This window comes from Mobula birostris, chromosome 14, assembly GCF_030028105.1.
Source record: "Mobula birostris isolate sMobBir1 chromosome 14, sMobBir1.hap1, whole genome shotgun sequence".
NCBI lineage: Eukaryota > Metazoa > Chordata > Chondrichthyes > Myliobatiformes > Myliobatidae > Mobula > Mobula birostris.
The window spans coordinates 49,376,333-49,583,103 of NC_092383.1; the positions used below are offsets into that span (position 1 = coordinate 49,376,333).

A 206,771-nucleotide genomic window follows, 5' to 3' on the forward strand; every position below is an offset into this window, starting at 1 on the left:
TCGGATTCACGCCTGCAATCGCCGTTTTTTTGACTTTGTCATCTTAGGCAAAGATCGCAAGATCCTACATCTACGGACTCCAGAGCCTGCCGGCCCCGATGGTAGCAGGCATGAACTTCAGATTGCGGCCCCTGCCACTGATCTCGGCGGCTCCAACACCTCAGGGCATATTCAAAACCCGGACTCCAGCAACAACCATGGACACCTTCAAAGCGATTACGCAACCACCAACTGCGACGCCAGCCTTGAACTCCAGGCCGGGTCTTTATGTGCTGCTGTTGTGACTCCCGTCTCCCCTTCCCCCACCACCACTCCGCAGCCCCGTCTTCCTCAGATCCCACCGTCAACTCCTGGGCCCTCGGAGGCTCCATCTTCCTCTCACCCCAACCCTCCCCTCTCCACTGACACCCCCAGTCTCTCCCCTCCCCCCTCTGATCCCAGGTGTCATCCGTGCCGGGTCTTTACCATCCCCTCCGACCTTCAACTGTCGGAGGCAGAATGCACTGTCCTCAGTAAGGGCCTCACCTTTGTCCCCCTTCGCCCACACCTCAGCGAGTTCCGTGGTCGCCACGATGCGGAACTTTTCTTCCACCGTCTCCGTCTCCCAGCCTACTTCTTCGACAAGGACTCTTCCACCCCCACCGATGACCCCTTCTCCTGTTTTCAACCCTCCTCTTCTTCATGGACACCCTGCTCTGGTCTTCTGCCTGCTCTGGATCTCTTTATCGCTAAGTGCCGACAGGACATCAACCGTCTCGACTTCACCGCACCTTGTCCCCATTCCAACCTCACTCCTTCGGAACGCTCTGCTCTCCACTCCCTCCGCACTAATCCTAACCTTATTATTAAACCCGCCGATAAGGGAGCTGCTGTTGTAGTCTGGCGTACTGACCTCTACCTTGCCGAGGCACAGCGACAACTCGCGGATACCTCCTCTTATTTACCCCTCGATCGTGACCCCACTAAGGAGCACCAGGCCATTGTCTCCCACACCATCACCGACTTTATCCGCTCAGGGGATCTCCCATCCACTGCTACCAACCTTATAGTTCCCACACCCCACACTTCCCGTTTCTACCTCCTACCCAAGATCCACAAACCTACCTGTCCTGGCCGACCTATTGTCTCAGCTTGCTCCTGCCCCACCGAACTCGTTTCTGCATACCTCGACACTGTTTTATCCCTTCCGACCTATGTTCATGACACTTCCCACGCTCTTAAACTTTTCGATGATTTTAAGTTCCCTGGCCCCCACCGCTTTATTTTCACCATGGATGTCCAGTCCTTATATACTTCCATCCCCCATCAGGAAGGTCTCAAAGCTCTACGCTTCTTTTTGGATTCCAGACCTAATCAGTTCCCCTCTACCACCACTCTGCTCTGTCTAGCAGAATTAGTCCTTACTCTTAATAATTTCTCCTTTGGCTCCTCCCACTTCCTCCAAACTAAAGGTGTAGCTATGGGCACCCGTATGGGTCCTAGCTATGCCTGCCTTTTTGTTGGGTTTGTGGAACAATCTATGTTCCGTGCCTATTCTGGTATCTGTCCCCCACTTTTCCTTCGCTACGTCGACGACTGCATTGGCGCTGCTTCCTGCACGCATGCAGAACTCGTTGACTTTATTAACTTTGCCTCCAACTTTCACCCTGCCCTCAAGTTTACCTTGTCCATTTCCGACACCTCCCTCCCCTTTCTAGATCTTTCTGTCTCTGGAGACAGCTTATGCACTGATGTCTACTATAAGCCTACTGACTCTCACAGCTATCTGGACTATTCCTCTTCTCACCCTGTCTCTTGCAAAGACGCCATCCCCTTCTCGCAATTCCTCCGTCTCCGCCGCATCTGCTCTCAGGATGAGACTTTTCATTATAGGATGAGGGAGATGTCTTCCTTTTTTAAAGGGGCTTCCCTTCCTCCACTATCAACTCTGCTCTTAAACGCATCTCCCCCATTTCACGTACATCTGCTCTCACTCCATCCTCCCGCCACCCCACTAGGAATAGGGTTCCCCTGGTCCTCACCTACCACCCCACCAGCCTCCGGGTCCAACATATTATTCTCCGTAACTTCCGCCACCTCCAACGGGATCCCACCACTAAGCACATCTTTCCCTCCCCCCCCACCCTCCGCATTCCGCAGGGATCGCTCCCTACACAACTCCCTTGTCCATTTGTCCCCCCCCATCCCTCCCCACTGATCTCCCTCCTGGCACTTATCCGTGTAAACGGAACAAGTGCTACACATGCCCTTACACTTCCTCCCTTACCACCATTCAGGGCCCCAAACAGTCCTTCCAGGTGAGGCAACACTTCACCTGTGAGTCGACTGGGGTGATATACTGCGTTCGGTGCTCCCGATGTGGCCTTTTATATATTGGCGAGACCCGACGCAGACTGGGAGACCGCTTTGCTGAACATCTATGCTCTGTCCGCCAGAGAAAGCAGGATCTCCCAGTGGCCACACATTTTAATTCCACATCCCATTCCCATTCTGACATGTCTATCCACGGCCTCCTGTACTGTAAAGATGAAGCCACACTCAGGTTGGAGGAACAACACCTTATATTCAGTCTGGGTAGCCTCCAACCTGATGGTATGAACATCGACTTCTCTAACTTCCGCTAAGGCCCCACCTCCCCCCATACCCCATCTGTTACTTATTTTTATGCACACATTCTTTCTCTCGCTCTCCTTTTTCTCCCTCTGTCCTTCTGAATATATGAATATACCTTTTGCCCATCCTCTGGGTCCCCCCCCACCTTGTCTTTCTTCCCGGACCTCCTGTCCCATGATCCTCTCGTATCCCCTTTTGCCTATCACCTGTCCAGCTCTTGGCTCTATCCCTCCCCCTCCTGTCTTCTCCTATCATTTCGGATCTCCCCCTCCCCCTCCAACTTTCAAATCCCTTACTCACTCTTCCTTCAGTTAGTCCTGACGAAGGGTCTCAGCCTGAAACGTCGACTGCACCTCTTCCTACAGATGCTGCTTGGCCTGCTGCGTTCACCAGCAACTTTGATGTGTGTTGCTTGAATTTCCAGCATCTGCAGAATTCCTGTTGTTTGATTTCATTTTTTTTTTTTACCAACAAGCCACCCCACCCCCTTGGCCAACATGCCTGTCCTTTTGATACAATGTTTGTCCTTGGACTTTAATCTCCCAGCTATAATCTTCTTTCAGCTATGATTCAGTAATGCCCACAACATCATACCTGCCACTCTGTAACTGCGTACAAGTTCATCTACCTTATTCCATATACTGTGTGCATTCAAATATAATATCTTCAGTCCTGGATTCACCCTTTTTGGTTTTGTCCCCCTTTTACATTGCAACTCATCCTATTGACCACAATTTTGTTCTGTAATCAGCCTGCCCTTGCTCGCAGTCTCAGTACGTACTGCCTCCCATCCTTAGCCCAATTACTCCACTTGCTATCCCCCTGCCATATTAGTTTAAGCCCTCCCAAAGAGCTCCAGCAAATCTGTCTGCTATTGGTCCCCCTCGGGTTCAGGTGTAACCCATCCCTTTTGTACAGGTGATCCCAATGATCCTGAAATCTGAACTCCTGCCCTGTGTACCAATTCCTCAGCCAAACATTTCATCTGCCAAATCATCCTATTCTTAACCTCACTGACACATGGCACAGGTATCAATCCAATGATTACTACCCTGTAGGTCCTATTTCTCAGCTTTCTACCTAGCTCTCTAAAATCTCTCTGCAAGACCTCCTCACCTGGTCTATGTTTGGCTGCTCACCCTCACCCTTGAGAATGGCATGGGCCTGAGACATCCCTGACTGTCACCTAGGCGGTGTCTCGGTTGTGTCCACTGAATCTCATCTCTATTCCCCCGACTACAGAATCTCCTAGCACCACTAAGTCCTCTTCACCTCTCTTCTCCTCTGAACCAGAGCACCAGAGACCTGGTCTCTGCGTCTCCCGCCGCCTCCCCCACCCCCCACCAGTTTGGTCATCCCCCTCAACGGAATGCAAAATGGTATGCTTACTATTGAGAGGAATGACCATAGGGGTACTCTGCACTGGCTGCCCATTTCTCTAACAGTCACCCAGTTACCTGCCCCCTGCAACCTTGGGGTGACTACCTCCCTGTGGCTCCTATCTCTCACTTCCTCAGTCTCACATATGAGCCGAAGGTCATCGAGCTGCAGCTCCAGTTCCTTCACGCGTTCCCTGAGGAGCCGCAGCTCCGTGCTCCTGGTGCAGATGTGGTTATCTGGGAGGCTGGAGGCCAGAATTCCCACATCTTGCACACACAGAACACAACACAGCACCCTGGAGCCATTCTCACTGCACTGTGCTGTAACAGACAAGAATAAAGAAGGAGAAGAAGAAACTGACCAGATTTTGCCTCGCCCAAGCCTGATGAGCCAAAGCCACTCTAACAGTTGCCCACTCACATGACAACTGCTCTGCTTGACCCTGCCTTATCTTTATTTGCCCTTTCTCTTTCAATATTTTTATTAATTTATATATATAACAATACAGAGTACAGGAAAAAAAATGTCAATACGTTCAGCTAAATCACATGAAAAGACTCCTTATAAAGATTTGTACAAGTCAATTAGTTTGTAACATTGAAAAATGATAATTTTATTACATAAAAAAAATCTAACCCACTACAAAGACCGAAGCTGATTAGTAGAAAAAAAGATTGTTAGTCATCATCTGTGCTTCAACAGCAAATCAAAGGTTTTTAAAATAATTCAGAAAAGGTCCCCACAATGTTTGAAAGTCTTGATTAGATTCAAAGATTGAACATCATAGTCATAGTCATACTTTACTAATCCCGGGGGAAATTGGTTTTCATTACAGTTGCTCCATAAATAAAAGATAGTAATAGAACCATAAATAGTTAAATAGTAATATGTAAATTATGAAATAAATCCAGGATGTCAGCCCCTCCAAGGGAGGAGTTGTAAAGTTTGATGGCCACAGGCAGGAATGACTTCCTATGATGCTCAGTGCTGCATCTCGGTGGAATGGTAGCATCATCTTCTTGCTGAACCGTGTCTACGCCCACCTGGACAAGCCAGCGAGCACTGTGAGGGTCATGTTTTTTGACTTCTCCAGTGCGTTCAACACCATCCGCCCTGCTCTGCTGGGGGAGAAGCTGACAGCGATACAGGTGGATGCTTCCCTGGTATCATGGATTCTTGATTACCTGACTGGCAGACCACAGTACGTGTGCTTGCAACACTGTGTGTCCGACAGAGTGATCAGCAGCACTGGGGCTCCACAGGGGACTGTCTTGTCTCCCTTTCTCTTCACCATTCACACCTCGGACTTAACTACTGCACAGAGTCTTGTCATCTTCAGAAGTTTTCGGATGACTCTGCCATAGTTCGACGCATCAGCAAGGGAGATGAGGCTGAGTACAGGGCTACGGTAGGAAACATTGTCACATAGTGTGAGCAGAATTATCTGCAGCTTAATGTGAAAAAGACTAAGGAGCTGGTGGTAGGCCTGAGGAGAGCTAAGGTACCGGTGACCCGTTTTCATCCAGGGGGTCAGTGTAGACATGGTGGAGGATTACAAATACCTGGGGGTATGAATTGACAATAAACTGGACTGGCCAAAGAACACTGAGGCTGTCTACAAGAAAGGTCAGAGCCGTCTCTATTTCCTGAGGAGACTGAGGTCCTTTAACATCTGCCGGACGATGCTGAGGATGTTCTACTGTGGTGGCCAGTGCTATAATGTTTGCTGTTGTGTGCTGGGACAGCAGGCTGAGGGTAGCAGACACCAACAGAATCAACAAACTCATTCGTAAGGCCAGTGATGTTGTGGGGATGGAACTGGACTCTCTGACGGTGGTGTCTGAAAAGAGGATGACATCGAATCTTCTCTAAATTTAAACATGACATGACATCACGTAACCATTGAGCATAGGAGGGGCTATTCGCCCTTTCTAAAGAATCTTGTTCATTGATTGGGTAGAGCCCAACTCTGCAAAGTGTTGCCTTTTTAATCTTCAACTGCAGACCGAAATGGAATTGTTGCTGCTTCTTGTGCTCCCGTTCACTGATTGGGCACAGTCCAACTCCCGTCCAATGTAGTGATCTTAGCATTCAAATCACATAACTAAGCATTCCAATTAGCAAGGTTAGCATATTTAAGTGGTCAACAAAAAACATCATTTCCTGCGCCTCACTTACTCTGGCTAACAACTAACTCTAAGCGTGAATACACAACTATACTCATTTGCTTCTACCACACCCCAACCCACGTGACAGATTACCATAATAAACACACTACAAAATACAATACAGACAGAAAATAGATACATGGCTCCCATAATAACATTTCATTTCCTTTATTTACCACTGACTCAACCTACAAGCTGTCCTTTGGAGAACCCTGCACCGACAACATACGGGATTCATTAATCTGAAGGGGGTGACTGAAGGCTGTGTGGCCTGACCTGGGATGGATCAAGGCACTGAAAATCTTGTCAAATCCTGCGTCCTGTACCCACATGGGTGATGTGGCACAAATAATGAGGGATTATTACAGGTACAGCTCTGGTGCAAGCAACCCCCTTGTTCAGCCCTTCCTATTGCTGCATGCTGACTTTCCTCAGTTGGACACAAAGAGTTTACTTCTACAGTTGAGAACCACTTAAAGTGGGTGTAAGTATCATTATTTAAACCGTACACCTCCACAGAACAGATTGTAGAGGTTTCTCAGGAGTCTGAAGAGAGCTGGACTTCACACATCCATACACACAGGTAAGCAGTACAGACCACTCTGATAAGCTGCATCATTGCATGGTATGGAAACTGCACTGCGGCTGACAGGAAGGCTCGACAATGGGTAGTCAAAACTACCCAATGTATCACTGGTGCTAGCCTACCTGCCACCAGGATATAAATGCAGAGTGGTGCCAGAAAAGCACAAGTAACATCATGAAGAAACTCACCCACCCTGCTCATGGACTGTCTGTCCCACTCCTATCAGGGTGGAAGCTATGTAACATCCACACCAAGACCACCAGACCTAAAAACAGTTACTTTCCTCAAGCAATAAGACTGATCTTCACCTCCACCCACTAACCCACCCCTCCACACCCCCAAACACCACTACTTTCTAATTTCCTGTCGGTCACCTTACGTATAGACACTCCTGTGTCAAGTGTCACTTCACGGACATACAATCAATGTATATAAACTGTCACGGATTTATATTTATTGTTTTCTTTATCTTATAGTGGTTTTTGTGCCTCATTGGACCTGGAATAATAATTACTTAGTTCTCCTTTACACTTGTGTAGTGGAAATGACATGGAACAATCTTGAATCTTGAGGTCAGCTTTGGCAAACTGCCAGCTTTCTGAGGCACTTGCTTCCAAAAATGGTCAATGGTTCAGGTACATTGTTTGTTACATTCCTTTGTGTTCAAGAGCCACAAGGTCATATTGCAGCTCTATAAAACCCTAGTTAGACCACACTTGGGGTATTATGTTCAGTTCTAGTCACCTCATTGTAGGAAAGGTGTGAAAGCTTTAGAGAGGGTGCAGAGCCATCTCTATTTCCTGAGAAGTCTGAGGTCCTTTAACATCTGCCGGACGATGCTGAGGATGTTCTACGAGTCTGTGGTGGCCAGTGCTATCATGTTTGCTGTTGTGTGCTGGGGCAGCAGGGTGAGGGTGGCAGACACCAACAGAATCAACAAATTCATTTGTAAGGCCAGTGATGTTGTGGGGATGGAACTAGATTCTCTCACAGTGGTGTCTGAAAAGAGGATGCTGTCTAAGTTGCATGCCATCTTGGTCAATGTTTCCCATCCACCACATAATGTACTGGGTGGGCACAGGAGTACATTCAACCAGAGACTCATTCCATTGAGATACAGCACAGAGTGTCATAGGAAGTCATTCCTGCCTGTGGCCATGAAACTTTACAACTCCTCCCTTGGAAGTTCAGACACCCTGAGCCAATAGGCTGGTTCTGGACTTATTTAATAATTTACTGGCATAATCTACATATTACTATTTAACTATTTATGGTTCTATTACTATTTATGGTGCAACTGTAACGAAAACCAATTTCCCCCCGGATCAATAAAGTATGACTATGACTATGACAGAGGAGACTTACCAGGATGCTGTCTGGATTAGAGAGCTTGTTTTATGAGGACAGGAAGAGCAAGATAGGGCTCTTCTTTTTAGAGCAACGGACGATGAGACATGACTTGAAAGAGGCGTGTATAAGATGATAAGAGGCATAGATCTAGTGCAGGGGTCCCCAACCTTTTTTGCACTGTGGACCGGTTTAATATTGACAATATTCTTGCGGACCGACCGACCGGGGGCGGGGGCGGGGGTGGTTCACTTCTACATGTCTTTTACAGTTAGGGTTGCCGACTTTCTCACTCCCAAATAAGGGGCAAAGGTAGCAGTCAAATCCCGGGACATTTTATCCCGGGAAAGACTACCATGACCATGAAGCCTTGCGCAGGCTCCTGTGTGCGCATGTGTGACGTGCGCTTGTGATGTGCGCATGTGCGTACGTGCTGATTTTTCTTACTCACAAATTGGTTTTGCCTTCCTCTTCCCGACTATACTGTACATACATTATTTCTACTTTATATAGGCTGTGTATTTATCATATCATTCTTGCTTTTACTATATGTTACTGTTATTTATTTCCGGTTTTATGTGTTATTTGGTATGATTTGTTAAGTTATTTTCTGGGTCTGGGAATGCTCAAAAATTTTTCCCATATAAATTAATGGTAATTGCTTCTTTGCTTCACGCCATCTCGGCATGAAAGGTGTCATTGGAACGCTCTACCTTAGCAGAGGAAATACCGGACAAGCCAATTTAGCCCAATATAAGGGATGTCCAGGCAAATACGGCACAGATGGCAACCCTATGTTCAAGTTCAACAGTGTGTGACAGGGAATGAGGAAAGGTGCAGCTGACTCGTATCATTTCCTCACGGCCCGGTAGCATATGCCCGGTGGTTGGGGACCGCTGATCTATTGGACAGCTAGAGATCTTCACCCAGGGTGGATGTGGCTAATACGAAGGGGCATAATTTTAGGATGATTGGATGAAAGTATATGAGGGATGTATGAGGTAAGTTTTTCACACAGAGTGGTGGATGCATAGAATGAGCTTCTGGGTGGGGCATGATAGAGGCAGATACTTAGGGATATTTAAGAGATAGGTACATAGATGATAGAAAAATGGAGGGCTATGTAGAAGGGAATGGTTAGATTGGCCTTAGAATAAATTATAAGGTTAGAACAACATCATGGGCTGAAGGACTGTGCTGTAGTTTTCTATGTTTGCTCCTGTGGGATTCAACATAATTACCTGTACCTTAAGAGGAAGCTGAACTATTCAGTACAGTGAAGGCGACAATGGCAGCTGAATAGTAAAAAAAAACTACAGAGCTTAGACTCTGGCCTGACCTCTAATTACCCTACATCCCTGACTTTAAACCCTAACCTGACCCCTAACTCTCCTCTCTGTCCCCAAACCCATCCCTATGAACCTAAACAAAATTAAAAACAACTAAATCTGAGCAGCAACCCAATAGAGGTCACAGCTCAGTTCTGTGTTTCCTCTCAGTTATTTTGATGTTTTGGAGTTACAAAACATAACCTAACTACAGGAAAGATCTCAATAAGACTGAAAGAGAGCAGAGAAAATAAACAAGGATGTTGCTGGGACTTGAGAAACTGAGTTATAGGGGAAGTTTGAATAGGTGAGGACTTTATTCCCTGCAGCGTGGGAGAATGAGGAGAGATTTAATAGAGCTATATAAAATTATGAAGGACATAGATCAGGTAACTACAGGCAGGCTTCTTCCACTGAGGTTGGGTGAGACTAGACTTTTAAGGGTGAAAGGTGAAATGTTCAAGGGGAATGTGAGGGGGAACTTTTTCACTCAGAGTATGGTGAGAACATAGAATGAGCTGTCAGGGTCCAATTTGAAGATTTAAGAGAAATTTGGATAGGTACATGTATGGGTGGGCTATGGTCCAAGTGCAGGTCGATGGGACTAGTTAGATTAATAGTTTGGCATGGACTAGATGGGCCAAAGGGCCTCTTCCTGTGCTGTAGTGTTCTATGATTCTCTTATGATTTCCCCCCATTTCTTTTGTTTCCATGCATACATGACCAGTTGGATAACATTATATTGTGGTTTATTTGATATTTCATTTATATTTGAGTAATCTTGTATCTATATTGTTTGATTGAGCATTCTTGTTTAAGTAATTAGTTACAGGCTATTTGTAAAAATACGTTAATTGCATATGTCGTCACACTACCTCATGATACGTGCCACCTCACTTAAAGTAAAGATGAAGTTACACTAGTATTTTGGACTCCCTACGTGTGCTTTTGAATTAGTTTAATGTTTCGAAGTTACAAATCATGAAATTGGCAATGATGGGATTTTTAAAAAGAACCCAAGATGGCAATTGACCTACTAAAGTGGAGTGAGACACTCGAACTAAAAAAAAATTCACGAAAGGAAGACTCGATCAAGGGTTTTTTTTAAAGAAAACTCAGAAAATGGAAGAAGTCAGGGTTCATAAAGAGTGAGTACCAGGTAATAATAATCAGTTTTTAAAAATCAGAAATTGCTGGATACATTGAAAAGATTGACGAGTTTGATTACACAAAGGATAATTGACTCATGTAAACTGAGCTATTGGAAAAGTATTTTGAAGCAAATAAAATAACTAATGAGAAACGAGTACCAGTTTTACTAAGTTCATTAGATTTAAAAGCATATCATTTGCTTTGAAGTTTAACTGCTCTAACCAAATCAGCAGAAATGGCATTTGCTGATATTGTAAAAGTGAGACAGGAGCACTTGGTGATTGCAGAACGCTTTAGGTTTCATAAGCAGAATCAAAAAGAAGAGGAGTCCATTTCAGCATACATGATTGAATTAAAGAGATTGTCTGAGCATTGTCACTTTGGTAATGGTCTTAATGATACACTGAGAAATCGTTTAGTTTGTGGAGTCTTAGAAGAAAGCATTCAAATATGGCTCCTAACTGAAGCACAGTTTACATTCAAAAAAGCAGTGGAAGCCACTTTGTCAATGGAAAATGCAGCCAAGGCTGCAGTCAGGAATGAAAGTGAGAGTGAATAAAATTGCAGCGTCCAAAACAGAAACCAACCTGGCCGACAAACTGTGTTACTGTTGTGGCAGAGGCTCGCATACCCCAAACAAAACCAGATTTAAAGGTGAAACTTGCAGGAAATGCAACAAAGTAGGACACGTACAAAGAGCATGTTGGGCAGACAAAAATAAATGGACTGTACAGGGAAGAGATAAAAATAAAAAGTCGAATTGCAGTTTCAAAAAGAGCACTAATCTGCAAACTGTTGATGAAAATTCTGATAATGATGAGAGTGACACTGGATTGTGTAGCCTTGAGATTTACGATGTGAAAATTAACAACAGACGAGCAATATGGCTTACACCAGAAGTGAACAGCAAATGAATTAAAATATAATTAGATAATTGCATGCCACACCCCCGAATGAAACTCACTGAATGCGAATTAAGAAAGATACTGGATGATGCTACAACTTTCTCCACGCTGAACACCATCAACCATCGGCCAACAGATACTGATGCTAACCTCTGTGCCTCTGGTTGTAAAGCACATTAGACTAAGGAAGGACCATGCTGCTCAGAAGAAGCATGCCAGTGACAAAAGCATTGGTCCAACTATAACAGTTTTTGTAGGTAACATATCTGAGAAGGCTTCCGATATGTTAATCAGGCAGTTACTTGCGAAATGTGGCTTGGTTTTCAGCTGGAAGAGAGTTCAATGAGTTTCAGGAAATTTGCAAGCGCTCAACTTTAGTGAGTATAAAGAACCATAATTTATTCCGTGTGTATTAAGGTTATTGCATGAACTTCAAGCAGGAGACAAAAAGCTGCTTGTAAAAGGTGATGCAAAGACCAAAGCTGGCTGAATGGGACGCCAAAAATCAATGAGATATGAAAAAAAGAGTATTGTCAGATGATGTTGTGGATGAGGAAACCATAAGGACAGATCAGATTATAAAGGGAGTAATAGAAGGATTAAAAAGAGAATACTCCAGGGAACTAAATGCACTTTCTCAAGGTCAAGATGCACAATGGAGAAGAAGAAAAAGGAAGAGATGGAGAGAAGGAATGTGATAAAGATAAAAGAAAGGGTTTGAAGTACAGTGCCTATAAAAAGTATTCACCCCCACTCCCTTGGAAGTTTTCATGTTTTAATGTTTTACAACATTGAAGCACAGTGGATTTAATTTGGCCTTTTGACACTGATCAACAGAAAAAGACGCTTCCATGTCAAAGTAAAAATAAATCTCTACAAAGTGATCTAAATTAATTACAAATGTAAAACACAAAAATAACTGATTGCACAGGTATTCACCCACCTCTTTAATTTGACACACCAAATCATCACTGGTGCAGCCAATTAGTTTTAGAAGGTACACAGCACATCTTTAAGAAAAAAGCCAAAACAAACATGCTAATTAATTAGGTGCCGCTCGTAATTGTTGGCCCAGATCAGTGCCGATTTCCAATTGCGTTGTCTCTGATCTGGGCCGACAATTACGTGTCGGCGGCACCTAATTAATTAGCATGTTTATTTTGGCTTTTTTCTTAAAGATGTTCTGTGTGCCTCCCGGCTACCTTTGCATTCTCCACAAATCGGTATCTGTCTGTGGCCTGGGGGTTGGGGTGGTGGGACACTAGGGTGTTATCTCGCCGCCTGTTTCCATTAGAGCAGGCAGCTCATCTTCTTCTATCTCTGCCCGCCTCAATGTCGAAGGTCGAGGTTCGTCATCTGCTGTGGCTGATGTGGAAGGCTTGCTTGACTGTTGAGCCTCACGCACTTTTCTATCAAACAGTTCTTTAATAAGGACTCAAACCATCCTGCAAATATCCCCTAAACCGACATACCCTTTCAAAATTAAAGTCATACTTTATCATTACTCATTCGGTTTGTTATCCTTTTTTCTTCCAATTGCATCAGCTCTTCATCTGTCAGTTCTTGGTGATGGGATGCCAAAACTCTTCAACATCATTTTCGTCAGCTTCCACAAGCCAAACTCACATTGTCCCTACTTCGTTCACCAGGATCAAAACGCTTAATTATGTCTAGTTTTATCTTAAGTGTAACACCCTCACGAGCTCTTTCAGGCTTTTCCGATACCATAGAACTCATCTTGCAAATGGCTGCTCACAGGCACGTGTTAAAGCAAAGCAGTTCCGAATCCGGGGGAGAGCGGCTGCTCGGGGCGCCTGCCTTTTATCGCGCGCTGATCTTTTCGCGCGCTGATTTTTTATCGCGCGCTGAATTTTTTTTTTGTAACAGTGAAAACACCTTCTGTTAGCGAAAACAGGGAACTAATGCAGGTCTTTCGTAACAGTGAGGTTTCGTAAAGCGAACGTTCGAAAAGCCGGGGACACCTGTATACCATTAGTCTTCCAAATTTGAAAGGTAGAGGAGGGGAGAAAAAATATATTGCCAATAATAGGAATCGCCTGTAATCAATTATTTTGTGTTTTATATTCGTAATTAATTTAGATCAATTTATAGAGATCTGTTTTCACCTTGACTCGAAAGAGTATTTTTCTGTCCATCAGTGTCAAACAAAACAAATGAAATCCACTGTAATTCAATGTTGCAAGACAATAAAACATGAAAACTTCAGAGGTGGTTGAATACTTTTTATCGGCACTGTATTTGCAGAGTTTGCTTTTTAACTGACTTCACAACCTAGAGACTCCCTTTCAAGGACTCTACAACTCATGTTCACAGTATTATTTTTCAATATTTATTTTGCATAATTTATAGGAACATAGAACATAGAAGCCCTACAGCACAATGCAGGCCCTTCTGCCCACAATGCTGTGCCGAACATGTACTTACTTTAGAAATTACCTAGGGTTACCCGTAGCCCTCTATTTTTCTAAGCTCCTATCCAGGAGTCTCTTAAAAGACCCTATCATATCTGCCTCCACCATCGTTGCTGGCAGCCCATTCCACACACTCACTACTCTCTGCATAAAAGACTTACTTCTGACATCTTCTCTGTACTTACTTCCAAGCACCTTAAAACTGTGCCCTCTCGTGTTAGCCATTTCAGCCCAAGGAAAGAGCCTCTGACTATCCACATGATCAATGCCTCTCATCATCTTATACACCTCTATCAGGTCACCTCTCATCCTCTGCCACTCCAAGGAGAAAAGGCCAAGGATGATCTTCTCTTGTATATTGGTTCTCAGTCTTTCTTTATAGTTTTTCATAAACACTATTGTATTTCTTTATTTTCCTGTAGATACTGTACCTACAATACAATGAATCTCAAGGTAGTGTATGGTTACATATTACTTCTACTTCAATTCCTCTGGAATCTGCAGAGGTTCATCATGTAATCAAAAACCTTGGCAAACTTCTTTAGATATGTAGTGGAAAGTGTGCCAAATGGCTGCATTGTGTGGCCTGGTATGGGAACACAAATGCCTTTGAGCTGAAAATCCTACAAAAGATAGTGGATTCAGCCCAGTCATCACAGGTAAAACCCTCCCAATCATTGAGCACATCTAGATGAAACATTGCCATAGAAAAGCAGCATCCATCAACAAAGATCTCGCTGCTGCCATCAGGCAGAAGATTCAAGTGCCTCAGGACCCACACCACCAAACTCAAGAATAGTTACTACTCCTCAACCATCACGCTCTTGAAGTAAAGGGGATAGCTACACTCATTTAATCTTACACTCTTTAATCTTGTTTTCTCATGCTTGTTATTTACTGTATATTTGCATTTACAGTTTGTTGTCTATTGATCCTGTTTACAGTTACTGTTTTGTAGATTTGCTAAATATGCCCACAGAAACTGAATCTCAGGGTTGTATGTGGTGACATGTATGTACTTTGATAATAAATTTTACTTTGACTTTAGAGTATATGTACAGTACTTCGATAAAAAAATTACTTTGATTTTACTGTGTTATACTGTGCTATGATAAATGGCTGGACAGAGAGAAAGGGCAATGTAATTAGAATTACTGCATTAATTTCTAACAGTAATAATTAATACTATTACATTAATTTAGACCATAAGGCATAAGAGCAGAATTAAGCCATTCAGCCCTTTGAGTCTGCTCCGCCATTCCATCATGGCTGATTATTATCTCTCTCAACACCATTCTCCTGTATTCTTCCCATAATCTTTGATGACCTGACTAATCATCCACTGTCACCTCTTTTTACTTTTTATTCTGTACCTCAGAAAAACTTTAGGTATCCTCTTTTATATGATTGGCTAGCTTACCTTCATATTTCATCTTTTCTCTCCTTATGGCTTTTTAGTTGACTTTTGTTGATTTTAAAAGTTTCCCAATCCACTAACTTCCCACTTATTTTTGCTACATCCCGCTAATTTTTGTCATATTATATGCTATCTGCTTTCCTTTCATGCTGCCTTTGACTTCTTGTCAGCCAAAGTTACCTCATCCTCTCTTTAGAATACTTCTTTAGAAATCTTTGGGATGTATCTATCCCGCACCTTCTGAATTGCCCCCAGAAACGCGCTGTTGTGCTGTGATTCCTTCTAGTATCCCCTTCCAATCAACTTTGGCCAGCTCCTCCGTTATGCCTCTGTTATTTTCTTTACTCCACTGTAACAGAGTCATAGAACCCTACAGCACAGAAACAGGTGCTTTGGCCCATCCAGTCCATGCCAAACCATTAATCTGCCTTGCATCCAGACCATAGCCCTCCACATCCCTCCCATCAATGTACTTATCCAAATCCACCATTCTGTCATAAGGCGGTGGCTGGGAACGGACCCAAGTGCAAGACACAGACACTGAAGTACTAGGGACAGGACTAGAATACAGGGCGATGGCAAGGACATGGACAGGAAAACCAGGAACCTGGAACAGGACTGGACAAGAGAGCTAGGAGCCTAGGCTTAGACTCCGAGCCACAGACTGGAGAAGGACCCAGTACCTGGGTCTTGCCTCTGGCTCGGACCCCAGAACTAGGCAAGGACGAGGCTTGGCAGGCAGGCAGACAGGACGAGGCTGGGATCTTCAGGCTTGAGGCTAGAGACTAGAGACTTGGCTTGGCAAGAGGCTGGAGGCTGGAGACTTGAGGCGAGGTTGGAGGCTGGAGGCTGGAGACTTGAGGCGAGGCGAGGCTGGAGGCAGGAGACTTGAGGCGAGGCGAGGCTGGAGGCAGGAGACTTGAGGCGAGGCGAGGCTGGAGGCAGGAGACTTGAGGCGAGGCGAGGCTGGAGGCAGGAGACTTGAGGCGAGGCGAGGCTGGAGGCAGGAGACTTGAGGCGAGGCGAGGCTGGAGGCAGGAGACTTGAGGCGAGGCGAGGCTGGAGGCTGGAGGCAGGAGACTTGAGGCGAGGCGAGGCTGGAGGCTGGAGGCAGGAGACTTGAGGCGAGGCTGGAGGCAGGAGACTTGAGGCGAGGCTGGAGGCAGGAGACTTGAGGCGAGGCTGGAGGCAGGAGACTTGAGGCGAGGCGAGGCGAGGCTGGAGGCAGGAGACTTGAGGCGAGGCGAGGCTGGAGGCAGGAGACTTGAGGCGAGGCGAGGCTGGAGGCAGGAGACTTGAGGCGAGGCGAGGCTGGAGGCAGGAGACTTGAGGCGAGGCGAGGCTGGAGGCAGGAGACTTGAGGCGAGGCGAGGCTGGAGGCAGGAGACTTGAGGCGAGGCGAGGCTGGAGGCAGGAGACTTGAGGCGAGGCAGGAGGCAGGAGACTTGAGGCGAGGCTGGAGGCAGGAGACTTGAGGCGAGGCTGGAGGCTGGAGGCAGGAGACTTGAGGCGAGGCGAGGCTGGAGGCTGGAGGCAGGAGACTTGAGGCGAGGCTGGAGGCAGGAGACTTGAGGCGAGGCGAGGCGAGGCTGGAGGCAGGAGACTTGAGGCGAGGCGAGGCGAGGCTGGAGGCAGGAGACTTGAGGCGAGGCGAGGCGAGGCTGGAGGCAGGAGACTTGAGGCGAGGCGAGGCTGGAGGCAGGAGACTTGAGGCGAGGCGAGGCTGGAGGCAGGAGACTTGAGGCGAGGCGAGGCTGGAGGCAGGAGACTTGAGGCGAGGCAGGAGGCAGGAGACTTGAGGCGAGGCAGGAGGCAGGAGACTTGAGGCGAGGCTGGAGGCAGGAGACTTGAGGCGAGGCTGGAGGCAGGAGACGAGGCGAGGCTGGAGGCAGGAGACGAGGCGAGGCTGGAGACGAGGCGAGGCTGGAGACGAGGCGAGGCTGGAGACGAGGCGAGGCAGGAGACGAGGCGAGGCAGGAGGCAGGAGACGAGGCGAGGCTGGAGGCAGGAGACGAGGCGAGGCTGGAGGCAGGAGACGAGGCGAGGCTGGAGGCAGGAGACGAGGCGAGGCTGGAGGCTGGAGACGAGGCGAGGCTGGAGGCTGGAGGCAGGAGACGAGGCGAGGCTGGAGGCTGGAGGCAGGAGACGAGGCGAGGCTGGAGGCTGGAGGCAGGAGACGAGGCGAGGCTGGAGGCTGGAGGCAGGAGACGAGGCGAGGCTGGAGGCTGGAGGCAGGAGACGAGGCGAGGCTGGAGGCTGGAGGCAGGAGACGAGGCGAGGCTGGAGGCTGGAGGCAGGAGACGAGGCGAGGCTGGAGGCTGGAGGCAGGAGACGAGGCGAGGCTTGGCAGGTTCATCCTGGGCAGGGCACAGGTCACCACCCGACGGAGGCAAGGGACAGGAAGGGCCAGAACCAACCACAGGTAATGGCAAGATGGCCTGGCTTACCTGGGCAGAGGCAAGGGACAGGAAGGGAGCCAGGTACAGGGTGGCTCCAGGACAAGACAGCAAGACAAGGCAAGACAGAACTTCAGGCGAGGCAAGAGTTGCCGGTAGGGCTTCAGGCGGGGAAACAGAAGGCAGAGCAAGGGATACAAGGAGCAAGGACAAGAACAATCCAGCAACCACACCCTGGTCTCTGAAGGTATTTATGCAGCCAGCCCCAACCAGAATCAGCTGCCTCAATTAAAGCTCAACAAGAACAGAAACAGGGTAGATAGGAAAACCTGGAGCAAGGGTCGATGGACTGGACCGTGAACCGGAATACGGACTTCACAGACCGGACCATGACACATTCAACCTTCTCTGACTCTATGTCACATCTTCCTAATGATGTAATTCATCTCTTACCAGCAGAGCCACACCACCACCTATGCCTTCATGCCTGTTCTTTCAATACAAAGTATATCCTTTGATGTTACGCTCCCAACCATGATCTCCTTTCAACCATGACTCAGTAATGCCCACAACGTCATACCGACCAATCCCTAATTGCGCCATGAGTTCATCCACCTTACTCTGAGTGCCATGTGTATTTAAATATAGCATCTTCAGTGCTTCATTCTTCACTCGTTTAAATTTTGCCTCTGTGGTACAATTTAACTCTTTGCTCTGTCTGCATTGGTACCGAGTCATTAGCTTGCCCTTTCTTACATTCATGTTACATTCATCATCTATTTGGAAACCTGTTGGCTCATCCTCAGCTCTATCATACTGATTCCTATACTCCTGCCATATTAGTTTAAACCCCTTCCAACAGCTCTAGCAAGCCAGTCCACGAGGATATTGGTCCCTCTCAGATTCAAGTACAGGTCCCACCTGCTCCAGAAAAGGTCCCATTATCCAGAAATCTGAATCCCTGCCTCCTGCTCTAATTCTTCAGCCACGCATTTATCTGCCACCTCATTCTATTCCTATCCTCACTGTTGCGTGTCACAGGCAGCAATCCTGAGATTACCACCCTTGAAGTCCTGCTTCTCAAATTAGACCATAAGACATAAGAGCAGAATTTGGCTATTTGGCCCATTGAGTCTGCTCCGCCATTCAATCATGGCTGATCATTTTTTTTCTCCTCCTCAACCCCAGTTTCTGGCTGTCTCCCCGTAACCTTTGATGCCATGTCCAATCAAGAACCTATCAAGTTCTGCCTTAAATACACCTAACGACCTGGCCTCCACAGCTGCACGTAGCAACAAATTCCACAAATTCACCACCCTCCGGCTAGAGAAATTTCTCTGCATCTTTGTTTTGAATGGATGCCCCTCTATCTTGAAGCTGTGCCCTTTTGTCTTAGACTCTCCCACCATGGCAAACATCCTTTCCACATCTACTCTGTCTAGGCCTTTCAACATTCAAAAGGTTTCAAAGGTTTCCCCCCACCCCATCCTTCTAAATTACAGTGAGTACAGACCCAGAGCTATCAAACGTTCCTTGTATGATAACCCTTTCATTCCTGGAATCATCCTTGTGAACCTCCACTGGACCCTCTCCAATGCTAGCACATCTTTTCTAAGGTGATGGGCCCAAAATTGTTCACAATACTCAAGGTGAGTGCCTTAAAAAAGCCTCAGCATCACATCCCTGCTCTTGTATTCTAGACCTCTTGAAATTAATGCCAACATGGTATTTGCTTTCCTCACCACCGACTCAACCAGCATGTTAGCCTTCTGAACAAGGACTCCCAAGTCCCTTTGCATCTCAGGTTTTTGGATTTTCTCCCCATTTAGAAAATAGTCTGCACATTTATTTCTACTACCAAAGTGCATGACCATACATTTTTCAACATTGCCTTTCATTTGCCACTTTCTTCCCCATTCTCCTAATCTGTCTTTCTGCATCCTACCTGTTTCCTCAACACTACCTGCCCCTTCACCAATCTTTGTATCATCCACAAACTTGGTGACAAAGCCATCTATTTCATCATCAAAATCACTTATATACAGCATAAAAAGATATGGTCTCAAAACTGACCCCTGTGGAACATCACTAGTCACTGGAACTTCCATTCTAAATCCCTGTATTCTGTTTCCAGGACCTCCTCCCTCTTTCTATCTTTGTCGTTGGTATCAATATGTACCACGACTTCTGGCTGCTCACCCTCCCTTTTCAGGATATTGTGGACGTGTTTAGAAACATCATGAACCCTGGCATCTGGGAGGCAAACTACCATCTGTGTTTTATTTTCACATCCACAGAATTGCCCATCTGTCCCCTTGAGTATAGTGTCTTCTAGTACTGCTGCCTTCCTCTCCAGTTCCCTATCCTTCTGAGCCACAGGACCAGACTCAGTGCCTCTGGTACGGCCGCTGTGGCTTCCCCAGGTAGGTCATCCCCCAACAGTACTCAGAATGGAGTACTTATTGTTCAGAGGGACGGCCACAGGGGTGCTCTCCACTATCTGATGTTTTCCTTTGACAGTCACCCATTTATCTGTCTGCTGTAGCCTTGGGGTGACTACCTCACTGTAACTCCTGTCTATCACCTCCTCACTTTTCCTAACAAGTGGAAGGTCATCGAGATGCAGCTCCAGTTCCCTAACTTGGTCTCTAAGGAGCTGCATCTCGATGCACCTGGTGCAGATGTGGCCATCTCCTGTAATATTGGTATCTTTGGCTTTATCTTCTCCCTCTCAAAATGCAGGGTGAAGTCTATCATTTCTAATGGTAGCACAGTTTTGCAATGGTCTAAGCCAAGGAACTCTACTGGCATCTAATCGATCCAAATAGAAGGAATTTCCACAATGGCAACAACCTGTTGTTTGGGCAGGAAGCTTCATTCAGATATATCAGAATCAGGGTTATTATTATTGATGTATGTGATGAAAATTGTTGTTTTGTGACAGCAGTACAGTGCGATACATAAAAAAATATGTATTGCAATAAGAAATATTAAACAATAAATAAATAAGTATTGCTAAAAGAGAGCAAAATAGTTCTTAGGTCCATGAACTATGCAGCAATCTGATGGTGGGGGAGTGTATGTCTTCAGGCTTCTGTACCTCTTCCACAATGGTAGCAATGAGAATCAAAAATTAGAATCAGAACTTAGTAGCCACCTTGTTAGCTCACCTATACACCTGCTCATTGATGCAAATATCTAACTAGCCAATCATGTGGCAGCAACTCAATGCATAAAAGCCAGCAGACATGGTTCAGTTGCTGTTCAAACCAAATACCAGAATAGGGAAGGATGTGATCTAAGTGACTTTGACAGTGGAATGATTATTGGTGCCAGATAGAGTGCTTTGAGTATCTCAGAAACTGTCATTTTCCTGGGATTTTCATTTACATCAGTTTATAAAGAGAAAGCAAATCCATGAGAGGCAGTTCTCTTGGTGAAAATACCTTGTTAATGAGAGGGGTCAGAGAAGAATGGCCAAATGGATTCAAGGTGACAGGATGGCAACTTTAACTAAAATAACTACATGTGGTTAACAGTGGTGTGCAGAAGAGCATCTGTGAATGGACAACACATTGAAATGGGTGGGCTGCAAAAGCAGTACACCACAAATATACACTCAGTAGTCACTGGCCTAATGAGGTGGCCACTGAGTGTATACTGTGAAATTTGTTTCGTGACAGCAGTAAAGTGCCAGACATAAAAAATTACTGTAAGTTACAGTGTAAATAGTGCAAAAGATGTTTACACATAAGCACATTACAACAACTGTTGTAGTCGGGTTAACTTCCTACTCTGCTGCTAACCAAACTAATATACCTAGAGGCTGTAGAATCAAATATATTCAGGGATTGACTAGTGATATCAAGCAAAGTTATGATGAGTATGTCAACTTGTATGACCAAGACCCATTTGGTCAAGACACAATTGAAATAGGAGAGTCAGTTCTGTCCCTACTGAGCCAAGAGAGACAACAGCATTGGCAGGAACTGATAAAAAACACAGACATGACCAAGAACAGTAAGAAGGCATGGGCAACTGTTTGGAAACTGAACTCAGACAATAGACCACCACAGAGAATTGCTGCCCTAACACCCAATCAGGTTGCCCACTAACTGATACTAAATGGTTGACCAAATAACAAGGAATGGAGGCAAGAGAGAAAGCAACATCAGGAGATGGGGTCAGCTCCCTCAAACGGGAATAACAGCTTCCCACCTCTCACCCTGGAAGAATTAAAGGATGAAGTATCACAGCTAAAATTCAACAAAGCTGCTGGCATAGATGGGATTCTTAATGAATTCCTTAAACATCTTGGATCTAAAGCACTCCACTGGCTTCTGTCCCTTTTTAACTGTTGCCTAAGATCATTAAAAATACCTAAGAAGTGGAGAAGAGCCAAAGTCGTCGCTCTCCTAAAACCCAATAAAGACCCCAATATTCCTAAAAATTACAGACCGATTTCCTTGCTCTGCATCCTCTATAAACTCTACGAGAGACTCATATTGAAAAGAATATCCCCCTTAGTCTAAGACCTTCTAACACCAGACCAAGCCGGGTTCAGGCCAGGTCGCTCTTGCTGCGGTCAAGTCCTGAACTTAACCCAGTATATTGGGGATGGCTTTGAAATGTGACAAATTACAGGGGCAGTATTCGTTGACTTAACAGCAGCATATGACACTGTAAATCACAGAAGCCTTCTACTGAAATTATCTAAAATGTTAAAGAATGAAACCACAGTCAAAGTAATAAGAAGCCTCCTAGAAAATTGCTGATTTTATGTAGAAATGAATGGAATTAAGAGTAGGTGGCGTCCGCAAGAGAATGGACTACCACAGGGATCAGTCCTGGCACCTCTACTATTTAATGTTTACACAAATGACCAACCAACCTTTCATAACACACGCAGGTTTACCTATGCAGCTGACTTATGCATACAAGCTAACTCCTTCCAAGAAGTTGAAGTACGACTTACAGCAGTCCTCGAAGCAATGAAGCAGTACTATGAAAAATGGTCTCTGAACCCAAATCCATCAAAAACTCAAGTGTGTGCGTTCCACCTGAGGAATCGAGAAGCAGCTTGGAAACTCAAGATCTTCTGGTGTGGGAAGGAGCTTGAACACCATCCGACTCCCAATTTACCTGAGCGTGACACTGGATAGGGATAGGACGCTCTCATTTGCCACCCACATCCAAAATCTCCGAGGGAAAGTTGGCTCTTGTAATTCTCGCTTGAAAAAATTAGCGGGCACGAAATGGGGAGCTAATGCTCACACACGTAGATCAACTGCCCTAGCACTTTGCTATGCACTTGCAGAACTCTGTGCACCTGTGTGAGGCAGATCAGCCCATGCGAAGAAAATAGACCCGTTGCTTAACGAAACCTGCCGAATAATCACGGGCACACTGTGCCCCACATCCACTAACATCATTTACAGACTTTCAGGCATTGCTCCCCCAGAGATCCGAAGACATACTACAACAAAAATTGTAAAAGGTAAACAGAACTCGGATCCACGGCACCCACTGCAGCATCATGTGCCAGTTTCCAACTGCCTAAAATCGAGGAAAAACTTTGCTATAGTGGAGGAACTACTGCACGGAACATCCCCCCCAAACATACAGGATTGACCTCTGGCAACAAACAGAAGCCAGAACCCCACCAAACAATACAGTGGAAGACCCCACAAAAATGTTGCCCGCTGGGCACTGCTTAACAGACGGAAGTGGTGCACTCTCAACAGAGCGAGAGCAGGAGTTTGTAGGACAGGAGACAATATGGTGAAGTGGGGTTTAAAGACCAGCGAATCCTGCAAGTGTGGCGAAATGGTGCAGAACACTGAACACGTTTTGCACAATTGCCCACTTTTATCTGATTTAGCTGACACTGACCTGCTCAACATCAACCAAACAACACTAGAGTGGCTGGCTGTCTGGTGTGACAAGCTATGATGATGACCAAACTATAGCAAACCTGAAGAAGTCACATGTCTGCCTCTTCCACATAGACAATCGACGCCTCCATTGGTTGGGGCCGACCATGGATGTTGTGTCCTGGCTGTCCACGTGATACGTAAGCCAGGGCAGTACGAAATGGAGAGCAAGCTGTTGCCCCTGTAGTAGGCTCCCCCTCTCCATGCAGCTGGTGAATACAAAGGAACAGCAGAAACTGATACAGTTTGGCTCCATCAGCATTGGAGGAGTTGCCAGTCAGTATAAAACTCAACGTGTTAGGGACTCCAGCTCTGGATTTTTCTTCAGAGTTTACTCCTGAAGCTCTCCCCATGAGTGGGAATACCTGCAAGACAGCGGAGATTTGAGATCAAAGCTTTTCTTCTCCTAGATGAGCTGCCGACCATGGCTGACGAGCCCCATCTGCCTGAAGCAACTAGTTCTAAGGCAGCAATATTACACATTTTCCCCTTCTCTTGTCAGTAGAAATGGTCCAGCTGGATTTGGTCGCTAAGCCACATATAGAGGCCAGGAGCAGGGCTTGGTTGTCAGAGGCTATTTAAGACACACCATTTAGTAAGTAGTGGGAGCTTACCCCCACTACCACCCCCAGATATGACAACCTTAACCAATCATCTGGACAATTGTGATGTTAATAATAAGCAAAGCTCAACATGTTCACTGAACAACCTAATTTTTTTTGACAAGAGCAATGAACAATGTCCAAATACCCAGGAGTTTGCAAATCTAAAATGGGGAGCCCTTCCTCCCCTGAATGTTGAAAGGCATGGACAGAGTGGATGTGGCAAAGTTGTTTCCCATGGTGGGGGAGTCTAGTACGAGAGGGCATGACTTAAGGATTGAAGGGCGCCCATTCAGAACAGAGATGCGAAGAAATTTTTTCAGCCAGAGGGTGGTGAATCTGTGGAATTTGTTGCTATGGGCGGCAGTGGAGATCAAGTCATTGGGTGTATTTGAGGCAGAGATTGATAGGTATTTAAGTAGCCAAGGCATCAAAGTTTATGGTGAGAAGGCGGGGGAGTGGGACTAAATGGGAGATTGGATCAGCTCATGATAGAATGGCGGAGCAAACTCAATGGGCCGAATGGCCGACTTCTGCTCCTTTGTCTTATGGTCTTATAATGAGAAGTTGAACATTTGCCCTACAGCCTCAGGTCCCACAACACCAGGTTTAGGAACAGCTATCATCCTACAACCATCAGGCTCTTGAACCAGCTGGATAACTTCACTTATCTCAACATAGAACTGATTTCATAATGTATGGTCTCATTTTCAAGGACTCTACAATTTGTGTAATCAGTATTATTTATTTAACATATATTATTATTATTATTTTTATCTTTTTTGTATTTGCATGGATTGTGCAATTGGATCCTCAATTTCCTCACTGTCCATTGGGAATGGCAACAACATCTCCTTGACAATCACCATCTGCACAGGTGCAATACAAGGCTGTGCGCTTAACCCCCTGCTCTACATGCTTTACAGTTATGACTGTGCGGCTAAGCACAGGTCCAGTGCCACATTTAGGTTGTTGGCCAAATCAAAGGTAGTGAGGTGACAAATCAGCATATAGGAGGGTGATTGAAAATCTGGCTGAATGGTGTCACAATAGCAACAACTTACTTAGTGTCAACAAGACTGAAGAGATGGTTATTGAATACAGGAGGAAGAAACAAGAAGTCTGTGAACCAATCCTCATAAGGGGATCAGAGGTGGACAGGGTCAGCAACTTAAAGTTTCTTAGTGTTACCACTTCAGAGTATCTATCCTGGTCCATAAGTGCCATTACAAAGCGGGCATGGCAGTGCCTGTATTTTCTGAGAAGTTTGCAACCATTTGGCATGTCATCTAAAACATTAACAAACTTCAATATATACACGGTGGAGAGTATACTGATTGGTGGCATCACAGCCTGGTATGGAAATAACAAAGCTCTTGAATGGAAAATCCTACAAAAATTAGTGAATAGAGCCCAGTACATCATGGGTAAAGCCCTCCCCACCACTGAGCACATCTACAAGGAGCACTGTCGCAGAAAAGAAAAATCCATCATCAAGAACCCCTACCATCCAGGCCTTGCTCTCTTCTCATTGCTGCCATTGGGAAGGAGGTACAGGAGATTCAGGACCCATACCACCACCAGGAACAGTTAATAACACCTCAATCATCAGGCAATTGAACCAGTGGAGATAACTTCACTCACCCTAACACTGAACTGTTCCCACAACCTACGGACACACTTTCAAGGACTTGGCAACTCTTCTTCTGAATATTATTTATTAGTTATTAATCTGCTATTAGTATTTTGTTTTTCTTTTTCTATTTATATAATTTATTGCCTTTTGAGCATTGGTAGTTTGTCCCTCTTTGTTGTGTGCAGTTTTTCATTGATTCATTTGTATTTCTTTGTATTTACTGTGAATGCCCACAAGCAAATGAATCCCAGGATTGTATATGGTGGCATAAATGTACTTTAATAATAAATTTACTTTCAACTTTTTTGGACTTGGATTGCCTTTTTTTGAATGTTGGCTGTTTGTCAGTCTTTGTGTGTTGTTTTTCATGGACTCCATTGTATTTCTTTGTTCTACTGTGAACGCCTGCAAGAAAATAAATCTCAGGGCAGTGTACGGTGACATAATATTCTTCTGAGCATCTGCATTCTGAAGCTCCATGATAGTGGTGTGCTGACCTTGTTCTTGGCCTTGAACTGATAGAGGTTGAAAAGCATGTTGTCCATTCTATACACAATTGGGATTCCTTGTGGCAAGTCTTGGCCAATTAGATGAAGGATGGCAGGAATCAAGGTGGCAGCAAATAGGGTGAGTAGAATGATACAGTCCTGTTTAACTCCTGCTTAACAGTGAAGGTTTCTGATTTAGCCACTACAGCTGTGTACTGTGGCTGAGATGCCACACTAGTATCAGAATCAGGTTTAATATCACTGGCATATGTAGTGAAATTTGCTGTTTTACAACAGTCATTGAAATAATAATCATAATACTGTAACTATAAATTACAATAATAAATTATATAGATATATATTTAAATAAGTAATGAAGAAAGAGAGGGAAAAAACAAATAGTGAGGCAGTGTTCATTCAGAAGTCTGATGGAGGAGGGGAAGATGCTGATCCTAATACGTCTTCAGGTCCCTGATGGTAGCAATGAGAAGAGGGCATGTCCTGAGTGATGGGGTCCTCAGTGATGGATGCTGCATTTCTGAGGCATCGCCTTTTGAAGGTGTCCTCGATGCTGCACAGGCCTGTGCCCATAATCCCTGCTGGAGCTGACTGAGGTTACAACTTCTGGTAGCTTCTTCCAATCCAATGCAGAGGCCCCTCCATTCCAGATGGTACTAGTACACTGATAATAGATTGTGACCTTTAAACTATGTTACTCCTGTGCCGAGTACTTGAGGTCTTTCAGATCTCTGCACATGCAAGGTTGATACAGAGATACATGGCAGCTGCAGAGTCACCATGGGTACCTCAACACCGACAAACACCAGCCGGTAGGTCCCTGCTGGAACAGCTCCACCTCTTAAGGTGTGGGCAGCTTAGAGAAACAAAACTGCAGACAGGGGATGACATTTTTTTTACACAGGCACAGCTTTGCAGTAAACCACTTGAAAAGCAGGAAGCCAATACAGCTGCTACAGTCAGAATCAGAATTAGTTTTAATATTACTGACATATGTTATGAAATTTGTTGTTTTGCAGCAGTGGTACAGAGCAATACATACAAAAAGCTATCAGTTACAATAAGAAATATTCATGGTCTTCTGTTGCTGTCGACCATCCACTTCAAGGTTTGATGTGTTATGTGCTTAGAGATGCTCTTCTGCACCCCATTGCTGTAATGCGTGGTAATCTGCGACCTTCCTGTCAGCTTGAACCAGTCTGACCATTCTTCTCTGACCTGCCTCATCAAGAAGGCTTCCTCGTCCACAAAATTGCTGCTCACTGGATAGCAACACACACAAAATGCTGAAGGAACTCAGCAAGCCAGGCAGCATCTATAGAAAAAAGTACAGAAAAGTGAAGTGTTGCCTCACCTGGAAGGACTGTTTGGGGCCTTCCATCGTACCATTCAGGGCCCCAAACAGTCCTTTCAGGTAAGGCGACACTTCACCTGTGAGTTTTTTGGGGTCATATACTGTGCCTGGTGTTTCCAGTGTGGCCTCCTGTATATCATAGAAACATAGAAAACCTAAGCACAATACAGGCCCTTTGGCCCACAATGCTGTGCTGAACATGTACTTACTTTAGAAATTACCTAGGGTTACCCATAGCCCTCTATTTTTTAAAGTTCCATATACCTATCCAAGAGTCTCTTAAAAGCCCCCATCGTAGCCACCTCCACCACCATCGCCGGCAGTCCATTCCATGCTCTCACCACTTTCTATGTAAAAAACTTCATCCCCACTGACATCCCCTCTGTACCTACTTCCAAGCACCTTAAAACTGTGCCCTCTCATGTTAACCATTTCAGCCCTGGGAAAAGCCTCTGACTGTCCACACGATCAATGCCTCTCATCATCTTATATACCTCTATCAGGTCACCCCTCATCCTCCGTTGCTCTAAGGATACCCAACGTAGATTGGGAGACCGTTTTGCCGAGCACCTACACTCTGTCCACCAGAAGAAGCAGGATATCCCAGTGGCCACCCTTTTCACTTCCACTTCCCATCCCATTCTGATATGTCAATCCATGGCCACCTCTACTGTCGAGATGAGGTCACACTCAGGTTGGAGGAACAACACTTCATATTCTGTCTGGGTAGCCTCCAACCTGATGGCATGAACATCGATTTCTCGAACATCTGGTAATGCCCCCACCCCCCTTCACCATTCCCCATCCCCTTTTTCCTCTCTCACCTCATCTCCTTGCCTGCCCATCGCCTCCCTTTGATGTTCCTCCAACCTTTTCTTTCTTCCATGGCCTTCTGTTCTCTCCTATTGGACGCCCCCTTCTCCAGCCCTGTAACGCTTTCACCAATCAACTTCCCAGATCTTTACTTCACCCCCTCCCCCTCTCCTGGTTTCACCTATTGCCTTGTGTTTTTCTTTCTCCCCTCCCCCACCTTTTAAATCTACCCCTCATCTTCTTTTCTCCAGTCCTGCCGAAGGGTCTCGGCCTGAATTGTTGACTGTACTTTTTTTCCATAGATGCTGCCTGGCTCGCTGAGCTCCTCCAGCGTTTTGTGTGTGTTGCTTGGATTTCCAGCATCTGCAGACTTTCTCTTGTTTGTGATTCGCTCACTGGATGTTTTGTTTTTCGCACTACTCTCTGTAAACTCCAGAGACTGTTGTGTATGAAAATCACAAAAGATTAACAGCTTCTGAGATACACAAACCACTCCACTCCATCTGGCACTTTTCCCATGGTAAAAGTCACTTAGATCACATTTCTTCCCTATTCTGATGTTTGGATCTGAACAACAACTGAACCTTTTGATCATATCTGCATGTTTTTATGCATTGATTGACTAATTAGATATTTGCTTAATGAGCAGGTGTACAGGTGTACCTAATAAAGTGGCCACTGGGTATATATAAAATAATTTTATTAACTAAGTAGTGCAAAAAGAGAGCAATTTCAGTGAAGTAGTATTCGTGGATTGGTTCATTGTCTGTTCAGAAATGTGATTGTGGAGAGGAAGAAGCTGTTCCTGAAAGGTTAAATGTGTGTCTTCAGGATCCTGTACATCCCTTTAATGGTAAAATGAGAGGAAGGCATGTCCTTTGTGGTTGGGATTCTTAATGATGGATGCCGCCTTTTTGAGTCATCGCCTTTTGAAGATGTCAATTTACAATGTCCAATTAACCTACCAAACTAGTCCTTGGATTGTGGAAAATAAACCAGAGCAACCGGAGGAAACCCATGTGTGCATGGGGATGTCAAATAAAGTCTTTACAGAGGCCTCTGGAATTGAACTCTGAACTCCGATATGCCGAGCAGTAATAGTGTCGTGCTAACTGCCATGCAAACGTGGCACCCCAACTCAGCCACTTGTAATTGTACACACCTGAACCACTTGTAATTGTACACACCTCAGCCACTTGTAATTGTACACAACTCAGCCACTTGTAATTGTACACACCTGAACCACTTGTAATTGTACACACCTCAGCCACTTGTAATTGTACACAACTCAGCCACTTGTAATTGTACACACCTGAACCACTTGTAATTGTACACGCCTCAGCCACTTGTAATTGTACACACCTGAACCACTTGTAATTGTACACACCTGAACCACTTGTAATTGTACACAACTCAGCCACTTGTAATTGTACACACCTGAACCACTTGTAATTGTACACGCCTCAGCCACTTGTAATTGTACACACCTGAACCACTTGTAATTGTACACACCTGAACCACTTGTAATTGTACACAACTCAGCCACTTGTAATTGTACACACCTCAGCCACTTGTAATTGTACACACCTCAGCCACTTGTAATTGTACACACCTCAGCCACTTCCTCTGGTAGCTCATTCCATTTATATACTACACTCTGTGGAAAAAGTTGCCCATTTAAATTGTTCCCCTCTCACGTACCTAAGGTCTCTCTCATTTTGGACTCCCCTAGCCTGGAAAAAGACTATCAATCTAATCCATGCCTGTTATCAGAGAGGCATTCAGAGAGGCGGGACTGCACAGGCATGTGACGTCGGGCAGTGAAGCGCGGAAGATTTAAAAGGGCAGAAATCCTGCTTCAGATTTGATTTGAAGGAGGAAGTCTGAGAGTCGGAGCAGGAGTGCGGAGGAAGACATTTTTGAATTTTTCGGTTTTTTTTCCATCAGCGTTCAGAGAGGTGGGACTGCGCAGGTGTGTGACGTTGGGCAGTGAAGCGCGGAAGATTTAAAAGGAACAGAGACTCATACAGCGGGCAGTGTAGTTTGTGGGCTGCGGAGTGAGCCAGGAGCAGAGTGAAGGCTTAAGGGCTTCGGCTCAACGGGCTTAGGCGGAAACGGGCGAGGCGAGGAAGGTTTGGTATTCATTTTTTGTTGTTATTTGAGGAGAGGGGCAGTATGAGTGTGAGGGCAGTTTGTTGTTCTCGGTGCCGGATGTGGGAGGCCCTGGAGTCTCCAAGCCTCCTGGACGTCCACATCTGTGCCAGGTGCGCCGAGATGCAGCTCCTAAGGGACCGTGTTAGGGAACTGGAGCTGCAGCTCCATGACCTTCGTCTGGTCAGGGAGAGTGAGGAGTTGATAGAGAGGAGTTACAGGCAGATGGTCACACCGGGGCCATGGGAGGCAGACCAGTGGGTCACGGTTAGGAGGGGGAAGGGGAAGAGTCAGGTAATAGAGAGTACCCCGGTGGCTCTGCCCCTTGACAATAGGTACTCCTGTTTGAATACTGTAGCGGGGGACAGCTTACCTGGGGGAAGCGACAGTGGCCGTGCCTCCAGCACAGAGTCCAGCCCTGTAGCTCAGAAGGGTAGGGAAAGGAAGAGGAGGGCAGTTGTAATAGGGGACTCGATAGTAAGGGGGTCAGATAGGCGATTCTATGGACGCAGTCCAGAGACCCAGATGGTAGTTTGCCTCCCTGGTGCCAGGGTCCGGGATATTTCTGATCATGTCCAAGATATCCTGAAGTGGGAGGGTGAGGAGCCAGAGGTCGTGGTACATATAGGTACCAATGACATAGGTAGGAAAAGGGAAGAGGTCCTGAAAGGAGAATATAGGGAGCTAGGAAGGGAGTTGAGAAAAAGGACTGCAAAGGTAGTAATCTCGGGATTACTGCCTGTGCCACGCGACAGTGAGAGTAGGAATGCGATGAGGTGGAGGATAAATGCGTGGCTGAGGGATTGGAGCAGGAGGCAGGGATTCAAGTTTTTGGATCATTGGGACCTCTTTTGGCGCAGGTGTGACCTGTACAAAAAGGACGGGTTACACTTGAATCCTAGGGGGACCAATATCCTGGCAGGGAGATTAGCGAGGGCTACTGAGGTGACTTTAAACTAGAATGGTTGGGGGGTGGGAATCAAATTAAAGAGGCTAGGCGAGAGGAGATTAGTTCACAACAGGGGAATGGGAACCAGTGCAGAGAGACAGAGGGGTATAAAATGAGGGTAGAAGGAAAAAGTGGTAAGGTGAAAAGTAAAAGTGGCAGGCCGACAAATCCAGGGCAAGCATCAAAAAGGGCCACTTTTCAACATAATTGTATAAGGGCTAAGAGAGATGTAAAAACGCGCCTGAAGGCTTTGTGTGTCAATGCAAGGAGCATTCGTAACAAGGTGGATGAATTGAAAGTGCAGATTGTTATTAATGATTATGATATAGTTGGGATCACAGAGACATGGCTCCAGGGTGACCAAGGATGGGAGCTCAACATTCAGGGATATTCAATATTCGGGAGGGATAGACATGAAAGAAAAGGAGGTGGGGTGGCGTTGCTGGTTAGAAAGGAGATTAACGCAATAGAAAGGAAGGACATAAGCCGGGAAGATGTGGAATCGATATGGGTAGAACTGCATAACACTAAGGGGCAGAAAATGCTGGTGGGAGTTGTGTACAGGCCACCTAACAGTAGTAGTGAGGTTGGGGATGGTACTAAACAGGAAATTAGAAATGTGTGCAACAAAGGAACAGCAGTTATAATGGGTGACTTCAATCTACATGTAGATTGGGTGAACCAAATTGGTAAGGGTGCTGAGGAAGAGGACTTCTTGGAATGTATGCGGGATGGTTTTTTGAACCAACATGTCGAGGAACCAACTGGAGAGCAGGCTATTCTAGACTGGGTATTGAGCAATGAGGAAGGGTTAATTAGCAATCTTGTCGTGAGAGGCCCCTTGGGTAAGAGTGACCATAATATGGTGGAATTCTTCATTAAGATGGAGAGTGACATAGTTAATTCAGAAACAAAGGTTCTGAACTTAAAGAAGGGTAACTTTGAAGGTATGAGATGTGAATTAGCTAAGATAGACTGGCAAATGACACTTAAAGGGTTGACGGTGGATATGCAATGGCAAGCATTTAAAGATCGCATGGATGAACTACAACAATTGTTCATCCCAGTTTGGCAAAAGAATAAATCAGGGAAGGTAGTGCACCTGTGGCTGACAAGGGAAATTAGGGATAATATCAATTCCAAAGAAGAAGCATACAAATTAGCCAGAAAAAGTGGCTCACCTGAGGACTGGGAGAAATTCAGAGTTCAGCAGAGGAGGACAAGGGGCTTAATTAGGAAGGGGAAAAAAGATTATGAGAGAAAACTGGCAGGGAACATAAAAACTGACTGTAAAAGCTTTAATAGATATGTGAAAGGAAAAAGATTGGTTAAGACAAATGTAGGTCCCCTACAGACAGAAACAGGTGAACTGATTATGGGGAGCAAGGACATGGCAGACCAATTGAATAATTACTTTGGTTCTGTCTTCACTAAGGAGGACATAAATAATCTTCCAGAAATAGTAGGGGACAGAGGGTCCAGTGAGATGGAGGAACTGAGGGAAATTCATATTAGTAGGGAAGTGGTGTTAGGTAAATTGAAGGGATTAAAGGCAGATAAATCCCCAGGGCCAGATGGTCTGCATCCTAGAGTGCTTAAGGAAGTAGCCCAAGAAATAGTGGATGCATTAGTGATAATTTTTCAAAACTCTTTAGATTCTGGACTAGTTCCTGAGGATTGGAGGGTGGCTAATGTAACCCCACTTTTTAAAAAAGGAGGGAGAGAGAAACCAGGGAATTATAGACCGGTTAGCCTAACATCGGTGGTGGGGAAACTGCTAGAGTCAGTTATCAAAGATGTGATAACAGCACATTTGGAAAGCGGTGAAATCATCGGACAAAGTCAGCATGGATTTTTGAAAGGAAAATCATGTCTGACGAATCCCATAGAATTTTTTGAGGATGTAACTAGTAGAGTGGATAGGGGAGAACCAGTGGATGTGGTATATTTGGATTTTCAAAAGGCTTTTGACAAGGTCCCACACAGGAGATTAGTGTGCAAACTTAAAGCACACGATATTGGGGGTAAGGTATTGATGTGGATAGAGAATTGGTTAGCAGACAGGAAGCAAAGAGTGGGAATAAACAGGACCTTTTCAGAATGGCAGGCAGTGACTAGTGGGGTACCACAAGGCTCAGTGCTGGGACCCCAGTTGTTTACAATATATATTAATGACTTGGATGAGGGAATTAAATGCAGCATCTCCAAGTTTGCAGATGACACGAAGCTGGGCGGCAGTGTTAGCTGTGAGGAGGATGCTAAGAGGATGCAGGGTGACTTGGATAGGTTAGGTGAGTGGGCAAATTCTTGGCAGATGTAATTTAATGTGGATAAATGTGAAGTTTTCCACTTTGGTGGCAAAAACAGGAAAACAGATTATTATCTGAATGGTGGCCAATTAGGAAAAGGGGAGGTGCAACAAGACCTGGGTGTCATTATACACCAGTCATTGAAAGTGGGCATGCAGGTACAGCAGGCTGTGAAAAAGGCGAACAGTATGCTGGCATTTATAGCAAGAGGATTCGAGTACAGGAGCAGGGAGGTACTACTGCAGTTGTACAAGGCCTTGGTGAGACCACACCTGGAGTATTGTGTGCAGTTTTGGTCCCCTAATCTGAGAAAAGACATCCTTGCCATAGAGGGAGTACAAAGCAGGTTCACCAGATTGATTCCTGGGATGGCAGGACTTTCATATGAAGAAAGACTGGATGAACTGGGCTTGTACTCGTTGGAATTTAGAAGATTGAGGGGGGATCTGATTGAAACGTATAAGATCCTGAAGGGATTGGACAGGCTAGATGCAGGAAGATTGTTCCCGATGTTGGGGAAGTCCAGAACGAGGGGTCACAGTTTGAGGATAAAGGGGAAGCCTTTTAGGACCGAGATTGGGAAAAACCTTCACACAGAGAGTGGTGAATCTGTGGAATTCTCTGCCACAGGAAACAGTTGAGGCCAGTTCATTGGCTATACTTAAGAGGGAGTTAGATATGGCCCTTGTGGCTAAAGGGATCAGGGGGTATGGAGGGAAGGCTGGTGCAGGGTTCTGAGTTGGATGATCAGCCATGATCATACTGAATGGCAGTGTAGGCCCGAAGGGCCGAATGGCCTACTCCTGCACCTATTTTCTATGTTTCTATGTTTCTATGTTTCTATCATTATATAAACCTCTACAAATGTCACCCTTCAGCCTCCTTCGCTTTAGGGAATACTGTATCAGTCTATCTCTCCTTATAACACACCCAGCAACAGCCTTGTTAATCCAAGACATGAGAGATTCTGTAGTTGCTGAAAATCCAGAGCAACACACACAAATGCTGGTGGAACTCAGCAGGTCAGGGATCCTGAAGGGGCCTATACGCTCCCTTACTACCCTTTTGTTTTTAATAAAGAATTTCTTAGTATTCTGCTTTGCCTTATTAGCCAAGGATATCTCATGTCCCCTTTTTGCCCTCCCAATTTCCTTAGACCATCAGAGTATAACACATAGGGGCAGAATTAGGCCATTTAGCCTATTGAGCCTGCTCCAACATTCCTGGATCCCGGATCCCACTCAACCCCACACACTTGCCTTCTCGCCATACCCTTTGATGCCCCAACCAATCAGGAAACTATCAGCTTCTGCCTTAAATATACCCACAGACTTGGCCTCCACTGCAGTCTGTGGCAGAGCATTCCACAGATTCAGTACTCTCTGGTTAAAAATATTCCTCCTTACCTGTTCTAAAAGGTTGCTCCTCAATTTTGAGGCTCTGTCCTCTAGATCTGGATACCCCCACCAGAGGAAACATCCTTTCGACATCCACCCTACCTAATCCTTTCAACATTCAGTAGGTTTCAATGAGATCCCCCCACATTCTTCTAAATTCCAGTGAGCTGCCAAACACTCTTCATATGTTAACCCCTTCAGTCCCAGAATCATCCTTGCGAACGTCCAATGACAACACATCCTTTCTGAGATATGGGGCTCAAAACTATTGATCATACTCTAAGTTTGGCCTAACTAGCATCTTATAAAGCCTCAGCATTATCTCCTTGCTTTTATTTTCTACTTACCTTGAAATCACTTGCCTTCTTTACCACAGACTCAGCCTGTAAATTAACCTTCTGGGAGGCTTGCATTAGGACTCCCAAGTCCCTCTGCACCTCTGATGTTTCAATTTTCTCCCCATTCAAATGCATTATCATACATTTCCCAACACTGTATTCCATCTGCCACTTTTTTTGCCCATTCTTCCATTTTGTCTAAGTCCTGTTGCAATCGCATTGCTTCCTCAGCACTACCTATCCCTCCACCTATCTTCATATCATCCGCAAACTTTGCCACAAAGCCATCAATTCCATTATCTAAATCATTGACAATGTGAAAAGTAGCAGTCCCAATACTGACCCCTAAGGAACACCACTAGTCACTGGCAGTCAACCAGAAAAGGCACCCTTTATTCCCACTTGCTACCTCCAGCCTGTCAACTATTCCTCTATCCATGTAACACCATAGGAGGTATCTTGTTAAACAGCCTCATGTGTGGCACCTCATCAAATGCCTTCTGAAAATCCAAGTAAATGACATCCACTGCTTCTTCTTTGTTCACCCTACTGGTTATTTCCTCAAAGAACTCTTAACAGATTTGTCAGGCAAGATTTCCCTTTACAGAAACCATGCTGACTTTAACTTATTTTATCATTAGACTCCAAGTACCCCAAAACCTCATCCTTAATAATAGCCTCCAACACTCTCCCAACCACTGAGGCTGGCTTAACTAACCTATAATGTCAACACGAGAAAATCTGCAGAGGCACACACAAAATGCTGGTGGAATGCAGCAGGCCAGGCAGGATCTATAGGAAGAAGTACAGTCGCTGTTTCGGGCCGAGACCCTTCGTCAGGACTAACGGAAAAAAGTGATAGTAAGAGATTTGAAAGTGGGAGGGGGAGTGGGAGACCCGAAATGATAGGAGAAGACAGGAGGGGGGAGGAATGAAGCAAAGAGCTGGGAAGTTGATTGGCAAAAAGGATACAAGGCTGGAGAAGGGGGAGTATCATGGGACGGAAGGCCTTGGAAGAAAGAAAGGGGGAGGGGAGCACCAGAGGAAGATGGAGAACAGGCAAGGAGTTATCGTGAGAGGGAAAGAGAGAAGAAAAAAAAATTTTAAACCTATGCTCTGTTTGCCAGAGGAAGCAGGATCTCCCAGTGGCCACACATTTTAATTCCACATCCCATTCCCATTCCAATGTGTCAATCCATGGCCTCCTCTACTGTTGAGATGAAGCCATACTCAGGTTGGAGGAACAACACCTTATATGCCATCTGGGTAGCCCCCAACCTGATTTCTCTAACTTCTGTTAATGCCCCTCCTCCCCTTCTTACCCCATCCCTAATTTATTATTTATTTTTTTAAAAAACTTTTTCTTCTCTCCCACTTTCAAATCTCTTACTATCTCTTTTTTCTGTCAGTCCTGACGAAGGGTCTCAACCTGAAATGTCGACTGTACTTCTTCCTATAGATGCTGCCTGACCTGCTGCGTTCCACCAGCATTTCGTGTGTGTTGCTTGATCTATAATGCCCTCTCTTTTGTCTTTCTCACGTTTTAAAAGAGTAAAGTGACATTTGCAAGTTTCCAGTCCACTGGGATCATGTCAGAATCAAGTGATTCTTGAAAGATCATGACCAGTGCATCCATTATCTCTTCAGCAACTTCTCTCAGGACTCTGGGATGTAGTCAATCTGGTCCAGGTGACTTATACACATTAAGACCTTTGAGTTTGCCTCGCATTTTTTCCTTTGTAATAGCAATGGGATTTAGTCCTGTTCCCTGACACTCATGGACCTCTGGCACACTGCTGGTGTCTTCCACAGTGAAGACAGATGCAAAATATTCATTAAGTTCATCTGCCATTTCTTTGTCCCCCAATACTACCTCACCAACATCATTTTCCAGTGGTCCAATATCAACTCTCACCTCCCTTTTACTCTTTATATAACTGAAAAAAACCTTTTGGTATCCTGCCTTATATTATTGCCTTGTTTGCCCTCATATTTTATCTCATCCCTTTGTATAACTTTTTTAGTTGCCTTTTGTTGAATTTTAAAAGCTTCCCAATCATCCAACTTCCCACTCACTTTTGCTACATTATATGCCCTTTCCTTGGCTTTTATGTAATCCTTAATTTCCCTTGTCAGCCATGGTTGCCCACCCCTGGCATCTGTGCGTCATATCTATCCTGCGTCTTGTGAACTATTCCCAGAAACTTCAGCCATTTCTGCTCTGCCATCATTCCTGCCAGTAACCTGCTCCAATCCACCTGGGAAAGCTCTTCTCTCATACCTCTATAATTCCCTTTATTCCATTGCAATACTGAAGCATGTGAGTTATGCTTCTCCCTCTCAAATTGCAGTATGGATTCAATCATATTATGATCACTGTCTCCTAACAGTTCCTTTACATCAAGCTCCCTAATAAGATCTGGGTTATTACACAACACCCAATCTAAGATAAGTTTTCCCCAAGTAGGCTCAAATACAAGTTGCTCTAAAAAGCCATGTGTAGGCATTTAACAAATTCCCTCTCTTGTGATCCAACACCAACCTGATTTTCCCAATCCCCTTGCATATCAAAGTCTCCCATTACAATTGTGCCATTACCCTTATTACATGCCATTTCCAGCTCCCTTTGCAATCTCAACCCACATCTTGGCTACTATTTGGAGGCCTATATGTGATTTCCATGATGCTTCTTTTTCACCCTTGCAGTTTCTTAACTCCACCCACAAAGATTCATCATTCTCTGATCTATGTCACCTCTTTCCAAAGATGTAATTCCATCTCTTACCAACAGAGCCACACCACCGCCTATGCCTTCCTGTCTGTCCCTTCAACACACGGTATAGAACATAGAATAGTACAGCACAGTACAGGCCCTTTGGCCCACAATGTTGAGCCGACCCTCAAACCCTGCCTCCCATATAAGCCCCCACCTTAAATTCCTCCATATACCTGTCTAGTAGTCTCTTAAACTTCACTAATGTATCTGCCTCCACCACTGACTCAGGCAGTGCATTCCACGCGCCAACCACTCTCTGAGTAAAAAACCTTCCTCTAATATCCCCCTTGAACTTCCCACCCCTTACCTTAAAGCCATATCCTCTTGTATTGAGCAGTGGTGCCCTGGGGAAGAGCCGCTGGCTATCCACTCTATCTATTCCTCTTATACCCTTTGATGTTAAGCTCCCAACTATGGCTTTCTTTCGGCCTCGATTCAGTGATGCCACAATGTCACACCGACCAATCTCTAAGTGCACCACGAGATCGTCCACCTTATTCCTAATACTACACGCATTTAAATACAGCACCTTCAGTCCTGCATTCTTTGCTCTTTTGTATTTTGCCTCTGTGATACAATTTAACTCTACTCTGTCTGCATTTATCCTTCCTTACATTCATGTTACACCCATCATCTTCTTGTAAACCTGCTGGTTCATCCTCAGCTCTATCACACTGGTTCCCATCCCCCTGCCATATTAGTTTAAAGCACTCCCAACAGCTTTAGTAAATCTAGCCACGAGAATATTGGTCCTCCTCAGATTCAAGTGCAACCCATTCCTTTTGTACAGGTCACACCTGCCCCAGAAGAGGTCCAATGGTCCAGAAATCTGAAGCCCTGCTCTCTGCTCGAATTCTTCAGCCACGTATTTAGAAACATAGAAAACCTACAGCACAATACAGGTGCTTCGGCCCACAAAGCTATGCCAAACAGGTCCTTACGTAAGAAATTACCTAGGGCTACCCATAGCCCTCTATTTTTTTGAGCTCCATATACCTGTCCAATGAGTCTCTTAAAAGACCCTATCATATCTGCCTCCTCCACCATCGCTGGCAGCCCATTCCAGGCACTCACTACTCTCTACATAAAAAACTTACCCCTGATATCTCCTCTGTACCTACTTCCAAACACCTTAAAACTGTGCCCTCTCGTGCTAGCCATTTCAGCCCTGGGAAAAAGCCTCTGACTATCCACACAATCAATGCTTCTCATCATCTTATACATCTCATTCTATTCCTATCCTCACTGTCACATGGCAAGATTATTACCCTTGAAGTCCTGCTTCTCAGTTTCCTTCTTAACTCCCTGCATTCTGTTTTCAGGACCTCCTCTTTCTTTCTGCTTATGTCATTGGTACCAAAACGTACCATGACTTCTGGCTGCTCACCCTCCCTTTTCAGAATATTGCAGACACATTCAGAAACATTGCAGACCCTGGCACCTGGGAGGCAAACTACCATTCGTGTTTCTTTTTCGCATCCACAGAATCACCTGTCTCCCTAACTATAAAGTCCCCTTCAGTTCTCTACCCTTCTGAGCCTCAGAGCCAGACTCAGTATCCTTCTTCTATATATGCCAAAATCTCTCATGCTCTTCAACAGATTCACTTGACCCTGGTTGTGTATGCCTGACACATACCAGCTCTTTTTTCCTGACTGGGTTTTTACACTATTCTCTGTAAACTCTAGAGACTGTTGTGTGTGAAAATCCCAGGAGATCAGTAGTTTCTGAGACACTCAAACCACCCAACAGGTATACAAAATTAAGAGGGGTATATACAGTGAATGCAGGCAGACTTCTTCCACTGAGGTTGGGCTAGAACTAGAGGTCAGGCTTTCCTAATCCCGCCAGCCTTGCCCTTTACTGTAAGACAAACTTGTTGGCCCTGCAATCTCCCAGTCTCACATTTAAAAGCTTCCCACTTTGTGAGATGTCCTTTTGCCTGCTAGCAGGCTGTCACATTCAACCTTTGCAAGTTCCTAATGCCTTCAAAATGAGCCTTGCCCCAATTGCGTATTTAACATCGGACCAACCACATGGCAGCATGGTGGTTGGCACTTCACTTGACAGTGCCAGCAATCACCAGTCAAGGTTCATTTCAATTGCCTGCAAGGAGTTTGCATGTTCTCTTTGTGACCACGTGGGTTTCTACCAGGAGCTCCAGTTTTCTCCCATGGTCCAAAAGATGTAGAGATTAGGGTAAGTGAGTTGTGGGCATGCTATATTGGCGCTAGAAGTGTGGCAACACTTGTGGGCTCTCCAGCACAATTCTCGCTGACTTGATTTGACACAAACAACGCATTTCTCTACGCAAACAACAGGAATTCTGCAGATGCTGGAAATTCAAGCAACACACATCAAAGTTGCTGGTGAACACAGCAGGCCAGGCAGCATCTCTAGGAAGAGGTACAGTCGATGTTTCAGGCTGAGACCCTTCGTCAGGACTAACTGAAGGAAGAGTTAGTAAGAGATTTGAAAGTGGGAGGGGGAGGGGGAGATCCAAAATGATAGGAGAAGACAGGAGGGGGAGGGATGGAGCCAAGAGCTGGACAGGTGATTGGCAAAGGGGATATGAGAGGATCATGGGACAGGAGGTCCGGGAAGAAAGACAAGTGGGAGGGGGGACCCAGAGGATGGGCAAGGGGTATAGTCAGAGGGACAGAGTGAGAAAAAGGAGAGTGAGAGAAAGAATGTATGTATAAAAATGAATAACGGATGGGGTTCGAAAGGGAGGTGGGGCATTAGCGGAAGTTAGAGAAGTCGATGTTCATGCCATCAGGTTGGAGGCTACCCAGACGGAATACAAGGTGTTGTTCCTCCAACCTGCTGCCACATTATTGGCTGATTAGATATTTGCATTAACCAGCAGGTGTACAGGTCTCCATCTCTGAGCCCCACCACTCCTGGTAATAATCAGAACACATTCCCTCTGTTGATTATTGTATCAAATTAAAAATACAAATGTAAATTCCAGGTGATGGGATGATACACTCTGATGCCAGGTGTTGCATTGCACTGTAAACATTTTGAACCAGTTTTTTTATAATATTGTTTACATACTTCTTAGCACCACCCAGTACATATGTACACCCTGTCAGATTGGCCTGCTGCAACCCCGGCCTACTTCCCGACTCACAGACACACTCTCATCGTGCTTCCCGACTCACAGACACACTCTCATCCTGCACTGCTCACTTTTGATCTTCTCTTGCTGCTGTTTCACATGTTTGTACGACTGATTGTTTTATTACAATAGTGCCAGTAACATTACCTGTCTTATATAAACACTTTATGTCAACCTGTCAGTCTTCAGGCCAGGCCACTCAGACACTTGTGCTAATATTACTTTGTGACTCTATGTGCTATTGTTAATATATTCGCAGTGTGCTGTGTGTGACTATATGTAGTATGTTTTGGAACTTGGCCCTCAAGGAACACTGTTTCATTTAGCTGAATAAACGTTTGTGGTTGAATGACAATAAACTTGAACTTGAAATACTTGTTGGTATTAATGTATTTATGCACATTTTATTCCGTATCTGTACTTTAACCCTATTTTTTAAATAATTGTTTGTTCTTTATAATTGTTGAATGATGTTTGTTGTTGCACGTCATGTCCTGACCAACACACCACAGCAAATTCCTAATACATGTATATGGTGAATAAAGTTGATTCTTGATTAGGTGTTGTCTTGTGTCATCAATACCTAAGTTCGCTGTCAATAGAAAGTTCCATTTGATACTTTATCATTAGTTACCTTGTACTGATTTTCAATCAGTTAAGTTTTAATTTTCTATAGTAGAAGAATTCCTCAGAGAAGCACATGTGGGCCATTGTAATTTCTCTAGAGATATGATGCAAACCCTTTTTTTATGGGATTGTTAGAAATTGAAAGTGGATGTTTGGGAAGGACATGGAGGAAATTTCCAGATTCTTATGTTTATGAAACACAATCTTTGATAATAGAAAAAGAACTTCACTTTTGTTTTATAAAATAGAGAAACAGCACAGCAACAGGCCCTCTGGCCCAGTGAGCCTTGCCACCTGACTTACATGAGTGTGAACACGTAAAGTCTATTGCTATGCTGTGAGGTAGTTTCCTGCAAAACCAGTGTGTCCTATTAGTGAGGGTGTTTTGCCTTCAGCTAAAGATAAGGAGCCATGTTGTGGCAGCCAAACAGGATTGTCTTGGTACATTTTGTAACTTTCTCCACAGTGAGATGCAAGGGAAGATTCAAGAGGGCTGGGCCGGATGAGATTTCTGAAGGGCGGTAGTCTGGTTTGGAGTCTTTTGCAGGAGCTGTGGAGCAGGACGTAAGGGAAGATACCCACTGTAATGCCATTCAAAGGAGAGATGCCATTGTAAGAAGTGCTTTGTGCAGATGAATGGTTCAAAGGATGAATGGCCAATACTCCTGAGTTATCCAGCTTGTTTGAGATTATCTTCAACATAGATTCGAACTGTGACTGGTGTCTTTCATGCAGAACAAGGGTTCAGCGTGTGAGTAAAGCAATACACCCAACTGCTCCAGAAATGAGCTCAAGTGCACATTGGACTGGTTTAACTATAATGGGGCCCTTTTCTTGTTAACTGTTTGATAAAGTTGAAAAATTGGTAAATATACTCTGTTTATAACGTTATGCTGGTGTATGATCTGTCATTCCTTGGTGACTGATAATTGCATATGGGCAGTATTTACACAGCATTCACTACAATCACTGTTCCTTAATCGGAACATCGCAACTTTCCTATTTGGTTGAGCCCCAAATCATACTGATTCTAGAAGTATATTGCTTATGAAAGGTGGCCCTCTCACTGCTGAGTTATGTGGCTGTTAGCTAATGAGCCAAGCTTGTATATGAGTCCCGGGTGAGGGGGTCATTCGTCACTCCAAGACGTTAACTTTGTTGTTTTTAAGCCAGTCCTGTGTAGTTTTGGCTTTAAGCTTGTGGTCACTGTCTTGCTGGAAAACAAATCTTCTCCCAAGTTGCAGTTCTCTTGCAGACTTCTCTGTATTTTGCTTCATTCATTTTACCCTTACCTTCACAACCTTCCAGGGTCAGCTGCAGTGAAGCATCCTCACTAATACAGCCACCACCAGGCCTCATGGTAGGGATGGTGTGTTTTTAATGATGACATAGTGTTTAGTCTGATAGCAAAGAAACTTAATTTTGGTTTCATCAGACCATAGAACCTTCTTCCAGCTGACTTCAGAGTCTCCCACATGCCTTCTGGCAAACTCTAGCCAAGATTTCAAGTAAGTTTTTTCAACAGTGGCTTTCTCTTTACCAATCTCCCATAAAGCTGCGACTGGTGAAGCACCCGGGCAACGGTTATTGTATGCGCAGTCTCTCCCCTCTCAGCCATTGAAGCTTGTAACTCTTCCAGGGTTGTAATAGATCTCTACTAGTCCCCCTTCTTGCATGGTCACTCAGTTTTTGAGGACAGCCTGCTCTAGTCAGATTGACAGCTGTGCCATATTTTTTCTATTTATTGATGATTGACGTAACTGTGCTCTCTAAGGGATATTCAGTGACTTGGAAATTTTTTTGTATCCATCTCCTGACTTGTACTTTTCAATAACTTTTTTGCAGAGTTGCTTAGGGTTCTCTTTGGTCTTCATGGTGTAGTTTTTGCCAGGATACTGACTCATCAGCAGTTGGACCTTCCAGATACAGGTGTATTTTTACTACAATGAATTGAAACACCTCGACTGCGCACAGGTCTCCAAAAACAGATCTTCATTTAACTAATTATGTGACTTCTAAAACCAATTGGCTGCACCAGTGATGATTTGGTGTGTCATATTAAAAGGGGGTGAATACCTGTGCAATCAGTTATTCTGTGTTTTATATTTGTAATTAATTTAGATCACTATGTAGAGATCTGTTTTCACTTTAACCTGAAAGAATCTTTTTTGCTGAGTAGTGTCAAGAAAAGCCAAATTAAATCACTGTGGTTCAATGCTGTAAAACAATACAAAATGGGGGGGGGGTGGTTTGAATACTTTTTATAGGCACTGTGTATATGTGTAAGATACACACAGTATAACACATAACAAGCGTACAACATATATGTATACATATCTATAACACATAAGATTTCACAAAAGTATAATATAGCACATGTTCCTGTATTTATGCCCTGTAGATTAATGGTGCATGGATGATTGTCAGTTACAACAAGCCCTCAGCAGTTCGCAGATGAACACACGCACCACATTTGCAATCGACCTTGTCTTCCACAGAGTGACCTACCTGAAGGGCCAGCCCCCAAACCAGCATGGACACCATGGCATAGCGTTTCTGGCATCTCCTCTCCTGGGTGGCTGCAACAGGTGAGCCCACAGCATGCCTAGTTCGTGCTACAACTGAGGCTACGCAGCTTCCCTGCCGTCAGTCTCCCCAATAAGCCAGTGAACCAGACTGGCAGTATTCTAATCATAAACAAGAGAAAATCTGCAGATGCTGGAAATCCGAACAACACACACAAAATGCTATAGAAACTCAGCAGGCCAGGCAGCATCTGTAGGAAAAAGTACAGGCTGAGACCCTTCGGCAGGACTGGAGAGAAAAAGATGGGGAGTAGATTTAAAAGGTGGGGGAGGGGAGAGAGAAACACAAGGTGATAGGTGAAACGTGAAACCGGGAGGGGGAGGGATGAAGTAAAGAGCTGGAAAGTTGATTGGTGAAAGAGATACAGGGTTGAGAAGGGTGAATCCAATAGGAGAGGCCAGAAGGCCATGGAAGAAAGCAAGAGGGGTAAGAGTTTAAAACTATGAGGGAGGATTTCATTGAAATTTATCGAGTAGGTAGTGTGGATGTGGAGAGGATATTTCATATAGTGGGTGAGACCAGGACCAAATGTCACAGCCATTTAGAGGGAAGTCCATTTAGAACAAGATGAGGGATTTCTTTCGCTTGTAAAATTTATTGTCACGGATAGCTGTGGAGGCCAGGTCATTGGGTATATTTAAAGTGCAGGTTGAGAGGGGATAATAAATTAGCCATGATGGAATAGTGGAGTAGACTCCATGGACTGAATAGCTTTATTCTGCTCCTGTATCTCATGTTATAAGGGTTAGCCCCCTGCTCTACTCGCTTTACACCTATGACAGTGTGACTAAGTACAGCTCCCTATACAAGTTTGCCGATGACGCCACTGTTGTGGGCTGTATCAAAGGGGGTGATGAATCAGCATATAGGAGGGAGACTGAAAAATTGGCTGAATGGAGTAATAACAACAACTCTCACTCAATGTCAATAAGGCCAAGGAACTGACAGTAGATTTCAGAGGTCCATGACCTAGTAATCATTGGAGAATCAGAGGTGGAGAGGGTTAGTAACTTTAAATTACTGGGTATCACTATTTCAGAGGACCTGACCTGGACCCATCATATAAATATAATTGCAAAGAAAGCACAACAACACCTCTACTTCCTCAGGAGTCTGCAGAGGTTCAGCATGTAATCAAAAACCTTGGCAAACTTCAGCAGATGTGTGGTGGAAAGTGTGCTGACTGTCTGCATTATGGCCTGGTATGGAAACACCAATGCCTTTGAGCAAAAAATCCTATAAAAGGTAGTGGATTTGGCCCAGTACGACTCCCAACCATTGAGCACATCTACATGAAATGTTGCTGTAGGAAAGCAGCATTCATCATCAAAGATCCTCACCACCCAGGCTATGCTCTTTTCTCACTGCTGCTATCGGGTAGAAGGTACAGGAGCCTCAGTACTCATGCCACCAGGTTCAATAACAGTTACCACCCCTCAACCATCAGGCTCCTGAACAAAAGGGGATAGCTACACTCAAGTCCTGACGAAGGGTCTCGGCCTGAAACATCAACTGCACCTCTTCCTGCAGATGCTGCCTGGCCTGCTGCGTTCACCAGCACCTTTGATGTGTGTAGCTACACTCATTTGATGACTCTTGCTATTTCATGTTTGTTATTTACTGCTATTTATTTATATCTGCATTTACAGAGTTTATTTACAGGTTACAGTTACTATCCTATAGATTTACTAAATATGGCCACAGAAAAAGAAAAAGAAAAAGGGTTGATGTGGTGACTCTGATAATAGATGTTACTTTGAACTCTGCTCAAGGCTATCTATCAGCTTAAAGCACCATGTCACAGTAAACACAATGTTACTATTTTCTTGTAAATCTCTGCAAGGAAAATAATCTCAAGGTAGTACATAATGCCATATACATACTTTGATAATAAACTTACTTTGATCTTAACTTGAGTTTGTACTCCTACACCTCCCCTACTTTTTTTAATTCTGGTTTCTGCCTCCTTCATTACAAATCAGGCAGCATCCATGGAAAGGAAATAGTCGACGTTTTCAGCCGAGACCTTTCTTCAACTCATTATAAAATCTACGTTAAGCATTTATATTTATTGTGTTCTTTACCTTGTGTTTTTATTTTTTGATCTATACAACACCTTCCCATTGGACATTGCTTACACTAGCCAAGCACGCGTTCTACGTCATCCATTTTAAGTCAGGTAACAGGTTTAATTTGAGCCTTACAGTGAACCGGTTAACTTGCAGAGTCGCCTCCCTCGGGCAGCTGATGGGTCATTGCCGCCGTAAGCTACCCATACAGCCAACCAACGACGCTCGATGGCCAGCGCTGACCCTCTCTCCGGCTGACCTTTAACTCCAGCTGCCCGCACGGCAGCCAATCAGCGCCGAGGATGATGGGCTTTTAAACAAAGAGTGCCGGGCACCAACCACAGCATCTTCAACCAAATAGTGTATCAACGCGCCGACAATAGACGGCGGTCGTCACTCGGTCACTCTCCATCTTCTCCCTTCCTCATCATCTCGCGGTTCGATTCCAGCCTCACCCTCACCCCCGTATCACTCGCGTGGATGTTGCCCGCGGAGGGCCAGCACCGAGCCGATTACCAGCCGGCTGTGATCGTGGGTGCGGGCCGGCGGCCAGCCTGCGCGAACTGGTTGCTGCGCGGAGGGAGCCGGCGGAGGTGCTGCGTTGTTTGAGGGGCGAGACGGAGCGAAGGGAAAAGGAGCTCGAGACCGAGAGCCCCGCGAGTGCGTACGAACGCCACGGACAGCGACAGCTCGAGGCCGAGTGCGGCCGGAGCTTTGGGCTGAGACCGAGAGTCCCCGAAAGTGGACGAGGGTGTCTGACAACGATCGCTTGGAGTCCAAGCGCGAGGCCCGAGTCTTCCCCACCCGAGGCTTCCAACGGCAGCCGCTCGAGCTCGATCGCAAGGCTCGCGAGAGCAGCGGCACCAACTCGAGGCCGCGGAGTTAACCGTCAGCCGAGCGAGGCCGCCATCATCCGTTCCCTGGTCTCAGTAACAACAGCAACACAGTGGCGGTGGCAGGGCCGGAGGGTCAGCCGACAGCTGGGGACGGCGCCATGGGCCCGGCCGGCGAGTTCATCCCGCCGCCCGAGTGCCCGGTGTTCGAGCCCACACCAGAGGAGTTCGCCGACCCGTTCAAATTCATCGACAAAATCCGGCCCATCGCTGAGAAGACGGGCATCTGCAAGGTCCGCCCGCCGCAGGTGAGGTGTCTCCAGAGGATCGGGTGGTGCGGGAGTTGGGCCCGTACCCGGGAAGAGGCCAGCCGCATGGCCGTATAGCGAGCAACAAACTCCCCGAGTGGCCGAAAGGATCTCAACATGGCGGAGCCTGTGGGATCTTCCTTTGTGTTAGAGCGGGGAGGGGTTCGGAGGGAGACGTGAATGTGAATGGGGCGAGCACCGGGAGTTCGAGGGGCAGCGGAGCTTGTTGGCTTGGGGAAAGTGGCGTGGAGAGGCGTCCAAACCCAGGGAAGAGTAGTGGAGTAGGGGGTGTCTTTGTCTGGGGTGTAGGGTTGGACCTGGGGCTTGGGAGGGGGTGTGGACCGGAGGAGCCTGAAGGCTGGCGAGGGGTCCGGATCAGGGTGGCGGTTGGAGAAGAAGCTGTAGATATTGTTGGGGCGTTATGGTGCCGGGGGGGGGGGTGGAATGTGGATGAAGGGGGTGGGACTGGACTGAAGGACTCGAGGGATTTGGAGAAAGCGGCTGGGTGGGGGTGAACTTTTTGAGGAGGGAGTGTCGAATTTACAACTGGTCGGTGGTATTTGGAGCCCTGTGTAATGTTGTCATCTTTTATAGGGTTGGCAGCCACCTTTTGCCTGTGACGTTGATAAGCTACATTTTACCCCACGAATTCAGAGACTGAATGAACTTGAGGTATTTTTTTTTACGTTTTTAGAAATATTTCTAGGCTTTTAGTGTCTGCTTGTATTGTATGTAGCCATAATTTCTAGTTATGAGGTTTCTTTGTGTTTTATGTAATTCTGTTATCTGATTAATAAATGTTAGCCCCAACTATTGTCTCCTGCCACTAGACTTAAAAACAAGCTTAACAATGGCTGTCCATTGCAATAAGCTTTTATTGTATAGACACAATTTCTTGTATCAATCTACAATGCAGCTCCTTTCTGTGATCCAGTCTCTGTGTTCCTTGTTGTCTCATTCCCTGTCCTGAAAGGGAAGTAAATTTTCCCCCTATTTCCCTGTATGAGTTGAATTATTTTAATAGGTTTTTTCTCTGATACTCACCACATAACTTTAGGGGCAGGAGTGATCAGTTATTGTTAGACTCAGGTTTAATATCACTGGCCCTATGTCATGAAATTTGTTTTGTGGCAGCAGTACAGATTACAATGTGTGTATATGTATGTTTGGGGGGTGGTGGAGAGAAGCTGTTCCTACTAGATTGTGGGTTTGGATTACTATGGTAGTAGTGGAGTCCTCAATGAAAGATGCAGCCTTTTCTATTTTTTGCTTTAATTTAAATGTATAGTAATTTACTTTGTCTTTTGTAACTGCATTGCTGCAAAGCAGCAGATTTCACAACAGTGATATTAAATCTCATTCTGAAATGGTTCTTGCAGTTTGCAAATGTACCTTTATCAGTGCTGTCAGTTAACCCATATGATGCTTAATTTTATTTTTTAAAGCACTGTGGTCATAATATGTCCACAAACCACACCTGGTTGCTAGGATGTCACACATTTTTCCCTCAGCCATTCGCTTGATGCAAATACAGCATCCTGTACCTCTTATGTCCACGGCTATGTATCATAGCTCAGCACTGGTTTTTACTGTCACAGGATTGGTTGAGTAACAACAATGGGGGTGAGACTGTTGTGTAGAACCTATTTGTCTTCCTTCAGTGAATGTTCTTGTAATAGTGCAGTAAATTTGTACTCTTGAGTCACTACATAGTTGTGTATAGTATCCTCTTATCTGAATGGAAGGAAATAATTATGCATATTGAGTTGAGTGTACAGATTTGGGAATTGTAGGTGCATGGCCATGTCATGGGTTTGGAGCTGCCTTAGTGTATTCCTCCGAGTCAACATTTCAAATTGCTCAGACTTTTTGGAGATGTACAGCCTGGAACAAGTCAACAGATGCAAGTGGACTCAGAGGGATTATGTAGAATTGGAGGCAGATAGACTTTTTGTCAGAATGCATGCTGCATTGGGAGCCACAGTAGTGTTGTGGTTAATGTGATGCTATTACAGTTTGGGGTATTGGAGTTCAGAGTTCAATGTGTCCTCTAAGGAGTCTCTATGTCCTCGTGGAATACGTGTATTGTCACCAGGTTCTCTGATTTCCTCCCACAGTCTAAAGGTAAAGTAGGTATAACTTGCCCTGTGATTAGGTTAGGGTTGAATCAGGGCTGTTGAGAGTTGCTGGGGTGGTGCAGCCTGAAGGGCCTCCTGGGCACTATATTGCTAAATAAAGATAGCATTTATCTCTAAGGTAGGGGAATGCATGATGCACTGATGGAGTGTTTAAGCTGGTGACTTTCCCTGTGCTGCACCTCCAGGTAGTTGATTTTTTTTTGTCATGTGTCCCAAAAAATCTGAAACATTTTCAACATGTGCTGATCTTTTACCATTTTAAATATTATGCTTTCCTGTTTGTGCACCAAAATAGATGCCCACATTTTCCACATGTTGTTACATTCAGTTTCTTCAGACAAATCATTGATTTTATTTAAATTTTATATACTGTGAATATTAATCCTTCTTGCCCAAGTAAGAACAGTGGTATGAAAGGTGAAATGTCTGTTATGCAGAATCAAAGATGGGCAGGTAAAACTGTCAGAGACAGGCTGACCTTTTAAGCAGAAGTTCAAGGATATTGACATAATTGGATGATGAAGTATTCTGCATGGTGGAGATGGAGGACAGGAAGAAAGGAGTCTGATGTTTGCTGGGTGAATAATTCAGTTTAACATGCTGGGGAGGTAAAGAAAGAAACATAGAGCAGCTTTAATTATTAAAGGGCAGCATGCATTTGTTAAAGGCAAGTTTGACTAATTTCATTGAAACAGTTTGGTAAATACAATACGGGCTTTAGACACAGTAAATTAGGCCATTTGGCCCATTGAGCCTGCTCCACCGTTCTGTTTTCGCTGATTTATTATCCCTCAACTCCATTTTCCTGACTGACAATGAATTCCATAGATTGTGAAGTATCTGTACATATTTTCACAAATCATGTGATTAAACTCTTAAAGTTGGTTAAGAAATTGAAAGATAAAATAAAATTGTATGAAATTAGCCTGGAAAAGAAACCATGTTTACAGATCTTTCCAAGTACTTCTGCTGGACTTTATTTCTGACTTGGATTTGGGCATCTGTAAAAGTTTAAAAATGTAGAAAGTGAATTTGGTGTGGTGAAGAAGTGACAAATAGACTGCAAGGGGACCCTAGATTGGTAGAATAGGCAGAGAAGGTGTTATATTGACAGAATGAATGAGTTGGTTTTATTCACTGTTCTAAACAGTGAATAGGAACAGAAGGATCTGTGTATGCCCATAAATACAGGGCCTTATTTAAAAAAAATTCAAACCCCTCCCCCTGGAAGTTTCATGTTTTGATTTACAACATTGAATTACAGTGGATTTAATTTGACTTTTTTGACACTGATCAATGGGGGGGGAAAAAACTCAGTTGCTAGTAAAAACAAATTTCTACAAATTGGTCCAAATTTATTACATTATTAAACACACAATAGTTGATTGCTTAAGTATTCGCACCTTTGAAGTCAGTATTTAGTAGCTGCACCTCTGGCAGCAATTACAGCCTTAATCGGTGTGGATGGGTCTCTGTCAGATTGCATGGTGATCGTGAGTGAACAGCCCTTTTCAAGTCCAGCCACAAATTCTCAGTTGTATTGAGGTCTGGACTCCGACTTGGCCATTCCTTGGACATTAACTTTGTTTTTAAGTCATTCCTCTGTAACTTTGGCTTTGTGCTTGAGATCATTGTCTTTCTGGAAAACAACACTTATACCAAGTTGCAGTTCTCTTACAGACTGCCTCAGGATTTCCCTGTATTTTGCTGCATTCATTTTATCCTCTACCTTCACAAGCCTTCCAGTCCTGCCGCAGTGAAGCATCACCATAGCAAGATGCAGTAGGGGTGGTGCCTTTTTGATGTGGGGTGTTCGACTTGTGCCAAATAGTGTTTAGTCTGGTGGCCAAAAAAAAAGCTCAATTTTGGTTTCATGAGACCATAGAAGCCTCTTCCAGCTGAATTCAGTTTCACTTATTCCTCCTGGCAAATTCTAGCTAAGATTTAATGCAATTTATTTTTTTAACAGTGGCTTTCTCACTTTTCCCACAAAGCTGCGGCTGGTGGAGCACCTGTGAAGTTTTAAGGGTATTGGGGATGTAAGAAATGATTCTTGGACTCTTGTAAATAATGAGTTAAAATTAAGTGCGAACTTGTGTGTTCTCTGTTCTGGATAGTGTATAAAGTTCTTCTGTTTGTCCTTCACTGAGGAATCTGCCTTCAGCTTGTTTAGATTAACGACTCACAGATGTCTCATGAGAACAATATAGGGGCTGGGTTCGCACACACCATGCCTTATGGTTTCCCCACCACTGATCTAAGTTCCCTCCTTTGTTTAGGGAAAAGGGGAGAACAAAGACAAGAATGAAGATTTGTCTGTAATTAAAACTTTGATTTAGTGGACTTTCTTATCTTAAGTAATTAAGTTTTGCTCTAACTGACTTGGTGGGAATATCTGTTGAACTGAGTGCTCTTTGTTTCACTAGTTCTATAAATTGTAACGTTTCTGCATGTTAGAGGTTCCTCACGAGCCGCCAGAGGGAGAGGAATTCTGTCTCTGATGTTTGGCTCCGAACTTCTCGCCGGCTGAGCCCGAACAAATAAACTGGTGAAAAGGATAAAGAACTGGCTGTGGTGTGGTTATTGGTCTGGCGAATTTATGTTTACACCCGGGCATCAGTTATATGCACAGTCTCTCCTCAAGCTCTTCTGAAGCTTGTAGCTCCTCCGGAGTTGTCATAGCTCTCTTGATGGCCTCCATCACTAGTCCCCTTCTTGCAGGGTCACTCAGTTTTTGAGGATGGCCTGCTCTCAGCAGATTTACAGCTATGCCATTTCTTGCTGATTGACTAACTGTACTCCCAGGGGTATTCAGTGACTTGGAAATTTTCTTGTATCCATTTCCTGACTTTTGCTTTTTAATAACCTTATTGTGGGTTGCTTGGAGTGTTCTTTTGTCTTCATGGAGTAGTTTTTGCCAGGATATTGACTTGCTAGCAGTTGGACCTTCCAGATACAGGTGTATTTTTGCTACAATGAATTGAAACAGCTTGACTGCACATGGGTCTCCAAAAACACATTTCTATTTAACTAATTATGTGACTTGTAAAACCAATTGGCTGCACCAGTGATTTGGTGTCATATTAAAGGGAAGGGGGGGGATACTTGTGCAATCAATAATGTTTTTTGTTTGTAATTTGGATCACTTTTGAGAGATCTGTTTTCACTTTGACACAAAGCCTCTTTCTGTTGATCAGTGTGAAAAAACAAATTAAATCCACTGTGGTTCAAAGTTGTAAAATGTGAAAACTTCTGAGGGGGGAACAGGAGGGAAATGTGGATACTTAAAGCACTATACTTGATAATTGCAGGACACGTTGAGAGCAGCAAGTCAAACCAATGGGATTCTTTAATTTGTAATGAGAAATAAGTAGCCACTTGTAAATGTCTCCAATGGAGCTATTGTAGCCACTTACTGGTTTTGGCACGGAATGGTGGTTCAGGGGAAGGTACAGAAGAAGCTTTAGGTTCTGGCTAAAAGTGTTGTAGCAGAGAAAGTCGAGACTGAATTTTGTGGAGGTATGCTAAAAGATGATGCTGTTCTCATTGAAATATTCAGAACTGCAACACCGTACACATCACAAATTGTTGATGTGCAGAAGGGATAATGAAATAGGAAAAAATACTTGATTTGTAAGTCACTGACTAAGGGGCATAAAACAGCGTATAATGGTTTCTGGAAGAGAATCAGTGCTTGAGTAGAGATACTTAGGCTGGTTTTTGGGGTCATAGGTGTTGCTGCAAATTCAAATTGGAGGACTGGCTTTAGGCCAATGTGAACTGTAGCTCTCCAGTCTTAACCATTCTGTGTTCACAGGCTCAGACCAGAGTAAAACTCAACTTTTTGGACCAGATAGCAAAATTCTGGGAACTACAAGGTTCAACGTTAAAAATTCCGCATGTGGAGAGGAAGATTTTGGATTTGTTTTTACTCAACAAGGTAAGAGCTGATAACATAAACCTGCACATGCTGGAAAACTGAAGTAAACCGAAAATGCTGGAAATGGACATCACTGAGGTTGCTCTTGAAATACTGAGTTCTGGTTGACTGGAAATGTGTTACCAGGACAAAGGCTTGATTTACAGTTACAAGAAAGTTTGTGAACCCTTTGCAATTACTTGATTTTCTGCATTAATTACTCATAAAATGTGATCTGATCTTCATACAAGTCACAATAATAGACCAAATCAATTTGCTTAAGCGAATAACAGGCAAGCAATTGTACTTTTAAATACTGAGTGCACTATTTATACAATTAGTCTAGGTTCAAACAAGTGTGTGAACCTCTGGGGTAATGCCTTCTACAAAAGCTTTTTGGAGTCCACAGACTCTACCAACGCTTTGACCCCTTCTCATCTCAGCTGTCATTCATGCTGGGTCTTCACTGCCTCTAACCTTCCCCTCTGAGGCTGAATATTCTGTCCTCAGTAAGGGCCCCACCTTTGTCCACCTGCGCTGATGCCCACTATGTCACTGAGCTTTTCTTTGCTGCCTCTGTCTCCGAACCTACTACTTTGGCAAGGAGTCTCCAATGCACCCCAATGACCCCTCCTCCAATCTTCAATCGTCCTGCTCTTCCTGGACACCCTTTTCTGGTCTTCTGCCTGCTTTGGATGTTATTGGCAACTGCCGACAGAACAGCAGCTGTCGCAATTTCTCAATCTGATGTACTGATTTTTACCTTGCTGAGGCACAGTGACATCTCTTGACACCACCTCTTTCTTGTCCCTTCAACAGAACCCCACTAAGGTACACCAGGCCATTGTTTTCCCACACCTTCACTGACCTGAAGGTTAGCTCTGGGTATCTCCCATCAACTGCCGTCAGCCTCATAGTTACCAAGCCCCGCACTTCCCGTTTCTACCTCTTCCCCAAGATCCGCAAACCTGCTTGTCCAGGTAGACCCATTGTTTCAGTTTGTTCCTGCCCCACTGAACTTGTATATGCATCCTTCTACTGCTTTATACACCCAAGTCCAGTCCCTTCCTACCTACATCTGTGATACTTCACACACTCTAGAACTTTTCAAGGATTTTAAGTTCCCTGACCACCCCCTGCCCCCCCCCCATCTTATTTTCATTATGGATATCCAGTCCCTGTACACCTCCATCCCCTCCAGGAAGGTCTCAAAGTTCTGTTCTGGACACCAAACCCAAACAGTTGCCCTCTGTCTAGAGGAACATGTCCTCACTCTTAAATAATTTCTCCTTTGGCTCCTCCCACTTCTTTCAAACAAAATGTGTAGCTGTGGCCACTTGCACGGGTCCCAGATGTGTCTGTCCTTTAGTTGGCTATTTAGAACAGTTCCAAGCTTACACTGGTGTCTCCCTGCACCCCCCGCCCCCACTTCCTGTGCTACATCAACTGCATTGGTGCTGCTTCCTGGACTTCATCATGCCTCTAACTTCCACCCTGTCCTCCAATCTACCTGGTCCATTTCTGACACCTCCCTCCCCTTTCTCGAACTCTTTGACAGCTTATCTACTGATGTCTATTATAAACACAGGGGCTGTCACAGCTACCTGGACCATACCTCTTCATGCCTTATTACTTGTTTTTTTTTTAAAAAAAAATGCCATCCACTTGTCAATTTCTCCATCTCTATCGCAACTGCTCTCAGGGTGAGGCTTTTCATTCCAGAACGAAGGAAATGTTCTCCTTTTTCAAAGAAAGGGCTCCCCTTCCTCCCCCACCAACACTATCCTCAAACACATCTCTTCCATTTCACACATCTGCTCTCGCTCCATACTTCTGCCACCCTACCAGGATAGGGTTCCTCTTGTCCTTGCCTACCACCTCACGCCTCTGCATCTAGCACATAATTCTCTGTAACTTCTGCCACCTCCAATGGGATCCCATCACCAAGCACATCTTTCCCTCCTCCCCACCTTCACTTTCTGCTTTCCGCAGGGATCACTCCCTTACCCATTCGACCCTCCCCACTGATCGCCCTCCTGGCACTTACCTTTGCAAGCAGAACAAGTGCTATACCTGCTCCCTCACTATTATTCAGGCCCCCAAACAGTCCTTCCAAGTGAGGTGACACTTCACTACTGAGTCATGTACTGTGTCTGGACCTCCTGGTGTGGTCTCCTGTATATTGTTGAGACATAATGTAGTTTTGGAGACCTGTTCATCAAGCACCAACACTTTGTCTGCCAGAAGAAGCGGGATCTCCCAGTGACCACCCATTTTAAATCCACACTTATTTTAATATGTCAATCCATGGCCTCATGTACTATTGTGATGAGGCCACACTCGAGTTGGAGGAACAACACCTTGTATACCGTTTGGGCCTAACCTGATGGTGGAAATATCAATTTGTTGAACTTTGTGCACCCCCCCCCCCCCCACCATTTCCCATCCTCTTTCCCTCTCTCACCTTGACTACTTTCCTCTGGCACTGTTCTTTTCTCTTCTCTTTCCTTCCCCCCCCCCCCCCCCCAACCAACCCTTTGGTGAGACCCGATGTAGTTTGGGGGACCACTTTGCTGAGCACCTACGCTCCATCCGCCAGAAAAAGCAAGATCTCCCAGTAGCCACTGATTTTTAATTCCATTTCCCATTCCCATTCTGACATGGCCACACTCAGGTTAGAAGAACAACACCTTGTATTCCATCTGGGCAGCCTCCAATCTTACGGAATGAACATTGATTTCTGGAACTACCAGTAATGGCCACCCCCGGCCCCCCCCACCATTCTCCATCCCCTTTCCCTCCATCCCTCACTTGGCTCCTTCTGTGCACTTTCTGTTGCTCTTCCCTGTTTTCTTTCTTCCATGGCTTTCTGCTCTCTCCTATTAGATTCCCCCTTCTCTAGCCCTGTAACTCTTTCACCAATCAACTTCCCAGCTCTTTACTTCACCCTTCTCCTCCCAGTTTCATCTATCACCATGTTTCTTCCTTCCCTCTTCCTCCCTTTTGAATATTCTCATCGTTTTTTTTTTCTTCTGGTCCTGCTGAAGGGTCTCAGCCTGAAATTGTTGACTGTACTCTTTTCCATAGGTTCTGCTTGGCCTGCTGAATTTCTCCAGCATTTTGTGTGTATGTGTGTTGCTTGGAGTCAGGTGTTCTGATCAATGGGATGAGATTGGATATGTGGGTTGCAGAGGTGCCTTGGCCTCATTCTTGTATATTTAAATAAATATATATAATAAATATAAATAAAAAAGACAAGTTACTGCTTGCTCTACTCACAAAAGATTGGTTTATGTGCACCATGTTTTGATCAAAACAACTTTGAGGACCTTAGAAGAATTGTAGAGATGGTTGAAGCTGGAAAATGCTGCAGAAGCATTTCTAAAGACCTGAGTGTTCATCAGTCCACAGCAAGAGAAATGGAGGAGGTTCAGTACTATTGCTACTCTCTCTAACACTGGGTGTTCTGCAAAGATCACGTCAAGAGCACAATGTGCAATGCTGAAGGTGGTGGAAAAAGAACCCAAGGGTAGCATCAAGAGACCTGCAGATATCTCTAGTCTGTTCATGTGTCCACTATAAGGAGAACACTGAGCAAGAATGGTGTTCATGGAAGAACACAGACAAAATCAAAGTTCTCCAAGAGAAACCTTGTTGCATGTCTCAAGTTTGCGATATTCCATGCTTCTGGGGCAATGTTCTGTGGACTGATGAGACAAAAGTTGAACTTCTTGGCAGAAGTACTCACTTCTGTTCGGAGGAAAAAGAGCACTGCACACCAACACCAGAACATTCTAACTGTGAAGCATGGTGAAAGGAGCATCATGGTTTGGGGCTGCTTTGCTGCCTCAGGGCCTGAACAGCTTGTAGAAATTTAGGGAGCAATGAATTCAAAATTGTATCACGGAAGTCAGAGTAGCAGTCTCTCCTGAAGCTTAATGTGATTTGAATGATGCAACAAGACAGATCTGAAAGATGAGGGTAAATCGACAATAGTTTTTTAAAAAAAAAAAAAGAAAAAAATTCGTGGTTTGGAATGGTCAAGACGGCTTAGACCTGAACCCAATAGTGCTGTAGCATGCCCTGAAGTGGACTGTTCATGCAAGGTATCCCAGAAATATTGATAACCTGAAACAGTTTTCTATGGAGGAATGGTCTAAAATTCCTCATCACTGCAAGTCTGATCAACAGCTACAAGAACCATTTGGTGGAGGTTATTTCTGCTAAAGGAAGTTCTACCAGTTACTAAATACATTGGTTCACATACTCTTTCTAGCCTGGACTGTGAATGGTTAAACATTGTGTTCAATAAAGATGTGAAAAGTGCAATAGTTTGTTATTATTTCAGATTGTCTTATTATTGATTATCAGACCACATTTGAGTAATTAATGCAGAAAATCAAGTAAATGCAAAGGGTTCACAAACATTTTCTTGCAACTGAGAGACTGGAAAGGTTGGCACTTTCTTTTCAGTGGAGTGTTGAAGCTGAGGAGCATGGGGTGAATGTCTTTTTTTCAGGGTAGGGGAGTCCAGAACTATAGGGTGTAGATTTGGAGGAAGGAGGAGAAAAATTTAGAATGGGTGAGAGTGGCAAGTCTTTCCACACTTGGTGAATATATGAAACAAACGGCCAGAATAAATGGTAGAGGTGGGTCCAATTATAGTGGTCTGTTTAGGAGGAAAAGTTCAAAGGGATATGAGCCAAATGCATGGAAATAGCATTAGTTCTAGAAGGCAACTGGATTGTCATGGACAAGTTGGGCCAGTGGGCCTGTTTCCATCCTGTATGACTATGTACTGCCCAGATATGGACCCTTGTAGTCCTCCTCATCCATGTGGCCATGACACCCGCCTACACTAGTTATAACATAATATATAAGCTGTGTCCATCTGTGTTGCCGCTTTCAAGGAGGTATGGACTTGCATCCCAAGGACTTTACATCAAAGTTCCTGATGTCTTCCTTACCGAATATGACCTCCAACAGTGCCTACCTAGCACTTGCCTGGATTCAATTTTATGTCAATACAATGCTGGAAGAATTCAGCAAATCAGGCAGCATCAATGGAAATTAATAAATAGTCAACGTTTCAGGCTGAGAACTGGGGGGGAGTGCCAGAATGAAGTGGGGGAGGTGAAGGAACACTAGGTACCTGTAGCAGGTGATGGGTGAATCTTTCGGCTCTATCCTTAATCATCTATGACTCCCAATTTTTGTCATCTGTTAACTTACTGAATTTACCCTTGCATCTTCATTCAATATTACAAAGAAAAATGGTCCCAGCACTAGTTACTGTAGTAAAAAACTTGTTACTGATTTTCAGTTGGGGTTGGGAGTGGGTGGAGATCTATTATTCCTATCACTGCCAGTTTTCGATTCAGTTCACCAATATGCCCTCTACCTTCACTTTCTGGACCAGTCTGCCATGAGGTGCTTTTCTAAAGCCCATACAGATAATATCTTCCACCATAGCTTTGTCAATCTTTGATTGCCTCCTCAAAAGAAACTCAGATTTATGGGAAGTGATCTTTGCACAAAACTGTCTTTGTAGTGAGTCAATAGACAATAGGTGCAGGAGTAGGCCATTTGGCCCTTCAAGCCGGCACCGCCATCCACTGTGATCATGGCTTATCATCCCCAATCACTATCCAGTTCCTGCCTTATCCCCATAACCTTTGAGTCCACTCTATCTATCTCTTTCTTGAAAGCATCCAGAGACTTGGCCTCCACAGCCTTCTGGGGCAGAGCATTCCACGTATCCACCACTTTCTGGGTGAAAAAGTTTTTTCTCAACTCCGTTCTAAATGGCCTACCCCTAATTCTTGAACTGTGGCCTCTGGTTCTGGACTCGCCCATCAGCGGGAACATGCTTCCTGCCTGCAGCGTGTCCAATCCCTTAATAATCTTATGTTTCAATAAGATCCCCTCTCAGCCTTCTAAATTCCAGAGTATACAAGCCCAGTCGCTCCAATCTTTTGACATATGACAGTCCCACCATTCTGGGAATTAACCTTGTGAACCTACGCTGCACTCCCTCAATAGCAAGAATGTCCTTCCTCAAATTTGGAGACCAAAACTGCACACAGTACTCCAGGTGTGGTCTCACCAGGGCCCTGTACAGCTGCAGAAGGACCTCTTTGCTCTTATACTCAATTCCCCTTGTTATGAAGGCCAGCATGCCATTAGCTTTCTTCACTGCCTGCTGTACTTGCATACTTGCTTTCAGTGACTGATGTACAAGAACACCTAGCTCTTGTTGTGCTTCCCCTTTTCCTAACTTGACTCCATTTAGATAATAATCTGCCTTCCTGTTCTTACCACCAAAGTGGATAACCTCACATTTATCCACATTAAACTGCATCTGCCCACTCACCCAGCCTGTCCAAGTCACCCTGCATTCTCATAACATCCTCCTCACATTTCACACTGTCACCCAGCTTTGTGTCATCGGCAAATTTGCTAATGTTACTTTTAATTCCCTCATCTAAATCATTAATATATATTGTAAACAGCTGTGGTCCCAGCACTGAACCCTGCGGTACCCCACTGGTTACCGCGTGCCATTCGGAAAGGGACCTGTTAATCGCTACTCTTTTTCTGTCAGCCAGCCAATTTTCAATCCATGTCAGTACTCTGCCCCCAATACCATGTGCCCTAATTTTGCCCACTAATCTCCTATGTGGGATTTTCTGTTCTGGGACCTCTACTTTTCGTGATTTTTATTAACGATCTATATGTGGGGGTAGAAGGGTGGGTTGGCAAGTTTGCAGATGACACAAAGGTTGGTGGTGGTGTAGATAGTGTAGAGGATTGTCAAAGATTGCAGAGAGACATTGATTGGATGCAGAAGTGGGCTGAGAAGTGGCAGATGGAGTTCAACCCGGAGAAGTGTGAGGTGGTACACTTTGGAAGGACAAACTCAAGGCAGAGTACAAAGTAAATGGCAAGATACTTGGTAGTGTGGAGGAGCAGAGGGATCTGGGGGTACATGTCCGCAGATCCCTGAAAGTTGCCTCACAGGTGGATAGGGTAGTTAAGAAAGCTTATGGGGTGTTAGCTTTCATAAGTCGAGGGATAGAGTTTAAGAGTCACGATGTAATGATGCGGCTCTATAAAACTCTGGTTAGGCCACACTTTGAGTACTGTGTCCAGTTCTGGTCACCTCACTATAGGAAGGATGTGGAAGCATTGGAAAGGATACAGAGGAGATTTACCAGGATGCTGCCTGGTTTAGAAAGTATGCATTATGATCAGAGATTAAGGGAGCTAGGGCTTTACTCTTTGGAGAGAAGGAGGATGAGAGGAGACATGTTAGAGGTGTACAAGATAATAAGAGGAATAGATAGAGTGGGTAGCCAGCGCCTCTTCCCCAGGGCACCTCTGCTCAATACAAGAGGACATTGCTTTAAGGTAAGGGGTGGGAAGTTCAAGGGGGATATTAGAGGAAGGTTTTTTACTCAGAGAGTGGTTGGTGCGTGGAATGTACTGCCTGAGTCAGTGGTGGAGGCAGATACACTAGTGAAGTTTGAGACTACTAGACAAGTATATGGAGGAATCTAAGGTGGGGGCTTATATGGGAGGCAGGGTTTGAGGGTCGGCACAACATTGTGGCCGAAGGGCCTGTGCTGTACTGTTCTATGTTCTACTTTATCAAAGGCTTTCTGAAAGTCCAGGTACACTACATCCACTGGCTCTCCCTTGTCCATTTTCATAGTTACATCCTCAAAAAATTCCAGAAGATTAGTCAAGCACGATTTTCCCTTCGTAAATCCATGCTTACTCGGACTGATCCTGTTACTGCTATCCAGATGTGTCGTAATTTCATCTTTTACAATTGACTCCAGCATCTTTCCCGCAACCAACGTCAGGCTAACCGGTCTATAATTCCCTGTTTTCTCTCTTCCTCCCTTCTCGAAGAGAGGGACAACATCCACAGGAACTGATCCTGAATCTATAGAACATTGGAAAATGCTTACCAATGCATCCACGATTTCTAAAGCCACCTCCTTAAGTACCCTGGGATGCAGACCATCAGGTCCCAGGGACTTATCAGCCTTCAGACCCAACAGTCTATCCAACACCATTTCCTGCCTAATATAAATTTCCTTCAATTCATCCATTACCCTAGATCCTTTGGCCACTATTACATCTGGGAGATTGTTTGTGTCTTCCTTATTGAAGACAGATCCAAAGTACTTGTTCAACTTGTCTGCCATTTCCTTGTTCCCCATAATATATTCACCTCTTTCTGTCTTCAAGGGCCCAATTTTGGTCTTAACTATTTTTTTCCTTTTCACATACCTAAAGAAGCTTTTACTATCCTCCTTTATATTCTTGGCTAGTTTACCTTCGTACCTCATTTTTTCCTCTGCGTATTGCCTTTTTAGTTACCTACTGTTGCTATTTAAAAGTTTCCCAATCCTCCGGCTTCCTACTCGTCTTTGCTACGTTATACTTTTATTTTTATACTGTCCATTACTTCTCTTGTCAGACACAGCCTCCCCTTACTCCCCTTAGGATCTTTCTTCCTCTTTGGAATGAGCTGATCCTGCACCTTCCGCATTATTCCCAGAAACACTTACCATTGCTGTTCCACTGTCATCCCTGCTAGGGTATTGTTCCATTGAAGTTTGGCCAGCTCCTCCCTCATAGCACCATAGTTCCCTTTGTTCAACTGTAATACTGACACTTCCGAGTTTCCCTTCTCCCTCTCAAATTGTAGATTAAAACTTATTATGGTCACCACTTCCTAATGGCTCCTTTACCTCGAGGTCCCTGATCAAATCTGGTTCATTGCACAACACTAAATCTAGAATTGCGTTCTCTCTGGTAGGCTCCAGTACAAGCTGTTCTAAGAATCCATCTCGGAGGGACTCCACGAACTCCCTTTCTTGGGGTCCAGTACCAACCTGATTCCTCCAGTCTACCTGCATGTTGAAATCCCCCATAACAACTGTAGCATTACCTTTGCGACATGCTAATTTTAACTCTTGATTCAACTTAGACCCTACATCCAGACTACTGTTTGGTGGCCTGTAGATAACTCCCCTTAGAAATTCTACCCTTAGAAATTCTACCCTTCTTACCACCCTTAGAAATTCTACCCTTAGAAATTCTCAGTTCTATCCATACTGACTCTACGTCTCCTGATTCTATGTCCCCCCTCGCAAGGGACTGAATATCATTCCTCACCAACAGAGCCACCGCACCCCCTCTGCCCATCAGTCTGTCCTTTCGATAGGATGTATATCCTTGAATATTCATTTCCCAGGCCCTGTCCACTTGTTATTTCCACAACATTATACTTACCAATTTCCAACTGTGCCTCAAGCTCATCTACTTTATTTCTTATACTCCGTGCATACTCGGAGTCCTTCTGCCTTTCCAAGTGAGCACCATAAGATAGAGGAGCAGAATTAGGCATTTGGTCCATTGCGTCTATTCTGCCATTTTATCATCGCTGATCAAATTTTCCTCAGCCCCATTCTCTTGCCTTATTATCATATCCTTTCATGCCCTCTACCTTTAAATATACATAAAGACTCGGCCTCCACAGCTGCCTATGACAAAGAACTCCACATATTCACCACCCTCTAGCTAAAGGCTGAGTCCTATGATTTTGGACTCCTACCCGAGGAAACCTCCTCTCCACATCCACTTTACCGAGGCCTTTCACCATTTGATAGGTTTCAATGTGGTCACCCCTCATTCTTCTGAATTCTAGTGAATACAGGCCCAGGAATCATTTTCATGTACTTCCTTTGAACTCTCTTCAGTTTCAGCACATTGTTTCTAAGATAAGGGGCTTAGAGAGTTGATAGGCAGGAGATGAGGTATAATCACAGCCGGTGGGATAAACTACAGGGCAGTAGAGGCGTGGTGCAGTTAAAACAGAAAGCAGGAAATAGTTGACTGAAAGTGTTGTATTTGAATGCATACAGCATAAGAAATAAAATGGATGATTTTGAAATTCCGCTGCAGATGGGCAGCTATGACGTTGTGGCCATCTCTGAAACTTGGCTAAAGGATAGCTGCCATTGGGAGCTGAACGTCCAGGGATATACAGTGTATTAGAAAGATAAGTTAGTAGGCAGAGGGGGTGCTGTGGCTCTGTGTACAAGAAATAATATTAAATCATTAGAAAGGGATGACATAGGATTGGAAGGTATAGTGTCTCTGTGGGTTGAGTGAAGAGATGATGAGGGTAAAAGGATCCTAATGGCAGTTGTATACGGGCCTCCAAACAGTAGTGGGGATGTGGATTACAAATTACATCAGGGGATAGAAAAGGTGTGTCAGAAGGGCAATGTCATGATAACAGTTGGGATTTTAACATGAAAACATTAAAGTGGATTGGAAAAACCAGATCAGTACTGGACCTTGAGAGAGAATTTGTAGAATGTCTAAGGGATGGCTTTTTGGAAAAGCTTGTTGTTGAGCCCACTAGGGGATCGGTTGTGCTGGATTGGGTGTTGTGCAATGATCCGGAGGTGATAAGAGAGGCTAAGGAACCCTTAGAGAACAGTGATCACAATATGTTTGAGTTCACTTCGAAATTTGAGAAGGAGAAACTAAATTTCAATGTGTCGGAATTTCAGTGGAATAAAGGAAATTACAATGGCATGAGAGGGGAGCTGGGCATGGTTGACTGGAAAGAGACACTAGCAGGAAGGACAAGCAGAGTAGCAATGGCTGGAGTTTCTGTGAAAAATGAGGGAAGTGCAAGACATATTCCAGATAAGAAGAAATTTTCAAATGGAAGAAGGACACTACAGTGGCTGACAAGTGAAGTTGGAGCCAAAGTAAAAGCAAAAGAGAAGACATACGAGGAAGCCAGAGCTATTGGGAAGATGGAGGATTGGGGAAGCTGTTTAAAAACTAGCAGAAGAAAACTAAGAAAGTTATTGGGAAGGAAAAGATGAATTATGAAAGGACGCTGGTGATTAATATCAAAGAAGATACTAAAAGCAGTTTTTTAAAAAAGATAGAGTAAAAGAGAGTTGAGGGTAGATATTGGACCAATAGAGAATGACTTTGGAGATTTTGTAATGAGATGCAGAGGTGGCAGAGGAAGTGAATGTGTATTTTAGACCATAAGATATAGGTGCAGAAGTAGGCCGTTCAGCCCATCAAGTCTGCTCTGCCATTCAGTCAAGGGCTGATCCAATTCTTCCAGTCATTTCCACTTCCCTGCCTTCTCCCTATACCCTTTGATGCCCTGGCTAATCAAGAACCTATCTATCTGCCTTGAATGCACCCAATGACTTGCCCTTTACAACAGCTCCTGGCAACAAATTCCACAGATTTACTACCCTCTGACGAAAGCAATTTCTCCACATCTCCGTTCTAAATGGACATCCTTCAATCCTAAAGTCGTGCCCTCTTGTCCTGCACTCCCCTACCATGGAGAATAACTTTGCCATATCTAATCTATTCAGGCCTTTTAACATTGGGAATGTTTCTGTGAGATCCCCCCTCATTCTCCTGAACTCCAGGGAATACAGCAGGGGAGTGAGGATGACTGGAAGAATTGAATCAGCATGTCATTGAATGGTGGAGCAGACTTGATTTGCATCTCAGATTTTTGTATTTTCTCTCTTTTAGAAAATAGTCAACCCTTTAATTTATTCTATCAAAGTGCATGATCATACTTTCTGACACTATTCCATCTGCCATTTCTTTGCCCATGCTCCTGCTCTAAGTCCTCTGTAGTCTCTCTGCTTCCTCAAAACTACCTGCCACCTGCTTCTCCAGCTAACTTCATATCGTAAACTTTGCAACAAAACCATAAATTCCATTATCTAAATCATTAACATGTAGCATATAAAGAATCAGTCCCAACCCAGACCCCTGTGGAGCACCACTAGTTACTGGCAACCAATCAGAAAAGGCTACCTTTGTACACACCCTACCTCCTGCCAATCAGCCACTGTTTTATCCATGCTAGAATCTTTCCTGTAATACTATTGGCTCATAGCTTGTTAAGCAGCCCATGTGTGGCACCTTGTCAAAGACCTTCTGAAAATGCAAGTACACAACATCAACTAGTTCTCCTTTGTCTATCCTGCTTGTTATTTCAAAGAATTTCAGCAGATTTGTCAGGCAAGATTTTCCCTTGAGAAAACCATGCTTGTTTTAACATGTACCTCCAAGTACGCTGAGACCTCATCCTTAATAATCAACTCCAACATTGAACTAAACATAGAAACATAGAAAACATACAGCACAATACAGGCCCTTTGGCCCACAAAGCTGTGTCGAACATGTCCCTACCTTAGAACTACCTAGGCTTTACCCATAGCCCTCTATTTTTCTAAGCTCCATGTAGCCATCCAGAAGTCTTTCCATCACTGCTGCCGGCAGCCCATTCCACGCACTCTCCACTCTCTGCGTATTTATTTATTAAAAAAAAACAAACAAAAAAACTTGCCACTGACGTATCCTCTGTACCTACTTCCAAGCAACTTAAAACCTCTCGTGCTAGCCATTTCAGCCCTGAGGAAAAGTCTCTGACTATCCACACGATCAATGCCTCTCATTATCTTGTATACCTCTATCAGGTCACCTCTCATCCTCCGTCGCTCCAAGGAGAAAAGGCTGAGTTCACTCAACCTATTCTCATAAGGCATGCTCCCCAATCCAGGCAACATCCTTATAAATCTCCTCAGCACCCTTTCTGTAGCTTCCACATCCTTCCTGTAGTGAGGTGACCAGAACTGAGCACAGTACTCCAAGTGGGGTCTGACCAGGGTCCTATATAGCTGCCTCTCGGCTCTTAAACTCAATCCCACAATTGATGAAGGCCAATGCACCGTATGCCTTCTTAACCACAGAGTTGACCTGCGTAGCAGCTTTGAGTGTCCTATGGACTTGGACCCCAAGATCCCGCTGATCCTTCACACTGCCAAGAGTCTTACCATTAATGCTATATTCTGCCATCATATTTGACCTACCAAAATGAACCACCTCACACTTATCTGGGTTGAACTCCATCTGCCACTTCTCAGCCCAGTTTTGCATCCTATCAATGTCCCATTGTGACCTCTGGCAGCCCTCCACACTATCCACAACTCCCCCAACCTTTGTGTCATCAGCAAATTTACTAACCCATCCCTCCACTTCCTCATCCAGGTCATATATAAAAATCACAAAGTGTGAGGGTCCCAGAACACATCCCTGAGGCACACCACTGGTCACCGACCTCCATGCGGAATATGACCTGACTACAACCACTCTTTGCCTTCTGTGGGTAAGCCAGTTCTGGATCCATAAAGCAATGTCCCCTTGGATCCCATGCCTCCTTACTTTCTCAATAACCCTTGCATGGGATACCTTATCAAATGCTTTGCTGAAATCCATGTACACCACATCTACTGCTCTTCCTTTCCTTCATCAATGTGTTTAGTCACATCCTCAAAAAGTTCAATCAGGCTGGTAAGGCACGACCTGCCTTTGACAAAGCCATGCTGACTATTCCTAATCATATTATGCCTCTCCAAATGTTCATAAATCCTGCCTCTCAGGATCTTCTCCATCAACTTACCAACCACTGAAGTAAGACTCACTGGTCTATAATTTCCTGGGCTATCCTTACTCCCTTTCTTGAATAAGAGAACAACATCCGTAATCCTCCGGAACCTCTCCCGTCCTCATTGATGATGCAAAGATCATTGCCAGAGTCTCAGCAATCTCCTCCCTCGTTTCCCACAGTAGCCTGGCGTACATCCCGTTTGGTCCCGGTGGCTTAACCAACTTGATGCTTTGCAAAGGCTCCAGCAAGTCCCCTTCCTTAATATCTACATTCTCAAGCTTTTCAATCCACTGCAAGTCATCCCTACAATCGCCAAGATTCTTTTCCGTAGTGAATACTGAAGCAAAGTATTCATTAAGTACCTCTGCTATTTTCTCCGGTTCCATACACACTTTTCCACTGTCACACTTGGTTGGTCCTATTCTTTCACGTCTTATCCTCTTGCTCCTCATATACTTGTAGAATGCCTTGGGGTTTTCCTTAGTCCTGTCTGCCAATGGCTTCTCATTGCCTTTTCTGGCTCTCCTAATTTCATTCTTAAGCTCCTTTCTGCTAGCCTTTTAATCTTCTAGATCTGTATCATTACCTAGTTTTTTGAACCTTTTGTAAGCTCTTCTTCTTGACTAGATTTACAACAGCTTTTGTACACCACGGATCTTGTACCCTACCATCCTTTCCATGTCTCATTGGAATGTACCTACTCAGAACCCCATGCAAACTCCCCCTGAACGTTTGCCACATTTCTTCTGTATGTTTCCCTGAGAACATCTGTTTCCAATTTATGCTTCCAAGTTCCTGCCTGATGGCCTCTTATTTCCCCTTACTCCAATTTTTTTTTGAATTGACTTTATTACTTAAAGCTTTCACATAAATGAGGAGTAAAAATCTTTAGGTTACATCTCTGTCCAAATGTGCAATGTATAGTAATTTAATAAATAGTATGTACAACAGGACAGTCAATGTAACATAGAAACACAGTTGTATCAGAGTGAATTAATCAGTTTGATGGCTTGATAGAAGAAGTTGTTCTGGAGTGTTGGTCCTGGATTCTATGCTGTGGTACCGTTTCCTGGATGATAGTAGCTGGAACAGTTTTTGGCTTGGGTGACTCGGTCCCCAGTGATTCTTCAGGCCCTTTTTACACACTGTCTTTGTAAATGTCTTGAATAGTGGGAAGTTCACATCTACAGATGTGCTGAAGATGTGAACATCTTCCGAATCACTGAGGTCAGACTAACTGGCCCTCTGGAACCAGTCCAGAACCCAGTGATTTTTGAAAAATCATTACTTATGATTGTGGGTAAAAGCAAAATTGAATCGAGCTGCTATAGAGTGGGACTTTTTTTTTTTGAAAAGGTGGTGGTGCTGGAATTATGGGGAATAAAATGTGACATTGATATGTACTTCGATTTTAAAAAGTGGCTGTTGTGTCTTCAAGGTGAGTTGATTCGTAGAGTATGTAACAATTGTATTATAATACAAGCTGAAAAGTTTGTGAAGATAAAACCAGTGTGGAATTGTGCTTTTTGTGGTTCAGTGGTTAACAAAGGTATTGTCATACAGAACTCTGGAATATTGAAACACATTATGAGGGTTACTTCCTAAAGAGTGGATACTTCATTGCAGAGGAATGAGAAGTAAAATCATTATAAGATTGTCACCCTCGTGGCTGAACAGTTAATACTGTAGAACATCTAATAACCTTCTCCTGGCTCCATCTTCTTTTGGTGTATGTTGACACAAAAATTATCATTGAAATAATCGTGAGTATTTGGTATTGAAATTGTTGCTTGTTTTCTATAGAGATTATTGCATTTGAATTTTATGGTGTCCTTTCTTTGCAGTTGGTTGCAGAAGAAGGTGGTTTTGAAATGGTCTGTAAAGAGCGGCGCTGGTCCAAAATAGCGCACAAAATGCAGTATCCACCTGGAAAAGCTTTGGGGTCACTACTTCGATCTCATTATGAACGAATTCTGTACCCCTATAACCTCTTTCAATCTGGAGCCAGCTTATTGGTGAGTGTAATGTATGTAATAAGGGTTTGGTGATTTGTAGGTGATCTGGTATTAAGGTTCCTTGAGCAATATTTGCTCATTCTCGAGTTGACTTGACGTTTTTCTTCCCAAAAAAAAAACACGAGTCCTGATGAAGAATCTCGGCCAGAAGCATTGACTCATGTCCATAGATGCTGCCTGACCTGAGTTCCTTCAGCATTTTGTGTGTTGCTCTGGATTTCCTGGATCTGTAGGAATTATTTCAATTGCTAGATACACACAAAATGTGCTGCTTTGGTAGGTGTTAAAGTCTTTGCAAAGAACTAGAGGAACCTCAAAAAATAATTCTTAAAATTGAAGACAGTGGATGTTTTGACAAAGCCACGGTATCTTTTTGTGTCATGAGATGAGGTTGACACAAAGATCTGAAGAGCTAATATTCAGGACTTGTAATACAAGTTATTCAGGACTTATAATACAAGTTAGAGCTGAGATTTTTTTTCTTGGACTGAGTAATCAAAATCAGTAAAACACATTCAGTCCTACATTGTAGGGGAGAAAGGCTAAAGACCAGAAGGTAAGGAGCTGCAAAACATTTGTTAAAACGGAGAAAGTAGATCAAATGATAGTTAAGGAGTTCCAGGATTTGCAAACCAATGTTCAGTGAGCATGGACTGACTAGCCAAAACTAGCACCAATAAACAAGAACTGAAATTGTCTGTATTTTGCCACCATCTTTCTCAATCCAGCTAAATATGAAGTTTTTGCTTTTGACCAACTTCTCCCTGATCAAATTCTGAAACTTATCCAGATTGTTTGCCACATTTCCATCATGTTTTACATTGAACTTCCAACTATTTCCACCTGTTGAAGTTACCTCTGACATCTTTTCAACTATTGCAGTATAGTTCTGGTTGGATTTCCATCTTCCATTCTCCGATCTGCGTTCCAATTTGCATGTCACCCTTGCTTGTAGTCCTTGACCCTATGTTTAAACGATGTTCTTGTTGAATCTGTTTGTGGTCACCCTTGTGTAGTAATTTCTAGTCCCATTGAAAACCAAATTTTTCTTGTAATTTAATTCTCTTCCTTCTAAGATGACTGAGCTTCTAGTTAGTTATCTCATGTTGGCTGGTGGTGGGGTGGGGCTACTCAGGTTGTGCAGTTGTACAAAATGCATAAAGAGTTTGCTGTACTTGAAGATTGGGTCATTGATCACTTGTTTGAATAAAATCTTCACTTTACAATCGTGATTTTGGTTCATGTGCAGTTAAATATAAAACATTTGAAGTTACTCTTGGTCATTATGACTTGTTTATCTCAATTGAGGAGATACCACTTGAAGTGACATGACTCTATGCAGTTAACAAATTTGCTCTTCTCTACAATACCATTAAAAATATTTGACTTTGCAAGGGGGTATATTTTTAATATAATGCTGGGGCTTAATTGTTCAACTTTAATTATAATTTAACTGTACATAAATGCAGTCAAATGAAACAGCATTTCTCAAGAGCAAAGGTGCAAAACATACTATCAACAGTCATAATTTGCAAATATTTTAAAGCTCACTCAGCAAATAAGGTTTGTTCCTAGCTGACAGAAAATTTTTCTATTAAATCATAGAACGAGAATTAGTTTCTGTAGCCATGTAAAAGGGAAAAAGGAGCAAGGGCAAATGTTGAGTACCTTACAAGGTGAGGGATGAGGAGATGGCAAAGAATTAAATAATATGAAGAATGTGAAAGGTGGTCAGATGTAATGTGTTCTTTGACTATTCACCTTTAAACGTTCTATAGATTTGAGGACAGCAGATGTGGCCTACTGTTCAAAGTAGTAAGAGAAAATTATGTATTGATTTAAGTTTATTTAATTTGTAATGTACTGTGCTGTAAAAAGCCAATTTTCATGGCATAGCTTGGGCATGAATGCTCATGACAACAATCTTAATTTATAGTAATGGCATTCAAAGGGCCTGGTTTTCCTTAAAAGAGAAAGCTAGTTTACAAGTTTAGGTAATTAAGATGGCAAATGGTACATGCAAGAGGGTTGAAAAACGCATCTCTGCAGTTATTAAGTGTCTAGGTGAGAGTCTGTATCTGATATTACATATGGTTTTGACTTCACAGAGGGATTGCAGTAGCATCTAGAATTTTCTGAGTGAATTTGCTGATTTAAGAAATTTGTGTGAATTAGATTTTAGTTTAACAAATGAGAGGTGATATCAGTGAAACTTCAGAAATTCTTTCAGGTTTTGGCAGACTGTAGATCAGGGGTTCCCAACCTTTTTCGCACTGCGGACTGGTTTCATATTGACAATATTCTTGCAGACCGGCTGACGGGGGGGGGGGGGGGGGGGGGGGGGTAGGGTTGCCAACGGACGAGAGTAGCAATCAAATACGCTGGGCTTACTCCGAGAAAGACTACAATGACCATGAAGCCTTGCGTGGGCACCAGCGCGCATGTGTGTACGGTTTTTTTCCTACAAATTGTTTTTGGTGATTCTGTTCGGGGGGGGAGGGGGGGTCTTAACCACGACCAGAATATCGGTGATAAGTGGCTAATACACTCAATTTCCTTTCTAAAAGGGTTTATAGAAACATAGAAAATAGGTGCAGGAGTAGGCCATTCGGCCCTTCGAGCCTGCACCGCCATTTATTATGATCATGGCTGATCATCCAACTCAGAACACCGCCCCAGCCTTCCCTCCATACCCCCTGACCCCCATAGCCACAAGGGCCATATCTAACTCCCTCTTAAATATAGCCAATGAACTGGCCTCAACTGCTTCCTGTGACAGAGAATTCCACAGATTCACCACTCTCTGTGTGAAGATGTTTTTCCTAATCTCGGTCCTAAAAGGCTTCCCCTCTATCCTCAAACTGTGACCCCTCGTTCTGGACTTCCCAACATCGGGAACAATCTTCCTGCATCTAGCCTGTCCAATCCCTTTAGGATCTTATACGTTTCAATCAGATCCCCCCTCAATCTTCTAAATTCCAACGAGTACAAGCCTAGTTCATCCAGTCTTTCTTCATATGAAAGTAAATATCTAACGAATTTAATATTAAACACACAGCGCTTATTTTCCTCGCATGAATATAGTGATAAGTCAATTGTCAGGGGAGCTTGAAGTAAGTTTTGAACGAACTTCCAGTAGAAGTGGTAGAGGCAGGTTCGATATTATCATTTAAAGAAAATTTGGATAGCTATATGGACAAGAAAGAAATGGTGGGTTATGGGCTGAGTGCAGGTCGGTGGGACTAGGTGAGAGTAGCGTTCGGCACGGACTAGAAGGGCTGAGATGGCCTGTTTCCATGCTGTAATTGTTAAATGGTTATATAAGTCAATAGCATCATAACATTTTAAGTAACGTTTGGATATTAAGCACGCAGCACATATTTTCCCCATATGAACATATAAAATCATTGCAACACACCAATATCGCTGAATCAGTGGGAGCCCTGGGCTTGTTTTCCTGCAACAAGACGGTCCTATCGAGCGGTGATGGGAGACAGCGATACTCGAATGGGTTCCTTATGTCCAGTCTATCCCGCAATTTAGTTTTCGTTGCATTCGTTGCAGAGATATGTTGGAAATGGAAGCAACGTTTTCAGTGCCTTCGTGGCTATCTCAGGATTTTTATCCTTGACTTTGATCCAGAATGTCGGCAGAGATGTTATGTCAAACAGACTTTCCAGCCCGCCGTCATTTGCAAGCTTGAGGAGTTGATCTCCTTCCCACGCTGACATGGATGACGCGCGGGTAATGACCTCGCATGTGTAATAGCTCAACAGTGGGCATGACGGAATGATGAAAGGTGCAGCTGACTTCTATCACCAAATCATATCGCTTCCTCACGGCCCGGTGGTTGGGGACCGCTGCTGTAGACGAGTGTTTTGTTCTTGCTGAGTAGTCTAGAAGTGGGTTGGTCTGGGCAATTTAAAACTGAAATGAAGAGATCCTGGGTCTCAATGTGGATATTTGGAACTCTTCACCTAGAGTTCTGGAGGCTTGTATTTAATCAAATCTACCTTTCTTCCCTGTTGCATTTTTATATTGTTTTTGCAAAACAATTAAAACTGCTGGCATTTGCCATTAAAGGTGTCAGCATGAACTCCCAAACATACTGGCTGAGCTCTGCCAGTGACTTTCAGTGATGAGGTTTAATCTTCCAGTGCATAAGTCTGGGCCATTTATTTGAATGGAGAATTTTGTGGTTGGAAGCAAGGCATTTGTACAACTTGGTTATGGTTTGCATTTTTGAACTTTTAGCAAATTTTAACTTTTTGAATGCATCAGGATCTTGATAATTTTTGTCAGCTAGAAAGACCGAAGAATATTTTGCACTTTAAAGGCAGGGCCTATTCTGGTTCATTTGCAAACTGATTTGGCTAGACATTTGTCATGGCCTCCTTGGGGTCAGGAAGCTATTGGCTAGTATGTTCTTCAGGGGAAACATATGAGATATATTCGGTAGAGTTGTATATTTCTGAGTGCAGATGATGAGACCATCCCAACTAAATTTGTGAATTTAAAAACAACAATTTTTAAAATTTATTAACTAAAAATATCGTGATTAGTGCTGGGCCAGCTTGCACGTTTGCAATGATGTTGCACTGATGCTAGTGTCAGAAATTATATAGTTATCACAGATTATTACTCCAAATGTTAGCTTTTTTTCTGATAATTTCTTATTCTTGATCTATATCATTAAAGTAGAAAAGCAACTGCTGACTACCTTGGAGTAGCTCATCATGGCAGTAATAAATTTTATTACTAGGCACAAGGAACTAAAACTTAAATGTTCAAAGTAAATTTATTATAAAAGTATGTGTATATCACCATGTACTACCCTGGGATTAATTTTCTTGCAGGCATCCGCAGTGGATACAAAGAATCACAGTAGAATCAATGAAAAACTACACAAAGAGCACTACACAAGCACCCAATCTCCAAATGGTGCAAATATAAAAAAGAATAATAAATAAGTAATAAATAATATTGAGAACATGAGTTGAAAAGTTCTTGAGAGCAGGCCCATAGTTTGTGGTACCAGTTCAGAGTTGAGCTGAATGAAATTATCCATGATGGTGCCTGATGGTCTGTTCCTGAACCTGGTGGTGTGAGTCATGAGGCTCCTGTACCACCTTTCTGATAGCAGCTGTGAGGAGGGAGCATGGCTTGGATGGTGGAGGTCTTTGAGAAATGCTGCTTTCTTGTAGTGGCACTCCTTGTAGATGTGTTCAGTGATGGGAAAGGCTTTACCTGTGATGGACTGGCTGTATCTCGCTCTTTGTAGGCTTTTCAGTACCTGGGCATCGGTGTTTCCATACCAAGCCATGATCAACCAGTTAGTATACTGTATATCTATAGAAATTTGTCAGTTTCAGGTGACATGCTATGCCTTCTTTGTAATGACACCTACAAAGTGGTGTATCAACAAGTAATTTATTTCTGTGACCTTTCTTTTCAGTGTGTACAAAAGCCAAGTCTGATTAATGATGAAAAAGATCAAGAATATAAGCCACATGATATAGTTCAGAGACAGTCAGTACAGTCCTCAGAGATGGCTGTACCAGCACGCCGTGCAAAACGTATGCGATCAGAGGTGAGTGTAATTTTTCTAGTGACAGTATAGTTGATACGCAAAGTGAAGCTATTGTCAGGGGTGGTGGTGCTACTTGGGAAATGGTTCCTGTCACGATTTTCCATTACACAAAGCCATGTGGTCTGTGTATGTGTTTGGAAAAATGATTTGAAATACTGTCTTAATTTCAAAGTTCCATGAGTGAATTTTATTCTGTATCTCAGGTTTCTGTGTAGTGTATTGTGAATTCCGTAAAAGTGAATTCCCATTACCTGAACAGCTATAAAGCAGAAATCAACTGTACTGATATGTTAAGGACATAAGATTTCAAAAGTTTCAAGGGTCCAGTTGAGGTTCGGATTGCTACTAATGGCTGCCTTAAATAAAATGCAGTGAATTGTTTTTATGTAATTACAGTGCTCGTTGTGTGGGGTCATTTATAAAAAAAATTGGTGATTTTATTTTACCAGTACCATACTGTTATTTTAAGCATCTACTATTTTACAATTCTAAACAACTTTGTGAAGTATAAATACATTACCATTATTGAACTGTAATTTAAAATTTTGTTTGTTTGCTACTTCTCTAAACAGTTTGTAGTACTTATTACTAATGCACTCTTTGCTAAATAATGATCTAGCTTTTTGATAGGGTTGTGTTCGTAAGAGCAAAACAGTATGTATGTTCTGATTCTGTGAAACTATAATGTCCTGTTGACATTTTGGGTTGAGACCACGTTGAAGGCATTTTTGTGTATTGCTTGAATTGCCAGCATCTGCAGATTTTCTCTTGTTTTTGATAGAATACGATGTTGGAAAATGTATGACGCATTTTGATAAAAGGAACCATAGTGCTGACTATTATCTAAATTGGAAAATTCAAACATCAGAGGTGCAGAGGGCCTTAGGAGTCCTCATGAAAGACTCCCAGAAGGTTAATTCATGGGTCGAGTCTGTGGTAAAGAAGGCAAATACAATATTGACATTTATTTCGAGGGGAATAGAATATGAAAGCAAGAAGATAATGCTGAGCCTTTAATAAGACACTTGTCAGACCGCATGGTGTACTGTCAACGGTTTTGGGCCCCATTTCTCAAAGGATTTGTTGTTATTGGAGAGAGTCCAGAGGAGGTTCACAAGGATGATTCTGGGAATTGAGGGGTTAATATATGAGGAACGTTTGGCAGCTTTGGGCCTGTACTCACATGAACTTAGAAGAATACGGAGGAATTTCATTGAAACCTACCGATTGTTAAAAGGAATAGATAAGGTGGATGTAGAGAGGATGTTTCCTATGGTGGGGATATTCAGAACTAGAGGGCACAGCCTCAAAATTGAGGGTGAACTTTTAGAACAGGTAAGGAGGAATGTTTTTAGAGTAGTGAATCTGTGGAATGTTCTGCCACAGACTGCAGTGGAGGCCAAGCCCTTAAGGTATATTCAAACTAGAAGCTGATAGTTTCCTGATTGGTCAGGGCATCAAAGGATATGGCAAGAAGGCAGGTGTTTGGGGTTAAGTGGAATCTGGGATTAGTTGTGATGGGATGGCAGAGCAGACTCAATGGGCTATATGGCCTAATTCTGCTCCTATGTCTTATGGAGAAAGTGCAAAAATGGGTCTATCTATGAATTGCAAAAGACAGAATGTATGGTGATATCCAAAAAGGAGGAGAATCCTATCTGCAGGCTTAGAATAAACGGAATAAACTTTTCCTCAGAAGAATAAGGATGGCAAAAGACATCTTTATGAGAATGAAGAGTATACTGACCAATACTAAACCAGGCATGACAACCCACCTCAGAGTACTGAAATGTTACGTTTATCCAGTTATGTTATATGGTTCAGAAATGTTGGACAGTATCTAGTAACATGAGGAAAAGAATTGAAGCAGCAGAGATGTGGTTTTTGAGGAGGATGCAAAGAATATCATGGACAAAACGAATAATGCGAATGTCATGAACAGAGCAAACACAAAAAGAGAAATGTATGAGATCATGAAAAAGCAACATAACTTCATTGGACATTTGATAGGAAAGAGGAGTTAGAATGCATGGTAATTATGGGAAAGATTGAAGGGAAGAAAGCAGAGGAAGACAAGGATAATGGAGATAGCAGCCAGAGAACTAGAAATGAATACCAATGAATTGATCCACTTGACCTGAAACAGGAGTGTGTGGGCTATGGCAGTCAAAGCTCAAACTGGACATGGCATATAATGATGATGCCTTATGGACTTGTCTATCTTCAGCTCTTTCAGCTTCCCAAACACCTTCTCTCTAGTAATAGCAACTGCACTCACTTCTTCCCCTGACACTCTTGAGCATTTGGTATACTGGTAGTGTCTTCCATAGTGAAGATGCAAAATAGTTATTCTATTTGTCTGCCATTTCCATGTTCCCCATTACTACCTCTGCAGCGTTATTTTCCAGCGGTCCGATATTTACTCTCGCCTCTTTCACTTTATGTATCTGGAAAAACTTTTGGTACCCTCTTTGATATTATTAGCTAGCATACCTTCATATTTCATCTTTTCACTCCATGTGGCATTTTTGGTTGCCTTCTATTTTTCTTTAGCTTCCCAATCTTGTAACTTCCCAGTAATTTTTGCTCTATTTTATGCTCTCTTTTACTTTTATTTTGGCTTTGACATCCCTTGTCAGCCATGGTTGTCATCCTGCCTTTAGAATACTACTTTGGGTTGTATCTATCCTGTGCCTTCCAAATTGCTCTCAGAAATTCCAGCCATTGCTGCTCTTCTGTCCCCTTCCAATCAACTTTGGCCAGCTCCCCTCTCATGCCTCTGTAATTCCTTTACTCCACTGTAATATACTGATGTATCTGATTTTAGCTTCTTTCTCAAATTGCAGTGTGAATTCTATATTACAATCATTGCCTCCTAGAGGTTTCTTTACCTTAAGTTCCCTGATCAAATCCGGGTCATTACCCAGTCCAGAAGAGCTGATCCCATAGTGGGCTTAACCACAAACTGCTCTAAAAAGCCATCTCATAGGCATTCTAGAAGTTCTCTCTTGGGATCCAAGTCAACACCAACCTGATTTTTTCCTATCTACTGGCATATTGAAATCCCACATGACTATTGTAACATTGCCCTTTTGACATGCCTTTTCTATCTCCCATTGTAATTTATAGCCCACATCCTGTTCAGAGGCCTGTAGATAACTCCCATCAGAGTCATTTTACCCTTGCAGTTTCTTCACCCACAAGGATTCTACATTTTCCAAAGCCCTTTTTAAGGATTTGATTATATTTTTCCCAACAGCCATATCAGCCTCTGTCTACCTGCCTGTCCTTTCAATACAGTGTTTATCTTTGGATGTTAAGCTCCCATATATAATCCAGTCCTGTATTTGTCATCCTTTTCAATTATTAGCCGCTGTTACACTTTATCCCATTCTGCTGACTGCAATTTTGCTTATCCACTGCATCTGCTTGTATACAACTGTCTAATCCTCAGCCCTACCACTGTTTCCCTGCCAAATTAGCTAAACTCTACCCAGCAGTTCTAGCAAACCAGCCCACTGGAATTAGTCCCCCTCAGGTTCAAGTGTAACCGATCTTTTTTGCACAGATCATACCTTCCCCAGAAGAGATCCCAATGATACAGAAATCTGAAAGCCTACCCTTGCACCAGTTCTTCAGTCATGAATTAATTTACCAAATCATCCTATTGTTATTCTCATTGGTACAGATCTTGTATATTAGATATTCTATTTTTTGTGATGCCATGTGTAGAGCTACAGCCCTAGTTTCCATGAAACAAAGATGTGTAATTATTGTGAATCTATATTTTGACTTTGCATTATTACTGAAAGTGAATGTATTTTGATTCTGAAGGTACATGAGCTTCCTGTCGCTTCATCCTTGGCCAGCTGTGTTTATGGCCACTGACTTGAGAGTTTATTTCATGTACGTTTTCTTCACGTGATTTAATTTTAAGTTTTGATTTTAGAGATGTGGCATGGTAACAGGCCCTTCAGGCAAAGTGAGCCTGTACTGGCCAGTTACACTTATGGACCAATTAATCTATAACTTGTACATCTTTGGAATTTAATGAATGTAGATGTTACCATCTAAATAGGGGACCATCACAAAATGAACAGTTTGCTCCTCTCAATTTAAACAAAAGTACTTGCCTTAATAATGCAGGAGTGAATTTCTCTGCTAGATTGAGTGGACGATCTATCCCTGATGATAGAGGCTGAGCTGGGTCTTGATGGACAAGTGGGCAAGATGCATCCCAAAGCAACACACACAAGCTTCCAGATGATGGTCTTGTTTCGAAATGTTGACTGTTTTCATTTCCATAGATGTTGCCTGACCTGCTGAGTTCCTCCAGCATTTTGTGTGGGTTGCTTTGAATATCCAGCATCTGCAGAATCTCTTGTGTTTGTCACTGAGTCTAATAATGTCTCCAGTTTACATTTTAGCAGTTACCTTCAGGGAAAATCTACCTGTTCTGCAAACATTATATTCAAATTGCATATGTTTCAAAGCCAATTCTTTCTTGCATAAAGCACGTTAACCTATGAAATTCTATACATCTAATCTTATTCTACAAGTAGATGTATGCCCTCAAATGAGCTCTGCCTTTCAAAAGATCACACTTTTGTTCATGTTCCTGAGGGAGCTCTTTCACAATGGATGCCCCTATTATGGTACTGAAAGTATGCAAGTTTAGATATTGGTGGATGATGTCACAATGATACAAGGTGATACATGTTAGTCATATATTTGGGTATGGACCCATCAGCATACTGGGTAGCAATGGAGCCTATGGGAATATGATGTGAGCCATGGTGCACTGCACATTTTTGGAGTTAATTACTACTTGCTGCAGCTCTAGTGTTTCTTGTACCAGAAGCTGCGGCATTGATGTAAAAAAGATGTGCTAGCTGCAGTTTGAAGAAACACCAGTTTGGAGGGGGAAAGATAGTTGAGTCAGTCTGGGCTAGACATTGCATTCAGCAGCATTGAATTCGTAATTGATATGTGGGTACTACTGTCACATCTAAAAATAATTAGATGAACATATGAGAATTCTTTTTCACTATGGCATTACTAAGCATGAAATAAAAGCAGGAAAGACTGGATTTGTTCAGTTTGTTGGGAAGGGAAGTGCTTAGTTTAGTAGAGAAACAGGGTTGAACAAAAGTGGAGGGTAGATGATAAGTCCCTTTGTTCCAAACAAGCCACTTTTCCACCTGGGATATCTGAAGTAGTTTCTTTCCCAGTTCCGGTGACGAATCCTGACCCTGAAACATTAACCTTTTCTCTTTCCAGTCCTGCTGCCTGACCAATTTTTTTTTCTAACTTTCTTAAACTTTTAATTCTTTCATCCGCAGATTTTAAATTTCCACAGTGGTAATTGAATTAACAGCCTTCAATTAATGGCTGCTGTTACAAGGGATGGCAGTAGTCTCAAGATAACATTACTGAACTTGTAACCCAATGGTCTGTGGGCAAACCATTGAGAAGAGTTCAAATCATATAACCATATAAACCACACAACAATTACAGCACGAGTCTGTGCTGAACTCTTACTCTCACCTAGTCCCACTTGACCTGTGCTCAGCCCATAACCCTCCATTCCTTTCCTGTCCATTTAGCTGTCCAACTTAACTTTAAACGACAGCATCGAACCTGCCTCATTCCACATGTGGAAGCTCGTTCCACATAGCTACCACTCTCTGAGTAAAGAAGTTCCCCTTCATGTTACCCCTAAACTTTTTCCCTTTAACTCTCAACTCTTGTTTGAATCTTCCGCACTCTCAATGGAAAAAGTCTAACCACGTCAACTCTATCAATCCCCCTCATAATTTTAAATACCTCTATCAAGTCCCCCCTCAACCTTCTATGTTCCAAAGAATAAAGACCCAACTTGTTCAACCTTTCTCTGTAACTTAGGTGATGAAACCCAGGTAACATTCTCGTAAATCTTCTCTGTACTCTCTCTATTTTGTTGACATTTTTCCTATAATTCGGTGACCAAAACTGTGCACAATACTCCAAATTTGGCCTCACCAATGCCTTGCACAATTTCAACATTACATCCCAACTCCTATACTCAATGCTCTGATTTATAAAGGCCAGCATACCAAAAGCTTTCTTCACTACCCTATCCACATGAGATTCTACCTTCAGGGAACTATGCACCATTATTCCTAGATCCCTCTGTTCTACAGCATTCTTCAATGCCCTACCATTTAGCATGTATGTCCTATTTTGATTAGTCCTACCAAATCCTACTGTGGCAGCTCTGGAATTTTAAAGTTTAGTTAATCTAGAATTTTAAGTAAGACTGCAAAGATTACAACCTGCTGTATTGTGGTAGAGGTCCATTTGGCTTGGTAATCTCCTTTGAAGAAAATTCTGCCATTTACAAGTGGTACAGGTAACAGGCAGCAATATGGTGATTTGTAAACATTTCTGGAAAAGACAAAGTAATGAACAGATCATCACCTGACATTTATTTAAGTACTAAATTTGGACTTTTCAAAATTTCCTGCCTGTTTGATTTTCTCAAAGGGTGGAAACAGGGTGTAGTCAGGGGCAATGTATTGAGCAGAGGAGTTTGATGCCCATCAGTGAAGTTAGCCAAATCGTGAAGGGCATCCGTGCTATATTGCATCTGTTAAGGTAATGGGTAAACCAGCAGGAAGAGTTAAACAGCCCTGATGTGATTCTGGCCACTTGTTTTTATGATAGCATTGTGAAGTGAATACCACTTTGGTGGCAAAGACTGCAGTGATCTGAGGGTTTCCTCCTTCATTGTGTTGTTTAGCTCTATCCTTCATTGTGTTGTTTAGCTCTATAATCAGAGCTAGGTATTCATGTTTGCTGAAGAACCAGTGCATGCATAAGGAGCCAAAAGTCTTGTGCTTGGAACTTTTCTACGTTAAATTATCTTAAAGCTGCTCAATGGGCATTCAAGGGAAAACACTAGTTTTATCATACCTTATGTAAAGGATGGTATTTGTAGTTGTTGGGTCGATCCACCTAGACCTTGGACAACACTTGCACAAGTTTTTTGGGGCAGTGTTATTGGCTCATTCATCTTCAATGGTCTGCCTTAAGTTAGAAATGATGATATGTCAGCAGCAATTTCATTTTTAACTCTTCAGCATATGAAGTTGTCTATGACTTAAACCAAGGTAATATTGGGCATCACACAAAATTCTGGAGGAACTTAACAGGTCAGGCAGCATCTACAGAAGTGAATAAATAGTTGATTTTTCAGGCAGAGACCTTCTTTAGGACTGTGGCATGGCTGATAAGTAACAGTCCCCCATGCAAGTGCAGGGAGATAACTATCTCCAGCAAGTGTCTAATTACATATTCTTCAGAGGTCACTGTTCTGAACCAATGAGCATGCCTGATGTTGGTTATAGATACCTCCATCACCTGTAAAACGCTGGTTAGGAATGTGAAATGCTTTCCATTTGTTTGGATCACTGCAGCATTAGTTAAATTTGTTATCCACGAGAAAATATCCTCATCGACTAATCTAACCATTTGTTGTCCACCAGTGCGGGTGCATGGTTTACTCTCTACAAATAATAAAATTACAAATGTCTGTCTAGGCTTTTATGACAATACCTTTTGAGGAGGTCCTACCACCAAGGAGGTAACTCTGAGACTCCTGCCTGAGAAGTGACTGGGATCCATTCCAATTTATCAACCTGTGGTGCAATGGGTACACGGCAGTTGCCATCTCATTGACTCTTCACTGAACCCTAGAACATCTGGACAGCAAAAGTGCATACATCAGGATGCTCTTTATGGACTACAGCTTCATGTTCAATGCAATCTTCCCCCTCAAAACTAATCAATAAGCTTCAAGATCTTGGCCTTGATACCCTGTTGCCTTGGATCCTTGATTTCCTCATTTGCAGACAGTCAGTTCAGGTTGACAACAACTACATAATCTCAGCACAGGCACACCACAAGGCTGTGTGCTTAGCCCCCTGCTCTACTCACTTTACACTTACGACGGTGGCTAAGCACAGCTCCAATGCCATATTTAAGCTTTGCTGATTACACCAAATCAAAGGTAATGATGAATCAGAATGTAGGATGTAAATTGAAAATCTGGCTGAACGATGCCACATCAACAACCCCTTTGTCAATGTCAGTACTGATTTCAGGTGGAGAAAACTGGATGTCCATGAGCCGGTCCACATGGAGGATCAGAGGCGGAGAGAGTCAGTAATTTTAAATTCGTCGGTGTTATAATTTCAGAAGACCTGTCCTGGACCCAGCACTAAGTGCATTTATGAAGAAACATAGTAGCGCCACTACTTCCTTCATTTGTGAATATTCGGCATGATATCTAAAACTTTGACCAACATCTATAGTTGTGTGGTGGAGTGTATATTGACAGGCTGGATCAGTCTGGCATTAAAACACTAATGCATTCGAATGGAAAATCCTGTTAAAGTAGTGGATATGGCCCAGTCCATTATGTATAAAGCCCTCTCCACTATTAATCACATCTACATGAAACATTGTTGCATGAAAGCAGAATCCTTCATTGCCTCCACTATGCTGGTTGTGCTGTCTTCTCGCTGCTGCTCTTAGGAAGAAGATACAGAAGTCTTATGACACACCATGAGGTTCAAGAACAGTTATTATCCCTCAACCATCAGGCTCTTGAACTAGAGGGGATAACTCACTCAACTTCACTTGCCCCATCACTGAACTGTTCCCACAATCTATTGACTCACTTTCAAGGACTCTTCATCTCCTCAGTTGCTTGCGATACAGCAAGGTCCTTCACCCAGCATTCCCTGATTTAACCCTAGCCTAATCACAGGACAATTTACAATGACCAATTAATCTACCAACTGATGGGACTGTGGGAGGAAACCTGCGCACCCACACAATCACAGGGACAACGTACAAACTCCTTACAGGCAGTGGTGGGAATTGAACTAGGTCATCTGTATTGTAAAGTGTTGTACTAACCTCTATGGTATGCTTATTATTTGCAGTTTGTTGTCTTTTGCACATTAGTTGTCTGCCCTATTGGTGCAATCTTTCATTGATTCTATTATGATTATTGGATTTATTGAGCAAGAAAATGAATCTTAAGGTTGTACAGTATATGGTGACATATGTACGTTGAGCTTTGAGGAGGGCAGTGGGTTCGGGGGCTCCTGCAGATTCTCACAGCACAGCCACATTTCAAAGGCTATTGCTGTTTATGGTTGGCTGGTAATTTTGGACACTTCTAGCCAAAAGAATTATGGAAATGGCCTTGAGCAGGACTCTAGTGGGACAAGCAAGAGGCTAGTCACCTCATTCTAGAGGGCATTTAGCTGTCAGCAATAAACATTAGCCTTTTTAGTGCTCTCCAGAAATTGGAAAAGTGAAGGAAAATAAAATCAACACACATCAAAGTTGCTGGTGAACGCAACAGGCCAGGCAGCATCTCTAGGAAGAGGTACAGTCGACGTTTCAGGCCGAGACCCTTCGTCAGGACTAACTGAAGGAAGAGTGAGTAAGAGATTTGAAAGTTGGAGGGGGAAGGGGGAGATCCAAAATGCCTTTTGCCAATCACCTGTCCAGCTCTTAGCTCCATCCCTCCCCCTCCTGTCTTCTCCTATCATTTTGGATCTCCCCCTCCCCCTCCAACTTTCAAACCTCTTACTCACTCTTCCTTCAGTTAGTCCTGACGAAGGGTCTCGGCCTGAAACGTCGACTGTACCTCTTCCTAGAGATGCTGCCTGGCCTGCTGCGTTCACCAGCAACTTTGATGTGTGTTGCTTGAATTTCTAGCATCTGCAGAATTCCTGTTGTTTGCATAGGAAAATAAAATAGTGTGATTCAGCTTCTTGTGCAATCTTCCAGAAGGATATGATATAATTGAAGCATGTTGATCAGATCTGTACAAGTATGCAGTCTGATTTTGAGCATACCGTTGAGTGAAAGTCATAATGTCAGCTGTTTTATAATTTTACAATCTAATAGATGTAATTGTATCGAAACAAAACAGGATCTAATCTGAAGGTTATAGATTATCTGGCATAGAGAATGCCTTGAAATTCCTGTTAGTCTTAAATCTTCGGTTGTCCATCGAAATTGGATGGCAATGTCCACTCCTTTAACGGTGAGATCTTTGATGACTATACAGTCCTATCCTGGACCCATAAGCTCTATTGCAGGTGGGACATGTATATGTGGTAGTGGTGGCAACCATGGCTGCATTTCTCCTGGCTCTCTTCTGCTATCTTCTGGTTGTTCTTTCCATCTCTTGAATACGAACTCCGTCCCTACACAGCTGTCGCCAAGTGGTACGGTCAGCAGCAACATCCTCCAGGTCCCCGGGTCTGATCTTGCACTTCCTTAAAGCATTCTTCATCTGATCCTTAAAGCGCTTCTTCGGCCCTCCAGCTGAGCGTCGACCATGATGTAGCTGGCCGTATAACACTCTATGGGGTAGCCAACATGGGGGCATCCTTATCACATGCCCCAGCCACTGCAGCTGGCGCTGGGTGATCATGGCCTCGATACTCCTGCAGTTGGGCTTTACAAGTATTTCACTGTGAGGCACCCACTCACGCCAGGTAATTCCCAGGATGCGCTGGAGGCAGCTTATGTAGAAGCACTCCAAGGACTTGATGTGATGGCTGAGGTTACCCAAGCTTCACAGCTACCATAGCTTCACAGTCTTAAATCAGTAACCCATTGTCAACCTGAGCCCTGGTTCTAGACTTACCTATTTTGGAAAATGTCTTCATTGCATCTCTGCTGTCAATCCCCACCAAGTTTTATGCTTCACCAAGATCCCTCACTTTTCTAAATGCCAATGAATTAGGCATGAGATATTCCTGGTATGAAAGAATAAAGCTTGAATCTTCTCTGCACAGCCGCTGAGGCAAACATATACTTGAGTAAAGAGTTCAAAACTAATTGTTCCAGTGTTGTCTCACCAAGACCTAGTACAGTTGTAGCAAAACTTCTACTTTTGTGTTCCCTTTTGTATATATTCTATGTAAATTGAACTAATGCTGGTCTTTACTCCTCACAACAACCTCTTGGAAGATTACCTCCTAAGTTTCATTGTGCAGTTGTTAACAGCCACACTTGTTATCCTGCAGTCACTTTACGTATCTGTGTATGTATAATCTTGGAAAATTTCTTTCCTTAAATGATTACAGTATGTATACTTATACTTGTGTCTCAGACTTGTTTCTACACTTCCTATGGTCACTTCTGTGTAGAATGAAGTCCTTCATTCATGTCACTTTATCTCTGCCTTTATCGTTCTTTTACTTCTGTATATAAAATCACTTTTGTCCTGATATTGCCTTCTACTTCATTTTTAATGTCTGTCAACTGACATCCTTTACTCTTCCAATTCTCTAGCTCCTCCCCATCTCTGTATCCTTCTACCTTCCTCCTTATAGTGCCTTTAATTCTGATCTCTAGGGCATCTATGTTTAAACATTTCAGGATTGTCTTAATTTGCTTAGGGTCTTAGCCTAGGAACTTGCTCTTTAAATTCTCTGCAAAATCAAAGCCTTGGAAGAATACTGAGCAACAGGCAGCACCTGTTGAGGGAAATGGACAGTCAATGTTTCAGGTTCAGGGCCTTTTTCTGGACTGGAAAGAAAGGTAACCAGAATAAAAAGTTGGACGAAAGGGATGGAGCCAGAGCTTACAGGTAATGGGTGGATCAAAGGGGGGGGGGGGGGTAGGTGATCACCAGATAGGAACAATGTCAGAACCTGGGAGGATATAGGTAGAAGTGACTGAAGATGCAGTATGATGGGTGATGGAACATGAAAAAAGGGAGCATGGTGACAGGGAGATTGAGGGAGGAGGAGAAGAGAGACACAGTTCTATCAGGAGGAAATAGAAAAAAGAAAGGATGGGGCATCAGTTACACAAATTCCATATTCATGCCACCAAGCTGTTCCTTTGTTCCATGTGATCAATTTGAAACACTACCTGAAAATTACCAGTACAACCTTTTTTTGCTGCCCCAATTGACGTTTATAAGTGGCTATCCTGTGAATTGTTGTGAAATACTTTTCTGTTAAAGCTGTTGTATAAGGAAGAGCTGTTGTAATTTCTCTTCCTCTGCCAATTTATCTTCCTCAGTTATCTGAGTGCCTCTTTGGAAACCTTTGGTGTAACCTAATCAGCTATAAGGCCTCCTTAATTGGTGCAAACTGGAACTATTTTGCAAATAAAAACCCATGGGAAAGTCTTGGAGGCATTTTGGAAAAATCTACTTCAGCACAGTGGACATGTCCCATTGCTATTCTGCTTGCATTCACCATACATATGCATATCTGTTTTGCCTTTTTGACAGTTAAGATGTATCTTTACAAGTAAAGTGTTCTGCATTTCATTCACTTGCATGTGTAGGTTTTGGCAAATATTTTCAGTTGAGTTTGGTCATTCACTCCAATTAAGAATGGCCCATGCTTCTTTCATAAAGTCCCTGTATCACTAATTGACATTTGTTTCACTGGAAATGTCACTAGTTCAGACATGCTGGTCATGTTTCTTAACTGCACTTGCATCTTCCAGATGGCCATAAAATGTTAGCTATGTTTGTTAGTGTTTTTTTTTCCCCAAAGTGCCACATCTTTCTTGACTCAAAATGTGGTTTAAGTCCTTGCTTTCTAACCAGCCATGTTAGACTTAATGCTTATTTTGTCTGACAGCTCAAGGAAGGGAAGCAGGAGCAGATTATTCAGCAAAACACAACAATTGGAGAAACTCAGCGGTTCAAGCAGCATCTATCCCAGTAGAGGGTTTTGACCAAAATGTTCTCTGCTTTTGCCCTCCATCCACAAATGTTTCTTGACTCAGAGTTCCTCAGATTGCAGCATCTTCTGACTCTAGACTATCTAGCCTGCCATGACTGATCTGGTTTCACTTAACTGGACAAATCCCCATATTTCATGATTCTTATAAAATATATTAATTCAGCTTGAATATAATTAGCAGCTGAGTATCTACAACTGTCTTGGGTAGAGAATTTGAGATTCACTGTTTTGGAGTGGAAAAATGTTATTTTGAGAATGTGACCCCAGTTCTGGACTTCAAGAGAAATGTGAAGTCTGCATGTCAACTACATGAGAATCTTGAGTATTTCTGTGAGGTGCCCTCTCAGTCTGAGCTCAAGTTTAGGTCCTGTCTGCTTAATTTCTTTCTTGGTAAATCATTTTAGGAGCTATTTTGATAAACCTTGGCCATATTTCTCTCCATTAATATATTGTATGGAGTCTGAACTATGCATGCAACTCCAGATGCAGTCTTGCCCCTTAAAGTGTAGCTGCCCATTGTTTGTGAGCACACAATATTATGAATGTTTGGTTAATACATAGTGAGGAAATGTGTGTCATTGACTTGCCTGTAGCCATGAATCATGTTAATTAGACCCTCTGATTTCCATATAACCATATAACTGTATAACAATTACAGCACGGAAACAGGCCATCTCGGCCCTTCTAGTCTGTGCCGAATCCAGCTCATTTAATCAGTCTACTCAGATATCTGATCTGATTTACATAGGAAAATGTAGAAGCATATTTTGTAACGGAATTTGAAAACAAGTTCCAACTTCACTACATTGGCAGTTATGGCAGTTCCATTGTCTGTCCGAATCAAAAGATTTTCATTGAGACTGAGTAGCAGATCTAAATTACTGTGTTCAATTTTAACTTACAGGTGGGAGACATAAAGACAGAGCCTAGTGATATCACTGAGGTTCCTGCTCATGACTTGAGACCTAAAACAAGGAGTGGATCAATGAAATGCGAAAGTGGTATGATTTTCCTTCTAAATGTATTTCAGGCAAAGTTCATGTAAGCAATTTATTTAGAAGTGTTCAGGATATTTTTCTCAATTTATTTTGCATCAGAAACTGCACTTAAAGGGCCAAAAACCTTGTATGGTAATTTTCCATGTATGGTGTTAGGTGGTTAAGTTTTCTCAAACAAAAAAGAACATGGTTGGATATAGCTATTGTTTATCATTGCATTAAATTAAGAGTTTGTATTAAAGGATTATAAGCAGCAAATAAGGGACTGAAGCAGACCTGTCCATTGTACATTTTGTGCAACCTTTGGGGTCTTTATTTTTATTTTAGAGAGCACGGAACAGGCCCTTCTGGCCTAAGGAGCTGCATAGCCCAGCAACTCGCTCATTTAACACCAGCCTGCTCACAGGACAATTTCCAATGACCAATTAATCTACTAACCGTACATCTTTGGTCTGTGGGAGGAAATCAGAGCTCACTGTCAATGGGGAGAATGTACTAACTCCTTACAAATCGTGCTGGAATTGAACTCATGCTGTAATCGCGTTGGACTAATGGCTACTCTAGTTTGGCACCTCTCTAGGTGCTTGTTGGGATAATGAGCAGGAACTATTTTTTTCATACTAATTCACTGAGAATCAATTGAAATTGCTTTATAAAACTAGGCCTAGTTTAAAATAACTTTTTTTTTTTGACAGTTTGATTAGTAATTCATTTTCATTCAAATTGGCTTCTATTTTGTTTTGTGGCCAAGTATTCAATCAGTGACCATTTGTTTAAAAAGGAGTTGAAATCAGATGACATGCACTTTTGAGCTTAATCACAGACAACGAATTTTGGATCTCAGGTCCTTTAAGAAGTCAGGAAAGCTGGGAGGCAGTGTGAAATGTGATGAGGATGTTATGAGAATGCAGGGTGACTTGGACAGGCTGGGTGAGTGGGCAGATGCAGTTTAATGTGGATAAATGTGAGGTTATCCACTTTGGTGGTAAGAACGGGAAGGTAGATTATTATCTAAATGGAGTCAAGTTAGGAAAAGGGGAAGCACAACGAGATCTAGGTGTTCTTGTACATCAGTCACTGAAAGCAAGCATGCAAGTACAGCAGGCAGTGAAAAAAGCTAATGGCATGCTGGCCTTCATAACAAGGAGAATTGAGTATAAGAGCAAAGCGGTCCTTCTGCAGCTGTACAGGGCCCTGGTGAGACCACACCTGGAGTACTGTGTGCAGTTTTGGTCTCCAAATTTGAGGAAGGACATTCTTGCTATTGAGGGAGTGCAGCGTAGGTTCACAAGGTTAATTCCCGGGATGGTGGGATTGTCATATGTGGAAAGATTGGAGCGACTGGGCTTGTATACTCTGGAATTTGGAAGGCTGAGAGGGGATCTTATTGAAACATATAAGATTATTAAGGGATTGGACACGCTGCAGGCAGGAAGCATGTTCCTGCTGATGGGTGAGTCCAGAACCAGAGGCCACAGTTTAAGAATTAGGGGTAGGCCATTTAGAACGGAGTTGTGGAAAAACTTTTTCACCCAGAGAGTGGTGGATATATGGAATCTCTGCCCCAGAAGGCTGTGGAGGCCAAGTCTCTGGATGCTTTCAAAAAAGAGATAGATAGAGTTCTTAAAGATAGTGGAATCAAAGGTTATGGGGATAAGGCAGGAACTGGATACTGATAGTGGATGATCAGCCATGATCACAGTGAATGGCGGTGCTGGCTCAAAGGGCCGAACGGCCTACTCCTGCACCTATTGTCTATTGAAAGAAGCACAAAGCTTGTCGAGCAACACACATCAAAGTTGCTGGTGAACGCAGCAGGCCAGGCAGCATCTCTAGGAAGAGGTACAGTCGACATTTCAGGCCGAGACCCTAAGTCCTGACGAAGGGTCTTGGCCTGAAATGTCAACTGTACCTCTTCCTAGAGATGCTGCCTGGCCTGCTGCGTTCACCAGCAACTTTGATGTGTGTTGCTTGAATTTCCAGCATCTGCAGAATTCCTGTTGTTTGTGTTTAAAAACAAAACTTGTTGATTCAGGTTTGATAGAACAGAGGAAAGTTTGACAGACAATGGTGAAGGTCTAGAGCTCTACTGAGCAAAGAGACAGAGGAGCTAAATAGTTCCTGGTGTGCCGCTTTGTTTAGCTAGTTTATACCTATAGATAAGGAAAAATTCCATTCAAATTTATAGATGAGTTAACTAATTAGAAAATCATTATTCAAATAATGCAGTACAAAGAAGCTTCCAGAACCTTCCAGAATTAAATTTTATTTAATCACTGGTGGCTTATTAAACTTGAATATACATACTATAACCACTAGGATAGTAAGTGGTTACTTGTATATAAGTAAATATATCAAATGCAAGCAGATAACTGTTAAACTGCAAAGAAGATATCAGTTAAGCAGCCTAATCTGAGAATTAAGCTGCTGAATCCAACAACTTCCAACCTTTGATCTGTGAAGTTCATGTTTGTATTCGTTTAGATGAGAGAGAGATACATGTCCAAACATTAAGAAATTGAGGGTCGTGGAAGTGGGGCTAAGTATATCTGCTTTGATGTTAATGAATGTCAGAGAGGCTCGAAGGGTCAAATGACTTTCAACTTTCATTTCTGTCATTTTAGAACAGAAAATCAGTGCATGCTGGAGGTGTTCTTTTGCTTTTGGGCTAGAATTTTTGTGTGAATTGTCTTTACTTTGATGAATCTGGAGTTGTTCTGTTGCCATGTGCTTTCTTTCTAGCCTTTAAAAAGTATTTTGTGTTTATGGCTCCAAGGAAAAAAACTAGTTACTGTTCTTACCCTCCTTCTCCCACCTGGCTTCACTTATCACATCTTAACTTGTCCTCCTGCCTGTTCTCCACCTCCTTATTCTGGCACGTTCCAGTCCTGATGAAGGGTCCCAACCTGAAATGTTGATTTCTTTTCCGTAGATACTGCCTGACCTGCTGAGTTCATTCAGCATTTTGTGTGCTGCATGTGTGACTGTGTTAAATTTTTGAAGTTATGGCCTACTTTTACTGCAAGTAAAGACCTTGCTGCTTCTGTATTTTTCTTGGATAGCTGCAATGTGTCAGTGCTCAGTTTTCCAGAACTGAATGTTGTTTTTTTCTAAAATGAAGAGAAGTACAGTATGACTGGAGTGAAGAAGGAGGGAAGTGAGATTCGTACCAATGATCCAGAGCGAAGCAGGACACTGCGGAACAGCAGAACTACTGTTCCCTCTAATATTGTAAGTATTCTTAAATATGTTGTTGAGGGATTGTTTTGGGCATAGGTGGGAAGAAACAAAAGAATAATTGTAATATTGTTGATAAAGTTTACTTGCCTGACAATGTATTTCTGTATATTTATTACTAATTTAAATTAGTTTATTACTGCATATAATGAGGTACAGAATTTCATTAACCATCCATTGAGGCAGCAATGATACCCTCCATTTGTTAGGGTTGACCATGGTCCAAGAGAGATGTCATAAGTAAACCAGTAAGCTAACCAAGCTGGCGCATGGCCAAGTGGTTAAGGCGTTCGTCTAGTGATTTGAAGGTTGCTAGTTTGAGCCTTGGCTGAGGCAGCGTGTGTGTCCTTGAGCAAGACACTTAACCACACATTGCTCTGCAACGACACCGGTGCCAAGCTGTATGGGTCCTAATGCCCTTCTCTTGGACAACATTGGTGGCGTGGAGAGGGGAGACTTGCAGCATGGCCAACTGCTTCCATACAACCTTGCCCAGGAAACCTTCCAAGGCGCAAATCCATGGTCTCATGAGACTAACGGATGCCTATAAGCTAACCAGGGTTGTATAAAATGGAGAGCAACCTGTTGCCCACATGGCATGCTCGCCTTTCCACTCAGCTGATGAACCTAAAAGAACAGGAGAGACCAATATAGTTTGGCACCAGCTGCATCACAGGAGTTGCCAGTCAGCATTGAACTCAATGCAGGACTGCCTTAGGGATTCCAGCTCTGGATTTTTCTTTGGGGGTTTACTCCTGAAGCCTTCCCCATAAGTGGGTATAGCTGCAAGGCAGTGGAGGTTTGAGATCAGAATTTCCTTCCGGATGAACTGCCAACCATGGCTGACGAGCCTCATCTACCTGAAGCGACTGGTCTTCAGGCACCTGTAACACTCCCTTACCCCTTCTCCTGTCAGTAGAAATTGTTCCGCTGGGCTTAGTAGTTAAGCCATGCTTGAAGGCCAGGAGTTGGGCTTGGTTATCAGAGGCCATTTAATTGATAGAGGGAGCGTATCCCTGGTATCATCCCTGGCTATGACAACCTTAAGGAAGTATAAGGAAAGCAATAACAGAATGCAACGTAAAGTGTTGAAGTTAGAGAGAAAGTGCGGTTCATGCAGACAAAGTGAAATGCTGTGGTGAGGTGCAAAAACACATTTCGGGGAGGTAGCACCACCAATTTGCGGGAGACTTCCGGGAGAGGTGGGATGTCTGCAACAGAGTAGCTCCTTAGCTGCTGGCCAGCTAGTTACAATAACATTAGCTACGCTAATGAACAAATGACACCTGTTAAACTCACCTCAACATGTCTTTTACAGTCTTAACCCACCATGGGCAATAGAAAAGTCATTGTTGCAAACAGTGCAGTGAGTAACACTCATTATTTTGACCCCTATTAGGCAGGGGTACACTTTAGTGTAGTCTGGGGTGACGTACGTTTTATATTTTTCTGGAACACTCTGCAATCTCTCCCTCTCCCCCCACCTCTCCCTCTTCCCCCCCCCCAAAAAAATTGATTTCTGTGATATTGTATATAATTTGCAGTTATCAGGGAGCCACTATTAATATCCCAGAAGTTCTGGGAGAGGTGGGATGTCTAGTTAAGATGCCATCTTCTTGTACTTGGGGATCACTCAGTAGTCTTATAAAAGTTGTAGTGATTCACACTTCATGCTGTTCAAATCTGCAACCCAACTTTCAAAATGGGGACAGGAGGATGACATTGGTGCGGTTGTTGATGCTGTGGCAATCATTGCTCCCTAAACAATTTAGCTTCTGGGGATTCGTTCCTCAGAAATGCAGTCGAGTCAGAAACCTGCATTGCAAATATCTCAACTGCACAGGAAGCGGGGGTGGAGAGAAGCAAGAAAGCAATAATGATCAGGGATTTTGTAACTAAGTGGGTGGCTCAAACATGCTTTTCTGAATTTGTAGACGTGACTGCAGGATTGGGATGTTACCTCCCTTGTGCCAGGATTAAGATGGTGAAAAGGCTATAAAGTATCTTGAAAGGGGAGCGTGAGCAGTCATAAGACATCCACATTGTCACCAACAGCATGTGTAGAAGAAGCGAAAGGGTCTTACAGGCAGAATTTATGGAGCCAGCAAAGTAGTTACAAAATGGGTGGTGGTTTTAGGATATGTCCCAGTGCCATGTGTTAATAAGTGTGGATATAAACAGAACAGTGTGTGGCTGGAGAGACAGTTAGGAGGGATGGCTTTGTTTTTTGCTTTCTGGGCATGTAAATATTTAGTAGATTTTACCATAGTAGTTGGGACATGTGCAAATTAGATGGCTTACACCCTTGTATCACCAATATCCTTGAGGAGGTTGAGGTTGCTAGTACTGTTGGGAAGAGTTTAAAATGGTGTGGAAATTTTGAAAGGATAGAAATGAAATCTCACGGGGAACGCAGTGATGAAGCAGGTGGTACTACAATCACATTCTACAGTGAACTGTTCTATCCTGACGTGGTACTGTCTAATGGGAGTTTGTACATTCTCCATATGGTAGCACAAATTTCCTCGAGTACTTCCATTTTCTCCTCTCTTCTGGTTAGTAGGTTAATTGGCTACTGAAATTATCCTGGGTGTAGGAGGGTGAGCAAGTTAAAGGATTTGACGGGCATGTGAGAGAATAGGTTTCAGAGAGATGAATGCTGGAATGGTATTGATAGAATTGCTTTGATAGCTGGCATAAACTCCATGGGCTAAATAGCCTCCTATGTACACAGAAGAATCGGGTTTAATATCACTGGCATTTGTCATTAAATTTGTTGTTTTGCAGCAGCAGTACATTGCAATACATAATTAAAAACATTAAGAAATATATATTAAAATCATCATCATCGTCTTGCAACATATGCAATGCTGAATGATCTAGGCAAATTTTTCTGCAAAAGTGGTTTGCCTTTGCCTTTTGGGCAGTGTCTTTCTGAATAACATGACCCTATGGAAAATATCAGCCAATGGGATTTCTGAAAAGGAAATCAGATTTAATTTGAGTTACTTTGACAATGTAATTTGTAGAACACCTAAGGGACAACCAGTGTAAATGGGTAAGCAAGTTTTCTGAAGGCCACAATACATCCCATCCATGTACTTAGCAAAACTTTTAAATGTTGAAATTTAATTGGCATCACCTCTCGTTTCCATACTATCACCACCCTCGTAGTGCAACCATTTACTTATCCACTTCGTACATCTAGGTGCACACCTGCAACCCCTGCCCCCGATGGTATCTTTTGAGTCCTAATCACTTGATGCATTTTGTTAACAATCTTGTTGTTCATCCTATTTCTGAATTGCCTTCATTCCTGTTGGTTCTTAACCATCTGCCAAAATCAGAATTGGATTCAGGTTTGGTATCACTGGCATATGTCGTGAAATTTGTTTTTGTGGCAGCAGTACATTGCAATACATAATAAAAACTACAAAATAAAATAAGTATTTTAAAGAATTAAATTAAGTAGATCAAAAAGAAGAAAAATGGCTAGTGTTCATGAGCTCATTGTCTGTTCAGTAATCTGATGGAGAGGAAGAAGCTACTCCTGAAATGTTGAGTGTGTTTCTCAATAACTGTTTACTGTGTGTAGCAAGTACAAAGCTGGCTGAGCTCAGGTCGGGCAGTATCTATGGAGAGGAATAAACAGTCAACTTTTCAGGCTGAGACCCTTTATCGGGACTAGACTGTCCAGTCCTTGTACACGTATCAAATCACATTTTTCCTTCACACCAAAAAGAAAAGCTCTACCTCAGTCAATCTAGCTTCATAAGACATGCCCCCTAGTCCAGCCAGCATTCTGGTAAATCCCCTCTGCTCCCTCTCTAAAGCTTCCACATCCTTCCGATAATGAGGTGACCAGAACTAAACGCACTATTCCAAGTGGTCTAACTAGGGTTAGATGTTGCCTCGCCTTTTCCAGTCTATTCACCCACCTAATGTCACAAGGCACAGGAGTAGAATTGGGCCATTTGGCCCACTGAGTCTGCTCTGCCATTTCATCATGGCTGATCCAATTTTTCTTTCAGTCCTGATCTCCTGCATTTTCCCCATATCCCTTCATGCCCTGACCAATCAAGAATCTTACACCTCTACCTTAAATATACATAAAGACTTGGCCTCCACAGCTGCCTGTAGCAAAGAATTCCACGGATTCATCACTCTCTAGCTAAATAAATTCCTCATCTCCATTCTAAAAGGACCCCCCTATTCTGAGGCTGTGGTCCAAGACTCTTCCACAACAGGAAACATTCTCTCAACATTCTACCCTTTCAAGGCCTTTCATCATTCAATAGGTTTCATTGAGGGCATCCCTCATTCTTCTGAATTCTGGTGAATAGAAGCCCAGAGCCATCAAGTGCTCTTCATATGACAAGCCATTCAATCCTGGAATCATTTTTGACTTCTTTTCTAAGTTAAGGGGCCCAAACCTGCTCATAATACTCCCAAGTGAAGCTCACCAGTGCTTTATAAAGACACATTACATTCTTGCATTTATATTCAAGTCCTCTTAAAATGAACACTGACATTGCATTTGCTGTCCTCACCAGACTTGACCTGCAAGTTAACCTTTACGGAATCCTGCACAAGGACTCCCAAGTCCCTTTGCACCTCAGTTTTTTGTGTTTTCTCTCCAATTAGAAAATAGTGTACCCTTTCATTTCTTCTACCAAAGTACATGAACATGCACTTCCTGACATTGTATTCCATCTGTCACTACTTTGCCTAATCTCCTAATCTGACCAAGTCCTCTGTAGCCTTTCTACTTCCTCAAAAATACCTGCCCCTCCACCTGCAAACTTTGTTACAAAGCCATAAATTTCATCATGCAAGTTATTGACATACTTTATACTTTATTGTCACAAAACAATTGGTACTAGAACGTACAATCATAGCGATATTTGATTCTGCGCTTCGCACTCCCTGGATTACAGATATTAAATATAAAAATAATAAAAATAGTTAAAATTAGTAAATATTAGAAATTTAAATTATTAATCATAAATAGAAAATAGAAAAATGGGAAGTAAGGTAGTGCAAAAAAACTGAGAGGCAGGTCTGGATATTTGGAGGGTACGGCCCAGATCCGGGTCAGAATCCATTCAGCAGTCTTATCACAGTTGGAAAGAAGCTGTTCCCAAATCTGGCCGTACGAGTCTTCAAGCTCCTGAACCTTCTCCCGGAGGGAAGAGTGACGAAAGGTCTGTTGGCTGGGTGAGTCATGTCCTTGATTGTCCTGGCAGCACTGCTCCGACAGCGGGCGGTGTAAAGTGAGTCCACGGATGGAAGATTGGTTTGTGTGATGTGCTGCGCCGTGTTCACGATCTTCTGCAGCTTCTTTCGGTCTTGGACAGGACAACTTCCATACCAGGTTGTGATGCACCCTAGAAGAATGCTTTCTACAGTGCATCTATAAAAATTAGTGAGGGTTTTAGGGGACAGGCCAAATTTTAGTTTTCTCAGGAAGTAAAGGCGCTGGTGGGCCTTCTTGGCATTGGACTTTGCTTGGTTGGACCAAGTCAGGTCATTTGTGATATTGACTCTGAGGAACTTAAAGCTTTTGACCTGTTCCACTTGCGCACCACCGATGTAAATTGGGTCGTGCGGTCCACTACTCCTTCTGAAGTCAACAACCAATTCCTTCGTCTTGCTGACGTTGAGGGATAGGTTATTGTCTTCGCACCATTCCACCAGGTTCTTAATTTCCTCTGTACTCAAACTCATCATTACCCGAGATACAGCCTACAATTGTTGTGTCATCAGCAAACTTATATATTGCATTTGATGGAAACTTGGCTACACAATCATGGGTGTACAGCAGGCGGCTGAGTACACAGTCTTGTGGGGCACCGGTGCTCAGGGTGATTGTAGGGGAGAGCTTGTCCCTTATTTTTACAGCCTGGGTCCTGTCTGTGAGGAAATTGAAGATCTAGCTGCAGATCTGAGTACTAAGGCCAAAGGTTCCAGAGCTTAGGAATCAGTTTATTTGGAATGATGGTATTAAAGGCAGAGCTGTAGTCAATGAAAAGGAGCCTTACGTATGTGTCTTTATTCTCCAGATGTTCTAAGGAGGAATGTAGGGCCAGAGAGATGGCATTTGCCGTTGACCTGTTGCTCCGGTAGGCTGTGGTTGATGTGTGCCAAAACCAATCTCTCGAAGCACTTCATAGCAATTGATGTCAGAGCCACAGGTCGATAGTCATTCAGGCATGCCACCTCGCTCTTCTTCGGCACTGGAATTATCGTTGCCTTCTTAAAACACGAGGGGATCTTAGACTGAAGCAAGGAGCAGTTCAAGATGTCAGCAAACACTCCAGCTAGCTAATGTAAAATGGATTAGTCCCAACACAGACACTTGTGGAACACCATTAATCACTGGCAGCCTGTCAGAAAAGTGACTACTAAAATGTGTAGTAAGCAATTTAAATTATACCATTTTAATTAATGGTGGGCAGGTGATATATTTCCACTTAAGGAGATGGGAGAAATGGGGGAACTTTCAGGCAATTTTTGAGGAATTGGCTGAATTACATTTGCTTTTTGTTCTCTAGGTGGACTTGTATGTTTGCCTGATCTGTGGACAAGGTAACGAAGAAGATCGTCTTCTGCTCTGTGATGGCTGTGATGATAGCTACCACACTTTCTGTTTGATTCCTCCCTTACATGATGTTCCCAAGGGTGATTGGAGGTGTCCAAAATGTCTGGCTCAGGTTGGTAACTAGAATTCTACTTCAGGCAACATTATGCAGCCTTTGCTGTTATTTTCCTTCAATGAGTTTATTAATCTTTAAAATTTTAAACAAATACAGTATTTAATCTGAAGTTGATCTGTTGTACTGTTTAGGAATTGATTTAGCAAAATAAAAGTATCTGGGTAATTTCAAACAAGAGGGTGGCACAGTAGAGTAGCAGTTAGCATGATGCTATTATAGCCTAGGTTGTCAGAGTTCAATTCAAAGTTTGTTGTTCTTCCCACGTGTGTATTGCTTGCCTCTGGATGTTATGGTTTACTCCCACATTCCAAAGATGAACCTGTTTGTAGGTTAATTGGTCATTGTAAATTGTCCTGTGATTAGGCGAAGTTGAAATTGGTGGGTTACTGGGCAACATGGGTGCAAGAGCCTGTTCCATGCTGTGTATCTAAATAGATGAAAATAGGTACTGCACCATTGTTTCTCTGGGTGTACACTGGATAAATCTAAGGCACAATGGTGTTAGTGGTTCACACAAGGGAAAGAAAAATTAAATTCTAATACTTAAATCATGCTCATTCATGTTAAAGTTTAATTGTCATTCAACCATACACATGTATGCAGATAAAAGCAGGGTTTCTCCAGGGTTAAGTTGGAAAACACAGAACATCCAGTCACACAGCACACAACACAATAATGATAGAATGTAGTCAAAAATATATTAGCACAAGTCCGAGTGTCATTGGCCTGAAGATACTATGCTGGAGCCAAGTTTCTGCAACAAGAAGCATAAAGCAGTTCCTCATCTCTTACTGGTCATCCATAGACAAAGGCAATTCAAAATTGCATATAAGGAAAGAGCATTTTGGGATTATTTTGGCAGTTCCTCCATTTTGAGTCTGGCACTCATCTATTTGCTATGGGTCCATTTAGATTTTCAGTATGATACTGAAACAGTCATTTTTAATTAATGATTTTCCATGGGCCTACATCTGCACTATTACACTGGTAATTTCATCCTGTGCAAAGTCTTCAGGTCCCACAAAGTATAGAGAAATGGAGTTCTTAACCTTGAGGGACAGGATATAAATTAAATAGTAATGATGTCTCCTGGTCATTTAGACTGTCTTGACTCACTTTTGCCTGTAAAGGCAGCTACTTCCCCTCACTCTGTCTGCCTGAATTTTGCTTTTAAACTGTTCACTGAAATTCCAGCTGGCTGTTTAACTACATTACAACATAAATTAGCTGGAATCAAGCTGATTTCCTACCTAACAGTGATCTGTATATTGGATTCATATACACTCAGTGACCACTTTCTTAGGTATCTCTTGTACCTAATAGCGGTCACAGGAGTGTAAGTTCGTGGTTTACGTGCATTCAGAGATTCTTTTCTACTGATGGTTCTTTGAGTTACTGTTGCCTTCTTGATGGCTTGAACCAGTGTGACTATCCTTTGACCTCTAAAAAGGCATTTTCACCCCCAAAACTGGGTGCTTATTGTTTTTCGTACCATTCTAGACTGTGTGGAATCCCAAGAGATCAGCAGTTTGAGATACTCAAACCACCTTCTTTGGCACCAACAATCATTCCATGGTCAAAGTCATTTAGATAATATTTCTTCCCCATTCCAATGTTCAAACAACATCTGAAGCTCTTGACCATACTTGCAAGCTTTTATGCACTGAGATAGTGTCACATAATTGGCTGATTAATATTTGTATTAACGAGCAGGTGCACCAAAAAAGTGGCCGCAAGAATAATTTCTCAATATTATTTGGAAAATTGTGCCCATCAGACAGTGTTCCAGACAAGAAGTGTTGGTGCAGTGGAGATAATGTGCAATATTGACTGCATTTTGTGAAATCTTATGGTATCAGGACAGACGCTTGCCATTCCTTCCTCTTCCAGTGACTGATGACTCTGATTTTGAAATCATACTGGGCACAAAATCCTTTTCCATCCGGGGCTATGGGTGTGGTTAGATAAATGCACATACTGGATTCGGGTTAATTGGGCCATCGGTTAATGCGTGAAGCTGCTTATTTGGAATGACTCTTAATTTAAAAAAAAACTAATTCAGAAATTAGCAGATCGCCTTGTTTATTTGGGACACTACCGCTTAACTGGGACAGAAGACAGTTGCTGCACAGTTTCTAGAGAGCTTGCATGGCCTTTAGGCACAACACCATGCTTCAAGCGACCGGTTTTTAAATAGCATCAGTTGTAAGTATTTTTGTCACTGATAATTGGTGAGAAATAAGCAGTTAGACAATTCAAAACAGTTTTGCTCACTGTTTCAAGTATTCAGGCTTGGAGATGTCAGAAACGGCTAGAAGTAGAAATGAAATGATCTCACTACTTTGTTAGAAAAATCAGCAATCATCTTGAATGTTACAATGAAAATAAAGATTTGGAGGATGCAATTATCAGTATCATTGAATGAAGGCAGACAGTTATCTGTATTAGGTGTCTCTGCTGATTTTGTACATAGCATACACTGGATGAATTCCTCTGTGAATAACTGTTAGGAACTAATGCAGTTTTATAGTACTGCAATATTGTTGGTAGTGTTCTAACAATTTGTTGCTTAGTTTGTCTTTTCATGAAACTGGCTAATTGGAACAGCTGCTTAACTGGGCCAAAATGTACTGATCCTGATGTGTCCCAATTAACCAGGATCCACTATTTCTATAAGTTCTAATATATATGTTGATATTAAGGTAGAGGAGGTGGAGTTGTTAAAATACATTAGAATAGATAAGTTCCCGGGGCCTGATGGTATATTCCCCAGGCTGCTCCATGAGGTGAGGTTGCTGAGCCTCTGGCTAGGATCTTTATGTCCTCATTGCCCATGGGAATGGTACCGGAGGATTGGAGGGAGGCGAATGTTGTCCCCTTGTTCAAAAAAGGTAGTAGGGATAGTCCGAGTAATTATAGACCAGTGAGCCTTGCGTCTCTGGTGGGGAAGCTGTTGGAAAAGATTCTTAGAGATAGGATCTCTGGGCATTTAGAGAATCATGGTCTGATCAGGGACAGTCAGTATGGCTTTGTGAAGGGCAGATCGTGTCTAACAAGCCTGATAAGAGTTCTTTGAGGAGGTGACCAGGCATATAGATGAGGGTAGTGAGTGGGTGTGATCTACATGGATTTTAGTAAGGCATTTGACAAGGTTCTACACGGTAGGCTTATGCAGAAAGTCAGAAGGCATGGGATCCAGGGATGTTTGGCCAGGTGGATTCAGAATTGGCTTGCCTGCAGAAGGCAGAGGGTCATGTTGGAGGGAGTAGATTCCGATTGGAGGGTTGTGACTAGTGGTGTCCCACAAGAATCCTTTCTGGGACCTCTACTTTTTGTGATTTTTTTTTTATTAACGACCTGGATGTTGGGGTAGAAGGGTGGATTGGCAAGTTTGCAGATGACACAAAGGTTGGTGGTGTAGATAGTGTAGAGGATTGTCGAAGATTGCAGAGAGACATTGATAGGATGCAGAAGTGGCAAATGGAGTTCAATCCAGAGAAGTGTGGTGGTACACTTTGGAAGGACAAACTCCAAGGCAGAGTACGAAGTAAATGGCAGGATACTTGGTAGTGTGGAGGAGCAGAGGGATCTGGGGGTACATGTCCACAGATCCCTGAAAGTTGCCTCACAGTTAGATAGGGTAGTTAAGAAAGCTTATGGGGTGTTAGCTTTCATATGTCGAGGGATAGAGTTTAAGAGTCGTGAGGTAATGATGCAGCTCTATAAAACTCTGGTTAGGCCACACTTGGAGTACTGTGTCCAGTTCAGGTCGCCTCACTATAGGAAGGATGTGGAAGCATTGGAAAGGGTACAGAGGAGATTTACCAGGATGCTGCCTGGTTTAGAGAGTATGCATTATGGTCAGAGATTAAGGGAGCTAGGGCTTTACTCTTTGGAGAGGAGACATGATAGAGGTGTACAAGATATTAAGAGGAATAGATAGAGTGGACAGTCAGTGCCAGGGCACCACTGCTCAATACAAGAGGACATGGCTTTAAGGTAAGGGGTGGGACGTTCAAGGGGGATATTTGAGGAAGGTTTTTTACTCAGAGTGGTTGGTGCGTGGAATGCACTGACTGAGTCCGTGGTGGAGGTCAGATACACTAAGAGACTGCTAGACAGGTATATGGAGGAACTTAAGGTGGGGGCTTATATGGGAGGCAGGGTTTGAGGGTCGGCACAACATTGTGGGCCGAAGGGCCTGTACTGTGCTGTACTATTCTACGTTCTATAGATAGGTCCCTGGCCAGATCAGTAACAAGTTTTCAGTCCAGCCAACAGTAGCTTAAGTCCCTCTGTAGGGAACTTTATGTTGTAGGGTAATGTAATTGGTGGAAATGTACATAATTCACAGCCACTGACATTGAGTTGGGGTTCACTTTAAGAGGCTGGTCTGATGTGAAGTAATTACGTGAAGTATTTTTACCACTCTTGGTGTTCAGTGTTTGGAGTACTATAAATGAATTATTAGTTTTTCTTAAAGCTCCTCCGCCTTTTTGATATGCCAAAACCTACATTGGTGACTCTGGTGCTCTAGGACGATTCTGGAACATGTCAGCCAACACGGTTGCTTTGAAGTTGCTGGAGTTTTGGAAGCAAAATGCCATTGCTTGGTTTGTATTTGCTGTGACACAATTCGTGCTGCGAGAAATCTCTGACACACCAAATATTTCTGTGGTAGCATCGCTTGGAAACTCCATGTCTGTGAGTGGTGAGTCTACTAGAACATCTGCCTGAGTATGATAAATACCAATCACTGGAAACTCACCTTTTACAGATTTTCTGACGATTGGAGTCAGGATATGTCAAGCAGTTGCTCTCCTTGCCTGGCCTTGATGCTTAGCTGTCGGAGCTGATGGACCAAATGCTGTCTCTCCTGGGAAGTTGCCATCCTTGTTTAATTTTAAGAACTCTTCATCTGGCAAATGCCTGATCCAAGTTTGCATAGCCCTTGCTAATGTATCTGTGAAGGACTAGGGAACCTACTAAAATGTCTGATTGTCTACACCCAGCCAGGCAGTGATGCATCATTCCTCTTTTCTCTACCTCAAGGCCCCCAACATAAGGACACCCGCAACTGCGAAACAAGTGATGCCGGGCCACAGTTGCTTTGGCACGAACACTAGGAAGTACCGAGCACCTTACAGCTTTGACATTGCCAGCCTACCAGGACATCAGAGATCTGTGAACACCATAGGTTCCAGCTGCCAGGGTCGTCTACAGTTCATTATGGGCACCCTTCCAGGGTGATGCTTCCTGTGAGACACTGGTACTCAAGTCAGTGCTGCCAGCATCGCCTATTGATGAGAAGGCAAAGAGTGACAAAACCTTGCTGGAAGCTCCCAATGACAGCAGGATCCAGTTTTGCGGAACAATGGGTGACACTCTGCTTCAGTGGCAGATGTTACGCATGGGACTTCGTTCTGGCTATAGTGGCTAAACCTCTGCTCAGTGTAAATTACCTGTGTGCCCAAGGAGTATTAAATAATCTTAAGAACTGCCGGCTTGTGGATCTCAAAGACATTAGGTCATTACACTGTAAGTAAGTTCCCCACAGCTATTCTGTCAAGCGCATGCACCACCACACGTGAGTTTACTTTCCCAAACCTTACCAAAGCCATGTTCTCCACTACAGTCACAAAATATGGGGTCAAGCACCACATTTCTACAATTGTCCTGCCAGTCCATGTACGCACATGTAGGCTGGACTCAGAAAAGCTGGTGACCATGAAGGCTGGGCTTGCCAACATGGAAAGGCTTGGAATTGTATGCAAGTCGAATAGCCTCCAGGCCTTGCTCCTCTGCATGGTCCTTATGTCTGATGATGGTTGCCACCCATGTGGTGATTACCGATGCTGTAACGAGGCCACTTTGCCTGATCATTACCTAGTCCCACACATCCAAGACCTTTCAGCACACTTAGCTGGAAAGTTTTTTTTCCAAAATTGATTCGGTTAGGGGACGACCATCAGGTGCCTGTGTGCTTTGGACTTTCCCAAAAAGATTGTTATAACCCTGTTTGACCTCTGAGTCTCTGCGTATGCTGTTTGGGGCTGAAAGGTGCAGCACAGACTTTCCAGCAACTGATGGACCCTGTACAAAGAGAGATGATTCTTTTTGTTTACCTGGATGACATACTTGTTGCCAATGCATTTGAATCCGAACCTGTATCTCAGCACACTTTTCGAGCACGGGTTGATCATTAACCCTGTTAAATGTCAGTTGGGGTTCTCAACCATTTAATTTCTCAGCCATTGCATCTCTGCACAAGGTGTGAAACCCGTTCTATCAAAAGTAGCTGGTATTATAGATTTCCCACCATTCCGCACTACTAAAAAAACAACAGGATTTAAGCATAGGTTAGGGTTTCTATTACAGCTTCATTCCGTGAACTGCTGAACACTTGCTTTTCCTGTTTTGTTCGCTTAAATGCAATCCCCATAATCAAGAGCTAGACAGGTCAGCGGACATGACCAGGACATTTGATGGTACCAAATAAGCTCTTTCCAACCCGACCCTACTGGCACACCTGCTCCCTAACGCACCTGTAGCCATTACTACTGATGCTTCAGACTATGCTGTGGGTGCTGCGCATGAACAGATGATCAGAGGTGAGTGATAGCCGCTTGCCGCCTTCAGCTGGCAGCTGCGAACCCTCCCCCAAAAGAAAGTACAGCACGTTTGACAGTGAGCTTCTGTTTCTATATGTCTGCCAATTTTGTTTTCTTTTAGAGGGTTGCCATTTTAGTGATTGTTGACCACAAATCCCACGTGCACACGATGGCCAAATTACCAGACCCTTGGTCTGCATGGCAACAGCGGTAGGAATTGGTGTAAAGTAATTGAATTTACAGGAGGTAGGAATTGGTGTAAAGTAATTGAATTTACAGAGGAGGGTTTCACACCTTGTGCAGAGATGCAATGGCTGAGAAATTAAATGATTGAGAACCCCAACTGACATTTAACAGGGTTAACAATCAATCCGTGTTGGCTGAAGTGCTCAAAAAGTGTGCTGAGATACAGGTTCGGATTTGACTGCACTGGCGACAAGTATGTCATCTTGGTAAACAAAAAGAATCCGTGTCAGAAGGCCTCACTGAAGCTGGTTGCACTAAAGCTTGTGTGCCATGGCCTTAAAGGAAGTGTGTGATTGGAGTATAGCCTGAGGAGTGCCAGGTGGCGAAAATTAATTGTCATGTTCAGTTGCTGTTGGCTTCTTTTGAGAACCCTGAGTGACAGTTTGATTACGTTGATGTGAAATTCTCTCCTCCCGCAGTTTATGCACCTCCTTACCATAGTGGACCATGTTACCAGGTGGCCAGAGGTTGTTCCTCTAGCATCAGTGACATGGCTCTGATGTTCATCAGCACCTGGATTACTTGGTTTGACACCGCATCTTATATTTTCTCTGACTGCGGTCCCCAGTTTGTATCGAGTCTCTGGGCTGCAATGGCACAGAACCTTGGCGTTGGGCTACTTCACACCACAGCATATCACCTGCAGTCCAATGGCCCATGCGAACAGTTTCACTGCTCCTTAAAGGCTGTCTTGAGGGCTTCACTGATGGATGATTTTTGGCAAAATTGTCTCCTGTGGGTCCTCCTGGGGCTCAGAACGGCTCCAAAAGAGGACGTGAAGTCATCTGCAGCCAAGCAGCCATGATGAGCACTGGCTTTATGATCTCTGACCACTTGGTTGGCCTCAGCAGCATTCCACCCTCCTCTGTAAATTCAATTATTTTACACCAATTCCTACCTCCTGTCATGGCGTATAGCACTCTTGGGTTCGTGTTGACCTATATTATGCCTTGCTTGTTTTCGTCCACCATGATGCATGCCAACATCTCCTTCATTGTGATGGCCCATTCTGTGTTTTATCATAAGAGGAGTAGGTTGCCTTAAACCAACCCACCAAGATTTGGGGGATTCCTGTACTATGCCCCTGCTGTCACGACATGACTGAGTTTGTCAACAGACTTCTGGACGAACCAGAGGCCTCTGCTGTTACTCCACTCATGGAACAGGACCCGAGCCCAGCGGCTTCTTTGATCTCCAGATAGGCGTTCAATGGCAGTTTTAGTGAATTTTGGGATGGGGGTGGGGGAGCTGGTAGGGTAATGTTATTTAGTGGAAACATAGATAATTCACAGCCACTGACATTGTGTTGGGGTTCACTTTAAGAGGCTGGTCTGACATGAAGTAAATACATAAAATATTTTTACTGCAGGTGATGTTCAGTGTTTGGAGTTCAATAAATGATTTGTTACTGTTTTTCTTAAAACGCCTACACTGTTTTTGTGAAAACCTACAAAATATCTCTTTTGTAAGTGAATGTCCATTGATTTGCCATACTTTACAAAAAAAAATTGTGGGCATGCTATGTGGACACTGGAATATGTGAGATACTTGTGGACTGACTGCTCCAAGTGCATCCTTATGTTGAGTTGGTCTTTAACACAAATGACACATTTCAGTATGTTTTGATGTACGGGTGTCCCCCGCTTTTCGAATGTTCGCTTTACGAAACCTCACTGTTATGAAAGACCTACATTAGTACCCTGTTTTCGCTTTCAGAAGGTGTTTTCACTGTTACGAAGAAAGGTAGCGCGCGATAAAAGGCCCGAGCAGCTGCTCTGCCCCAGATTCGGAATGGCGTTGCATTAAACACGTTGCATTATGTTGAAAATTTGTGTCCTAAACCTTCTTGTTTTCCCGTTTCTTTAAAATTGCTCATTTGAACCAACTGACTGTTGCCCAATTAAAGGGGAATAAATACCTTGAAATATTGTCCAGTCCTTGTTAAATAAGCTTTCCATTTTCACTATGGTGGTGTGATCTGTACATCTCCAAGTTTCTTTTGATAGGTAATCCATAGCAGCAATTGATAGGCAGGCTGCCAAGAATTCAGCATACGCTTGAAGAGTTTTGTGTTGATTCTAGGAGTGCAGCAAACCTCAGGAAGCCTTTGGGTTTGAGCAGGCTCCGAGAGACTACACACTCCGTGCATTTGGAGAAATGGCAGATGCTTTTAAGTCAGACTACTTCAATATGCCAGTTCATGTGAGTATTCCTCATGTTTAGAAAAATCTGAATGATTAATATCTAAACAGTATTTGGATTGAGCATGTTTTGCATGGGTCTTGTCAAAGGCAAGTTGTAGCAAAGTTTTTCCAACTCTCTTCTCTCTCCCATCCCACACTACAAATATGCAAAAACATAGATGGTTCCAACGGAGCTGGTGGAGAAGGAGTTTTGGCGCTTGGTCAGTACCATTGAAGAAGATGTTACAGTGGAGTACGGAGCTGACATCGCTTCGAAGGAATTTGGTAGTGGCTTCCCCATCAAAAATGGCAAAGTTAAATTGCGACCCGATGAGCAGGTATGGCTGTTGCTTTTATATGTGCAAGATTCTGGGCAAAACTTCTCTTTGCCTTAAAATATTGAACTGGAATTTTATAATTCTTGCAATTTCTTTGGCAGCACTGCATAAATAGCAACAAAATTGGTTGTGTAAGCACAGTTCTGAGGAAGATCATTAGATCCAGTTTGAGACACTTTGTCTTTTTAGTGTTTTTTTTTCCCCTGCTTTGTGATCTTCCCTGATGCAAAACATTTAAAAGTTATTGGGTACATGTCAAATAAGATTGATCGGGCCAAAAATGAATAATGTGAAGGTGAGTTATACACATCTTGAAAGTGGGTCTGTAGGTTGTGGAATCAGTTCAAGGACCCTACTACTCACATTTTCAATGTTACTTATTTACACAATTTGTCTTTTGCAAACTGGTCTTATAGTTTTTCATGAATTTTATTGTATTTTCCTGTAAATGCCTGCAAGAAAATATATGTACAGTGATAATAAATTTACTTTGCCTTTGGAGTTTTGTGATTCTGACAATTTTCTCCTGAGATAATGGCAGTACTGCATAAGTAGCAAAGAAATGGGTTGTTTAACCATAGTTTCAAGGAAAATGCACAAGTATCGTTGAAGATCATTAGATTCAGGTTGAGACTCTCCTCCAGTACCTTTTTAAGTGATTTGTTTTTCTGCTTCATGTTTTTTCTGATACAAAATACTTTGAAAAATAATTTGGTGAATTGAAAGTAAGGTTGACAAGGCAGAATGTAGACAATACCATAATCTGTAATTGCATTTCATTGAACTTTGCATTGTAGCACTGTTAACGTAGTTTGATACTAATAGATCTTATTTGCCTCGATATGCAGGGTCATCACAGCTGATGTGTTCTTAAATTTAGTTTTAAACCATTTAGTAGTAAAAATTGTTTTGTCTGCGAGGATGCAAGCATTCCTTAAGAATATTTAAAGTTTATTGAATGAAGGTGTCACAGATGATACTTTCTTGTGCACTGTTAAGGTGATGGTGAGCTACTTTCCTGAAATGCTTCAATCCTTGTGAAGAAGAATTTGCCAAATGAATGTTAAATTACAGGATTTTGACCTAGTGAAGCTGACAGAATTAATTTCACGTCAGGGTTGTTTCCCTTGCGATGAGAATTTGATAGGGTATTATCATTGTTTGTCTTTTTTTAATGGTTGGCATAGGTAGAGTGTTTGAGAAATGTTTAAGGTAGTGGCCAGAAGCCATCAACCCTGGTGTACACGTGACGGACAGAAGTGGATGGTGAGCCGTTTGAGTAAATGGCATTGTTCCTGATTTGTTCTCTGTTGAACTGTACTTAGACCAGCAAGTGAAATGTATTCCATAATGCTCCTAACTTTTTCCATGCTGTTGGTGGGGGAGGCGGTGCAGGGAGGTGTTAGCTGTCTTGGTGAATTTGCTCATTTTAAACTGTAAAGAGATTTGAAATAGCACCCAACATGAGAAGAGGCTTCAAAATCAGTGTATTTAATTATTGTAGATACATAACTTTTACATAATTGCTCAAATTTCTGCACAAATCTGCGCAATCTTAACTGAAATTCCTAATGGTGCTTGTATACAGATCTTCAAAAATGGTAGATTAATCACAAAGGAGAGAACCTGCAGATGCTAAATATCCAAGAAACAAACAAAATGCTGGAGGAATTCAGCAGGCTAGACAGCATCTATGGAAAAGAGTAAACAGGTGATATTTTGGGCTGAGACCTTTCATTAATAATTCCTTTCCTTCAAGGCTCAAAAATAAAAAAAAACCTCTTCCCTCCTGCCCTCCCCCAGTGTTTCTGTTTCTGTATTAGTGTTCCACGACTCTTAGTATATATTTAAAAAAAAAAATCAATACCTAGAAGAAAATGGCTGAGGTATTGAATAGTTATATCTTCATGACAAGATAAAATACTAGAAACTGAAGAGCAAGTGTCCAAAGAGTGTCTTTAAAAAAAAAACTTGGTCAGTAGTAAATTGGAGAAATGGGGTTGAAAGCTGTAAACTCCCAAGAATCTGATGGATTTGGTTCTGGAGATCTGCATTGGTGGATTTGCGAGCATTAATTGGGGTGGGTTATGACGGACTTCTGGTAAATGGATTATTGAACACTTTCCAGGGCAAACAAGACCTACAAAAAGGATGAGTTGCACCAAAACTGAAGGGACACTAAATCTTTGCAGGGAGAGTTTAAATTAGCTTAGCAAGTGGGTAGGCCTTGCCTGTGGGCATAGCAGAATGCCAAATTAGGGGAAATCATTAGATGGCAGCTGTGAAAACTGAAAGTTCAAAGTACATATGCTGCCATATACAACCCAGATTCATTTTCTTGTGGGCATACTCATAATCTATAGAATAATATCCATAACAGAATCAACAAAAGACCACCCAACTGGAGTGTTCAGCTAGAGTGCAGAAGACAAACTGCAAATACAGAAAGAAGAAAAAAATAATAATAAACAATAAATATTGAGAAGCTGCGATGAAGAGTGCATAAAAGTGAGTCCATTGATTGTGGGAGTACTTCAGAGATGGGGTGAGTTAAGTTATCCTCTTTGATTCAAGAGCCTGATGGTAACTGTTCCTGAACCTGGTAGTTTGAGTCCTGAGGCTCCTGTACCTTCCTGATGGCAACAGTGAGAAGAGATCATGTCTTGTTGGTGGGGTCCTTGATGATGCATGCTGCTTTCTTGAGACAACGTTTTGTGTTGAAGCACTCAATTGTGGGGGAGATTTTACCCATGATGGATTGGGCCGTATTCACTGCTTTTTGTGGGATTTTCTGTTCAAGGGCATTAGTGTTTCCATTCCAGGCTGTAATGCAGCCAGTCAATATTACTCTCCACTACACAGAAACCTGTCAAAGCTTTGGATGTCATGCAAAATCTCTGTAAACCCATGAGAAGAAGAAGCGCTGCCATGCTTTCTTTCATGATAATTGCAATTACGTGCTGGGTCTCCGAAATAATAACACCAAGTTGACCCTCTGACCCCACGAGGACTGGCTCGTCCTGTGGTTTCTTTCTGAAGTCAATAATCAGCTTCCTGACATTGAATAAGAGGTTGTTATGGCACCGCTCAGCTAGATTTTCAGTTTCCCTCCTATATGCTAATTCATTACATTTGATTTGACCTGCAGCATTGTCATCAGCAAACATGGCATTGGAGCTGTGCTTAGCTTCAGTAATTAGCGTAGAGTATGGGCCTAAACAGCTTTGTGGTGCAGTTGTGCTGATGGAGATCATGGAGGAGATATTGCCAATCTGAACTGACTGGGGTCTGCAAGTGAGGATCCAATTGCACAAGAGGTATTGAGGCCAAAGTTTTGGAGTTTAGTGATTAGTTTTGAGGGGATGATGGTATTGAATGCTGAGCTGAAGTTGTAATTGATGAAGATCATCCTTCTGTACGGAACTTTGCTGTCCAGATATTCAGGGTTGAGTGAAGAGCCAGTGAGATGGTGTCTGCTTTGCATCTGTTGCTCCAGTAGGCAAATTGAGGTGAATCTGAGCAGCATTTATATGGCAAATCATATCAGATAGAGGAATTCCTTATAGTCCAGCTAATTAGAATATGAGAACAGCATGTTCTGTTGAGGAAGGCAAGGTTTAGGAACTTTTAAAAAATGTTGTAACTAGTCAAAAGAAGTGTCTGTAGGGTTTGGGGAACTAAAATCAAGATTCTGGCAGCAGTGGGCAGGTGCTGTTTTACTGGGCCATTAAATGATTGGCGTGCTCCTTTAAAAATGGCTGTACTGCCTTGATTCTGCCTTTTCTAGTTTGATCAGGTGTGAGCTAGAAATTCAAATACGATGAGTATTTTCATATTTTTTTTCTCCATGTAGGCTTTGCAATCTTCCTTGGAAAGCATCCCCTATTTTTGCAGTAACTACTTGTGCTGGAATTTGAAACAAAGTGTGTGTTTCAGGGCATGAGAATGATGTCGTCTGCTCATTGGAATTGACCAATTGTAGTTAGTGTTGATGCTTGGAATTTACCTGGAAGTGGGGGGGTGGGGGGGTGCTGACATTAGTTAGCCTCTTTCCAGTCGAGATGGCAATGGCATTGCTACTGTTTGCAGTGCTTTCTGGTACCCGATCTATGAAGATCACACTTCCAAACAATGGGTGACTTGAGATTACTGCTGCTCAGTAGACATGGCCTTAGTACTGAGTTGGACCTCTTGATGCTTGACCCCTTTTTTTCACCTCAGTAATTCCTTAGCACTTCCACAGAAGAAATGCCTACTGAAACAATAGCTCCATTTATTTGAATTTAGAGTATTAACTGCATAGGAGCAAAGTAAATGTCAGATAATTTTACATATTTTTAAATTAAGTTTGGTTCAGTATAAGTTTTTAAATTGTAATTAAGACTTGATTGTTTTGTAAAAGATATATTATCTTGAATGTATATTGACATTCAAGTGTTTGACAGCTATGCCCAAATTTGTTTATGGTGGACTTGAACGAGCACTTAGATGTAATTTGTCTGAAAATTGAACTTTATGAATCTTCGTGTTTCAATGGAGTTTTCCTGAATTTTACTCAAAATTAATGGATTTTTTGTTATCCCTGAATGCTGTTGATACTCAGTTATTATGGCTCTATGGCAAGAGCAATTTTTTTTCACAGTGAAACAAATCAATAAGGATGGTTTGAGTTTCTTTCATTCTGTAACTAAAGTGAAGTAGCTTGTTGAAGTTGAATTTACACTTAAAGCAAAGAAGTGATGGTGTCCTTGCCAAAGGATGTTTGACTTTCTGAAGTCTCTCTATTCTGGAGATACCAGGATCCACAGTTTCACAATGTCATGGCAGTTCTGAAACCTGATGCATTTTTGTGTACTTTACTTGAAGGAGTACCTGGATTCGGGGTGGAATTTAAACAATATGCCTGTGCTGGAGCCTTCAGTCCTGACACACGTCAGTGCAGATATCTGTGGAATGAAGTTACCGTGGCTCTACGTGGGAATGTGCTTCTCTTCCTTCTGCTGGCACATTGAGGATCACTGGAGTTATTCAATCAATTATCTACACTGGTGAGAAAGTTGCTATCTCTGGTAGAGTCGTAGTTAGCAGAGTAGCTTTACAGTACCAGATGACTTGGATTAAATTTCCACCTCTGTAAGGAGTTTGTACGTTCTCCCCATGACTGCTCGGGTTTCCTTCTGGTTGGTAGGTTGATTGGTCACTGTAAATTGTCCTGTGATTGGGCTAGGGTTCTACCTGGGGTTGCTGGGTGGTGGGGGTGGAAGGGCCTAACTATATCTCAATAAATAAGATGGTCTCACCTTAGCGACAAAACCTGAAGGTTTTTAATCAGTTTTTAAAAACGAGTGGATCATATGGGGGATGAAGAGCTCAAATGCAGCTCACAGTGCTGGAGGAACTCAGCAGGTCAGGCAGCATCTGTGGAGGGGAATAAATGGTTGAGACCCCTCATCTTTACTGGAAAGGAAGGGATTGAAGCCAGCACAAGAACGTTGGGGAGGGGAGGGGATACAAGCTGGCAGGTGATAGGTGAAGGGGAAAGTAGGTGGGCGGATGAAGTGAAGAGCTGAGGGCTCAGGAAGGAGGAATCTGATTTGAAGTGGAGCATGGGAGAAAGGGAAGGGGGGGGAGGTGATTGGACAGGTGATAAAAGTTGAGGGTAACCAGAATTGGCAATGGAAAAAGATGAAATGGGAAGGAGATGACAATATGGGAAGTTAGAAAAATTGATGTTTATGCCATCATGTTGGAAGCTACCCAGACGGAATATGAGGTGTTGCTCCTCCGACCTCAGTTTTCTCAATTAATTCCTTGTCATTCATTGATGGAATTAAAATTTTGCAGGGTTGAGAACTTCCTCAGAGGATCTTTGGATAAAAGCATAAGCAGGAGCAAAAGTTACCATTCAAAAGGGACTCATGAATGAACTACAACTTGTCTTATGATCACCACTTTTCAGTATTTTCTTCCTATCCCTTGATTCCCTTTATATGCAAAAGTCTATTGATCTTTGATTTGACTGAGTCTCCACAGCCTTACTGGTTAGGGAGTTATAAATATACACCAACTTCTGAGTAGTTTTTTTCTTAATTCATCTCAGTCACTAGCTCTAAACACTCAAGCAAAGTAAACTCTGTATCTACCCTGCCATGCCCCAGTCTACTTAATTGTGCAACAAGGTTGTTGTTACAGGAATCAGTCTGGTGGACCTTGAGTTGCATTCCTTTCTATTGCGGACCCTTTTGGAGGGTGGGGGGGGGGGAGAGACTATAATATTCCAGGTGTGATCTCGCAGGGCCCTAATAGAATTGGAGTAAAATGAAAGCCAGTAAATTACTTGTCTTATTGCATATTGCCTTTCAGTAATCTGTACCTTCTGAACATCATCTAATGGTTATAAAATGGTTGAGTTTGCAAATTTCTACATTGTGTTCCATTTGTGATGTCCTCACCTATGAATTGTAGCTATGAATCTTCACTGCATCATCTTGGAGTCAGAGGCATACAGCTGTTGGTCTACACTGTCAGAGGATCCAGGGCAGGTTCACAAGAATGATCCTGAGAATGAAAGAGTTAATCTATGAAGAGTGCTTGATGGCCCTGTGTCTATACTTGTTGGAGTTTAGAAGAATGAGAGGGGAATCTCATTGAGACATCGAATATTGAAAGGCCTAGATTGAGTGGACATGGAGAAGATGTTTCCAACATTGGGGAAGTGTGGGACCAGAGGGCACAGCCTCTGAATAGAGAGACATCCATTTAAAATAAATGTAGAGGAAATTCTTTAGCCAGAGGGTGGTCAATCTGTGCAATTCATTTTTGCAGATGGCGGTGGAGGCCATGTCATTGTGTATATTTAAGGCAGCAGTTCTTGATTAGTAAGGGTATCAAAGGTTATGGAGAAGAGGAGAATAGTGTTGAATGGGATAATAAATCAGCCATGATGGAATGGCATAGCAAATTTGATGGACTGAATAGCCTAATTTTGCTCCTTTGTCTTATGATCACCCAGTTTTGCATCAACAAATTTGGATATATTACAGTTAGTCTTTACTTCCAAATCATTGTCATGAATTGTGCAGAGCTAGGATCACAGTGCTAATCCCTATGACCGCCCATCATTTACAATTCATCCTCCTAACTCATTTATTCTTAAATTCTTTGGGCTTATGTGCAGTCAACAATTGTCCCTGATTCTTTGTGCTCTGATTTTGTTTAATTGTCTGTTGTGCAGCAAACAGCTGTCTGAAACTCCTAATGTGCCTCATCCATATGTATGTTGCTACCTGAAACTTCAAACTCAAATTTAGATTTGTTTATCTTGAGTATCTTTTGTGGAATCCATGTTGACATTACCCAATCTAATTATTTTAGTGGCATAAAAAATTAGCAAAGACCTTTTATAAGCACAAGATTCTGCAGATGTTGGAAATCCTGAGCAACACACAATGCTGGAGGAACTCAGGTTAGGCAGCATCCATGGAAAGGAAAATGGTTGACATTTTGGGCTAAGATCTTTCATCAGGACTCAAGAAATTTTTGTATTTTTAATGCCATGTCTAAAATTATACAGAAGATATTTCAAAACCTCATTTCTATATGTAGTCTATTTAAGAAGTTCCAGAAATAATTGTCAGATGCACTCCAGTAAGATGGGTAATTATGTATTAAGATCAATATACTCAATACTATTTTAAGGGAACATTCAACTGAAATGTTTGTTTGCCCATTTGTTGAATATTGTTTTCAAATTGAGGTTTAAACTTTAATTCTTCTAGTTAAATAACCCTTGGAGTTGGGTGGATGGGCAGTAAGGGGAAGGTTTAAACCCTGACTGTCAGCATAAGGAATTGATTAACCTTTATTAAGTTTTGAAGTAGTGGAAATGAGAAAATACAAGATTTTTTTTCATAAATGAGCATATCCATTATTTTGTGGTATTTCAAAAGTTGAACTCGTTCCAAGGAATAAACTGCCTAAAGTGTCTTAAATAATTGGAAACAAAAGCTACGAATACTTGGGCTACTCAGCAGATTGGGAAGTATCTTGGCTTAAGAGAGCAGGTTAATATTTGTGGTTTATAATTTATATGAAGAACCAGAGCCAGTGATAAACTTTAAGGTGCTGGGAAAGGTGAGGACGGCTCAAAGGTGGTCTGATAGGATGAGGTGGAGTAGTGGGTAAATGTCAGATGTGCAGTTAACATTGAATGCCTTTAAAGGGTATGCTGTTTGAAGTTTAGGGAAAGAATTACAGTAATTGGAGCCCAAGGTGCGGCCTCAAAATGGCTGAATTGCAGAAATGTAGCTGAGGGCAGCAGGGGTCAGGTTAGAGAATGCCGAGACTACAAGGGAGTTTCATGGTGTGAAACCATTGGTAATATGGGAACTGAGGTTAGCAGGCAATTTGGACAATGAACTGTCAAAAATGTGTGGAATGGCCTCTAATGATATTATGAGAGCATTCATAGAGATGGGGACGGATATTATCACAGATTGAAGATGTTTATGCAGCATAACAGTTGGATTATTGGATGAGTGCAGGAATGAGCTACGATGTTCACAATCCTCCATGCCAAATAGAGGAATTAAGCTAGATATCATGTAGGACACTGAGAACCCTTGGTATAGTCACATAGTCTACACCAAGAATTCCTTTCCATGTGACTCCAGGCAAGAGGCAATGGCCTTTAACAATGTTCTGAAATGGTTCAGTAGATCTCTTGGTGGGCTTAAAACCAATATTAAATACTAGATTAAAATGCGATGTACCACCCCCAGATCAGATTTGATGAAGAATCAAGTGCCTGTGATCAGTTTTAATCAATGTTTGCAACTTAAAACTTAGCTGTCTTGCCAAATAGCAATATTCAAGCAACACACATCAAAGTTGCTGGTGAACGCAGCAGGCCAGGCAGCATCTCTAGGAAGAGGTAGTGTCGACGTTTCAGGCCGAGACCCTTCGTCAGGACTAACTGAAGGAAGAGTGAGAATTCCTGTTGTTTGTGGTCATATATTCAAGTAGTCATCAAATATCTTGTGTCATAGACTGTTATGATCTCTGGACGTGTCCTACTCATTAGCTGAGTAGAACAACCAGAGATAAATGGGAGGGACTGACATTGATAATCCTCAACATTGACTCCATGGAATACTGTAGCAACTGTTAAAAAATGTTCCAGTCTATTTAGTTTAGTAATGTTCATCTGGTTGATGAATGTGTACTGTTTTGCATTTAACACCAGTTTTAAAAAAAAATACAAGCATTGTGGACATAATTTCCCCTTCTCACCTCCATGTGATATACTATTTCCTTGTTTCCTTCCTCAGGAAGATTTTCTCAGGAAGTATCTGACTTGGAAGTAGTTTTCCGATTCAAAGCACTGTAGTAGTACCTGCAAAATGTAGACAGCAGTGGTTGTGGTCTGCTGTTTGCCACAACTTCATTGTCATCGTTGAAATTTAGTAAATGTTCACCACCATTATTCTTGGTGTGGTGGGTTTGTGAAAGAGATTATCATAACTAGACAAATATTGTTCTAACTTGAGAACAATAAGAGGTGATCTTTTCCAAGTGTATGCAGTCCTTCAAGGGCTTGTCCGAGATGATGCAGAGTTCAGGTTTTCCTTTAAAATAGAGGTTTCCCATTCAGGACAGATGGGAAGCGATTTCTTCACTGGGAGTTGGTGATTCTGGGGAATCCTGTACCTAAGAGGGCTGTGGAATTACAGTTGAATATATCCAAGACTCTGTATAATTGGACTTCTGGATATTTTAGATCATAGAACACTACAGCTCAGGAACAGGCCCTTTGGCCCAACTAGTCCATGTACTGTAAAACCATTAAATCTGCCTAGTTCCTCCATCTGTACCCGGACTATATACCTCCATACCCCTCCCATATACCTATTCAAATTTCTCTTATAAATGTTGAAATCCAACCCACGTCCACCACTTCCGCTAGCAGCTCGTTCCACACAAGCCACCCTCTGAGTAGAGGTCCCCCCCCCCCCCCCCCACGTTCTGTGAAACATTTCACCTTTCACCTTTAACTTATAATCTCCAGTTGTAGTCTCTCTCAACATCAGTAGAAAAAACCTGCTTGCATTTGCCCTATTTATATCCCTCCTAATTTTGTATACCTTTATTCAATCTTCCCTCATTCTCCTACGCTCTAGGGTAGTGGTCGCCAACCTTTTCAAGCCCAAGATCCCCTACCTCGGCCTTAGTGAAAGGCAAGATCGACCTACTAAATCGTTGTCACATGCATGCGCACCAGGCAGAAAAGATCGGGAGTAAAACCCCGCAACCCGGAAACGACCCCTCTCCATAAACAGCCTTCCGCAGCGGAAGCACCACTATATTACCATTATCTTGATTAGTATTACTTATTTTTATAATGCTCACATTACAACACCTTTAATTATATGTTTCATTATTTAATTTTATTTCAACATGAAAAATAAATGAATAAAAATTGACTGTTGCACTCAGTGTGATGACTGGGGCTGAGTACTTTCTGCTAGTTCCCTGAAATTTGGCTCATAACTACAGGCAGCCAGTTTAAGATGGTCTGTGAGGTGTCTGTCAGTAAGACAGCTCCTGTACTTAGATTTCATAATTTTCATCTGTTGCAGCACAGCGCCCTCGCAAACCTCCTGACAGACTGAATATTTGAATGGACAGTTTCCTTTGTTAGACTGAATGTTGAATCTGCTACGTTTTTCAGGTGTCTTGTATTGGTAAGCTGTTACTGAGACACTAGTATAAGTTTCAGAGGTACGCAAGATAATGACACCACTGTTTTCTGTTTCCCAGTTATTTACATTTGGGGAATATTGGAATTTAAAGGGGGAGAAGTGTTGTAATGTGAACATTATAAAGATAATTACAGACATCCCACCCTGCAAAAACTCATTTCAAGGAGGTAGCACTATCAATTTGCGGGAGAGTCCAGGAACTTCCACGAGAGGTGGGATGTCTGTAATAGAGTAGCTCCTTAGCAGCTAACCAGCTAGTTTAAACGAACGAATGACACTTGTTAAACTCACCTCAACATGTCTTTTACAGTCCTAACCTACCATGGGCAATAGAAAAGTCACTGTTGCAAACAGTGCAGTGAGCAACACATTATTTTTGACCCCTATTAGGCAGGGGTACATTCTAGTGTAGTCTGGGGGTAATGTACATTTTATATTTTCTTTTTTTGGAACACTCTTCCATGGCGCGTGCGCGCGCTCGCTGTCTTGCGCTCTTAAAAAAAATCGATTTTCGGGATATTGTATATAATTTGCAGGCATCAGGGAGCTACTATCAATATGCAGGAGACTCCCGGAACTTCGGGATGAATCTACTTGCAAATTGAATATTGAAATCCTGCATGACTATGCCTTTTTGACATACCTTTTCTATCACTGGTTGTCATTTGTAGCCCAAATCCTGACTACTGTTCGGCGGCCTGAAGGTAACCTTCACTGGGTGTTTTTACCCTTGCAGTTTCTTTCCTCTACCCAGAATGCTTCTACATCTTCCGATCCCATGTTACCTTTCTCTAATGATTTGATTTCACTTTTACCAGCAGAGCCATGCCACCCCCTCTGCTGACCTGTCTGTCCTTTCAACACAATGTCTATCCTTGGATGTTAAGCTCCCAACTATGATCTTCTTTCAGCAACGATTCAGTGATGCCCACAATGTCAACCCTGCCAGTCTTTATCTGCGCTACAAGATCATCTTATTCCATATACTGCATGCATTCAAATAATACACATTACTTCACTCCTGTATTCATCACCCTTAGATTATTTTCCCCCGTACACTGTAACTCATTCCACTGACTGCAATTTTGTCCCATCTGCCTGACTTTCTGACTGTCTCACTGTGCGCTGCCTCTGCTTGTAAACCCATGGGCCTATCCTCAGCCTGTCATTCCCAGTTCCTATCCCCCTGCCAAATTAGTTTTAAACCCTACCCAAAATTTGCCAGCAAGGATATTGGTCCCCCTCAGGTTCTCAGTCCATTTTGTACAGGTCATTTTATCTTCCCCAGAAAAGATCCCAATGTATCCAGAGATCTGAAACCCTGCCCCCTGCACCAGCTTCTCAGTCACAAATCGATTTGCCAAATTATGCCATTCTTGCTCGCACTGGCATGTGGCACAGGTAGCAATCCAGAGATTACTACTCTGGAGGTCCTGCTTTTCAGCTCGTACCGAGATCCCTAAATTCTCTTTTCAGGACCTTCTTGCCTTTCCTACTTCTGTCATTGGTGCCACTATGTACCAAGACTTCTGGCTGCTCATTCTTCCCCTTTTTGGAATGTCGTGGATCTGTTCCAAGACATCCCTGACCCTGTCATCTGGGAGACAATGTCCCACCTGTATTGCAGAGGTTCCCAACATTTTTAATGCTATAGACTCCTACCGTTAAGTAATTGGGAACCCCTGCTCTATCTTGTCTACCTTGTTAACTGTGGAATCTCGTATTACTTCTGCAGTCATCTTGTCCCCACCTCCAGCCTTCTGAGCCACAGCCCCAGACAATGCCAGAGACCTGGTCACTGTGGCTGTCTAGCTGTCGTTTCCGCCCCCCCAGTAAGTTGTCCCCCACAACAGTATTGAGGGGAATGGTCACAGGGGTACTCTGTACTCTCTGCCTTCCCTTTCCTGACAGTCACTCATTTACCTGCTTCCTGCAACTTGGGGTGACTACCTGCCTGTAGCTCCTATCTACTGCATCTTGTTTCTAGTATGTGCTGAAGGTAATGGAATTGCAGCTCCAGTTCCTTGACACTTGCTTTGTGGAGCTGCACTTCAGTGCATCTAGTACAGAAATGGCTATCCTAGAGCCTTGAGTTCTCCCAGAATTCCCAGATCTCACACGAAGAATGCAACACAGCCCTGGAGCCATTTTCACTGTTCTAACTATGCACTTGTAGATAAAGAAGAAACAATTTACCAGATATGTACTACGCCCAAGCCTGTCCCCAGATCTTTCCCATTCTTAACACTGGTTTGTGCACACAATGGCCACTCCGCTCATACCTGCCTTATTTTTTTTCTATTGCTAATGAATTGCAACTATGCTGCTGAAGGTGGAAAAGCTGAAATCTCACAAAAAGCTTTTTAAAATCTCTTGCATGAAGCCTCCAGCGCCAATTTGACTGTGTTTCCAAAAAACAGGTTTTAATATATAAAATAAAATTATGCCATGAGACAATGTAAACTTGTTTTCAGCAATGGGAAGCAATTTTTTTGAGGTGTAATGTTGGGTTAGATTTAATTGAGAGGAAATCCATTGAAGATTAATAATCTATTCAATATACGTATACTATAATTTATTATTATTATTTTGTTTTTTCTTATGTATTGCATTGAATTGCTGCTGCTAAGTTAACAAATGTCACAACACATGCTAGTGATAATAAACCTGATTTTGGTAATCTCTAAAATATCTCGCGTGGTAGAGACATGGAAGCCTACATATTTCCTTAGATTAGTATTGTTTTGAGAATGCGCGGGTAAATAGTAAATTAACCTAGACTGTATGTGTAACATTGGTACATTTATAAATGAAAATGTACAAAACGATTCTCAACTACTGGTCAATTTTTCAGAAGCACTTAAAGCTCCCAAAATTAAGTACATGTGATTGAGGGGAGGTGATTGTGGGTGACATAGTAGTGTGGGTTTAAAAAAAATAATGAGACTTTCCAGTTTGACAGGATAGCTGAATGCCTTTTGCTATTTGCAAATAATGTAGCTTTTATCTGCCAATATCTATTCTCCTATATTCTTATTTCAGTCGTGTGCTGTTAGTGGGTTCTGAATCATTGCCCTATCAGTTGTTTTCTTCTGTAGGGCCTACTACCTCAGCAGAATATTTTTGTTATTTATATAATCAGAAGCCAGATTTTGTACCCATCAGGCAACAAATAGTGTCAACATTGTATGTAAATACGTATTTAATGATTGATCTTGTAAACCTGCCACGTGTCATTTAAGACAATACTCCAAATACTTTTATTTATATTTGATCAGTTTTCCATAAATGATAGTGTTTTATAATCTTAAGTTCATGGATGTCAATTTTCTTTTAAAACTAATTAGGGGAGAGCCTAAGACATGGTATGGAGCACCAGCATGCGTGGCAGAACAGCTGGAGAGTGTCATGAAGAAACTGGCGCCTGAGCTGTTTGAATCCCAGCCTGACCTTCTGCATCAGCTGGTCACCATCATGAATCCTAACACTCTGATGGCTCACGGAGTGCCAGTACGTATTGCAGATCTCCATGCAGCCCTGAGATCCTGATTATATATATTTTACACACAGAATTGCTAGAGATACACCAGAGTATTCCAACTGAAGCACAGCTTTGCCAAAAAAAGGCTGACATTTCAGACTGACCTTGCTTGGGATAGGAATTAGATAGGAAACTCTAATGAAAGAGCACATTTCTATGTAGTCATGGTATTTGATAACTGATGTGCAATTAATAGAAGTAATATGACCATTGTAATATTTGACTTGCAGTGCACAACATCTATTGGATAACATCTTTTGGGTAATCTTTACTGCAACATTTCCCAAACATAATCTATAGACAAAGGTAGCTCATTCATGTGTTATCCAGTATTTCAGAGCATCACCAAAGCACCTTGAATGATTTACTCAGCCTCCTCTTTCTACACCCTTCTGTTTTCTCATCCCTTCCCAAAAAAAGAGTTCAGCTTCAAAGTTGGGTTCTAACATTAGTCTACTGGTGGCAATGAATATTCAGATTTCAATTCACCCTTGTTGATTTTTAACTGAAGAATTGCTGCCCTTGGTGTATTGTTCATGTATTTATTGAACTTCACAAAATATGTAATTAAATGTCCCAGAGCACTTGATAATCAGAGATCATGAACAGAACTATATAAATGTAAGTATATCTTAATTCTCTCTTGCCAAGGAACATTCTAAAATCAAAAGTAGTAAATCCATTGCTAGTCATGCCTTGCTTTTTGCTGTCTTTGTCTTTATTTGGCACTTGGATTGATTCAACTTTTATTAATGCCAATTTTCAGACTTGGGGTCATAATTTTAATGACAGCTGTACTTGTCTTCATATAATCTACACGTCTGAATTTTAGTATGAAGACTTTCATATGAATATCTTGATTCACTCAGAAGCTATTTTTGATTATTTCATTCAAGGGTTTGGTGAATCATGTGCTTTGTTGAGTGTAAGTCTAGAAATCTTCCAAAAGCAGTTTAAAGCCATATTACACTAAAGGGAAGACACTTAAGAGTTCAATCAGAAAACAACTAAATGTAAGGCTGAGCTCCTTTGCAAGTCTGACCCCAGAATAATAGCAGGTCAAATTATAGAGTATGTTTGTCATTTTACCTGTGTCTCTTTAGAATTAGTGAAATATTTAACCTGAGAGATTAAAAAGGCCAAATTTGTGTTTCTTTTTAAATTTTCTTAGATAAAATCTTAAGTAAACTTGGCAGTTTGTAGGAAATCTTGAAAACCCTTTTGAACATAATAGGTTAGCATAATATTAGTTTTCTGAGATCTTTATTTGCACACGTATATTCTTTAGAACACATTGGATCTGAAGTTTTAGAATAAATAAAGATAAGCACATGATATTAATCATTCAAATAGATATGTTATTAATCATTCAGATATGTAAACATAATAGATTTCTTTATCCTACTATTCAGAGTTGCACCTTGGTAGTAATTTACTCAGCACCTGCTGAGAACAAAACTCCTTTGTGGGTTCTATGCTATATTTTAAAAAATAAAAATAGTTATCACCAGAATTGTTTTGAAACTGTTTCATGTACTTACAGATAAACCACTTCCAGATTTGTTGAGCAAGTTGTATTGTAATTTTCACAACTGAAGTGCCTTTTCAAGCAATGTCTGGTTACTTTTATTTCTGTATCCAATATTTTGAGTGAATTGATTGAAATTGGTAAATCTGGTATGTAGATCTAGAATCTGACATGTAGATTGCTCTAAGAAGAAAGAATATATTTCAGAAATACTGAACTTCTGTTTACACTTGGATCTTCAGTCGTATTTTATCTATAATGTATTGCTTCCATATTAGAATCTTCTATGCTATAATTCAACTGGATCGGAGGTTTATTTAAAATTTAGTAAATGTTTAACTTGGTTATATGGCATTTGATCAGTTTCAATTTGAAAGAGATGTCACTGTCCACAAAACATAATCTTCCTTAAACCCTATGCTTCAATTGCTGTTGGAGAGTTCAATCAATCTCTTCAATTACCCTCCTTTTTTAAAAAGTAAACTTTCTTTTCCTTCTCTCTTTATGCTTGGGGATTAAGTGTTTTAATAGAAATTGGCTCATTTCTATTTTAGCAGGGATCTGAATCTATTCTTGAGCCCTCACTTCATTGCAAATATTTGTAAATGTTGCCAACTTGTAAGAAAATTTGTGTAATCAGAGATGTTCTTACCTTTAAATGTTCAGACTTGTATGCCGCACACAATGTCTGTGTAGAGCACTGTTCTACACATATTATATTATAGCAACATGACCAAGGTCTGGCCTTCAGACTAAGCAAATTGAATTCCTGCTTTGATTATATCCAAACTGGACATGATTAGCTATGAAAACATTATTTCTAATAAATTACCCAGGATCTGAATATGAATCACTTGGGGTTGTCATTTTGCCTTTTGTTGCTATTCAGCACTGTAGATAAATAGGTTAGTGTATGCATGTGTTCTGCAACATTGTCCAGCTGGTGTTTTGGTCTGCTTTTCATATTTGATGTTTCTGTACTTCCTGCTGTGTTCACTGTGGTCTGCATTTTCTTACCCTATTGAATTTCTTTTGATAAGGCTATTAGAACTTGTCTTCAACCTTTTTTAAGGATGATGCTGGTAATTCTTCCACACGAGCTGCTCTGCGTTGTCGTGGACCTCCTCACCACCCCTCTGCAATTTGCCTACACTTTTTTTACTTTTGACCTTTGTAACTGACTTTATTTTGATCTTTACTTTGTTTCTGCAGATTTTTTTTTACACCTAAAAAAACTACCTTGCTTTGTAAGTTAGCCTGTTCTTCCCAAAGCTTGATAGAACAAGGGTGTATAGCCAACACTCAGCATTATTATTTGACATTTAATGCTGTGGACTGTTGGTTATTCTGCTGTCAGGCTTGTGCACATACTAATACATTGAATTACCTCTTAACTCCTGCCATATGTTACTGAAAATCTGCCTGGCAAATTCATATCTGTCAAAGTCAAGCTCAGGGCTACAGTTTTGATGAGCTGTAAAACTGTGGATTTCAATTCAAAGCGGGTTAGGAAAATTGAGCTAAGTGGTATTCAGTATAACTGCAGTAGCCTTTCATGACATGAAGTTGTTGCTACCAGCACTTTTCTCACCCTGAGGAAAAATATTGAGAAAATGTTCAGTTATTCATGATGAAGTACAGAGTTTTAGTAGCGTTTTAGCAAAGCAATTAGCATAACACTATTACAGTGCCAGCACCCTGGGTTCAATTCCCACCGCTGTCTCTAAGGAGTTTGTATGATCTCCCTGTGATCACGTGGCTTTCCTCTGGGTGCTCTGGTTTCCTCCCAGGTTCCAAAGATGTATAAATTAGTGGGTTAATTGATCACGTGTATAATTGGGCAGCACAGCCCTGTTGGGCTGGAAGGGCCTGTTACCATACTAAAAAGGTATCAGCTAAGGCATTCCAAGTAGAAGATTTCATTAAGTAATTGTAGGAAAATATGCTTCAAATACTGCCTCAGAGTGCATGTTGATTTATGGTTCTTAGTTGAGCATACTTGCCATTTCTGTTCAGTGAATTTCAAGAGGATGAACAAATGTCAAAAGTTGAAAGGAAATAGGCAGGAAGGACTTAGTTGACATATTCTTTATTAAAGGTATAACTGAGCCATTGGCTGATTTAATTCTTCAGCACCAGTATCCAGTAAGACATTAAATAATAACCTGTAATTAAAACGATATTGAGTACTAACAAAGTTGTGCTGTATGTACCAAATGTTGTAAGGAGCAATGCACTATCAAGTGTTGTATCTCTGATTACCAAACTGTTTTCTTGATGCATTTGGCAAAACTCAGTACTGGATTTTTTTTTTTTTTTTTTATTTTGGCACCTTAGGTATTTAAAAACTTGAATGGGCATTGGTCTTCAAATCATACACAGGAAAATGTTTTCTTGAGTACAAAATACACTTGAATTTAAAATTCCCTCATGTATAGATTATATGTAACAATTTTGCTTTTATCCTTTACCATGGTGTGTTGAAATTAATGTTTATCCTGTTTCCTTGATGCAGGTTTATCGAACTAATCAGTGTGCAGGAGAGTTTGTCATCACATTTCCGAGAGCCTATCACAGCGGTTTCAATCAAGGATTTAACTTCGCAGAAGCAGTGAACTTCTGCACAATGGATTGGGTAGGTGCACTGATTCAGTCAGCGTATGAGTAAAATGTCAAGTGGATCTCAATTTTGAATGAAAGTACACAGCTCTTTAGTTTAAAATTAGAATGTGGAGTCTTAAATGTCATTATGCATCTCTTTTGATTCAATATTGCAACAGTGTATCTAAATTCTTTTGGACTCTTCATACACACAGATGTTACCCATGTACCATTTAACACTTTATTCTTAGTTGCTTTTGAGATATGTCATATTGAGGGTGTTTCTCTTGCAGCTGCCAATGGGCCGTCAGTGTGTGGAACATTATCGTCTCCTGAACCGTTACTGCGTTTTCTCTCACGATGAGATGATTTGTAAGATGGCATGCAAGTCCAAGGATTTGGATGTAGTTTTGGCATCTGCTGTTTATAAAGATATGATCATTATGATAGATGAGGAGAAGAAATTAAGGGAGGCAGTTCGCAAAATGGTAAGTGCCACACAATTTAGATATTTGGAATACAAAAATCCTGTTGTGAACATTCTCAATCAAAGGGACTGATTCTCCACCAATATTTGTTTTTTTGCTGCTAATGAGTTTGTCTGTTATCTGCAAGCTTAGCTAAATATATCCCTTTCCAATTTGTCACAACTTGTTGGGATAAGTAAAACCTTTCAAATGTGAACTGTTGGATAATAAAACCTACTTGTTCATACATGTTTCCTTACTCATTTATTCTGCTTGCCCAGTATAGTGCTTAAGTCTTTTGCACATTTAAAAAAAATCTGTAAAGAGAAGATGCTTTCAAAAATGATAAAATGAAAAATATCAAAATAAATTACTATAAAAAGCAGTAAACATTAAAAAAATTAAATTAGTATTTGGTGAGACCACCCTTTGTCTTTAGAACCGTATCGATTCTCTCAGGTACGGTATAGTGCAATTTTATTAGAAAAATCGGCTAGTAGGTTGTTCCAAGCACTTTGGTGAACATGCCGTAGTTCTTCTGCAGACTTCAGTTGTCTCACTTGCTTCTATCTCTCCAGGTAATCTCTTGTCTTGTCCATACTGTACCAACTGCCGCCACTGGGCTATAAACATGCAGAAGCAATGTGTGGTTAAGTGCCTTGCTCAAGGACACAACACACTTCCTTGGTTGAGGCTCGAACTCGCAACCTTCAGGTCACTAGTCCAATGCCTTAACCACTTGGCCACGCGCCAACACTGACATCCCTGACAGCCTCAATGATAAGATTGGGGCTCTGCAGAACTCTTAGTCCTTTTTGCTGTAGATGGTTCTTTCTGACCTTGCTGTGTGTTTGGGGTCACTGTCCTGCTGCAGAATGAAGTTGGGATCGATCAGACACCTCCCTGATGAAAATCGACTGGTACTTAGCATTGACAATTCCATTAATTCTGACCAGATGACCAACTTCATTTGTAAAAATGCAGCCCGAAACCTGCAGGGAACTTTGATAGTTCTTCATTGTTGGCTGTAGGCACTCATCCATGTAGTACTCTCCAGCTCTTCTCTGGTCAAATTGCCTCCTGTTTGAGTGAAAAATTTCAAATGTTAACTTTCCAGTCCGGAGCACTTGTTGCCATTGTTCAGCACCCCTGTTCTTGTGTGTAGGTGAGTTTCTTGGCTTTGTCTACTTTGGAGGATGGCTTTTTGGCAGCAACTCTTCTATGAAGAACACTTCTGACAAGATGTCTCAGGGCCGTAGAGGGGTGTACTTAGATTCCAGTGGTTTCTGTGAGAACAGAGCTGATAACAATGCTGGACTCTGATTTAGAAGGGACATCAGTTTGACGTATCTCTTGTCTGCTGTACTCAGTTTCCACTGCCAACCGCTGTGTTTCTGGTCCTCAACCTTGTGCTTCTTCACAAAAGCTTGGACAATACACCTTGAAACTTCTGTCTGCTTCAAACTTTCTGCTTGGAAGAGACCTTGCCGGTGCAGGATGACCACCTTGTATCTTGTGGCTATGTTCACTCTTGCCCTGGTGTAAGAATTAATGATTTGAAGGTTAAACTGCCAGATTTGTCACACCCTTATCTTTTAATTTGTTTTTTTCTTGGCCCAATTTGATTCCCTCTACACCTGTTTCTGTTTCAGTTAATCAGTTTACTTTATTCAACTCATTGTGTCATTGATCAATAGCACCTGTATGTATCTTTGTTTAATCATGCAAATAATCATGCAATACTTGGAAAGTCAAAGTTTTTATTTGAAAAATGGTCTGTTACTTAATGCTACTTTTTTAAAAAGAAATAAAAACATTTAACATTTCCAAAATAGTAAATGTTTGAAAATCTAAAATTTTTTCTTTTTCATTGACACACTAATGCAGAAGAGAGAAAAGCAAACATCTAAAACAATTTGTATAAAAAATCTAGGGTGCCTAAGACTTTTACACAATACCGTACTTCAAGATTTGCTGTCTTCAAACTACTTCTTCCTAATCTGATTATGTGGTTTAATCCATCTTTTTCTGACTATTTTGTCCTTTAATTTCATCTAATGTGCATTCCATGCAGTTGCTGCTTTTTTATTTGCTGCAGCTTTGATGACTGTCGTTAACTTGTTTTAGGTACTCCCTCTCAACCGGTTCCTGATCCCAACTTCTTCCCTTTCCATTTTTTTAATGAAACTTTTTGTCATACTCTTAATTTGCGGAATGATTTTGTTAGTTTTCATTATACTCTTAAATGCTTTGGTAGAAAGCTGGGAGAAAGCTGTGGGAGAAAACTGGAGCACCCAGAGGAAACTCACAGGGAGAACTTACGAACTCCTTACGAACAGTGCCAGAATTGAACTACGAACTCATGGAACGTCCTGCACTGTAAAGGCGTTGTGCTAACTGCTATGCCACTGTGGTGCCCTACTTTGTTGGAAATTGCCATTGCTTTAAGTAGTATTAATGCTGGGTCTACATAGTTATGGATTTATTTGTAAAAACTGAATAGTTTTGGAGATGGATGGAGAAAAAAAATGTCATTCCATGTTTGTGATTGCACACAGTCTGTTTAAATAGTAAATAGTTGTAGATAGAACAAATTGGAGTCAAAGCCATCTTTTCACAATGCTTATAAAGTGTTGGTTTTTACTTCATCTGAAGTAAATGAGTGACATGGAATGTCAATTTTTTTCTATAAATAAGTCTAATGTAATGAGTAATGTTGTAAATATATTGTTTGAAGCATTCTTTGTCATTATGGTTGTATGTAGATGTGTGTGAATGGCATATGTCATTATGCCAGTATATTCATTTTATTCATTCCTGGGATGTGGGCATCACCAGCTAGGCTAGCATTTATTGCCAATCGTTAGTTGTCCTTGAGAAGGTGGTAATGAGCTGCTGCCTTGAACCGCTGCAGTTGTTGTGGTGTAGATACACCCACAGTGCTGTTAGGGAGGGAATTCCATGATTTTTGACCTAGTGACAATGAAGGAACGGTGATATGTGTCCAAGTCAGAATGGTGAATGACTTGGGGATTTCCAAGTGGTGGTGTTTCCAGGTATCTGCTGTTCTCTCGTTCCTTTAGATGGTAGTGGTCATGGGGATCTGGAAGGTGCTGCCTTAGGAACTTTGGTGTGTTGTTGCAGTGCATTTTGTAGATAGTACACACTGCTGCAATTGTTCATCGATGGTGGAGGGATTGGATGCTCGTGGAAGGGGTACCAATCAAGTGGGCTGCCGTGTACTGGATGGTGTCAAGCTTGAGTGTTGATGGAGCTGCACTCATCTCAGGCGAGTGGCGAGAATTCCATTACACTCCTGACCTGAACCTTGTAGATGGATTCAGGAGGTGAGTTACACACCATAAGATTCCTAACCTTTGACCTTAGAACAGTTCAGTTTCCTGTCAATGATTCCCTCCCCCCCCCCCCCGGGATGTATATAGCAGATTCAGTGATGGTGATGCCACTGAATGTCAAGGGACGTAGGTTAGAGCTTCTCTTGTTGGAGATGGTCATTGCCTGGGACTTGTGTGGCTCATGTGTTACTTGCCACTTGTCAACCCAGCCTGGATATTGTCCAAGTCCTGCTGTATTTGGGTATGAATTGCTTCACTATCTGAGGAGTCACGAATGATTCAGAACATTGTGCAGTCATCTGCTAACATCCCTACTTCTGACCTTGTAATGGAAGGAAGGCCATTGATTAAGCAGCTGAAGATGGTTAGTCCTTGAACACTTCCCTGAGGAATGCCTGCAGTGATGTCCTGAGGATGAGATGATTGACCTCAAACCACCACAACTGTCTTCCTTTGTGTCAGGTATGATTTCAACCAGTGGGGGATTTCCTCTCTAATTCCCACCTCACAAAGTGCCTCTCCAAAGAAAGATGCAGTAGACAAGATATCCTGGGCACCTATTTTTTTCTTTTGATTTGTTTCTGGAGTTACAAAATAGAGCATCTAGTATTTTCATTCACTAAATGTCTTTATTGAATTATACAAGATGGTTATTTCTTAGCTCTTAGCTTCATAGCCCCATATTTTGCAGTTTTTAATTAAAGGACATATGAGATGTGAGAACAAACTTGCATTTAGAATTCTAATAGATTGGTAGACCACTATAGGCCAAAGGGATCTGGGAATACAAATCCATAATTCCTAAAGTGGTGTCACAGGTCATAAAGAAAGTTTTTGGCACATTGGCCTCTAAATCAAATTATTGAGTATAGGACTTGGGATGTTATGCTGAAATTATGTAAGACATTGGTGAGCTTAATTTGGAGTATTGTGTCCAGTTTTGACCACAGGAAAGATGTCAATAAGATTGAAAGTGTGTAGAGAAAATTTACAGTGACGTATTCGTTATGATGGTATAGATGATAGAAAAGGCCAGTTTATATTCACCCTGAGGCTGAGTGAGACCAGGACTAGAGGTCATAGGTTAAGGGTGAAAAATTATGGGGATCCTGAGAGAGAGTTTCATTTGGATGGTGCTGTTAGTGTTGAACAAGCTGCCAGTGGAAGTGGTGGATGAGAGTTTGATGGCAATATCAGAATCAGGTTTATTATCACTGGTGTATGTTGTGAAATTTGTCAACTTAGCAGCAGCAGTTCAATGCAATACATAATATAGAAGAAGAAAACAATTTATAAAATAAGTAAATCAATTACAGTATATGTATATTGAATAGATTAAAAATCATGCAACAACAAAAAAATAATATATATATTTTAAAAAGTGCAGTTGCATTCATGGGTTCAATGTCCATTTAGGAATCGGATGGCAGAGGGGAAGAAGCTGTTCCTGAATCACTGAGTGTGTGCCTTCAGGCTTCTGTACCTCCTACCTGATGGTAACAGTGAGAAAAGGGCATGCCCTGGGAGCTGGAGGTCCTTAATGGACGCTGCCGTTCTGAGACACCGCTCCTTGAAGATATCCTGGGTACTTTGTAGATAAGTACTTAAGATGGAGCTGACTAGATTTACAACCCTCTGCAGCTTCTTTTGGCCCTGTGCAGTAGTTTACCCCCCCCCCCCCCAATACCAGACAATGTTGCAGCCTGTCAGAATGCTCTCCACGGTACATCTATAGAAGTTTATTTGTTGACATACCAAATCTCTTCAAACTCCTAATGAAGTATAGTCGCTGTCTTGCCTTTTTTATAGCTGCGTCAGTATTTTGGGACCAGATTAGATACTCAGATCTTGACACTCAGGAACTTGAAACTGCTTACTCTCTCCGCTTCTGATCCCTCTATGAGGATTGGTATGTGTTCCTTTGTCTTACCCTTCCTGAACTCCACAAACCAGCTCTTTTGTCTTGCTGATGTTGAGTGCAAGGTTGTTGCTGTGACACCACTCCACTAGTTGAAATATCTCACCCCTGTACGCCCTCTTGTCTCCATCTGCGATTCTAACAATAAGGGTTGTATTATCAGTAAATTTATAGATGGTATTTGAGCTATGCCTAGCCACACAGTCGTGGGTATAGAGAGGGTAAAGCAGTGGGCTAAGCACACACCCCTGAGGTGCACCAGTGTTGATTGTCAGCGAGGAGGAGATGTTATCACCAATCCGCGCAGATTGTGGTCGTCTGGTTAGGAAGTCGAGGATCCGATGGCAGAGGCCCACGTTCTGTAGCTTCTCAATCAGGATTGTGGGAATGATGGTTTAAATGCTGAGCTATAGTTGATGAACAACATACTGACATGGTGTTTGTTGTCCAGGTGGTCTAAAGCCATGTTAAGAGCCATTGAGATTGCAACTGCCGTTGACCAATTGTGGCAATAGGCAAATGGCAATGGGTCCTGTTCCTTGCTGAGGCAGGAGTTCAGTCTAGTTTTGACTAACCTCTCAAAGCATTTCATTACTGTGAGTGCTACGGACGATGGTCATTAAGTCAGCTCACATTATTATTCTTAGGCACTGGTATAATTGTTACCTTTTTGAAGCAAGTGGGAACTTTCGCCTGTAGCAGTGATGGGTTGAAAATGTCCTTGAATACTCGAGCCAATATTTAAAAGATGTTTGAATAGGAGGGGTATGTAGAGCTGTGGTCCAGGTATGGGTCAATGGGACTAGGCAGAACAACAGTTTGGCACTGATTCGATGGACTCAGACCTGATTCTCTGCTGTAGAATTCTGAGACTGTTCCAAGTCTTATCTGTCATTGTAGCTTTCTTTCAATGTTAGTAAAACCGTATTTAAAAAAATGTTTCAGTGCCAATTAAAACCAATGCAACTAACAAATCATGAAATATTGGCCACACGTTCCTGTTTTTCCAGTTTCCTCCATATCCTTTTAAACTAGTTCTCAGTTCGTTTGCATTTCTTGGCAGAGTATGAATATAAAACTAAAGCTGATGTTGATGAGCATGTTGTACATTAGCTAACTTTTATCTTGCCCTGAATGTGTATTTTATCTGTTCATAGAAAGCAAGGTTTCCTGAACTGAAAACAAAATTGCAGAATTTAATCTCCTGGGTTGTTTAGCATGAATTCTTTTAGCATAAGTGCTTGTTCAAGATACATTTGCTATGTTTTGGGTTTTGTCTTTCTAAACTATCTTCAATGCGACTAGCTTCAAACAATGACATGATTTTTGAATGTTGATTTTGTTAACAATGTTTCCAAAAAGTATTTGAGAGATGTGTGAAAGCTAAGTGAAAAATAACTGCCATTGTAATCAATGAGCGATATGTAAACTAACATGGATCCTGAAAATGTTCGTCACTCTAATGTAGGGAAATTTTTTTTAAAGAAACGGCAAGAGAAAAGGTGAGACTATCAGAAATAAAGTCTGCAGCATTTGAGTTTATTGAAAATTTTGAGGTCTTATTTTGATCCTAAGGTGTTGGAAATTTTGATAGGTTAATTTTGTTTGAGTAGTGGAAGTCAAATCCGGATAAAGTCACTCAGAGAACGTGTAAGTACAACCTCTTTATTCAAAGCACCCAGGGCACTTCAGTTAGTCACTCAAACCGGAGCAGTCTGCGACGGTTCTTGTCCAGTCCACCAACTAACGAACGTTCCCCTTACATAATGGATATAGTCGTTCAGAGACCCCCACACATACCAAGCTGGAGTCAGACTTGTCTATTGCTTGACAGTACTGAGAGACAAATTACAGAATAGGTATAATGGCCACATACACAAAACAGACTGGAGCTGTCTTATCTCTGTGCATGACTGCACAAGGAGACAAGCATCCTGTAACACTAGCTGGCTAACTTCAAGAAGAAATATTGCTCAGCATTGAATTGCACATCTGTTGATCATCAAGGTTTCTTGCAGAAAAGACAGCCTGCTATGTTTAACTGACTGTGTTAACCCTTTTACATACTTTATCAGAGTTGCAGTGTGGAACAGGCCCTTCCGGCCCAATGAGCCACACTGCCCTGCAACCCATCTATTTAACCCTGGGCTAATCAGAGGACAATTTACAATGACCAATTAAACTACCAACTGCTATGCCTTTGGACTCTGGGAGGAAATCCATGTGGTCACGGCGGGGGGGGGGGGGGGGTGCGCGGAGCATGCAAACTCCTTACAGATAGCACCAGAATTGAACTCTTGAACTCTGCTTCTAGCTGTAATAGCTTTGTGCTAACCACTGTACTACCATGGAGCACCTTAATTGTTTAAGGAGAGATGTCCTGTAGATACTGCCTACCACTTTGATTATTTATCAACAATGGATATTATTGACAAAAAAATCTATTGACTGGTGAAATAAAATGGAAGAAACTTGAAAGCTGTTTGGCAACTTGTACCAAGATAGAGAGTAGTGTCTAACTGGGGTGCAGTACTTGGAGGTGCTAGTATTCTTATGGACTTGGTATACTTATCTTAAGTTCAAGTTTAATTGCCATTGAACCACATGTGAATGTCCGTGAGTACAGCCAAATAAGACAACCTTCTTCCAGGGCTAATGTGGAAAACACATTACAGGTTGACTTTCACTAATCCGACTACCTGTAATCCGGTTCCTTCGATAATCTGGCTCTGATTATGCTTAATGTGATTCTTCTGTAATTTGGCATTTTCACTAATCCGGCACTCCTCAGGTCCCAGTGGTGCCGGATTAGTGAAGGACACCCTGTACCAGCAATCATACACAGTACTAGGCACAAGTAAACAATCTCTCAAAAAATATATATAGCCTGAGTCCTTGAGTGACATGTCCTGTAAATTGATCTTGCATGGATGTTATTGGCAAGAACAAGCAGTTCTCAGCAGTTGGCAGGCAAATGTGCATGCACACAATCCAGCTTGTCGTTCCATTGATCAAACACGGGATGGCAGGTCGAAGGGAGGGGCTGACTCCCCCCCCCCCCCACCCACCCAACCCAGCATGAATGCTGCACTACCCACCTGCTATTTTCTTTCCACCTGGTATTTTTCTTGACTATTGCAGCAAGCAAGCCTTGGCCCTCACTACAGCAGAGGCCAAGTGGCTTCCCCACCATCAGTCTCCCCAATAAACAAGGGAAACAGACTTGCAGTGTTTTTCATTATCAATGTCCAACAGGGTCTTGTGGTCACAAGAAAATCTTCCTACACTGCCTTCGCCCACAGACTCCGATGCCTTCCTGTGGTAGGCAGTAACACGGTCTGCACCAATTTCAGCTCCTCCACCAATGAGCAGCTCGCTAATGGGTCAATCTGTAATATCTGAAGTTCTTAATAGCCAGCATTGTCCTGTGATTGTTTTTGTTTTTAAAAAAAAATGTTACAAACACCTTTGGTTGGTCCCTGAAAGGCTGTTGCATCTGAATATGCTGCCATCTTACCCAAGTGGTGGTGGTCTTGGTATTGAAGATGAGGATTGAAACAATGCTAATGATACAAAGATTTGTCACTGATTCATGTGTTAGGTGTATGTACTGACAGAGGTTGTCACTGCTGATTTGAATAGTCCCTGTAACGATGAATAAAGCAAAGTATTTGTTGACTTCGATTACATGAAGTGCATTCAGTTTGCAGTCACTTAATAAGATTTAATAACAATAGTAAAATTCCTGCCAGCATCTTTTGAAATGCAGGTTGGCTTTAAGCATCCCGTTAGTGAACAGTATAGTTGATGTTGGTTCTACATTCCTTAAGCTACATTTAATTTAATTAGTAGACAGTACTAAAGCAAGTGGCAAAAGATAATGCGTTTTGGTTTCATTCATCAACCGTGGGATTGAGTTTAAGAGTCGGGAAGTAATCTTGCAGCTATATAGGACCCTGGTCAGACGCCACTTGGAGTACTGTGCTCAGTACTGGTCACCTCACTAAAGGAAGGATGTGGAAACTATAGGAAGGGTGTAGTAGAGATTTACAAGGATGTTGCCTGGATTAGGGAGCATGCCCTATGGGTTAGGTTGAGTGAATTTAGCCTTTTCTCTTTGGAGCGACGGAGGCATTGATCGTGTGGAAAGTCAGAGGCTTTCAGACCCAGGGCTGAAATGGCTAACACGAGAGGGCATACTTTTAAGGTGCTTGGAAGCAGGTACAGAGGAGATGTCAGGGGTAAATTTTTTATGCAGAGAGTGGTGAGTGCGTGTAAAGGGCTGCTGGCAACGATGGTGGAGGGGGATATGATAGGCTCTTTTAAGAGACTCCTACATGGAGTTTAGAAAAATAGAGGGCTATGATAACCCTAGGTAACTTCTAAAGTAAGTATATATTCGGCACAGCATCGTGGCCCAAAGGGCCTGTAGGTTTTCTATGGTTATATATGCAGGTGCCAAATCTTACTTGCTTAATGATGGTTGGATTTGGGCTATTTATTAAAAGTAATAACAGTTGGCACCTAAAATGCATTATCTTTCTCTGCTTGTCTTGGGCGTGATGCTATTCAGACCCATGTGGAGATTAACATTGTAGCACTCGGGCTTTAGGAGTGCTTGAGGACCACCTCTGTGTTTGGTTGAATTTTATTTTTTTTAATATTTTATTATTTGTAGCATGCAATAGGCCTTTCTGGCCCAGTGAGCTGTACTGCCCAGCAACCTGCCTATTTAACCCTAGCCCAAGCACGGGACAGTTTACAATGACCAATTAACCTACATCTTTAGACTGGGAGGAAACCGGAGCACCAAGAGGAAACCCATGCAGTCATGGAATGTATAAGCTCCTTACAGATGGCGCAGGAATTGAACTCCGATGACCAGAGCTGCAAATGCGTTATGCTAATCGTTCTACTACAGTGGCTACGCTATTCTGAACAGTCAGAATTTGGGGTGTACTGATGGAATTTGTCATGGGGTTTTGAGTTCACATTTGTCTTGAAGGATACTTAAAAATGACTTTCTAGTTTTGAGCATTTCAACTGGGCCCTTATTCTGTTTTCAAACATGACTCTGGAAATAAGTTACATTAAACCTGAATATAAAGAGCTCACTATAAATGAATGAATCTTTTTTCCTCCATTCCAGGGAGTAATTGATTCTGTGAGGGAGAAATTTGAGTTATTGCCGGATGATGAGCGACAGTGTGCAAAGTGCAAGACTACTTGCTTCTTGTCTGCAGTTTCATGCCATTGTAAATCAAATCAACTTGTTTGTCTGTACCACGTCACCGAACTCTGCTCGTGTCCACCACATAAATGTCATCTCAGGTAAATAATGCAAGGAATTTCTATTCTGAATTCAGCCCTTGTTGTTTGCAACCAGTAGTGGAAAAACATGAGTAGCAGATATTGTCTGGGGAAGCCGGTCTGTTAAATGGATCAAGCAGAAGGACTTCACTAAGACGTTAAAAATCCAAGCAAATTGGGGGATGAGAAGTCTCCAAAAGCTATGGGTTTATTTTAGTAAGCAAAATCCCAAATGTCTTTGGGGATTCTACCAGGTATTTTGGATTCCATAGTTCAATCTGGGGTTTACCTATGTTTTAGAGCATATTTGCTTTCACATTTATCTTTATAACTTTTTAACATTGGTGGTTAATGGGTTATTTCACTCGGTTGAAATAAACTTTCTCTTTACAGGGTGCTCCTAGATATTTCAAACAATATCTAGACTAGTATGTCTCGCTGTATAACTGCCTTGGAATGAATATCAGAATCAGGCATGTGTTGTGAAATTTGTTAACTTATCAGCAGCAGTTCAATGCAATATATAATATGGAAGTAAAAAGTAAAAATAAGTAAATCGATTACAGTATTTGTATATTGAATAGATTAAAAAAGTGCAAAAACAAATATATATTATAAAAGTGAGTAGTGTTCATGGGATCAATGTCCATTTAGAAATCGGATGACAGAGGGGAAGAAGCTGTTTCTGAATCACTGAGTGTGTGCTTTCAAGCTTCTGTACCTGCTATCTGATGGTAACAATGAGGAAAGGGGATGCTCTGGGTGCTGGGGGTCCTTAATAATGGATGCTGTTTTTCTGAGAACACTGCTCCTTCAAGATGTCCTGGGTACTTTGTAGGCTAGTACCCAAGATGGAGTCAACTAAATTTACAACCCTCTGCAGCTGCTTTTGGTCCTGTGCAGTAGCCCCATCCCATACCAGACAGTGATGCAGCCTGTCAAAATGCTCTCCACGGTACATCTATGAAGTATAGTCTCTGTCTTGCTGCCTTTATAGCTGTTATGTTGGGAGCAGGTTAGGTCCTCAGAGATCTTGATACCCAGGAACTTGAAACTGCTTATTCTCTCAACTTCTGATCCCTCTATAAGGATTTGTATATGTTCCTTCATCTTACACTTCCTGAAGTCCACAATCAGCTCTTTTGTCTTACTGATGTTGAGTGCAAGGTTGGTGCTGCGACACCATTCCACTCATTGGTATATCTAGTTGGTAGGCTCTCTCATCTCCATCTGAGATTCTACAAACAATGGTTGTATCATCATAAAATTTACACATGGTATTTGAGCTGTGCCTAGCCACACAGTCACGCGTATATAGAGAGCAGAGCAGTGGGCTTAAGCACTCCCCGCTGAAGTGCACCAGTGTTAATTGTCAGTGAGGTCTTCTGGTTAGGAAGTTGAGGATCCAATTGTAGAGGGAGATACAGAGGCCCAGGTTCTGTAACTTCTCAATCAGTATTGTGGGAATGATGGGGTTAAATGGTGAGCTATAGTCGATGAACAGCATTCTGACATAGGTACTTGTATTGTCTAGGTAGTTTAAGGCTGTGTGAAGAGCCATTGAGATTGCATCTGCCATTGACCTATTGTGGTGATAGGTAAATTGCAATGGGTCCAGGTCCTTGCTGAGGCTGGAGTTCAGTCTAGTTGTGACCAACCCCTCAAAGCATTTCAGCACTGTAGATGTGAGAGCTACTGGGCAGAAGTCATTAAGGCAGTTTACACTATTCTTTTCAGGCACTGGTATAATTGTTTCCTTTTTGAAGCAAGTGGGAACTTCCGCCCATTGCAGTGAGAGGTTGAAAATGTCCTTGAATACCCCCGCCAGTTGGTTGGCACAAGTTTTCAGAGCCTTGCTGAGGACCAGTGTTTGCACATTTTGGGTAATGAAGTTGGAGGTATCCTGGTATTAAAAAAAAAAGTAATTTGCAGTTTATCAACTTTACTGCCGATAAATTTCTCTTGGCAGTTGTCTTTTTCACCAACTCTGGAAGTCATCTGGTCTGACTGAAATAAGATACAGTGTGGAATAGGCCTTTCTGTCCCTTAGAGCCATGCCATCCCAGCAACCCATGACAACCCCGATTTAACCCTAACCTATTCATGGGACAATTTACAATGACCAGTTAACCGGGAGATCGGAGCTCATGGGTAAAGCCCACCCATTCCATGGGGAGGATGTACTAGATTCCTTATATAGGATGCTGGAATTGCACTCTGAACTTGGTGCCCTGAGCTGTAATGGTGTCATGCTAATAGCTAAGCTACCATGGTACTGATAAGAGGTAAGATTAATAAAAATTATTTAATTAAATATGTAAATTCAGAGTTTGTCTAAAATTATTCGCAAGATTCTGTTTCACAAGTAGTCAACCAATAACTCCATTCTGGAAAAGAAGCTCAAATGGGCCATAAAAGATATTTTCATATTGCTATCAGGCAGGTGCCCATAGCTGCAAATTTACGGTGAATAAATTAGACTGCTGAATTAGTTATAATGGGCATTCACAAGTGGCACCTTTTATTAAAGCCCATGTGCCCAAACATAAATATGCATGCAGAGTGCAGAGTATGAAATCAGTGAAGCTGTTGATTTGGTTGCAATTCTGGCATTCTGAAATTTCATGCCCTAGTCTGTCCTCTTTGAACTTTGTGCAGTTGATATTGTATTGGACTTGCCATCCGAACTAATTAATTGGGAATGCTTGTACATGAATCACAAAAGGTTGGTTTGTAGGTGCAGCAAGCTATCAAGAAAGCAAATGGGATGTTGACCTTCATTGCTAGAGGGATTAAGTTTAAGAACAGGGAGGTTATGCTGCAACTGTACAGGATACTGATGAGGCCACACCTGGAGCACTGCATGCAGTTCTGGACTTCTTACTTGAGGAAGGAAGGCTTTGAAGGCAGTGCAGAGGAGGTTCACCAGGTTGATTCCAGAGATGAGGGCGTAAGACAGTGAGGAGAGATGACTCTCCTGGGACTGTACTCGCTGGAATTCAGAAGACTGAGAGGAGCTCTTATAGAAACATATAAAATTATGAAAGGGATAGATAAGATAGAGGCAAGAAAGTTGTTTCCACTGGTAGTTGAGACTAGATCTAGGGGACATAGGATTCGGGGGAGTAGATCTAGGACAGAGATGAGGAGGAACTGCTTTTTTTCAGAGTGTGGTGAATCTGTGGAATTCTCTGCCCAATGAAGTAGTGGAGGCTAACTCAGTAAATATATTTTAAGATGAGGTTGGGTAGATTTTTGCATAGTAGGGGAATTGAGGGTTATGGGGAAAAGGCAGGTAGGTGGAGATGAGTCCATAGCCAGATCAGCATGATCTTATTGAATGGCATAGCACAGGGGTCCCCAACCTTTCTTGCACCGCGGACCAGTTTAATATTGACAATATTCTTGCGACCGAGATGGCGGGGGGGGGTGGTGGGGGTGTTCAAGTAAACTCACCTCAACATGTCTTTCACAGTTAGGGTTGCCAACTTCTCACTCCCAAATAAGGGATGAAAGTAGTAGTCAAATACGGGACACTTGTGTTTACCCTGAGAAAGACTACCAAGACCATGAAGCCTTGTGCGGGCACCTGTGTGCGCATGTATGACGTGCGCATGGGCGTACGTGCCGATTTTTTTCCACAAATTGGTTTTGGGTGATTCGCTTTACGCCATTTCGGCACGAAAGGTTTCATAAGAACACTCTACCTTAGCGGGGGAAATACAGGACAAGGGCGGACCTGTATGGGACAAACTAATTTAGCCCAATATACGGGATGTCCCGGCAAATATGGGACAGTTGGCAACCCTATGTTCAAGTTCAACAGTGCGTGACAGGGAATGAGGAAAGGTGCAACTGACTCATATCATTTACTCGCGGTGGTTGGGGACCGCTGGCATAGCAGGCTCGATGGACCAGATGGCCTTCTGCTGCTCCTATTTCTTATGTACTTAAGTTCTTAAACAAAACTTGTGAACTATCTATCTGTAAATTGCTAGATAATTTCTTCTGACTTCTGCAATTCTAGACGGTTTTGAATATTTTTCTTGTTTAAAAAATTATAGTGATGTTCTGAGTGTTGTCTTGGTGAAACTGAAATGTTGGTGATTTTAAAGTTTGTTCATAAAACTAGTTATGCAGATAATGAGAAAACCTGCAGATGCTGGAAATCCAAGCAACACACAAAATGCTGGAGGAACTCAGCAGACCAGGCAGAATCTATGGAAAAGAGTAAACAGTCAACATTTTGGGCTGAGACCCTTCAGTAGGACTGGAAAAAAGATGAGAAGTTAGAGCAAGACGGTGCTGGGAGGTTAGGTGAGGAAGAAGATCAACGTGGTAGGTGATGGGTGAAACCAGGAGAAGGGGAGGGGTGAAGTAAAGAGCTGGGAAGCTGATAGGTGAAAAAGATGAAGGGCTGGGGAAGAAGGAAAATGATAGGAGAGGGTAGGTGACCATGGAAGAAAGTGAAGGAGGAGGAGCACCAGAGGGAGGTGATGGACGGGTAAGGAGATGAGTTAACAGGCAAATGGCAATGGTGAAGGAGGTTCATGCCATCAGATTGGTGGCTATCCAGGCGGAATACAAGGTGTTGCTCTTCCAAGCTGACTCTGACCTCATCATGGCAGCAGACGCCATGGACAGACATGTCGAAATGGGAAGTAGAATTGAAGTTAGTGGCCATTGGGATATCCCACTTTTTATGGTGGATGCTGAGTGAAGTGGCCTCCCAATCTATGTCAGGTCTCATCTATATACAGGAGCTACATCAGAGTACAGGATTTAACAGACTGATAAGATGGAGTGTAACCTCACCCAGAAGGACTTTTTGGGGCCCTGAATGGTAGTGAGCGAGTTGGTGTAGGTGCAGGTATAGCACTTATTCTGTTTGCAAGGGTAAGTACCAGGAGGGAGATCAGTGAGTAGGAAGAGATGGATAAGGCAGTCGAATAGGGAGCAGTCCCTGTGGAAAGTGGGGATGGGGGTGAAGGGAAAGGTGTGGCTTGATGGTGGGATCCCGTTGGAGATGCAGTTGTTATGCCACCCCTCTTCTCTCAGTTCCTCTGTCTTTGCTATATCTGTTTTCAGGATGAGGCTTTCCATTATAGAACTAATGAGATGTCTTCCTTCAAACAAGGGAGCTTTCCTTCCTCTACCATCAATACTGCCCTCACCTGCATCTCTTCCATTTTGCGCATGTCTGCCCTTGCCCCATCCTCTTGCCACCCCACCAGGGATAGGGTTCCTTTTGTCCTCACCTACCGCCCCTGTAGACTCTGCATCCAGTACATAATTCTCTGCAACTTCCTCCATCTTCAACTGGATCCCAGCAAGTACATTCCACCCCCCCCCCCCCCAACTTTCCATTTTCTGTGGGAATCACTCTCTATAGGTGGCTGCCTTGTCCATTCATCCCTGCACATGATCTCTCTCCTTGTACTCATCCTTGCAAATGGAACAAGTGCCATACTTGCGCCTACACCACTCCCTCACTACCATTTGGGGCCCCAAACATTCCTTCCAGGTCAGGCAACACCTCATCTGTCAGTCTGTGTCATTTCCTGTATGTGCTACACCCGGTGTGGCCTCACGTATATTGCTGAGGCCTGACGTAGATTGGAAGACCACTTTGCCAAGCACCTATGGCGAAGAAAAAGCAGGATCTCTCAGTGGCTACCTATCTTAGTTCCACTTCCCATTCTGACATGTCCATTTGTGGCCTCCACTACTGTCGCAATGAAGCCACACTCAGGTTGGAGGAGCAACACCTTGTATTCTGTCTGGGTAGCCTCCAGCCTGATGGCATGATAATTGCACCCCTCCCCACCTTTCACCATTCATATTCCCAATTACCTCCATTCCTGTTTCTCTCACCTCGTCTCCTTACCTGCTTATCACCACCTTCTGGTGCTCCTCACTTTCCCTTTCTTCTATGGCCTTCCATCCTCTCCTATCAGATTCCTCTTCTACAGCCCTTTATCTCTTTCACCAATCAGCTTCTCAGCTTCACCCTTCCCCTCTCCCTTTCACCTGTCACTTATACTTCCTCCCCTTCCTCCACCTTCTTGCTCTAACTTGCCTTTTTCTCCAGTCCTGATGAAGGGTCTCTGCCTGAAATGTTGACTATTTTCTCTTTTCCATAGATGCTGCCTGGCCTGCCGAGTTTCTCCAGCATTTTGTGTGTGTTGCTTAGTTATGCAGATGTTTTGACTCAATAAATGAAATGATTGGAACAGGCTACAAAACAAAACAAGGAGAAGAAATAGTGATTAATCAGATCCACTTATCACAGTTCCATTGAGACATAATGTGTTATTTGCATTAACAACTAACCCACCCAAGGAATGGTGTTGCCACAGATTCACGGATAGCATGCTTACCATGTTCCTCATAACAACACAAGCAACAACACAAAGCAAGACACCAACAGCAAAATAAGCCTCTTTCCTATCCCTCCCATCCATCCACCCACCCAGGCAGCCCTCCAAACACAGGATAGGCAGTCTCTGGGGCTCCAGTCCTTCCCCTGGATTCTTAGACGCACAGATGTTGAGCCTTTAAGTTTGGACTATCCCAGGACTCGCCACTCACATGTTTGACCTTTGGGCATTGACTTCTGGACTCACATGGCACTTGTGATTCCTGTAGTCCTCTACTTGGCCATTCACAGAAAATGTTTGTTTCAAAGGATCAATGCTGAGGCCATAATTGTTAAATGTGTTTAAATTGGTAATAGATTTGGGATTGAAAAATACAATTCAAGATCATACAAACACAAGAATTTCCAGTTAAAATTGGAATAGCGAGTTTAATATGGTTGCAAAGTGGCCAAGATTGAGAATTCCAAGATACCTTTAGATTCCCAAACAATAATGGTAATGCAAGATATTGTATGAATCAACAAACTGGAAATTTGGTCAGGATTGATGGAAAGATGAATGCTGTTAAATACAGAGCGATCCTGAATAAGTATCTGCCAGCCTCTGCCAGAAAGTTTGAACTGGGTACGAAGTCCTCCTTGCACTAGGACAGAGACTCACAGTGCACTGCCAGAGCAACCAAGGGGTTCTTCAAATGAAAATTGATGTCGTTGAGTGGCCCAGAGTCCTAAGCTTAACCCGATCAAACATCACAGTGAGAGGTAGTTCAAATAAGTACTGAGCAAAGGGGGATGAATACTTTCGAACTGCTGACATGCAATTTTTAAATTTTTAGTTAGTTTGTCGAGTTTCCCTTTCTTCGGACTCTACTGTGGAAAAAACGAGCATGTGATTCACAAATAAAATTCTCAGTTAAATTGATCCAAATCCCTGATTTTGTAAACAAAGTTTGGCGACTGAATTTTTTTTTTAAAAGTACTGAGTGCTACTGGGCAGTAGTCATTGAGGCAACTCAGCTCCGTTCTTGGGCACCAGTATGATCACTGTCCTTTCGAAGCAAGTGGAAACCTCTGACAACAGAAATGTGTTGAAAATGTCCTTCATTATTCCAGCCAGTTTGTTGGCACAGGTTTTCAGTACCCTACCAGCTACACCATTGGGGCTTGATATCTTGAGGGTTTACCCTTGCGAAGGATGTTCTGACATCGGCTTGGAGACAAGTCACAGGGTGGCCAGATGCTGTGAGGATTCTTACAGGAGTAGTTTTATTCTCTTTCAAAGTGTGCGTAAAGTATTGAACTCATCAGGGATTGAAGTATTACTACCATTTATGCTGTTAAGTTTCTCCTTATAGGAAGTAATGTCCTGCAAGCCCAGCCATAGCTGACGTGCATCCAATTGTCTCTAACTTCACCTGGATTTGCTTTTTCGTTCTTATGTTGACTTTGCACTGGTCGAATCTTGACTTGTATTGTTCTTAATCACCAGTCTTGAATACCACAGATCTAGCCCTCAGCAGACTATGAATCTACTGGTTCACCCAGGGTTTCTGGTTTGGGCATGTTCAATATGTTCGTGAAGGCAACACTCACCCACACAGGTCTATATGAAGTCGGTGACTACTCTGGTCCATAAATGTTAGAATCAAGAATTTGTAAATAAGTAAAATAAGCAAACATGCAGCTTTGACTGTCAAAGCCAGCTAGTTCTGACACATACCTAATCAATAAAGAATGATAATTCAATTAGTTATGGTATTGATTCTTCAATTACATTTTTCATTTAATTTGTTTTTGTCTCCAGATATCGTTACACCTTGGAGGATCTCTATCCTCTTCTGAGTGAATTGAAATTGCATGTAGCAGTGTATGATGAATGGTCTTCCAAAGTGACTGCTTGTCTGGAAGCTAAAGATAATGAAAAGAAAAGTAAGTATTTGACCTAGAAAACAGCGCTATTCCAATTCATTTCTTCGTGGCCCAATAAGATATTAAAGGCATAGTTCCTAACTTGCTGTTTGTAATAAAACAGCTTATGAGCAGTGAGGTGTTCTTGGAGAGAAATGGAAGCAATACCAAAGGAACTACAGTCCATGACAATACACATATTTGTTGAACTAATTTATCAAACATAAACTAATTTATCAAACATAACATATGATGTAGGGAAGCTATTGCCTTTTAAATTTCGGAAGGAAGAGGGTCAACTTCCCCCAACCGGCAGAACTGTCAGTTCTGCCCTTCTTTCCAAATAACCAAAATAGGAACAAAAAATGCTGGAAATCTTCTATAGGTCAGGCATTATCTGTTAATCTGAACAGAGTTGTTATAGTTGATCTGTATAGTTTTTTCATTTCAAGTAATTAAAATCTAATAACTCATATCACAATTCTTCAATAGCTTTGGGCAAAGATTGAGAATGGGGTGCTTAATGGAAGAAGTTTAGGCGCCAGTGCCTTGCAATGATAGTTCAAAAATTAGATCTGTCTTATTTATCTCATTGGACAGTAATAAGGTCTATGGAAGACCAAAGAATCTTTGGTTCATCCTCAATCAGGTTTAATATTATTTGCATATGTTGTGAAACTTGTTCATTTTGCAGCAGCAGTACATAGAAACATAGACAACCTACAGCACAATACAGGCACTTCGGCCCACAATGCTGTGCCGAACATGTCCTTACTTTAGAATTACCTAGGGTTACCTATAGCCCTCTACTTTTCTAAGCTCTGTGTAGCTATCCAGGAGTCTCTTAAAAGGCCCTATCGTATCCGCCTCCACCATTGTCACTGGCGGCCTATTCCATGCACTCTCTGCATTTTTAAAAAAAAACAACAACTTACCTCTTACATCTCCTGTACTTCCTTCCAAGCACCTCAAAATTGTGCCCTCTCATGTTAGTCATTTGAGCCCTGGGAAAAAGCCTCTGACTATCAATGCCTGTCATCATCCTATACACCTCTATCAGGTCACCTCTCATCCTCCGTCGCTCCAAGGAGAAAAGGTCAAGTGCACTCAATCTATTCTCATAAGGCACGCTCCCCAATCCAGGCAACAAGCTTGTAAATTTCCTCTTCCCCATCCTTCCTGTAGTGAGGCGACCAAAACTGAGCACAGTACTCCAAGTGGGGTCTGACCAGGGTCCTATATAGCTGCAACATTACTTCTCGCCTCCTAAACTCAATCCCACGATTGATGAAGGCCAATGCACCGTATGCCTCCTTAACCACAGAGTCAAACTGCACAGCTGCTTTGAGTGTCCTATGGACTCGGACCTCAAGATCCCTTTGGTCCTCCACTCTGCCAAGAGTCTTACCATTAATACTATATTCTGCCATCATATTTGACCTACCAAAATGAGCTACCTCACACTTATCTGGGTTGAACTCCATCTGCCACTTCTCAGCCCAGTTTTGCATCCTGTCAATGTCCTCTTGTGACCTCTGACAGCCTTTCACACTATCCACAACACCCCAACCTTTGTGTCATCAGCAGATTTACTAACCCATCTCTCGACTTTCTCATCCGGGTCATTAAGAAAAATCACGAAGAGAAGGGATCCCAGAACAGATCCCTGAGGCACACCACACCACTCCATGCAGAATATGACCCACCTACCACCATCCTTTGCCTTCTGAATCCACAAAGCAATGTCCCCCTTGGATCCCATGCTTCCTTACTTTCTCAAAGAGCTTCGCATGGGGTACCTTATCAAATGCCTTGCTGAAATCCATATACACTACATCCGCTGCTCTACCTTCATCAATATGTTCAGTCATATCCTTAAAGAATTCAGTCAGGCTTGTAAGGCACGACCTGCCTTTGACAAAGCCACGCTGCCTATTCCTAATCATATGTCTCTCCAAATGTTCAGAAATCCTGCCTCTCAGGATCTTTTCCATCAACTTACCAACCACTGAAGTAAGACTTACTGGTCTATAATTTCCTGGGTTATCTTTACTCCCTTTCTCGAATAAGGGAACAACATCCATACCTTCCAATACTCCGGAACCTCTGCTGCCTCCATTGATGATGCAAAGATCATCGCTAGAGCCTCAGCAATCTCCTCCCTCGCCTCCCACAGTAGCCCTGGGTTACAGCTCGTTCGGACCTGGTGACTTACCCAACTTGATGCTTTCCAAAAATTCCAGCACATCCTCTTTCTTATTATCTATATGCTCAAGCTTTTCAGTCCATCGTAAGTCATGCCTACAATCACAAAGATCCCTTTCCGTAGTGAATATTGAAGCAAAGTATTCATTAAGTACCTCTGCTATCTCCTCTGGTTCCATGCACATTTTTCCACTGTCATACTTGATTGGTCCTATTCTCTCACATCTTATCCTGTTGCTCTTCACATACTTGTAGAATGCCTTGGGGTTTTCCTTAATCCTGCCCCCCAGGGCCTTCTCATGGCCCCTTCTGGCTCTCCTAATTTAATTTTAAAGCTCCTTCCTGTTAGCCTTATAATCTTCTAGATCTCTATCATTACCTAGTTTTTTTTTTAAACCTTTCATAAGCTCTTCTTAACTAGATTTACAACAGCCTTTGTACACCACATTTCCTGTACCCTACCATCCTTTCCCTGTCTCATTGGAATGTACCTATGCAGAACCCCACGCAAATATCTTCCTGCTGTATGTTTCCCTGAGAACATCTAATCCTAATTTATGCTTCCAAGTTCCTGCCTGATAGCCTCATATTTCCCTTTACTCCAATTAAACGCTTTTCTAACTTGTCTGTTCTTATCCCTCTCCAATATTATGGTAAAGGAGATAGAATTGCGATTACTATCTCCAAAATGCTCTCCCACTGAGAGATCTGACACCTGACCAGGTTCATTTCCCAATACCAGATCAAGTACAGCCTCGCTTGTAGGCTTATCTACATATTGTGAACCTTCCTGAACACACCTAACAAACTCCACCCCATCTAAACCTCTTGCTCTAGGGACATGCCGATCGATATTTGGGAAATTGAAATCTCCCATGGCAACCCTGTTATCATTATATCTGTCTCCTTATCTGCTCCTTGATATCCCTGATACTATTGGGTGGTCTATTTTTAAAAAAAAAAACACCCAGTATAGTTATTGACTCTTTCCTCTTCCTAAGTTCCACCCACAGAAACTCAGTAGACAATCCCTCCATGACTTCCTCCTTTTCTGCCGCTGTGACACTATCTTTCATCAGTAGTTCCACGCCCCCACCTCTTTTGCCTTCCTCCCTGGCCTTTCTGAACCACCTAAAGCCTGGCACTCTATGTAACCATTCCTGCTGCTGAACTGTCCAAGTCTCTGTAATGGCCACAACATTGTAGCTCCAAGTGCTGGTCCACGCTGTAAGGTCATCTGCTTTGCAAGGAGTATTATGAACATTAAAATAGCCACATCTCAAAGCATTAGTCTGAGCATATCCTTTTTCTATCACCTGCCTATCCTCCCTCTCACACTGTCTACAAGCTTTCTCTATTTGTGAGCCAACCGCCCCTTCCTCCGTCTCTTCAATTTGGTTCCACCCCCCTGCAATTCCAGTTGAAACTCTCCCCAATAGCCTTCGCAAACCTTCCAGCCAGGCTATTGGTCCCCCTGGGATTCAAGTGCAACCTGTTCTTTTTGTACAGGTCAAGCCTATTCCAAAAGAGGTCCCAATGATCCAGAAATCTGAATCCCTGCATGCATTTATCATCCACCTCATTCTATTCCTATACTCACTGTCTTGTGGCACAGACAGTAATCCCGAGATTGCTACCTTTGATGTCCTGCTTCTCAACTTCCTTCCTAACGCCCTGTAGTCTGTTTTCAGGACCACCTCCCTTTTCCTACCAATGTGTACCACGTGCTCTGGCTGTTCTCCTTCCCACTTCAGGATATCGTGGACGCGATTAGAAACATCCTGGATCCTGGCACCTGGGAGGCAAACTACTAAAGTTTCTTTCTTGTGTCCACAGAATCGCTTGTCTGATCCCCAACTATAGAGTCCCCTATCACTGCTTGCCATCCTCTTCCTTTCCTTACATGATACAAAACACTACATATTACTATAAATAAACACTAAAAGAAAATAGTGAGGTAGTGCACATGGGTTCATTGTTCATTCAGAAATATGATGGCAGAGTGGAAGAAGCTCGCTCCTGTACCACATGTGGCATGCAAAAGTTTGGGCACCCTGGTCAAAATTTCTGTTACTGTGAATAGCTAAGCGAGTAAAAGATGAACTGATTTCCAAAAGGCATAAAGTTAAAGATGACACATTTCTTTAATATGTTAAGCAAGAAAACTTCTTTATTTCCATCTTTTACAGTTTCAAAATAACAAAAAAGGAAAAGGGCATGAAGCAAAATTCATGAAATTCTGCACCTTTTTTTTTCCCTCCAAACATATGTTTGCTCATTGCGGCCAAAAAATTCTATTCAAAAGGTTCAAAGGAACATCTAAACAAGCCTGATGCATTTTGGAAACAAGTCCTGTGGACTGATGAAGTTAAAATAGAACTTCTTGGCCGCAATGAGCAAAGGTATGTTTGGAGAAAAAAGGGTGGAGAATTTCATGAAAAGAACACCTCTCCAACTGTTAAGCACAGGCATGGATCGATCATGCTTTGGGCTTGTGTTGCAGCCAGTGGCATGGGGAACATTTCACTGGTAGAGGGATTTAAATACCAGCGAATTCTGGAAGCAAGCATCACACCGTCTGTAAAAAGGCCGAAGATGAAAAGAGGATGGCTTCCACAACAGGATAAAGAACCTAAACACACCTCAAAATCCACAATGGACTACCTCAAGAGGTGCAAGCTGAAGGTTTTGCCATGGCCCTCACAGTCCCCCTACCTAAATATCATTGAAAATCTGTGGATAGACCTCAAAAGAGCAGTGCATTCAAGATGGCCCAAGAATCTCACAGAACTAGAAGCCTTTTGCAAGGAAGAATGGGCAAAAATCCCTCAAACAAGAATTGAAGCTGGCTACAGAAAGCATTTACAAGCTGTGATACTTGCCAAAGCGGGTGTTACTAAGTACTGCCATGCAGGGTGCCCAAACTTTTGCTTCAGGCCCTTTTCCTTTTTTGTTATTTTGAAACTGTAAAAGATGGAAATAAAAAAGTAATCTTAAAATATTAAAGAAATGTGTCATCTTTAACTTCATGCCTTTTGGAAATTAGTTCATCTTTTACTCGTTTAGCTATTCACAGTCACAGAAATTTTAACCGGGGATGCCCAAACTTTTGCATGCCACTGCAGCAATGAGAAGAGGCATATCCTGAGTAATGGGGTAAAGAGATTAATCAACACTTCAAGTCATTTTTAGAGTAAAGCCAACTATTACCTTATTGCATAGCCTCTGGCATGGTTTTTTTCCTGTAGTGTTTCAAATTTTAGATCTTTCTCATGCAATATTTGGTTTTGATTTCTAAATATCAAAATTGTAAAAATTGGATGAGCTTTTATTGCCAGTTGCAGCTCTGCTTACAATCTATACTCAGATTTGTTGGCCATAAAGACATTGCAAGATAATTTGTGTTGACTAATTTCAAGTTGCTTGACATATCTCAACCAAGGTATTTTTGCATTTCACTTTTGTAAGTTGTAATCAATAAATACAGCAATGTTTTAAAGAAGAAAATTATTGTGATTTCCTAGTTTTGAAATATTGGCTTCTTTAGCTTTAAAAACAAAATGAGAAAGTTGTCATTTTTTCTTATTGTCTTTATCGTTTACATCTCGTCAGGTATCTCTGATTTCAAATCATTGTTAAAGGAAGCAGAGAAGGAAAAATTTCCAGAAAATGATTTATTGAAACAGTTGCGGGAAGCTATTGTTGAGGCAGAAAAGTGTGCCTCTGTTGCTCAGCAACTACTTAATGATAAACGGCAAACCAGGTGTGTAAGTTTGTAAATTTTACACAGTAGCTCGTATAAGGAGTGTGCTGTCGATGTTGGACCAGGCTTTTATGTACTGCTCAGTTGCTTTCAACTAACATTTGCTTTTAAAAACTGGTCTAGTTCCTATTATTTTGGAAAACTTTGGATTTTGACTCAACCCTCCAAATTGAAGTTGAATCAAATTCTTAAAAAGGTAGTTTTCCTTTCTTATGAGTCTGCAGCCAAGATGAATTTTATATTTGCTACACTAGGTAGGAAGCATCTGTTTATGGCTCATACATGAGTTAATTTTGTTTGCTATTGAGTAATCTCATGTGGGGATATGTATGTTGAATATTCCAAAGCATGGGCATTTTCATATTTAAACTTCCAGAATTTACTCGGTTTTCCAGAGATTCAGGAATTTCATTCTGAATGTTAGCAAGGTTTCAAAGGTACATTTAATGTCTACAACATACATCCTGAAATGCTTTTTCTTCGCAACCATCCCCAAAACTGCGGAGTGCCCCAAAGAATGAATGACAATTAAATGTTAGAACTCCTGCTTGCCCCATCCCCGTGTAAGCAGCAGGAAAGCAATGATCCCCCCTCCCCCACCAGCAAAAAAAGCATCGGCACCCACCACCAGAAGGTATGCGGGAAGAACTTTTTTAACACATGGGGCATTGTGATTAAGAATGAAAGGCTGTCCCCTTCAAAACATGGGTAGGGAGGAATTTCTTCTTAGAGGATCAGTAATCATTGGAATTCTCTACCTCCTGAAGAGCTGTGTGAGTGGAAATACTGAATATCTTCAAAACTGGTGAAGATATTTATCATCTGTGGGGAGTGGTCCAGGTTTAGGGAACAGGGAGAAAAGTGGAGTTGAATCCACTATCAGTGGGTATTATTGAATAGTACAGACAGTGTGCTTGAGGTTCAGTGTCTTACTCCTGGTACTAGCTGTCTTCAAGGACTCCAGACTGGAACACTCAACCTGGTAAGAATTGTGGACGCAGAGTTAATCTGAGTTTTCAAGATAACATTGTTCAGGAAGTTGAGGGGAAATAACTTCAAGGAATCAGATGAATGGGGCTGAATATATTGCTGTACCGAGAGCACATGTGGGTTTATTTGGGCTGAATGGCATCATCTTTCAACAGCTCAGGGCAAGTGTTGTTGGGAAAAATAAAATATTTTAAAATAAATGCATTTAAACAAATGCACATCCTAAGAGCATACCCAACAGTGGCTTTTTTTCTAACATATCAATATTTAGACATGTATAATCATGCAGTGCCTTGAAAAAGTACTGTCCCCAACTTATTATTCATACAAATGAGTGTTATAAGCAGCTATTTTGATCAATTTAACTGAGAATTCTTATTTGTGAATCTCATGCTCCTTCCACAGTAGAGCCTAAAAACATAAAATTGTAAGCATGAATAACTAAATATTCAAAAACTGTCAGCTGTTCAAAAGTACTCATTTCCCCTCTTTGCTCAGTAATTAGTTGAACCACCTTTCACAGCTATTACGGCCAATAATCTTTAGATAAATTCCAAGTAGCTTTGCACAATGGGATGGAGCAAAATTTTCCTATTCCTCTTTGGAAAATTGCTCAAGCTGTGCTGGCTAGTTGGGAGTAGCAGTGGAAAACACTCTTGAGATCTTGTCAGTGTTGTTCGATTGGGTTAAGGTTAGAACTTTGGGCCACTCAAGGGCATCAATTTTCTTCATTTGAAGTCACTGCGTGGTTGCTCTGGCAGCATGATTTGGCTCGTCGTCGTACCGAAAGACTAACTTCCTCTACAGGGTAAGCTTTCTGGCAGAAACCAGCAGGTTTTCACCCAGGGCCTCTTTGTATTTAGCAGCATTCATCTTCCCATGAATCCTGAGCATGCAATAAAGATGGTGTTACCTGGCTGATCTGCATTACTAGATTTATGCCACGTGTACTGATTTTTTTTATATATATATATAATAAAAGCATATCCTTGCCCATCAAGACTTTGCAAAGCGTCATGGAGTAAAGATGTGAAAAGAGGTCTTCTGGTCCATGAGACTATAAGATGTAGGAGCAGAATTAGGCCATTCAGGGCTACGGTAGGAAACTTTGTCACATGGTGTGAGCAGAATTATCTGCAGCTTAATGTGAAAAAGACTAAGGAGCTGGTGGTAGATCTGAGGAGAGCTAAGGTACCGGTGACCCCTGTTTCTATCCAGGGGGTTAGTGTGGCCATGGTGGAGGATTACAAATACCTGGGGATACGAATTGACAATAAACTGGACTGGTCAAAGAACACTGAGGCTGTCTACAAGAAAGGTCAGAGCCGTTTCTATTCCTAAGAAGACTGAGGTCCTTTAACATCTGCTGGACGATGCTGAGGATGTTCTACGAGTCTGTGGTGGCCAGTGCTGTCATGTTTGCTGTTGTGTGCTGGGGCAGCAGGCTGAGGGTAGCAGACACCAACAGAATCAACAAACTCATTTGTAAGGCCAGTGATGTTGTGGGGATGGAACTGGACTCTCTGACGGTGGTGTCTGAAAAGAGGATGCTGTCCAAGTTGCATGCCATCTTGGACAATGTCTCCCATCGATAATGTACTAGTTGGGCACAGGAGTACATTCAGCCAGAGACTCATTCCACCGAGATGCAGCACAGAGTGTCATAGGAAGTCATTCCTGCCTGTGGCATCAAACGTTACAACTCCTCCCTTGGAGGGCCAGACATCCTGAGCCAATAGGCTGGTCCTGGACTTATTTCATAATTTACTGGCATAATTTACATATTACTATTTAACTATTTATGGTTCTATTACTATTTATTATTTATGGAGCAACTGTAACGAAAACCAATTTCCCTCGGAATTAATTAAGTATGACTATGACTATTCAGTCCATTGAGTCTGCTCCGCCATTCCATCATGGCCGATCCACTCAACCTGCCTTCTCGCCGTATCCTTTGATGCCCTGACCATTCAGGAAATTATCAGCTTTCACTTTAAATATACCCACGGACTTGGCCTCTACCGTAGTCTGTAGCAGAGCATTCCACAGATTCACTACTCTCTCTCTGGCTTTTCAAAAAAAAAAAAAATTCCTCCTTACCCATGTTGTAAAAGGTCATCCCTCAATTTTGAGATTATGCACTCTAGCTCTGGATACCCCCACATAGGAAATGACCTCTCCACATCCACCTTATCTCTACTATGGGAGGAGGGGGGAGTGAGGAAAGGAGCATGTGATTCGAAACACATTCTCAGTTCAATTGATCAAAGTCCCTGGTTGTAATACTCATTCTGGGTATATACTGTAAGTACCCTACATAGGGTTGCAGACTGAATACTCTTTTCAAGGCACTATATTTCAAAAAAATATTGTGACGAGATCAGTGATAAATGATTACTTCTGATCCTATTTTAAGTTGCTGCTCTGGACAAAACTTATTTGAAAAGATTACTTAAAAAGGATGGGAATTTATTTCCAGCCGAATGACAATATTGTCCTTGAAGGAAGAAGGTTAAAAGGGTGTTTGTTCTTTGCTTGAATTGAGTTGAGAAAGTGGAAGCTTTGGCTATTGTGTTTCAGGTACCGTTCTGGTGGAGGAAAGTCCCAAAATCGTCTGACATTTGAAGAGCTTCAAGCATTTGTTAAGCAGCTCTATGGCCTTCCCTGTATCATTGATCAGGCTTCCTTACTAAAGGTATGTTTAGCCCTGGGTGTGCTTTTAAACTGCTGTTACTTCCTTTAAAATTTAACGCATCACTAAAATAATTCTTATGTATTGTCACTGTAAGATTGGTTCTTAACAAACTAGTATAAAATTGAAAAGTGGATTTCTAATCTCCTCAGGAACTTTTAAACTCTGTGGAAGATTTTCAGCTACGCTCCGCAAAAGTTCTTGCTGATGAAGTGCCTAATACCTTTGAGCTGCAGCAACTGTTGGATATCAGTTTTGGGTTTGACATCGAACTACCACAGATCCAGTACCTTCGAGAGCATCTAGAGCAGGCCCGGTGGCTTGATGAAGTTCAGTTAGCTTACTCTGCACCTGAGTCTTTTGCTTTGGATGACATGAGGCGGCTGATTGACTCGGGGGTAGGACTAGCACCTCACCCAGCTGTAGAGAAGGCCATGGCTCACCTTCAGGAGCTCCTCACAGTTTCTGAACATTGGGAGGAGAAAGCTCACAATCTGCTGAAATCTAGGTAAGAGAACTAGCGAATCTCACAAAGTTGGAAGCAACAGTGGTGGAGGCGGATACAATAGGGACTTTTAAGAGGCTTTTAGATACATGGAGCTTAGTAAAATAGAGGACTATAGGTAAGCCTAGTAATTTCTAAGGTAGGGATATGTTTGGCACAACTTTGGGCTGAAGGGCCTGTATTGTGCTGTAGGTGTTCCATGTTTCTATCTCTCTGTCTAGTTCATCATATTCGCAAGAGCGTTTTCTTGACCTTTAAAGTTTGTGAGCAAGTGTCACTTTTGTAATCAATAGAATAGAGCAATGTTTGTTAACAGGAAGGTGAATATAAATTACCATATTGGTTTAATGTTTGAGAGATAAATATTGACTAGAGCTACAGTAGGACAGTGGTTAATGCAACAATATATGGCTATAGGCATTGGAATTGAATTCCAGCGTCATCTCTACGTCTTTCCTGCGGAATGTGTAGGTTTTCTCTGGGTTCCTTCCACAGTCCAAAGACCTACTGTTTAGTTGGTTATTTGATCATTGTAAATTGTCTGGCAATTAGGCTGGGGTTAAATTGGGGGGGTTGCTGGGCTTGAAGGGCTGGAAGGACTTATTCTGCTCTGTTTTTCTAAATGGAGCCCTTGAAGATCTCCCATTCTTCAAAAGTAGCGTCGTAGGATCTTTTACATTCACCAGACAAGGAAATCAGTCAGTGCTAATTTTCCAGGATATTTTTAGTCTTATTTAGCATGTGAGTACCATCGGCAAAGCCAGCAATCATTACTGACCCCTAATTACTCTGGACAGTGACTTCTCTTTTGAAATTCTGCTACCTAGATGAGCTGTTCCAACAAAAGGTTAGAATTATTAATGGTGTACTTCCCAACAGTTGAAGGTAATAATGTTAGAACATAAAACATAGGAGCAGAATTGGGTCATTCAGCCCATCGAGTGTTCTGCCATTCCATCATGCCTTATTAATTATCCCTCTGCACCCCATTCTCCCATTTCTCCTTGTAATCTTTGATGCCTGTCTAATCAAGAACCTATCAGTATCCGCCTTCAATATATCAATAACTTGGCCTCCACCTCTATCTATGGCAATGCATTTTCCAGATTCACCACTCTCTGGCTGAAGAAATTCTGCCCTATCTCTGTTCTAAATGGATGTCCTTCTGTTCTGAGGTTGTGCCCTCTGGTCCTGTTCCCGGTTATCTGCTTTCTTTGCCCATTGGCGAAGAGATCAAGGTTCTGGGGTGTATTGCTGAAGAAGTGTGCAATATTACTGCAGGGCATCATGACAATGTACACTGCAGCAGCTGTGTGTCTTTAAAGGGGGCGGGGTGGGGTTTACTGTTTATTGTGATAGGCAGGATGTCGCTTTATACCAGATGGTGTCAGACTTAATCTGTACAGTTTGACTCACATGTACCACAGCATGTAGTGAGTATTCCATCACAGAAGATAGATCAGTGGAAAAACATTGCCAGATGAATCTTGCAACACAAAGTAACAGACCTCTTACTGACTATCACATCACAATATGAGGCTGATCCAGATAAGTTTTAGAATATTGGATGGCTTTGGGATTAGATTGAATGTTATGAGTTGTTAGCCAGACTCTCATTTTCCAATGATATATCTTCACAGTATGGCAGTTATCTACTGTAGCTGTTACTTTCCAATAGAAGAGCAAGTCTGAACGCTTGTCAAGCCTTACTGAATTCCGTGAGGAATTGCCCAATACAGTTTACAGCATGTAGATGTCACTGAGACAAAATATAATTATAGGTTCATAATGCTTCCTTGAACTGAGTGTTTCCTAAACTATTTCAGCAGCCTGTCAAGACTCAAACCAAACTGATGCACTGTAGTTGTATCAAGCCTAGATTGGGTTAGTAAGATATTTCATTTTCCAGTGATATTTGAGAACCTGATGGGTTTTAAAAGCAGTATGTTAGTTTTAATGTTGCCATCATTTGATTTTAGCTTTTTAAATCCAACTTCCTTTGTTTACTGCTACGTTAAGACCCCAGCTGCTGTGCTGGAATTCAGTCTCTGGGTAAGTAGTTCACTGCTCTGAATGGAAACCAATAGTTTAAGGCAACAGAGCATGCTAAATTGTCAGTAAGTTTACCTATTTTGACCTTGTGGCATAAGGAAAATAATTGATTCAGCAGAAGCTGGTTAGACTTGGGGGGGTGGGGGGATGAAGAGGAGCAGCTGTTGCCTGCAACTGAGAAAGGATACTAAGGCAGGTGAGGTCATCTGCCTCCTTGTATGACTTCAGTCATTGACAGAGCTTCTCACTTCATCACCCTTCCCCATTCACTCACCTTCCCATTCGCCTCATTTCACCCATCGCCTTCCGGTTTGTACTTCTTTCCTTCCCCCACCCTTCTTATTCTGGCTTTTTTCCCCTTCCTTTCCAGTTCTGATGGGGGCGTTCTTGGCCCAAAACATTGACAGTTTAGTCCCCTGTTTGACCTACTGAGTTCCTCCCTCCACCCCCATACCCCCACCACTCTCTGCCATTGATTAGTTTCATTAGGGCTTCCTATCAAGTGCATTCATACTAAATTCACCTCTGGAGTTCAGTAGTATGGCTATGCTGAATGGTGTGTCGATGCTAAATAGTATTGGTTACTTGTCACCCATAAGTTCCTACTTATTGCCTCTAATACTGAAAATTGCTGTAAAGTTAATAGCAGTTGTACTTGACTTAGCTAATGGGCAGACACAGTGCACACATCATTTAAGGCAGAAGTGTAAGGTGGTGCATTTTAGTTAGTCATACAGCAAGGAAACAGGCATTTCAGCCCAACTCTTCCATGCTGACCCATGTACCTTTTGAACTAGGCCCATTGGCTGATATCCCTCTCACCCCTTCCTATTTCCTTGCCTTTTAAGTACTGTATTTTTACCATTCCATTTGGCAACCCATTGAATGTAGGTATCGCCCTCTATGTGGAATGGCAGGTGGAACTACAGTTGCAAGAATAAATTAGACAATGAGACCACTTTCTTTAGAGGAGTAATGGCTAAGTGTAGATGTGAAAAATGTGTGTAAGATGAAGAGAGCTCTGAACAGAGTGAATGGTTGGAGTCTCAAACCCTCCTGTCGTGAAGGGATTGATGACTTGAGGTATAAAACAGAAGGGAATTAATGACATAAGGGAACACTTTATACACACTAGGTGCGCTGTCTACAGTTGTGGTGGAAACAGAAGCCATTGTTCTTCAATAGATAATTAGTTAATTTTGTGGTTCCCAACCTGGGGACAGTAGACCCCTTCCTTAATGCTATTGATCATGGCATTAAGAGGTTGAGAACTCCTGGATTAAATGGTGAACTGAATTGTAAGAATACAGAGTAAAGGCCATTGAAAATTGATCTGGTAAGTAGTGAATGTAAAATTTGACACCTTATCTTGCCAAGTTTAAATAATTTTGAGTGTTTTATTTTGACACCAATTCCCTATTTTGAAGCTTTCCTGGTTGGGAAGTGTAGAGACCGATCCACTTATCAATTCTTCAGACATGTCCTTGCCCAACAGTTTGTTTGGTTATGTCTATACCGAACAAATTGGAGCAGCTGGTAGATAAATGTAATGGGAAGGGATGAATTTGACTGCTATCCATTTGGGAAGTTCCTTGGGAAGCTGATTGCTAAGAAGGGACCATGCAAAAAAACAGTGCTGAGCTGAAGAGCTTTTCTTGAACATTATCTAGCTGCAGTGCAAAAATACACATTTACACACAGCTGATTAGTGCGTAAGTAGCAAAATATCCTGGTCCTCAATATAAATAAGATAGCGCCATTTCCTTGTAGGGATACTCTGATTTCCTGAATGCCCTCTAATGTGAATAATTAAGAGCATCAGATGAACTGACTGTTACCAATTAATTTGATTTCAATTCTGATTTTTGAAAACATCAAGATTGAAATGGGTGACTTTGCCAGAATAAATGGAGGGTATGGATTCTTCAAGTGTTTTTGGTTCCTACAGGCCACCGTACTCTTTGACAACTCTATCCGCTGCCTTGGAAGAAGTGGAAATAATTCCTGCTTATATTCCCAGTGGCATTGCATTGAAGGAGGCTGTAAAGAAGGCTGGAATCTGGCTTCAGGAAGTGGAGACTTTTCAGGTTATTTATACCAAACTGAAAAATGTTATCTCCTATCAAAAGAAATGTGTACATATAAACTTTATGCCCTGCAGGGTGGATCCATGACTATAGTTAATCATTGGCTATTAATGGAGATATAAAAGTTAACAAATTTCTAGCTACAGTTGTATATGAAAATGGGGAATTTTATATTCTGCATTGTAATAACTATACTGAAGAATGGGAATACTCCATTTGAGTTTAAATAACTGGTTTCATTATGATACACAGCGAAATCTAATGTTGGTTAAGTCCTAGTGCCAACATATTTTGTCCTCTGATTGGAATTTGTGGATCATGTAGTTCCAATCGAAACTAGGTGCCTACTTAATGAATTTTAAAAATTAGTTTGTTTCTGAATCTGTAAATTCCTATAATGACAAATATAGATTAGTACAATTTATACTGAACAGTGCACTTATGTTTCTGTTCTTAATCCCATCTCAATGTACCTACCTAGAATATAAAGTGTTCATTTATTATTGATTGTATGATAGAACAATATTTTAATGTTTCTGACATTCCTTTTGATACAATTCCAGAGACATCTGTCTGTTTTCAATGAAAGGAGTAAAATAGCCGGTCAAGGAATGCAATAGGAGTATTTGAGCCACAAAGAGCTAGTCTGACAAAACTTAGAAGTTAGCTAAGTAGTGGTTTTGTAATAGGATTTTTCTATTGGAATACTGTAGGCAATATCTTGAAAGGAAAAACTCAGTTAACTCCTCACCTGTCTCTGCCGCTCCTTCTTCCCTTTCTCCATTGTCCACTCCCCTCTCGAACAGATTCCTTCTCCAGCACTTTACTAATCCCATTCACTTCGTCTCACTAACACCTTCTAGCTTGACCTCCTTCCCATCCCTCAGCCTTTTTATTCTCCTTCCATTCGTCTTGGTTAAGGGTCTCAGCCTGAAACGTCAACTGGTCGTTTCCATAGATGCTTCCTGACCTGCTGAGTTCTTCCAGCTTTTGTGTGTGTTACTCGGTTAACATTGTAAATTGATGCCAGAATTGGTAAGGGAAATAAAAAGAACAGTTTTAAGATGCTGATAGGGATTGATAGAGCAGTGGGAGATCAGATCAAATGAAGTTAAATGCGGAATGTGATTATTTTTTTTTTTTTTTTTGGACATGTTAATAGCAAGTTCATGGGACGTGACTAGCAGATCAGGCTGTCATCAAATATCCATAAATTCCTCAGTTGCTATGCAAGTTGATATGATTGCTAAGGCGTACCTAGTTCAAGTTCATTGTCATTCAACCAAGCACTTGTATACAGCTAAATGAAACACTGTTTCTCAGGAATCAAGAAACAAAAAGCAGTACTTGTAGTCACATACAGCAAATACAGACTCAGTGCACACTTTGTTAGATGTATACCTCATCAATGCAAATACCTAATCAGCCTAACATATGGCAGCACCTCAACGCATAAAAGCATGCAGTCATGGTCAAGAGGTTATGATGTTGTTTAGACCAAACATCAGAATGGGGAAGAAATGTGATCCAAGTGACTTCCACTGTGGAATGATTGTTGGTGCCAGGTAGGGTGATTTGAGTATCTCAGAAACAGCTGATCTCTTTGCACAACAGTCTTTAGAGTTTACAGGAAATGGTGTGGAGAACAAAAAAAAAATCCAACGAACAGCAGTTCTGTCGGTGAAAATGCCTTCTCAGTGAGAGATCAGAGGAGAATAGCCAGATATCTTCAAGCTTGACTGGAAGGTGACATAACTCAAATAAACATGCATTTAAAAGTGGTGTGCAGAGAGCATTTCTGAACATACAACATATTGAACCTTGAAGTGGGTGGACTACAGCAGCAGAAGACCTCAAACATACACTCAGTGGCCATTTTATTATGTACGGTAAATGATGGATTTTTATTTAAGCACAGAAGAGAGCATTTATATCAATCTCTACTAGTACAATTAATGAAATATAGTTGGGGAATAAATCATCAAAGCTCCAGTAAAAATCCATTGTTAAAGATGAATGGTGTATTCAATAGCTCTATTTTGGTATCAGTGAATTATTTTGATTCATGCCACTAGAAGCTATTAATGCACAATAAACAACACACATCAAAGTTGCTGGTGAACGCAGCAGGCCAAGCAGCATCTGTAGGAAGAGGTGCAGTCGACGTTTCAGGCTGAGACCCTTCGTCAGGACTAATGCCTGAAACGTCGACTGCACCTCTTCCTACAGATGCTGCTTGGCCTGCTGCGTTCACCAGCAACTTTGATGTGTGTTGCTTGAATTTCCAGCATCTGCAGAATTCCTGTTGAATGCACAATAAAATTTGATTCTCTAATATGGAGGTGAGGCTGCCTACAGTGGTGCTAGAAAGTTTGTGAACCTTGTATAATTTTCTCTATTTCTGCATAAGTGTGACCTAAGATGTGATCACGCATGTCCTAAAACTAGATAAAGAGAGCCCAATTAAATAAATAACACAGAAACGTTGCTTTAGAATTTACCGAAAATGGTGCGGAGAACAAAAAAAATCCAAGGAACGGCAGTTCTGTGGGTGAAAATGCCTTCTCAGTGAGAGATCAGAGGAGAATAGCCAGATATCTTCAAGCTTGACAGGTTTATATAAACAATATACTTGATTATTGAGAAAAATGATCCAATATTACATGTAACACACATCAGCGTCTCTAGGAAGAGGTACAGTGGACGTTTTGGGCCGAGACCCTTCATCCCGAAACGTCGACTGTACCTCTTCCTAGAGATGCTGCCTGGCCTGCTGTGTTCACCAGCAACTTTGTGTTGCTTGAATTTCCAGCATTTGCGGAATTCCTCGTGTTTGCCAATATTACCTGTATTTGTTGGGAAAAGTATGTGGACCTTTGGGGTAATGCCTTTTACAAAAGCTATTTGGAGTTGGGTGTTCCAATCAGTGAGATGAGATTGGAGGTGTAGATTGTAGAGGTGCCCTGCCCTATAAAAAAGACAAAGTCAGGTTACTGACAGCCTGCTGTTCTCAAGAAAGATCTCTTTATGTGCATCATGCTTCAATCAAAACAGCTTTTAGAGGACTTTAGAAGAAGAACTGTAGAGATGCATCAAGCTAGAAAAGGCTACAAAAGCATTTCTGAAGATCTGTGTTCATCAGTCCACAATAAGAAACTGTCTGCAAATGGGGGAAACTGTACTGTTGCTCCTCTCCCTAGAAGTGGGCATCCTGCAAAGATCACACCAAGCACACAATATGCAATGCTGAAGAAGATGAAATAGAACCCAAGGGTAACAGCAAAGGACATGCCGAAATCTCTAGAACTTTCTAAAGTCTGTTCACGTGTCCACTATAAGAAGAATACTGAACAAGATTGATGTTCATAGAGGGACACCACAGAGGAAACCACTGCTCCCAAAAAAAAAAGTGCTCAAGTTTGCAAAAGAGCACCTGGATGTTCTACAATGCTTCATGGACTGTGTTTTGTGGACAGATGAGACAGAAGTTGAACTTTTTGGCAGAAAAGCATGCCACTACGTTTGCAGGGAAAAGGGCACTGCACACCATCACCAAAACCTCATCTCAACTGTGAAGCACGGTAGAAGGAGCATTGTGGTTTGGAGCTATTTTGCTGCCTCAGGGCCTGGACAGCTTACAATCATTGAGGGAACAATTAATTCAAAATTGTATCAAGACATTTTTCAGGAGAATATCAGGGAAGCTTAATAGAAGTTGGATAATGCAACAAGGCAATGATTGGAAAGACAAAAGTAAATCAACAACAGAATGGTTTAAAAAGAAGAAAATTCGTGGTTTGGAATGGCCGAATCAAAGTCCTGAATGTTGTGGTAGGACCTGAAGCAAGCAGCTCATGCAAGGAAGTCAACCCATGTCCCGGACTTGAAGCAGTTTTGCAAGGAGGAATGGCCTAAAATTCCTCCAAGCTGATGCACAAGACTGATCAACAGTTACCAAAAATGTTTGGTTGAAGTTATTGCTGTACAAGAGGATCACACCACTTACTGAAAGCAAAGGTTAATACTTTTTCCCAACCTAGACATATAGTATTGTTTATTTATTGAGAAAAATGATCCAAGTATAATATTTTCTATGTTAGTTATTTAATTGGGTTCTCTATCTAGTTTTAGAACTTGCATAAAGATCTGATCACATTTTAGGTCATATTTATGCAGAGATAGTGAAAATTCTACAGGATTCACAAACTTTCTAACACCACTGTGAGTTAATTTATTACAATATCTTTTAAATTTTTGACATGTACTTTTCAGTAACAGCTGGATACTAGCCACTAAAATGTAAAATGTTTGCATTCAGTCCCACCTTTGAGAACTAATAAATTTTGCAAGTTCACTTTTTAACCATATCAGTCTATGCAGGATCATTATTTTCTTTCCTTTGTATCCTTTATTTCTAGAGTTCTGACCAACCTCCCCCGTTTGAAACCCTGGTGGAACTTGTGTCACGAGGCCGTGTATTCCCAATACAGCTGGATCCACTTCCTCAACTTGAGTCCTTGTTTGAAGATGCTGAGAATTGGAAAGAAAGTGCAGCTAAAATATTTCTGACTAACTCTACCTGCTCCCTTTATGAAGTAAGGAGTGGAGAGTATTCTATTCATGTTCTTTATTAAGTATTTTAATACCTGAATATCACTGAAACGGCAATTTGTTTTATTGACATTTCAGGATCTGTGTCAATTGTGAGGCCAGTATTTATTATTGTTATTTTGCCCAATTGCCTATGAAGTGATAAGTTGCTGCCTTGAACCATTTCTGGTCAAAGCATTTAACGCTATTGGGTAGCAATTTGCAGAATGAAAAACTGAAGTACATTTTCAAATAAAGAATAGTGGTGTACCCATATGTCTGCTGCTCTCATCCTCCATTTTTGGTGAAGATTGTGGATTTGGGAGGTGCAAAAGATTGCTGGGCCTACCCAGAGGGACTAGTGCAGTAATATCCTGGGTTGAGTCTAATTGATCTGATAACTGCAGCTATTTTCCTTAACAAGTCTTAACTCTGGTCATTGGAACGGTTACCCTTAGTTGCCCATTGATGTCTCTTTACCAGAGCTCTTAATGTGTTTGCTTAGGGCAGTGAATCTCATATCCACCCCAGAATACCACGGCTGTTAAGAAATCTGGAGCCATTTAAAATTTGTGCAGTCCAAATTGGTAAACTTTCTTTGGTGTCCAACCACTGTAGAGAGCAGTGATCTCTGTTCTTAATCTTATTTTTAACATGTGCCTCATCCTTCTCATCCAAATCCATTATTTCCAGTCTTCTGCCTGACCTTAATCCCATTCTTCATCCTCCAATTTTGTGCTGAATCTCATTGTTAACAAACTTCTGCAGTTGTTTTTCTGGCTTTTATTTCCATCATTCACAGCTCCTTGGTGTCCTATTGGTATTAAGCATCACGTGTCAAATTTTGTAAACGAGTATTAAGCTGATCTAAATAGTATGGGGAATTGTCTGTTAACTGGCTCTACTTGAGTGGAGAATGGATAAATCAGGTTTAATGATGCTCTGCTCTCAGAATTACTCAGTAGGCTCCAAGTACCTACTGTAACTAACACTGAGTGTATGTTTATGGTCTTTTGCTGCTGTAGCCCATCCACTTCAAGGTTGGATGTGCTGTGTGTTCAGAAATGGGATTCTGCACACCACTGTTATAACACCTTCCTCAGCTTGAAACCTGTCTGGTGATTTTGCTTTTGCTTTTCTCATTAGCAGTGTGTTTTCACCCACAGAACTGTTGCTCAATGAGACGTGTTTGCGTCTCAATGGTTATTTTCTGTTTTTCGCACTATTCTCCATAAACTCTAGAGACTGTTGTACATGAAGATCCCAAGAAATCAGCAGTTTCTGAGGTGCTCAAGCCATCCCATCTGGCACCAGCATGGAAAAAAATTGGAACACTTTAAATTCTATTTAAAATTAATGCATTGTGTTGTGTATACAATGCACATAAACCTTTTGCCCAGGCACAATATTCTGCATGTCTAGCATAAAGCTTCCATGCCAGCAAGCACCAGAGCTTTAGAGTTAGAGTTTGGTCCTGAGTTGCCATAGATCCACATCTTCAAAACTCACTGGTTTAACATCACATTTCTGAGATCTGATAAATTTGTCATCTCAAAACTAGTAACAGTAGGACACTGTTATCAAATTCTTATTCTGAGGGTTGAACAGCATCCTTTTGCCATTATTGCATTGCTGCTAATGAAGTTGTTACTGCTTTGTTAATGTAGGTGCTGTGTCCCAGGTCAGATATTTATGCAACTGGACTGAAAAAGAGATCCAAGAAATCCAAAGAACATTTTCAGAGCTGGAAAGGGAAAAGTCCAAAGCTGGAAAACGTAAGTAATAATGATCATGGTGTTGATGATGTTTAGTGTATAAAGTTAATGATTTCATATTTCAAAGCACGGAAATAGACCCTTCAAACTAAGAAATCAAATAAATTTATTAAAGTAGATGTATGTCACCAAATGGGATTCATTTTCTTGTGAACAAAGAAACACCAGAATCAATGAAAAATGCACAAAGATGGACAAACAACCAATAGGCAAAAGACAACAAATTGTACAAATGCAAAGAATTAAAAATGTACATGAGCAATAAATAATATTGAGAACATGAGTTGTAAAGGTCTTGAAATTGAATCCATAGGTTATGGAATTCGTTCAGTATTGAGGTGAGTGAAGTTATCCACTGTAGTTCAGGAGCCTGATGCTTGAAGGATAATAACTGTTCAGGAACCTGTACCACCTCCCTGATGACAGCAGGTTCAGTCTAGCTGGCCCATTCCCTCCGTGCTGCCCCATGCATGTTGGTCCCATTTACCAGCATTTCACCAATGATCTAAACCTTTCCAATCCTTGCAGCTGCCTTATCCACTTCCTCTGGCAGCTCATTCCACATTGATACCATCCTTTGTATGTAATAAAAAGAACGTTGCTCCTCATTCCTATTAAATCTTTACCCTGTCACTTAAACTTAATTGCAGAACAAATGAATGTAATTATATCTTTTTACCCCAAAATCCTGCATCTCATTTACAAGGTAGTGTGTCTCTCCTTCCTGCTCAAGAGTTGTATTTCTTCTTGCTAGAGCTATTCAGATAAATTGTTATTAGTTTGATGAAAAACTTTTGGAATGTTTTTCCATAATACTGATGATATAGAAATCTATACCAAAGGAGCAGGTCTTTTGGCTGATTGTGATGCTAAACTAAACTTGATACCATGCGGTCCACATCCTTCTCCCTGATTTTCCTTATTGGCATTTTTTGTTCTCTAGTTCCCATTTCCACTATCATTTTCAGAGATTTGATTTTTATATGTCTGCAATTCTTTCTGAACAGATTCTCTCCTCGAGGCCCATATATTTATACCCCTCAGATTTGGAGACTTAGATGTCAGTGTGATTTAATTGAGGATCCTCAGTTTATTACAGTATTTGCATGTTGAAGTATTGTGATGTGTGGTGACTTTGGGTCTTTTGGAGTTGCAGATAATAAATCCATCAAACAGCTGGCATAAAAGCAATGGCTGAGCACATGCTCTGCAAAATACTTTAGTACTTTTGCTTCTTTTGCACTGTGCTCACTTGAATAAGTAGATCACTAGCATCTTTCATGTACATGTGGTACCCAGGAAGAGGAGTCTCCTACTTTGTGTTTTCTAATCAGAAAGCAAGCAATGTCAGAAATCTGAAATAAAAAGAGAAAATGCTGGAAATACCCAGCAGCTCAAGTAGCTCGTCACCATCTGAGTTTCTGCCAGCAGTGGTGTTATCAGTGAATTTATAGATGGTGTCTGAGTTCTGCATATCCATACAGAGAGTAGAGCAGTGGGCTAAGCACACATCATTGAGATGTGCTTGTGTTGATTGTCGGCGAGTAGGATATGTTATCAATCGACATTGACTGTCTCTCAATGAGGAAGCCAAGGATCCAGTTGCAGGGGGAGGTACAGAAGCCCAGGTTTTGAAGCTTGTTGGTTAGTACTGAGTGAATGATGGTTTTGAACATCCAAGCTTTAATTGTTAAACAGTAGCAACGTTTGTATTGCTATTGTCCAAGTGCTCCAATTTTAAATGTAGAATCGATGAGTCTTCTAACTGCTTTAGACTTGTTGTGGGTCCAGATCCTTGGGCAGCAGTTAATTCTACCCATGACAAAGCTCTCAAAGCATTTCATCAAGTAGTTGTGATAGTCACTGAGACAACTCACACTGCTCTTTTTGAAGCAGCTGGCTGTAACAGTAACACACATCAAATTTGCTGGTGAACGCAGCAGGCCAGGCATCTCTAGGAAGAGGTGCAGTCGACGTTTCGGGCTGAGACCCTTTGTCAGGACTAACGGAAGGAAGAGCTAGTAAAAGATTTGAAAGTGGGAGGGGGAGATCCAAAATGATAGGAGAAGACAGGAGGGGGAGGGATGGAGCCAAGAGCTGGACAGGTGATTGGCAAAAGAGATATGAGAGGATCACGGGACAGGAGGCCCAGGGAGAAGGAAAAGGGGGAGGGGAGGAAACCCAGAGGATGGGCAAGGGGTATAGGCAGAGGGAGAAAAAGGAGAGAGAGAGAAAGAATATAAATAAATAATGGATGGGGTACGAGGGGGAGGTAGGACATTGACGGAAGTTTGAGAAGTCAATGTTCATGCCATCGGGTTGGAGGCTACCCAGACGGAATATAAGGTGTTGTTCCTCCAATCTGAGTGTGACTTCATCTTTACAGTAGAGGAGGCCGTGGATAGACATATCAGAATGGGAATGGGATGTGGAATTAAAATGTGTGGCCACTGGGAGATCCTGCTTTCTCTGGCGGACAGAGCATAGGTGTTCAGCAAAATGATTTTCCAGTCTGCGCTGGGTCTTGCCAATATATAGAAGGCCACATCGGGAGGACTGGACGCAATATATCACCCCAGCCGACTCACAGGTGAAGTGTCGCCTCACCTGGAAGGACTGTCTGGGGCCCTGAATGGTGGTAAGGGAGGAAGTGTAAGGGCATGTGTAGCACTTGTTCCGCTTACAAGGATAAGTGCCAGGAGGGAGATCAGTGGGGAGGGATTGGGGGGGACGAATGGACAAGGGAGTCGCGTAGGGAGCAAACCCTGCGGAAAGCGGGGGGGGGGGGGGGAGGGAAAGATGTGCTTAGTGGTGGGATCCCATTGGAGGTGGTGGAAGTTACGGAGAATAATATGTTGGACCTGGAGGCTGGTGGGGTGGTAGGTGAGGACCAGGGGAACCCTATTCCCAGTGGGTTGACGGGAGGATGGAGTGACAGCAGATGTGCGTGAAATGGGGGAGGTGCGTTTGAGAGCAGAGTTAATGGTGGAGGAAGGGAAGCCCCTTTCTTTAAAAAAAGGAAGACATCTCCCTCGTCCTGGAATGAAAAGCCTCATCCTGAGAGCAGATGCGGCGGAGACGGAGGAATTGCGAGAAGGGGATGGCATTTTTGCAAGAGACGGTGAGAAGAGGAATAGTCCAGATAGCTGTGAGAGCCAGTAGGCTTATAGTAGACATCAGTAGATAAGCTGTCTCCAGAGATAGTGACAGAAAGATCCAGAAAGGGGAGGGAGGTGTCGGAAATCGACCAGGAAAACTTGAGGGCAGGGTGAAAGTTGGAGGCAAAGTTAATGAAGTCAACGAGCTCAGCATGTGTGCAGGAAGCAGCGCCAATGCAGTCATCGATGTAGCGAAGGGAAAGTGGGGGACAGATACCAGAATAGGTGTGGAACATAGATTGTTCCACAAAGCCAACAAAAAGACAGGCATAGCTAGGACTCATACGGGTGTCCATAGCTACACCTTTAGTTTGGAAGAAGTGGGAGGAGCCAAAGGAGCAATTATTAAGAGTAAGGACTAATTCCGCTAGACGGAGCAGAGTAGTGGTAGAGGGGAACTGATTAGGTCTGGAATCCAAAAAGAAGCGTAGAGCTTTGAGACCTTCCTGATGGGGGATGGAAGTATATAGGGACTGGACATCCATGGTGAAAATAAAGTGGTGGGGGCCAGGGAACTTAAAATCATCGAAAAATTTAAGAGCATGAGAAGTGTCACGAACATAGGTAGGAAGGGATTGAACAAGGGGGGATAAAACGGTGTTGAGGTATGCAGAAATGAGTTCGGTGGGGCAGGAGTAAGCTGAGACAATAGATCTGCCAGGACAGGTGGGTTTGTGGATCTTGGGTAGGAGGTAGAAATGGGAAGTGCGAGATATGGGAAATATAAGGTTGGTAGCAGTGGATGGGAGATCCCCTGAACGGATAAAGTCAGTGATGGTGTGGGAGACAATGGCCTGGTGCTCCTTAGTGGGGTCACGATCAAGGGGTAAATAAGAGGAGGTATCTGAGAGTTGTCGCTGTGCCTCGGCAAGGTAGAGGTCAGTACGCCAGACTACAACAGCACCCCCCTCATCGGCGGGTTTAATAGTAAGGTTAGGATTAGTGCGGAGGGAGTGGAGGGTAGAGCGTTCGTAAGGAGTAAGGTTGGAATGGGAACAAGGTGCGGTGAAGTCGAGACAGTTGATGTCCCGTCAGCAGTTAGCAATAAGGAGATCCAGAGCAGGCAGAAGACCAGAGCGGGGTGTCCATGAAGAGGAGGAGGATTGAAGATGGGAGAAAGGGTCATCGGTGGGGGTGGAAGAGTCCTTGCCGAAGAAGTAGGCGCGGAGACGGAGACGACGAAAGAAGAGTTCCGCATCATGGCGAACGCAGAACTCGCTGAGGTGTGGGTGAAGGGGGACAAAGGTGAGGCCCTTACTGAGGACAGAGCATTCTGCCTCAGACAGTTGAAGGTCGGAGGGGTCCCAGTGGCCACACATTTTAATTCCACATCCCATTCCCATTCTGACATGTCTATCCACGGCCTCCTCTACTGTAAAGACGAAGCCACACTCAGGTTGGAGGAACAACACCTTATATTCCGTCTGGGTAGCCTCCAACCTGATGGCATGAACATTCACTTCTCTAACTTCCGCTACTGCCCCACCTCCCCCTCGTACCCCATCCGTTATTTATTTATATACACGCTCTCGCTCTCTCTCTCCTTTTTCTCCCTCTGACTATACCCCTTGCCCATCCTCTGGGTTTTCCCTCCCATCTCCCTTTTCTTTCTCCCTGGGCCTCCTGTCCCATGATCTTCTCATATCCCTTTTGCCAATCAACTGTCCAGCTCTTGGCTCCATCCCTCCCCCTCCTGTCTTCTCCTATCATTTTGGCTCTCCCCCTCCTGCTCCCACTTTCAAATCTCTTACTAGCTCTTCCTTCAGTTAGTCCTGACGAAGGGTCTCGGCCTGAAACGTCGACTGTACCTCTTCCTAGAGATGCTGCCTGGCCTGCTGCGTTTGCCAGCAAATTTGATGTGTGTTGCTTGAATTTCCAGCATCTGCAGAATTCCTCATGTTATGGCTGTAACAGTGACAGGTTGAAGACGATATACTCAAAATTTACTTAATCAGTAAATCTGTCCTTCCACATCATTGACGTAGATTGCATTTGCTGCTTTAAATTCAATTTAGAATTGGGGTGGGCTAAATAAATTGATTATGCCTCGGGTTGGGCTAAATAAATTGATTATTCCAAGAATGTTATAGAACAGAACAGTGCAACACAGGAATAGGCCCTTTGGCCCACAACAACACTCGCGCTGTTAACATGGTTAACGTATGAGGCAACAGCTTATTACTGTGTGTAAAGATAATTTGTTTTTCTAATTTATAGGTAAGATGTTTCAATGAAGCCAGACTGAAAGAACTGGAATCCTTTCGTTCCCTCCAAATATCAAACTCCATGAAGTATCTTTCTGATACAGATTGTTTAGAAATGAAAATGTGCATTTGTCAGAAAGGTCCATCTGGTTCCATGCTGCAGTGTGAGCTTTGCATGGACTGGTTTCATAACAGTTGTGTTTCAGCAGCTGGTAGCTGCCATGAGGAGGAACCTTGGCTCTGCCCACTGTGTCTACGCTCAGAAAAGCCATCCTTGGAGAAAATCCTCCCACTCCTCTCAAAGCTGCGAGAGATTCCAGTCAGACTGCCAGAGGGTGAAGCACTAAATTATGTTTTTGAGCGAGCTATGAATTGGCAACAACGGGCAAAGCAGCTTCTCAGCACAAATGAACTGCATTTGGCCCCAATCACCTCACAAGTAGCAACCCAGCATTGGCCAGGTATTACAAAACAAATGGCTGCTAATGGATTAGAAAAGCAGATATCTGAATGCAACTTGCAGGTAAGTCATGACTAAAACTAATTTCTTTATTTCAAGCATCTCTTTCTCAGGAAAGGAAATGACTCACTCGTTAGTCCCCAAAGCATGACATCTACATTGAGTTCTTTCTGCCTTCTCAGTTACATCATCCTGCAGCAGAATTTAAGTTTAATAATGGTAATGGCTGCACACTTCAGTCCTTGCTGTAATTTATTCTTCAATCAGAATTCAGGATGAAAGACCATCTATAATCCATGAAATGATGTTACCAAAAGGTTTAATACAGCAGATTCTGATTAATTGGGACACGTAGGACCAGTGCATTTTGGCCCAGTGAAGCAGCTGCCCAAATTAGTGAAGTTTCATGGAAATGGGTAAAAAGATATATTAAACAATTGTCATTTAATTGAGTAACAAATTGTGTATTTAAATGGAAATAAAGCAAATTAGAACACTAACAAGTACTACAGTACTATAAAACTAGTTTCTAATAATTATCTATGGAGGAATTAATCTTATGTATTCTACTGTGTTCTTTTGATTAACTGTAAATGAACAAAATCAGTGCAGACACCAAGTGCAGATAATGGACTACTTTGTATGATTGCATCTTCCAAGTCATTTTCATTGTAGCATTCAAGGTAATTGTTGATTCCTTCAAATTCTTCATAGTTTTCAACTTGTTGAAGTCGTGAAATGTTTCATTTTCACTTATTCAATTTCTGGCATCTGGAAGCTTGGATGTTTGAAACTGCAGTGAGCAAAACAGTTCCAAATTGTCTTGCTGCTTATTTTTTGCTAAGTATCAGTGACAAAACTCCCTCCTTTTTGAACACACATATAACTGATGCTATTTTAAAAACTGTTCGCTCTAAGCACTGTGTTGTCTTAACAGCCACACGTTCACACAACTGACACTATTTAGCAGTTTCCTGTCCCAATTAAGTTGATTCGTGTCCAAGTGAATCCTGGCCATTTCTTTAAATAAGCGGCTGTCCTGATTAACCAGTGGCCCAATTAACTGGAGTTCTCAGTTGTAGAGTGGAATCCATTATCTAATCAGCCCTCAGATAGAAAAGGATTTTGTGCCCAGTATTTCATATTTTCAGCTTCAGGGGAACAATAAGTTTTAAGCAACTTTCTAAAGTAGGGTTGATTAAATGGCAAAATAAAGAATTTTTCTTACACTACAGTGGAGCTTATTAAGGCCATGCTGGCTCCTATTTCCCTAATCTTTATTTTGCTATAATCCTCCAACTTCCCTCATATTTTCTTAATTCTTCGGCCACTTAACTATACAAAAAGGAAGTAACCAATCAACCTACCATCTTTCTATGGGACTTTGGCAAAAAGTTACACACCCAGAGGGCATACACAATCACGGGTAAAGGGCAAGCTTCGCATGTAGTTGAATCTGGATCTCTAGAGCTGTGAACCACCTTGCCCTAGTGCCACTTTGCAGTTCCCAGTAGGAAGGTGTAGTGATTTTCTATCCATACCTTTCCTCTCAAAGTCTCCATATTATCATGAGGTTAAAGGCTGACAATTTCGGACATTCAGAATAAGGATTGTAAATTGAATTGTGGCTGCACTTTCATTGAAGTCAACTGAGATGCTTGTAGAATCAACACAACTGGTTTGTGCTCACTGCAGCAAAATGTTCAAAAGAGTTGCACAAGTTGCTGAGCAACACCATCTTCAAGGCTATCAAGCATCCCCTTTAGTAACCACTACCTTTCTGAATCCCACATCATCAAAGTCATGGACATCATTCTGCCCAGAAGATTAAATGAGTCAACCATATAAAAGCAGGTTGGAGGTTAGATTTTCTGAGGTGAATGACCCATCTTCCCAAAAGCTTGTTCACCGTCATTAAGGCAAGCCTACTGTATGATGGAATACTCTTCACACTTTTGAGTGAGGCTCTCCTAAGAAACTCAACACCGTCCAGTTCAAAGCAAACAATTTGAATGCCTGCCAAATCACCTGCCTAAATGTTTATATCCTAAATCACTGCCATTGCTTGCCATCCATAAAATGCAGTTCAATAACTTACAGGACTTTAGCTTCTTTGTCGCTGGGTCAGGACTCTTGGTCTCCCTATCTAACAGTACTCTGGTAACACCTCTGCTGCTAAAATCACTGCTGCTCCAGGAGATCACTCCTCAAAATTACTTAGAATTGTTACCACATTCCATGTACAAACATTTTTAAAAAGAAAAAGATTATTTTTGTTCCAGTTTTTTAACTCGGTGATTCCTTTTGTAAGCATGCTTATGAAAGTGAAGCAGTTAGTGCGGCGCTAATACAGTTCAGGGCGTCGAAGTTGGGAGCAGAATTCCGGCATCCTCGGTTTAAATAAAGTTTTTGCGTTCTTCCTGTTTGCACGTGTTTCCTTCCACAGTCCAAAGATGTACTGGTTAGTAAATTAATTGGTCATTGTAAATTGTGATATGATTAGGCTAGTGTTAAATTGGTGGATTGCTGGGCAGTGCGCCTCATTGGGCTAGAAGGGGCTGTTCTGCACTGTATCTCTAAATATATAAAATGGATTAAAGATAGTATTAGGTTTAGCTTTGCAGCCCTAGCTGGGTAAGTAGCTTGCCAGCATTTTCAAAATGAGACTTCCGCATGAATATTTGGACAAGTGCTTAAAAGCAATGAGGAACGTGATCACCAAAAGAGAACGTACTGGGCAGTAAGGGGATAAAAACCAAAGCCAGTATCCCAGAGTTCTAATGGAGTATGTTGCAGAGATAATTTGTGTTAACTTTCTAAAGTTCTCCAGATTAAGCTAGAAAATATAACAGCAGTTTTCAGAAATTAAGAACCAGGCAAATAGGGCATCATAAACCAACAAGGTGATGTAATCCTTCATTCATGATGTGTTAATGAGGTACTTTCTAACCTAGGCTAATGTGAAATCATGGGGTAAATCAGCTGCTAGGGAAAATACAAATGCTAAAATATTATTTCATTGTGTAAGTTTAAATGACTAGAGTACTAAATAAAGTAAGGGTGTAATGCTGAGGCTGTATAAGGTATTGTTCTTGGAGTATTGTGAGCAGTTTGGATCCCTTGTGTAAGAAAAGATATACTGGATTGGAGAGGGTCAGAGGAGGTTCACGAGAATGATTCTGGGAATGAAAGGATAAGGAACATTTGGTGGCTTTGGGACTGTACTCGCTGGAGTTTAGAAGAATTGCGGGGGGGAGGGGGATTGTTTCGGAATCTCTTTGAAGCCTATCAAATATTGAAAGCCTAAGAATGGATGTGGAGAGTATGTTTCCTATAGTGGGTGAGTCTGGGGCAAAGGGCATAACCTCAGTATAGAGGGACATCCATTTATTTATTACTGAGATTATGCACAGATTAGTCCTTCCTGCCCTTTGAGCTGTACTGCCCAGCAGCAGCCCCAATATAAATCTAGCCTAATCACAGGATAATTTGCAATGGCCAATTAACCTACCAAATGGTACATCTTTGGACCTTTGGACTGTGTGAGGAAACAGTCCTATATCTTGTGGTCTTATGCTGGGGAGACTTGTGCCCATGATGGATCTGGTTTACAACTTTCTGCAGCCATTTAATAGCTAGAGCCAGGGTTGGGGTGGGGCCTCGAGGCTGTAATATCACTGTCACAGCAGCTATTAGAGTGCAGAGGGAACTGTGCTTTTTCAGCTGGCTGGGAAATGGCCAGGACCACACTGAAAAAGGTAGTCTCATCAGGGAGATCACTTTCCCACATTCTTCTGTCATTTAATTTGAACCAAAAGAGCTCGAATTTTTTTTGTTGGTGCAAGGTGACAATGAAGAAAGAAATTTGAAAGATGTTGTCATTGAACATATAGCAATAAATGAAATGCTTTGTTTGGGCCCATCATAAGAGCAGCTGATGCCGTATTAAACCATTCAGACTGATCTCTAACCATATAAAATGGGAATCTTACAACCGCATGAACATGTAAACCATCACTTTCTTCTCATCTCTGAGGGGTTATTTACTAAATAAGTCTACATTGCCAACACAGTGTATCTTCAGCCTTCTGGAAAGGACATCATGCGAGTTGTTGAAGATGTTCATGTTGATGTATGATTTTTTTTTTAATCTGTCATACTGTCAAAATGCATTTGTATTCAATGCTCAAGTAATACCTGGATACAAAACAAATCCTGAAGCACATTGGCAGCCATTACGTGGGTACGAGCCACATTCATGAAGCAGCAGTCTCCCTTCTGACTGAAGGGTAAAGACTTTTTATTATTTATTTGGTCATGAGCAGCACTGACCATGCTAGTTCTTATTCTTAAATACCCTTATCATGTTATTGATAAATCCAGGCTAAAAGGCAGAAATTTCTTGGAAAATATATTATGGAACAGCAGCTGTTAATGGATATTTCACTTGTACGATTTGGAAATCCTTGGGTGTGGGAAATGTTTCTGCATGTCTGAGATTCCCAATTCAAATGTAATTGCTTATTAACTGGTTTATCATCGAACAGTCAATAAAATGGCTTTGATTTACGAATTATTATCTTGACTAAGAATGAAGATGAAAATTAGTAATTTGATAGAATTGTCCTCATTTTCCATATGTTACACATTTCAACCATCAGCGATTGTTTCTCACCCCTGAATCTCTATTAAATCTATCTTCCCTCTAATTATGGGGAGATTTGCCATTATTTCTTAATCTCCAACACCAAAACCCAATTGAAATCAGTTTAGTGTATTCACAGATCTTATTTTTCATCTATTCAGGTGAATTCTGGCAAAGAGGTTAAGTATTTTACTGCAGTTTGTAATAGGAATCTTTCACAAAAAGAAGAGAAGATAGGAGGTTCCAAACCTTCATGGCAGAAGAACATCCCATCTCAAGGTTTGTCACTAATGTATATTGATCTGGCAGTGGAATTGCAGCTTACAACTTTTATCTTAAGTAATTGATTCCATTTGGAAAATCTGATTAATAAGAACTATTTCCCTTTGTATTCTCATATGGCTCATTATTACAAAAATGTGCAGTTGTGGACAGAATTGGAAAGAGGAGAGGCCCTTAGTACCTCTTGGTAATCATGTGTAGAGGATATCCTTTCCTGAAGGTAGAAGACAAGTTTCTCTGATTAGGATGTGTATACTGTACAGGAACAATCTTGATTGTTAAGTGTATGAAGAGTGAAATAATTGTCACTTTGGATCCAGTGCAGCACAAAAACCCCCACAAAAGATAAAGAATACAGTAATAAAAAAAGGCATCTGTTAGTCTTGCGAGACCATGCATCTGCGCCTGGAAAGTCTTCAATCTCCAGGGCGCAGGCCTGGGCAAGGTTGTATGGAAGACCAGCAGTTGCCCATGCTGCAAGTCTCCCCTCTCCACGACACCAATGTTGTCCAAGGGAAGGGCATTAGGACCCATACAGCTTGGCACCAGTGTTGTTGCAGAGCAATGTGTGATTAAGTGCCTTGCTCAAGGACACAACACGTTGCCTCGGCTGCGGCTCGAACTCACGACCTTCAGGTCGCTAGTCCAATGCCTTAACCACTTGGCCACGTGCCCACAATAAAAACAATAAATATAAATACATTAGATTGATTATATACATTGTATGCCCATAAAGAAGCTATGCTGTACATAAAGTTATTGACTTGAAATAATGTCATCTGGAGGTGTTAATCAGCCTTACTGCTTGGGGAAAGTAACTGTTTTTGAGTCTGGTAGTCCAGGCGTGTCTGCTACATAACCTTCTCCCTGATTGTTTCTTCAATTCTATGAGGGATTTTTCACAGATGTAACCCTGGGAGAAGGAAAAAGACAAGAGCCCAACAACTGGAAAGTTGTGCTTGTCTTATCCAGTGATATTTCAGCAGAAAGATGCAGTGTAATGAGCTTGGTGCTATCCATTGTTTGGTGTAAAGCCCTAACCTAAGACACTTCTGCCCATGGTACAAAGTATGGAAATCTCCCCTTGGCTGTTGTGCAGACAGGTAATGGACAGGTAACTGTAGCGCGTGAGATTCTATTCCTTATCCATAAATTAGAACACTATACTAAGTGAGAAAAGGTAGAGGCCTTTTACCAACTTTTTACTTGTATGCTTAGACTAATGGAGTTGTTCACTAGTTATACTTGTCAGCTGGTTCGCTATAGACAGACAAAAGCGTTAGAAAACCACAAAGTCCAAAGTAAGTTTATTGTAAAAGTACATATGTCACCACCTACTACCCTGAGATTCATTTTCTTGTGGGCTTTCACATAAATACAAAGAAATACAATAAAATCAATGAAAACTGCACGCAAGATGGACAGACCGCCAATTTGTAAAAGGCAAACTGTGCTTATACAAAAAGAAAAAAGAACAAAATAATAAGCAATAAATATCGAGAATGTGAGTGAAGTTATCTCCTTTGGTTCAAGAGCGTGATGGGTGGTAACTGTTCTTAAACCTGCTGGTGTGGCTCCTGAGGCTCCTGTGCCACCTTGCTGATATCAGCACCGAGAAGAGAGTATGACCTGTATGTTGGGGGTTCCTTGATGATGCTGCTTTCCTGCAACATTACTCCAGGTAGATGCGTTTAATGTGGGGAGGGTTTTACCTGTGATGTACTGGGCTGCATCCACTATTTTCTGTAGGCTTTGGCAATGACAGACACACAATTCCTCTGGATAGACTTCAGATGAATTGAGAAATTTTGAATCATCTCACTCCTGTTGGGCTCTTGTTATGATGTGAGATTTTACCTACAGTGGAGGTGTCATTGATAATTTATAAATTGCATGTGAAATGTGCTTAGCCACACAATCATGTATAGAGGTAGTAGAGCTAATGGCTAAGTACACATTTTTGAGATGGACCTTTATTGATAGTGAGGAGGTGTTAGTTCCAATCTACAATGATTGTGGTCTCCTGACAGGGGAAGTCTTGAATCCAGTTATAGAGGGAGGTTTAGAGGTCCAAGTTTTGAAGCTTGTTGATTAGCACTGGGGGAATGATGGTGTTGAATTCCAAGTTGTAATCAATAAACAGCAGCCTGACTTGTGTTGCCTAGGTGCTTCAAACTAGAGTGAAGAGCCAGTGAGCTATAGAACTGTTGTTGAAGGCAAGTTGCAGAGGTTCCAGGTCCTTGCTCTGGCTAGAATTAATTCTACGCATAACCAATGTCTTGAAGTACTTATTACGATATATATGTCGTGCTAGGTGAGACAGCGCACTCTGGTCTTCCTGGGTATGTATAATTGCTGTCCTTTTGAAGTAGATAGGAATTCAGACTGAGCCCTCCAGCCAGTCAGGGGGGAAATGCACATTTGACTTTGTGGATAAGCTGCTAGCTAAGTGGAATGCTTTAACTTGAATGCTGTTAAGCTTGATGAGTGTTGTTGGAGCTGCACATTCAGACAATTATTAGAAAGCTTGTGGGAGACTGGTTATCAGGATGAGTTACTTGGAGCAGTATATACCTGGCCTTTGACCCATTCTTGTCAGTGTTTATGTGGCTGGTCTACCTGAATTTCTGGTTTAATGATTCTCCATAATGGGTATTTCGGGTCAAGTATTTAAATGTCAAAGGACTCTTGTACTGTTGGTCATGGCCTGGCAACTAGATTTTTTAGGCATCCGTTAGTCTCGTGAGACCATAGATTTGCACCTTGGAAGGTTTCCAGGCGCAGGCCTGGGCAAGGTTGTATGGAAGATCGGCAGTCTCCCCGTCCACACCACCGATGTTGTCCAAGGGAAGGGCATTAGGGCCGATACAGCTTGGCACTGGTGCTGTCGCAGAGCAATATGTGGTTAAGTACCTTGCTCAAGGACACAACACGCTGCCTCAGCTGAGGCTCGAACCAGTGACCTTCAGATCACTAGACCCAACGCCTTAACCACTTGGTCACGCGCAACTAGTTTATTGTAAACTAATATATAGTGGTTCATTTGTGAAGGAATTGTAAGTGGCTTTGAATATTGTGCAATCAGTAGCAAACATCCCCAATCTGATCTTTAAATGTAAGGAAGATGACTGCGGTGGTTGGGTCTAGGACAGTGGTCCCCAACCACTGGGCCGCAAAGCATGTGCTACTGGGCCGCAAGGAAATGATATGATTTGGCGATATGAGTCAGCTGCACCTTTCCTCATTCCCTGTCACACCCTGTTGAGCCATTACGCATGTGTCATCCATGTCAGCGCGGGAAGATCAACTCCTCTAGCTTGCAAATGAGGGTGGGCTGAAAAGTATGTTTGACATAATCTCTGCTGGCATTCTGGATCAAAGTCAAGGCTAAATATCCTGAGATAGCTACGAAAGTACTGAAAATGTTGCTTCCATTTCCAACATGTCTCTGCAATGAATGCAACGAAAACTAAATTGCAGAATAGACTGGACATAAGGAACCCCGTTCAAGTATCGCTGTCTCCTATCACCCCTGATAGGACCGTCTCGCTGCAGGGAAACAAGCCCAGGGCTCCCACTGATTCAGCGATATTGGTGTGTTGCAATGATTTTATACGGGGAAAATATGTGCTGTGTGTTTAATATCCAAACGCTACTTAAAATGTTATGATGCTATTGACTTATATAAACATATAACAATTACAGCATGGAAACAGGTGATCTTGGCCCTTCAAGTCCGTGCCGAATGCTGCTCTCACCTAGTCCCACCGACCTGCTGTCAGCCTACAACCTGCCATTCCTTTCCTGTCCATATACCTATCCAATTTTTCTTTAAATGATAATATCGAACCTGCCTCTACCACTTCTATTGGAAGTTCGTTCAACACTTACTTCAAGCTCCCCTGTCCTCCCCTGATAATTGACTTATCACTATATTCATGCAAGGAAAATATGCACTGTGTGTTTAATATTAAATTCATTAGATAAATCCTTTTAGAAATGAAATTGAGTGTACTAGCCACTTACCACCTAAATTCCGGTCGTGATTAACCCCCCCGCCCAAAATAGTCGCCAAAAATGATTTGTAGAAAAAAAAATCGGCACATGTACATGCATGTGCACTGGTGCCCGCGAAAGGCTTCTTGGTCATTGTAGTCTTTCTCTGGGTAAACCTAACGTACTTGACTGCTACTCTTGTCCGTTGGCAACTCTACCCTACCCCTACCCCCCCCCCCCCCCCCCCCCCCCCCCCGCCGACCGGTCAGTCTGCAAGAATATTGTCAATATTAAACCGGTCCGCTTTGCCAAAAGGTTGGGGACCCCTGGTCTAGGACACTACCCTGAGGAGCCCCTGTGGTAGAACCATGTCCTGATGCTGCGGCAGCCTCAGCCACAATGTTTGTTTGCAACATTTGGACAAGGAAACACCTCAGGGAAGGAGGCAGCTGAAAGAACATCCCCATCCTGTAAGACACTACTGATTAACTGCAGTTCTACAAGGGGTCGTTAATGCTGAACTTGTTCAAAGGCCGTCTTGATGCCACTGTTGCTTCACCTTTTGGAACTCAGTTCTTTGGCCCACAGTTAGACAAGGTTGTGAGAACTGGAGCTGAGTGGTGCCAGTGAAACTGAAACTTGCTGACGAAAATCCAGTTATTGCTCTCGCTTTGTCAACAGCAGGTTGCTTCACTTTTCTACTAATTAAAGATAACAGAGCAGGAATTAACCACTTCATTTGTACCATACAAGCTGATGAGGTGGTTAAGAAGATGTATAATGTTTTTTTTCCTATCATTAGCTGGGGATTGAGTTCAACAGCTGCAAGGTAATTTAGATTAGATATGGCAAAGTTATTCCCCATGGTAGGGGGTTCTAGGATAAGAGGGCACGACTTCAGGATTGAAGGACGTCTTTTTAGAACTGAGGTGTGGAGAAATTAATTTAGTCAGAGGGTGGTAAATCTGTGGAATTTGTTGCCATGAGTGGCTGTGGAGACCAAGTCATTGGATGTATTTAAGGCAGAGATAGATAGGATCTTGAATAGCCAGGGCATCAAAGGGTATGGGATGAAGGCAGGGGAGAGGGGATGACTGGATGAAGTGGATCAACCCATGATTGAATGTCGGAGTAGACTCACTGGCCCGAATGACCTACTTCTGCTCCTAAATCTTATGGTCTTATAGCTTTATAAAAGCTCTATACAGCTCTGTTGTTAAGACTACACTTGAATATTGTGTTCAGTTCAGGTTGCCTTGTAGGAAGGATGTGAACTTTTTAAAGATGGTGCGTAGGATTTAGCCCCAACAGCCTGTGGGATTTTTAGAAGCAAATTTGTAGAGATCGTTGAAAGATTGTTGAAAGAAACATAATTGGTGATTTTTAACTTTCCACATATTGACTGGGACTCCCATACTGTAAAAGGGTGCAATGGAAAAGTTTCTCGTGTGTTCAGGAAAGTTTCCTTAATTAGTACATAGAAGTTGCATCTAGAGGGTACAATATTAGATCTCCTATTAGGGAAGGAGACAGAAATTGGTGAAAGGGAACACTTTGCATCTAGTGATCATAATGACATTAGTTTCATGGTAATTATGGAAAAGGGTAGGTCTGTTCCTTGCATTAAGATTCTACATTGGAGAAAGGCCAATTTTGATAGAATCAGAAAGGAACTGGCAAGTTTGGATTGGCTGGAAAAATAGCATATGGAATTTAATGCAGACAAACATGAGTTGTTGTACTTTGGGAGGACCAACCAGGGTAGGTATTACATGGTGAGTGGTTGGGCACTTGGGAGTGTGGTAGAACAGAGGGATCTGGGAATACAGATTTGTAATTCCTTGGAAGTGGCTTCACAGGTCCATAGGGTCGTAAGGAAAGCTTTTGATATATTGGCGTTAATGTGTTGGAGTGCACAAGAGTTGGCATATTATATAAAATGTTGGAGGACCACCCCTGTCTGCTAATGGAGTAGCAGTATTTTTCTGCTGATTTTAGTTTTGTTTCTTTTCCCCCTAGTTTAAGCTTTGAATTTAAAATTTTTACTTGTTGATTCTTGAGGGTGATCAATATGTCTATGTCTACAAGAAGTGGGAAGAATTTACCTGAACCTAGTGATAAAGGTAATGGGAAAGGAAAGCTGCAAAAGGAAAGATCTGATGAAATGCCATCGTGGGCTGAAGATATCGTTCGGACACTGAATTCAATTAAGGATCAGAATGGATCAATTAAAGACCAACTGGAAAAGAATAGTAATGAAATGAAGTCATTTCTGGGAAAACTTAAAGACCTGGAAACTCAAGTTATTTCACACAAAGAGGGATTGAAGATAACTAAGCAAAAGCCGTCTGAAGCTACAACTCGTTTGGAACGATATCAAAATAAGATAGATTATAGACCTGGAAACTAGGTCTCGACAAAGGAATATAAAGAATTGTTGGGCTGCAGGAAGGAGCTGAAGATGCAGATCCAGCGGCTTACTTTGGTAAGCTTTTCCACACTTTATTTCCTATCATTCTATCAAAGCTGCCTGCTATAGAAAGGGCACACAGGGCATTTATCTCGAAATCGAAGGACTCTAGTAAACCAAGATCTGTTCTGGTTTGCTTTCATCACTTTAAAATTAAAGATCAAATAATACGACAGGCAAGAAAACAGAGTTTTTAGATTTATGGAATCTGAGCTCCACTTCTATGAAGATTATCCAAGACAGATAATGGAACAAAGATCAAAATTTGCCCTGGTAATGAAACAAGCATATGATAAGAATCTTTTCCCGTCTCTGACGTATCCGACAAAACTTAAAAATTTTGTTCCTAGTTCCGCTCCTCGTACTTTTTTTGATCCACAAGCTGCACTGGATTTTGTTCAGGCTTTGCCTGCCACTGTCACCGACACCGCTGTTGAATTATCCATCTGAAAGGCTGTTTGGCTATTTCTATATTATTTGCATTTTGGAAAGAAGATTTATGAAGGTCACTTGTATATTTCATCGACAGTCTAATTAAAGAACACGGAGACTTGTTTTTTATTGCATATTATTGGTTTTCCTTTGGAAAGATTTACGGTTTAAGTGTCTCTGCTCAAATGATCTCTGGACATTTTATGCCTGAGGGAAGAAGATGAGGCAATTTGTTCCTTTAATACTTCGTAGCTAATTGGTAGTTTTTCCTACTAATAGGGCTTTTTATATATTTTTCTGTTCTATTATAGCATTTTATAACTGAATTTAAAGCTTTTTTACAGAATTAATATTGAACTTAAACATGGCGCTGGTTTTTCTCTCTAAGAGATAATATTTTGGTTCTTTCTTGTTTATCAGTCGATGGAATGTAAATACCTTTTTTTCCTGAGACTTTATTATCTTTCTCACAAGGGCACTCTACTTTTTTACTAACTGGGGGGAGGGAAAGAAAGTACAGACAGAGCAGTCAGCAGCTTTGAATTCTATCATAGATCGCTTGCCTTTTTCGGGTTTCCGGGGGTGGGTGGGTTTAGAGCTAGTTTTTTCCCATTGAGTGGTTCTGGAGCATACCTGTTTTCTATTTGGTTGTATTCTTCATCTTTGATCATCCTGCATTGGTATGTGCTTTGTGCATGTATAAAGTAGAATAAAATTATAGTATGCTGTTCAAACGGATTAATATAATACGTTGGATTGTACGTGGTTGGAATCATCCTATAAAACGAAAGAAGACTTTTAAAATTATTAACTGATTCCAACCTGATATAATTTTTGCTCAAGAGACACACATCAGGGCGGGAGATCAAAATAGATTTTTTAGATGGTGGAATGGTTTGCAATTCCGCTCCACTTCTCAGTAAAACAAAAGGCGTGTCTATTTTCATTAAACCTAATATATTTATTCAAGAGGATATTGAATCAGATTCTAATGGTAGATTTTTAATTGTTAAAGGAACAATATGTAATAGAAAAGTTGTTTTGGTTAATTTGTATGGTCCTAACTTAGATGATCCTTTTTTTTTTATATAAAGGTATTTGCTTTACTGCCTGACTTAAATGAATATATCCTCATAGTGGTTGGGGATTTTAATTGTTGTTTAAATCCTATGATTGATAAGAGCTCAATCAATCAGCGACTTCCAAATCGATCCGCGTCATTTATTAATTCCTTTTTGATTGATTTTGGGTTGATTGATTTGTGGAGGTATCTTCATTCCGACAATAGAGAATATTCTTTCTTCTCACACGTTTATAAAAAATATTTGAGGATTGATTATATTATAATCGATCCCCGCTTCTTGCCTAGTGTTAAAACCTGCGAATATGGCGCTCTTGCTATATCTGATTATGTGCCTCTGAGTTTGTCTTTTGAATTTGATGATGTCACTCTTGCCCGCCCACCTTGGCGCATGTCTCAGACATGATTGCAAAACCCTGACTTTGTCACTTTCATTGAAACCCAGATAAAGGATTTTTTTCTTTTTAATGATATAGGGGGTATGTCTAAATTAGTTATATGGGATACATTTAAAGCATTTTTACGCGGTCAGATTATTTCTTATTCAGCTAAACTTAAAAAAACAAGCTAAAGCAGAATTAGATAGAATTTCAAAACAAATTAAAGATTTAAATAATATTTATGCAATTTCCCCCAATACTGATTTATTTAAACAAAGGGTGGAACTTCAATCACAATATAACCTGTTATTAACTCATCCCATTGAAGGTTATTTGCTTAAGTTAAAGAGCCAATTTTATATGTCTGGAGATAAAAATAATAAACTGCTTGCATCTCAATTAAAAATGGCTGCAGCCAAAAGGCAAATCATGAAAATTCGTAAGAAAGATGGTACCTTAGCTCAGGAATATGAGGAAATTAATAAGAGTTTTCAAGACTTTTATGCTGAGCTATATAAATCTCAATGTCCGTCAGATTCCTCAAAAATGAATGCTTTTTTACGAAAGATTGTTTTTCCTAAAATCTCGGCTGAGGATCAAAAGATTCTCGATGCTCAAATTACTGAAGCCGAAATTCATAAAGCTATTTTTTCAATGCAACCTGGTAAGTCCCCAGGACTTGATGGCTATCCCGTAGAATTTTATAAAAAATTTGGAAAGTTGCTCTCTCCGTGTATGTTGGAAATGTTTAAGGATTCTTTTGTGAAAGGTGACTTACCCTCTACTTTTTATGAAGCCTCTATTTCTTTAATTCTTAAAAAAGATAAAGATCCTACTGACTGTGCTTCATATAAACCTATTTCATTACTGAATGTTGACTCTAAGATTTTGTCAAAGATAATGGCCAATCGGTTGGAGAATATTTTGGGTAAAATTATTTGTAAAGATCAAACAGGCTTTATAAAGGGTCGTTATTCCTTTCCAAATGTTCGGAGACTACTTAATATTATATATTCATCCTCTTCTAAAATTCCACAATGTGTTGTATCTTTGGATGCTGAAAAAGCGTTCGACCGAGTCGAATGGAAATATTTATTCAATGTTTTAGAGAAATTTGGCTTTGGTGTTAATTTTAATAATTGGATTAAAATGATATATAAAGCCCCTATTGCTACTGTTGTTACTAACAATTGTAGGTCTCCTTTTTTTCAGCTTTCACGGGGAACAAGGCAAGGTTGTCCATTAAGTCTTTTGTTGTTTAATTTAATATCAGAACCCCTTGCTGCTGCTCTTCGTGAGGCTAAAAATATCCATGGGATATTTGTGAATGAGACCATGCATAAGGTCTCTCTTTATGCTGATGATGTATTGGTTTATATATCTAACCCTGATGAATCCATTCCTGCCCTGTTAAAATTATTTAATGAATTCGGAGGTTTTTCAGGATATAAAATTAATTTTAGTAAAAGTGAATTATTTCCTTTAAATGTTTCTGTTTTTATATATGATATTCCTTTTAAAGTTTCGGACTCTTGTTGGTCGTATTCATATAGTTAAAATGATGATTCTACTGAAATTTTTATATTTATTTCAGAATATTCTTGTTTTTTTGACTAGGAAGTTTTTTGATCGGATTGATTCTATTATTTTATCTTTTATTTGGAATAATAAAAGACCAAGAATTAGTAGATGTCATTTACAAAAATTGAAAAAGGATGGAGGTTTTGCTTTGCCTAATTTTGGAATGTATTATTGGGCTGTTAATCTGCGACATATGTCTTTTTGGTTATACTGGGTTGATAAGACTGATCGGCCAATTTGGGTAGATCGGAACTAAAAGTTGTAAAACAGTTTTATTTAACTTCGTTATTGGGGGCTCCTTTACCTATGCAATTAGGTAAAGTTGCTAATTTAAATTTATATCCTGTGATTAAGTATCCTTTACAAATTTGGCTCCAGTTCCGCATTTCTTTTAATCTTACAAAATTTAAACTTTGTAGTTTAATTTACTGAAATTACTTCTTTAAGCCGCCTTTGAGTGATCCAATTTTTCTGCTTTGGAACAATAAAGGTATTAATTCTTTTTTGGATTTATTTAAAGAAGATAGATTGATGTCCTTTGAAAAATTAACTGATAAATATTCTCTTTCATATTGGCACTTTTTGCAATACCTTCAAGTTAAACTTTTTTTACAAAAATATTTAAGTAATTTCCCTTACATATTGGAGGCTGACCTGTTAGATACTATTATGAATATGAATCCTTTGATTAAGGGTTCTATTGGAAGAATTTATAATTTATTATTACAATGGGATAAGCGTCCTTTGTCAAAGATTAAACAGGATTGGGAAAAGGAACTTAATTTGACTTTTATGACGGAGGATTGGATGCGGATATTGAAGTTGGTTAACTTCTTCAATTTGTGCTAACCTTTCATTGATTCAAATTAAAATTGTACATCGTTATCATTTGACAAAGAGACTTTCTAAAATCTTTCCTAATGTTGATAGTCATTGTGATAGATGTAAAACTGAGATAGCTACACTGACACATATGTTTTGGTCTTGTTCTATATTGGAACAGTTCTGGAAGTCTGTTTTCTCACCAATTTCTAAAGCACTTAAAATTAATTTACAACCTAGTAAATTAACTGTGCTTTTTGGAATAGTTCCTCAAAATATTCATGGTATTTCTGTGTCTGACCAACAAGTTATTGCATTTGTTACATTGATAGCTAGGAGGGCCATTTTGTTGAAGTGGAAGGATACATCAGCTCCCACTTTGTCACAATGGTTCTCTCAACTGATGCTGTGTCTTAGTTTGGAGAAAATTAGAAGTCGAACCTTTGAACCTTTATTTTGAGAAAAGTTGGGGCTCATTTGCTCGTTATTATCATTTGAGTTAATTGGTATAATTTTTCCATGATCTAATTGTAAATTCTTTTAGTATATTTTCTTGCTGGCGGTTTGATGTTTATTTTTAGAAGCTTTTTGTATGATGCATGGCTCTGGGGTTGTACACCTAATGGGTTCTCTTTTTTTTTTCTCACTTTCCTGCTTAGTAGGTTTTTTTTGTTATCACAAAATTTTGTTTTCAATCTTTAAGATGGTTTTTTTTTTTTTTTGAGGCATTGTAAGTGTTGTTACTTCGATGTACTCATGTTATTTTTCCTATTTCCTAAAATATACAATAAAAAGATTCGAAAAGAAAGAGAGAAAATGTTGGTGAGTACCTACAGGGAAGATGTAAGTAAGATTGACAGAGTGCAGAGAAAGTTTACAAGGTTGTTGGGACTTGAGGACCTGAGTTATAGGGAAAGGTTGAATAGGGTAGAATGTAGAAGATTGAGGTGAGGTTTGAGAGAAGTATGCAAAATCAGAGGTGTATAGATGGGGTAAATGTAAGCAGGCTTGTTCTACTGAGGTTGGGTGAGACTACAGATAGGGATCATGGGCTAAGGGTGAAAGGTGTAAAGTAAGGGGAACACGAAGGGAACTTCACAGAGTGGTAAGACTGCAACGAGCTGCCAGTGCAAGTGGTAGATATGGGTTTGATTTCAACATTTAAAATAAATAAATAAATAAATAAATAAATTACGATGGGTACATGGATGAGAGGGGCATGGAGGGTTATGTCTGGGCCGAGTGCCCGTCAGTGGCACTGTGTAGATTAATGTTTGGCATGGACTAGATGGGCCAAAGGACATGTTCTAATTGCAAGTACGGAGGAAGAACTACAAAACTTAATTGATATAGTTGTTGAAGAAAATGCAAAAATGGGTCTATCTATCAATTGCAAAAAGACAATGTATGGTGATATCCAAAAAAGAGGGAGAATCCTATCTGCAGGCTGAGAATAAACAGGGAAGACATAAAACAAGTACAGAACTTTTGCTACTTAGGAAGCTGGGTGACATCAGATGGCAGGGTGCGACATGGACATCAAAAGAAGAATAGGGATGTCAAAAGACACCTTTACGATAATGAAGAGTATACTGACCAACACTAAACTAGGCATGACAACCCGCCTCAGAGCACTGAAATGTTATGTTTATCCAGTTATGTTATATGGCTCAGAATATCTAGTAACATAAGGAAACGAATTGAAGCAGCAGAGATGTTGTTTTTGAGGATGCAAAGAATATCATGGAGGAAACGAATATGTAATGATGTCATGAACAGCAAGCACAAAAAGAGAATATATGAGATCATGAAAAGGCAAAGTGAGTTCATTGGACATGTGATTAGGAAAGAGGAGTTAGAATGCATGGTAATTATGGGAAAGATTGAAGGGAAGAAAGCAAGAGGAAGGCAAAGACAAATGATGATGGAGACAGCAGCCAGAGAACTGGAAATGAATGCCAATGAATTGAGCCACTTGACCCGAAACAGGAGTGAGTGGCCAATGGCAGTCAAAGCTGAAACTGGGCATGGCACCTGATGATGATGATGAGTGTTCTCGGAGATTTACTAGAATGCTGCATGGATTGGAGAGCATGTCTTATGAGGATAAGTTGAGTGAGCTAGTGCTGCTTTGGAGTGAAAGGTGAGCAGTGACCTAAGAGATGTACAAGATGGTAGCCCTAAATTAGGATAGCCAGCGACTCTTTCCCAGGGTGTAAATGGTAAATAGCAGGGTTGATAATTTTAAGGTGATTGGAGGAAAGTATAAGGAGGGTTCGTGCCAGAGGTGAGTGTTTTTTTTTAAACAGTGGTGGGTGCATGGAACACCCTGCTAGGGTGGTGGTAGAGGCAGATGTATTAGGGACATTTAAGAGATTTTTAAATAGGCCTATGGATGACAGAAAAATGGATAGCTATGTAGGAGGGAAGGGTTTGAGGTCAGCACAACATTGTGGCTTGAAGGGCTGTACTGTTCTATAAAGGACCTAGGAAATGATCTTGGATATATGAAAGCTGGTAAAGGTAGTGGAAAGACAAATCTCAAAAGAATAGGTGAAAACATAAGTGGTGCATGTTCAAACTGTGATGATCTTCCAAACGTATCTTGAAATCCTAGGTGCATTGAGAGATAAATCACAAAAAACTGTGGACTTGTGGTTCGATAATTGGGTGACAGGTATAGAAGAAAGCTGTTCACCTTGTGGGTAAATGGAGATTGGCTGGTTTTCCTTAACAGCTGCAATATCCTGTCAGTTGTGAGGCTTTGTGGCTGTGCTGGAAAAAATAAACCCCTTGGTGTCCATGTAAAATTTATATTTTCAGTGCTGACTGTGTAAAACGAGAAGATACTGAAGTGTTTGTGGGAGTAATGGTAGCCCCTATTGCCACGCCTCCATTATAACTTTTATTCCATCTGTGCTCTAGAATCGAGATGAACTGGTCTCAACATTCAAATTAGATTGTAATACACCAATTGCAGTAGCTGTCTTTATTTGATATTCACATGATAATCAGTTACAGATCATGTGAATATCAATTAGAGTTGTGATTAGCATGAACTATTACAGCTTGCGGGCATCGGAGCCTAATTCCAACATCTTTAAGCTGTCTGTACATCCTCTCCTTGGAATGCATGGGTTTTCTCCGGTTTCTCCCATAATTCTAAAGAATACCGGTTGGTAGTTTAATTAGGCATTGTAAATTATTCTGTGATTAGGCTACGGATGAATCGGGTTGCTGGGCAATGTGGCTCTGTACTATAACTCAAAATAAAATAAAATTGGGGGTTGTTGTGTATGTCTTTCAACTAAGTATTTTCTTAAAAGGAAAAATTGGATGGAATAGATTTTTGTGGGGAAACTTAGCCCGGATGGAAAATATTTGTGATGCTTTTGTGATAATGAATTTACTTTTGCAATCTGTGACCCTTTCAGGGCTGTGCCTGCCTGCTGATGTGAGATCTCAACTTGATGAACTGATGATGGAGGCTCTATTAATGCAGGTGGCTCTACCCGAGATGCAACACATTTATCAGCTTTTATGGTTAACTCAGTCCCTTGCAGCAGAAGATCTCCCGCAACAATCTGAGCAACTGAACTTTGAACAACTGGAGGTTATGCAGTGTCTTGCAGAAGTTTGTGATACTTCAGCAGCTGAGGTATGGAACTGCTATATATGCAGCATAAGTTGGCCTAGATTTACTGTCAAAGCATGCTTACTTTGCTGTCTTACTGGAAATAGTTGGCAGATTGTGTGTAGAAGAACTTCAGACAACGAAACAACGTTCCTCCAGGCCCAAGGTGCAGAACACGTTATGCCACAGCATATACCTGACTTAACACATAGCACGTATTGCTACAATTTCAGAAAGACATACAGTCACACAGAAAAAGTATATAGTCCAAGTCCCTGAGTTGTCCTGGGCCACCGATGCTGCTTGAAGCAAAAAAAAAAAGTTGAGTAGGAACTTGGTAGAGGTGAGCAGAGATTTGGAGCTGAGCTCCAAGTGGGTTCAAATAAGGTAAATAAAAGCTGTTAGTATGAACAAAGGCTTTGAGAGGTGAGGGTTGTGGACCCCCCACAAAACTTCTGTGATATAATCAGGCTTCTAAATGAGAAGTAGATAGACCCTCTAGGGAAGATTATTTGTAGGGATACAGGCAAAAGGTGAGACAATGGGTCTGAGATAATTGCTTTCCAAAGAACCATTGAGGACTCTGAGCCAAGTAACTCCTGTATAATAATACTGATTCTATACATTTTTAGTCCAACTATGAATATAAAGTTTACTATAAATAAAAAGGTGTAATTTCAATTTGCCTGCTAAGAGTGTACATACCCCACACAAAATGCTGCTGGAATGCAGCGGGCCAGGCAGCATCTATAGCAAGAAGTACAGTCGACATTTTGGGCCGAGACCCTTCGTCAGGACTAACTGAAAGAAGGGATAGTAAGAGATTTGAGAGGGGGAGGGGGAACTCCGAAATGATAGAAGACAGGAGGGGGAGGGAAGAAGCTAAGAGCTGGAAAGTTGATTGGCAAAAGGGAAACAGAGTTGGAGAAGGGGGAGGATCATGGGACAGGAGGCCCAGGGAGAAAGAATGGGGGAGGGGAGCCCAGAGGAAGATGGAGAGCAGGCAAGGAGTGATTGTGAGAGGGACAGAGGAAAAAAAAAGGGGGAATAAAGATAAATAAGGGATGGGGTAAGAAGGGGAGGAGGGGTATTAACGGAAGTTAGAGAAATCAATGTTCATGCCATCAGGTTGGAGACTACCCAGACAGAATATAAGGTGTTCCTCCAACCTGAGTAACTTCCTAACCTAACTGACGAAGGGTCTTGGCCCAAAACGACGACTGTACTTCCTATAGATGCTGCCTGGCCTGCTGCATTCCACCAGCATTTTGTGTGTGTTGCTTGAATTTCCAGCATGTGCAGATTTTCTTGTGTTTGCGTGCACATACCCCATACACTTTTCCCATTCTCTTCAACCCCACTCCCATCCTCACGCAAGCCTCTTATTTTGAAACTAGTTAACTTTGAATAGTGGAAAGTGAATAGTGAAAAATGGAAAGTTGCCACTAAGTAGAAGCAACACTAGACACCAACTAGTCAATTTACATATTTGTGCATAGGATTTTAGATCACTACAAAATCAAAACAACCTAGTCTGTACTGAACCATTAATCTGCCCACTCCTAATGACCTGCACCTGGACCATTGCTCTCCATACCCCACCAATCCATGTACCCATCCAAATTTCTCTTCAATGGTGAAATCGAGCTGGCATCCGCCAGTTGCGTTGACAGCTTATTCTACACATGCACCCACCCTGTAAGTTCCCCCTCATGCTGGCCTAAAACGTTTTACCTTTTATTCTTAACGTATAATCACTAGTTGCAGTTCCATCCAACCTCAGTGGAAAATGCCTGCTTGCATTTACCCAATCAATACCCCTCATAATTGTGTATACCTCGATCAAATCTCCCTCAGTCTTCCACGATTTAACCATATAACTATATAACAATTACAGCATGGAAACAGGCCATCTCGGCCCTCCTAGTCCATGCCGATTTGGGGAATAAAGTTTTATTATTCCTTAAGGTTGTTATAGCCGGGGGTTGCAATAGGGACAAGCTCCCACTAGCTATTAAATGCTCCCAATGGCATGCGCCTCAAATACCCTCTTGACAACAAGCCCGGCTCCTGGCCTTCACATGTGGTTTGTTTGCTAAGCCCAATGGAACCATTTCTACTGACAGGAGAAGGGGCAAAGGCAGGATACTGGTGCCTTTAAAACCAGTCGCTTCGGCAGATGGGGCTCGTCAGCCGTGGTTGGCAGCTCATTTAGGAGAAGGAAAACTGATCTCAAACCTCTGCTGCCTTGCAGCTATACCCACACATACTTCGGGAGTAAACCCAGAGGGAAAAATCCGGAGCTGGAGTCCCTAAGGCAGTCCTACATTGAGTTCAATGCTGACTGGAACCTCTTGTGATGCTGCTGGTACCAAACTGTATTTGTCTCTGCTGTTCTTTGGAATGATCAGATGTGTCGACAGGGGCAGCATGCTACATGGGCAACAGCTGGCTCTCCATATTGTACTGCCTAGGCTTGCGTATCTTGACAGCTAGGATGCAATATCCATGGTCAACTCTGACAGATGGAGGCCTCAAACTAGGGAATGAAGTTCTAACCTATTCAACCTTTCCCTCTGAGGTCCTCAAGCCCCAGCACCCTTTTAACCTTATTTACATCTTTCCTGCAGGTAGGCAACCAAAACTGCACACAATGCTCCCAAAGTAGGGTGCACTTATCACAAACAAGAGAAAATTTGCAGATGCTGGAAGCCCAAACAACACACACAAAATGCTGGAGGAACTCAGCAAGCCGGGCAGCATCTATGGAAAAGGGTACAGTGACCATTTTGGGCTGAGACCCTTCACCAGTCTTATTTGAAGGGTCTCAGCCTGAACTACTACTACGTCGACTCAGGCCAAGGGGGCTGGTGCTGGGCACGATGACGGACACCCCACTTCTCCCTCTCCCTCATCAGTGTGTTCAGTTCAGCTACATTAGCCGCGCCGCTGTCTTCTAGGAGCGTGTTGACCATAGTCTTGGGAGGGCACCCAGGGTTCATCCTCCCGTATGATGACTAGGCTGGCAGGCAGCCTGAAACGTCAGTTATATTCTTTTCATTAGATACTACCTGGGCTGCTGAATTCCTCCAACATTTTGTGTGTTGCTTACCAATGTCTCAAACAAATTCAACATCTCAACTCCTGTACTCAGTACTTTGATTTATGAAGGCCAATGTTCCAAAAGCTTTCTATACAACCCTATCTGCCTGTGACACTACTTTCAAGGAATTTCATATGCCATTTTTCAACCCATTTTCCTACCTGGTCCAGGTCCTGCTGCACACTTAATCTTGGTGTCATCTACCACACACAAATCCATGTTGACTATCCTTAATCAGTCCCTGTCTATCCAAATACTTGTATATCCAGTCCCTTGGAATACATTCCAATAACTTTCCCACTGCTGGAGTTGCAGTGGGGTGGAAACCATGGTGCCAGAATAGTTCTCGGAGGGGTTGTGGAGACAGATTTTGTTAAGACCGCTGACAGTCAGGAATCAAAATGCTGAGCATAGTGTGACTAATGTCCTGAGCTGTGTATATTTCAATGCAAAAAGTATTGTAGGGAAGGCAGATGAGTTCAGGGCAGGAATTAGGTTGTAGCCGTTGGTAAGACTTGGTTGCAGAAGGGGCCAGACTAACAGCTCAATATTCAGGGGTTCTGTCATTTTAGATGCAACAGAGCGGGAGGGGTGGCGTTATTAGTCAGGAAAAATGTTACGGTAGTATTCAGTCATGACACTGGAGAATTTGTCAAGTGAGGCATTATGGGTAGAACTGAGAAACAAAGATATGACCATGTTAATGGTGCTATATTACAGACCACCCAACAGTCTGAGGGTTATGTAGGACTCCCAGTGAGAGAGTATGTGATACTTGATCTGATATATAGGGGTATGAGAGAGGGTAGGTGACAGAAGCTGTTGTAGGGGATACTTTGCATCCACTGACATAATGCCATTAGTTTCAAAGTAAATATGCAAAAGGATAGGTCTGGTCCATAGATTGAGATTCTGTATTGGAGAAAGGCCAATTTTGATAGTATAAGAAAGGGTCTGGTAAGTGTGGATTGGGACAGACTGTTTTCTGGTAAAAGTGCTTGGTAGGTGGGAGGCCTTCAAAAGTGAAATTTTGAGAGTGCAAAGCTTGTCAGAATAAAAGGTAATGATAACAACTGCAGGGTAACTTGGTTTTCAAGAGATATTGAGGCCCTGGTTAAGAGAAGAAGGGCATAGCAAGTATAGGCAAGTAGGAACAAATGAGGTGCATACGGAGTACAAGAAGTGCAAGAGAACATTAAGAAAGGAATCATGATGGCTTCAAAGAGGGCATGAAGTTGCTCTAGCGGACAAGGTGAAGGATAACCCTAAGAGGTTCTACAGATATGTTAGAGCAAAAGGATTGCAAGGGACAAAATTAGTCCTCTGGAAGATCAGAGTGGAAAGCCATGTGTGGAGCCAAGAGGTGGAGATATTAAATACATTGTTTTGCATCTGTATTTACTCAACAAACAGACACAGCTTCTATAGAAATGAGGCAAAGTGACATCAACTTCATGGACCCTGTACAGACTACATAGGAGGAAGTGTTTGTTGTCCTGAGGCAGATTAAGATGGATAAATCCCCAGGGCCTGACGAGGTGTTTCCTTGATCCCTGTGGGAGGCAAGTGCAGAAATTGCTGGGGCCCTAGCAGATGTATTTAAATCATCATCAGCGACAGGTGAGATATCAGAGGATTGGAGAAAAGCTAATGTTGTTCCATTGTTGAAGAAAGGCTCTAATAATAAACCAGAAAATTATAGGCTGGTGAGCCTGATATAAATAAAGTTATTGGAAAATGTTCTGATGGTCCAGGTATAGTCATAGAGAAATGCAGCACAGAAATGGGCACTTTGGCTTGTCTTGTCCATGTTGAAACCATGCCAACTGTCTACTCCCATCGACCTGCACTGGCACCATAGCCCTCCATACTCGTACTATCCATGTACCGATCCAAACATCTCTTAAACGTTGAGATTGAGCTTGAATGCACCAATTGTGTGGCGGCTCATTCCACACTCTCTCAACCCTCTGAGTGAAGAAGTTTTCCCTTTTATTTGTAAAGAAAGCTTTTGGCACGTTGGCCTTCATGAATCAAAGTATTGAGTGTAGGGATAGAGATGGGCTGTACTTTTCTATGACTCTAGTGCTGTCTTGCTCTCTGGCTGATAATTTCCTGGCTTATTCTTTGAGCCTTTAAGCAATGGAACAACATTAACTATCGTCCAATCATCCGTGGCAAACCTTTTGTTTAAAGTACCTCTGCTAGGGCCTGCAGGGCCCCTGCAATTTCTTCTTGCCTATACCTGCTATGCACCTCCTAATTTTTTCTTAGCCAGGTCCTTAACATCTCAAATCAAGGTTGCCTAAACCTGTTATCCTTTTATTCTGACAGGAACATACAAACTCAATTTCACTTTTGAAGGCTTCCCATTTACCAAGTATTCCTTTGCCAGTAAACAGCCTGCCCCAATCCTCACTTGTCAGATCCTTTCTGATGCCATCAAATTTGGCTTTTCTCCAATTTAGAATCTTAACCTGTGGACAAGACCGATCCTTTTCTAAAATTGCCTTGAAACTAATGGCATTATGATCACAGGTGCAAAGTGTTCCCCACTACAAACTTCTGGCACCTACCCTTTTTATTCTGGCAGGTTCCCCTTCCTTATGAAAGATCTCAGCCAGAAACGTTGAATGTTTATTCATTTTCTTCAATGCTGCCTTATCCGACTTCCCGCAGCATTTTGCGTGTGTTGCTTTGGACTTCCTGCATCTGTAGACTTTCTCATGTTTATGATTGGCTGGTACCTACCCTGCCTCATTCTCTAGTAGGAGATTTAGTATTGCACTCTCTGTAGTTGGGTCTTCTGTCTTCAAATTAAGGAAACTTTCTTGAACACATTTGACAAACTCTTTCCCATCTAGACATTTTGTAGTATGGGAGTCCCAGCTGATATGTGGAAAGGTAAAATTCCCAACCTTATGTTTCTTGCAACAGTCTGCAATCTTTCAATTTGCTCCTCTTAAGTCCTGTGGACTGTTGGATAGTCTATGATGTAATCCTATTAATGAGGTCATATCTTTCTTAATCTTCAGGTCTATACTAGACAAGCTCTCTGGTTTGTCTTGACTGAGTACTGTCATGACTTTTTCCCTGACTAATAATGGTACCCCTCCCTTCTGGTTCATCCCTGGCTTCTGGTTTGAGAAAAATAGTTTCAGACACACATACTCATCCATGCAAGTCTTGATGAAGTTGGTGACAGTTGTCACCATTCATTCAGGTCCAAAGATGAATCCCTGAATATGGTTCAGTCCACCAGTTCAAAGCTGTTCTGTAAACTCTAATGCCTCTCATGACCTTACTTTCATGGTCCTCACTATTGGTGCATAGGTGCTCAGTTTCTGTGCAAATGCCAGAAGTGGAATTGCAGCCAAGTGATCAGTCTGGCTAAAGTGTGGGCACAGGATGGTATGGTATGTGTTTTTGATGGAGATATAATGGTGATCAACAGTGCTAACATGGTTGGTGTTGGCCTTTTCTGGGAGATAAAATTTGTTATATAAATTTAAATAGCCATAAAATGGCATCTTTGAAACCTAAATGTTAAACAGTGGTCTTCATTAATGTAATGAGCATTGGGGAACTGGTAGTCCCAAGAGCCAAAGGGTTTAGAGAAGTATATAGCTCCTGTGCCTAGATGAGCAAAGTAAGTTCTGTCTTCTATTTCAGGGTGAAAGTTGCTGTTTTAACCCAGTGAAAACAGAAGAAAATTGTGAGAGAAAGAAGAGACGGATTGAAAAGGATAATGCAGTTGGTGAAAAGAGAGAAAAATTGAAAAAATTCAGTAACCCAAAACAGCGAGGTCTGAAATTAACCCAGAAAAGGTCAAAAAATGTGAGCGTTGGACGGATGGATGCAGAGCATTGTTTTGAATTTCTCCATTCGAGTGAAGAACCATTGATGATGATGGAATCTGCATATTCTGAACCAGAGGACTCTGAAGATGAGGATGCAATCTGCCCTGCAGAAAGTTGCCAGCAGCCAGAGGGGGAAGAGGTCTGTATTCAATTACTCCAGCTTTTGTTAGCAGTAGGCAAATAAAGTAGCATATCAGATTGATTGCTATTTTTTCAGGAAAGTGTAGTCAAGTTTCAGCCACATCTCATCATTTCTCTTTGCATTTATGAAGGAATATTTTATCTGCTTCACAACTGATCTTAAGATGAGTGGAAGGAATCACACCGACCAGATGTCACTAACCATCAGATACTACCATGAGATACTTCGACTCTGACATACATGTTAAGATGTATTTGTCACATGTACATCGAAACATAGTTAAATACATCATTTGCATCAAATCAACTAGGATTATGCTGGGGGCAGTGCATAAGTATCACCAACACAGAAACATTCATAACTCTAACCCTAACTTATGTATCTTTGAGATGTAGAAGGAAACTGGAGCACCTGGAGGAAACCCACATGGTCACAGCGAGAATGTTCAAATTGGCAATGTTGTCAAAGTCTTGGGGATTTCAATATGCAGGTAGATTGGGGAAAATCAGGTTGGTGCTGGATCCCAAGTGAGAATTTGTGGAATGTCTAAGAGATGTCTTGTGCTTGAGCCCACTAAGGGAAAAGCTATTCTCGACTGGGTGTTATGAACTGGATTTGATTAGGGAACTTAATGTAAAGAAACTTAGGAGGGGGTGATCATAATATGACAGAGTTCACCCTGCAATTTGAGAGGGATAAGCTAAAGTCAGATTTATTAGTATTGCACTGGAATAAAGAGCTGGCCAAAGGGGACACTAGCAGGGATGATGGCAGAACAGCAAAGGCTGGAGTTTCTAGGGGCAATTCGGAAGGCGCAGGGTAGATGAAAGTTTGTAAACCCTTTGTAATTGCCAGGTTTTCTGCATTAATTACTCAATAAATGTAGTCTGATCTTCATCTTAGTCCCAATAATAGACAAACACAATCTGCCTAAACTAAAACACACAAACTATTGTACTTTTCATGTCTTTATTGAACACATTGTTTAATCATTCACGGTCCAGGGTGGAAATAGTATATGAACTCTTGTAGTTAATAACTGGTAGAACCTGCTGTAACAGCAATAATCTCCACCAAACGTTTCCTGTAGTTACTAATCAGATGATATTGGGACCACTTTTTACATTATGTCAATGATTTGGATAACTGAATTGATGGCTTTGTGACCATTTGCAGAGGATGTGAAGGTAGGCGGAGGAGCAGTTAGTATTGAAGAAGTCGGGAGTTTTGCAGAAGGACATGGACAGATTAGGAGAATGGGCAAAGAAGTGGCAATGGAATACAGTGTATGGTCATGCACTTTGGTAGAAAGAACAGAAATATAATTATTTTCTAAACAGACTGAAAATTCAAATATCTGGTGCAAAGGGAATTGGGAGTCCTTGTGCAGGAATTCCTAAAGTTTAACTTGCAGGTTGTGTTGGTGGTGAGGAAGGCGAGTGCAATGTTAGCATTTATTTTGAGAGGACTAGAGTATAAATGCAAGGATACACTGGTGAACAGTTTTGGTCCCCTTATCTAAGGAAGGATGTGAGAAGGTTCAGAGGAGCTTCACAAGAATGATTCCCGGAATGAAAGGGAGCATTTGATGGCTTTGGACTGTACTTGCTGGAGTTTGAAAGAATGGTTGGTGATTCTTGATTTGTCAGGACATGCAAGGTTATGGGGAGAAAGCAGGGTAATGGAGTTGAGAGGGAAAATGGATCCATGATAAACTGGCAAGCAGATTCAATGGCCTGATTTTGCTCCTATCTCTTATGGTTAAACTCTTTACAGACAATGGCATGCATGGAACCTGAATCTTGGAGCTGGTGCTGGAAAGTGTTGTGCTGCTACGTAATGGTTGCCAATGCTGTTTTTTCTGACAGCACAGGTTCCTTTGAACAGATGTCTTTCACTGTAATGCCATAATGGTAATGAAGGATTAAATGACAGCTGCATTAAAATGAAAAAACCTCTATTTCTCCAAATTGGGCATGAAATATCTTTTTATCAATTAAATGCACTTTAAGTCACTGCTAGAGATCTGGATGCAGGCTTCTAAGTGTTCTGTGAACTTGTGGTTCATCCTGGCGCTGATGCAGAATTTTTACAATTGTCACTATTGCTTTCTAATCTCTCAAAGCTCTTGTTTCTGTAATCTGCAGCACTCTAACTCTGCAAGTTTCCTTTAGTTATTTACAGGACTTACTTTTATGCGATCTTTGATTTGATTGCTCCAGTATTCTGCTTTCTGCTACCAAATATTCCCTCCTAAAACCTGAGTGCCTCTACCGTTTTTCTTAAAACCTGCCTTGGTGAAGACATTAGTCATCTTGTCTTAATCTACTTCAGGCTTCCTAATAAACTTCACGAAGCATTTGGAATGTTTTTGTTACATTAAATGGTTGTGTAGCACCTCTCTTAATATTGAAATGAAAATTAGTTGGGGTCAACCATAGATGTTGCATTCTGGCTGTCCATGTTAGCCACTCATGGAGATCAAGCTGTTCTCCATGCTGCAGGCTCCCCCTCTTCATGCAGATGATGAATTCAAAGCAGCTGCAGGGATTGATGTAGCTTGGTACCAGTGGCATCAGGAGTTGCCTATCAGTACTAAACTCAGCGTAGGACTCTCTTAAGGGACTTCTGCTCCTGATTTTTTCTGAGTTTACTCCCAAAGCCTTCCCTGTGAGTGGGTACAGCACAAGGCAGTGGAGATTTGAGATCAGTTTCCTTCTAGATGAGCTGTCAGTAGAAACCGTTCTGCTGGGTTTACTAGCAAAGCCACATGTGAAAGGCAGGAGCTAGACTTGGTTGTCAAAGGATATTTTAGATGCATGCCATTGGAAGCATTTAATAGGTAGTGGGAGCTTATTCCCACTCTCTCTCCCAGCTACAACAGCCTTAAGTAATCTCACTGATGCTTAATTTCATTTTTGCCTGCCTCTAGTGGGATTAAGATATGGATAAATTCAAGATATGGACAAATTCAAAATCTATCTGTGACCAATTTCTCAGCCAGTGTTTTGCTGAAAATGTAAATGGCACATTTTACTGATGTTCCATGTGTGATGAATAAATGAATCTGCCTAAGCTCTATATAAAGAAATATGAAAAGTCAGCTTTTGAATCTGGATGACAAACATGAATTCACAAATTAGCTAAGATATCATGGCAGTACCTCAATAAAACATGCCTTTTGTCTTCACCAAATTCAACATTGCCAATAAAATCTCAGTATGGAAATACAGTTCTGATGATGAAGTAGTGATGAGCATTTCTCCCTTTTTGTGTAGGTTGACTGGGTCCAGTGTGATGGCAGCTGCAACCAGTGGTTCCACCAGATCTGTGTTGGTGTGTCCTCAGAAACAGCTGAAAAGGAGGACTATATCTGCATCAACTGTACTATAAAAGACCAGGTCAACAGGAATCAGATCGGCCAAGGCTAGCCTTTGGCAGAATGGTGGCAATTCCAAAGGTCCACCAGAAGCAGCAGATTTGATAGCTCTACAACACACATGGTGCTATAATCTCTACTCATGGGATCATCTGTGAGGACTCTCAAACTTTTCCACCTTTGTATCTTCTCATTCTTGTATGAACTTTGTCTGTTGTTGTGAAAATGTATGATGCTGACTACACCCCAGGGGTTTCTACCCATTGCAAAAACAATTGGTTCTTTTTGTATAATACCCTTAATTCAGTTTGCAATTTTGCTCTGTCTCATCTCTGTCTCATTGGGTCTTAACTCACAGTCACCAAATACAAATATTTTTTACATAGGGCCCTCTGTTTAGTTCAGACATCTTTATCTTAAAGAGATTCTGATTTGTTTTGAAGGTTAGTTTTATTTATCTCAGCAATAACAATTTTTGTGAGTTAAAGGACCTGGTATGGTTAAGAGAGTGTTGGTTATTGTACAGAATGGAGGTGTTTAGGTTCCTAGTGGCACGGGATATTAGAGATAGACAACAGACAGAGGTCTGTAAACTTACTGCCTACGCTGTACTTTGGCTTTTTTTGGTAGCTTGTATCTAATGTTAAAGTCTCCTTTGTGAAATAAACCTTTGGTTACAAATAAGTATTTCGGACTGTAATTCGTTAGGTGCCACTTGAAAAATATTGTAAACCAGGGACTCTCCTGTGCTTTTTTTTTGCACCAAGCCAATCTTGACTAGGAGGTAAGTGGCTGATTCATTGACTTATTGGGATCTCAGTGAAGCCCTCACTGTATGGTGAGATGTGGAGTTGTGGGCCTATTGGCAGAGATCTGAGAATCGGTCAGCTGCTGGTCCACTTTCCACAAAAAGTGAGGGTAAAGTTGGAATGCTGGGGATAAAAGATAATGTTGCCCATTGTCCTGTTCTGATACAATGTGTGATTACTAATTTGTGACCTATCTCTCACTCCTTGTCCTTAATTTTAACAATTAATTGGCAGTAATCTAACAATTTTAGTTTAAAGAATAACAAGTTACTTCACAGCAATTAGGATTTTGTAACAGAAAATTGTTTCTTAGCCTTCTGATTAATTCTGTATTCACCAAATATATTTTAATTAATGTGCTATGTGCAATCTTTGTGCCTCCAGAGATTTTAGCTTTTCATATTTGTAATTAGACCATAGGACCATAAGATATAGGAGCAGAATGAGGTCAGTTGACGCATCGAGACTGCTCTGCTATTTCATCATGGCTGATTCGATTTTCCTCTGCCCCAATTTCCTCCCTTCTCCCCATATCTCTCCATGCCCTGACCAATCAAGAATCTATCAACCTTTACCTTAAATATACATAAAGACTGGCCCTCCACAGCTGCCTGTAGCAAAGAATTCCACAGATTTACCACTCTGGCAAAAGAAATTCCTCCTCATCTCCATTCTAAAAGGGCATCCCTCTATTCTGAAGCTATGTCCTCCAGTCTGAGGCTCTCACACCATAGGAAACATCCTCTCCATGTCCACTCTGTCAAGGCCTTTCACCATTTGATAGGTTCCAATGAGGTCACCACTCATTCTTCTGAATTCTAGTGAATACAGGCCCAGAGCCATCAAACCCTCTTCATATGACAAGCCATTCAATCCTGCAATCGTTTTTGTGAACCTCTTTTGAACCCTCTCCAGTTTCAGCTCATCCTTTCCAAGGTAATGGGCCCGAAACTGCTCACAGTACTCCAAATAAGGCCTCAGCAGTGCTTTAAGAAGACTTAATATTACATCCTTGCTTTTCTATTCTAGTCCTCTTGAAATGAAGAGATTGGTCCCAACACAGATCCCTGTGAAACACCACTAGCGGCCAACCAGAAAAGGCTCCCTTTGTTCCCAAAACTGCTCACAATACTCCAAGTGAGGCCTCACCAGTGCTTTATAAAGTTACATTATATCATTGCTTTTCTATTCTAGTCCTCTTGAAATGAATGCTAACATTGCAATTGCCTTCCTCACCACAGACTCAACCTGCAAATTAACCTTTAGGGAATCCTGCACAAGGACTCCCAAGTCCCATTGTGCCTCAGTCTTTTATATTTTCTCTCCATTTAGAAAATAGTCAACCCTTCATTTCTTCTACCAAAGTGCCTGACCATACACTTCTCAACACTGTATTCCATCTGCCACTTTGCCCATTCTCCTGATCTGACTGTACTTCTGTAGCCCCTCTACTTCAAAACTACCTGTCCGTCCATCTATCTTCATATCATTTGCAAAAAAGCCATCAATTCTATCATTCATATCATTGACATATAATGTAAAAAGAATTGGTCCCAACATAAACCCCTGTGGAACATTTCTAGTCACCAGCAACCAACCAGAAAAGGCTCTTTTTATTCCTACTCTTTGCCTCCTGCCAGTCAGCCACTGCTTTATCCATGCTAGGATCATTCCTGTAATACCATGGGCTCATAGCTTGTTAAGCAGCCTCGTGTGGCATCTTGTCAAAGGCCTTCTGAAAATCCAAGTACCCAGCATCAACCGATTCTCCTTTGTCTATCCTGCTTGTTATTTCTTCAAAGAATTCCAATAGGTTTGTCAGGCAAGATTCTCCCTTGAGGAAACCATGCTGACCATGGCCCATTTTATCATGTGCCTCCAATCACCCTGAGACCTCATCCTTAATAATCAACTCCAACATCTTCCCAACCACTGAAATCAGACTTAACTGGCCTACAGTTTCCTTTCTTCTGCCTCTCTCCCTTGAAGACTGGAGTGACATTTGCAATTTTCAGTCTGGAAGCATTCCAGAATCTACTTTTTTTTTTTTTGGCATGTGCATGTGCGCGTCTACGTGCGTCTGTCCGTCATGATGTCTTTTTCATGGCTTTTACAAGGCGCGGAGCGGGAGAGAGACTATAAGGAGTAGTGTGCCACACACAGACATTTTCGCAGTATTTTCCCTTTATTTTACGAGGTCGAGTTGCGATCTCGACACTCAACCTGGCACGAATGGAAAGCGTATTCGGGAGCGGACCCGACTGGTTTCAAACCCAGAACCTCCGCTCCCGGGTCCGGCGCTGATGTCGTTGCGCCAGTAGCTGGCCCCCAGAATCTACTTATGCTTGAAAGATCATTACCAATGCCTCCATAATCTCTTCAGCCACCTTTTTCAGAACCCTGGCATGTATGTCATCTGGTCCAGGTACCTTCAGACCTGTTTCCCTGGAACCTTCTGTCTAGTAATGGTAACTTCACAAACTTCATGCCCCCTGACACCTGCAACTTCCATCATACTGCTTGTGCCTTTCACAGTAAAGACTGGTGCAAAATATTTATTCAGTTCATCTGACATATTTTGACCTCATTATTGCCTCTCCAGCATCGTTTTCCAATGGTCCGATATGCATTCTCGCCTCTCTTTTACACTTTGTGTGTCTAAAGAAGCTTTTAGTATCCTCTTTAATATTTCTGGTAGCTTTAGTTTCATATTCCATCTTTACACTCTTGATGACTTTTTAGTTGCCTTTTGTTAGTTTTTAGAAGTTTACCAATCCTCTATTTTTTGTTCTATTATCTGCCCTCTCTTTGGCTTTTATGTTAGCTTTGACTTCTCTTTCTCTTCGTAGCCACGGTTGTCATCTTTCTTTTTAAATACATATTCCTGTTTGGGATGTGCCTATCCTGTGCCTTCAGAATTGTTTCCAGAAAAAAAATCATCCATTACTGCTCTGCCGTCATCCCCGCCTGTGTTCTTTTCCAATGAGTTCTGGCTAGCTCCTCTCTCATGCCTCCATAATTCCTTTACTCCACTGTAATACTAATACATCTTACTTTAGCTCAAATTTCAGGGTGAATTCGATCATATTATGTTCACTTTCCCCAAAGGGTTCTTTTACCTTAACTCTCATCAATTCTGGTTCATTACATAACCCCCAATCTAGAATAGCTGAGCCCTAGTGGGCTCAACCACGAGCAGCTCTAAAAAGGCATCTCGTAGACAATCTATAAGTTCCCCCTCCTGAAATTGTACACTCATCTGATTTTTCCCAATCTACCTGCATATTGAAGTCCTACATGATTATTATAACATTGCCCTTTTGGCAGCGTGCCTCCCTCAGCGTGCCTGACTTCTTTTCAATACAGTGTGTATCCTTGGACATTAACTCCCAGCTATAATCTTCTTTCAGCCATGATTCATTGATGACCACAATATCATACCTGCCAATCTGCAACTGTGCTGCAAGTTTATTTACCTTATTCCATATTCTGCCTGCATTCAAATGTAATACCTTTAGTCCTGTATTCACCTTTTTTGATTTTGTCCACCTTTTAAGTTGCAAC

At 42.0% G+C, this 206,771-nt stretch overlaps 1 protein-coding gene across 2 annotated transcripts; it reads left to right on the forward strand.

The window, feature by feature from the left end:
- The first annotated feature begins 47,260 nt into the window (after window positions 1-47,260).
- Window positions 47,261-203,497, forward strand: kdm5ba (lysine demethylase 5Ba). 2 transcript variants are annotated; one of them, XM_072278521.1, is made up of 27 exons: window positions 47,261-48,035; window positions 48,630-48,707; window positions 53,991-54,113; window positions 69,468-69,638; window positions 75,094-75,228; window positions 88,915-89,011; window positions 92,130-92,239; window positions 98,800-98,958; window positions 107,901-108,020; window positions 108,181-108,339; window positions 113,206-113,387; window positions 122,447-122,609; window positions 126,684-126,803; window positions 127,063-127,257; window positions 137,660-137,841; window positions 146,004-146,128; window positions 151,925-152,075; window positions 155,649-155,763; window positions 155,913-156,268; window positions 160,266-160,404; window positions 164,823-164,999; window positions 166,662-166,769; window positions 172,145-172,654; window positions 177,398-177,515; window positions 191,715-191,938; window positions 198,690-199,016; window positions 202,298-203,497. In XM_072278521.1, the coding sequence occupies exons 1-27, from the start codon at window positions 47,889-47,891 to the stop codon at window positions 202,448-202,450; spliced, it is 4,644 nt and encodes a 1,547-aa protein (XP_072134622.1). In that variant the 5' UTR covers window positions 47,261-47,888; the 3' UTR covers window positions 202,451-203,497. The 2 variants fall into 2 exon arrangements, with proteins under 2 accessions (XP_072134622.1, XP_072134623.1); XM_072278522.1 differs by lacking the exon at window positions 164,823-164,999.
- The last annotated feature ends 3,274 nt before the right edge of the window (window positions 203,498-206,771 follow it).

Coding starts and splice junctions, on each gene's coding strand:
- kdm5ba (XM_072278521.1), top strand. CDS start 47,889: ATGGGCCCGGCCGGCGAGTTCATCCCGCCGCCCGAGTGCCCGGTGTTC. Junction 98,959..107,900: donor GTCCAAAATGTCTGGCTCAG/GTTGGTAACTAG, acceptor TGTTGATTCTAG/GAGTGCAGCAAACCTCAGGA. Junction 108,340..113,205: donor AATTGCGACCCGATGAGCAG/GTATGGCTGTTG, acceptor CTTTACTTGAAG/GAGTACCTGGATTCGGGGTG.